At 39.8% G+C, this 288,358-nt stretch overlaps 14 protein-coding genes and 4 long non-coding RNA genes across 23 annotated transcripts; 9 read left to right on the forward strand and 9 right to left on the reverse strand.

Moving 5' to 3' along the window:
• Window positions 1-5,995: 5,995 nt before the first annotated feature.
• LOC131473596 (uncharacterized) lies at window positions 5,996-8,654 on the reverse strand. The gene is made up of 3 exons (XR_009242196.1): window positions 8,512-8,654; window positions 6,963-7,036; window positions 5,996-6,060 (listed from the first exon to the last, which is right to left on the reverse strand). It is a non-coding gene; the product is annotated as an uncharacterized LOC131473596 (long non-coding RNA).
• Window positions 8,655-20,612: 11,958 nt separating this feature from the next.
• ubac2 (UBA domain containing 2) lies at window positions 20,613-27,471 on the reverse strand. The gene is made up of 10 exons (XM_058652228.1): window positions 27,288-27,471; window positions 25,475-25,599; window positions 24,737-24,856; window positions 24,484-24,590; window positions 24,264-24,387; window positions 24,127-24,174; window positions 23,768-23,876; window positions 23,148-23,290; window positions 21,946-22,122; window positions 20,613-21,748 (listed from the first exon to the last, which is right to left on the reverse strand). The coding sequence occupies exons 1-10, from the start codon at window positions 27,316-27,318 to the stop codon at window positions 21,641-21,643; spliced, it is 1,092 nt and encodes a 363-aa protein (XP_058508211.1). The 5' UTR covers window positions 27,319-27,471; the 3' UTR covers window positions 20,613-21,640.
• A 6,626-nt stretch (window positions 27,472-34,097) lies between these two features.
• On the reverse strand, window positions 34,098-68,592 carry dachc (dachshund c). Of its 5 annotated transcripts, none has more exons than XM_058650713.1 (11): window positions 67,657-68,592; window positions 58,555-58,709; window positions 53,483-53,593; window positions 49,024-49,202; window positions 47,099-47,219; window positions 46,889-47,020; window positions 41,060-41,247; window positions 39,671-39,821; window positions 37,792-37,920; window positions 37,534-37,647; window positions 34,098-34,590 (listed from the first exon to the last, which is right to left on the reverse strand). In XM_058650713.1, exons 1-11 carry the CDS (start codon window positions 68,241-68,243, stop codon window positions 34,553-34,555), a joined length of 1,905 nt encoding a protein of 634 aa, XP_058506696.1. In that variant the 5' UTR covers window positions 68,244-68,592; the 3' UTR covers window positions 34,098-34,552. The 5 variants fall into 5 exon arrangements, with proteins under 5 accessions (XP_058506696.1, XP_058506698.1, XP_058506697.1 ...); XM_058650715.1 differs by having other exon boundaries at window positions 34,099-34,590; window positions 58,588-58,709; XM_058650714.1 differs by having other exon boundaries at window positions 34,099-34,590; window positions 39,671-39,818.
• Window positions 68,593-78,471: 9,879 nt separating this feature from the next.
• On the reverse strand, window positions 78,472-81,059 carry mzt1 (mitotic spindle organizing protein 1). The gene is made up of 3 exons (XM_058651432.1): window positions 80,797-81,059; window positions 79,881-80,026; window positions 78,472-79,023 (listed from the first exon to the last, which is right to left on the reverse strand). The coding sequence occupies exons 1-3, from the start codon at window positions 80,846-80,848 to the stop codon at window positions 79,000-79,002; spliced, it is 222 nt and encodes a 73-aa protein (XP_058507415.1). The 5' UTR covers window positions 80,849-81,059; the 3' UTR covers window positions 78,472-78,999.
• An 82-nt stretch (window positions 81,060-81,141) lies between these two features.
• bora (bora aurora kinase A activator) lies at window positions 81,142-85,977 on the forward strand. Its single transcript, XM_058651431.1, has 12 exons — window positions 81,142-81,282; window positions 81,472-81,620; window positions 81,768-81,874; window positions 82,248-82,293; window positions 82,388-82,451; window positions 82,567-82,611; window positions 82,722-82,778; window positions 82,859-83,100; window positions 83,275-83,437; window positions 83,563-84,122; window positions 84,207-84,347; window positions 85,310-85,977. The coding sequence occupies exons 2-12, from the start codon at window positions 81,477-81,479 to the stop codon at window positions 85,328-85,330; spliced, it is 1,590 nt and encodes a 529-aa protein (XP_058507414.1). The 5' UTR covers window positions 81,142-81,282; window positions 81,472-81,476; the 3' UTR covers window positions 85,331-85,977.
• A 656-nt stretch (window positions 85,978-86,633) lies between these two features.
• dis3 (DIS3 exosome endoribonuclease and 3'-5' exoribonuclease) lies at window positions 86,634-94,793 on the reverse strand. Its single transcript, XM_058651429.1, has 21 exons — window positions 94,430-94,793; window positions 93,786-93,943; window positions 93,446-93,642; window positions 93,216-93,289; window positions 92,896-93,063; window positions 92,630-92,794; window positions 92,401-92,514; window positions 92,089-92,226; window positions 91,776-91,922; window positions 91,581-91,697; window positions 91,392-91,493; window positions 90,501-90,565; window positions 90,321-90,405; window positions 90,078-90,205; window positions 89,892-89,978; window positions 89,586-89,742; window positions 88,732-88,946; window positions 87,762-87,930; window positions 87,502-87,660; window positions 87,303-87,425; window positions 86,634-86,866 (listed from the first exon to the last, which is right to left on the reverse strand). The coding sequence occupies exons 1-21, from the start codon at window positions 94,646-94,648 to the stop codon at window positions 86,798-86,800; spliced, it is 2,856 nt and encodes a 951-aa protein (XP_058507412.1). The 5' UTR covers window positions 94,649-94,793; the 3' UTR covers window positions 86,634-86,797.
• Window positions 94,794-94,933: 140 nt separating this feature from the next.
• Window positions 94,934-119,055, forward strand: pibf1 (progesterone immunomodulatory binding factor 1). The gene is made up of 18 exons (XM_058651430.1): window positions 94,934-95,705; window positions 96,123-96,223; window positions 96,374-96,572; window positions 97,065-97,184; window positions 98,535-98,668; window positions 99,814-99,922; window positions 100,033-100,152; window positions 100,246-100,307; window positions 100,478-100,603; window positions 101,196-101,294; window positions 106,142-106,307; window positions 108,609-108,759; window positions 109,472-109,562; window positions 110,925-111,027; window positions 113,670-113,800; window positions 115,034-115,118; window positions 116,771-116,950; window positions 117,244-119,055. Exons 1-18 carry the CDS (start codon window positions 95,439-95,441, stop codon window positions 117,289-117,291), a joined length of 2,292 nt encoding a protein of 763 aa, XP_058507413.1. The 5' UTR covers window positions 94,934-95,438; the 3' UTR covers window positions 117,292-119,055.
• A 1,125-nt stretch (window positions 119,056-120,180) lies between these two features.
• On the forward strand, window positions 120,181-131,669 carry klf5a (Kruppel like factor 5a). The gene is given in 5 exon segments (XM_058652393.1): window positions 120,181-120,320; window positions 120,323-120,735; window positions 123,177-124,317; window positions 125,633-125,692; window positions 131,111-131,669. Coding segments are annotated over 5 exon segments (1,830 nt in total). The 5' UTR covers window positions 120,181-120,283; the 3' UTR covers window positions 131,290-131,669.
• A 23,611-nt stretch (window positions 131,670-155,280) lies between these two features.
• pgbd5 (piggyBac transposable element derived 5) lies at window positions 155,281-195,278 on the reverse strand. Its single transcript, XM_058652078.1, has 7 exons — window positions 193,957-195,278; window positions 185,881-186,311; window positions 180,997-181,131; window positions 177,025-177,205; window positions 162,903-163,100; window positions 161,694-161,799; window positions 155,281-161,356 (listed from the first exon to the last, which is right to left on the reverse strand). The coding sequence occupies exons 1-7, from the start codon at window positions 194,303-194,305 to the stop codon at window positions 161,161-161,163; spliced, it is 1,596 nt and encodes a 531-aa protein (XP_058508061.1). The 5' UTR covers window positions 194,306-195,278; the 3' UTR covers window positions 155,281-161,160.
• A 390-nt stretch (window positions 195,279-195,668) lies between these two features.
• Window positions 195,669-204,895, forward strand: cog2 (component of oligomeric golgi complex 2). Its single transcript, XM_058652397.1, has 18 exons — window positions 195,669-195,824; window positions 196,613-196,774; window positions 197,374-197,439; window positions 197,530-197,610; window positions 197,832-197,935; window positions 198,101-198,209; window positions 198,458-198,637; window positions 198,825-198,949; window positions 199,208-199,334; window positions 199,937-200,076; window positions 201,096-201,157; window positions 201,253-201,404; window positions 201,507-201,692; window positions 201,780-201,852; window positions 202,444-202,586; window positions 203,361-203,500; window positions 203,618-203,801; window positions 204,313-204,895. Exons 1-18 carry the CDS (start codon window positions 195,768-195,770, stop codon window positions 204,406-204,408), a joined length of 2,187 nt encoding a protein of 728 aa, XP_058508380.1. The 5' UTR covers window positions 195,669-195,767; the 3' UTR covers window positions 204,409-204,895.
• Window positions 204,896-205,866: 971 nt separating this feature from the next.
• On the reverse strand, window positions 205,867-210,372 carry agt (angiotensinogen). 2 transcript variants are annotated; one of them, XM_058651202.1, is made up of 7 exons: window positions 210,235-210,372; window positions 208,798-209,250; window positions 208,164-208,530; window positions 207,940-208,061; window positions 207,296-207,444; window positions 206,683-206,839; window positions 205,867-206,414 (listed from the first exon to the last, which is right to left on the reverse strand). In XM_058651202.1, the coding sequence occupies exons 1-7, from the start codon at window positions 210,235-210,237 to the stop codon at window positions 206,238-206,240; spliced, it is 1,428 nt and encodes a 475-aa protein (XP_058507185.1). In that variant the 5' UTR covers window positions 210,238-210,372; the 3' UTR covers window positions 205,867-206,237. The 2 variants fall into 2 exon arrangements, with proteins under 2 accessions (XP_058507185.1, XP_058507184.1); XM_058651201.1 differs by lacking the exon at window positions 210,235-210,372 and adding an exon at window positions 209,346-209,492.
• Window positions 210,373-213,114: 2,742 nt separating this feature from the next.
• On the reverse strand, window positions 213,115-213,720 carry LOC131473741 (uncharacterized). Its single transcript, XR_009242232.1, has 2 exons — window positions 213,670-213,720; window positions 213,115-213,624 (listed from the first exon to the last, which is right to left on the reverse strand). It is a non-coding gene; the product is annotated as an uncharacterized LOC131473741 (long non-coding RNA).
• A 181-nt stretch (window positions 213,721-213,901) lies between these two features.
• On the forward strand, window positions 213,902-214,568 carry LOC131473738 (uncharacterized). Its single transcript, XR_009242230.1, has 3 exons — window positions 213,902-213,985; window positions 214,244-214,342; window positions 214,479-214,568. It is a non-coding gene; the product is annotated as an uncharacterized LOC131473738 (long non-coding RNA).
• A 393-nt stretch (window positions 214,569-214,961) lies between these two features.
• Window positions 214,962-215,639, forward strand: LOC131473739 (uncharacterized). Its single transcript, XR_009242231.1, has 3 exons — window positions 214,962-215,101; window positions 215,360-215,458; window positions 215,595-215,639. It is a non-coding gene; the product is annotated as an uncharacterized LOC131473739 (long non-coding RNA).
• A 612-nt stretch (window positions 215,640-216,251) lies between these two features.
• LOC131473736 (deleted in malignant brain tumors 1 protein-like) lies at window positions 216,252-222,452 on the forward strand. Its single transcript, XM_058651203.1, has 14 exons — window positions 216,252-216,289; window positions 216,487-216,585; window positions 216,814-216,864; window positions 217,473-217,571; window positions 217,739-217,768; window positions 217,929-218,027; window positions 218,233-218,262; window positions 218,349-218,493; window positions 218,571-218,776; window positions 220,393-220,568; window positions 220,653-220,889; window positions 221,004-221,164; window positions 221,955-222,205; window positions 222,332-222,452. The coding sequence occupies exons 6-14, from the start codon at window positions 217,934-217,936 to the stop codon at window positions 222,370-222,372; spliced, it is 1,341 nt and encodes a 446-aa protein (XP_058507186.1). The 5' UTR covers window positions 216,252-216,289; window positions 216,487-216,585; window positions 216,814-216,864; window positions 217,473-217,571; window positions 217,739-217,768; window positions 217,929-217,933; the 3' UTR covers window positions 222,373-222,452.
• A 603-nt stretch (window positions 222,453-223,055) lies between these two features.
• Window positions 223,056-228,720, reverse strand: ikzf5 (IKAROS family zinc finger 5). Its single transcript, XM_058651204.1, has 4 exons — window positions 228,242-228,720; window positions 227,429-227,590; window positions 226,983-227,156; window positions 223,056-226,473 (listed from the first exon to the last, which is right to left on the reverse strand). The coding sequence occupies exons 2-4, from the start codon at window positions 227,559-227,561 to the stop codon at window positions 225,509-225,511; spliced, it is 1,272 nt and encodes a 423-aa protein (XP_058507187.1). The 5' UTR covers window positions 227,562-227,590; window positions 228,242-228,720; the 3' UTR covers window positions 223,056-225,508.
• Window positions 228,721-248,377: 19,657 nt separating this feature from the next.
• On the forward strand, window positions 248,378-251,438 carry hmx3a (H6 family homeobox 3a). Its single transcript, XM_058651893.1, has 2 exons — window positions 248,378-249,148; window positions 249,790-251,438. The coding sequence occupies exons 1-2, from the start codon at window positions 248,836-248,838 to the stop codon at window positions 250,413-250,415; spliced, it is 939 nt and encodes a 312-aa protein (XP_058507876.1). The 5' UTR covers window positions 248,378-248,835; the 3' UTR covers window positions 250,416-251,438.
• A 7,390-nt stretch (window positions 251,439-258,828) lies between these two features.
• Window positions 258,829-260,820, forward strand: hmx2 (H6 family homeobox 2). Its single transcript, XM_058651975.1, has 2 exons — window positions 258,829-259,106; window positions 259,857-260,820. Exons 1-2 carry the CDS (start codon window positions 258,836-258,838, stop codon window positions 260,405-260,407), a joined length of 822 nt encoding a protein of 273 aa, XP_058507958.1. The 5' UTR covers window positions 258,829-258,835; the 3' UTR covers window positions 260,408-260,820.
• The last annotated feature ends 27,538 nt before the right edge of the window (window positions 260,821-288,358 follow it).

The raw sequence follows: 288,358 nt of genomic DNA on the forward strand, positions 1-288,358 counted from the left end.
TTGGTGGTTTCCTAACCCATGACTCTGTGCTCTAAATCAGTGAAAGCTAAGAGCAGATTACCAGCTTCAGCTCCTGTGACATATCGTATGATGTCGACCCATCAAGAACATCCTCCTCCTCTATATGTCATCTTGTCTACACTTCACCTTCCCTCATCTACAAGCCCTCAGACTCAGAGCAGAGAAGGATTACATATAACCTCAAACATTAATCTGAATGTACACTCCATTTGGTATAAAGGTTGGTGTGTGTGTATAAACTTGATTTAGTTATCTCTTTAGGACCTTTCTGGCATAAACACTGACTTTTCTTGTCAGACCAAAACCTGGTCCTAATGGGGCAGAACCTCATTTCTGAGATACGGGTTAAATTGAGGACTAAGATTTGGATTGTGGTTAGGTTAAAATTAGAGTTCAGCATTAACTGGTTATGTTTAAAGTTACGGATAATGCTTCATTAAATCTGTCCAAAATGAATGGAAGACAATGCATTGTCCTAAGAAGAATAGCTGCACAAACCTCTGTGTGTGTGTACAATAAATATTTCTGATTCTGTGTGTGTGTGTGTGTGTGTGTGTGACATAGACAGAGCATACGTGAGTGTGTGCATGTTTCAGGGTGTGGTCCCTCTGACTTGGTGCCAGCAGAGGAGCAGGGGGAGATTATTGATTGTGCCAGGAGGCAGCTCCATCAGCAAGAAATTTATTAGGATTTATAAGCCTCACACCTCACAACACCTCACACACTGGGAAAACACCATGGACATGTTTAAAACAATTCACAGTCGTTAATCTCTGGTTATTGTAACATGATTCAATTACCAAATTACAAATACAGCACTTATTAGATGATTCCATATTAAAATAAGTTAGTTATGAACAGCAAAGTGTGCTGTAATTAGAAAAAAAACAACCTTTTCTCTGTATTGCATTATTATAGGTAAGTGTTTATACTGTGACATGGTAAAATGGGCTGTCTTAACATCCTTAGTCCTGCTGCAACATCCCTCAAATACAGATTGTAATCTGACTGGTAGAAAGATAAACAAAGTATTTTTGCTCATTATCTACCACTTTATCCATGAGGGTCATGGGTGGCTGGAGACACAGGGCAAAAGACAGGGTACACCCTGGACAGGTTGCCAGTTCCATTGCAAAGCCAACACACAGAAACTAACAACCATTCACTCTCAGACACAGGGAGAACATGCAAACTTCACAGAGAAGCTGTCAGGCAACAATACTCACCTAACCCTAAAACACATAAGATGAAAAGCTCCCTATTAGTCTGCCATTATCTTTAGTGGTAACATCTGCTCAGAAATACAAGCAAGCATATGCTGGATGTACGACATTCAAAAAAAAATGTCGTAAAAGTAAATATATATATAGCTATATTTAATATATAAGTTAGAGTATGTTAGTATTGTAACTATTAGGGTTTAAATAGTATGAGTGGTGGAGACAAACATAACGAAAAGTGGAAAGTCTCCATTATCTCTAATGATCTGTGTCCTGTCCTTGTGGCAAGGACTCGACAAAGTCACGGCTGTTACATTTGCCATTAATGTGACTCAGATCGTACAAACACAGGCAGAGGCATGGAGTGATGCACAGAAAGCTAACTCTGGTCTCACTGCACCCAGATGTCTAAACCCGCAGAGAAGTGGTCAGACCAGAACGCTGAGGCAAACTCACAGTTAAGAGATTAAGATAAGATAAGGAGTAGATGAAAGAGTATTCAGTGTAAATAAAAACACAGTCCCAGTGTTCCTGTATTGTTTTGTACAGCCACATGACCATGTAGAAAAACTAACATTAAAACGCATAATTAAAAATGAATCTTTGAGTGTTTACTCAGCAATCTTTTTCATTTTTATTCTTAAAAAAGATTCCATTAACATGGGATCATTTCGCACACACAACCCCTTAAAATGACTGGGTGTGATGCTTGTGCATAAAGCTTGCGCAATGTGTACAAACTCCAAATACAAGAAGTAGAAGACGACAAAGATGGTGAAAGTGAATGCCAGAGCAAGAGAGGTCACACTAGTACATCATTGTTGTGTATTAATTGTAAATACACCAACGAGGCTTTGGAGATTTTTTTTAATTTGGGACCCATTTTACAAAAATAGCATTTAGGGCTCTCCCACTTCTGTTTAGGTACTACAAAAAGCTGATACGATACAAATATTTAGCATATTCTTAGAGGACATAAAAAGGTTGCTAAAGCTAGAAATATGATTCACTTTCCATTTATTAGTCATTAGTCAAGGCCACACAAAAATGTAAGTGAATAAAACAAAAAAAAAACTAAAGACAAGGCAACGCTGTCTGAAATCACACATCCCTGAACCACATTTCAACGTGACACATCCAAAGGTTTTCAGGACATTTTACGGAAATGCTAAAATATGACATTTTAGTCCATAAAGCCAGTCCACTATCACTGCTAAAAAAACTATTAAAATACATACTGGATGTGCACAACACTGATGCCCTTTAGCACAGATATCAAAAATCCCAATTTTTCTTGCAGTGACATGGTCTAGACTCATAAATCTGTGAAGAAATCTCCACCACAACTCTAACTCACAGCTCAGCCACCCAGGATGCCACTAAAGCCACCCTGTAAGCCTCCACCGAGAAGTGTCTTCTCACATCCATCATGCTTGTGATCGAACGTCTCTGATTGATATACCGTGTGCAGAGGCCAGATAGGTCCTGACAGACAGCTCTACAGGGGGTTCCTATCCTGGGCTCACCGAGGGCAGACACTCTGTACAAATCAAGCAACCACTTCACTTGAAATCAATGTTCACATAAGACGAATACTGCTCCCTCCAAGAAAGGGATCCTCCGATGAATCATACGGAGCTTAGCATCAGGTTAATAATGGCCTTTTGTACATAAAATAACAATTTCTACCTCATTTGTATTGCCGCTTCAAAATCGACTGGTCCATTTATAAGAAATCAATAGCTGCAAGTGAGGTTATCATTACCCCAGTTTGCCCCTGACAGCAGCTCTTGTTTTATTGCAAAAAAGTATCGATAACATACCCAAATGGTGCACCAAGGCAAGATATTTTGTAAACTGCGTATGCATTTTAAGATCAATATATTGGCTCATACTCGAATCCTGGCTGACACACCACTCTGGTTCTCTGTGTTGTTGTTAGCCATTTTGCAGCTGCTTCATTTGATTAAATGGACATTTTGGCATTTCCTGTGCTGATGTCGAAGCTCCACAGAAGTGGAATACACTATAAAATAAAATGGAGAGTCGCCTGCTCCAACAAGTGAAGCCAATGCGGAAGTGCCTGAAACGTGTATTCTCTTGAATGGCCATCAGGAGGCAACTCCAGTGCCTCACTTAAGGTATTCTTCAATAAGCATGATGATATGGTTACGTAGTAAAACAGAGGATAAGTGGTATTTGTTTGCAATGGGGAAAAGACAAGATTGGCATACTCCTCGGTCAAATGACTCAAAATGGAACACACAGGTTTGTGTATCTCCTGCGCCGATCTGCAGCAATGTAAACATGACACCCGAGCGAATGCATTTATTTACAACTTTATTTTTGTAGTCTCACCGTGGAGTCTGCACCTGTCTACAACTTTTCCAGTGTGACATTATTATGCGCACCATTCAAGCAGCATTCTAAACTTGTTGTTGACAATGTCGTCAGTTGTCATTGTCAGTCCTCTCCACGGTGCTTTCTAGCTGACAGAGAACTAAAAGTGGAGATACACCTTGGACAGGTTGCCAGTCCATCACAGGGCCACACATAGACAAATAACCATTCACTGTCATACTCAGAGCTACGGTCAATTCCGGGTGTCCAATTAACTTCTGCATGTTTTTGCCCTTGTTCTGACTGTGCCGTAAACCCGGGTCTTTTTGCTGCAAAGTCAACAGCGTTAACCACTACCCAAAAATGGCCTCTTTCGGCTTAAAGAAACTAATGAAAGCAGCTCACGAGCTAATGGGTGGCATCAAAGTGCGAAGCCACTTGTGCGGCATATTAGAGACAATATTATTCAACAAAGACTGATTGGAGAATTTAAAAAATGCTTCAGACACACATGCACATGTTTCCAGTGAATGTCCCGTCTAGCTCCACTCATGTCCTTAGCTATAAAAAGCTCTTTGAATAACTGAGACAAAATTGATGATCAAGCTGCAAAGCTGTCCACATGCTGTATCTCTAAACGACAGAAACAGAGGACCACACGCAGGTTCCCTTTAACTGTACCCAGCCCGTGCAGATAAGAGTCAGGGGCTCGTTTTCAGCTGTGTCCTTTCAGGTAGCCGGACAACAATGAGGGTTACATTCAGACCTACTTTCCACTGTAATCAGGTCAGGTCCAGACAGGTGCTCCCTGACTGATAAAGAGCTGTGAGGATGGAGGACTCCATTTCACTGCAACACATTTTTTGTTTGTAAAAACTTCTAACACAAAAAAAGGAAGCAATTTGTTTTCTTCAGCAGGACAAAACACAAACACAGAATGTACTGATTATTTTTAGAGAGGAGAGGAGGAATTTCAATCATCGTTTGTCAGTGTTTCATAAACCTGACTAAACCAGAGAGAGAAAAAAGTATGATGATGTCCTCTGTATTGGTAAAGCTTGTGCACATATTAAACATATTTAATGGAGCACAACTGATGTAACAAACGTTTCTATTTTCAGTTCATCCAAACATGATCATGATTACAATACAAGCGTCAGGGAACGACTTTTGTCATGGCTGTTGGTTGAAAATGGGAGCAAAAATTCCCTAATTTTGTTTGGTCTTTACATCTGTCACAATCAGTCCTATGGCGTTTCAAGGAAATGTTCTGTTTAATGGATTTGCTAATATGACTGCTGCTGACATTTGGACAAACTGGATAAATCAAACACAAGAAAGATCATCCTGCCATATTTCTACCCCTTTACACGCTGACTCCACACTGCAAATAGTGTAAACCTTGTACAGACACATCAACCAAGAGGAAACAAGCATGACATATTTTAATTAATTGAGACACGCTTTGAAGCAGACACTGCTTTTAAAAATCAGTACTGTTGTATTGAAAAATCCTGTCTTGTTGTGTATTGTTCCTGGTAACACGCACCCTCATCAGAACTGGCTGCTTATTGTGAAAATGAATGCGGCATGCTATGCAAACATGACTATTGATTTTTGTATTTTGATTTTCCTCTGGAGGCGTCTTGCAATTTTATGGTCAGGATGCAGTTGCAGAGGCTTTTCACAGGATATGAGCACAACGCATTTATGTTCATCTTTCTTTTTAGCTGCTTTTCAGATACGCACTCGAGTCTGAACATTTTCCTCAGAGTGTCCCAAAGGGCTGTATGTCAGAATGCAAATGTCTGTAAAATGTCATTCCTGGCATTTTCTATGACGTCTTTCATCAGCTCCCTATTTAAATTACTGGAAAATGGCAGATGATTTTTCACAAAGATCACAACAACCAAGTGGATGAGGGTCTCTCCTCCTGCACACTCGAATTCCACTCGCCTGAACGTTCAAGTTTTAAGTCTGAAAACGGCTGTTGTGACAGCATGTGCTCAATATTGGTCCATACTAGGGCTGCAACTAACGATTATTTTCATTATCAATTAATCTGTCAATTCTTTTCTCAAATAACCAAGTACTTTTTTGGTCTGTAAAATGTCAGAACATTTTTAGCAGTGTTCACCAACCTGGAAATGATGATGTTCTCAAATGTCTTGTTTTGTCCACAAACCAAAATGATTATATTTTAATGATTTCTTTATTATATGGAGCAAAGAAACCAGAAAATATTCCCATTTAACAAGCTGAAAACTCAGACAACTTGTTATAATTATTGAACAAAACACAATCGTCGACAAAATAGTTGACGATTAATTTGGTAATTAATTGATTCAATAATTATTACAGCCCTATAATCAGTACTGTGGGAACTGTAGATGTAATGAGGAGTCTTTCACTTGCCTTACTGGTGCTGACGCTGCAATATCCAGAGGCTGCTAATGGCTAATCTCTCCAGTCAATCCAGCTGCCAGGGGAAGCAGAGGAACACGGTTAAGTACAGGTAGAGGCAGACAACACACTTCATGAACCATGACAGTGCACTAGACACTGGTCTCCTTCAAATGTGATTAAATATTACTTTTGCTGTCAGGTGTTCACTCCCAAAGCAAAGCAACAACAGTGCAAGTGATGAAATGAAATCCACATTTACCTTGACAGTATAAAAGGTGCAAGCCTTTGAATTGCCTTCAGGATTTAAATTCTGGTTTTCCTTGTAGCGTGCGGTACAAATGTCTCTTTTCATTTTGTTTTAAAACAGGCGGTGAAATCTCATGAAATTTCATAAGGTCAGGATTTACAGTACCGCAATACTCTCTTTCCTGTTCATCATCTTTGAAGTTTTACATCTCAGTTATTTTTATATTGTGTAAAGCACTTTGAGTGGTCATTAAGACTTGAAAAGCACTAGATAAATACAGACCATTTGTATTTACGCACACAAAGCTCCGAAATGATTGTGATTGCATAAGACTCTTACACTCTACATTTGCAAATATCCTTATCTGAAGTTAAAAATCATGTTGATTGTATACACTACAGTTCTAAATCTAATTTGTTCATGTTCAGAGAACATTTATTTAGCATCAGATTTAGTTGTTTCATTCTGTAAATGGTCCATTGCAAATAAAATGAATGTCAAGCAGTCACTTTAAATTTTGCCCAGGGCTTGACATCTGTCTTTACACCAATTATCGTGCATATTACATAAAAACAGGCACGGAATGATTGAAGGAGACTGGACCAAGATTGTGCCATCCTTGCCTTGAGATAGATGATGAGTTATTCTAGTGACTCAGCACACAGCAACATTACCCATCATTACAGCTTGACATAACTTTGTTTGAAACAGTATAGAATTACATTTACCTGCTTAAATGGCCAATAAATGTCAGGGTGGCATTCCAGGATGATGGAGAACTGGAATGAGAGACCTCTTTCTTCTAAGCAGGAAAGACTGCTTAGAAGCAAAAAGAAAATGCAAGCACTCATGAGTGAAGTGTTGAGAGGCAAAGTAATGTGGAACACAAAGTAATGTAACTCACAAGTTAAAAATAAATATTCAACACACAGTATATCATTTGATGCCTGGAGAGGAGAAACATTGTGGTTTAGTGAAATAAAACCTGTGATTATTCAAGTTTGGCGACTGAAAATATGAAATAAGCCCTGTTACCAAATAATAAAATGTAATTATTTTGTATGGCTATGTCTATATGTTGAATAGATGCTTAAGAAATTGGATAACACAAGATGTCTGTTGCTTCTCCGATTCTGAATGTCAGTCTTATCAGTCTATTGGTTCATTTCATCATGATCTAAATCTGCTCAGCAAAGGAGGTCATTAGTTGAATTGAAGGCACAACAGAATCAAATCCATTTGCTTTTAAAAGAACAAATCACTTAAGATACTGCACTTTACCTGGTGAACATCTTTAAAGAAATCATATGAGTAACACTAATAGTTTTTTTCACGGCAAGAAAACCTTCAGTATATTGGGGTTTTTTTTCCCCCCACATGATTGAATGACAATGTATAGTGAATGTCTATTGATGTGTTCTGTATTGTAGACGTGGACACACTCTAATCCCTGTGGACATCCATTGACAAAGGGACAAAAGGGTAATTTGTGTTTTGAAAACACCTGTAGGCCTATTTACTTTCTTTTTCTTTTTTAAAGGTTAGGAAAAATCAAAGCATTTGTTGGAAGAAACAACAAAACAACAAGCAGGCAAACTTGCACAATGTCCAAAAACCCCAAATGATTCTGTTTTAATGATTTCTTTGTTATATGGAACAAAGCAAAACGGGAAAAATAACATGTAAGACGCTGACAGAAATCTGAGAATTTGTCTTAATTCTTTAACAGTTTGATTTGACAGTTAATTTAGTAATCGATTAATAATCGGGGTGTCCGCCTATCGCCTATGTCAGCTGAGATGGCACAGCACCTCCGCGACATTCTAAGCAGTAGATAATGGCTGGATGGATGAATAATCGATTAATCAAGTAATCTTCTCTGAGGTTTTATGGCTGTTGGCAAACAATGATTTGGTTCAGTTCAAACGTATATCCCAAGCTCAAGCAGTATTGTTATTTGAGGAAAGAATATGTATTTTAGATGAAACCTTATTTAATGTCTAACTTTGGATCATAATGTGAACACTGCTTATTAACGAGTGGAACCACTATCAGCAACAACTAATGAGCGTTTAGCCTGGCGTTAGCTTGTTAGCAAATTAGCGTTAGCTTGCTAACAAGTCAAACCACCAACAGCAACAGCTAACGACCGTTAAGCCAGTTAGCAAATTAGCATTAGCTCTTTGACACGTAGGAAAGACTTTGGCTTGTTGCCAAATTAGCGTTGGTAGAAAGTTCACAAGAGTTGTGGAACTCACAGTGGAAACGGGACTTTACCTTTACGGACTGTGGAAATTGTTGGGAAGAGTTTGTTTAGTGCCATTTCATCCTGGTTCTTTGTTTTGGTGAAGAAAATGAGAGGTGTTTTCTTCAAGCTGCAGCTAGCAGCCCTCAACACCTGTGCTCTCTCCATATTATGGGCTTCCAAACACTACCTTAAACATAAAAACACAAAGCAAAATGGGGCAACAATATTATTGAGCTATGGAATATATAAAATATATTTGTTTTAATGTAAAGTGCCACTCACTTTCCACTCCTTTGCCTACCTTTCTACCTGCAGGCCACCTGCACATTACTGTGAGTGTCCTGGAAATTGCCTTTTCCCTTATTTTCAGAATCACAATAAAGGCTTCATCTATGTTTGAAACTTTTTATATTCAGTTTGTGCTAGTAAATTCCAAATCCATGGGTTATAATCTAGTCCAGATTAGTTTTACATGTTGACGTGACATAATATTTGGGTGCAGTAAAATCACAATTTGTACAATTTGTTTTTTTTTGTTGTTTTTTTAAACTCAGGTTTGCAGTCAGGTTTGCTTTAAGTGTTAATTTCATATGGGATAAAATAATAATTTATGTTTATTTTCATACATACAGTTTGTGCACTCAAGAGTTTAAGTTTCGTTATGATGTCACAATTGGAGGGATGATGATGTATTTATGTTGTCATTTTCATTTGATCACATTTCTGTTATGATAACCTTTGAGAGACAGAGAAACTCATGCCTTTATCTTTTTATATCTGTAGTGTCGATGGTGTCCAATGTGTGCAAAGCGTTTGATGACATGAAAGAGAAACAAACTACCAGAGAAATCAGTACGAGGCGTGGTCATTGTTAAACCAGTTTCACTACTCCGTTTTTTTCTATTATAGCCTAAGTTTGACCCGCAAGGTTGTGAAAATAGAATATTTTGAAAAACATTTCTGGATATGATTAAGAAAGGCTTCGACATGTGCCTCCATCATCATTTCCAGCTGTAATTCTGTTCTCTAGCGACTCATGAACACACCCTTCTCCCTCATCAACAACTAATAGGTCCTGTGCTCATTTTCCACCTCCGAAGTTGCCATTAACTCCTCTTTATCACCATGGCATTCAAAGGCTTTTAGGCAAACTCTCGTGAGATTGGTTCACGACAGGTCAGCAAAACAAGGATGTTTTTCACCAACAGATACAAAAGCCTCTCCCTCGTATGATTGCCTCATCATAATCATCATCATTATCTGCATTCTCATCATCATCCTTTGTTGTCACCGTCATTACTGACAGAGCTGTAAATTGCCTCCAATTGGGTATTCAGGTATCTGAACACGACTATCAGCTCTCAAACCCTGCTCCTCTGAAATGTATACATATATATATTAAATAACCCCAGCCCTTGACCTGGCGAGGACTCAAACCGACAACCTTCCAGTCACAAGCGAGGTTCCCACTCCTCTGAAATCATATCTTGTGAATAATGTGTTCAATTTGTGAGGATATATTAATCATTTTTTCCCCCAATATCCTTTTTAACGTCAACATCCACAGAGAAGTTTTCATCATACTGACGCTGCAGCTACAGCTGCTAAATGTGAATATGTGAGGAGCATGGGTGTCATACGAAATGGGTTGCACTCTCTGCTCGTCACAACCTTTAACCATCTATCAATAGTGAGCCTGGTGTTGCTTTTAATATTACAAACTGTGTGTTTCCTCTACAGCTCACACAGTGAGTTCCCCTCTGACTGAAATAAGCCACACTGTGCGCGACACAAGGCGACCAAATTACTCTCGTCTTAAAAGGGAAAGTATAATCTCTTTCTCCTCGTCTGTCTGCTGTACATGCACACACACAAACACACACACGCTGAAACACATGGTTGAGTCGCGGCTGCTGTTCTGCCAGCAACATCATCACTCTCCTTCCCACCCTTGTCTCCATGGAGACAGGCTTCCAGAGCTGGCCGTTGTGAATCAGCACAGACTAAAATGAGAAAGGGGGGGGGGGGGGGAGTTCTTTGTGTTTGAACATGACTAAAAAAAAAAAAAGGAAACACTGTGAGCTCTGCCTTATCTCAGTTCCTACACACACTTGATCAAAGTATCCACCCATTCATGCGCGCAGATGTGAGAGAAAAAAAAAGAGCATGAATATGTTGATAGATGTGTCTATATTTGGAGATTTTTGTTGTGTCCACAAGGCTCAGGTTGATGAAGTGAATATTCTCCTGCTAAATCATCCTCTCATTCAAAACAACAACTTAAATTTCCTCTTCTACCTCATCCACTAAAATCTGAGTGGATGTCCACGCTGAGATTAGAGGTTGTGTGGTGGGATTACGTGAGGTTAGAGACCGCATAATGGAAGGTGGATCCATCCTCTTCTTAGTTCTAAAGAGCTGATGTTCTCACGGGTCACAGAGGGGTAGTGGCTCGCACTGTTGCCTCACAACAAGAAGGTCACCAGTTTGAATCCCAGTTTGATCGAGAGCCTTTCTGTGTGGAGTTTGAAAGTGGTGTGTGGGTTTTCTCTGGATACTCTGCATGATGAAGTGAACATTCTCCAGCTAAATCATCCTTTCATTCAAAACATCAACTTCATTTTCAGACACATATTTAGTTTCCTCTTTTCCCTAAAATCGGAGTTTTGTCCAGGCTGAGATTAGAGGTTGTGTGATGGGATTACATGGGGTTAGAGACTACTCTACATGCCCAGTTTCACTATTCTCTATTCAACATCTTTTTCATCCTTTCTTATTTCTAAAGAGCTGATGTTCTCACGGGTCACACAGAGGGGTAGTGGCTCACACTGTTGCCTCACAGCAAGAAGGTCATGACCAGCCTGTCTTCCAGGACAATTAAGTTTGAGACCCCTGCTCTAAACAGGTGTATAAATGCTTGTTCGTCTCAGTGCGTTTGCCCTGTGATGGACAGGTGATTTGTCCTGAGTGTACCTCACCTTTTGTCCTATGTCGTCTGGGATTGGCTCTAGTGCCCAACATGACCCCTCACGTGGAGGACAAAGCGGTAGAAAATGGATGGAATTTCACTCACAAGGGGTGCATCGGTTGGTTACTTAAGAAAATCATGACGGAGCACAAAAAACAGGCAGGGTAAGAGGAGTCGGCAAAGCAAATGGGTCTGCTCGTAAAGGCCGACCAGAATCAGCTGTAAAGCCTCTGTGATGAATGCACTTCCATCAGTCAGGACAACATCGGAAGTATGTGGTTTTTAGACCGGATGAAATGGATCTGCCGGAACACGTGTGCATGTGCAATGGAAGTGGAAAACTCTCATCACCTTAACACCTTCACCTCAACTCAGAGTCACACACACACACACACACACAGATGCATTAAAAATAAACATGGAGCATGCATTCATGTCATACCATATCTGTGTACAATTACAGAGGAAGTGAAGCTCATTAAAGGTCAGAGGACGCGGGGAGATTCCTGCCAGTGTAATAGTGAACGCCATACAGGGGCAAGAAAAGAGCAAGGTATAGTTTATGAAGGAGGGAGTCCACATTCTGCACATTTCAGTTGAACTGTGGGTTTTCAGTGCATCAGAGTTTCATTTGTGTGTGAGAGAGAATGAATTTAGACATTTTTAAACCTTTAAAACCTCGCTAACGACACGTTTGTACAAGTGCGGTTTTTGCATTACTTTAATTACGCAACATTTTGTGCTATCGGGAAAATTGCAAAGCTGAGAAGTCGAAGGTGCGTAAATGTTTTTGCACATTGAGAGACTCAAAAAAATGCTATTATACTGTTCAAATTTCAAATTTAAATCTTTTTGTTTTTCTTCATTTTAAATCTTTAACACCCAAAAAAGTCCGTCTGGACTTATTTCAACCATAAAAGGACCAGAAAATGTCCCGCGAGTAAGTGCTTTTGCCCATTTTTCCAGAATAACTTTCAATATCTGGTAGTTATTAACAATTTACTTTGTTTAGAAAAAAAACAATAGTTGCACTTGAACACCAGATTTTGCATGGTAAATGTGTAATATTTAAAGTAACATTTGTTTGAGTCTTTGTCTCAATGTCCAAAAACAGGCCAAAAAATGCAAACTATGTACAGGTGTTTTTCTTTAACCCTCTCCTCTCTGATGACAAAGACCGAAATAAAATGACCGTAATAACCACACGATGGCTTTGACGTACAACTCCTCAGCTTTCCGAAAAAGCTGGAATTCTTCTGATAGCGCAAACTACAGTAATGCAAAGTGTCGTATGCGATACACTCAGTGTTAAAGGGTTAAAACAGTATTTTAACATACAGTAAATTGTAAATAACTGCCAGATATTAGAAGTTATTCTGGAAAAAGATGGGCAAAGCACTGACTCACAGGACATTTTCTGGCCCTTTTATGGTGAAAATAAATCATAGATTTACTTTGTTAGGATTCACCTCAAACGACTCTCCTGCCTCTGAGCTCAGAACAAACACAGGTGATAATTACGTCCCTGTCATAGCATCTAAATGTTGTTTATGGCGACATAAGCACAGACATAAGTTTAAGCCGAAGAAGAATGATGGCTGCTAATCTCATGGTAGTGCTGATTAAAGAGTCTGAGTGCAGAATGCTTTTTTGGAGGGGGGGTTGTGGGATTGTGGGGTTTTTTTCATAACAGGTTTCAGGCAGCGATCAAGTCAACAAACAAGAGATGAAAGAGGAACAAGTTTTCCGACCCACAATCTGTCATCAGTGTCAGGTGACGACAAAAACCAGAACAAATCCTGAAGAGCACCAAGAGCCAAACCCTAATGATTAAAAAAAAGAGTGCACTCACTCCCGCCGCGAGTGAGTGGCGTACAGGAGTGGAAGTATGCAATGGAAATGAGCGCGCCGAGAGGCCTGAAGGCAGGTACGGTGCATTGTTGTGCCCCATTAACTCAGACGCTCAACAGAGACAAAGCAAAACCTAAAGTGGAGGCAAACATCAGTGGCCTTTCAGCCGCCGCTTTCTCTCTGCGACGCAAACATTCCCACGCGTGGTCACACGCACGCACACGCACGCTCGACAGACTGTGATTGTTGCAGAGACTCCAAGTAACAAATGATGTCATTATGTGAAAAAAAAACACAGCAGCTTGAATATTATTACCATATCAGTGGGAGGCGACTGGCATCCATGCCTCCCATAACTGTGGACGTACTGGTGAGAAAGGAAAGAGAGGCGGCCTTTGTTTGGGATTTTTTTTTCTTTCTCATACGTCTGACATTTGCATTCTCGTGTCACGCAAAGTCAGGGTGAGAGAGTCACGCAGCTGCTTTGGTATTTGTGAAACATCATTAAGAATACCAGGGCATGTTAATACAGAAGGCAAACCTAGAGGGCAATCCCAAGGGCTGTGAACGTGTTTTAGTTTTTTGTTTTTTTTCCTTTCTCGTTAAGCATTATGGAAGGCTCATAAATGATCACGCACAAACATGATGAGAGCAGGAGAAAGACTGGCTCCCCATGGCAACCACACAAAACAGCATGCACTCACCATGGCAACAGAGCTGGCGAGGGAACAAAGCGCGGAGACGGCGTCGGAGCTGGAGCTGGAGCTGGTCTCCGGTTTGTCTGATTTGATACATGCGTGCCAGCAGCAGCAATAATTCATCCACTGAAACATGAACAGTTATCACATCTGCATGACAGCAGCTCGTGTTGAATCAGGTGGAAATGAAGCCACAGAAACTACACATACACATATCAACATTTTGATGTTAAAATAGATCATATGACCCAGTGGTTCCACAGAGAAACAAGAAGTTCTCCAACAAGGTCCACTGTTTCATATTCAGGAGCGTATGGCAGAAGTATTCCATACGAATATAATCGATTGTTTGAATTCTGGAGCCTTTTTTTTTTAAATGGCCTTGCTATACAGAGGTTGCCATCTTGGACCGCCATGTTTCTACAGCAGAGACCTCTCTGGTGACTCTTTTTCAAAAATCATTGTGGTTTTTCCTGGTGTTACGAGGAGAGCCAATAAATAAAGTAAAACTAAAACAGAAAAGAGCACAAAATTGAGCCAAGCCAAGGTCAAAAAGGTCAAAAATAACTGTGTGGGCCTTCTTGACCTGTAGAGGGCGCACACTCACGGAGACAGGAAAAAGGCAAGTATTATAATACACAATTGATAAAATAAGAAATGGGCTTACCGCCAGACTGGTTACCATCATTTTCTCACATTGCCAGTGACTGTTTTTGTCTTCTATTGTCTCTTTTTGGTGCATTTAAATTATTACTGTAGATTGCATACAAAAAACAATGTTATGGTTAAACATGTCCATGTATTACTGTGACTTATTGGACCATAAGGTCAAAACCCAACAAGACTTAAGAAACGAATTGTGACATAAAAAAAACTAAACATGAATCGACAGCAGAAAGTTCCTCTGTAGTTCTAAACACAATATTTAAAGTGTTTTTGTACTCACTTTTTTCCTCAACCACGGCGTTATTCCTCTCTCCTACAGCATCCATACACATGGCCAATTGTGCAAATTAGGGAATGATGTCATTTAGCCACTTTTAGGACGTCCAATAGCTACTTTCCTTGGTGAGAAGTTTGCAACACTTTCTCGTAGTTACCCAACACACGTGGGAAAAAGAGGGGTGTGCAGAAGAAGTCCATGTGTGTTGCAATCTGTAGTCTCACCGTGAGGTGGCACTAATTCCTACGCACTCGACCTTTAAGTGCGCTAAAACACAAAATCCATCCATAATTAATCCATTCTATCTTTAAGCATGAGCTGGAGCTAATCCCACTTCACACTTAGGCGAGAGGTATGGGTAAAAATAGGTTATTACATCTTATTTTATTTCATTTATTTCCTATTTATTGCATTTATTCTTACCGTTTTGAGCCATTTGAAAAAGAAAAAGAGATTGTAGTATGAACGAGGAGAGATGGGGAGACACTGGCTGCAAGCCAGAAGTGAATCAGCGGCCGCTTGAGAGGATATAAACCCTGTGTCACAACGTTAAAGAAAGTGAAATAAACTCCTATATCCCCACACTCAGTTGGATCTGCTCCAAAATTGGATGGGTCCTTGGTTCCTCCTTGGGACATGCACCATACTCACACCTATATTTTTCATTTTTATGGAAAATAGTTCAGTTTACCCAAATCCCCATTGATCATTTCAGCATCTTTTCTTTTTTAAGCTCTCGTCGGCCTGGTTTGGAGCAGAAACTGGAACTGGAAACCACCGGATCAGCACCAAAATGGAGGACGGACACAATTAGTAACAAGCTGTTGAAGACGGAGGTGAATAAAGCAGAGGTGAGTGGAAAAAGAGAGTGAAAAGAAAAAGACACGATTGGAAACGCATTTATCACGGTGTCAGAAAAAAATGATATTTGCCTTGTAAAGAAAAGTGTGACAAATGATTCTTAATTGTGTTAAGATTCATTTAAATACTGGGTTTGATGGGAAGCTTAAGTCAGCATTAGGACCTGAGACAAAGGAAACATCTCAAATCTCTGCGTGAACATGTGTTAAATCATTGTTCATCAGTTTGTCACACTATTTTGTGGCTGGTTCCTTTTTTCCAGGCGAGCAGAAAAAGCTCAAAGGATGTATAATCTGGCAAATTTAAATCCTTTTTATTCTTTGGTTTATCTACAGATTAAACAAACAAGATTATATGTGAGACATGAGACATAAATATGTGAGTTTAGCGGAAAAATATAGTCACGATACAGTTTTTTCTTTTATTTTTCCCACTATTTTCTACCATTTTTCACACTATTTACACTATTGTGGTAATTTTTGAGGGGGTTAGCGTGCATAAAAACTTCACATAGAGGTCAGGTCTGGTGGAAAATGCAATATTAGTACAGTGCCTGGATGCCATGCATTGCCAAAGGGCTCTATAGCGCCCCCCAGGGAGCCACAATTGAGTTCCACTGAATTCCCCCGAAAATTGGTGGGAAGGTGTCATAGCCCAAGACGGACAAAAAAGTTGATCAGAACCATGGTCTCAACTCAACAGGAAGTCAGGCATTTTGAATTTTGTCGATTTGCACCCGACGTAAATGAGCGAACTCGTCTGACAAATGTGTCAGTTTGTGTACTAGACATGTCAGAGGCCAAATGTTATCCATAGGTTTCGCGGATTAAAAAGGGGCGTGGCCACGGCAGCCATTTGAAACCATTTTCCGCAAAACAGGAAGTTCCCTATAACGTTGCCAAACATTGACCGATCGCCTTTGATACTTTAAGGCCACTGTCAACTGTAGTGTCCACAATTATGGCTTTCTGGGATTCATTTAAAAAAAACAAAACAAAAAAAAAACATTTTGAATATATATTTGTTCAGACACTGTCTGTTAAACGTCCAAAAAATAATAAAATCATTCCTCTCAAATGAGGTGTGATTAATGCTGCACATTAAACTTCACCCACATGAGGTTTGCTCTCAGTCAACTTGTTATTTTCCCCCTTTAATCACTGCCTTTAATTAAACAGTGAAACACAAAGACACTCACAGATATGAATCACTGTGGGCTTTTTTAAGCTGCTTTTCCTTTCATTCGGCAGCCATTTAAAAGCCGCTGCGCTCGACTGGATTCGACGTCAGCAGCTGAGAGTGAATGGGTGATCATGTCAGCGTGAAACTCAAGACATGGTTTGGTAGAAAAAAATAAAAGGGGAAAAGAAAAAAGGTAATATTTCCCTCATTGTCTGTGGGAGCTCAGGTGATGAGATGTCAAGTGTCTGATGAAATAGAGACGAGGCTCAGTGTCAGTTTCTCTGGAAAGACGATTTCTGATTCTGTGATTTTAAATAATCCGTCTATATAAATATTCCACCACCCTGGAGCAGAACTACTGTATCTGTGGAGCTGTCTGGAATAATCAGAGCAGGTGGGTGTGGCACTGAGCCCAACTGGCAACAACAACACTATGAGAAGACCTGACGTGATGTCTCCATCTAGTGGCGAAAAGAAGCACCAACAAGTGGATTTACATCCCAGTAATGAATAATAAATTGATTCTTGATTGTTGCCCCATATGTTGACACAATCTTCCTCTAACACAGTGGTCCACAATTGGTGGCACATGGTCAGCATCAGTATCTGGCCCGGCTTACATTATTTGCTTATCTTCACAAAAAAAGTAACATTTCCTATCGAGTTCAGAGCTTTTATTCTGAAAAAATATGAACTCATTCAAATAGATTCTGTTGCTAGAATTGACAGTTAACCTAAACTAAATGCTTTGAAAAATACAGATAAAAACACTGCTGTTGCCATGGAGACAGACAGGTCTGGGGAGTAAATATCAAAGAAGAAGCAGTAATTCTTAAAAAACAGTACGAGTACGTGTCTCACATGCATTTAACATGAAATTAAAGGCATTTTTGCCTGAAGAAGATACGATGTTCGGCCCAAATATTCAATTGCTTACCAAATAAAATTGGCCCTGCTGTAGCACATCCATCCGTCCGTCTTCTACTGCTTTATCCTCCACATGGATAAAGATTAGCGCCACTCCATCACAGGGCCTCTAACACATTATTGTGCAAAAATGTTTGATTTGCAGAGTTTAAAAGGTACCGTGTGTAGAACTAAGCAAGAATTATTGAATTACTGAACATCCCTTACCTCACTCTTCCCCTCCAAGTGTGTCGGAGAAACTGTGTAGATATGACACACTGTGTTGTGGGCTACTGTACAAAACATGATGAGGCAAAGTGGCTGCCTCCATATAGCTGACTCCGCTGCTGGTTCACTCTGGGGTCATGAAAAACAATGATTCATACAAACAAGAGATTATACACTTATAAAAATGTATCTTCAAATTCTGCCAAATTAAAATAATTCCACATACATTTAGATTTGTGGATTAATGTTTTCTTCTCCCGTAAAAGAATGTCTATCTTTCCTAATGTGCATTAAAGAAAAGGATAATAAAAGTTATGGTTTGGGGGTCGAGAAGAACATCCTGTATTTATCCTACTGGATTAAAAACAAAATGATGTGGCCATGATAATATTTGATTGTTCAACAGATCAAATGTTTAATTACGGTCAGAAAGTTGTCCATGCAACAACTCTCTCATCACATGATCTTCACTCTCCACAAACATACACACACAAACACACAAACAAACGACAGACTCGTCTCATATCGTCATATATTATCACTATCATTATGCACAAAATATAAAACTAGCATCTGTTTCTTGACATCAAAACACAGTGGCTGCATTACTTTCTCTGTCTGCACATGTACACACACACACACATACACACACACACACACACTGACTGCTATGCAGTGCATAGTCTCCATAAACGTCTTTTTATGACTTTGCATAATAAATATCACAGGACTTTTTTTGTTTTTTAAGACTGCTAAGATTCAGACGGCGAAGGAAAAAAACAAAGACGTATAAAACGGAATAAATAAAACATCGAGTGTGCGATTAGGGCTGCAACGATAACGACTAAAAAACTATTTTCATAATCAAATAATCTGTGCTTTATCAAAAATGAAGTTTCTCCAATCAAAATACAGTTGAAAATATCTATGAGATGTAAATTACAACTGTACATACTTCAAATTCCAGTTTGCAATTTCAACAGCACAATTTTGACTCGTCGAAATTTGAGTTTAGGATATCTATGGTGTAAATTTAATTTATGATATCTAAATGACAGATTGACAGCCTAAAACCAATAGAGAGATCCTTTCATTGGAGAGAATTGAAGATATCTTAAAACTGTAATTATGACTCGTCAGAATTGACTTGTCACAAACAAACCCCTATACACATAAAATTAACATAATTTGCCCCAGGAAAAATGAAGTTATGATTATTTGAAGTGTTCATTTTGACGAGGAAAAATTAATTAAATATCTGTAACACACAGAAATAGCTTCTTACAAACACTCACGCTTATGGCTGCAACGATTATTTGATAAATCGATTATTATTCGGCTATTAAATTAATCGTCAACTATTTTGATGATCGGGTTAGTCAGTTTGAGCGATTTTTTTAAGATTTTTCAGCTTCTTAAATGTGAATATTTTCTGGTTCCTTTGCTCCATAACATAGAGAAACCACTCAAACTGAATGGTTTTTTGTTTCTGGACAAAGCAAGACACCATCATTTCCAGCATCTTCTGATACTTCACAAACAAAACACGTACTCGTTTATGAAAACAATGCTTAGTTGCAGCCCTAAGAGTGCATATGCATGGGAGGAAAAATGAAAAAAGTGACCATGAGATGAGAAAGGCAAATATGACGACCTCCATGACGGACCCATGAAAATTCACCAATGGAGACCCCTGAGATTGCCAATCTGACCTGTACGTATCCTGCCAAACGGCCCCGCTCTGTCAGAGACAGTATCTTTAACAGAGTAAAGGGCAAAAGCAGCTCTGGCTCCTGTCACACTAACTGCTTTGTTCAATCGTCCAAAAGCAGGAAAGGGCCGAGTCTTGCTACTTCTATCAAGCACTGCCAACATAAAATAAACAACCTACAACCCATTTACCAAAAAAAACAAAAGAACACAGTCACATACAGTATTTGACATTGTTTGTGGATTCCTTCATCATTGTGTTAAATGAACTTAATTTTTACTCCTATTGTCCCAGTGAACACTAAATTGTTGCCTCTCTCACAATCCAATGCATCTTTTCTTTATCTTCTACATCCATGGTTCTCAAACTGTGTTATGTGCACCACCACTGTACATGAGATTCCTCAGAAATAGCACTCTACTGTATAAACCAGGGTATGTGATCAGAGTGGTGCTGAGGATATTTTAGGACCTGGAGTGCGTGGAAAATTAAACAAATAATAATAATTAGGGTCACCTTATCTCTCGCTCCATCTTAATCTCACTATACCAGTGTGGGAAGTATAAGTATATTGGGACTAAATCTGCCTCCTGTGAAAAGTAGCTGACTTACTTGGTATACAAAGCTTAATATTTATCATCTCTAACCAGTTATCAAGCTCTATGATCCTGGTTTTTGGTATAATGGCATCACAGGACAGTGAGTTTTACATATGTTTGCTTCATCATCAGTTATGTTTTCAAAGGTATTGTATTAATTCATAATAATACGTCATAAGGAGATTAAGGAAACATGGTACAGCCAGTTTATTCGCAAATGAAAGAGTCATTTAAGGCCTACAAACTCGTGTTGTTGTTTTGATTTGGTATTTTGGCCTGCTTTCCAACAGAAAGCTGCAGCTGTTAGCCGGACATAAGTAATATTAGCACACGTAGAAGGGCTCGCTACCCTGCTCAAAAATGTCTTGACCAGAGAAGAGGAGAAACAGACGGTTAAGAGTGGAGAGGAACGTGAAGACAGATGATGGCGGTGTGGATCTGTGCGTCTCTCCTCCTCTCTCTTGTACACGTGGACAGTTCATATCCAGCATATTTAAAGTTTCAACAGTCCATTATTGTTGCCTTGTCTCTTATTTCTCTTCTGGGACAAACGTTTAAGCTCTGCCTTATGTCGACATGTTAAAAATCAACCAAATATGCTCAAAACAAAACAAAACGGTGGGACAGTGTGTGTTTCTGTATGAACACACGGGTAGCTCCTTGTTTTTGTGTTTCAGTAACGTCCGGCAACTGGCATCTACCGCTCTCCAGTGTTTTGAGTTGGGGTTGCAGTACAGTTTGACATATTTCATATTCAGCCCCCTTTGAAGACAGTTTTTTTTACTTCCTCCACTGGATTGACGAGTAGGATGCGCTGAAGTTGTACAGTTAAAAAAAAAAAAAAGAGTGCTGTGTTTTCTGCACGTTTCAATGGGAGTCCCTCAGGGTTGGAGGTCTAACTCCTCTGCCTTGAGCAACGATGCCTGTTTCACACTGCGATGATCATCAGAAAGCTATGACACAAACGTCTCCCACTTTTGTGCTTCGCACTTCTTCATTAATCAGCCTGCTGTCGGGCTCAGTTCATGTCAGACCGGCCAAAGACTGCCTCAGCGACACAGACGATTATCTGTACAAATTTCCTTTTGCCTTCTCATTACTTTCATTCTCTTGTTTTGCGTTTACCCCCTTTTTTCTGCTTTGGTTGCTTCTCTTTCTGCTTTCTCTGTTTTCCTCTGACAAGGCTCTCATTCTCCCCCTCTCTTTCTCTCTCAGTGTTGCAAGAGGAAGTTGGTTGCCATGTTGATGTCGTTGTTTGAAGCTCTGAGGGCCTCGAGGGCATCCATCCTGGAAAAGCCCATTTCCACCAAGCGTGCGACCTGACAGACAAGGAACAACACAAAACTGAGAAACAGAAAAATCATCATCTAGGACTATTTTTTCTAGAGATTATCTGCAAAAAGTACACATTCTGGTTCAATAAGAGAGGGAGGGATGGTAATCTGTTATCAAGGTCATTAATTAAATCACAAATAATGACAAGTTATATCCCAAAATGACACAAGGAAACACTGACCTGCTCCTCTGCGACAGGTGAGGGTGAGGGCGAGTTGTCCAGTGGCGGTGGCTGAGTGGATGGGTGTGTCTGAGTGGATGGTTGTGTCTGAGCCTGGGGGTGGGGCTGCATTGGGGGTCTGTTCTGTCCTCTTTGTCTCAGGGACGGAAACAACCTGGTCCACTGTAACAAACCAGGCTGCACACACAGTCACATACAGACACACATAGAGACAAAGTCAAGTACTTTGTACAGACGAAGAGTCGTGCTGTCACTTTTTATGGATATCTGTGCAAACTTGGAGGGGGAGGCCTTGAAAATGCCTTCAAGGTGAAAGTATACAGTATAGAAGTGCGTCAGACCATCTGAAGTCATGACCCAGTAGAGGGTGCTCTGAGCTCAGCTTGACTCTTTCATATGTTTGAATACTCTCTTGGATCATCACAAAAATAAGGTAGTGATGTAATGTTATTTTGCTGTGAAAATGGAGGACAAAGGTGCGTGAAATCAAGGGCTGCAATCTTTTTCTTCTTCTTTCAGCTTCTCCCCTTTAGGGGGCGCTACAGAAAATCATGTGCCTCCATCCAGCTCTATCCCTTATGTCCTCTTCTGTGACACCAACTGTCCTCATGTCCTCCTCCACAATGATTACTCCATTATTAATCGATTACTAAACTATCATCAACCATTATCGCAACTATTTTGATAATTGATTAATCAGTTTGAGTGTTTTTTTTTTTAATTAAATTAAAACAAGTTTTCGGATTATTCAGCTTCTTAAATGTGAATGTCTTCTGTTTTCTTTGCTCCAGATAACAAAGAAATCATTCAAAATGAAAACCAAACAACTAATGAATAAAAATGATCACAGTATCGTCCTCTAAGTGGAAAATCATGTCACCAAAGCTTCTGAAAAAGCAGAATGTGGAAGTATTTCAAGTGTAACACCAAAAAAAAAATCAGTGGCTGGCCTCAATTGTTAGCTCCAACCTAATGAGGCGGGGGAGGTGGTTTGATTATCTTCAAATTAAAAGCATGTCACATAATTAATGTGAACATGACTTTTTCTTTTTTACAAAAAGTGACAGTCCCTAATGAGACTTAACAACTCCCAATTCCTATCAAAAACATTCTGTGGCCTTCAATGCTTGAAGTACTGCCTCTAAGGTCAGTTAGAGCTTTAGTACTGTAACGAGTCGACATATTATGTCCACGTTCTGTACCTGTTGCTGAGGTCTTGTGTTCCTCCTGGCCTCGTTGTACTGGGCCAGCAGCAGCTGCTGGTCAAGCTGATCCATCCTCTGCTGCCTCTGGATGTCCAGAGTGGCACCCATGCCCAGAGGAGTCTCACTGGTTGGCTGGGAGCCTGGAGGGCCACAGATGTAAATAACACAATTGGAGTGTTGGAAGAGAGTTGGAGACAGGATTCAAGATTTCCATCTGGAGCTTGTGAGTAGCATAAATATTTAAGATGTCCTGTATTGAACAATAACACGTAATAAAATAGCAAATACCAAATCACCTTGGGGGTTAAGGCTTTAGGATTTCACCACAGACTCTTTTGCAATATGATAGTTTGAGTACCTTTTTCTGCAAGACGCATTTGATAAGTTAGTTTTTGAGTTCTAATTTAAACATCACAAATGTGTTCATATTTTCTAGACTTGAAAAATTGATTCAAGACATTTTAATACTAGTTATTTTCCTATTAATGATAAAATACATTTTAAAACTTTAAGGATTTGCAGGAAATACTCATCAAATACTCTATTATTACTCTTACTACTACTATTCCTCAGGAAGACAACATTTGTACACGTGACAACAAAAAGGTTGAACATACTTGAGAAGACTGGCTCCAGAGTACACCGTCCAATGCGAGACACCCAGACAGGTACGAAAAGGAACTTCTGGACGTGGAGAACATTGGAGTAGTAGAGCCCACCTGAAATCTGAAACAGCACATTCACAAACATCATGTTGATAGTATGGTAATGGCTGCCCTGCAAACAAATCAAACTGTGTGTTGTAATACAGCACTGTGCAAAAGCCTTAGTATTAGAATGACTCAATCAAAACATCCAGAAATAAAAATTCCATTTTTTTGAGACGCAGAAATCTATACGCATTGCACTGAGTAATCTTGGAGACATCACTTTAATGTTGAAAGCATGCAATGTGTAAAAAAATGTGGCCACTCACCAATCCACTCAGGGCAAGAAGCCACATGAATGGGCTGGATGTCAACAGCTGGGAGAGAGAGAGAGAGAGAGAAAGAATTATGAAGTTAAGAAATAAATACATACAGACACCCAAATTAGCAGAATATGGGATTTTACCTGCAGGCCTACTATGTAAACCAGAGACTTGCTGGTGATGTGGATGTGGCCCATGACCTGAGTGACTGGTATCTTGGGAATAGACAGGTAAAAAGGCACAAACAGAGCGAAGACTGGGGCGAGCCTGGGAGAGGAGAGAGGGAAGAGTCCAGAGATGATGGTGATGACATGAAGGGTAGTGTGTGTGTGTGTGTGTGTGTGTGTGTGTGTGTCTACTCACAGTCCTGCAGGCAGTTCCTCAACCTCGTAGTCAAATAGAAACTGAAAAGCCTGGGCCAACAGGAAGTCCATGAGTGCAGACAGACACCAAGTGCCAAAAAGGTAGGACTAGAATTAACGGTGACAAGTAGAGCAAGTTAGTGAGCACTGCTTTGGAGCAGACGAGGAAGTCAGATATCACCTTCCTTAAAAGAGGAAGTTGAGTTGATTTTCCTCCAACTACTATCAGAGGAACCCATAGACTTAGTACTTACCGCAAACTTCCTGGTGCCAAACCTCCTCTCAAAGATTCGGAAGTTGTAAATGAGCAGGCTGCTACAAAAGGAGTCTTTCACATCCAAACAGACGAGCCGGCCACACAACAACCGCCACACCTGCAATACAAATTAAAACACACATACACATTACTGAGGCCTTTAAATTACTTTAAAATCAAGTTAAATCAAAGCAAATTAGATTTTTTATTGCACCAAATCACAACATTCATTAAACCAAGGCATTTTATACCATAAGACAGACACCTTACGAGAGGAGAAACCTAATAAAGGTCACACACTGAGCAAACACTTGGCAGCGTTAGTGGAGACAGAAGATAGAGACCAGGAGCAGATGTATAGCAGTTGTATTTTATTTTGTGGAATAATGGCTTTTATCAAAAATACGGTTTGGTCTACAAAGCAGTATTTTACAGGGCTTTATGCTGCACTACATGATCTTCATCAGCATAGTGATGTGATAATATAAAGTGATGACAAAGGAATTTCTGCCTGTCTTTAAAGACTGTAATTGGCTTTTAAGGCACATTCTTAGGACCACACATTTGACTCTTTTCCAACCTGTGACCTGCTTTGATCTAGTTACTGTATAACATACAACTACAACATGAGTAAAGGTTTAAAAGTTCCACTAACAGCTGGTATGTGGACCGACCTAAAATGATGTTGTCAATGTGGGAACTTGTGTCTGAAAGCCAACAGATACTGGACACATACCTGGTGCTCCTCCTTCACAGCCCGTAGGTTGTAGTCAAACAGTTGTTGGTACAGCGGCAGCAGGGTGAGCATCACAGTCAGTCCGTTGAGAACCAGAAGAAGGCCTTTGGACAGAGGAGCCATATCTGCACAAAACAAAAACGGAGCAAGGCAATTTACTTTATATTAGGGCTGTGTTTAACACCAATTTAAATATTATTTTCATGTTCTGTACTACAGATATTATACAAAACACAGTTAATATAGTTAATGTGTTTTGGCGCTGAAAGGATGATTGATTCATCATTTATAAATCCTTTTATTTGATTATTTGAAAATGCCAAATACTTCACAGGTCCAGCTTTGACAATAGGACTTTTGCTTCAATTAATTTATAATCATCTATAATTATAAAAATGTGCTATGTAAAGCTACATTCTACAAACCTAGTAGGACTGCCACCCTGACTCAATAAGTCATTTGGCCTTATAAGTGTCAAAATGTTTTGACAGTGCATGCAGCCATTTCTCAAGTCCAGGAGAGTTCTGTTTAAAAACTCGACTATTAATCGATTACTAAACTAATCGTCAACTATTATGATAATCGATTATTCACTTTGAATGTGTTTTTAAATAATTAAAACAAACTTTATGATTTTTCAGCTTCTTAAAGGGAATATTTTCTGGTTCCTTTGCTCCATAAGGAAAAGAAATCATTCAAACAAAAATAAATTTGGTTAGTGGACAAAACTAGACATCTGAGAAAAAACTTGAAGATATATTCCATTGTTATATGATGAAATCAATAATCACACTGAGTGCCAATGAATTTCAACTGAGTCATCAGTACAGCTGAAAAAAAATTACACATCAACACAAATGCTTAATCCCCAAAAAAAGTAATCAAGATGAAAACACCCACTATTTTATCACTGATAAGGTGACTGCTGCTGTTACTGTTATCTTATGTTTAACTTATTAAACAACTCTGTACACTGCTAACTTGTGGGTTTATTTTTAAGATTAAGTAATCTGTTGATTATTATCTCGAGTTGCTTGGCCCAGAAACTATAAATTAGATAGATTAAACCGGAATACAATAGATTGAGAAATAATAATTACACTGTAAAGGTTCTCAAACTTTTTATACCAAGTTCCACCTGAGAAAATATTGAACTCTTGAAGTAGCACTATTATCACCAATGTTAAAATACAAAAAGGTATAAATAGGCCAAGCACATGAGGCAACAATTTCTTGTTGTTGTTGTTATTTGTTTTATTTCCTACACCAAAATACCCCGCTTCACTCCGATCACATACCCTGGTATAAAGAGTAGAACACTATCTGATTTTCCTCCAAATACCACCAGAAGAAATTCGCGTACCACTGGTGGTGCACGTACCCTAGTTCAAGAACCAAGTCTTGTCACAGTATGACAACAGTGACTTAGCTTTTTATATTCAAAGTGTATGTTTACATGTTTCCTCCACAATGTAGGAGCAGAATAAACAAGTGACAGTGATGTCAACTCAACTACTTTTTCAAACGTAGATATAATACAAAAACATAGCACGCCTCTTAAATACGAACTTAACTGGACATTAACATGGTCTTTCCTTAACTTAAGCATTTCGTTTACAACGGTGACAGCTTTGCGAAGTCAAACTGCTGCGTGGAAGTCACAGGTTTGTTGGTTTATGAGCCTAATAATTGGTTTATTATTATTATATACAGTAAATGACAGCTCGCCGCTAACACTACTTTAGCCAAGCTAGCTTGTTACTGCTGGAGCTAAGGCTGCGACAGAAAGTCTTCCGGTTTAACACACACTTACAGAAGCCCCGAGAGCCGGTGATGGAAAACATAGCGTCGAGTTGAACTGCGGGAGCCAGCCGGAGCCCGCTAGTCCCGGTGAAAAAATGTAGCAAACACTAAAACACCGAAATAAAGTTAAAGTGACGAGCCATAGTGAGACAAGGGAACGAGAGAGCCGGGGGTAAAGGGAACTCATCTACGGAAGCTCAACTAGACCAAAGCACTCACACCCCCTTTAAAAAGCAAACCAACAATAAACAATAGTTCTGTTAAGGTTTCTGTTGTTTTATTACTTTTTTTAGTCATCATTTTTATTATTATTAAAACCAGATAATTTTTACTGATAGTGTTTTGCATTTGTCTGCTTTTCTATTATTTTATAATATGTATTATTCTATAGGACTGGCCAATATACCGATATTATATCAAAATCGTGACATGATATAGATTTTGGATTTCGTCATATCATGATAAGGTAGCTGTGATGCCTTTTCCTTGTTTTACAGGCTGTTGCTTTAATAATAGTCATATTTATTATATTGAATACATTTGTGAAATAGAACACATATATATGCTTCATTTAACATTAAAAAGCTAAAGAAATAAACCAGGTAAAAGCCTGATATAGATCATATATCTGGATATAACCAAAATATATTGAGATGTTATTTATACGCCATATCGCCCAGCTTGACAGAACAATTGATTATATTGTGATGTATATCAATATTGAATGATATAAAAAAAGTCTATGATAAGTGATCAGGTTGGTTCCCATATCGCCCAGCCTTATTGTCCTATATATACACACTTTAATGAGGATGTAACAATACCTACATGTATTGTCTCTGTCAAAAGAACTCTTTTCTTGTTTACTCTTTATTTTAAGTGTTTCTGACCCCATTAATGATCGGTCAGTTCAGTTCATGTACATCAGGTCAGAATGACAAAGCTCCAGTAAGTGATATTCCAATATTCGTGCCAAATTTTGTGTATGTGATTCTTTATCTTAGTTTTGAATGGTACTTGTCTTTTTTGTCACCACAGTCTCAAAGACCTTGAATTAGAGAGTGAACTGCAGAGGGCGCTGTTGCCTGAATATTCTTTTTTATTTACTCAGAAACTTACATCACATTTCCTGAAAAATATTGATATTCCTGATCCTGACATGGAATATTGACGAGTTATCCATGCAAAAAACATTTCTTACAATTTGCAAGAACATAAATAAATATATATATTTTTTATTTTTAAAGAAATGTTTTATCACTTATTTTACTTTTTAAGTTTTAACAGTAATATAAAAAATCCACACATTAAAAGCCACAGGAGACAACAAAAGGAAACAAAACAACTGTTATCTGTCAATATTCTTGTATTCTTACCATATATTTATAGCTATATACATAAAGTCTATGTCAATACATTTTGATCAGGCGTTTATTTAGTCATAAAAACATTCCACTTTTCACAATCCCCTTTAAGATAAAAACAAGATGTGCGTAAAGATCTTCCAACGACAAAGATTTCCTTGACAATGACTCACGATTTTCTAAATTGAATCCCTAAAAATTCAATTAAAAGCTGACTGTTTCAGTGCAAGAGAAAAACAAATACATAATTATTGAAAGGTAAATTTATTTGCAGTGAACACCACTTAAAACCAGCTGTTTGGTGGTTGTTTTTACAACAGTAATGTCATTATCACTCACTCCTTCTCTTACAACTGGGCCGAACAATAATGAAAATATAAAATAAAGGCCTCACTCTCACTATACTCAGATTCTACACGAGATCTAATTAAAAGAGAAAACACTCTTGAGTTGTAAATGAAAGAGTCACAGCCCCCAAAAATAAAAGCACTCGTTTTGCAGAATGGCCCATTTCGGGACAGTGTTTTGTATATTTTAGGAGACAAAATAAGTGTGTGCATCACTTTAATGTTGAAGCAGGTAAAGGTTGGGCTAATTTTAGTCCCTTTACATGCTGCTGCTGCTGTACACAGAGCGAGGCAAGGAAACGGGAGCGTCCAGAATTATCTGAATCTTCAGGAGCTCTGTCATGCTGGATGCATTTTAAGTAGCCTCATTTTAAAGAAAAGTTGCAAACATGCACATCTGGCTGCACTTTCTGACTGATTAGTTTCACTCCTGTTTGGTCCCTAATGGTGAAGACTGGTGAGGAATATTCACTGAATCATTTTAGGATTCTGTAATTTATTCTTCATTATTTATTATGCTATTATACTGTAAAGTTTCTGCAAGCTCTCTGTCTTTTATGTGGTTGAATAAAGGTTAATTTAAAGGTACAGTGCGTAAACATCCCTCACCTCATCCTTCTCTTCAAAGTGTGTTGGAGAACGTACTCTATGCAAGCCTTTAGTTAGCATCAAAACTCAAAAAGATGTTTTATTTTTGTCCATTGTAGGCTACTGTAAATACATGGTGGATCCAAAATGGCGGCCCCTGTGACGATGACTATAAATGCTAATTTCTGCTGATTTAAAACAAGTTCACTTAAATTTGACTCACTGGGCCTTTAAACAAGAACAATTGTTTATTAATTGTTGTATTAATTATGATTTGAATTCACTTTTTTCTTTCTTATTCTTGTTTTCAGTGACCCATATTTCATAGATTTGTATTTTAAACTTCAATATTTACCTGTGTACATTGTAGATTCCTATATATACCTGGGTTAGATTTATTTTTTACTTAAGATTCATCAAGAAACTTGCATTAAACGATTCATTTATCAAACATATGTCTCTTGGATAGAGCTGCTTTACCTGTTCAAAGTGACAGTTGTTACAGAAAAGGCAGTTAAAAGAGTCATATACACTCATTCTTATTGTGATAGTATGTCATATTTAAAAAGTAAGTTCCCTCATCAGAAGTCTGACAATCTTGTCCTTTAGGGTTTAATTTGCTTTTTCTGTAGTCTATATGACAAAATTATAAATACATTAAGTATTTATTGATTAGGTTTTTATATTCTTCTACTGTAATGTCTAAGTTAAAATTCTTATAATGCTGCAGTGTTTGTTTAATTCCCATTCTAATAGAGATTTGGATTAAATTTGACCAGTTTCACTCATAAAACTTGTCACAATTGACCGAAACACAGTAAAGAGCAGTGTATTTTTCTTTGAAGGAAGTGACTTTTTGTCAGTTTTACTTACTTTCTTTCAATCCCAACTTCTTCTGATGTTGTGGGAATGAGCCATGTATCTCACTGTTCCACTGTTTTATGATCAATGGGCATTTAATCTCTGGAAATTAGTGAAAAAAAAACTTTATTTATGGGTGAAGTGGAGGCCCTTAAATGTGGAAACATTTAAACCAGTAAAAGCATTTTTGCACTGGTGGTTATGACTCACTCAAGCAGGTGGAGACTTTATCGCCCCATTGACCACTCCACATTGAGAACCAGCACTTGAAAAACATCACTAGCTGGAGTCACACGTCTTGCTCAGAAGTACTACGTCAGCAGGGCGGACGCTGCAGCTGGATGATCCACACCTGAAGAAGGACGGCCTCTTTTTCTCTCTCCACTCCGCACCTCAGACAGGTCATTCCCAGGCCCTGAAGCACCGGTTTAATCAGATTTGAACTTTAGCGGTGTCATATTCGACCTTTCTGCTAAGTATGTGATATGTGTTTATGGCTTTTGATACGTACAGCACGAGCACAGAGAGTGTCTCATCCCTCTCAGCCATGTGGTCACACTGGTAATTATCGTTGGGGCCTTGAGCAGGATGTGGCTGCACAGAGTCTCAACTTAATGACTTTTTCTTATGGACACAGTGTCATATCTTGTCGGGGTCCAGACTTCCTTTGCGTCGCTCCTGCTTTGTCTTAACCCGACAGCACTGCTGCCAGTTTTTTATGCGCACATCAAACGGCACGTTTGCACCTTCTGAGTCTGGGCCCCGGCGATTGCTCCTGAGCCGTTAGATCCAGTGCTTATGTTTTGTACAAGTACATTTATAAAGATATGGCGAACAGCTGTCTAATAGTGTTGTGTTTCCCAATCACCCACAGATGCAGCGTGTGCAGTATGTGCATGTGTGTGTGTGTGTGTGTGCTACTTCCCATTGGTTAGTTCCCACCCCATTAGGTCTATTTGGCTGCTGGTGGTCAGATGTGACTGCAAAGCAGAGGCTCAGGAACAGCTTGCTAATTGTGTTTCAGACCTTCTCTGTCACTGATGTAGGAGTGAGGTCTAAAAAGGTTGCTTTGCCCCTGTTCTCAATCAAAGATAATAAGATTAAACAGTGAAGAGACGCGTGCATGCGCATGTGTGTGTGTGTGTGTGTGTGCGCACGGGCGCGCGCGCTTGTGTGTGCTTACCAATAAAGAGACTCCAGATTTGGAGACAGCCTTGACTCCTGCTGTTTGCTTTGTTCATTAAGAGGAGATGAGCAGATGGTTTGCTGGTCTGTTGTGCAGTACACACATGAGGACACACACACATGCAAATACACATACATGCATGCTCGGTCCTGTCACCTTAGCTTTATCCTCCATTTATCTTTTCCATTACACATCTCTCAGCAGGACAAAGCTACTCAGTGAATTGTGAGGGATGTGTGTGTGTGTGTGTGTGTGTGAGACAGAGAAAGAGTGGAGATGAAGTCACAAACACTGCCTGTAAAGGTGGTCAAAAGCTGATGACTCATTCACACGTTCATTTCTGTGAATCATTGCTATTCACTTGTCAGCCACTCTGTATTCAGGAAGAATTGCTTGTAACGGAGGTATTGTTATATTCCTTGCAACACAGCTTATCTGCCCGCGTCCAGGAAATGACACATGGCACGTTTCTTTTTTCTCTCTCTCTTTTTTTTGGCACAGCAGCTTCAGAACACAGTGTGTGTGTGAAATGTGTATTATGTACAAGAGTGGAAAACTTAATTTTACCTGCCACCTACTCTTCCTGGGGGGAAATGAAATGCTTTCAATGTGTTTAGCGGCATTTTAATCACAGAGGCCCTCGCGTAATCTGTTACGTTTTATATCAAGCACCTGTCTAAGATAGTGTTGAGCTCTCGATTATCGCCAACGTTCAAATACAGTGGTCAACCAAAGTCACAGGAGGCAGATTTATATCCAATAAGATAAATTTGCTGTCACCCTCCTCCTCTTCCTCACATATACTTCAGAATCATAAAATAAACCAAAAATAAAAGAAAAACACATCTATTTTGTGACTTCAGTATCCCTACTATGTTTTTTTTTTTTTTTTTTTTTAAAGCATTATAAAATTAGTCATAACTTTGACTCAACAAAGCCTGAATGTGTGACCTATAACCACACATACCCAGGATGTCCATATAAGGAGTTGTGTATTATTCCCATGGCAATTTACCAAGAGTGCACCTGTGGCACTGATCTGTGCCGTGTAAGCACTAAGGGTTATGTAGAAAATTCAAGCGTCTGTACTTTACTTTGTTATTTAGATTTCTAACAACTTTTACTTTACTTTCCCCTAACTATCTTTGTTACTTGTTACTACCAAATAATATCAGAAGAAGAAGAGTTAATGGTCTGTGTTTATATAGAGCTTTTGATGAGCTGCTTTACACTATAGTTTTCACCCATTCACATGCTGCAACATTGGGTTAAGTGTCTTGCTCAAGGACATATAGACTAGCAGGAGCAAGGAATTGAACCCACAACCTTTCAGTTGAAAGACAACTCGCCGTACCACTGATCCACCATGGCACAATCCTACAGTAACTGCTCACTTTTTTTTTTCTGAAAAAAAAAAAAAAAGACTTCTACCAAAGTAATTTTCTTGTAAGACACATACTTTTACCATGTATATATTATACATACTTATCGTTTTAACCTTTGCTTTACTTTTAGGAGTACTTGTTGTGGATCTGCACATCCTCAGCCCCTCTCACTCTGACCTGAATTCCTTTTGATATTCAAGCAAAGCGGTGGCCGGCTGCCTGAGTTAAAGTGTTTCCCTCTAAAATAACTCACTTAACAAAAGGATCTGTCTCATCCATTATGTGTCCTCGGTGAAACGCTCCCTTTAGGAAGGCATTTTAGTCAGTGACGAAGTGCAATTAAATTGTTTAAACATTTAATTTATTAAATTAGCGCACGGAATTTGTCTCAAATTGAACTCGGGGAGTTCTACGTCTCTTCTTTTTTTTTCCTTTTAAAATAGTTGTTGATATTTGTAGCTTATGCTGTGTTTGTAGCTGTGTAGCCACATTGTGGACGATAAAAGTTTAACCTTAAATGAAGATTCATTAGTTTAATCTGCTCCACTACTACTATTACTACAAATTTGCATACTATTTAAACTTTTTATTATTTGTTTTTAAAGTGCATAATGCTACAATAAGTGCAGGGAAAAAGAACAATAAATAAATAAAGAAGAGAGAGGCCGCGCGGGGCCTCAGTGGTGCATCGTCGACATGTTTTCACCAAAGGACAGTTTACGCGTGACCCTGCTCAGCAACTTCCTGTCCGACCGTCCACCCGTCAATATTTACGTGCCTGTTTTTGAAGATGGAGCAAGGATCGATGCCACTCCCCTCATATATGTATAGACATGCAAACCTATGGACGTCCCCGTCCCTGTCCCCCATCCTCCTCACGTGTGACACAAATCTCAAGGGTTTAATGCATCACTTAATGCATTTGTCACCAAAAAAAGAACAAATAAACACGAGTCACAGAGGTGTGACGTACGTACAAAGTCCATAAAACCATCTTTTTTCACACACACACAGACAGACAGTTAAATAAATGATGCAGAAACGAGACGATTCGATAAAAAGGATTTGTATTGTATGTATTGTCAAACTGCACTACTGCATAACATACACAATACAAGTCATCGACTGACTGTACAACATGCCGTTCTTTTTTTTTTTCTTTTCCTGTTTTGTTTTGATAATAATAATAATAATAACAAAAAAAGGATGACTATATATATGTACACAACTCTGTTACAAGTCAGATTAACAGCAAAGACGAAAACAAAAAAGAAAGAACTATGGTCGTTTTCATCTTTCATCTTTCATGGTAAAACCTCGATTGAAAGAAACACAGTTTAAAACACGTAATGATGTGAAATAAAGGACTGTTCCCACTATTATGGCCAAGTGTCGGTGATAACTGCAATAAATTAAACCAGAGAACAATGGAGGAGTTCATGATGTCTCAGATGCCACTGCGCGTGAGGCATGCCTGTCCATTGTGAGGAATCTTCATCATCCATTCATCCATTCATTCATCCATCCATCCATCCCTCCTTACTTCAGTACATCCCAGCGGTCTGCAGGAACACTCTGCCCTCTGAAATCCAAAACAAATAAAAAGCAAAATTAAACATTTTAAAACACTTTGTTTAATTAAAAAATGGAAAGAAAAACACATTGACTGTAACAGCAGGATGAAAAATACTTTTCACTGAGGCCGATTCTGAACAATTAATCACTTTCAAATCAAAGTCGCAGTTTGAGACAATGCAATTAGCAAAACGCAGAGGCTGCAATTTTCCTGCGTTCTGTGCCAATGTGAGAAGAAAAAAAAAATGCAATACATAGAGTAAACGATAGACACAATTCAGTTGTCAAAGGGTTTAGGAGTTCATATTTGGGTGGTATCTCATGTGGTGATGCTCCATCCTGCCTATAATCTCTGGCAGTAGCAATTCAATCCATTATTAATCGATTAACAACAAGCTCTCTGAGTTTTCAACTTCTTAAATTTCTTCTTAGATTTCTTTGCTCCAAATAACCAAAAAACACCATTAAATCTGATCAATTGTTGGTTTGTGGACAAAACCATTGAACATTTTCTTGCCCTAACAGTGAATCAATCAATCAAGTAAATGATTAAATACTGAAAATAATCCTTAGTTGCAGCCCTTATCAAATCTAAGTACATATTTAGCAGAAATTTTACTTTACTAAAAGTTATATAGCAAGTAAATTGCACTATATGTCCGAAAACCTGCTATATTTTACCCAAATTCTTTAGCCCTACATTTTATTTGAACAATTATATCAATATTTCATATAACTATAACAATATCTTGTTTTTTGTAAGCCTCAGTTGAGAATGTTTCGGACCCTGACAGACAATTTCCCTTTAAATGAGTTTGTGAATTTCTTCTGCTTTTCTTTTCTCCGTATAACAATAAGTGATTAAGACATTTGAGAACATCATCAGTTCCAGGTTTGGGGAAACACTGAACAACATTTTCTGACATTTTCTGGTCCAAACACGAAATGTATTCATCAAGAAAATAATTGACAGATGAATCAAATCTGAAAAGAATCATATTAGTTGCAGAGTTTATCAAATCTGTGTCAATATTAAACTCAAACTTGACTTAAAAAGTTGCATCATAAATCAAATCGCACTATAAAAGAGACATTTTACCCAAAAATGCCTTTTTTTAAATATATGTATATATATATATATATATATAATTACAGAAATATTTCATATAACTAGTGAATAAGGCCTGACACAGCGTCGTAATTAATAAAAGATCTTTTTTCTTGTAAGCCTCAGTTGAAAACGTTTCGGCCCCTGATCCTTATTTTTGGGTGATAAAACTTCCCGGGTACAAAGAAAAACCACATCCTGCCCCTGCTGTCTGACAGACAATTCCCCTTTAAATGATTTATTACCGCGTGTTAATTATGCAAATGATGTCCAAACAAACTCGTCACGAGGACAATTAAGACAGCCGTTAATTAGTGGTCCGGTTTTCTTCGTGCTTCACTGACATTCAATTAAAAAAAAATCGTCTTTGAACAAGCTCGCTTGGCTCGTGCGCCGGCCCCCGGCACGACCGGGGGAGCAGAGGTGGAGCCGGAGCCGTGCTCTTCTTTTGATGAGGCCGCCGGCGCCGCCGAGAGATCTCTGCCATTTCTTTTTCTGTCCGTTTTAAGACGTTACGTGTGGGACTTTCTCATTAATCTAGCCCCGTGAAGAACAATAAATGTTGGCAAAAAATAAATATATTAAAAAGCCACCAGGCTCCATTAAAACGGTAGCCCCAGCGAAAACTGCCTCACGCTTCATTTAATTTTGTTCATTTTCTCAGGAGCGAGACGGACGCCCTCCCCCGCAAAAACCAGCCACGACTCTTCCGGTCGACTGGAAGCGTCGAGAGCACACGCAACGCAGGAGTGAAATAAACCCACAAACAGCAGGTACATCACCGTTCATTTCACTAACGCTGCACCTGATTTTATTTATTAACAGTTTGACAGTCAAGTTGTTTGTTGTTTATTCCCACAAACTCGGTGTCGTGCCTTTACAGACACTGAAACACCAGTTTGTTTTGGGAAAATGTTTGTTTTTAAGCAGGAAATAGATCACGACGGAGTATGAGGGCCAAACAGAGAAGGAAAAAATTTAGAATGTTTCGAGAATATAGTTGTAATGTTAAAAAAGTCGCAACATTACAAGAATAAAGTCATAACATTATGAGAATAAAGTCGCAATCTTTCAAGAAAAAAGTCAGAATCTCTCAGGAATGAAGTCGTAATATTAAAAGAGTCGTAATATTACGAGAATGAAGTCGTAACATTATGAGAAAAAAGTCGTAATATTTCAAGAATAAAGTCGTAATATTACGAGAATAAAGTAGTAACATTATGAGAAAAAGGCTGTAATCTTTCAAGAATGAAGTCGTAACATTATAAGAAAAAAGTCGTAATCTCTCAGGAATAAAGTCGTAATATTATGAGAATGAAGTCGGAATATTACGAGAATGAAGTCGTCACATTATAAGAAAAAAGTCGTAATCTTTCAAGAATAAAGACGTAATATTATGAGAATGAAGTCGGAATATTACGAGAATAAAGTCGTAACATTATAAGAAAAAAGTCGTAATCTTTCAAGAATAAAGTCGTAATTTACGAGAATAAAGTCGTAATATTATGAGAAAAAAGGCGTAATCTTACGAGATTAAAGTCGTAATATTATGAGAATAAACTCGTAATAATAAAAAAGTCGTAATGTTACAAGAACGAAATCATAATATTACGAGAATAAAGTCGTAATCATAAAATGTGTCATTATTAACCCTAATCTTGTAATATTACAACTTTATTCTCATAATAGTACGACTTTATTCTCAAAAAATTCGATTTGTTTTTTCTTTGTTGTTTGGCTCTAATACTGCATCGTAATAGCTCAAGAGCATTTATAAAAACTTTTTTTTCCGGTCTCCTCTGCACAATGAGGCAGCTGTGCTCCTCGCGTCTTCACTCGTACCTTGTACTGACGCCTTGGTGTCCTGCCTGTTGTCGTCGTGGTTACTCCCGTCCACGTCCTGGGTCACAGATTCTGTGTGAGGAGCTGCTGCCGCCGCCGCCGATGATTGATGGCCTGTAGTGTGGTCATTAATTAATAAGGGCACTTAATTAGAGGCTGATGAAGAGTGGAGCCTAAGACTTGGTGACATTTAATATGAAAATGAGGCAGAAATGACAACATTTAGCGCGATGAAGAAGTTAAAAAAAGTTAGTGTACCTGTGTGTGTGCTGACGGTGTGCAGGAGGGTGTGTTCTGCCTGATCGCGGAGTTTCACCTCCTCCTCCAAAGCCTCCTGTAGCCTCCTTTTATTCCTCTTCTCCTTCTTCAAGCGCTTCTGGATCAAAACTACATTGAAGAAGAAAAAATTTCACATTTACAGTCGGATGTTTTCTGTCAGTGTGTGCGGCCAATACTCAACCGGCTCCCAGTGCATTAAAGAAGAGATTTATAAATCCTTTTTATTTGTGTATAAATGTCTAAATGGTCTGCAGTCTCTAAGATCAGCTGATGCTCTGAGCTGTTCCTAAATTGCAGCTGAAGCTCAGAAGGGACCGGGCTTTGCACAGTTGTGGAAAGGACTGCCATTAAATCTCTTTAAAGACAGTGTGAGTCTGTTTTTATGCACTTTCTAAGGTGAGATGTCGTTGTCTACACATGTGTTTGACGTTTTTCTTTTGTCATTTATTTCTCTTTATTTATTGAAGTACTACCGTACAGTATTTTGGTCAATTGGATTGGATAGTGAGTGCATAGAGAGTCTGTTAGAGGCATCAATGATGGTCCAACATTTGTTCATGGCAACAATTTACAGTATAGTACAGTAACAACATGGTCATTATATGGCCACATGCTAGAATAGAACAGAATAAAATCGAGCCTGGATTTCTTTCGGAAAAAGTCCTTTTAGTGAAACATCGGGGTGAATTTAAATAGCATTTTTTAAACTGCTTGATTGATAAATGTGTAACAATGTGTCCTGATTTTTCTGTTACTGAGGTCATCCACAGTGTCCACAATGTAAAGTAAAACACAGATGGTTGGATGATGGAAATCGTTACAGTTCAACTGATGGTGGTTATTAATGGTGTGTCAGTGTTTCTCAAACTTTTTTTATACCAAGTTCCACCCTCCGTCTTTTGACACGTCCATAAATGAAGACTAACAGCCAGTCAGAGTTCTCTTCAGATATCCTTTCTATTGCATTTCTACTTATACTGCTCTTATTGTGTGTTCTTTTATTACTTTTAAGCATTTATCTATTTTAACTATTTACATATTTTGACTATTATCTCAGCATTCGTGTGGACAGCAAAGAACACATGACAATAAACGCTTTGAATCTTCAGCTTGAACCGTGTCAGTCAATATTCTCTCAGACTACCGCACTTTAATATGCATGATTAACAACAATACAAAATTAAAAATAAGTCTCTGGATGTTATAACCATAATATCCAGCCTCATAAACCTCTCAACATTACCTGGATAACACTTATTTACTTATCGCTCCACTATAACTAATATTATATGACTAATATTACATTTTTTTTTACCACACTATTACCATATATTTACTGTGGTGTGATGTAAATTTGACTGTCAACGCACGACAGCGTCACCGTGATCACACATGACAGACTCGGTCGTATTTTCGGCGACACCTTGCGCGACGACCTCTCCGTCAGGTGTGACCTTTATCGGGGGAAAAACTCAGTCTTTGACTGACACTTCGCTCTCACTGCACTGTGTGTGTGAAAGCTACACGCCAAACTTGATTTAGTGTGTAGTAACACTTCCAGCCTCGGGCTAATTCACCTCTGCAGCTGCTTGGAGAGGCTAATATACAGTAGGTGTCCTCTCATCCTGATCTGATTTTCACGTTCTTGGATGTCCTGTCAGCTTACAAGTGGATTATAGCAACCTGCTTTTGCTGCACAGCAGATTTTTGATTTTTTTTAAGTGTTTATACATGAAAATATGAAAACTTTCAAGTGTTTATAGATTCATAGGGATGGAAATTTGGCACTGGACATTAATAGAATGTAGATTTATAAGGAAAATGTACAGGTTATGAGTGTGACACGGTGTCGACTTACCTCTGTTTTTCTGCTCGATGCTCAGCTGCCGCTCCAACGTCTCTCTGAGCTCCCGCTCTCTGACCAGCTCCAGCTTCAGCTCCGTTCTCTCCAGCTGGTCCTGCTTCTCCTGCGCCCGGGCGTTTTCGATGGCAACCCTCAGAAGACCCTGCTTGGAGACACACAGATGCACATCAACAGGTTACACACTGGACCAAAAGCCAGGAGACGCCTGGTGTTTCCTTTAAAACACAGAGCGTGTGCACAGTGCACTTTGCGTTACTGTAGTTACGCGATCCTTTGTGCTATCGGAGAAATGACAACAGTTTCTGAAAGCTGAGAAGTTGCATGTTAAAGCCAACGTTTATTAAGTTTAATAATTTAACAATTATTACGGTAATTTCACTCCTGCTGTTTCAGGAAGCCGGAGAATTGGCTTCTGTATATAGTTTAAATTTTTTGGGCCTGTTATTGCACATTGAGAGAATGGAAAAATGTTATTGTAAATGTGTTTTATACTGTTCACATTTCAAATTGAACAGGAAATTTCTGTTGTTCGTGTTTTTCTAAATAAACCTTTTTGTTTTTCTTCATCTAACTAGTGTTAAAACACTATTTTAACATGCAGTAAATTGTAAATAACTGCCAGATATTGGAAGTTATTCTGAAAAAATGGGCAAAAGCACTTAAGTACAGGACATTTTCTGGTCCTTTTATGGTTAAAATAAGCAAAACCGAGCAGACATTTTGAGGGTTAGGTGTTAAAGGGTTAATCGAGTAATCGTTTCGTCCATAAAATGTTGAAAAATATCTATCAGTGTTTCTCAAACCTGGAAATTATGATGTTCTCAAATGTCTTATTTTGTCCACAACCCAAAATTATTTAATTTTAATGATTTCTTTGTGATATGGAGCAAAGAAACCTGAAAATATTCACATTTAAGAAGCTTTAATGACACTTTAATGACAACGACAGTTAAAATAAGTTGCAGTTTATTTTAAAAGAGAATGCAAACCACCGTATTACAAATGTAGAGAGATAAATAATAACAAACCTGCCTCTTCCGAAGGAAAGAATTCAGATTATTGCTCATGAAATCATTGCTGCTCTTTAACTTGGTGCTAAAAGCAGTGCTGCCATTACATCAGGGTCAAACCAGGTGAATAACATGTTTGTTTTTTTTGCCTCCCCTTGTGTAAACCAAACCAGTAAGTGCTTTCAAATGTGACTCTGCCACAACAAAGACAAGTAAAATCTGAGAAGCAGGTCAGCACACGCCCATTCCAATTATGGCATATCTTAAATGTCTGCCATTTACCATTGCAGGAAATCCCAAAGAGTGGCTCATCTCTGTTCCTATTCATCTCCAAGTATAATAAAGTGGTAATAAAGCCCCAGCAGAGCCTCACCTGGATGTTCGTGAGCAGGGTCTCTATGGAGGACAAGCCTTCGGGGAAGATGAAGGGAGTGTGGTGGAGACCTGCTGAGAGCTTCTGTCCCGCAGTGTAGGCTCCCCTCTCACAGCCTTCTCTGCCTGACGGGGGCTTCTGGTAGACTTGTCTATCACAGCTCTCCCTTGTCGCCAAGGAGCTGTTATCTGCGGGGCAAAGAGACATTTTTGATGTCTATCACTGAGGCTAACACAATAATAATAAGTCACATTGTGTTAAAGGCTCCGTTTGTAGCATTTATGGAGGGTTTACAGGTGGAAATTGAATACACTACCCACCAGTTTGAATGAAAAATCACCAGTCTGGCTCTAAACACGACCATTTCCATCGGCGTCCTGGATTAAACTGCTGTTTTTCATCATGGTATTTATTTAAAATGTGTTTTTTGCATATTTGTATAACTGATTTAGATCCAGAAAATTTAGAGCTTGTACTTTTAAGAAGAGTGTGGTCTCTATATCCTGCATTATTTATTAATCTGATTGCCCTTTTCTGCATCATATATATATTGGTTGAATATTGCTTTTGCCCCACATCTCTACACAGTAATGCAAATATAATGTATATAGTGCTTTCTGATTGAGAATATGCCTTGTTTTCCCCATGTTGCATGGTATTTAATTTCTGCCACTAGGCGTATCTCAATCATTTTCATTAGCTTTTGCGGCAGAACTCAAAGCGAGTTGTGACAAATACAAATACCAAAACGAGAAAAACAAATATTTTCTTCTTCAGAGACGGCAAAGCAGATTTGAAATATGTTTTTCTGTCATTTAAGACATTGATTTGTCCTGAAGTGCTGAAGTGGTGCTTAAAGCAGAATTATGCAGGATTTTTATCCTAATTCAACTGCTTCGGAGACATTGTGATGGTTTAATGTCTTGTTGAGGGGGAGGTTGTGGGGCTGCCCCCTACTGTGTTAGCGGAAAATCAGCCTTGCAAGATCAGGAGCCGCCGACCAAGAGTCCCGGAGAACTAAGAGGTCTCAAGAAAGTGCGAGAAACACAAATTGCTTCACGGCACACACCGGGTACCAACTCTAGTCAGTGATAGCGTTATTTTAGATGTTTGAAAAAGAAGCAGAGAAAACTGTTGTCGGGGGAATTGGTAGACGATGGACAGATGTTTTCAATGGTGTCGTAAAAATCTGAAACTTTAGGGGGAGCTCCGTAAAGAAAAAGGTAAAAAAACCTCTCCCTTCTCTTCTCTTGTGTTGTCTGTACTCTGCTATTTCTTTTCTGTTTCTTGTTATTTAGTCAAATGACTGAGAAACAGGTCACCAGCGTTAGATGCTGACTCCACCTGATTCTTCCCATGAGGCAGTTTTTTCCCCCTGGTTCTTATAATTTATGTGTTTAATCGCGTCATGAATCGAGAGGGAGCAGTGGAAGAGTCATCTCAGAAATTATTCACACTTTCTTGCACTTTGCAGTTCGCCCTGCGGTTGAAGTGCAAAGGCCTTTAGGAGGAAGCCTTTTAAAAGGTACTTTAGGTAAGGGGCCTTGCTCTGTGGAGGTCGCCACCTTGCACTGCCAGTTTCTACAGGAAGCCTAAATGGATGTAGTCTACGTGTGTAGTCTTAGCGTGTAGTCTAAGCGTATAGTCTAAGCATGTAGTCTAAGTGTGTAGTCTAAGCGTGTAGTCTAAACATGTAGTTAAAGCATGTAGTCTAAGCATGTAGTCTAAGTGTGTAGTCTAAGCGTGTAGTCTAAATGTGTAGTCTAAGCATGCAGTCTAAGCGTGTAGTCTAAGCGTGTAGTCTAAGCATGTAGTCTAAGAGTGTAGTTTAAGTGTGTAGTCTAAACGTGTAGTCTAAGCATGCAGTCTAAGCATGTAGTCTAAGCGTGTAGTCTAAGCGTATAGTCAAACGTGTAGTATAAGCATGTAGTCTAAGCGTGTAGTCTAAGTGTGTAGTCTAAGTGTGTAGTCTAAGCATGTAGTCTAAGCGTGTAGTCTAAGCGTATAGTCGAAACGTGTAGTATAAGCATGTAGTCTAAGCGTGTAGTCTAAGTGTGTAGTCTAAGCGTGTAGTCTAAGCATGTAGTCTAAGCATGTAGTCTAAGCGTATAGTCGAAACGTGTAGTATAAGCATGTAGTCTAAACGTGTAGTCTAAGTGTGTAGTCTAAGCGTGTAGTCTAAGCATGTAGTCTAAGCGTGTAGTCTAAGCGTGTAGTCTAAGTGTATAGTCTAAGCGTGTAGTCTAAGCGTATAGTCTAAGCATGTAGTCTAAGCATGCAGTCTAAGCGTGTAGTCTAAGTGTATAGTCTAAGCGTGTAGTCTAAGCGTATAGTCGAAACGTGTAGTCTAAGCGTGTAGTCCAAGCGTGTAGTCTAAGCATGTAGTCTAATAGGGCTGCAACAATTATTCGTGTATAGGCCACCATTTTTTAGTTGTTTTTTTTACATTCTTCAGTTAAGAGTCACTAACTCTTACACACTCGACCTTTCATGCGGGTGAACGCAGTTCTATCTTAATTACAACTTACTAATGCATTTACTTTATTTATTGTGCATGAAGTCAAACACACAAGTGGGTGTTTACACTAATTACTGTGTGCACAAGTGCCTGTACATACATATACAAAAAAGTTGTGTTTTGAGGGCTTGGAAATGTGGCTACCCTTTATTAGATGGCACTCTGCCTATTGATAATTCATCACAGCTTGACATCTCACATAAAAACAGCTAAGAAGCTGCATTATGGATGACCATCTGTTTGTAAACCTGAGAACTGCCTATTCCCGATTGGTGACAGTGAGGGAGATGGCGATTAGCTATTTTCTGCATTTTTTTCTTTTTAACCGCCTGCATCAGGCTGTTGCTCACTCTATGCGCAGACTGTCATCCGAGCCACTGAGGACGAAGACGTCCTGGGAGTCCGCTGCTTATTGGAGCGGAGACAAGTGTGAACGCGCGACGCCATATCTGGCACTTTTCTCTCTCTGTGACAAATGACAGTGTTTTCTCCACTTAGCTGACCACAGCATCTTCTGCTCCAAAACCGCCCACCTCCCCTACTCCGCCTCGGCCACACGTCTTGGCAACTGTCACATTCAAGGTGTTTCACAGATGAGAAGCAATACCCCTCCCTTCTCTCCTCTCTCTCCTCTCTCTCCCCCACCACCCGCTCTCCTCCTTTCTCCCTCTTTCTTGCTAAAAGCATTGCTCTGTAGAGAAAGGTAATTAGCAGGTGCTGGCGAGCTCAGCGGAGGGCATCCAACTACACTCCTGTGGCTCACATACAGACACACACACACACACGTTCATAGCCAGTGAAGTGCGCAGTCAGCAGCGTGGGCTCCCCAGGCTCCTTGGATGTGACTGATCCTTTATTGAGTTACTGTTTTACGCCTACTTTACCTCACACTCTCTCTCTCTGACACACACACACACACACAGATTTGGCATAAATACACACACACACACAACTGCCAGCTCGTTTGATCATTTACCCATCTCCGTAACCAAGGTCACTGTCTGTTTTTCTCTTCTTTCCCAACTTCATTTCTCTTTTCCCCCCACCTCTCTCTCTCTCTTATCCTTCTCCCACCCGTCCCCGGGGCTAATGAACTTCACCACGTGAAGACTGCCAGTCAGCGGAAGAGAATGGGAGGGAGGGAGAGAACGAGAGAGAGACAGAGAGAGAATAAATTCTGCTGATGTTTGGTTAATGGGAGTGAGGTGTCAGGGACGGCCTCTGATCTCTGCTGCGTGGATACGCTGTTCAAAGACCACCAGAAACAGCACACGCAGCCGAAAAACGCACTTGCATACACACACAATCAGAGATTATCATAGAATGGATTGACAGAATGACAGCGCTCTCGAGTGCTCTTTGAAAGTCCGTCCGATCCGCGGTGAACCTGTCCCTGTGATGTTCTAGGTCAAACACAAAAGCCTGCAATCGGGCAAATGTACATGCGTTTCATTTGCATGCAGGAAAATCAATTGAAAATCAATTGCACAAATGTGATGCATGGCATTCACGTTGTTGGTGCCATCACTGTTTCGTCAATACGTTCACAGATACCTGACAGCATGTGAAACCTTACCTGGGAGGCCTTTGTGATTTTTAGATTCGATTACTGAATAATGTGATTCAGTATTAGAATACATTTACACAGGCGCGTGCACACACATACAAAACTCCCAGTTTCTCTCCCACTCGCTGGAGATTTCTGCTGACTGTTTGTCCTTGAGCAGTCCTCATTAAGCTAATGCAAACCTCCCTGACAGAGAGAACCAAACAACTGACGTTGCAGCGCCGTGGCAACGCAGGCCCTAACGACAGGGAGGCAGTCGTTATGCAGATGAGGTCCAGCTGAGAGCACGGGAGGCCGCCTGGCTCGTTAGGCCATGGCCCAGCAAATGGCTCGCTAATGTAACACTGTTTCCTGGTCTAATGGAGCCCTGTTTTGCAGAATTATTTGTCTTTGCTCACCGCGGGGAGCCAGGAGGGCCACCAACAGCGAGAAGGGGAGAAGGAGGAGTGAAGGAGTGAGACGGTGAATCTTTATCGACCTGTTACCGAGGCACTTTGCTTTCGCCAAAGTGTAATGAACACGCACTCTTTCTTGTGAATAAAAACAACCACCGCGCGGCTGCCAGTTGCCATACGTGTTTAATTCCACCGTGCGAAACCCGTGTCATTGACAGATGGACTGGGCGGAAGCTCAATAGTGGACGGACGGACAGACTTTGATTTGTCTGAGAAATAATCATTACTACACATTTAACGATTAATGACTGTAGCAGGAACTTGACCTTTGAGGCAAGGGTTTAGAAAATTAGCAAGGGCCTCGGGGCAAAATGCCCTTAAAATACTTGAAATTGTCCTTGAAATTTGCACGACAGGGGCTTTTAATGCGCCTGTAAAATAGATGATTAACTCTCGCAAAGTCAAAGCCGAGTCAAAAAATGGCCAGTTAGGCATCCGTAGCACACATAAAACTCCCGCCCCTTCCTCCTCCTACGCATGACATCGAGCCAAGAGCTTCACCGACTACCTGTTCACACAACACGGAGCACTTTATAAATAAAATACTGGAAAATACTGGAACTGTTAGAGTCTTAAAGTTGTTAGTAGTTGTGGTTGTGTTGTTGACAGGACACGACACAAGTTAATGTATTGTCCTTCAAAGCCATTCAATCCTGTTAACTTAAATTTCATTATCATTAATAATACAATACAATAATACAATGCAATTAATAAAAAGGCCTTAAAAAAAGTAGAATATTTGTTGATGAACTGGCTAAGTATTACAGAAACTTGAGTCACAAAATGAGTGTTTCCATGATGTGTTTCATTCACAATGAATTTAGCTAACAAAATAGATTGAATATACAGATCATAAGAAATTATAAATATGTGATGATTATCAAACTGTTAAATTGTTGAAAATCGGCCAGAAACATCTGCCAAAAAAAATATTGGCATCATACAACAGCTGTGCTGATTTCTAAAGATCAGTATTGGCACGAGGCATAGAAAACCCCTCATCTCTCAACCTTTATTAAAACAGTCTTATACTACGTTATACTTATAGTTCACCCCGGCTGAACCCTGATCGAGGAAACAAGGTATTTTCCAACATTTGATATAAAAAACGTCCTGGAAGTGATTCAAAATGCTAACTAAACATATTATGAACAAAATAAACAAAAACAACAAATCATGTTAAAAACATTCATTTCCTCAGCTGCTTTGAGGCAAACGTGACACTGCCGTTCAACAAGTGTCCGTCACGCAGTGCACTCGAGTTATACAAAGATCATTATGTATCTAACCTCTGTCACTGTGGCTCCTCTTGCTCTCCTTGCTGTATTCCACTGGAGTCACATCTGGATCTCTGGACCCCTGCACCAGAGCAGGGGAATGTCCCAACACACTGTGACTGGACGACAGGCCGTCGAGGGAGTCTGGACGGAGGAGAGAATAAAATGAGTTATGGTTCTGTTACAGTTAAAGCGTCCTAACAGTCTGCTGGAGGTACATACATGTGGCTTCTGCGATGCGTTCGGTATGAGACGGCGAACTCGACACGCTACTGCTGTGATTGGACGACATCTGGGCTTCCTCCAGCGAGGGAGACGGTGACGGGCTGTCACGCACTCTCTCCTGTAAAACAACAACGTCACTTAAAGGTTCTGTTACCATGAGGAAAACACTTAAAGATCCCAACAGAGTGTCCTGTATTTGTACATCGATCATATTGACTTTGCCTCAACGTTGATTGATCTTTGAATTCATCTTAAGTGAAAGCTTCAGGAGAAACTGCAGTTTTTCCACAATAAAGACGTGTTTATTTCAGTGTCCTGGTTCAAATACTTGAAATGTGTCATTTAGAGGTTGACTTCTGCCTTTAAGCTGGCAGACCTTTTGAAAAAAAGAAAAGAAAAAGAAGAAAGCACAGGTGTAAAATGTTAATGTGATTATTAACACCTGTGCTTTTCCTGCGTAAACATGTCAAAATGGATGCGGGGCAAAAGGCCCGTCGTTACCAACACTAATGTACTTTGAAAAGAGTGCATGAGTTTGAGTTAAAGTCAGTTTAGCTCATTTTTACAAAGTTTAGTGGGACCGTAGGCTGTGTGGAACAATGGAAACAGCCACCAGGGGGCGACTCTGCTGGTTGCTGGTTTTCCTGAGGAGTTAATGGTCTCAATCACTAGTTTCAGTTCTTCTTCAATAAAACATGATTTGTAATTTGTAAATCCTGTTCCCATGGAGAGGAAAATAAGTCCGATAAAGCACGGCACATAAGGAGTGGACACCAGCGTGACCGACACTTGGCATCGTCCAACAGACTCCCGGTTGCACGTCAAATTATGAATCTCAAAATCTGCCTTTGGTAGGATGCTCAAGTTTGAAAGAGGTAAAGAGAGGAAGCAAGGAAGCACCTGTCCTTGGCACTTGGACTCTAACTCTTATCGTGACTGCCAAGAGTCCTGAAGTGCGATACGCTGGTGACATGTCCGTGGTTGCCCAGCGTCAACTGGGAATGTCTCCAAGTATCTCCTGCGAGTGGCTGTCAGGCTGATAAATATATGCTGTTTTATCTTGCTGTTCATCTATTTTTACAGAGACATAATATTATTTATTTATAAAGTTAAAACTGATATTGATAGAGTTTCCAGTTTTTAATAAACTTAACTTATGTTTGCTATCTATCTATCTATCTATCTATCTATCTATAACTCTCATAAGCCGTGTCTGGACCTAGCCCAGAGTTTGAAACACAATGGTCTGCATCATTAAAATTACTTACCGCTGAAGCAAGAACTTTTTGGCAAACCTCCTCAACTTAGTTACGACAATTAAATCTATGATCCTGTTTTTTAAACAAACGTGACCATATGTCCGTGCGCAGGATGTGTGTGTGTGTGTGTGTGTGTGTGTGTGTCCGTGCGCAGGATGTGTGTGTGTGTGTGTGTGTGTGTGAGTTTACGGTTTAAAAATAGATGTGGGACTGGCCTTAAGCCAAGGAAATGGTTATTAATATCCAGAGATTACACTGAAAAACAAACAGTTAGCCAGTGATATGATGGCAACTTGTTTACTTAAGTTTTGATGAACTTAATTCATGTGGTGGCATCAACTGAAATGACTGTTTCAGTGTGGATCCACCCGTAGATAATTACAAGTTTTCAGTTCCAACCATGGTTTTAATAAACGTGATGCTTCTGGATTCTTCATGTTGCATACAAATCATCAAATATTGGAATATTCTGAAAGGAAAGTTTGTTGAATAATGAAATTAAGTTTGATTTTTTTTGGCTTGTTTTTCCAAGTGTCTAATTTTGAAAAAGCAACACGTCTTCTTATGTTACGTTTTAATTCACGGTTCCTCAGTGTCACACGGACTCATGCTTATTAAATGTCAGGGTGGCGAAGTCCACCGAGGACGGACCGCGGAGTTCACCTTAATGACGGAGGTGGGAGCCCTGGCAGGAGGGTTGGCATGAAGCTGCGCCACGTTGGCCATGCTGGCCAATGTACTCAATCGGTTCATCTGGCCCATTGCCATGGAAACGGAGGCTGGCGCCAGGCTGGCAGGGATCAGAGGATGTGACATCATCATGAAGGGCAGCTGATCCAGAACTAGGGGAAGAATAGAGTAAAATAAAAGATAAAGTGAAGCAGTACAAAGAGTTTCTCATATGGTAAAAGGTCAAACCAGGAGCTGCGTTTGAATCAAAGCTGCATCATACATGAAATAGATCTTCTTTTCCATTTTTCTTTTGTTGTATTCATAAAGGCCCTGTTTTCTTCCGTCTAAAAGAAGTGCCTCTGCCTCTCTGATGACAGGAGTGAAACCGGACACCGATATCATTTGTCTGCGATGTCAAGATTACGTGGACGACTGCTTCGCCTCTACAGCGCGACTCGATAATAAGTGTGCGCGAGCATGTCAGGGGTTTAGGGGGATGTGGATGTGTGGGGAAATGAAAAGCACAGGAGGAAAGCAGATGAAAAGTGAGTGGAGTGGAAGAAGAAGTAGACGCAGAAGACATAAGAGATACACACAACGGTGTCGGAATTGCTGCTGCTGTTGTTGTTGTTGTGCAGCTTCATGTGCTTTCCATGAGCGTCACCTGCTCGACCTCTCTCAGAGTTAAGAAAGAAAACGGGGCAACAATTTTGGCTCTTAATGACAAATCAGCTTTTTTTTGAGCAGTTCAAACCAAACTGGTATTATCTCGGTCAATCTGTTGTTCACACTCCCCTCTTTAAGACAAATATCGCCTATCTTTTAAGAAAATCCTTCCCCTCAAGAGCACCCCAGTGGGTTGTTGCAGTCCCTCTATTCATGGAGCAAACATGGGTGGGGGGGGGGGGGGAGAGAGAGAAAATGACATAAATATTTATCATTTAATAAAAGGAAAAACAAAAACAAAAGAAACACAGGGAGGAAGTGGAACAAAAGAAGCTGATGGCAGTCCTGGTGCTGGGCCAGCAATGCACGCTGGGTAATTATAAACACAAAGGAAAAAATCTTGGACTCTATTCTGCACAATTGTCACAAATAATAGAACGAGAGCATGGAAACAAAAAAAAAGCAGGGCTATCCAAAGAGGTGGGATGAAAAAGAACAAATGAAGAAGGGAGAGGAAAGAAAGGGGTGGTGGGGGGGGGGGGGGGGGGAACAAAAAAGGAGAGAAGGCAAACTAAGAAATAAAGAGTGAGGCGTTGACTTTATGAGTCGGGGTTCGCTGGACATATGTGCGCTGCTTTGTGCATTTGGCAGATTAGTCTCTCACTTGCCCAGAGCAGAAACCAATCCAAACAAAAGATCTGTCTGAATGGAGCTAAATAACCAGATGCTCCGACAATCAACCAGCAGCCAACTCCAAATATTAAGCCTTGGTTAGAAACCAACACTCAAACACACACACACACACACACACACCTCCATCCCCCTCCTCCACCTATATAATTTCATTTTCATTCACTCTCCTTCTCCTTAATTCTGTTTTTTCTCTCGCCGCCCCCCCCATCCCCGTCCCCACCACCCCACCTTTACGTCCTCTGCCCTCCCATCACTCTCTCTTATGTTTCATTAAAAAACATCAAAAGTCAAAGTGCCTCTCTCATGTTTATCCAAACAAACCATTACTGTAAACAAACAGTTACTGTAAATTTCCCAGAAGATCTTGTTAAACGCAGAAATGGCCGCTCCCCGCTCTTCCCCCGGCCCGTAAGGTGTCACACTCAGCATTTGTGAGCGTGTAAGTGTGTGTGTGTGTGTGTGTGTGTGTAATCAGAGACGGCCTTTGTAGTGGTTAAAGATCTGGTAGGGGTCTATTCTTCCCATAAGGCCGTGGGTGGCAGTATGGAAAAAACACATTGTGTGTTATATATGTGTGTGTGTGTGTGTTTCTCCACTTGACTGTGTCATTAACAGTGATTAAGCTTTACACGTTTATAATGGCTGGTGGTAATCATGCCACCAAACTGTGCACAGATGCCGGCAGTCGTAACGGAGTGCATACAATGGTAAACAATGCGTAAGACTGGGGAGGTGTTTTATACGCAGACAGATTTACTACACGCCAAAAAATACACAAACACGAGCGAGGACGGCGGCGTCTTCTTCGTCTCCATTTCTGTCCCAAAGCCTGACAATATGCGCCACATGTTAAGTGAATCCCAGGTTGATATTGTATTCCGCACAGACCTCCATAAGCCCTGTCATCTGTCTAAACACACTGATGTCGCTTTAACCTGTCGATAACAGAGGGGGGAGGTGCGTCTGATTTGTTTGTGTGTGTGTGTGTGTGTGTGTGTGTGTGTGTGTGTGCGTGTAGGCGCGCGCGCGCGGGCGGGCGTGCGTGTGTACGTACGTGTGTCCGTTCCGCCATCGATTGTCCAGCGTTTGTCGTTTGCATTCAGGACAGTGAATTAGAGAGAAGACTATTGATCTGGTCTCAGCCTCTCATCTTATTCATCGCTCTATCATCCCTGTGAGCTCGCTCTCGTCCACTGCTCCACCGCGGTTTACGGCGGGCCGGCCCTCCTCCACTGTGACGCCACGGGTCAGTGCAATCACACACGGCTAAAAATTACATTAGGGCCGAACACTTCAATGCACAATACGTGATTTCTGTGGCTGCGATTCTCTCAATCAACAACAAAAGACCTGATTTGATGATGATTTCTAGGGGGGGAAAAAATGCTGTGTGCTGAATATTTGATGGCATTTTTGTTGAATATTCTAAACGCAAGCGCATGAGAGCTAGTGAAAGGAAGGTAGAGTTCACTGTTAGTGCTTTCAGACAGACATGGTTCTGGTTCTGGTGCCGTTGTGGAGCCTCAGAACCTTGGTGCTTTCTGGCAAACTAGCTCGCATTCACACCAGTTTAAGAGGAACCAACGTGGGAGGAAGTTACGAAAAACAACACAGGCAAAATCTCCATATTTACGCTTCTTGTCACTCGTCTTCACAACCCAGTTTATGACACGCCCACTGATGATGTCATGGTTCGTGAGGAGGAAGAACCACTATTTTTGGTTCCAGCACAAACGAAACTCTAGCGGACGATTAGGTGTGAAAACGACCTGAGTGTGTTGGGCTAATGGGACCGGTAACGAGATGCATTCAAGTAACCTCGTAAATTTCATCACCGCTGCAAACACACTCACTAAATGTTTGCTGTCGCTGCTGCCACCTTGTGATAACAGATGCAGCACAAATGATGGTCAGTGAAGTAGAAAATGGTCACAGTAATTAACCTTATAAATTAACTCTCCATCTTAATCTAATCGCACTACACCAGTGTGTGAAGTATATGTGATGAAGATTTTAATGGGAATAAATCTCTGTAGCTGACTTTGCTCGACCGACTGACACCACTGTGTTTCAACGTTGGCGATAAGGGTGTTACTTCGAGAGCTTAATATTTTCTCAGGTTGTACTCGGTATAGAAAGTTTGTCTATCATGTTCTATTACAGTGTGATTATTAAGCTGAACATGTGGTAAAATAAAAAGGTTAGCTCTAAACCCGGAACACGCTGCTTACTCAACTCTTTTCCTGGAAAGATGCGTCTAATAACTACTCGATGTAAGAGACAGACGGCCGTGGTGCGCATGAGTAACCGGCCTGTTTCCGATTGAAGTCTTTTTGATGTGGTGACTAATATGTAGTAATGATTTGCTGGCAGCAGTTTGAGGCCACAGAGCTGATGACTAACTTTGGATTTTTTTTTGGGGGGGGGGGGGGGGGCTGTCCTGAATCTCACTGTATGCAAAGAAACATTTTTTTTTTTCTTTAAAAAGGTGATAAATATATAGATTTTTAGACCTAAATCAGGTATTAGCAAGTAAATGTGGTCGAGGGACATTTTGTTGTAAGCAATTGAATATTGGGGCCTTCATCTTCATCCGGCAAAAGTGCCTTCAAACGTCTTCAAACAAACAAAACACCCAGCCTAACACATGCAAGTAGTTATTTTACCTACATTTACTCTCCAAACACAGTGTTTTTATTTGTATATTTCAAATCAAACATACACTTTAGGTTAACTGTCAATTCTAGCAACAGAATCTATTTGAATAAGTTCACATTTTTTCAAAATAAAAGCTCTGAACGAGATCATTTAAGATCAGATTTGTTAAATCATCAGATTCAGATGCTGGCGGGCCAGTTTTGGCCCACGGGCCACCAATTGCTGACCCCTGACCTAGAACATTTTCAAATTTCTCCTCTTAGAGGAAACGTAGACGCAGGAGAGATGACGTCACATCCTGGTTTTTAATCAGCCGCACGCACAAACACACACACAGCTGCTCAGATGTGTACGGAAAACACCCGAGCAGGTTATATGGCCATACTTTAATTATGTGACATATTATGTGTGCAGGCAAACACACGAGACTCACCCAGTCCATGGTTGTGGTCACCGTTCTCCCCGTTTGGCCCGCCATGTTGCTGGTTACTGTGGTAACTGGCCATCGCTTCCAGCTTGATCTTCTTGGCCAGCGCAGACAGATCTGAGAAAGAGAAAGAGACAGATATAAAGAAAAAGAAAAAAGTAAAAGGGAGAATGGGGGAGGGGGGGGGGGGGATCAATAAGAGCCAGATCAATGGCCCTGGTGGAGGATTAGAGCAGTGGGTAGGCAGGAGGTTGTCATGGGAAGACAGAGGCCGGCCATTCATTCTGACTGCACCGCTGCACTGGCCATTTAGCCTGCCAGGGAATCAGCAGTGATAGGAACAAGCCAAGACATTCATCTCTCCCACACAGAGACAACACATCCCACAGCACAGCACACAGGACGATACTTTTAGATACAAAGTGCTCCTTTATCTGTACAAATTAGAGCAGGGTATGTGCAGGTTTAGGGGGCAATTTAAGGACTTTTAACTTTTCCTCTTTTCAAGGCCATTTTGATCAAAATTAAGACGTTTTCGTTTATGAAATGTGCATCAAGTTTCTTGGGGACGGTTGTTGGAAGCGGAGCAATTGATAATCTGGGAGATAGATAGGGCTGCAACGACGATTCCAATAATGGATTATTAATCGATTGCATATCATAAATATCACAGGACTTTTTAAGACGGTTTGGATTCAGATAGCAAAGAAAAAAAGAAACCTATAAGACAGAGTAGAATAAATAAAACCCTGACAAGTGTGTGCATTAGGGCTGCATGGATTATTAATTGATTACTAAATTACTCTTCAACTATTTTGATAATTAATTAATCAGTGTTTATTTTTTTGTATTTCAGCTTCTTAAATGTGAATATTTGCTGGTTTCTTTGCTCCGTATAACAACGAAATCACTAAAACTGAATCATTTTCGATTCAAAACATTCGAGAACATCATCATTTACAGGTTTGATCAACATTTTGCGGACCAAACGTAAAAGTACTCGATTAATTTAACTTTAACTTGTGATTCCTGTCCCCGTGCTCAAGCTCCTACTCTGCTCTCATAACAAAGACGGCTAAATGACACCAGAGTTCTACGCCTTTCCATCTCAATTATGCGAAAAAGCTAAAAAAAAAAAAAAAAGATGCTGTCAACACTTTTTAAGGATCCACAGACACCCACTTGGAAGAATAAGAAAAAAAAGAAGTGCAGATACTTTTTAATAGGGGTTGTGCACTTTTGGATGATATGAAATGGAGAGCGACAAAAAGTAGCAGCAGAGCACAGCCCCTGGTTTTAATTTGTGTCCTGAACCTCCGGAGGTAGTCTGACCCACACAGCAACCTCCAAAAACCCCAATCTCATGCCACAGAAAATTAAATATGTCTTAATACAGACAAACACGGAGCATATTACTAAGAAGCTACTGCACAAACACAGACGAGGAAACGCAAACAGACCATAAGTCTTCATTTCCTGCACTTGGAAACATTTTGTAACAAAGTGAACTGCTGAGTGTTCTTTCCCCTCTCTTTTTCACACGACACAGTAGTTGAGTGCACGACGATTCTGGTTCTGGTTTGTCCCGGTTTTTGTCCGTCCTATCGACGACGACAACCAAAACAAATTGTTCCTTTTCTTCTCATCTTCTCTTCTCCTCTTTCCTGCTGCTCGCCCCCCCCCCCCACCTCCCTGCACTCCTCCCATCGCCTCTCCTTACTTTACCTTTTCAAATGTCAGCATCACAGCGGGACATAAGCCACCGTGTTGCGTGTGTGTGTGTGTGTGTGAGTGCACAAGGGCGAGGGAAAGAGAGACTAAGGAGGATCACATCAAAGATTTTTTCCCCTGCCTTTTACGCTCAAATGTCCTCCCTCTCTCTGTCTCTTTCTCCCCTCTCATGTGGCCAGTTCTAATCAGTAGGGCTGACATTGCCGCCGTGCCCTCTCCTTTGGTGGAAAAAGACTCTTTTCCCACTGAGAAAGATGCTCTTGAAACGCTCACACACACACACACACACAGACACACACACACTCAAACACCTTTTGAACAGTGAGAGGAAGTGGAGGCTAATAGAAAATGGCTTCTTTTGAGGCGGAGAATGAAAAGATCAGGTTGCAGTGAAGAGCACAAAGCCAAGGGCAACTTTGAGAGTGGTGAGGTGCCAACAATTACTTTTCTCCGTGCTGCACACACACACACACACACACACACACACACACAAACAAGCCACAGTTGTCGCTCAAATCCACATCTTTTTGTGACAACAACAAGCAGCATTACAGTCTTTGATCTGGATTATTAATCGATGACTAAATTAATGACAATTATAAGTGTTCTTTAAAAGAATTAAAACAAGTTTTTTGAGCTTTCAGATTACCATCCACTCTTTTTTATGGCTTGCTTGAAAGACTTTGGTGAACGTTCTCACTGCGATTGTTCTAGAGCTACAACGATTATTAGTATTACTAAACAAATCGACCGTTTTCCTAATCGATTCATCAGTTTGAGCGATTAATCAGCTTCTTAAATGTGAATATTTTCTGGTTTCTTTGCTCCATATCATGAAGAAATCATCAAATCAGCCCTACTTTGATCTACAAATTAAGACACTACGAAACTTTTGTTCTGTATTAATAAAACGTATATTCATAGCTGCTGATACTTTTAGGTTATATGACAATTTAACTGTGAGGATCTGGACGTTTCACGACGTTGTTGGCAAAACAACTCAACAGAGGACTTTGTGTTCTTACAAAGTCAAGAGAATGATGGGCTGTTTCCTCATGTGTCAGCACTATCTATGCTAATTTTATTAATCAACACACAGGTTGCCTGATTATGGGCAAAAATGTATCACCGTGTTGTTGGTATGCGAGTAAAGTTAACACCCCCCCCCCCCCCCAACCTGTATAATATCCCGGGAAAGACAAATTATTCACACGTCCTGACAAAAAAAAAAAAAACTAACTAAACAAATGACAGTGTCTTTGAGACATTATCACATTTTGTAGATCATTTATCCAACAACACAGGTTTCAATTACACAAATATCACATCACAAATATGTAGAATTTTATCATTTTACTGATAAATATTCAGTTTAGTTTAGGTTGTATACTCCAAAGGGGGTGTACAACTCTTGGTACCTTTTCCAGAAACTTTCCATGGGAACTTTTGTTTGGGAATTTTGGAAGTATTCCAAATTAGATTCATGGGAATCATGTGAAATTTAGGATAACTTAAAGAAACAGTCATATACAGTACCTAAGTGGAACATACATATATAATATCCCATGTTCAATCTTTGTTTATACTGGAAATATCAAGCACATCCAGTATATATTCTGGAAACGGTCTATAATGTACATTCTATTGTGTTAATCTTCATATATTGTACTTATCTTTAAGTATATATATATCTTTAATAGGAGGACTTATCTTAACCTAATCTAAAGTTCCCAAACCTCAAATCTTGAGAAACATGGGAAGTTTCTTCCCATGTAAAGTTCCCACAACGCTAGCAAATGATCTACTTCATTATTTCCTTGTCCTCTTCATGACAACTTTATGCTATTAATAATCGTAAGTCTCGGCCGCGGCTCTGAGTGTCATCATCATCATCATCGTCGTCATTGATGATGAGGGTGAAGAGAACACAAGTGTGCCGACTCTTTGATCCTTAAAAGGAAAACAAGTGTTTCACCGGGCACTTGTGACGTGTGTGATTGAGAACATCTGTGTTCCCATAAATCCATAAAAAAAATAAATACAGGTGACTCAATAAACCCTTTTTTTTTCTTATGTCTGTTGCTGATCAACAAAATCCCAACCTACTGCTATCCATATTGGTCCAATTCTGTCTGTCTTTTATAATCCTTTTTTAAAACTATTAAACTGTGAATAACTTAGTTGTACTCATGTATTCGCCACCTTGTCAAAAGCAGCCATTTCAAAATCAATGACTCCCAAAGAGGAAGAAATAAAAAGCTCAGTTAAGCAATACCTGCTGCTTCTTTTCTAAGTTTTCACCCCCACAAATGAAATGACACTTGCTTTTTACAGCCTGTGCTTAAACGAAGGTCTTACTTCATATTTAGGTTTTATGGCTCATATCAGAATTTACTTTTTCCCCCTTCCTTTATCCGATTCAGTGACATGGACCAGTACCAGACAAACACAGATACCAAGTATCGGCTATTAAAGGTACAGTGTGTAATATTTAGACACCCAGAAATGGGAGGCAACAATAATGATACCTAACACCTTTCGAGTTTCCAATACATGCTTGGAATGGAAGGGCGACGTGAAGTGACAGATATTCAGCTGTAATACACTACTTCACCAATAGATGTCTCTAAATCCTACTCACAGTACCTTTCATAAACGGAATGACAGCTAACTAGTGGCTCTGTGATGATTGTGGATCAAACCATCTTAGATTAAATACAAAGGTCAAAAAATCATACTTTTGCTGTTTGAAACAACTCAATTACCAAAACACAATTAAATCTGCAATTAAATCGTCCATTAGATAGTAGTTTTGTTTGAAGTTGTCTTTAAAATTCAAGTCGCAAAAATCAAGTTGTTCTTGAAATATGTCTAAGAAAAATATGATACTGTAGATTATTTTCTCAATTATTGAGTAGGCTGGAAATGATGATGTTCCCAAATGTCTTGTTTTGTCCACAAATCTAAACTGTTTGAATGAGTTTTAATGGTTTCTTTGTTATCTGGGGCAAAGAAACCAGAAAATATTCACATTTAAGAAGCTGAAAAATCAGAAAACTTTTTATTAAAACACTCAAACCGATTATTTTATTAATCAATTAATCGTTCCAGTCCAATGAGAACTTTTACCCAAATCTCTCAAGCCCTAAAAAAAGAGTGGATTTCGGATCCTTGTAATCTGAAAGAACGCTGAATAAAAATGTAATAAAGATTGAGTTCAGCAGTGGAATCAAACAAAAACAAGGAGAAAAAAAATCAATAAAACTCAAACACAACATTTCAATTGACTACAATATACTTGTGATGTGTCATCTGTGTGATGCTGTTTTTCGAGCACACGTACGCACATGGGTATACATATGTACTGTATATGGTGAGACCTGGGTGGTCACCTGCAGGAGGTATGATCCCAGCGTGCATCAGCCCACCGTGGGACAGCATGTGGTGGCTCCCGCCCTCTGTCACACTTTGCAGCCTCTTGGGCGGTCGTCCAGGCCTCGAGCTGCAGGCAGAAAAACACAAACAGGCCTACGTTAGTCATTAAGGCAGTTTAATACTCCGCTCCCTCGGCCTCAGTCACTTTTTTTTTTTCTTCACGCTGAGACTACGATGGGTGGCCCCCGTGTTGGAGAAAACTGGTCGCTCACTCTGTTAAAAACTCTCTGATCCTGCTGAAATATCAACAAGCACAACACAGAAACCTGGGCGCTTCCAGGAAGGCTGCTGCACTGCAAATCTGCTCTCCCCGTGGATACGAGCAAGCAGAAACGGAGTTTCCCTATGGCATCAATAAAACACCTCATTACTGTTCAGCTTACTCATTCATTTGTTTGCTTATTAAATGTTGTTTGCTCGCCTACCTCCCTCCCTCTCCAGCCTGTCCTCGTGGGGTCGTTCATCCCCCCCCCCCATCCGTTTTTTTTCCCGCCATGTCACAACTTCTCAACAGAGAGGCTGTGACTGCGAGCACATTCACATGGTTTGATTGAGCCAGGCATGCTCAATCAATCCTGGGAGGAGGATTGTGAGTGTGAGTGTGTGTGTGTGTGTGTGTGTGAAACAAACTGTCAAATATCACTTTGGCTCTGACTAAACGGTGTGAATGTTCTGACGGGGGAAATGACACGGGCCACATCAGGTTTAATGACAAGCAGCGCGGCTCATCTCCTTTCATGCCATGCGGCCTCACATTTGGTAACATGAGTCTGTGTGAGCATGCGTGTGTGTGTGTGTGATATTAAAAGACGGGAGTGAGTGAAAGAAAGGGGGGAGAGAAGAAAAAAGACAGAAGACGGAAGAAGGTGTGACAGGGAGCGAAAGAAAGGGAAGGGACAATGCGCATGGAAAGGGAGATGCAGGGGAAAGATGAGGAGGTGTAAAGTGAGAGGAAATGTATAGAGGGAGAGTCTGAGAAAAGGTGGGAAAGAGAAGAAAAAATAAAAGAAGGAAAGAAAGAAAGAAAGAAAGAAAGAAAGAAAGAAAGAAAGAAAGAAGGGGGGATAGACGATAGCAGCACTAGCAGCAGCTTCCTAGCGTGGGGTGTCTTTGAGCAGATTTTAATTAGAATCTAATCCAGCCGTCATTAAGGCCCCATAAACGAAGCTGTCAGTCAGGAGATTAATGGCGCCTCATTTGCATATTGCATATAATTCATCAATTACCCAACAGAAAGGACCAATCCCCTGTTGACACACCCACTGGCTGAGGGGGGGGGGGGGGTAGAGGGAGATGGAGGGAGACAAAAAAGACGGAGAGGAAGATTGTGTGTAGTCACAAACTGTGGGAGAAAAACAGGTAGCTTGGCGTATGTGTGTGTGTGTGTGTGTGTGTGTGCATGAGAGTGCACACCTGTATGTGAGTGTGAGTGTGTGTGTGTGTGTGTGTGTTTCTGGCATGTGTGCGTATGAAGTGTTCAAAGGTTAATTTGATGAGCCGATGAGCTCCACAGTTCCTGCCCTCGGTTTTAATGAGTTGTTATTATTGTCTCTTATTATGGGCCCAGACCGACTGGGATGTGACAGCTGACATCAGATATCACACACACACACACACACACACACTCTCTCTCCCACACACCCGCGTACACCTGCTCACTCCCTGCCACATAGACAGTGAGAAAGACACACTCAGGTAAGAGGGATAAAGTCATGTATGTATAGGAGTGTGTGTGCTGTTCATTTAAAGAACCAGGGTGCCTTCACATCACATATTTTTATTTATTTATTTTTGGTGCTGCATATATATATATAGATATAGATATATATACATATGTGTATATAAAGATATATATACATGTGTGTGTATATATATATATATATATATATATATATATATATATATATATAGAGAGAGAGAGAGAGCGAGCAGCATACTGCGTTTTAACAAAAGCAGGAAGTGTATTTTTAGGTCTCAAGTTTGAAAGGTAACGCAACACATTTCCAGTGTAACTGATGTTGAAACATATCAAATGAACACACACACACACACACACACACACACACACACACACACACACACACACACACACACAGGCAAACACCAGTAGGGGGAAATAAAATACACAGAGACCAAAGTCTGTGGTTGGCTTTTTACTGCAGCCGCTTCCCTTTCCCTTACTACTGTTTATTTATATACACTAATTAATGGCCTGTGTGTTGATGGGTGTGTGTTTTGTGTGCGCCTTTGTGTATGTTGCATTTTGGTAGGGGGGGGGGGGGGGGCAGGCATAAAAAACTGGAACCTAATTTTGTGTTTAGTCTGCAAGTGCGTTGATACATCAAAGTGACCCGTAGAGGGAGGTCTATGTGTGTCTGTGCGTTACGTGTGTGCGTGTGTGTGTTTGTGTGTGTGTGAGGTTGGAGAGCACCGGTTCCCTGAGGTAGGATTAATGAAAAAGCCTTTCATGGAAAAGTCATCAAGCTGAGGGGATGGAATGAGAGAGAGGAGGGGGGGTGAGAGAGAAAACAGTGCATTGTGTGTATGTGTGTATGTGTGTGTGTGTGTGTGTGTAGAAGCGAGGAGGGGGTGTATGGCTTATGACCTCTTTGTCTCAAACTTTAATTAAAATCTCACCCAGACGTCCTCCCTCATGCCAACGCACTGCCCACACACACACACACACACACGCACACGCACACACACACACACACACACACACACATACAGGGTACAGTGAGTTCTGCCCTGCTAACTTCACATGCATGTTACCTGAAACATGAAACGGCAAACATGGCAGCTGGAGCTTAGCACAGGTGGAACAGAGACAAAACGCAACAAAGATGACAGATCTCTCTCTCTCTCTCTCTGTTCCATGTAAACACACACACACACACACACACACACACACACTGGAGGGGGAAAGAGAAAAGTAATGAAAGAGGAGGAAGTGTTACAGTCAAAACACTGGAACAGCTACTGGCTTTGGAGGAACTGAGGTGCTGATAGGTAGCAGCTGTGTGTGTGTTTATGTGACTCTTTGTAGGAGAGGAAGAGAGGGGGGGGAAAAAAGGAGAACTAGCTCAAACAAGATTTTGTTTGGAATATATTAGCGGCGGTTTACGGCTCCCATCCTTTCAATCTGTGTCTATCACGCGGGTTTGTATTCACCGTCACGGTCCGGTTTGATAAATCATATCGTCGCCGCCGCCGCTGTATGCAGGAAATCTTATGCTGCTGGTTAGGGGAGGCAGAGAAAGATTGATGGTGTGATCTCGTTCACAAATCGAGGGCTGAAGAAGAAGCTTTTTCCTGTGCCGTTGTTATTAGAAGAGACTGTGTGATGATGTCATGACAGAGGCAGGCGGGACAATACAAACACTGTCTCACACACACACACACACACATTCACAGCCGTTTGATCATGGCAAGAATCTGATCTCCTAAACTGATACCGCCTTACATTCCTCTCCCACATTCCAGGGTCAAGACGATGTCAAACCTGTGTGTGTGTGTGTGTGTGTGTACTCCATTTAGACCTGTCATAGTAGGAGACATGGAGGCCCTCTCTACCTCATCATGCTCTTCTCTATAAAACATCAAAAGAGTGAGGAGGTTAAAGTTGACCTGAAAACCCCACCCCACAGCACACACATGCACACACACATAAAATTGATTTTATATCTTAGTGAGGACATAACAAATTCCCTAGACCCTTACCCTACCCTTAACCTAACCCTACAAACTAGGTCTTAACCCTGAAAAAGCCCTTTAAAGTTGTGGGGCACAAAGATAAGTTAGTACTTTTTTGGACCTCACAACAATATAAATACAGTACACACACATATGTTTGTATAGCATTCATAGTGAGGACATTCATAGACATAATATATTCTCTAGCCCCTTACCCTACCCTTAACCATCACAACTAAGTACCTAACCCAAACTTTTACCCTTACCTAATTCAAACCGGTCTTAACCCTGAAAAAGTCTTTATTAGGTGTGTCCGAATGTGAGGACCAGCCAAGATGTCCTCACTTTTCCAAAATGTCCTCACTTCCTTAGGTATATAAGTTTATTGGTCCTCACAAAGATACCCATACAATAACTCACACACACACACACACACACAGCCCTCCTCCCCTTCATCTTATGGCTGCTCACTTTGACAGTGAGTTATAGTGTGGCAGTGGATACACAGCTTTGAGGAGCCCATCTTCTCATGCACACACACAGCTATTCTTTTTTACAAACACTGCATCGACTTCCCATCACTTGGACAACGTAAAGAAAGCCTCATCCCGAACCTGAACCGTAACCACAACTCCAATCTTAAACCCAAACTTAACCAGTTCCCAAGAAATTGGGACTATTGGTCCTGACAAGGCCAGTGTTTATGCCAGAAATGACCCTGAGGAGGTAACAAATACAAGTACACACACACACACACACACAACAAACAGCAGCTTGCCGCTGCCAACTTGCGAGGCCAAGATTTGCCACAGAGAAACACAAAAAGTGGGCTTTTGTTGCACTCCACAGGATCTCCTTTATCAATCATTGTGTGATTGAGCTACATTTCTTTTGTTGTGCCTGATGTTTGTTCTTCACCTGCTTAATAGATATTTAAGCCATACATTTACCCTTTTATCTTTCATCGATGTCAATCCCTGCATGTGCCGAGGTGCAGAGGTTTCACTTCGTCTACTTCCACTCAATTCATGAAAGCTGTTATTTACTGTGTATGAGTCTGTTAAAATGTTCTCCACCTGAACATGGATGTTGTTCATTTTTAATATCATTTTTTAATGCTTTTAAAAGCCACAAACAGTGAACTAAAGGAAACAAATGCATATAACTATTTTCGAGCCAGGTACCAAAAAGCAAACAAGAAATATCATTATCAATATGATTTTCATATAATTTAGATGCATCGCAGCTGCCACTTTTCAAGTCTCAGATGTTTATGCACTCAAATTATGTTTTTTATGACCACATGCTTTGTTACAAGGACTCTCGTCTCCCCATATTACACAGTTTTTACCTAATGTGAAGGGAGGGGCATTTGTGTGTTGAGTTTCCACACCAAGCATGCATTTCATATACTATGTGAAATAGGGTGTATATTATACACACACACACACACATACTGTTTGACCTGGTCTAGCTGTTTGATGTGTTTTTCTAACTGAGAATGAAACTGTTCCTTTGTGAGCGAGAGAGAAAAGGACGGAGGATCAGGTTGCCTCCTACACACCATGTTCTCTCTGTGGAACTAATGTCATTTAGCAGCAAAGCCAGCAAACACACAGGCGTGACCGTGTGAGTTTGTGTGTGTGTGTTAGTGAGAGTTTACGTGTGTGTGTGTGTGTGTGTGGAGGTGACAGACAGAGCAGAAAGAGTGTGTGTTTTGTGTCACCTATGCATGAATTATAACTAAGCTTTGACTGAGGGTGAAGTCGGCCCTTCTTCATGGCTTGATGAGTCAGTGGTCAGGGTGTGTGTGTGGTCCAGCTCTTGCTTATGTTGTGGGGACCTAAATGTGTTTACACAGTCACACGATTGGTGATTTTCTGTCTTAGGTGTGAAAAAAAGAAGTTTATACAACACAAACTATTGAAATGCCTTAGGTAAAAGCATGTTTAAAGGTTAGAGTAAGGTGAAATTGGCATCACGGTAAAGGTTAGGGTGAAAATAAATAAATAAATAAATAAATAAATAAAAGGTATGGCATAAGTCCTTAGCCATAAAATCCATGTAATGTCCTGTGAAGTCATGGAGGCACAGCCATGTGTGCGTGTGTGTTTACTCGCGCACACACAGCAGGGGTGAAAGAGTGAGACAAAGAGGAGAAGAGAAAAACAATGATAACAGAGGGCATTTTCACAACCTCTGCTTCAGAGTGTTTAATTTTAATCTTTAAAAGAAAAACCCCACTGAACGAACAAACAGCCGAGAGAATAAACAGCGGGGATCCATGTAAAAGAGTTCCGTTAGTCGTGTGAAACAATCCGACATGGCTGTTAATTCTCCGCCAGCTTGTCTGACTGCACTGGACTGGACTGGAAAATAATAAGTGATGTCTGTCTTAATCAGTAACCAAAGGAAAACAAATGAGCGCCGACACGGTCACACACACAGACAGAACATCATATTTGTGGAGATGTTCTGAGAACTTTTAGGTTTAATCAGCCTTCTTTCCTGTTTTAATAAACCAACCTGTGTCCCACTTTTTTTATTTCTTTTATTTTTTTAAACTCTGTGTTGCATCCACATCAGATTTGCCTATGATGTAAGGGGATGATACTAATGGCAGCCACAGCACACGTGAAGCCCACAGACAGAGAATCACGCAAGTCTTTTGAAGGTTTCGCCCGAGTGATGTTTCCACATCTCATTAACTAAAAGCCGTTTGAGTGTTGTCTGTGGATAATTAGAGATGTTGGAGGCTATGTGTTTTCAAAGTCACAGAACAACGTTGCCAGCATTAGCACCTGACATGGAGGAAATCCCAAAGCAGCCGGAAGACGTGTCTGAATTTTGTCTTGGTTGCAGGGCCTCAAATACTTACATACGCAGGTGTTAATCCCAGCTCATGGAGCTGGGAGCTGATTCCTGCAATAGTTTGTTCCAGGGTGTTCGTGGTTTTTGCTCACCAAGTCAAAGCTTGTCTCAAAAACTAACACCTGGTGTTAATATCAAAGCACTAAGCTTAGAGATTAAAACAAACAGAGCTACATAAAAAAAAATAAAAAAACAGACCTGGATGATTTGACCTCCACCCAAGAATCATTAAAGACAGGTTAAAAATAGTTTCAGCATTCCCGATTCAGTTTGTCAGTGCAAGTCGTGTCACATCTTGATGCATCCCCAATCTGCATATAATGGCAGGTGTAAATTGGATCATTCATGCTCCGAGGAGGGCGGATTAACTATCAAACAATATGAATTCCCCAAACTCGGGATAATCCGCACTCCTCTGGATTCAAATCCATGCTGTTATGAGCATGTGGTCTGCACAGGAGCAGACTGGGGGCACCAGGAAACCACAAATCCCATCCAATTTAGCCCCTTTATCCAAACATCTCTGTGGCGTATTGGATTGATGACCCGTGTAGCTGGTCACCATTGGAGTTCTGCAAAACAGCTCATTTACATAATCGCATCATAAACACCGAGAATTCATTTAATCATCTTCTCTGTTCTGATGCTCAGGGCTAAAGAGTGTTGATATGATAAGACAGCGAGTTATTAAGGAAGGAGAGAGAGACGGAGGGAGAAAGAGAGAGGGAGGAAGAGTGAAGGAAGAGGGAGAGAGCAAAGGGATCAGTGAGTGAGTGAGTGAGCTTGTCCTGATTTAAGCTGCCGCTTGGGGCCAAATGAAAATTAATTAATTTCTGTGAAGAATCAATTTCTCAGAATGACAGTGTCAGATTCAATGTGTACAAGTGTGTGTGTGTGTGTGTGTGTAGAGCGAGAGAGAGAGAGCGAGAGAGTGTGTACATGTGTGTGCATGTCAAAGAGAGAGAGAGAGAGAGCGAGAGAGATCACAGCCTGCGATAACATGACAAACTTTAAGAGTTTTCTTTTAATTAGGATTACTAAAATTCATTATCATCAACACCATCATCATCCCAACTTTCATCGCCCGTTAAAGCAGTAATTAGGAAACAGGCCCAGCAGCGGTAACGTGGTGAATAAAAGGGCCTACAATCAGTCACCTTCAAATAGTTTACAACCTGCAGCACAATCAAAAACAAATCATACTTAATCAGAGGAAATAAGTGATAGAATATCCCTTTATGGTTGACATGTGGCCTCTGGAAGTCATCACCACCCCCTTTGCCTTAGATGGATCTCACGCAGGTATCAGTGTAAGGTCAAAGCCAAGTGGAATATCAGCGCCAAGTGATATAATTTAACATAATAAAGATAGAACATACATTAATAGAATGTTTATGCATTGTGCAAACACAGTTTGAGATGTAAACACATGATCAGGATGTGAATTTTGCCTCAGATGTGTGAAATGTTCTGTCCATAAAGAAGTTTAAAAACGCAGTAACTATCCATGTTGGGAACGTTATCCAAGTCCTGAAACGCTGCAGAAATATGATGCATTCATAGTATCATCTAAAACCACATGTCAGTAAACATGACAATAACCAGGGGCAGGACAGGACCAGCAGATAAGAGAAGGTGAGGTGTGAGACAGGTCTGCACAACACGACCAATAATGTCATTATTATAATCATTATCATCATTTTTCAAATGAGTTCATATCTGTAATCATTAGGATAAATACACATGTTTATACTTGTGTAAAAGATGAGTTATTGTGGTTTTAAACTTCTTTAACGGACTTGAAAAGTATAAACACTCATTGAACAGAAATGTTAAACAAATCTGAGGCAAAAAAAACATTAAAAATGATCACGTATGCGCTTCATAAGTCAAAGTGTATTGAGCAGTACATCTATTGATTATTTTCATCATGGATTAGTTGTTAATTGCACATGTTTTCAAACGAATGATGTTCACTTTGCAGTCATAAAGGAGCAATGAAACTATTGCTTCAGATAATCACATATAGCACATTTAAGAAGCATATATCACTTTATTTAAAAAAACAAAAACACTAAAATAGTTGCTCCAGCCCTAAAAGCTATATATTGCAACATATATAATATTATTGAATTATAGCCCAACTTATAAAGAAAATCCTAAAATTGAATTATTACACGTAAGGCTAAAGTTTCAAAACGATAATTATCGCGATAAATGGTCAGCTAATTATTGATTTAGTTTTTGCTTCTGAGTTAAAGTTATATGTGGTTTTAAACTTCTTTTGGGACTTAAAACAACAATAACTTGTTAAACTAAGTTCAAACATTACTGAATCATTGCCTCGCCCTAATGACACGTAAACCTGTCACTTTCCCTCTAATACACATTAAAACTTAAAATGGCTGACCCCCAGGTCACCGTGTTGACCCGGCTTCCCCCCGCCTCACCTTGCGTTGGTACAGTCGCTGTAGAGCGTCTCGAAGTCCTGTCTGGAGATGAGTTTGCACCGGTTCACCCCGGGCTGGATGGCACCGAGCCCCCGCAGCACCCGCACCTGCTCTACGTTGCACACCACCGGCGTAATGTCCAGCCGTTTGAGCTTGGTGTAGACGGTGTGGAGCCCCCCGACCAGGTGCTTGAGGAACACGTCGAACGCTTGCGGCAGGCAGATGAGCTCCGTGTCTCTCACCGTGAACGAGGCCAGCTTGGCACCTTTCACCTCCACCAGCTTACACTCGTTGTTCTGCGGCGTGCTCTCCACGGGCGACGGCGTGGCGTACACGGGCTTGGCACTGCCGGACAACAAGGGGGCTCCTCCGCTCTTTAACGGCGCGCCGTTCGGGAGTAAGAGTTCCGCGCGGAACTGGTGCAGCAGCGCCGGGTGAGCCACCGGAGGAGCCGGGGACGAGGCGGCGGAGGTGGCCGCAGGTGGCGGGGAGGTGTTGGCCGGAGACACGGAACTCGGCGCCGCGTGGTGCGCGAGCGAAGCGGCCGGGAGCAGAGTCTGAGCAGCCGCAGTTGCCATAGTAGTCATGTCCGACAATTTACACTTTTCTGACAAGGAAAAAAAGTAAACTTTAACGTAAAACTAGTAAAGAAATACAGTCAATCGGCTGCGGAGCGAGAGGGAAGTGCGCATGGATTATGCCAAAGAGGAGAGGGGGATGATAAAAGAAGAAGAAGAAGAAGAAGAGAAGGAGTCAAGATCCGTGCGTGGGAAAACAGATCATCACATAGTTGATTCAGAATGAGAGGAGGATTGTCTCCGAGCTGGAGGAGATGCTACTGTCACATTATCATAAAGAGGAGGAGCCTGGGCTTGTTCTTAGAGAGTGAGAGACACTTTCACAGACAGAGAGAGAGAGAGAGAGAGAGAGAGGGAGTCAGAGGAAAAGATTAGCCCACATAAACTTAGGATAAGCCTGTTTATGAACGCCTAACTAAAACACACTTTTTATAATATGAACACTTGTAGTGGGACTTAGAGCATCCGTGGCCTTAATCATCTCCTTTACTGCATTTTAAACCTTCACAGTAATCTTTAGTTAACACAAACATGACACTAATAGTTGTGCACTCACACCCTATATATGTATATATATATATATATATATATATATATGTATATATATATATATATGTATATATATATATATATATATATATATGTATATATATATATATATGTGTGTGTGTGTGTGTGTGTGTATAATCTTTGATCTCTTTACTGTCTTTTCCTCTGAGCTCTGTGATCATTCATGGATCACAGAGACTTTGATACATCTATCAGATTCAAAATCAGAAAAATCAATGTGATTTATGCAAGAAACTTTAAATCATTAGGGGTGTCAAACTTGCGGCCTGCGGGCCACATGTGGCCCTCCAGTCGATTTTATAGCCCCCATTACACCTGGAATTTAAATGTGGTTTCTGTCATCAGATGGCACCTGACCACATGTAAGTACAGGTGTAAATACATTGAAAAAGTACCACTATTTTGATTAACATTTTTACTTAAGTACAATTTACTTTTTTACTTCTTTCTTGTGCAGAATCTCACATGCATTGTTTTCAATTAAAGGCAAACCTTTACAAATGAAAGTGCTGACAAAATCAAATATGTAAACACATAATGTATCAGTGAAAATGGGTCAAAGGTCACATATGCATTAACTTTCGCACTCACTCAGGGAGCATGTTAAAGGAAAAATCCGGAGTTACAGACATTCTAGCTCTATTTTCAGATAATAATGAGTTCATATTTTGTGTTTCGCACTTTGACGCCACAGAACAACAACGTTCTGCTTCATAAACATCCTTCTTTAGAATCTGTCTGTACAATTGCAGAGTTATGGACACTGCCGTTTGTAGCACTTTCGGTCGAAATTGCAAAATACGAAATTTCTCAAAACTCATCCGATTGACATGGTCATACCAACACAAAATATGAACTTTTTATTATCCGAAAATAGACCTAGAACGTCTGTAACACTGGATTTTTCCTTTAACTATAACATGTATCACCATAATAATATACAGCAGTTTATTGTGAACAATATCTTTGTTGTTCCATATCAAAATAGACTTTTATTTTGAAATTCCGTGAAATATCAGCACAAATATTGTTATTGCGATATCGTAATAGAATATGGTGATAGAATTTTCAACCCATATCACCCACACCCCCTTGACTAGCGCCCTCATGACCAGACTTGATGCTCGGTGGCCCCCTGGTCCTTTGAGTTTAAGACCCCTGCTTCAAATGCTGCTTTTTTGAATGTGTGATTATATGAGGTATTGACACCTCAACATCGGCTTTGAACCAGCCTGGAACCCAGACACCCGCTCTGTCTCACTGTTTACATGGCTGCCAGCAGGAACAGAAGGAAAAACAGATTTTAGCCACTTAATAAAAGGCTCACCTAATAAAATCTACCCCCTGCTTAAGTCTGGGAGATATTAAGAATTATGTTCAGCACTTTGTCTCACTGGATGGCAGCCTTTTTTTTTTTTTTGCATGAAAACTAAAGTTTGTTAACCGCTCAATCACCCGCACTGAAGTCCATAGAGAAAGCCAGCGATTTTAGCTCGCGGGGATACAGGAGCTGCTGTTGTGCTGCTGCCTCGTTTGTTAAAGTCTGTGGCACGTAGGTCAACCCGGACAAATGATGCCAGATTCCAGAGGTATAAAATAACACATTTGAATTTACTGGTGGAGGCAGCTGTGGATTAACAACGCCTGTGTGCTGCGATGTAAAATCGTTGGTTTTCTCAATGGACTTTGGTGCAGGGAGAGTGACCAGTTTAGAAACTTTAGTTTACAAATGGAAGAAGTGGTGCGAATGGCGAGGAAAAGGCGGCAGACATATTCTTGAGATATCGTACACTTAAATAGGTGTAGGTTTTATTAGCTTTATGAGCCGAAAAATTACGTAAATTGTTTTTGTTTTTCATAGAAATCTTGAGAACAAAGTTTGTTGGAAAAACCTTATTGGTACGGAACATTCTGATGTTTTCTTCTGTTAAAGAACAATCAAACAACAGGTTAATTGCCATATCAATCCAATTTAAAGAAAGTTTAACAACACAATAATTAAAGCTAACGGTAAAAGAGACTCTTGTTACCTCCTATTTATGATATTTTTTTAACGTTAAAGCTCAATGTAAGCACGGAAGCAGATTTATTCCCAATAAGATAATTATTATTTTTTTGGTTATTTGTTTTATTTTATTCTAAACACTGCGGTCAAAAATCCTCAGCTCCACTCCAATCACATACCCTGGTATATACAGTAGAACAGCATTTATGATTTTTCCTCCCAAGTACCACCAGAGGAAGCCCGGCGTACCACTGGTGGTACCCGTGCCCCAGTTTGAGAACCGTGGCCTTAAGTAATTCATGTTGTACATCTTTTTTTTCTGCTGCACGTGGGCCATTTGGACATCGTTTGTTCTCTGGATTTTTTTCCCCCCGCTTTCTCAAATCAGCAGAAAATCTGAATTTGAAGAATTTGAAGGTGTTCAGAAAACGCTCCCGAGAGATGAGAGACTGTAGAAAAGCTTGTAAGGCGGGAGGAGGGTGCAGTAACCTTGGCTTGACAAATTGACCTCTTTACCTGTTCCCTTGTAATGCTTCCTCATCCAGTCTGCACACACACACGCGTGCGCGCACACCCATCATTTACATATGGCGCTCGCAGTCCTTTCAAAGTGGCTTTCACGGAACATTGTGCTGATAATGATCTTGGTCGTGAGGGAGAAAGAGAGAGACACACACACAGATCTCCGGAGACCATCTCGCCATAAGACAAGGGGGAAGAGGATAAAACTCTGACTGTACTCCAACTCAAAGGACTCCGACACCCTTTTCCTCCCAACACCCCCACCCCACCCCTCTCTCCAATAAGCCCTCTTGTGTTTTTTAATTGGCAGAAATTAATCTTTAGGATGTAGATGGTAGATTTACATTCATTAAAAGTCAAGAGAGGAAGCCAGGCTTGATGCTAATCAAATCTGCTTAATTATGCTTAACATGAGTATCTCCAGGGGAAGAGAGAGAGAGAGAGAGAGAGAGAGAGGGAGAGGGAGGGAGAAAGAGAGATAACTCGAACTTTTTACTTTTTGCCTTTGATAACTCCTGCTGAGTATGGCCTTTTCCTCGCCAAAGAGAAATGTCACGACTCTCTCCCTCTCTCTCTTTTTTCTGCAGAAAACACACTGATAAAGCCATCAGTGTTACGCAGAGCTGATTCATGTTGTAAATTCCCACCTTAAACTGTTCCTGAGCTGTGAAATGTTCAATTTTAGTCACAAAGCGTTTGGCCCGTGTGACTAAAATTGAACACTTGCCACCTTTGAAACTGTTTGGAAAGCCGGGCGAAATGTTCAGTTTTAGCCTCCCAGGCCGTAGCTTTTTGAGGCTTTAATTTAAGGTCATGGCGTCAAATGTCGACACGTATGATGATAAATTATGAGCCATAATCGTGATGAGTAAACATGTCAGTCTCTAAAGGAATCACTTGTGATTGCAGCCTCATTTCTTTTTCATTTTAGTGTTGAAGGGAACACATGCAGGTTAGGTTTCAGGACTCCCTGGTGGGAAGTGACTTTTTCTCACAACAGGAAGGTCATTGGTTTAATTCATGCAGCCGCTATTGTGCTTAAACTCCCCTGAAATGAAACAATGAGCTGATATTGAATGTAATATCCCTCTAGTGACTGGACTATAAAAACACAACATGTGATACAAAGGGGAAGACAGAAAGAACAAAATCCGTTCTTGTACTGTGTGATATTAAAGAGGAACTTCCTTGATTTTTTGTTTTGAATGGAGAGAAAAAGTACTGGCTCTCCTTGATGAGTTGGGGGGGAAAAAAACAACCCTGCCCATCATCATGACAACATTATACAAGCACAACAATAATAACAATAAGTGGAGTTTTCATTGTCCTGGTCCTAGGCCACTTCTTGTTCCACAGGGGGGAAAAGATTCTCCCTTCACTACATTAAGCCAAGTTAATTAATAATTTATATATTCCTCTAATTGCTTCAGTACACTTATTATTCTTAGATTTACCTTCCCACACTTGGCCCACTTGCATTCGTTTCCCGCTATATATTTTAGAGCTACGGCTCTCAAACTGTGGCACGTGTACCAATGGTGGTACGCGAGCTTCCTCTGGTGGTAAAATCAGAAATACTATTCTACTGTTTATATCCGGGTATGTGATCAGAGTGGAGCTAAGGAATTATGACTCCTTATATGGACATCCTGGGGTGTGTGTTTATAGGTCACATCTTCAGGTGTTTTTCGTCTTCTTATGTCAAAGTTATGATACGTTTTCTATCACTTAAAAAAATAGTGAGTAGTGATAATTGTGCAGAAGTCACAAAATAGACGTTTTTTCTTTTATATTTGTTCACGCCAAGTGAAAAGCCAAATTTCACAAATTCAATCCGTTTAAAAAAATGGTACTTTTTTAAATCTTTTTCATCAGATTGCCTACAGGTTGTGCTGAAAAAAATGACATAACACACTATATTGCACATTCTTATAGCCTCCATATATACGTGTCAACATAGTAATGGAAAGAAAGCAGCTTAAATGCTCTGTGTTCTAAGGGTTCAAGCCAACATGTGTGTCAAAATATCATATTGGATGATTTATTGTCTTGATCTTTACACGTCATATTCTACAGACTCAAGTCTTTGTTTCTCACAGATCTGCACACATATCACACAGTTATCATTTTAAATATGTTCTTCCAATGAAAATGAGAATGAGGGATTAGGTAAATAGGACATTTTAAACTGACCATAGGTGTCAGATGAGACAGCAAGTGGTAGAAAATGGATGGATATGTCAAGAAAAATAAAACAAATGTAAGGATTCACTAGTGAAGCTTACTCTTTACAACTATCTGAGACAAAAAAAGAGATACAAAATCTGGCTGCAGCTATTTTGACAATTACTCATATTTATCTTGCCACACAGTGCCACTGTGAGCCAAAGAGACAAAGATAATGTTCATGTTGTGTCCCTGTTTGACAGCCAAGCTGCGGCCCCATTTCCACATGTCTGTTTTGGCCAGCGAGCGGCACAAGCATGAGGGAAATGTGTAGGTGGTTAGATCAGCCGATGAAGTGTAAATACCACTCAATCTGTTCTCATTAGAGGAGTAAAAACATACGAATCACTTCGCCTCTATTAAAAATGCCCCAGGGTCCCTGCTGCGTAAGTGTGTGTGTGCATGTTTGTGAGAGGGAGACAGATAGAGAAGGGAAGGGGGGGGTCAGAGAACGATGTTTTGGCATTTGTGTCTGCAGAGGGGATCTCAAATGCCACCACCATCAACGCCGCTTAATTCTCACAAACACACTCTTAATCTGAACAGACAATCCGTTCCGACAGCCACTGTTATGATTCAAATCAACTTAGAGTGAAGGGTGTGTGTGTGTGTGTGCGTGTGCGTGCTCTTGTGTGTGAGTGAGAGTGTTTGTCATTGTGTTTTGGTATGTGATTAGACGTCTTTGTGTGTGTGTGCATGCTCATCTCCATCTCTGTGTGTGTGTGTGTGTGAGACCAAGATATCACACATCCATTCCACATTCCCCCTATGATAATGTGGATTGATTATGGATATGATAATGAGAGGCCGGCACGGCGTCGCGACCTTCACAAGGTCTAATTGAAACAAGCGTTGGTCCTCCGAAGCACTTATCAAGTCACACAGCACATCATTAATCACACGGAATACAAGCTGTCACTGCAACACACACACACACACAGACACACAAACACACTTTTTTTGTTTTTCTAACACACGCACACTCATTCTCTGTCTCTCGATCACACACACACACACACACACAATGCAAGCTGTCACTACAATATGCCTGGTATTGTCTTCTTTTAAAGCGAGTGGACAGCTCGTCCACCCTCCGTCTCTATCTCCTACAAGAAAAGTTAAGGCACAAACAGGCTGTTGGGAGTTGAACCTTCTGAAAAAACAACAAAACAAAACTGAAAAAGGGGGAAAGACGGAAAAGAAAACAGTGAGGGAATGTTAAAACAATTCGACTAATATGAGCAGCTGCTCACTGCGCCCCAAACTCGCCTCAAATTGAATTAGCCCAAGTTGTTATACTACCTGCTTTTTATTAGAAGACAATTTACACAACCAAATCTGATTCCAATGTCTGATTAAGGCGGCATATGGCGCTCACCTGTTAAACACAACATGTTCAGCACCAGCTTAACGCCTCGGTGAGCCACCCGAGTAAACTAATAAGCCCAATATCATATTAGTCATTACATAGTCCAACACACAAAATTCCAATCTGATAAAAAGGTGGTTTCATTATCACCAAAGGGAAAACACAAGGGAGTTTGCGTTGCGCGCCGTGTCGATGCCATCCCCAACTTTGTTAATTGTTATTCAATTAACTGCTTTTGTTAATGAAACCAATTAATGGCCTTAAAACAAGCAGGGTGATATACGATTATTATGCATCTATGCATAGACAGCTAATTACATCTGTAAATCAATCAATTCCACATTAATCTGCTTGGAAATCGTCCAAAAACAACAAAGTCACCAAAAGACTTTGGAAGTTTTTTTTCTTCTTCTTTTTTTTTTAAACATATTTTGATTGCCATGCCATTATCCCGTGTAATGATTGTTAACGATCCTGTAAGGAGTTTATGATCCAATTTCCTATGCTGTGACTTTAATTGGGGAACTAAATAGTATAATCTTACAGTATGAAAGTGAGGCCCGTATTTAATCAAGGTTGTGTTGGAGTGGAGCGGGAACAAGGTCACAAAACTCCTCTTACTTAGGGGCAGTTAGTGAGGCTTGTTGACAGGTTCAATCAGTTACAGAAATATTCATAAATCCGTCTCTGCCCGTGTCACGCAGACTTAATGAGCTTAATGAGTATGATCTCTTCTCAAGGAGTGTTTAATCTTCTTCTCACTGCATTTGGAAACCATTCAGACTGCTTCACTTATCATCCCTATACTGACATTGTGTGGTCTTCTGTGTGTGAGAGGGTTACTCAGGAAACAAGGGGTGCACTGTAACTGCACCTTACAAAGCATATTGCGGAACATTGTTTTTAAGAGGTATGATTAAGGGCATTCAGGGTCACTTAGTGAATGTATGTAAACATGCTCTGTGTATTTGTGTATATGCAGTATGTATGGTACATAAAGTACTGTGTAAATGTCGTTGATCAGTGTTTGTCAAACCTGGAAATGATGATGTTCTCGAATGTCTTGTTTTGTCCACAAACTAAAATGATTCAGTTTTAATGATATCTTAAAAATATTCACATTCAAGAAGATAAAACAATCAGAAATATTGTTTTAATCATGAAAAAAGCCCAAATGTTGGCCTGAATACAATAAGTAAATAAATAAAAAAAATAATTAGTTATACCAAAGTGACACCAAAGACATAAAAACAATAAAGCTAGACTTTTGCACATGACTGTAAAGATACAGTACTAAGTAAATATTGTGTTGACATATTGTATGTAAATATTGTAAGATACACTTTAGTTGAGAGCGTTGACCAAAGGATTCAAAATGCTAATTAATTTCTTTCTTAATATGTTTGAAACCAATAAATCAATCAATTGTACTCACCGTACCTGGCACCGTCTGACTCGCATGCAGATGAGGAGAATCTGGAAGCTTAGGCTGTGACCTTCCACAACAGATATAGCGAAGCTTCAACATCAGACAGCATCGTTATTTTAGCAGAACAATTTTTCTCGTGTGACACTTTTGGGTGAGGCCCGACAACTTATTTGCAAATGGCAAAATGTAATTCAGTAACAACGTATTCAGACCGCTCCCTGACACTTGAAATTTGGGTCAGGTACTTTCTTTTGATTGTTCGTTGAGATGTTTTTACACCTTGATTGGAGTCCGCGTGCAGCTGACCTGATTTATATTTATATGGGAGGCAAACATCCGTCTATATATGTTTCCCCCATTTCCACACAGCTCCTTAAAGGCCCTACTCCCCTGATTGTTAATTTTGTCCAGGGTTGGTCAGGTGGTTGTTTTTCCCCTTTTTAGTTAATTTCTCCTGTTCCTGTGTTGTCAATATTTTTGTAGCATATTGACGTTGTTTTCATAAGATAATATGGGTGTTAAATTAGTTTTGTACAAACATCAACAGATCCTTTACATAAAAAAAAACTTCTAATCAGTCCAGTCTAATTATTATATCCACCACACACCTGAACCATAATTGCAACACAGAGATCAGATCTTTCACTTTTTAAATGAGACTGCCCTCATTTATCAGCTGGCCTGGATAATTATCAGACGTACAAACATAAACACCTTCAGAAGTTCTGACGAGGAACCTGCTTGCCTCTACAGTTTAGAGTCATGTGACCTGACCAGTGCCCTAGTTGAGCACCTCTTAGATGTTTATGCATATGTGGACGCTAATCTCTCAGTCAGGACTATGGGATTTGGGAATATTTTGTTTTACAGAGATCAAAGTAGCCGCTTTGGATCAGGAGAAACCCTTCAAACACATCAAACAGAGAGCGGTGCGTCCCGAATCTCACACCCACAGTAGCCAATCAAGCCGTGCATAACTCTTTTCCTTTGTAAAAGAAAAAGGATTCTCAATATGGGTCTCCCACATCAACATCTCACGCAGCTCACCCCCCATGGAGGCCAGAGGTTGTTTGGGCTTATGCGCTATCAAGGAGAGCCACTGCACCGTATCTGTATGCCTCTCTTACTTGGCTGACACGATGCTGGTATTGAGGAACAGAGAAATACTGTGTTAAGAGATCAAAGCAGCGGTACAGAGATTTAGACTCACAGGCTGTCAGTCAAGATGGCGAGACAAAGCAGGAGGAGACAGAAATGCTTACGCGCACACACTCTCCTGCTCACTCACTGGCTTTCTCTGTGGTGTGCCTGTGAGGGGTGAGGCGTTACTCTCAGACAGCTTGGGGGCTACTCATTTGTAGACATCTACAGCGCTGCCTGTACACCTTAACTCACACACATGGGGACACGCGCACACACACACACAAACCACTCATACAGGCCTGTGTGGATGAGAGGTGGCTTCTACCTTATATTGGCCTATGGAGGAATGTTCTGTGCGCTCAGCATTTTCCCTCGTCTAGAAAGATGAATAGAGTTACTTTACAGACAGTGGCGAAACAAAAACAATGCTGCGTTGAGATACATGATTTAGAGGCTTCATATCTGTTTGAACAAAGATGGGTTTATTTTGTCAAGTTTGCAATATACCTCAGTTTCTCACACAACGGTAGTAAAGGATTTTGGAGCAATCTCTGCTGTAATGAATGACCTCTGTTTATGTCGTCTCTTTTGTGAGGTATGTTAGCTGTGGGTGTGATCACTCCTGCATGGTCTGTTTTTGTACTGTGCAATTGCCCACCTCTTCATGTGCTCCTTTCACCTAGTATGACAGGAAATATTGTTTCCTTTGTAAAATGCCTGGGATATTTCTAATGACAAGGGACCAGAAGGAGTATCACTAGGGGAAAATCTTCTAAAATGGGATCAAGACAGAAAAAGGGAGACATATTTATACTTACAATGTGATCTTAAAGTCCTTACATCTGCCAAAATGATTGTATTTAAATTACTTTTTATGAATCAAGACAGAAACTTGCACAGTTGGACACAAACAACCAATGAAGACCTTCAGCAGTGTCCCCAAGACTGTAATAAGGATGACACCACCACCTAGTGGCTGTTGACTGCAACTTTTTTTATTTAGATTTTTTGGTTCCATCGTTGATGGTTGAAGGTTGAATGCACAACAAAAATGGCAGAAGGATTAAAATCCTGCATTATCTAATCCAAAATCAATACAAAAGCTCTGAAATTATAGACAAAAATGGTTAAAAAAACATCATTATGAAAAGTTCCACACAAGTTCAAAAAATAAATTAAGGCAGGACGACAACACTAACACGTCTGTGAACTTACAGTGCACAAATGTTATTGGGGGAAACTTTGTACAGGTCTACATTTGAGACAAAAATACTCTGTTCACATTCATGTTTGGAGAAGACCATTTCGAAGGAAGACCTGGGACAATACCACGACACAAAAAATCGGGCTTGAGTCAAATAGGCAGAATAGAAACATGCTTGTCACTGACGGGTGAAGACCGCCAACACAAACACAAATCTGACTGTGGCTGTGGAGGCCAAGGTTAGTACAGATCCCAGGATCATTTTAAGTCCCACACTGAGGTGTTTGGTTTTCACTTTCAGTTTGTGGAGTTTTCAGAAGCCTGTAAGAAAAAAACAATACATGTAGTAGTAGCTTATTAAATGTGATAAACAAGAGTGACACCAAAACAAATGTGAGGACTCACACTTTTTTTTTTGAACTCTCTATGAAACAACAGGATATTGCTAATTTGAGTAGAAATTTTCTTTGACAGAAATCAAAATGCTCCTTCCACAATTGACTCACACTTAGAAGATTTGTGTCACCTATATTAAATATTACCTTGCCATATCCTGTCTGACACATTTATTGTCTCACTGTAAACACCATTGTTGGGGAAATAATCAAAGGAGGTGGCTATAAAAACTGTCCAGTAATTCCAGGACACAGTGATTCATAACAACCTTGCATACAAAAACATTTTATCTTCCAAACTCAGGAGTACTAGTTAACCGATTCACTTGAAATAGTGAAATGATTGGTCATGTTAACCTTGTAGTATGCTCACTGCCTTTTTGCCATGTTTTTCTGTTTGTGAGTAGCATTAATCAAAAAGGAAGGGAGGTATTTGAATGAAGATTTGTAAAGATGTAAGTTATGGCCTTAGACAGAGACATTATTACAATTAGGAGGTGATTCATATACAGACCCAGAGTAAGATATATTATTTTGATTGACATTGTGGGAAACTGAGTGGCCTTGGTGGAAGATTCCTCTACTTTACATGTATATACTTTTAATTATTTATTTCTCTTCTTATTTCTATCCATGTGTAACTGCATCTAATTTGACTGACCACATATTATATTGTTTTTTTCCCCCCAAACGATAGACAGTGGGGGCTTCATTCTGGGACAACAAACAAAATCAGATTATAATCCCAATGGTTGTAATGTGACATACTGTATTGCTCTGTACCTTGAGGGACTCTGAGGCTTTACGCAGCTCTTTGATGACAGAAGACAGGGCCTCAGGGTTGATGCCTTGTTCACACAGTCTCACACATATAGACAGAGACTCCATGTCCAAACCAGTATTCAGCAACCTGGAGATCTCCAGCAGCACTTTGGGGAGAAAAACATCACATGTTATTAATGTAGACTTCATTAAAGACACTATGGAAAGTCCATAGCACAATATACTGTACATTTAGAATAGTGAACAATTAGAAAAGTCAGCCACTTTCACTTGAACACAAACAATAAACTCTGGATATAAACCTGACAGAGCTAAACTACATATTAAAGTGTTTTCTAAAGCGGTCTCGCTGCACATAAATTAGGGGTGGGGGAATCGATATAGTGATATATATATATGTTGCGATATTTTGTGTGGCATATAAACATTAAAGTGTTTGTGTATTATCATGTCAAAATTAAATGATATTTCAGTCCACTAGATGGTGCCAAGTGCTCACTGAAGCTGTGCTGTGTGAGTATATCGCAATTCTACATTATTTCACAAATACTTTCCCAATATCGTGATGATATCAGATTGTGAATTAAGTATCCTGATAATGTCCTATCATGTGTCACTGGCGATAAATTGATAAATGCAATTTCTTATTATGGCATACATTTGACTAGCACTATACAATTTGGCAGTAAAAGACGCAGTCTCATGCCAAGATATTTAATCTCATCACATAATTTTCAAGTACAATATTATTTTAAAGACAGTTGTATATTTAAACCAAAGATTAAAATGTGGACTGCTGTACGTTGTCTACAGTTTATTAGCATAACGGTGAACGTAGGCAAAATTGTTTACTTTGCAACTGAATGTTACGTTATTTTACACATATATATATCCCACAAAAAGAATACATTATTACCGTCCATTGTCTCCCGGACTGCATTTAGGTTGCTATTTGCTGCACTTGCCATGTTTTCAATGAGTAGTTAGCCAAGGCTAACTAGCGGGAGGCTAACAAAACGACTTAATTAGGTATCTAACTCTATATAAGCCAACTGAATTACTAAACTGAGTTCAGTAAGACATCAAATGGATCATATTCCCTATACAATACGCTTTCTAAATGTTATAAATGAGGAAAGAACAAGATCAGAGTGGCCGCTATTCTGTCTGGTCTGCTAAACTCAATAGCGGAACTGGTAAAGGAAATGACGACGCTAGGATTTTCTGTTCTGATTGGTTGTGAGGAACTTCCGGTGGCATTTCTATTGGCTAGCTGGGCCTTTGGGGTGAAATTGAAATCAACGTTTGGGCGACTCGACGTCTCTTTGACTTGTTGTTTGAGTCCTAAATCAATGTTGTATTTTTAACCTCGTCTCTACAGCATTGACTTCAACAGCAGTCAGTAAGTACAAACTACGAAACGTAGGGAACACGTATGCATAATGTATTTGTCGTTAAATGTGTGTGTTACATAACGCTGTTGCTACTTACCATAGAAACAGAGGAGGTAGTGAATCTAAACATATGTAGTTTGAGTTATTTTCTATGTTTTATTACGTTTATTGTTGAGTTTTACTCTTCGTGTTCTCAGCTAGGATGGGGGACCATTTTGAGCTACAGATCACCCCAGAGACTCCAGGCAGACCTTCCATAAGAAACCCATTTGAAAGTCCTAATGACTACCACCACCTCCGTGAACCTCTGGTGCCCAGTCCGTCTGTCTTCAAGTGTTCTAAAGTTGTAAGTCTGACAGCATCACATACCACCTCAGAAGTTTGTCCATACTTCACCATATCTACTGTAGCCTACACCTTCCTGCAAATGACTCTGTTAAATAATCACAAGTTTTACTCGGCTAACTTCACTTCCTTATTTTTCTGCCTGTAGACTCCAGCCAAGTTTAACTGGTCTATTGAAGAAATGGCCAGTCTTCTCCCAGCACACATTGATCCAGAGGAAATCCAGCGACAGTCTCTTTACCTCAGCCAGACGAGGCATGTACTGAAACACAATCGTCTTGGTCGAGCTGTATACCAAAGTTTTCTGATCAAGTTGCATATTTTTGTTGGTATTTTGAAAGTCAAGTTTAATCACAAATAGCTGTTACAATCTGTAGTTTGAGATCCTCCTATGTAACCGTTTGACTGTAAACTAATGGAAGAATCAGGAAGAACCGAATAAAAATGTATACATTTTTCCAAATGAACAAACAGGGAATAGATATTTATGTCAACAGAATAGAGGAATATGGAATATACTAAATAATTGCAGACTCTTCAAACATACGAGAGTCAACGAAGCTCATTCTGTGACAGTACATTTGGAAAAGGAAGTTAAAAACAATGTTATTTTTGTTTTTGCATCCAGGACGGATTCTGACATTGAGGAAAAGCGACAGAATGCTATTGAGCAGGTATGGGATTCTTATTAAGTTTAACTATAGTGCTTAATGACGGACCCATGAGAGTTATTTTGTAATTGTTTGATTTATGTGCCTTGCCATGCAGTTTTTCACCAAAGGAGCCATCGTGCCGTCGCCCTGGGCAGCACCAGACGTCCGTAAAGCTAAAGGTAATGTATATTATTGTTGAACTCCTGTTAAGTCATTTATTTTCATAATTTTACTAGCATTTAAGTTCCATGCTGTAGTTATTTGAGTGTTTTGTGTTGATACCGTTTTATACAGGTTTCACGCCTGCAGTGTTTGCTGAAGAGCAGAAGAAAACGTCAGGTTGGTGTGAATCGCACTACTTTCTGCAGTGCTCAGAAAGTGCTCCCTCTTGTCTTCTCTCCTTCATTGTTTTCAAACATGTTTTGACCTCACTTGTGTTTTTTCCACAGTTGCTTGTCAGACAACTCTTTCATTACCTCTGGCTTTTGATTTGGAGAAAGTACTTGGTAAGTCTCGAATAATTACCAGCACAATCACACTATGAAGGGAGTATTGTCATCATGTTCTGTTTATTTTCTCTCCTCAGGTGAACATTACCGCAACGAGGAGGCGTGTGATGCAGTGCAGGAGAGCCTCAGCTCCTCCTCCCTCAGACGAAAACTCTTCCTCGATGGTCAGGGCAGTTACAGTGGCTCTGACAGCTCCAGTCCACCGAGCCCAGAGAGAAGCCATGTCCGGGAAGAGAAAGCTGCTGAGGGAGAAGAAGCCATATCATCTATTTTTTCCTCCCCTTTACCCGGTGGTGTGTCGGCTCCTACTCCCTCCACGGTAAGTGTCGTGGAATTTAGTAGGCGTAATTATTTCACCAGTCTGTTCGTTTTACTGTCCTTAGAGTTTTATCACAATATATGAACTTTGTACAATTTGGGAGTGGTAAAAGTTACAGTCTGTAAAATAAAAACTTCACATGTAACATTTTAGCTTGCATTGTCTTAACTCTAGGGTCAGTTCTCGTCCAGTCCCATCCAGCATGGTTGCTTCCGAGACTGCAGCCTGGGCAGCATCCCCAGTCCTTTGTTCCCTGACAGGTCGTCTCCTGCAGGCCTGGTCTCCCCCACAATTTCTCCTATTGTTGCTTATACAGCACGCACACCCATAGGCTCAGGTAGAATATTTGATTTCACTTTTACTCAGTGTTTAAGTAACATTTTAGAGTTTGCAAACCTTTTTAAGGTTACTGTGGTGGTGATCACTAATTCTCTCTCCAACTCAAACATGTTCTTTCTTAAGCTGAGAGGAAGCAGCCAAACAATTTGACTCCACACGGTGTTCCTCTGGGTGCTGACGTCACTTCTTGCAATGAGAGTCCATATGTCGAGGGTTGCTCTCCCATTCGGAACTGCTCTCCGCACCACCTCCATTGCCACAATGAACACCAGCATGATGTCAGAACCAAACCCAGGGCCAGAGTCCGCTGCTGGGCCTCCCCTCCCCTCATCTCCCCCATCCTCAACCCTAAGTTCCAAGACCATCTGGAGTCTGACCAACTCCCATTTTCCTCTCCTTCAATCCCCTCAATGGAGCTAGATCCACTGTCGCCTCTGGCCCAGGACATTCATACAACTGATGCTGAGATAATTGACCTCGATCCTGCTGAACCTGTGAAAATGGAGGAAGATGGGGATAACAGGATAGAAAGGAAGTTGGAGGAAGAGGATGAGGAAGCTGGGGGACTTTCGGGACAGCTGACCAGCTCTCGTATGGTAAATGCATCTGTAACGGAGAGCTCTCACATGTTCCTATCTCTTCTGGCAGAGGGGAGCAGCATACCCTACGACTCTAGCATGCAGGTTTGTGTAAACGGTGATGTGTACCGTTTCTGTCACTGTTTCAGTAAACATTCCTAACGGTAGCTGTTTCTTGGGTTTGTTCAGGTGGACAGTGGCTACAACACTACCTCAGCAGGCACCGCCAGTCTTATCGATGGCCTCAGCACAGACTGTCACAGCAAAGAGTCCTTCACTTCAAATCTGGCAGAGGAAGCCTTACCACTCAATAAGCACACTAAGATGAAGGTACTTTTAACCCTTACCAAACATTAATAGCATTGTACATATGCAACTTAAAGCTGTGGTAGGCAGGAATAACATTGAACAATAATTATATAATAACTAGAGGTCGACGGAAATTAGTTTTTTTATGGCAGTGGATACTTGATGCAGATTTTTTTGGCCTTTATAAACATGTATTTAGCCTATTTAGGTTTTCCTTGATCTGCTAAAATATAACAATTTAATGATAATAAATAATACGAAAACTGCTTCACTTCACAAGTTTTTCATTTACATTTCACATTTTATGTCTGCAGTGCAATTATATGCAGTATTTTCAATAAAATGTTATGTATAAATTTAGTATTAAATACACCAAAAAACCTTTTGGATGGAAAAAATTAAGTTTTCAGTGACCTGGCAACATTTTTCAAAGTTGATTATTTAAAAAAAAAAAAAGAGGCAAATATCAAGGCAAAAAAAATCTGCATGAACTGTCTCCTCTGATGTGGTGGGAGGGGCTTAGGTCAGAGAGCCTCCATCTGAAAATGTTAGTATTTAAAGCTGCATTACACAGGATCACTGGAAAGGTAGTTTTGTTAACTTTCATCTGCAGGTTATTAAAATACTTTCTCTATCTCCATCCTGAGCTTCTCTAATCAGTCGTGCAGAGATGAAAAAAAACATTTCTTATATAACAGATCCTGAGTTAACCTCTCCATGTATGAAACTCTGCTGATATTGGCTGTATTTCAGTCATTTTGTTATTAAATTCAATGTTTACCCTTGTACTTTTGTCAAATTATTAAAGATTAACTGGTGATTGTGTAAAAGAATTATGAACACAAGTTCCATACCGTTCAATTGAGACTCACCAATCCATTGTCTATTATAGGATTCCTGCCTACTATAGCTTTAATGTCTTTAACGACAGCAATGTACATGCCAGTTAAAATGACTAAATATGTATATTTTTTCTTTTCCAGGTATTTTATCCCTACCACTAAACCACCAGAAATTGGATATTGAAAGGTTATACCTCTTCTAGTTTAAGCATTGTGATTATTATAATTTTGCAATCAAATACAACGTTTACACTTGAATTCCTGTCAAATCACTAAGTGGTCGAAATGTTCATATTAATCATGAACAAATGTTATGAGGTTTCCAAGTGGTTTTAAGTTCTTTTTAAGGTTTTTTTGTTTGGTTTTCCTGACTGAAGGCACATGTTTTACCACATTGTTTTAGCACAGGTTCAAAGGGAGAAGATTAACCTGCAGTAGTTCATCTATAATCCCATTTACATTATACGACTCAAAACCTATTTAACCAGTGTGGTAATGGGGAAGGAAATAATCAGTTCTGTATCACATTTGCACATCATTCCCCTCCTCCTCCTCCTCTTTGAATGCTGTTTTGAAGCTAACACTGTCATTTTCAGTATGACAAAATATTGTACTGTATTTGTTTTTATGAAATTTTTATGACAGATTTATTTCCTCTTTTTTTTTCCTTTTATCGAATGAGTCCGAATTGTTGAAACTCAGGATTACTTGTGGATCTTACATGGATTGTTAGAATATTTATTTTTGAATGATGCCACTTGCGAATTAAAAGCAGACTGAGCCGAATGTTTGCCACTTTTTCCCCCTCACACATTAAGCATGACTTCAATCATTGTCGCATTACATTAACTCTAAGTCTGACTTCAGCTGATGAATCCAGTGTTTATTTTCACAACAGAAATAAGGTATTATTTCTTTAATATAATATTTAGGTGTAAAATAAAACAGTAACCTTCGTCACTACATGTACACGTACTGACATTTGATCTTTTTGTGATTCACATTTCTTGACAAATTTCCATAACATTGTACAAAAATGAAGGCTACAACTAATGATTTTTTTCATTGGTTAATCTCAATTATTTGGTTTGTGAAACATGAAAACATTTAAGCAAAGTACTTTTTCAAATAAACACTACACTAATTGAATTCTTGAAGGTCTGTATTTAAGTTCTATAGAAATTCTGCTTGTCAAAATTTTAATATTACTTTATAGTGTGTGTTTCACTTTACCTTTCCAATAAACTAAAGTGAACACCATCATAAAGCTAATAAAAATATGGTTTAAGTATTATACTAATCCATAAAATGATGCAGCCTCTATGAACACAAGTTTGTTTTCCATAATGTACAATTTGAAAAACTTTAGACAATAACTCATTGCTTCGATCAGTGTTTGAATGTACAAGTTAATCAAGTTTTACACAAAAGGGTTATAATAAAAAAGCACTTTAATGATATAGTGCATTTACAGTGTGACATTCAACTGTTCCAAACATCAACATGTGGATTAAATCAAACATACCACATAATTGTGGTTTTATACATTTAAAACGTTATTTCTGTCAATGCATCACAAGGTTAGACCTTCCTCTTGTATAGACTCGTATGAAGTATTGTGCTGAAGGATCAGCTGTCGATTCTTGGTTTTTTAGCCAGTGGTTCAACATCTGGGGCTGGAACACTCACACCAGGGATCTAAAAAAAAACCCAAATACTTTATTTAGTTTAAATAATTGAATATAGATGCATTTAGTTATTAGGCACATAAACCTTCCTTTTACAATACTATAGTTAACCCTAACCCCTGATCCGAGAGGCACAAAATGGTGGAAGGGAAGTTTCTGTAGTTTGAATGAAACATTTAAAAAGTAGCTATAATCACAATGGTGCCAGAAACAAATAACAGGGTTCCCACATCTCAAATTCAAGGACTTTCCAGGACCAATTTCCTCAAGTTTAAGTGCTGACAGAGCTTAAGAGCTTACCTAAATATCAATTTAATTTCTTTCTTGCACAAAATTGAAGCACTTTCAATTGGCCCGTGTCTATTTTTTGGGGGCAATTTTCAAAAACCTTACAAGGATGGGAACCCTGGAATAAGTAAACCCAAGTCCAGTTTAGGTTGTCTTACCACAGGGTCAATCAGCGACATGCGGATCTTCTGGTGCTGAATATTGGAGGCGTCTAAGCTGATGGTGACCTTCACCTTGTCAAATATGTGGAAGGCGTGTTGTTCTACGCTCAGAGTAGGGCCCTGAACACACAGAAGAGACGGGGTTTAATAAACGGTGCCATTCACGAATGAAATGAACTCATTAAGGTGTTCATACCTCTTCGTCAAAAACAAGGTTCGGGCCGGTTTTGTCTTTGCTGTCAAAGAAGACCGTTCCTTCCAGGCCGAACTTTGGGATGAGCACAATGATCGCGTTCTTCCTCACAAAGAGAACAAATCCCTCTTCGTTAAGGATTCCTCGGTTCTTGAAGAACAACTGCAAAGAGATCCATTTGTATTAAAATCACAATAGCGCAAGTATCAGTGGAGGTTCTCCAGTCAAATTTAAAGCGGGGCGTTCATCCAGTTTGTGCTTACCTGTGTGTGGAAGGCCACGGACGCCCTCTGAGCGTACTGAGACATTTTATGTCTGTAGTTGAGGTTGTTGCTGAGAGCCGACTGCTTGTGTTTGTCCATCAAATCTGGGTACGTGCTGTCTGCACCTATGGCCACTGCCAGCAGGCGGTGCACTATTATATCAGCGTACCTGTGTCACAGTCAAAAGAGGAGTACATTTATTTATATAGTGCTGGTTTTAAGTGATTAAAAGTTAGTCAAGTAAGGTAAATACAACGCAGTAAACCAAAACTTAAAAGCAAACAAGCCGTTGATTAAAAAAAACACATGGCCACACTTAAAATAAGTGTTAGGACATAAAAATACACAAGAACTAATACAAATTTAGCTAAATCTAATCATAAAAGAAGGTTTTAAGACATTAATTTAAACAAAGGTAGGCGTTGTCAAAGATCAATAGGAAGGGAGTTCCAGAGAGTTGGGGCTCTAATGACAAAGCCTCAATATCCTTTGGTCACATTTTGAGATTTTGAATAAACATCAGCTGATCTGGTCACACAGGGACCATTTTAAAGACTGTTTAAAGCTTTAAAGATAAAATAATTCTAAAAACACATAGAAACTTTGTTTGTCTTTTGCAACAATAAGTTGGCATGTCCACAATTTTGATTTGATTTGGCCAAAATCAATACAAGTATATGTGGAAACTGTGGTTTTTCAGAATAAAACACACCAACATTGACAGATAACTGATTTTTCATAAATCGTTTTTATATTATAAAAATATACTCTGACAGAAAATAATACTTATTATTTTACTGTATATAATAACATTCCAAGCTGCACAAGAGAAAAATATTCATCTTGCTCTTAATTCCACTCCCAGGACACATTTTCCAGTAGTCAATGCAGCGTCTACATATATACAGTATGTCGATGTTTACAAGACCTGACCTATACATAAAATTCATTCAAAGGTCTGTTCCCATACCTCCTGATAGGTGAGGTGAAATGTGTATAAATGGGTGAGGCGAGGCCGTAGTGGTGGAAATCGCTGTCCATGCCAGAACAGAAATAGACAGCCTGCATCATGCAGCGAGTGGCCAAGATTCGCAGGAGCGTGTTAAAGTACGGGAATCCGTCCACTTTGGCCACGTCCAGGGAGTCGGCCAGTGCCTTGGCAGAGTCCGTGTGGATCTCCACATCCTGATGAGACGTGGAAAAAAAGTTAGGACTCCTGAAATCAATTATTACACATTATTATTCACCTTGTTAACCACCAACACACATTTTTTAGGAGCCGCTTCGCTCATGGTGTCCACTTTTATGGATTTGCAGCACACTCTGCATCTGGACAAGTGCTTGTCCTTGGGATTTTGGTCAAAGTCAGTCTTTGTAATTTTCTTTATTGAGACAGCGATCTTGGAATTTGCATTTTCACAGGCATCACGTCGTCATTTGCTCTCTCTTCCTTAACATTACTCGCATGGAATATCACGTTAACAGTGGACAGTGTCCCCAACTCCCCTAGTAATTATGGCTCGAAGTTTGTTCTGCGTAGATCTAGTCTATGCACATCAAGCAATGCAGGGCATTTACCTAGATATCAACTTAATTTATTTCTTGCACAAAATTCAAGCACTTTCAATGACCCATGTCTATTTAGGGTGATTTTTTTTTTTCAAATTCACAAACTTTTCAACGACCCGTGGGAACCCAGCGCACATCTGAAGATAATAACATACTAGAAAACATCCTGTTCTGAAATTTTGCTAAACAAAAAAAGCATTTCACTTGAAAGCCAGCACAGTTTTTTTTCCCACAGAAGCATCTGCCTTCACTCACTTTGGACTTTGCAGCCTTGAGGAGAATGTCGTAATTGGACGGAGGCGGCGCTGGATGTTTTCTCAGCATAGCACACTCTGGAAATTCATCATAAATCTTCTGGGCAACCGAAATGTTGGCAAGCAACATGAACTCCTCCACCATAGAGTTTGTCTCCCTACCAGCCAAGAGAAGAGATTATTTCCATACACATGTCCAAAATACAGAGGAACACTAAAAATAGTGGTGTTGTTTTTTTTTATTTTTATAAAGAAATGGGATTTCAAAAAAGGATTCTGCAGAATGCTCCTTTTTGAAGTTACCTACATGAGTTCTTTGGTCTGGAGGTCAATGGGGTCGTGGGTTTCGCTGTCTATGTGGAAGCGGACCTCTAAGGACGACAGCGTCAGCGCACTGAAAGACACAAGTTGTCAGTGAAGACAGAATATTCTTCTCTATGTATTAGACTGTACTATTCTTCCACTTCTACTGATCTTAACCGCTTGTCCATACCCTTTCTCTATCCTCCCCCTCTTCAGGATTTTGGCTAGTTTGTTCAGACCCCGCAGGCTCTTGGTAGTCTCGTCATTCTTGGTGACGTCGTCGATTCTCATCTGGGCCTCGGCGTACGTCAGAGACGCCTGAACCAAGTCGGGAAAATAAAGAGGAAATTGAGATGCCTGGGAAACAAAACATGCCTAAAAGTTCTGACAAAATGTGGTGCATGTGGTTCCATCATGCATGTTGGCATTGTACCTTAGAGTTAATGACACTTTTTGTGAACCGCGTCTTTAGTATTTCAGCTTTCTGGTTCATTTCCCAGATACATGAGAAAGCGAGCCTTGTGACAAACAAGAGACCAGAATCAACATTTACATTTCACTGCAGAACCATGATGTTTATACATAAAGAAGAAAAATTGGAATCAGTCCTCACCTCTCCACGTTGGAGCGCAGAGAACAAAGATTGGAGCTGAGCAACTCAGGAACCATGTCTATCCTCTGTTGGACACAACAGTAAAAGATGCGTTTTAGCTTTGTGGAGCCCAAAAAATGGATTAAAAATGAAAGCTTCATGTGTCAAATAGCTGAAAGGATTATGCAGATGGAGGCTTGGCTACATGTTTTTCCCCATTTGTTTTTGTCGCTGTGCTTAATTGTGATTAATCGTGGAAATTAAACAGTTGATTGTGATTAAAATGTTATTATTTTGCATATCACAACTGTTTTAAGTTGTAAATCAATGCTTACCAATGTATCTTCATTGGTAATCAAATGAATGCAAAGAAAATTACTTTATAAACTTGTCTTTTAGATTGCCATAAGCCTGACATAACACGATGTCTACTTCAGAAATGTTAATGTATCAGCATTTGCACTTTGCAGGAGTTCCACTTCCGTTGCCTTCTCTGTTCCTTACAGGTTGTTTATTATGTTTGGGCAGATAAATGAATCTGGATGTAGTATTAACATATACAAACAGTCCAAAATGTTACACACAGAGTGATTCTGTGACACAGAAGAGGAGCAGGATGAATTCTCACCATCCCAGCAAATACAGCGGCATTTATTTATTTCACTTCCACAACTAAGGGATTCATTTTCAGTCTTTTTCCCCAAAGCTGCATTGTTTCGCAGTTTTTTTTGCTACATAAGCCTAGACGCGCAGAGTAGAGCGGCTCCGCATGACATTATGTCGGCCCTTAATTAATTAGGATTAAAGCGGACAGTCATACTTTACTCAGGAAATTTAACCTTTGTAGTACATTTGAAATTCTGATGTTCTAAACTTTAAGATTCAGCTGTGTGAGTGTGTCTCAGTCAGTACCTTGCCACACAAGTAGACAGTGGTGCCACGGTTGGCAGCTTCTTTGTCCAGAGCGTTGCCAGGTCTGATAAAGTGAGTGACATCAGCGATGTGGACCCCCACCTGTAACAAAAAAAAAAGAAATTCCTGGAGACTTGCATAAAATGTAAACATATACTCAGTGGAGTGTGTTTTTTAAAGACTGTGTACCTCTAGGTTTCCATTTTCCAGCTCTCTGCAGTGCAGGGCGTCGTCTATATCTGTACATCCTGGAGGATCAACGCTGCACACTGTCAGATGCCTCAGGTCTTCCCTCTTCGCCATGTCCTGTACCACACATCCACACTTATATACTGTACACACTGACCTTAAGTGGGACTAAAATATCTCTCTCTGTGCTGTTACCTCTGGAGTAATGGCCCAAGGCGTCTTGGGGAGGAAACTTAGCACAGCCTGAGAGAAAGCCTGATGGGGGACATCATGCTCTAGTAGCAGCACCTCCTGCTCCGTGTCCTTCTCCCCTGCACCACCCAGGCTTCGCACAAAGTGGCCCTAAAAAAAGAAGAACAATAGGATTTCTCTCCGTGGACTTTGCTTGTGTTTTGTGCTTCTTATCACACGTAATCCTGGATAAATACAGCTTAATGTAAGCAAGATAAGACAAGAAATTACATTTCCTGTCCATCTCTCAGATTTGATGGTCTGAAGATAAACTCACGTTTGGATATCTGGAGGATTTGGGCCAGCCGTCAATGGCCACCATGATCCTTTGACCTGCCAGTGTTGAGGCCTGGCGTGTTTCAATGCGAATGCGTGGGATTCGGCGGTCTGCTGGGGTGAAGAGATGGCGGGTTGACTGAACATAGGAGAAAAGACAAGGTCAGTGCTGGACAGATTATACAGTTGTCTCCACCAACTTACCACCAATCACTGATGTAAGAAAACCAGATGTGAGAACAGCTTTATATCTTTAAACCAAGAAAAATAATATGTATATTACAAAGAGTATCATAGAATTGTTTATACTCACTTCCTTAATTTGGGATATATTGAGCATGCCACAAAAAGGCCTCCAGTTCCTTTTGATGACTCCCACCACTTTCCCTGTAGGTTTCCTGGCTGCTTCAGCTGCTGAAATCTTTAACTGTCACAGGAACACAGAGATAATCAGGGATGCACACACACACACACAAAAAAAATACAGTCCGTCCTTTGTATTCATAAGCAGAGCACTTTTATTCATTCAAAACAAAACTCACAGCTTTTTCCTCCTCCCCTTCTTCAACGGCGTCATCTTTTGCTGCACCTTCATCCTGCAGCACGACTGAGGAGGGCGCCACCCACTGATTCCGTGGCAAAAGCTGCACAGCAACCACATCTTGGTGCACTGCTCTGTTGAGGTTCTGAAGACCCTGGATGAGAACCTGAGAGCAAGCAGAGGGGACAATACTGCTTCACTGCCAATTCAGTTGGAGTTAATCCACCTATTAGCATATCAAATATTCACCATAACCCTGATACAGACCTCTGTGCTGTCTTCCCCCTCTCCCTGAACAAAGACAGTTGCTTCGAGATAGTTGTCCCTGCTCGCTCTAAAGGTTCCCTGCAGGAAGGAGCCGCTCTTAATTCCTGATTGAATCCTGGACAGAGGCAGGTGCTCTGGAAATAACACCTTACTACTGGTGATTTCATTCTGCGGGAGGAAAGGAACAGAAATCAATGGAAAGAGAAGAGAGTTTGGGTCTAAAAGTAAAATGTCATTAACTGGAGAGATGGATAAAAACCTAAAATTAGAAGTAGCTTTACTCTCTACAGTTCAATTGCTTAAAATTGCAGACATTTTACCTTGTCATTATTGGACAATGCCAGACGATCCACAAGCTCAGGGTTTGCAATCAGACTCTTGATGTACTCCTCAACTAGAAGGTAAGTGAGACAAAGAGGAAGAAGCTTATGACAAAGAGGTGAATACAACTAATGCTGTATGTGTAATACAGTATGAAGGATAACCCTTTGAGAGTTGTGTTATTGTGTTGCTATTTTTTTTTCATATGCAAAGCTGTGAAATTAATTACATCTGTACACCAGCAGGCCGCTCTCCTCTGCCTTCTCCTTGTTCCCTTGGTCATTGGTAAGAAGAACCACACACAGGCCGTCTGTGTCGGCCTCAAACTTCTTCAAGTGTTGGCTGTACCACTTGGCTGCAACGCGGATTGCCCGGTCATTACGATCGTTGGCACTCTCCCCTGGTTCACGTTCAATAAACGTGTCTCTGGATTAACACAATTTACAAATGTAAAGTAGATTAGAATACGAGTTGTACCTTTGCACAACTGATTATTTTCATACACAATTCAAATATTACTACTGTGCAGTCAAGTTGTTGCAGGACAAAAGTCAGTGGTGTCCCTGTACCTGTGGTGCTCATTGGTAAAGGTGTAGAAGTGCTTCTCTTTCTCGTGTATGATGTCCTTCAGGCGTTTATAGACTGGCGCACTGCGGTGGCGAACTTCCTGCAGCACAGTCTGCAGGATAATCACATTACGAATCACAGGATCCTCCAACACGTCAATCTGTGGAGTACAGGAAATGGTCACACACACAATCCACAATATAAACAGCATGAAAATAAAATCAAGCTTTTATATATAGTGCTTAACAAATTTATTAGACCACCACCCAATGTAAGGTTTATGCCACAACTGCCCTAAATTAACTGTTAAAATAATTGTAATGGTTAATACACCAGTATGTAGACGCTCTTTAACCAAAATTATATTTTTAAAGCTAAAGTATAGTTATTGTTATCACATAATTGTTTATATCTATTGTTATACAATAGATACATTTTTTTAATCAGTGCAGCTGGTGTAAACAGTAGTGCAGTATTTCTACCACAGTTTTAAAACCAAGACTATACATTTAATTATAAATCTCATGTCATGAGGTCTAGTTATCCTCAGTTCGTGTGTCTTGTGTGTTATGAGGAAATGAATGAGAGGAACAAACGAGTGTGTTTGAAAGAATGATGTGCAATGACTTTGATGTTTTGTTTTTACCTGATGTAGAACCACGTTCGAGTCAGGGACCAGATAATGAGGAAAAGAGCACAGGTTGCTCTCAATGCACGCGTCTTTCAGCAACTCCGTGGACTCCTGCTTGCACTCAGTGCACGCTTCACTCCCGCACCAAATATCTTCTCTCAAATAATGCTCACGCACTATTTTCATCACTCCACCCGAGCGCGTCTTCTTGACGAACGTTTTAGACTTCAACATTGTGACGAAAATTCTGTTAAAAGTCAGTGAAAAGAAGATGTTTAGGACCGAGGCAGCGAGTTAAAGACACCTAGCTGCCCATGTGTAAACTAACTCAGTGGGCCGACAAAACTTTCCCGGAGATAGAGCAACTCGCGATGTTGTGTTTTTTATCAGATGTTCGTGTACATTCGTGTATATACATACTCTATATATAAACTATTACAAAAGTACACACGTTTTAGGTTGGACATTTAAGGTTCAGTGTTTCTGTTTAACTATTTAAAACACCGTGGTTAATTTTGGTCGGCCATCTAATTCTTGTTCAATGAAAACAACAGTAAAGGAAGGCGGAATAAGAGCTGGCGGTTCCGGTTTACTTAAGAAGTAAGTAATTGTATAGCGCCCCTTGCGGTTGTGGTGGAGACACGCAGGCACCTGACGTTGCATTCTATTGACAGTGGAGTGGACGTTGGTGGTGTTGCACGTCATTTACTACAGAGGGCGCTGTAGCTAAAAGCACCAACACTTGAAACAGTGGCGGTTAGCAGGCGGCTCGGAGCGGGACCCTTGAAAACAAAAACAATTCCCCGTGTGTGCGGTTGTCAGCTCCCCGTAAGTAGCGGGTATGCTGTTTAAAGATTATTTTACCTATCCCTATTACCTATATAATAAAGTAAAAAGGTTTTGTTTTTAAACGAAAGAGGCAGACATATTGGTTAGTGATTTGTTAGCGTTTCTCTGCCAACAAACCGCTGCATGTGTGTGTAGCTAAACGTCAGCGACAGAAACAGGAGGTATAGCGTCAAAAATGCCTCCCAAGAAGTATCAGCTGAAGACGGCAGCGGCCAACGCTTCCACCTCGCTGGAGCCCGAGTCTGAGGACATCAGCCTGGAGACGACCGTGCCCACCACCGAGGACGTGTCCTCGTCTGACGAGCAGCGGGGCGGCTCCCAGAAGCCGACCCGTCAGCTGCTGGAGAGGAAGGAGCTGCTGTACAGCGTCCAGCTGCTGAAGATCGAGCTGTCTCAGAAAAATCTCACCATAGACAACATGAAGGCCGACCACATGTCCAAGGTGAGGGGGATCTTCAGCCTGACCCAGAGGAATAATACTACATAATAATAGATAGGGCTGCAACTAACGATTATTTTCTTGATTAATCGAGCACTTGTTTGGTCCCTAAACTGTCAGAAAATGTTGAAAAATGCAACATTACAAATGGCAACTAAAGATGATGTGAGTATTGATAATAAAATAAATAATGGTAATGCAGTAAATGAATAAAACTAATAAGAAGATATACGGATGGATACGAGTGAACTAGAATATAATAATAGATGTACAAAGTAAATGGAAGATCTGATAAGAGTTATGTGACAAAATTATTAACCTGTAACTTTCATTATCCTTGAAGGAATCACAGGCTTGTGTGGCAGTTATTATTACAGCAGTAATTTGTCTGTGTCTGTGATCGTTGTGTGTCTGTTTCAGATTGATGAGATGGAGGAGAAGCTGAATGACACCATACATCAGAAACAAGTGTTGGCCCTGAGACTGGACAGCCAGCTGAAACTCGCTCAGGAAGAAAGCAGGTACAGTAAGAAAGGTGGACAGTGGAAATGATGACATTCTCAAATGCCTCGTGATTCAGTTTTAATGATGGATTTGTTATATGGAACAAAGAAACCTTATTCACAAATTTAAGAAACTGAAAAATAAAATAAAAGGCCTGTCTTCTATAGAAGGGAGCAGGCTCTGCGGAAGCAGGAGATGGAGACCCTTCTGCTCAAGCAGCAGCAGCTGGAGGAGACAAACCGACAGCTGTGTGAAAAGGCTGGAGAGCTGCGGAAGTCTCTCAGGGATCTGGAAATCTCCCAGGACAAGTACCAGGAGCTCCGTGACCTCCCTGAAGACACCATCTCCATACAGGAATACGTAGCTGTAAGTGTGGTGATTCTCTTCCTGATAGTAACCAGAAAGCTCAGTGCTCAGGGAGCATGGTGAATTTTCTTTTTTGTGTAATATGTGTCTCTAGAGGGCCACACAGTGATGTAGTGGTTAGCACTCTCGCCTTGCAGCGAGAAGACCCGGGTTCGAGCCCCAGTTGGAACAAGGGCCTTTCTGCATGGAGTTTGCATGTTCTCCCCGTGTGTGCGTGGGTTCTCTCCGGGTTCTCCGGCTTCCTCCCACAGTCCAAAAACATGCAATGTGGGGATAGGTAAATTGGACACTCCAAATTGACCATAGGAGTGAGTGTGAGAGTGAATGGTTGTTTGTCTCTATATGTGTGTGGCCCTGCGATGGACTGGCGAACTGTCCAGGGTGTACCCCGCCTATCGCCCGATGTAGCTGAGATTGGCACAGCACCCCCCGCGACCCTCTGTCAGAGGATAAAAGCGGTAGATGATGACTGACTGACTGATGTGTCTCTAGATGCGTTTCTACGAGGTGGTGACTCCTCTCCGGGCTCAGCTGGCTGAGCTCAGTGTTAAGAAGGGCAGTTTGACTGAAGAGCTGGACACACACAGAAGTCAGATGAAGGCTTTGATGGAGGTACCAAACACACACACACACACACACACACTGGTTTACATGACTCCAGAGGACATTGCAATTACTTACATTAATTTCCTGGAGACTTACTCTAACCTAATTACTACTGGCCTGTTTGGAGCATTTTTATTTATAAATAAATAAAATAGATTTTTGGAAGCTTCTAATCCAGTGGTTCTCAAATTTTTATGTCAAGTACCACCTGAGAAAATATGGAGGTCTTGAAGTAACACCATTATCACCAACGTTAAAATACAGTGGTGTAAATAGGCCGAGCAAAGTCAGCTACAGACTTTTCACAGGAGGCAGATTTATAATTCCCGATAAGCTCTCTCATTATCCTCCTCTTCCTCACTAATACTTCACATACTGGTATAGTGAAATTAGATGGAGATGGAGATGGAGCGAGAGTTAAGGTGACTCTTATTATAATTTCAAATTATTATCATCATTAGTATTATTATTTTGTTTAATTTTCAATGAATTCCATTCAAAATCATCAGTTCCACTTTGATCACATAGAACAATATTTCTGATTTTTCCTCCAAGTACCACCAGAGGGAGCTCACGTACCATTGGTGGTACACATGCCAGAATTTGAGAACCATGGGGTCTAGTTAATTTAAAATCTCGAGGATAAGCATCACAATTTTTACATTAATTGATTTCTTTTTGACACCTCTAATACTCTGTGTCAACCGCTGTCATTTTTATTTATGAGATTAAAATTCATAGACTGTTACTTTTAACATTGATTGCGCCACCTGTGCATCATTGTCTTCCGTCCTGTCAATATTCGTTATTTAGTGTCTGTGTAAGTTGGTTACAGATCAGAGAAGTCTGTGATGAGATGAGTCAGTGAATGATGATTCATCTGGAGGCAGGGTCAGAATCTGGCAAATGTAGCCTGTAACCAGCCCCGGGCTGCTGTGTGTAGGTGTACTGACATATAAAGAATGTGTTTGTGGTACAAGACCAAACAAGTGACAAGTAACAATGCCATAACACTTTATTTTGAAGTTGTTACTGAACAGATGCTTGTTTCCTGATACCACTCAGCATGCAATTTAGTCATTAACTCAAGGTAATTTCAGGACAACGATGAGATGTTTGCAATGAGAGCGTCTGCTGCATCTGTATGACACTACAAGCATGCTCCTGGAAGTGTTTTAAACAAGCATGGTATTAATAAAAAAATAAGATTTTGAAGATTCCGAAGATGCTTTACCGTTCAAATCACTAGTCGACACATTCGAAGATATAAAAGCATCATTTTCATTAAAAGCCAGCTTGAAATTGGCGCGGTGTCCCTGTCATATGAAGTCTGTAAACGTGTATGTGTATCTGCAGAGCTACGAGGAGGAGCGGCGTCTGCGTGCTGAGCTAGAATTGAGGAGCCAGAGACTGACACTGGAACTGGCTGATACCAAGCAGCAGATCCAGGAAGGAGACTACCGCCTCGTCAACTACCCGAACATCAAACGGTGCGTGTGTGATAGTATGAGAGAACCAGAGAAATATAGATTTCTTCTTTCTAGATCTAATGAAGGAGGTCAGGCTGTGATATTTAAAGTGCCCCTGCTGTTTTTACACTTGGAGGAGGCCAAAGTGTGACCGAGTGACCAATAACTGAACAAAACATAGACAACATATTTTCTTCTGGGTTAAAGAGCAACTTTGGCAAACCAGTGAATCAAAATATACTGCTATTGATTGTTTGGTTTTAGAGTCTTTTTCTTACTAATTAAAACAATTTTTTTTTTAGCTTCTTAAATGTGAATATGTTCTGCTTTCTTTGCTCCATATAACAAAGAAATCATTAAAACTGAAAAAGAACATCAGCATTTCCAGGTTTGGTAAACACATTTTACATTGATTTTTTCTGCCATTTTACAGACCAAACAAGTACTGAAAATAATCGTGTATAACACGACCTTTATATAATCGTGTTATATACATGTTTGCAGCCAAAATCTTTGTTTGTTAGGTGTTTTCAATTTCAATTTCATTTTGATAAAGATTTTTTCAAAACTCCATAACTATGCATAAATATTTGCCTGATTTATACTCTCATCATGTGCACAACACTTTTAAAATATGTTGAGAAACAGAAATGATGTGTTTTGGTTTGACAAACCTGTTGCTCAACACTTTCCTCTCATGTCTTGCACCTGGATTTTCTTAGGTCACGGACACAGTCATAAAAAAGGAAAAAAAATAAATCTCCCTGTTTGTTTCAGCAGACGCTGAAATGGACCACCTCCTTTTCTTGTTCCTCTCAGTAGTTTTAAAGTTTTAAAACCTTTTTTCCTCCTAAGTTGACTAAAAGTAGCGAGAACATACAATAAACAAGCTTACAGAAGGATACTGATCTTGATATCAAGGCCTTAAAATACACAAGGAACAGAACTGGCTGAAGGTTTATGGTTGGAGACAACTGGACCCTTTTGTCGCTCTTTAAGTTTTGTCAAGCAACAGTTATCAAAATGTCAAAGCGCTGAAGAATAAATTCTGGATACTGTAAATGGATGAATCTCACTCAGTAGATTAATGAATTCTATTACTCCTCCATGTTCATGATGTGGATATTTAAGTTGTAACTTAACCCCTTTCTCTCTGCTGTTTACAGAGATTGTGACAGTTTTGAACGAGAGCTGAGGGAGTTAAAGAGGAGATTTGAAACACTGGACCTGACTCACACTGCAGTGACCAGAGAAAGGGACTCACTCAGTAAAGAGGTGCTTCACAAATTTCGAGCACACACTGACAACATGTTTCATCTTCAGGATTCTCATGTTTGCTGTGTGCTGTCATCATTTCTTTAATTTGTCCCATCCTTTTCCACCAGGTGGCAACATTGCAGCAGACAGTGACTTTACTAGAGAAAGACAAGGACTACCTCCACAGGCAGAACATGGAGCTAAATGTCCGCTGTGCACATGAAGAGGACCGCCTAGAAAGACTTCAGGTCCTCAAAGATCTGCTTGGATGGTCATCCAACTCCAAAGTATTAGGATGAAGGCCTCTAACGTAACTTTCACTTCCTGTCTCTATGTCACAGGTGCAATTAGAAGACACCAAGAGGGCCAGGGAGGACACCTATGAAAAATATGTAGCATCCAGGTCAGGCTCTTCACTGATTGTTCTCATCTAATCTTTATAAGCTCTATCTTCTTTAGAAAATCACCCACTTTTGGTATAAGTGGTTTCATCTGCCAGCAAAACAATCTGACTTGTAACAAGAAATTGTGCAAGGCACTTCATTTAATTAACTCTCCTTCTTTCTGCTACAGAGACCATTATAAGATGGAGTATGAGAACAAGTTAAGAGAGGAGTTGGAGAACATCAGACTGAAAACCCATCAGGAGATTGACAACCTGCAGAGAACCTCCAGGGAGATGTACGAAAGAGAGAACAGGTACCTTCACCATTTAAATCTGACTCTGAAGAAACACGTGTAAATATCAGAGGCTATTTAAACCAAAGGAATAGGCCAATTTTATTAATGATGTGTATTAAAATGTCTTTATTTGTTTGCTTGTCTGCAATCATGAGGATTTTTTTTTATTATATTTTACATGCAAGAGGTTTTAGCAAGTAGTAAAAATACAGTACAGCTTAAATAATTACTGTACATGTAAATGATTATTTTCATGATCGGTTAATTTGTCGATTATTTGATTCGATGTTTCCCAAACCTCGAAATTATGACTTTCTCAAATGTCTGGTTTTGTCCACAAACCAAAACATTTAAAAAGCTGCAAAGTTGGAGTAATTATTCAAAGAACACTAAAATCCGATTAATTAATCGATTCTCAAGATCATTGACGATTAATTAATTATCGATTAATCAAGTAATCTTTCCAGTATCACCAAAATAAAGGCAAATACCGACATAACCTTAAAACAACAAAGATGTGTTTTATATTTACAGCACAACACAAGCATAACCCTCTGCACAAGTGTTGAGAGCATCCTTTAACGGTCTGCGTGCGTTTTTGTTTTACCAGGAATCTGCGTGAGTCCAGAGACGATGCAGTGCTGGAGAAAGACAGAGCTGTGGCAGCTGAGAGAGACACTCAGTCCAGATACGATCAGCTGCTGGAACAGTGAGTTTTACCATCTATCACACACATGGTATAACTCGATACAGGTGTCCAGTCCATAGTTTATTTATTCCTCTTTTCTTCTTTCTTTTATGCTTTTTCTTTATGGCTGCTCAATTTCATTGTACTTTATTGCGACAGTGACCGAAAGCCAATCAAACTTTACATGTATGGCATTTTTCATAAATTACAGTACAAAGTGCTTCACATACCAAGGCCAAAGTTATATAATTAGATCCTTTTATTGTGATCTTTAATATTTCTTTAATTGCTGCTTCTGATGAAGTTTTTTTACCTCATTATGCAGTACTGCTGAGTAGTACAGTAGTATCACTGTTTATTGCAGATAATTCACTTAAATGCCACTTTATTAGGTACACAGGCCACCTAATAATGTGACAGCCGATGTGGTCTTCCTGCAGTGTAGCCCATCATCTGCACACCTGGCTTGTAATGAGTGCTTCTTTGACTTATGGTAGCATCCAACATCTCGCACCAGTCTCACTATTTTCCTGTAAGATCTGGCATCACGGCGAGGCATTTGGCCCAGAGAACTGCAGCCCACTGGATATTTTTTAGTCTTTTTTTGGACCTTTTGTCTCTGTAAACTCTAGAGATGGTTGTGTGTGAAAATCCCCGTAGATCAGCAGTTTCTTAAATACTCAGACCAGCCCATCTGGTATCAACCTAAATGCACTGAAGTTGCTGCTCTGTGATTGGCTGATTTAGATATTTGTTTTAACAAGCACTTAAAGCAGTACATAATACATGGCTTGGGAGTGTGTCTTACATTAATCTGAAGTGGCAAAGCATCTAGTCAGTAACTCGTCAGATAAATGCAGTGTAATGTATAAAACATGTAACAACAGGAAACAACACCACTAAAAGCTGCTGTTTTTAATAACAAGCACGTTCAGTCAACGTTAAATCCACCTTGAGCCCAAAGCTCTTGGATACAATAGTGTTTGAATCATCAAGGAGGATTGTGTCATCAGTGGAGCATGACCACTGGCGATGTAGCATTAAAGCAAACACTGTGTTCAGCAGCACTGGTGGTCCTCAGGGAGTTAAACACTCCCAAGTCTCCCCCCCCCCCCACACATACATCTGCTGCACTTAAAGATCCAGTGAAAGGAAAGGATATTGTCATTATACAACTGAAATTTGCGAGGTCAAATGGAGGAGTTGATCAGAGCCCGGAGGAAACCCACGCAGACACATGGGAGAACATGCAAACTCTGCATAGAAAGGTCCCAGACCGTGAATCACACCCGGTGTATAATTTTTTTTGCATTTTTTTGGAGCCTTAGAATAAGTTATTTATTGGTACTTAAAGCTGTAGCCATAGCAGGAAAACACACCCAAGGAAAGACTCACCTACTGGGAAAACACTCTCACTTGATGCTGATTGGGTCACAGAAAAGACTGCGTCTAAAACAAATTGGGTTATGGTTAGTGGGCGTGTTTTCCTGAGGGCTTACACTACCATGTTTCTATAGCAAGGAAAGCATCTTTATTGTCATTATACCACAGATTGCACAATGAAATTTCGATGTCAGATGGAGTAAACCGAGTGGACCAAAATAGCCAGATTGTGCATTTTGAAATGAAAGTCACTGCTTGAACGAAAGTAGTCCCGAGAAAAATCAGTCTTTCTGGTGTACGAAGCCCACTTAAGTTTAAGAGAAAGGGAGAAGTGAGCGTAGTCTGCATATATACGACTCTTGGCGAGTCACTGTTAATACCCATTTACAGTGGAAAGTAAACAGAGTTCACCTGAGGTCAACGGTTAAACTGTCACGAAAACAAAAACAAATTTTACCTGGATATCATCCCATTATTTTCAATCAATCCCTTGTCTTTGTTGGCCAAACATCAATTGGAAGCACGTTTTGTGTGTGCGTTTGTCCTGAGCCAAAATAGCGCACCGCATAAATTGAACATAATCACCGCGCTCATTAGTGACAACATTTTTAAACGTACGATACGATTTATGGGTCACGTAAGATCACACTCACTTACCGTCAGCAGAAATGCCTCTTGCTGATGTGTTAGCCCGTCGCAGGTTGTCACTGGGTGCAGCGGGACTGTTGTAGTTGTTGTTTACCAGCTCTAACTTAAAAGCAGATGGACATTTTGCTTTTAAGAGCTGTCCAAAGGTCACATATTATAAGTCAGAGGTCAGTTTAGTACGAGCTGGTCTTACTGGCCTACTTGGTGGGAGTAAAATACTTTCAGTGCAAGTAGAATGCAAAGGAAAGGTTCTTATTGAACTCTGGCTGACAGTTTAAAGTGAAATGAGTTGTGATTCCATAGTAAGACCTTGTGTATTTTTCTGTTGTTGCATTTATTTATTTATATATTTATTCATGTCCTTTTGGTGCCTCTGGGTCATGGTCATGTAGAAAGTTTCAAATTTTGCACATAAACTGCAACTTACACAGACACACACACGCAAATATCACACAAACATCTCTTCTGCAAACAATGCTATACGAAAACAGACAGATTCAGCTATCGTACTCGCATTTAACTTAAAAATGAGCTTGACAATATTATGTGATCACATACCTAAGTAAGTTTTTCACATACGATCATCACATACCTAAGTAAGTTTTTAATGAGGTTTATCAGTAATAAAAGGGAAATAAATAAATACAAATGGAATAGAATCAGAATATAAATACATATAAATGCATATTGTGAATATAAGCACTATGTGCACAAATGGAATATATGGTAAACCATGTTTTTGTACTTTATTTCTCCTGCATACATGCTGGTATGTATCAAGTTATGTGTGTTAGGCAAACACACACACACACACACACACACACAAATTAGTGACTATCGATTTATGATAGATATTTGATTAGGGCTGCAACTAATGATTAATTTCATAAACAATATTTTCTTTGATATGTGGAGCAAATAAACCAGGACATTTTCACATGTACGAAGCTGAAAATTGTTTTAATTCTTCAAAAAACACTCAAACCGTTGACGATCCATTTAGTAATTGATTAATAGTCGATTCAACGAGTAATTGTTTTGAGTTCCATTAAGTTAAACAGCCTAATCTAAAATCAATCTAAAGCCCAAAATTCAAATCGTAGCCTTAAACCTAACCAAGGACCAGATGTTGGTCTCCACGGGGACTATACTGGTCCTGACGGGCTCAGTGTTTATGCCAGAAAAGCTCCTGAAGAGGTAACGAATAAAAGTGCACACACACACTCACACATGTAGACATGCAGCAACAGCAGCCGCAGTAGTAGTAGTCGTAGTGTCCCTGTCCGGCGTTACTACTACATGCCAGTCATTTCTCCAGATCCAAACCACCAGCTGTTGGAATTTCCACACATGCAGACAAACACACACATGCACGTCACTCTCCCTCTCTCTCTCCCTCTCTCTCTCTCTCTCTCCCTCTCTCCCCCTCCCTCTCTCTCTCTCTCTCTCTCCCTCTCTCTCTCCCCGTCTCTTTGCAGCGATCACGTTGCCTTGCTGCGTCGCATCACAGGCCAGCAACGACAGATGCTAGCCACAAGCCCTTAACACCTAACCCCACGCACGTCCCTATTTTTGGGGCAAAGAATGAAGCAGACAAGCTTGAAATGGCGTCAGATGATCATAGCGTAGAGAACCGGCTTGAATCTCAGTGCTCCGTTTCAGAATGCCAGTTATGGCAATCATCTCCTCAACAAAGTATTGAATACAGTTTTCCATGTTCAACTTTGTCGCGGACAAAAACATGCCCTCATGGAATTTCCACTGGGAACGTCTAAAATTGCCATTTAAGAGGAGAGAAAATAACATTTTCACTTTCTTAGGGACGTTTTGCCTCTTTGAATCTAGATTGCGGCGGCCATTCATGAACGAAGGTGTAATATGCCGGCCATGTGTACACGTCTGTCACTGTGAGCACACAGCTCAGGCCTGCACTCTATGGATGATGAAATTCTATCAGGTCAGCTGTAATCGAGAGTTATTAATATTATCCAGAGAACATCTACAGTGGGACAGAGCCTCTGTGTGTTTGTGTTTGAACTCTGCCTGAAGAAGCAAACACGGCTCGCACAATTATTCTGATTAAGTTAATTTTTACTCTATAAAATGTCTTTAAAAGGTTTTTATGTTGCTTTGCTAACATCCAACCAACCGTCCAAACCTCAAATATCCTCAATTTAAGATGAGGCAAGCAGTAAATGATCATAAAACTATCTCTAATCAAAATTATAAGCGACTTAATTGCCTATTATATTGTTGTGCTCTTGGCAAACGGTCTCCGTGTCATGTTTTGTGTGAGCTTTCTCACTCGCACGCATTTTTGTGACGAGGCTTTGACAGTATCATCTGAGAGTTGCTACCCACTTAATAAGAAACATCTTCCTCCAGCTGCCAGGTAGAATCATGGATGATCAAATGAGACCAAACTTTGCTGCAAGCAACATTGACAAATATTCTTCTGTCACCAGATGATTTAATGCTTGGCGTGGCTCTTGTGTGATTTGGTGTCATGCCGTAGATATCGAGCCTCTTAGCACTTAGCGAACATGCAAATTTCCCCCCAAATGATTATTGTGCAAGGCAGAACACTGTCAAAACAAACATGTCATTGTGTAGATTATCACTAGAATGTGATTATATTCCTATGAAGGACAATGTTGCATCAGGTGCCAGGTGCATGTCTTAGCTCAGCCAGGAGTTTACAGTCCACATCTCTGTCTGCACCAAAACAAATGATCTCACACTTACTCATTTCTTTTTTTGTCTTTTCAAGGAACTGACTCGCATTCACATTCACCGAGGTGTGTAATGTGCCTGTGTTTGTGTCTCCGTCCACGCAGGTACCGTCAGCTCCAGCTGGGAACTGACAGCCGGGTAGCCGAGCTCTCAAACCAGGCCAAGCTGCACTCCTTCGAAGCCGAACGCGCTCAGATGGTCAAGGAGGAGACGGCGAAGTCTCTGGCACAGTGTCAGGTGGAGTGTGAGAAACAACAGAAGAAACTGGAGGTACTCCTAAAATAAACAAAAAAAAGGATTGTTGCATATACCCGGTTACAAGTCCTGCTCAGTTTCCAATTAATTTGGAATAAATAATGATGGAGGTGAACGAGGGATTTCAAAGACCCACTGAAATAACAGCGACAGACTGTTGCAACTCCCGTTATCCCTGGAGCTGATTGAGTACAACAAAGGATACTGATTTGTAAAGTGTCCTGTGGTGCTGCAGAATAAACTGCTGCAACTGATACTGTCACTAATCTGTCATAATCAGCTCTTTAATGCCGACCCCTTGTTTGGGAAGCAGAAGCACTAATGTAGAAGGATTAGCAGATATGCCAAATACAAATCCTCCTTTTGTCACATTATCAAATAAATTACAGTAAAACGTATTATGATGATAATGTCATGAAAACGTTTACAAAGGCAAACTCTTCAATCCTGTTGTCCAGGTGCAGTTTAATTGGTTTGTATGTTTTTAGACTAATTAAAACAGGCTCTCTGGTTTTTCAGCTTCATAAATGTGAATATTTGAAGAAAAAATAATTAAAAAAGAATAATTTTACTTTGTGGACGAAAAGAGACAGTTTAGATCTTCATCATTTAGAGAGTTGGGGAAACACAGATGAACATTTTATGGCCCTAACAACGGACTGATTCAACGAGAAAGTATATGAAAGTAAAGGTATTTGCAGCCCTAAAGGACAAACTGTATTAATGATTATAGTCACGTATTCTCCGTCAACTGTTTGTAATCAAGCTTAAAGTCCTGTGTCATGTGTTACATTCGTTCATTCCTCATTCTTATGCTCGCATTGAAGGGTTGTTGTCTCCTAGAATGTTTCATAAATCTCAGTCTTGATGTTCTGTTGTACTCTTCACCAACATTATGAAAGCCAGAATCGACAGTAAGTAAAATACTTGCTGCAAATATCACATGAATGAAAGCAACCAAATCAAACCTCACAGCCTTTAAAGATTTGATTTGCTTAGAATTATGTCTTTTTTGCTCTTTCTTTCTGTCCATTGGCTCCATTACTGTCTCTGTCCTCTGTCCCAAACCTACACTGATTATTGATGTATTAATGAACCAAGATCAGGTCCATTTCCTCACCTTTATTGAACCCTGTCCTGCTTAACTGAGCGACAAACACTATGTACGTGATTCAGCGATGCGTTGTACACACTTGCGCATTTTTCGTTCCTTACAAGCAAGTGAACAGTTCAACTGCTGGCATCTTAGTTTGTTGCTCAGCTTTGATTTTGTTCCAGTTCTTCCTTTCATGGACTTTTTCTTCTTCTTTTTTTAGCTTCTCTGTCTTTGTCAGTGTGGGAAAATGAGAAACAGTGAATCGCAAAATGCTTTGTAGGAAAACATTTCTATATTTACCATAACAGTTACTCTGGAGGACTAATCGTCGTAAAAAAAACAAAAACAATTTGGTTTTAGTTGACACTTGAATGAAATAATCGATTAATCTGTTGATTATTTTCTCGATTAATCGTCTGGTCCATAAAATATCAGAAAACGTTAAAAAAAACGTTGATCAGTGTTTGTCAAACCTGGAAATTATGATGTTCTCAAATGTCTTGTTTTGTCACGAACCAAAAAGATTCAGTTTAAATGATTTCTTTATTACGTGGAAAATATTCACATTTAAGAAGCTGAAACAACCAGAAATCTGGTTTTAATCATGAAAAAAGCTTCAAACCAATGAATTGATTATCAAAATAGTTGACGATTACTTTAGTAATTGATTCATTTGCTAAGTAATTGTAATTGAGTAATTGTTTCAGCTCTATACAGATACAGATTAGATTATAATCTTTTATCCATCATTTCATTAGAAACGACAGAATGTGATGGTACTAGGACCGCAAGTAATGATTATGTTCATTGAATATTTTCTTGATTAATCCTCAGTTATTAGGTCAAAAATAAATTAATGTTTCCCAAACCTTGAAATGAAATGTTTTCAAATGTCATGTTTTTCCCCACAAACAAGAATTATTCAGTTTCACTGATTTGATCGTTATATAAAACAAAGAATACCAGGAAATATTCACATTTGAGAAGCTGAATGATCAGAGAGCTTGTTATTAATTAAAAAAAAAGTACTCAACCAATTAAACAATTATTAAAATTATCGCTGCAGCCCTATACAGAACCGTACTACAATAATACAGTGCAATAACTGACAGTAACTTTATTTCCCTGGAGAATATTTTGTTCAAGTTGAAAAGCTACTCTTCTTCTTGTTGTATCTCTCTCTCTCTCTCTCTCTCCCTCTCCCTCTCTCTCTCTCTCAGCTCCTCACTCAGGAGTTTTACAGGCTGCAGACGTCATCAGACAAGCAGGTCGTGGAGCTGCAAGCTCGGAATGCCGAGCAGGCTTCTCGCCTGGAGACATACGAAAAACTGGAGCAGGAGTTAGATCAAGTCACAATGCAGGCTGCTGAGAGTAAGCATGTAACGCTACCTCGCTCAAGCCCATGACGTTACAATAGAAGTACAAACAAAACAAGGAAAACAGATACTGTACACATGTCATGAACATGACCAGGGCTTTAAAAACGTGTGTGATACAAGTCGAGACGTAAGGAAAATCATTTGTTGCTTTGAAAGTGTGATCAAGGGACCTTGAGAAATTTGATGGAACAGGACTTTTCTTTCATTTTTAAAGTCTAAAAGGTCATGTGTGTGATATTCAGGTGGGGTAATTGGCATACATTGAACATACAACCCATAAGTATGTTTGCATATGTGTCTAATCATTTTTAAAAAACATTTGTTTGATTTTCATATCCTTAGAATAAGCCCTGTCTACTTTAAGCATTGGCCTTGCTTTATAGATGCCACCATCTTGTGCTGTCATGTTTCTGCAGCATTGTTTATAACTTTCATGTTGATGATGTGCTTAGGAAAGAATGGAATAAGAGTCCCCCCTGTTTGTTGCTCTCTGCAGTTTCAACAGTAGATGTCACTGATTCTTACACACTAGACCTTAAAGTCCCTTCTTTTCATTATGCTCATTATATGAGATTACAATGTTAATGTGTAGTTTTAGACTAGTTTTTAATTGGTGATCCCTTCAAAAATTCTGAAAGTACAGCACATGGTTATTGGTCATGGAGTTATATAATGACTTGTTGTTTACGTTTGTTTGTCTCCAGTTGAGGACGAAGAGGAGGCAGAGAGAGTTTTGTTCTCATATGGCTATGGAGCCAATGTTCCCACAACGGCCAAAAGAAGACTAAAGCAGAGGTACAGCACATGATTTATTTCAAATATGAGATCATGCAACGGGAGATGTCATTAAAAACAAGAACGTTTTATTTTTTGTAAGCTAAACAAATCAACCTTTCAGTCATTTAATTTGCATAGTTTCTTGTATATTTTTAATGGGGCCTTTTTCACCCCCATTCTTCGTCTGCCCTGCACCACGTACTGTATGTTTAATGAGCAGGTAGGAAAACTGTCTGCCTTAATAATAGTCTGCAGGGTCTGTAAAAAAAAAAAAAAAAAAAAAAGAATCGAAATCAAACCGACATCTGATTTTATTGTGACCGTAGAGACAGCATGTTGTGTTAATATTTTACACATGGATTTTCTTCAACAAAATTCATGTCAGCTTTAATTCTTCTGCTGTCTCTCCTTAGGTTTTGTTTTTATCCGTGTTTGTCTGTTTGTTTGTGTGTCAGTGAGCAGCAGAACGCACAAAGTAAAAGGATGGATTTTTATCAAATATTCTTGATGTAAATTAGGGCCCAAGGAAGAAATTATTGGATTTTGAAGAAAAACAAAAACAAGACTTGTTTACTTTGTGAGATAACTGAGCAGCCTTAGTGGATGTTTGCACTCTCTTGAGTGCTTTCTCTTCTACCTTTCACATTGTATTATTATGGCATGCTGTATGTTATCCATTTATTATTTTCTGGCTGAATTGATTTGTTGATTGGCCCCTAAACTTGTGAAAAATACCAGTCATTGTTTTAGGGCTAAAACAATTACTCGATTAACCGATTTTTAATAGATTACTAAATTAATCGATTTAGTAATCGATAATCGATTAAACGGTATGGGTGTTTTTAAGGAATTAAAACAAGTTTTCAGATTTTTTTAGCTTAAATGTGAATATTTTCTGATTTCTGTGCTCCGTATTACAAAGAATTCATTAAAACAGAATAGTTTTTGGACAAAACAAGACATTTGAGAACATCATCCTTTCTAGGTTTGAGAAACACTGATCAGTATTTTCTGACATTTTATGGACAAAACTATTTGATTCATCAAGAAAATAATTGAGAGATTAATGGATTATGTAAATAATCCATTAATCTGAAACGATTATGAAAATAATCGCTAGTTGCAGCCCTATAATAATTGTTGTAGCTCCACTGTCACCCTCATTGTCTTTTTATATTCTCATTAGGAATCGACATGTTGAAGAATCCTCAAATATTTTCCGCACACAAATCTTTGATTTTGAAAGCATGTACTGCGTGTACAGCTATAAACCTCTGCTATGACTACACAAACATCATGGAAATTACACGCTAGTGTAAACTTGTTTGTGTTATCATGTTTTGGAATTTTCACGACTGTGTTTGTGTGGCTGTCATGCAGCGTTCACCTGGCCCGCAGGGTGTTACAGCTCGAGCGGCAGAACACGACACTGAGGAGAGAGCTGGAGAGACACGAGTCACAGTCGGGACGGATATCCGAGGAGGTAAACTAATACATACCAACACATACACAAATACAACATCCAGGTGTTTGCCTGCGTGTGGGACATCTGCAAGTGAATGTAAAACCAGAAGCAAAAAAAAGTAGCCATTCAAATCATAGTGACTGCGATCAAAGGTTACAATGATTTATTTCTTCTGGCTTTTCCTTCTCTCTAATGACATAACAGTTATTATCACAGAGCCAAGTTCTGGAGCTCGTCTTTGATCGTTTCTTTTCTCACACACAGTTCCTCTGCTGAGTCAGTAGCAAAAGTACACGTAATTGTTCTCAAAGAGAGACTCAGTCATGACATGACTGAGGGTTGCTTTTTTATTTCTCTGAAAGGAAAACAATGGCCACAAAATGACAAATTTATTCTAATTCAGCAGCTTGTGCGGTTGAGTGCCACATACGTCGAACGATTCGAAACTTCAGGTCTTTAACAATGGCAACGCTGAGTTTCCGCCTTTTTAACTCGTGTCAGTAAACTGACAGTTTGTTTAACAACTCAGACCCAGCATGTGAAAAGTGAGAATCTTAAGTCTTCGCACTTGTCACACCTGTCAGCAGAGCCAAAAAACTGTGACGGCCATGCTCTTCACTCGCCCCATCAACAACACACTGACTGCACCGATCACTGAGGCTTTTGTTGCATTTGCACGCCGTGTGCATGCGCAACAACTAAGACTTTAATTTTAGGTGTGTGTCTATGTTTCATCACGTGTCTAACACACGTGCTAAGATTGTAAAAATCATCCAGCGTGAGTTTTGCTTCTAAGAACGACACCTCAGCTCGTGAGCTTGCGTGTTTCGTGCTTGTTTTTTGTTTTTTTTAATACTATTATTATTATTATTGTAGTCTCACTGAGAGCAGACAGGAGAGAGAAGGCTGGGCAGACTTTGACCTAATGAGCCATAGGCCATTCAACTGTCATCTATGACTGACTGCTACTCATGTTGAACACCTCATGATTCATCGAGTATGAAAGGAAAGGGTGAACAATTATACATCCCATTCACTGGCACGGGCAAGGGTGTTAACCACTTAACCACCCACACAGGTGCCCTGACTAACTATTCTCCTGACCCTCCCAGCCAGTTCTGCTCACTGCTGGCTGTAAAAGTGGTTTAATGTGTAACACCCAAACATTATCTATTGTTTCACAGACATTTAACTATGATACAGGTACAGAACATGCACTCCTGTGAGGGATGTTTAAAACACTGTAAATGGGCTTTTATGTCATCAAAGGCAAGGAGGAGGTTGTTAAGTTTTTGAATTTGTGTTGCATTTTCTTCTTTATTTCTTCCTTTTTACGATTGTAATTTGGAGACGTGTTATTATTAAAAATGAACATAAAAGCAAACGTCAGAATGTCAACATGACGCATGACAACATACTGTAAAAAATGTAAGCTAAATTTGTTTACTACAAAAACTACAAAATAACTAAAGTGATTAATGTTAGATTTCAGATTTGCACAGTTTTATCCTTACATATATTTTTTAGGTATTGCATTATACATCATGTTTTTTCATCCTGTAAAAATATAGTGGTTAGTGGCTCTTGCAAAATTGTGTCTTTGTCAATGCGGCTCCAAATGAACGCACGGTTCAGGTTCCGATCTAAAATATATTAGAATTGTCGACTTTCATGTTGACGTCTCACTGCTGTTATTTTTAATTGACTAAATGTTTAATATACTTTATTATTCTGCATTTAAATCTGAAATTTGACTTGTATAATTAGATTTGCAGAACAATTACGACAGATATTGGCAAAATAGACAACCCAATCACATCAAACAAAACATTTAGGTTTCCCCTTGATCTTGGGATTGGTGTTTAATTTTAGGATTCACGATGCCCACAAGAGTGAGTCAGTCTGATCCTAGTAAATGTTGCAACCATGTGTCTCCAATCTGTATTCTCCGTTCAGGGCACGATTAGTGTCGGAGACAATATTATTAACTAGCCTTAACATGTCCATGCAAAGAGTTCCTCCAGGGGTTGGCTTAAAGTCTCTGAACAGTTCTGGACTGTTGAGGCGTGGACAAACACTTGTACCATGTCGTATTACAGTGTTGCAAAGAGCCGTAAAAAACTGTTGCATGCTTCACTATGCACATAAAATGTAAAGAAAAATGAGCAGAAGCATTTGAGCTGAGTCATGTTCTTTCCTTTATGGAAGAAGAATATTTGTGACAGTTGGTGAATAACGGCTGCAGGTGGCACATGCAACAGCACAAATATGTTGTTTACAGCTTCATAGTCTAAAACGACTGAATCGGACTGGTATCGGTATCGGCAGATACTGGAGTTTGTGATATTGGTATTGACACAAAGAAGTGGTATCGTGCCATCCTTTCTTTGTCCCAAAAGATTGAAGTTCGCGGAGGAAAGTGGATTCTCTGCTTTGTCATGTTCAGTATGGTTTTTTCAGGTTAACAAGTGATCCTCCATAAGCCTTAAGTATTTATATGAGAATACCTTTGTCTTTGTCTGTTTTCTTTGTGAATAACTATGTAGTCATGAGATGTGTTATTAAATGTGTGTGTTGGAGGAGGGAGGGGTGGTGCAGGGGAAGTTATAGTTCCTATAATGACTCAGCTATGCACATGCATTTTTTTTTTCTTTTGTCAGTTGTCGGCAGCCAATCGTCTGTTGGACCAGACGCAGCAGCCCTATAGCTACCTGATCGAGACCGCCCGACAAAAGGAGGCACAGATCGGCGCGCTGAAGGAACGCGTCTCGTCGCTCGAGGACGACGTGAGGTACATGAACAGAAGTGCACATTCTCACATGTCTCTATTCAATACCTGAACATAAAAGAATATCAACGCACAAGCTTTTACTTGATTGAAGACCATTAAGTCTTTTGTCTTTTGTTTTGCGGTTATATACTGTATCTTGTAAGTTAATCATCCTGGCAGCAGGCCATACCTCCCCACCCATTGCTGTTTTTTCAGCCCTGTTTACTTTTGTAATCCTCTCTCTCTCTCTCTCTCTCTCTCTCTCTCCCCCTCTCCTTATCACACACCTTACTCATTCTGCAGTTGTGCAAACCTGCACGCATGTTTATGTTTATGCACATGCACAAGAAGTGATCGTTTTTGACATGAGCACAAGCATGTACAGTAGATCGACCTGGCTCTGACCTAAATCGTCGCTAGTCCTCAATCTGCATTTTGACCTGGGAAATATGCAAACGCACAGACTGCAGGTTTTCTCTTGCTGCTTCACAACTAGCGAGCGCTCACCTGGGGCAAGTAGGAGTGCAAAAAAAACCCAAGAAAAATAACAAAACACTCCTGCCATTATCTTCTCATGCTTCACATGATTGACAGTGACATTGAAATTTCTACTGTGGTTGTGTTTAACAGTGCATATCACTGAGTTTCTTATGTAATACGGCAATTATACCCAAAAGCCATTTTTTTAACATTACAAATATTAGTTTCAGGTAATTTTCTGTCCATAATTTTCAGTTTTATCCATTTTTTATTTTGTTTTCTACATAGATTGTTTTTCAACCGGATAGAGACACAAACCAATATTTCCAATGCATTGATGACTTGTTTATTTCTGTATAATACAACTTAAAAAAGCAACAAAAAGACATAACAGTAACACAGGGTGTGTATGTAAGATATATTACACACACGTCTAAGTCAGTGTGCCTTTACATGACACCTGTGTATGAATGCCACACATTCATACCTGCTGAGTTGACCCAGACCTGACCCTCATTTAAGGCAGAACTCATTCTTATAACCAATTGGCATTTACTGTACAGAATATACATTACACTAATTATACAACCTTCACAAAACCTGCCTTACGGAATTACATAAGCAGATGGCATAAGCAGGACTGACTTGTTCAGTGAGTTACTCTAGGCCCACTCAGAATATCACAACGTAGTCATTATAACCTGCAATAAGAACAGTAATATTTCTTCTGTAAACTCATCTCTCCACATTGTATCTTTTTGGTGTAAACCACAGTTCTCTGAGGAAAGAGCGGAATGGTCTGCAGCAGGTGAAGAACAACATGGCCGCTGATCTGGAGAGACTCCTTAACCATCAAGAGGTACACGTGATGATCTGTAAATTGGGGCATAAAATCATAAAAACATCCTTAAATGTCTTGATTTGTCTACAAACCGAAGAGTAGCAAATTAACTACAGATTAATCACATCTAACAACAACAACAAAAATCAAATCACAGTTAACTTATTTGTTTTAAGTGATTTAAGTTCAGTGATTAATAATCAATGAACTGGTGTGACCCTACTTTTAACATGTGATATTATCCACTGTGATGTTATGGAGCTGTAAAAGCTATATTCAGTTACTATATTAGTAAGAAATACCTTTGTGTTAATCAAGATTTAGTTTGGAAAAAAATATTACAAAACGTAATGCTACACTATACTTTTTTCCCTGTTCTCCATTTTAGTAAAATATAACAAAAATATTTTCATTGTAGCTGCAACAAAAGATTATTTTCCATTTAAGTAGTATATGAAATATAAAACAACTGTTTCTGTATCTTTACAATATATTTATATATATACCATATATTCTGTTTTTTTACATGTCATTGTGTATAAAAAAATATTTACTTATGTGCCTTACTATCTACTTTTCCTTAATCTTATCTGATCTTATCTCATTTCATCTTACTGTAGGTTATCTTATCTTCCTCTTAGCTTACCTTATCTTTCAAATGGCCGTGCAGTTTCCTTTAACTCGCAGACAATATTTACCTGTCTTGTTTTGTTTTATCCACAACCTGAAAAATACATTTTACAACATTTTATTCTCAACAAATATTTTGTGTATTTGCTTGTATAATGACAAATAATCAGAGTGAATTTGTAGTTGGACTCTTCACCCACTAACAGGAAAGAGAGCTGGGTTGAGACCGCCTTGAAGCCGATGATGCATTGTTGCATTTTTTTTATTATTTTTTTTTAAACCTTTAAACAAACAGGCTTTTTATTGCACTGTGTTGCACTGTTTCCTCCAAGATTGCGTGTGCCCGTATGTGCACACACGTGGGAGTCTACGCCCCCCCCCTCTTAAACCAGCCGTTTGCTGTATGAAGTATGTGCCCTGTCACAGACAGCTGTTCCTTAGCCTGGCTGTTTGGGATGCCACCAGGGTGCGTGTGTGCGCTCGTGCGTGTGTGACATGCCGGGGCTCATGTCCTCAGGAGTGATAAATAGAACCGTGAAATGGCCCGGAGTCCTCCAACTCTGCCCTGCTACCACCACTGCAGACCCTTGGGCTTGTCGAGCTTATTGCAAATTTTCCCTCAGTTGGTCTTGGAAGAGTTCAACTGTGGCATCGGACAGACATTTCACCAGATGTATACGTTTTCTTTTGATTTTAAAAAATTCGATTAGAATTACACACATACAACCAATACTTACATTTGGGAAAAATGATCATGTCATAGCACATAACCTCTATCATGCTCGTGTGTGAATATATATGTATATATATATGTATATGTGTGTATATACATAAATATATATATATATATATATATATATATATATATATATATATATACATATATACACACACATAAACCAGACCTGTGTGTATGAAGACGTTTCTTAAAGTCGTTGCCATGTTTACCAAACTTTCACCCATTTATTTTTCTTTGAGTTTGAGTTATTGTTGTGCTTATCTCAGATATCCCTAATTGTATGTGCGGTGTTGTTGTGCAGGAGTTAGCCGTGATGAAGCAGGTCCTGATCAGAATGCAGTCCGGAGAGGGAGACTCTCTGGACCTGCTGGACACAGCCAAACCTAGCGTCACGACCTCTGGTGCAGGAAAACAGCAGACCAAACGTATCAACAAGGCTGCAGTGGAGGAGTCGCCAAACAAACCCAAACCTATTGTATTTGTAAGTGACTAATATTGGTAACACCCTTGTATGAGTCACACCACCTGAACCTGTCCAGACAGACGTTCACACAAAGGGGCACTAAAGTTTCTCTCAAAATGACAAATTGCTTTTGACACTTGGTTTTCATTCAATGTTTTCAGTGTAATCACCTGAGTAAAGATATGCTGTAGAATACCATATTTCCTTTGGATCATAAAAGAGTCAGCAGCCGTTTGTTGTCACACATCGAAGACTTTTCTGACCTTACCTTTTCTTACCCTTTTCTCTTTGTCTCCCCAACTCATTTACAGACCAATAAACAAGTTCCGGACTGGTACCAAAAGCCGAGGCACAAATAAACAGCCGTTTATTTTACCACTGCTGCTGTTAATTGTCGAGCACTCAGGTCAAACTATCTTTTAATTTGTCAAAAATGTTTGTATTTAAAACCTGTGAATTACACTTTTATACAAAAACGCAGAAACCTGTTGTTGTCCGTGTTTTGTTCTCCACCTTGGTAACAGATTATTCAGAGAGGATAAATTCTCCACGCACTGGTCCAAAACCAGAGGTAGTACCTTCCACGGGGTACACATTCCTAACTAACTGACTGCCCAAGAATTTCTCTTTCTTGGCAGCACTCGGTTTTATTAGGTCTGTCTATCATTATTTCTTCATCTTTTCCAGGTTTGCAGATACTGGTGGCCACAAACAGCATTTGAAGGAAGCTTAGCCCTTGATTTGCCCAAGCTGAGGCTCCTTTGGCTTTAAATATAGACATAGCAAGCATACCTTTTATCATTTCAGACCATGTTCTTATCGGTGTCATATTAAACATGGCCAGATGACTGCTGCGTTTGTCACTTTTCCCCATCGGAGTGCCTTTTCTAAATCGACCCTGTAGTACGGCACAATACACCGCCTGATTATCTTGTTATACTTGATAACTAGAGCAAACATCACATCAGAACTTAAAGCGTGCCTGTCACTTGTATGTCTTATCGATTTATGTACACATTGCACAATGTGTTGGATATCTGCAGGCCCCCTTTATCTCTAAATTTCAGTTGCTCAATGTATTTTCCATAATAGAGCACAAGGTGTGAAAATGTGTGACTGTTCGTCCTAAACAAGAGGGTTCTCTTATTTTAAAATCGTTTTAATAAAAGAGCACTCCGCAATCTCGGTGCGAGGTAATACTTATTTGAATTGTTAGGATATTAAATATCACTGCTTCTGCTGCGTTGATTGTGGCTATTCTTATTTTGACGTATGCCCCTCTGAGAAATATGCTGCCTCCAGACACGTGCGGAACTCTTGGGATTCTCCAGAGAGACTGTATGTGTGAACACAAATGTCCGCTGAAGTCGATCTGGAGATTCTCCTGCCAGCTTCTCGTGAGTGAGAGCCCGTGTGAGAACACAGCAGGGAAAACTCTGGAGAATCCACAGCGAGTGAAAGTGCAAGTGCCCTGCTTCGTCCAAGCTCAAGCCCCTACATCCTCCTGCTGTCTCATCCAGACAACGTCCTGCTGCTGTCGTTATACGTAAGTGGCAAACCCAAACAGTTCATGTATGAAAACAACATGAGAAAACCACACCAGTGTTTCCCAAACTTCTTACAAGCCCATTTTTTTACTCATTTTACAAAATATTGTGACCCAAATCACAAATTAAATTATGATCAGGGAAAATTTGCTATATCTGTTGCACTTTTTGAAATTTTTGGTAAATGAAATACAATTCCATTTTATGCATGTTATTTCAAACATATACACTAAAAAAAATTGAACTAAAGGGTTGGGGAAAATTCTGTCTAAGGATCCCCCAAAAAAATCCCCCGCCACCTGTTTGTGGGTCCCGACCCATTCTTTGGAATAACTGACCTATAATATATAATATATATCTGTCAAGATAGACATTTGTCTGATGGTAGCTTTAACCGTTTATAATTAATATATATCGATATAATACATATATAGATATAGATACCCAACATATACTGTAACACATACATTTCAACTTAAATGCAGTATTAATGGTCCATATAATGTATGATGTTTTATTTTTTTTTAAGGACTTGTTTATATTTTGGTGTTAAAATGTACAAGATAAATGGATGGTACTTTATTGTACTCAACAAGGTTTGACCCACTTGTAAACAACACTAGACCTTAAATAAACGAAGGAAAACAACATTATATAATGTTAGAGAGAGAAGTCATCCTGAATGCAAACTCCTTCTGATTATCACTGCTTATTTTAAGCTACTGTTAATAGTTGTGATTGGGACTGAGACAGATAACCAGATTAGATTTGGAGCACAAAATGAGCTGGTAACTGGTTGATGATCTAATGCAAGAAAACTTTTTTCTTTTAAATTCCTTCTAAAAACTCACATTTATCGCTTGGTAATATTGTTGCATTTGGTGACCTTGCATGACGGGGAAGTGTTCGACATTTTCATTTATAACTATGATAGAAAATTAGTATTGCTAGTCATGATTCTAGTTAAGGATACCACAAACTATTAAATATAAACTACAATAGATGAAGTATACATGTACAGTACATGAGATCACAGCTATACGAAGAAAAATTGATCAAATATTAGAGTAACGATCAAAAATGTGTATATATAGAGTACAGAGGTGCAGGGGTTTGTGTATGTTAAATCACATAAGAGCGAGTCCAGAGTTTTCTCTGTCACACAGAGCTGAAGTGATTATGGAGTCTCGGTGCCTTTGACATCAAAGATTGACTGTTTCTTTATGACACAGAAGCTGAACGAGTCCTGTCTGTTCAACGTGTGTGCACACACTTTTAGTCCTAATAATAATGATAATGATAGTCATATTTTTTCATTATAAAGATCAATTTTATTCATTCATGTGTACAATAGAAAGTATAAACAAAATGGTGGACTGGAAAAACCTGATTGGCAACAGTGTGACCTCTGATGTGCTGTTAATTGTCTTTCATTTCTGTTTTTTTTATTCATCTTTATTTTTAATTTTAAAGAAATTCGACTGCCATTGTTGTTTTGTTAAATATGTTATTTTACCACGTTAGGTTAAAGATAAACAAACAAAAAACCCAACTCGAAATTTAAAAAAATGACAAACAAAAAAAGTCAAATACTCTTTATTCCATGTTTATTTATAGATATTTTAGAGGAAGAATAAAAACAAACAAGTTCTTAATACTAAAAGGCCGGTATGTATTTATTCTACTGTAGTGGGTGTGTATGTGTTCTTGTGTGTGTACTTAGAGTTGTGTGTGCGTGTGTGTGTGTGCTTAGAGTCGTGTGTGCGTGTAGACGGAGCGCAGGGCGGTGGCCGCCGGTGAATGAATGATCAAAGCCTATTTGAACGTGTGGTGGGCGGAGCCTGAGCTGTATTTACTGTGCGTGGCCCCGCCCTAAAGGCAGCAGATAGAAAAGTGTCCGTGGTCCGGTGGAGGGATGAAACAAGTGGAAGAGGATGTATCATTAACAAGTCCACGCTCTCTCTCACACACGCACACGCACACACACTCCTACACCGCGTCGCCTCCATTTCCTCTCTAGCATCCATCCATTATCCATCCATTCGTCCTCCGCGCTCGCTCACTGATCCTCTGCGGTGGTTGCTCCGGAGCTCCATGGCCGCGACACTCACCATGAGCAGCGGCGGCGGGCAGGAGGATCCCTTCTACCCGCTGCAGAAGGCGACTCTCCCGGTTGTGTTCCCTCTGGAGGAGTCGGCGTTGTTCGGCTTGGACTGCAAGCTCTCGGAGAAAGCCGGACAGGATGACTACACACAGGTAAACCCGAGCGGCTTTACACCATTATAGTGATGTATTTCATTGAATGGGCGTGGCAGACGCCCTCCCTGTATGTGCGTGCATTTATTTATTTGTGTATATTTATTTTCAATGGCCTCTAAAATTGTGAATCCACCTCGCTGCGCGTGTCTCTCATCATCAGCACTTTTGTTGTGCGCTATTTGCGGTGATAGGCAAAACAGGCTGCTCCGCCTGCGTGCACCGCATGTTTGCCCTGCTCCTCCGCCAGTTGCTCACCAGTTGTTGTGTTGGTTCCCCCTCTTCCTCCTCCTCCTCCTCCTGCTGCTGCTCCACCACCTCCTCCTCTCACCACCATCCCAGCCTGACAACAACTGACTCCAGCGCCGGACACTTTTAAAAGGTCCCGGCAACTTCTGACCGCAGTAAAGCAGGAAACTTGTGCAGCAGCAGAGGGGGGAACACAAGTCTGTGCACAACAGCTGGTGGGATAAGGAGCCTAGAAATAGCAGTAGTAGTAGCAGCAGCAGCAGTAGCCCATCCCCAGATACTACTGTGCTGCTGCTGCTGCTGCTGCTGCAGGGAGGCATGGGTGTTTCCCCATTCCCTTTCATGTTGCTGTTTTATCCTGTGCTGGGCTTCTCTCTCCAACTTTTATACCACTCAAATCAGACCTGCAACCACCAGGACGATGTGACTCCTAAAAATGTTAATTAATTAATAAATTGACCAAAAGAAGGAGAAAACCCCCCTCCCTGCACAGACAAAAACAAACAGGTGCTGGAACAAAAATGAAAAAAAAAAGTGAAAAAACACTGCATGCTGAGTGAATAATTCCCCTGTGGCTTCCTCTGGTTTACTTACCTCAATTGGACACATATTTACAGCTAAAGTAAATAACAGATTATGTGTCCAGTCTCAAAAATCCCTATTTTTCCAACACCTGGTGGACACAACCATTTGATTTTCAAACACATTTTTAAATATAGAATGAATTAAATCAATCTAAATAAGCATTACTTTTTGTGTGTGAGGTGGTTTTCCACTTTTATACTAAATAAAATTAATTAATTCAACCTTATAATATGTTCAGAAATGCTAAATCGTGAAGTAAAATAGCAGTTAAGTGGAGTAAAGGCTGCCGGCAAAAGGACAAAAACGTTGCTCGTCTCTCACTCACAGCTGTTTCTTACTCACCTCCTTCGCTCCGGTTCAGTGCAACAATCCAATAGTCATACATATCTTGTTCAGTAACTGTGTTGCTCTTATTACTTTTCTATTGATACATAAAAGTTTATTGTTTATTGTTTTATTGTTGTTTATTGTTATTGTTGGCTTACATTAGCCAGGATCTGAGCACTATTTCTGTCATTATTATAGTGTCGTTATCGGTCCAAGAAAAGTTAATTCATTCATTTTCATGCGCTTAGCTGGAACTGGCCCTTGTTGACATGTAGGACAAAAGGTGGGGTACACCTGTGATCAATTTAGAGTCTGAAAATAACTTAACTCCAATGTGCATGTCTTTGGAATACCCGGGGAGAACCCACGCACGCAGAAATCGATTCAATCGGGATTCAAACTGGTGACCTTCTTGTGCTGAGTGGACTATGCTGATCCCCCACACCACCGTGTGACCTATCATAAGAAGAACAAAGCACACTCTGATACCCTAAATATCATTTAAAAATGCTTTATCACGCTTACACTGAGCTGTCACAACAATTTAAAGAAAACCGTGCAAACTGGTTTCTAAAAGACTTTGTAAAAAAAAAAAAAAAAAAAGCCATGGGCAATATTTGAAAGTTCAAAATAACTGAAATGCCATTACAGATTAAAAGTAGGCACGCCAATTAAACCAGTTATCTGTTCAATTCTGTGGCAGATGTGTGTTTGTCCAACACATGAAAAACTGTGTTTTCAACACTTGAGTTAAGTATCGTCTTTATTTATTCAGCTTCACATTTATACACAGGGACAAAACGTCAGGGACAAAAGTACAAAATGTTATCTTAATATTGAGACTAGTTTTAAGTATTTTTTTTGCTCCTGACGTTTTGCTTTTTCTTGAACAGATACGTTGTTTAAAAAGGGAAAGTATTGCTATCAGGCATGAAAGTCATATGGTGCCATCTCTACTTATCATAATCACAGATGTGCAACATTTCTGATTCCGCATTTCCTCCAGACCGTCTCCTGCTCCTCAACTGTTGCCCTCAGCAGCTGATGTGTTTCTGAGTTCAGCCTTGCAGGCACAGAGGGAATGTGGCAAGCGCCTATTGATGACTACTTGATGAATGTTTTAGCCATGACTGTGCTATCAAACCTTTGTCTTCTCAAAATAGCACCTCCAAATAGTTTCACGGTGGCTCATGAGAAGCACTTGCTGAAGTCTGACCTGGATAAATCTGACCAGAGAAATGATCTCTTTCTTTTTGTGTGTTTTGTCTTTTTACCGACAGGCAAAATGTGAGATGGACAGATATCTCTCCCCGCAGCCTTTCTCCCTTCACCCTCCCGCAGACAACCACCAGAAGTCACACAGAGACGGTGCATCTGTGGTGGATCACTTCTTCACTGATGATCACACCGGCGCCCCCTACACACTAAACATGAATCTTTACCTCCCTGAAGTCGCCTACCTGAGAATGGGATTGTGTCAGCAGCCGCGGCCTCTACAGCACCAGAACCACACGGGTCTCACTCAAATCAAAACAGAGTCCACCTCCCCCTGTTTTTCCCCCAACCTACAGCCGCACTGCCCCAACACTTCACCTTCAAATAGCTGTAGCACATCTGGGCACGGCCCCGGCGCTATTGCTATGGAAACCTCAGCCATAAACATGACACTAACAGGGTTACCGGACTTCACCAGTGTTTTCAGCCAAACTGGAGGCAGCCAAGGTGGCGAATCAGTGCCAGAAGTGTTTGTCAAACAGGAAATGACATCACAGTTTGAGCCGCACGCTCTCCACCACCATGACAACAGCGGCTCGCTGTTTCAGCTCCTAAACTCTGGCTTGGACCATCCACACACCAACAGTATGGAGGCTCAGCAGCATCATCATCAGCATCAGCAGCAGCATCAGCAGCAGCAGCTACACCACACTTCCACAGTCCACGCACCTTTCCATGATCTGTCGGTAGCTTCCTCTTCATCGCAGCAGGAGCAGACAGCCAAGCCTGCCTACTGCAGCCTGGGTGGGGAGGCCTACACACACCCCCACCCGCAGGCACACCCACATTATCTCCAGCAGCAGGTGCCGTACCTGCCGCCGTCTCCGCCCAGCTCGGAGCCCGGCAGCCCGGACAGGCAGAAGGAGCTGCTCCACACCATGTCTCCTCCTCCGTCATACGCAGCCACCATTGCCTCCAAGTTGGCAGTCAGCACCCCAGGACACGCACCCGGCCCGGGACCAAGCAGCTTAGCCCTGCCTCTCACTTCAGGTCTCGCACCAGTCTCAGGTCAAGCGCCCGTTCTTCCCCAAGCCCCTGCAATAACCACGACCCCAACCCCAGCCCAGACCACCGTTTCCATACGCTACAGCCGGAGGAACAACCCAGACCTGGAGAAACGGCGGATCCACCACTGTGATTATCCAGGTTAGAACAAAAGCACTGTACGTGCATGCCGGGGCTTGTCACTGTTGTGTGACTGTTATTTTTACACTGTGCTGTGGTCAGGTGAATCTCAGGTCACTCACTGAGGTCAGCTGTAAGAAAAACCAGCTGTATTTTGAAACACCCGTGCATTTTTATAAAATTACATGTTGCATCTTTTGAATGACTTTCCCTCCGCCTCTGTCAGAACCACAGCAACAGCAGAGAACATGCTGCTCTGGAATTTGACTCTTTTGGCAAACGATGTTCTCAGTCAGTCAGTGTGTGTCAATTAAGGATCTGTTTAAGACCTACTTTGTACATTTATTAGCACGCAACTAATAGCTGCAAGTCTCTCAGTCACACACTGTTGTGGCTTTAGAGTCATCGCTGTGTGACTGTGGAGTGAAGTGTTTGTGTGTGTGTGAGTTTTAATTACATAGATGTTCTTCTTAAGTCATTTGATTTGTTTTGTTTCTCCACACATATTTGTGTACAGTCAAGCTGTAGATAATTTTTTTCTTAACTTGCTCTCTGTCACACACACACACACACACACACACACACTCCTGCTGTAGCTCCAGTGCGATGTGCAGCTACTTGTAGGACGTATAAAGGCAACTGCCTCGCGGCAGCATGTAAAATAGGCTTAAACGGAGCCTCCTGCAGCGTGTTTGCACAAGTCTAATTTCTTTAAAGTCAAATGAAGTCGAGCTGTCATATCCACTGAAGGACAGAGCCACACTTTACACGCTTTGCTCACTGTTTAATCTTTACAATGCAGAAAATTCAATCTGAAATATAATGATTTATTCTTTACAAATACAGGCAATCTTTCTGACATTGCTGTATATACAGTATATATATATATATATATATATATAATATAATAGAATCTATATAAAAGATGTGAATGTTCTTAATCTAAACGTTAAAATGTCTTGATTATGATGTCAGACTAACAAATGCACAAACTCATTTTAATCAAATTAGTGCCATGTTTGATTAGTGCAGTGGTTTTGAAAAACCTCGTTGTGATTGTGTCAAATATAAACAAGTTTAACAACAAATAAGAGCCCGAGAAACACTTTGTTAACAAAGTCACGGGAATGTTGTGAAAATCAGAATACCTATGTGTCAAAGTAGCTTTGGTTTTCCCCACGAAAATCACATCATCTGCAGCTTCTGTTCTTCATTAGTTTGCATGTCTGTCATACCACAGCTCAGTTTATTCGGGTAAATACATATCTGGCTCATGCGAGTTATTTGGATTTGGATTTAGCTTTCTGTTTGTGTTTATCTCCCTGTCTGTCGTCAGGCTGCAAGAAGGTCTACACCAAGTCGTCCCATCTGAAAGCGCACCTCAGGACTCACACGGGTAAGACATTCACGATGATCTTTTTTTTTTTTTTTTTTAAATCCTTCAAATCAAAACTTGTCAACAACAAAAAAGTGACGCTCCGCACACGAGTCGTATTTCGGTGTCTGCGCTGGCACCGTGTTGCTGGGCAGAGTGTTGTGTTCTTGGCATGTGCGTGTAAATGTATCCTACCCCATTCCCATCCTCTGCCCAATATACTATTCCATCAAAACAGGTGGAAGTGACACACTTCTGCCAGGGAGATGACTCTCCCACTATGTGGCCACTGCTAGACATGTGGTGCCATCTCTCTCGGGAGCCCGTTGCCTGTTTGGACATCGATATTTAAACACTTAGACTACATTCAGATTACCAGGCTGCAGGAGCTAATTTCCGATTATTTATATTTTTCTTTCTTTCAGGGTTGTGTGGACACAGTAATCCAATAGTCAATTCCAATTTCCAACTCAGATTGGTGTCACTTAAGTATGTGGTCCTCGATCAGATACAAATCCAATATGTGGCCATGTGACATTAATGGGAACGGTCAGATTCAGCTGTGACGCCACCCACAAGAATCTGAACTTCTATTTTTAAATCCTTAAGATTCACAATCTGATTGATGTTGTGGTTTGCAACCGAAAATTCTTGGCTCTGGTGTCCACTCATATATAACATTTTTTGTGATTAATTTATTTTATTTCATATTTTTCATCTAAACGGTACCATAATTCACAAAATTGACATCATGGTCCAATGGAAAAGATTTAGCACCTATATGAGACTATTAGTGCCTCAGGAAAATGTATATTCATGTTATAAATCAAGTGCATTCAGAGTTCTTTTTCGCAACTAGCAGAGACGCCCTCTGGTGGCTACTCTACTACTATTCTTACCTCCTGGTTAGCTTCACCTGGCAAACTGAAAGACTTTGTCCACCTGTTATGTGCAATCAAGGCTACGTAGGTCCTGAGTGTTGCCGCCATCGACCTCCACTTTGGAAGTGCGGCAAAATCAAACACCAATGGAGGACGGTGTCGCACTCTAGAGCTGAATCTCACTCACAAATTTGCATTGATAGCCTCCAATTCTGGATTTCCCTCGTAGGGGATCAATAAAGGAACTTCGTAAAATGTGAATCGTCAAATCAGATTTGAAAGGAGTCAGATTTAGGACACGTGGCCTGTAATCTGAACATAGCCTTGCTCAACACCTGAAATCAGTTGTACAAAAATATCAACTCGTCCATCACAGCTCCACCTAGTTGTCCCTTAATGCCTGAATAATTTTCAAGTCAATCTCTTTTATTCTTTTATTCCCACCCCCACACACACACCCACTTCAACTATTAGTTCTGGATAAGCAGAGTCAACAAACAAGCGTTCAGGTGTCGCGGCTCCACCTCACCCAAGCTAACACAACAACGCCACCGTTGCACATTGGCGAATCCCCCCCCGCTCCTCGCGGTGCCCCAGACTCTCACCTCACCTCCTCTTCTTCCTCCGTCGAGAATCGCTTCCTTTCGTGAGCCTGAACAACTTGTTCGCAGCCTTGTTGTGTGTGTAATTGCCCTGCATTTTCAGCAGTGAGAACATGACACGACAATTAGACCTGGCACGGTTCCCGCTGCAGGCTGATTGTGGTTATTGCAGTTATTACAGACCACAAAACGAGAACACAACACGAGAATGTTGCAGTGGCAGCTTCCTTATCCTCTCTGTTTTTGTCAGTCACGCTTAGATGTTTTTCCTTTTTTTTTCCCCCCACTCCTGTTGCTTTCATTCATCTGATAATCATCCCTTCTGCGTTTGTGCCACCCTTCCTGCACCACACACACGCGTTCTTATTTCTATCTCTGTCTGTTATTCAGCTTCTTCAGCGTACTCGGACACAAACACGCACACACACACACACACAGACACGTCCACACACACCTGTCAGTAATCTGTATGAGATGATTCCTAATGCGTTTTGGGCCCCAGTGGGAGTTCCCACTCTAATCTCCATCAACATCCATTACCCTGATTGTTTGTGTGTGTCTGTCTCTGTGTGTGTGTGGGTGGGTGTGTGCGAGTGTGTGAACACTTCTCTCAACCCGCTCTTGAGTTTTTCTTTTTTATTGTCTTCCCTCCTTGTTTTCATTTGCAGGTATGTGTTTTTTTAAGTTTGGTGACACTGTCGTTAATAAAAAGCCGTAACAGGTGCAGACCTATGCTGTGCTGATTTAAAGGGTAATTGCGCCTAAATGACCGAAGGGAAAAAAAAAAAAGCTTTCTGGCACTTATTGTAATTATTTGCCCTAGTTTTGACATCTCCATCTCTTAGAACTCAGCCTCGACTTTAATTTGATTGAGCTGCATGGTGTTGTATTAATGCTGCTTCTAAATATGACTATTTAAGTCTGAAGCCTGTGGCTGAAATGCATTTTAAAGTGACCATGCCACTACATTATTCGTTTAAAAGAGAGTGCTTTGGAGTTTTTTTTTTTTTATTATTTATGTTTCCCACCCAAAGCGCACCTCTTACTAATCTAATGTTTGCCCGCGAAGCGCTCCTACCCGAAAGAATTTCCAATGACAACTTAATAGTTCTCTCATGACATTAACATTCAGCTATTTTTATGGCTTTACTCGACAGAAGTAGCTCCAGTGGAAGCAGTTCAAAGGGTGGTGTCTGAGAAATGTCATGCGTTATGCCTATAAAACCAGTTATTGTTGTTAATTTGAATAAAAAAGATTTTTTTAAAAGATAAGCATGTGAAGAACAAAAACTGGCCAGGAAGCAAAGTTTCCATTACATCTGTTTGATTGCGTTGGCCGTTTCATTCCTCGCTTTTGTAAATGTAAATAGACGGTTGTTGCACACCTGACTCTTTTAATATGCAGGTAAAAATAGACACAAACCAACTCGTATCCATTGTTAGAAGACCAAACTAAACACATAGAAGTGGTAGAAGGGTTTGTTAGGTCTCCTTAGGATTACAAAATGTGTTTTACACCCTTTTTTCCTTAAAATAGCAGTTTGAAAATCATTTGAGTCATGAGTCGCCGACTTGTTACCGGGGCAAAAATGTCAAAATCTGCTTCAAAACTTGCATTATTTTCATTTAGAAGTCACAAATTGAACCCAAATATGTCAAAATCTGGACAAATGAATCTGAAGTGCGGATATATCAGTGCAGAAGTTAATTCTCTTGCATGTAAGCTGCTGTGCAAACAGTGTGGAGAAGGAAGCGGTGTGGGTGGTTTGAGTCGAGGGCCCTGAAAACAGAGAGACCTGTCTTTGGCTGGCACCGAACAAGACTGGTCACACTCGTTTTTCCTTCCTTTGAACAAAGTGCCTGCGGCTGCAGCTGAATGCTGCTGGAATGACAAAGAGTGACAAAAACAAACACTACATCTGTCACAGATGCACACGCTGGAGCAAAGGCAAACAATGCAGGCGAGTCGTCCGTGGGAAACTTGTGCTGTGTCAGGGAACGAGGGCTTGATGAATGTGTGTGTGTGTGTGTGTGTGTGACTGTTTATGGTGATAGACAGCTGCACTTTTCAGTAAAGCCAGTTCCCCCAGTTCCTCCACCCAACTGTATGAGTCACGGCATCTCGGGGAATTAGTGTCTGTTTTAATGATGCCAGGTTTAATCAGTGCGATCAGTTCCTCTAATCACATATTGACACGGTTTTCCCCCGCCGTCCCAGATTGTTTGAGATCATGTGACCGTGCAAGGAAAGGAATTCCGCTGGATAGGCTGTTTTTAATTAAAAATAATATACACATGTCAATAACCTACTATTTTAACTACAGAGTAGAATGTACATTCAGCAAAACACAACAAAAACCTCTCTTAAGTGAAATAGTGTTAAAGCGAGGTAAACATAAATCATAAATAGTTGAAATGTCCACAGCTTCACCTCCTATAACTTCAAAGTCAAACACATGGAGACAAAAAAAAACACTCTGCATAAAAGAAAAAAAAAAACACATCAGAAAGGCAAATAGGCACACACCCTGGTTTAAAAGTCTATTTTATGTGTTCAAGCCTTGTCCTTTTTCACCCCATATGGTTCCATGTTGACTTAATTTGTTATTTTCTGTTGCTATTGTTTTGCTATGATCCAATAATAAGGCATTTCTTTTGTTTTCCCAGTGCCACAGTGTTGTAGGTTACACAGATTTTCAAAATGGTGATACGACCACCTGGGCAAATTTGAATGAATTAAAAAAAAAAAAATGGTTGCAAGATGTTGATGTAAAAGTTGAGTTTGAAATCCTGTAAAATTCACCAACATTCTCACTCACACACACACACAAAAGGTCAGTTTATACTCGTTAATCTTGTGTAAGACGAAGGAGATGCGCGGCAAAATGGAGCAACACCGCCAGCAATTGTAGGGGGCAGTATAGAGTCAACATCAGTCAGAAAAAACGATAAAGAAGAGTCGATATGTGCGTTTAAAACTTTTCTCCAATTGTTTTTTTTCCACATGTTTTCAGCCACTATTTTCAAACATATGTTCACATTTTTTTGTTCACTCACTTAAAATATGAAACTCTTGAGTACGAGCGATGAAAATCAAATTACTGAGCAAAAGTCTCTATCCTCCATCAGATTTGTTGTCACTGTATAATTATTACCCTACCATTATATTTGAACACCTCCAGAAACAATAGGAAACATGTAGTGAGGCGTGTGATATTTCTTAAAGCCAAAATGTGTGTCACATGACCATTTTAGGTGATTTAGGTGAAACATTGTCCTGACCTGTACACATCATGTTCTCCAGACTGAAGGAAACATCTTTATACCTCACAGATCTGCACCAATATCACACAGTAATCATTATGAACATTTCGTTGAAATGAAAATGAGAATCATTCTTCTCATATTAAGTCGTTCAGCCCCAGAAACGTTTATGAAGTTTTAAAACAACACAGATTCTACAGGTTAAACGTGTCATTATTTAGTGCGTGTGACTGACACTTGCACTTTTATGTAAAGCTGGAGTGGAACAACATCATTAATGTTCTCACAATTAAAACCTGTTTGTCCTGCGATTACATGTCGACACATTTCTGCTCTGCACTGGGTGTATTTAAGACATGCATGAGCATTTAATACACATGTCACACAAATGTTTGCTAATTAATACCGTACACTTCCTGTCCTCCTTATAGTCCTTTATCTTGTTTGTCCTTGCATATTGCACAGAAACACTCCTTGGAATATCTTATATCTTATAAGACCAACTTTCAGTCGTATCATTCCAATCCAAACGGCAATAATCAGAGAATTTGAGAGAACGCTGGCGACGCACTGAGACTTTTGCACAACTCTGTGTCTCCTGCACAACATATTCAAGAAAGATTGAAAGTGTTTCTGCACTGTTAATGCTCATGCACACTTTCTCTCTCTCCCCCCTCTCCCTCCCCCCGCAGGTGAGAAGCCGTACAGGTGCACGTGGGACAGCTGCGACTGGCGCTTCGCGCGCTCCGACGAGCTGACTCGTCATTACAGGAAGCACACAGGCGCCAAACCCTTCCAGTGCGCCGTCTGCTCCCGCGCCTTTTCCCGATCCGACCACCTCGCCCTGCACATGAAGAGACACCAGAACTAGCAGCAACACACACACACACACATTAAAAACACACACAAACACATTACAAAATCAAAAACACAAGCACTATCCTGACACACATAAAGCACTCACTCTATCAAAAACACTAATGTTACAAGCTGCCTGATGCAGCTTCTCACTGACGCCACAGCTCCTCTTGGTGCTGCTATCATGTGCTAAACCCCCATCCCCCCGTACGATAGCCTAAAAAAGAGAGAAATGTGTTGCTCTGCACGTACAGTAGAGCACGGACAGTTTGGAGGTTGTAATGTAGAGAAAGGCGACGGCCAGAATTCCCCTGGTCCCATTTCCTCCAGATATACTTAGTATATGTTTCTTTTGGAGGAATAAAAACAGGAAAAATAGTACCAAAAAAAAAACAAATACTGGACTGGAATGAAAGCACTTACCACTCAAAAATGTGTAAATCCTTTTTCTCTCTGTTCTAACATAGAACTGGCTTCTTTCTTTATATCTATATAACAATATATCTATAGATATATAGATATAAAGATAAGAGAAGCTTTTGTTTGCAAAACTAGTCAAACCAAAACCTTTGTTTACTCCATGGATTGTTAGTTTGTTTGTGAAAAACTGGAACAGTTTACGTGTTGTTTTGTTTCTCTTTGTTGTTGTTGTTGTTATTCTTTACCAATTCCTTTGATTTGCACTAGAATTGGTCGTCGTAAGTCTGAGCCTGAATGGCCCGCGCGTCTCTTTTTCACCACTGGAAACAGATCATTATCACTGCTGGACTGAATCTCACAAATCATTACTGTTCAGATATTAAAAATTTAAGGCATTTGTACTCTGGAGGGAGGGAAGAAAGTGCGCACGTGGGGGGGAGGGACGGAGGGAGGGGAGGTTAGGGAGGGGTGCGAATGGAGGAGACAGAAAGATTTTTTGATTTTAGAGAGAGGGAGAGAGAGGGGGGCGAGCCGAGGACGATGGAGAAACCGAGGGAGGTGGAACGGTTGCTAAAGAGCAGCAATTAGGGGATGAATTATTCAGGTGGTGTTTGGATGGATTTCCAGAAGAACCCGTGGACTTGTCCCAGAATTCATTCATTCATTCATTCAGTTAAACACAATTGACTGTATTTGATGCACAAGCTTGGATTTTCTCCCAAAATGACATTTACCGCACACAGCTACTGCTCCCAACCAAAGTGTCATCTTCATCATCATCATCATCATCATCGACACCTTATTAATAAGTGCCTCCTCTTCTTCTGGTTTTGTGCAGAGTGGTAACAGAGCTGTGGTTGGTGTAGACACACACACACACACACACACACAGACAGACAGACAGACAGACAGACATGCACGCCGTGTATTGTTGTTATTTAACAGCTCGGCTCAGGCCGCTCCAGATTAAAGTGACAGTCTGTCTTTTCTCTCTCAGACTCTGTACGCAACAAACTCGCTACGCAGCTCGATCAGTCCGTCAAACGCAGACGTCTGCTCTGGTGAAGAATAGGCTCACTTTTTTTTTTTATTTGTTTAATCAGAAAATATACTCACATGTCCATATGTTACAGTGTAACACATGACTGGTTACTCTTTAGTGTTTCTCTTAAAAATTGTCTTCCGTCAGTGAAGTTCAGCTGAGGATGATTTGATGCTCTGACATTCTCTGATTCTCTCTTAGCTTCATCGAATTGTGTTTTCTACGGAAGGAGATTAGGGCCACATGTAAAAAAAAAAAAATGATAAAACAGCCTGAATTCTGAGATTAAAGTCAGAATTTCAGACTTTTGTCTTTAATCCCACTTTAGTCACAGACTTTTTTCCCTCAGAATTCAGACTTTTTTCCCATGAGAACACTGAAATCTGAGATTAAAGTCAGGATTCTGACTTTTTTCCTACGAGAACACTCTGAAATCTAGCGTTCATTAAAGTCAGAGTTCTGACATTTTCTGACCTCAAGTTGTGAGCTTTCACTGTCAATCCAGACAAAGTGAGACAACGTGTGGGGGAAGTAAGACGATCCAAACAGTGTCTGTTGTTTGGTTGCCCTGTTAACACAGCCTCAAAATGAACAGTTTTTTTTTTATGTACATCTGCTTGTGAGTCCTCTTCTTAATCCTAATCCTCTTCCGTAGTTTTTTTTTTTTTTTTTAGCTTTGATGAGGAACAACTAAAAGAGAAATGTTCATATTCAAAAAAACAACACAACCTTTTCAATAAACATATGGACGTGAGAATAAATAGAACAAAAAAAAAGAAAAAAAGTGACCCTACCCTTTAATATAACATTCAGTGTCCATGGTGGTGTCATGGAAACTCTAAATAACTGTATTTGTTCATTCACTGCAGGTAGCGTTTAAGATAATTATAGCACTGTAATGTATCATGGTAAATCTATTTATTTGATTGTGTAGAAGTGGGGGTTGTTTGTATCACAGCAACCATTTTTATCCCCAGCAAAAAAAAATGCCTTAATGTAAATATATGCACTGTAAATAACGTGATTAAGTTTGTCTTTGTTTTTTCTTCCTCTTTTGATATTATTTTTTAAACAAAAGGGCAAACAAGAGGAAAATGCCCCGCCTCCCAAAACTATTTGAGCCTTTTATTATTTTATGATTCATTGTTTTTAAAGATATTTTGATGCCATTGTTTTATACATTGTCCTTCCAACAACTTATTTTATAAATCTTTTTTTTCTTTTTTTTTTTCCTTCTGTAGTAAAACGTTCCAAAGACAAAAGTTGTTTTTCCTTCAACTGAGTGAAGCAGATCATAATAAAGTTAACTGACACTTTTACAAAATGTGCTTTTGTGCTCACGTTATTAGTGACATCTCCTCTTTTGACACATTATATAACCTGGGTTTTTGTTTTGATTAAAAACTTGTTTTTTCCCCTCCTAAGGATTAGGAATGAGCAGATTTGATACTAGTCAGGAAACAGGAAGTTTTCCTTTACCTTGTTAACCAGTTTCAGCGTGTATCTTCCGCCTTCCTCAGAACTGTCACCTGCCTAAGAGGTAAAGGAAAAACTTCCTGTTGTCTAAAAACCTTAATTTTGGGCAAAACAGAGGTTATTTAGAAAATGTGGCCTTTGTGGTAAGTTAGACAATGGTTTTACAAGAATGTGGTGGACAACACTGTGTCCTAATATGGTAGAGATGGTACAGAGCTAAACGACAGATAAATGACTGAATAACAGAGTTTAAAAAATAACGTTTTCGACAAAAAGGTCCACAAGAAATCGTTTGTAAACCTAAATCTCTAGATTTGATATGTGGGAAAAGAAAAATGTCAAAAACTCAAAAAAAATCATGTCAAAGATCCAATAAATAAAAATTAAATAATATACACACACAGATATATATTATATACACATTAAATAAGAAGCAGCAACAGCATTTTAATTTTAGAGTTATGTTGTTTCCAAGTCTTCTATGTGTCCTTATTCATCTCAAAACAAGGCCTTTATTAGTATTAAATACAGATATTAATGTAAATATATATATATATATATATATATATATATATATGTATATATATATGTATATATATATATATATATGATGTCTTAAATATCAGTCTCTTAAAAACCTTTAAAAGAAAAAGTGAACATGTGGGAACAAGGTATTTCTGGTTTTCTTTCTGATGTATTTGAAGTGGTAAGTTCTATCATTGCTTTGTGCCTCTTGCAGTAACATCACACAGGTCTGGAGAAAAAAAGGAGATTTGGCCGAAAAAAAAGTACCAACCAATAACCAATAAACTCAACACAGTAAAGGGAATAAAGGCTCTGTCTGGACTACATTCAGATTCACGCTTTTATTGTGAAATTGGCCTGGAATTTGATTCCAAGTAGCATATTTTTCTTTTTTGAATTTATCTTGGCATAAACTGTAAGAACCATATGCTTCACAGTAAGAAAAGAACACTGTGTTTTTCAAATGCCTCAGCACAAATGTCTTATTTACATCTTAGTCGTTGTAGAAAATGTAAGATGAGCAGAGACACACGTTTCAACTGGTCGTGACGTCACCAGAATCTAAAGCCTCGAGATTTGTGATTTGACCGACACCAACGATACCAGCTGTCAATCACACCGGTGTTCACTCGTATAACATTTCATTTTCCTTTTAAATTGAGAAGATAATTCACTAAAATTGACCATCAACACCTCAGGAAGATGTTTCCTGATGGTATCAGGGATGTCCAAAGTCTGGCCATCGGTCAGATTCTGTATGACCCGCAGCTCTGCTTTTATAACGTAATATTTATGGAACTTAAAACCCACCTGTGACCATGTTTTTTGACTCCAGATGTGAAAGAAAGGCAGATTTATTTATCAGTTTTTTCTCTCTCTCCTGCGTGGCTTAGATTTGGTTACATTTCCATTTAAAAATGACAATTGTGACAATGCAAGTTAAAGGGCCAGTTCACCCAAAAAAATATACATTTTTTTATGTTTTGTTTTTGTACTAATTTCCAAAGATAAATGTGCTATTTGATCAGACAGTCATCAGAGACACATTCCCACAACAACAGATCTAAACGACTTCCTTCAAAGAAAATAAGAGCCCTACGCCGTTCTTCACCATGTTTCTGACTAAAAAACAGGTCAAATTGAATCCAACTCTGTATTAGAAAGTGAGTTAAACAAACACAGCAGCATCATACTTGCTTTAAGTTTACTTTTTACTTGACCAAGTGGGAAAAAATTGGGTGAAACAGACCTTTAAATTATTATAAAACAGTGCATTTGTATGTAACGTTTGCTGTTAAAAAAGGTCTGAGAGGACACTGGCCCCTCTTCACCTTATCAAAGTGTGGACACCCCTGGTATAAGCGATATAAGATGGACTTCCAGTCGCCCCCTGGTGACTTTTTAATATATTCTGACTTTCTTTTTAGCTTCATCTGGGAAACTGTAAAAAGCCGGGGCCACTTTTTACGTGCAGTCACGTAATTACTGAAGTTTGTGATATGGGTAAATTTAAAAAATGCATCTGGGATTTTCTGTAGCACATATTTAAAATTCTTGACGTGTTATTGAGACCAGGTTTCCCACTCCTTGGTTGACATCAAGTTCAAGGACTTTTCAAGAACTTTTCCAGGACCAATTCCCTAAAATGTACATTAACTTATGTCCTGACAAGACTTCTTCGCCCATGGCATCCACTTTTTTTTATTGATTTGCAGCCGCAGTGTCACCAGAATCTAAAAGCCTCGAGATTTGAGGTTGAATTTCTGACTTCCTTTTTAGCTTTATGTGGGAAACCGGAACACCTGGGCCACTTTTTATGTGCGGTCAGGTTCATTCTGAGGTTTTGTTGTGCAGATCGTGTGCATCATTTAAAAAATCCTTGTCAAAGTCTGAATGAGACATCATTTCACTTAATCTTTTAAAATCTCTTTTGTGTGTTTTTTTTTTTTTACTTAAAGCGCTGATTCTCTGCATCTGGCATTAACTGTAGCACTTTTTTTTTTTGAAGAAATCATGTTTCTGCAAAAATAAGACAAGGAGAAGAAGATGTGGAGGAGAAGAGAAGAGAAGCGTCCTCGTCCTTGTCCACAACCTGCCGGTAACCTGCAGCACCCTCGCTGGTCAACAAACAATAGTCCTTTGATATCCCAGCATGAGACAATGGACAAGAAAATAAATTTGACCACCACTCCGGGACCATCGGGGGAATCCCACTGCATTGAAATGGACGGACAAACATACGTACACACACACACACACACACAGAGAACATATGGTCCTGGTTTGAGTCATAAATGTGACCCTGGGTCTTTGTTGTAATCTACCTCAGATGTCAGAGAAGAAGAACAAGGAGGAGGTGGAGGAGGAGAGAAAGAAGGAGAGAGAGAGAGTGAAAGAAGGGAAATGCAGGACAATCTAAACAAAAGGCTCTCAGGGGAGAACCAATCAACCACTTCCGTCCTCCTACATCTCCTCTCTCTCCTTCACTCCTCCTCCTCCTCCTCCACTTCTTATTACAATTTCATTTTTTCCTCTCCCTTCTCTCTTTTGTATTTCCACACACCGTATTCCTCCGCTCCTCCTCTCCCTCCTTTCCCGGTGGAAAGTATTGTATGAAAGTCCAGGGGCGCTGCTCTGTGGGTCAGAGTGGAGTCTGTTCTCATAACCTGCTTCACTCCTCATCTTTTCTCCCCCCCCCCCCTCTTTTTTTAATCATGCACCTCATCTCCCTGTTGTCTTCTCTGCTGCGTCTCCTCCTGCCTGCAAAATCTGATTTGAGTTTCTTCTCTTTTATTTAATGGTACAGCGTCGTCGAAGAAGTGCTGACATCTAGGAGTGAGACTGCCCCCCCCCCCCCACGCTAAAAGGTGAAAAACTCAGTCATTTCCATTTCAAAACTATTTAAATCTAATAAAATTCATCACGTGCGCTCTGTTTTTTGTTGTTTTTTTAGCTCACGTTGGTGGTGCTCTGGCAACCCATGTCACTTTGAGGGTGTGAATCGTGGAACAGTTCGGTTTGGTACAGTATGGTACGTAATTTTTTTGTGTTTTATTATTTAAATGCTCTCCTGACGTGTTGTTGAGACCCAGGTTCCCACACCTTGGTTGACATTAAATTCAAGGACTTTCCACAACCAATTCTCTCAAATTCAAGGACCGAAAGTGCTGACACAGCTTAAGACGGGAGGGTAACTTGTAAGAGCCTCTTCGTCCGTGATGGCGTCCACTTTTATTGATTAGCGGCATGCTCTGCATCTTGGACAAGTGATTTTTGGGATCTTGGTCAAAGTCAGTCTTTGTCATTTTCTTTGGTGAGATAGAGATCTTGGGACTTTCAATTCTCAGATATCACGTCATTTGCTTAACGTTACTCACTCATTGTTCTGAATGGAGTCTCACGTCAACGTTGAGAGAGAGAGAGACAGTCAGTGGACAGTGTCCACAACACCGGTAGTAAATATAACTCAATGTTTTTCCTGCGTAGGCCTAGACTATGTAGGACACATGAAACAGTAGGTGGCTTGTAACAAATGGGAAACATTTGCCTCAACTTAACTTCAAATTCAAGCACTTTCAATGACCCAGGTACTTTTCTCAGTGGAAACACAAGCCTGATTCCTAACCATCAGTCACACTTTCTGGCTGGTTTGTCCATTTGTGCTGCTTTATACATATATATATATATATGTATATATATATATATATATATATATACATATATAAACATTTATATAAATGTATATATATATATTATGTATGTATATATATATACATAAAAATTTATTTTTTAGACTCTAGTTTTAATTATTATTTCCGTTCACAATAAATTTTTTTTCAATTTTAGTTTTCGTTATTTTTTAGTTTTTGTTAACTAAAAGAAACCTTAATACACACACACACACACACACACACACCTAACCTTCACAATCCTGAAGTGTGTGTGAATATATAAAAAAAAAAAAGTTAGGACACATGTTTACACACACACACACACACACATACGCACACACACACACACACAGACACAGCCTAAACAAAGAGTTAACCCTAACTTTAACCACAACCACAATTTAAATCTTAGCCCTAAACTTAACCAGTTCCTCAGAAACCATGTTCTGTCTCTTTAGGACCAGGGTTTGGTCTCCATGAGGACCACTGGTGCCAGAAAAGGGTCCTAAAGAGGTAACACATACAAGTACTCACACTCATACACACAGTGTGGTGATGAGTGAGTGGGAGCTACCGGTTCATGTTTTGGATCAACTAAATTAATGTCACACATCTGGAAGAAGGCTCCTGCCTGCTCCACCCTCTGCTGCGCTGCTGCGTTGGTGTGATTCCCAGTTTCCCTTTGTGTGTGTATGACTGTGTGTGCGTGTGTGTGTGTGTGTGTGTGTGTAGGTGTAATGTTTCCAGTGCTCCTCTCTTGGAACAGACCACCCACTCAGAAGAGAAATAGAGTGACCACGGGGAGCCTGGACGGACGCAGACACACACACATGCGCAGAAAAAAAAAAAAGGCCACACCGCGCAACTCCCTCCCAAAGTCAACCCTTCCCGATATTCTCAGAATAGAACATGTTGTTATCAGAGATTAAGAAGATACCAGAACAGCTGACGTGCTATCGCAAAGTTAAAGATAATATCTGGAGTCGAGCAGAGTTGTGTTCCAAAACACTTGATTCACTTGGAAAAATGTAGCCTCAGGTGAACTGTCCGGTCCTCACTGAGAGTTAGAACTCACACTATATACTCTCATACTGGGTTTACCTATAGAAAAACACTGCTGGAACTCAGTGTGGGTGTTTTCCTATAGATAACAACATAGACAAACAAATTAAAAGTGAGTATATATAGTATATATATTGTTTTTATGAACAGAAAACCACTGCTGGAACTCAGTGTTATTGTTTTAACAATGTAGAAAAACAAAGTAACATTGAGTGTATATATTGTGTTTATATACAGAAAACCACTATAGGGTAGCACAATATATGTCATATACTGTGTTTTTACTATAGATATACACTACAGCGGGTTTCCCTATAGATAACCATATTGGGAAACACAGTAGAAGCGAGTGTATATATTCTGTTTGTATACAAAAAACCAATGTACAGGGAAGCACAGCATAGATCCTGTGTTTTCCCACAATATTTAATGCTCCTCAGACTAAAAATGACTCAATAGCTTTTTTAAATTTCACTTAAGTGAAAGACAATGTATGAAAGAGGAAAAAAATCTTTAAATCCAGCTGTCATAAAGTTCCCAGGCTTTTTTTTTTTTTTTTTTTTTTTTACAACTACACTGATTTCATATTCTCTCATATTGAAAAAACCCCACAAAACTTGAATTAATGACCTGATCAGACCAAATGTTCCTAATCATCCTCAGCTGCTGCTGCTGCTGAAAATGCTTAAGAAAACGCTGGAGGCTGAAGTCCTGTCTCACTCACAGTCACAAGTTGCTTTATTGTTATTTCTTTGTTACTGCCTCGCCATGTGAAGCGTAACAGTTTGGGTCTCAGCTGTCGAGGAGTTTCAACATTACTCCACGGTGACTAATCAGAAAAAGATGACAAATCCTATAAACTGTGGACCGCAGTAATAGTCTTAGATCAACACAGTTCCTGATAAAGAACTATTCATGGGTCCAACATTCGCAGAAATCTATTATGAAAACGGTGAGTGAGCCTCCTTGAGCACAGTTATTCCCTGGGTGGGTTCGTCTACACGTTAAACGAGTTCAAAGGACAAACCCATTAAGGCTTTCGTCCGTATCAGGCAAATAAATATCTCTGCACCTGTGAAACACGGGGCGGTGACACCCTGTGAGTGAGTGGACTCAACAAAACCCTTTTGCTTTCACACTTCACAAGTGTGGAAGTGGAGTGGCGTTGTTATCTGGTTTTTGTGAAAACAGAGAAAAGGCTCCGCAGCCTATATATTTTCCATATACACCCACTGTTTGCTCGTTTTTAACTCCTCAGCTGTGCTGAACGCCTCCCTGACCAAACAGCTAATAGTTTCCTCTTGTTTTCTCACATGCTTCATGGCTTAGATTATAGAATTCACTGAGCACATGTGATTTTTTTTCTTTTCTCTCTTTTTTTTGTTATTCGATTGTATTATAATTGGAACCTTATAGGTTCAGCCCTGCATGACACTGAGCTGTATATAGAAACCCTGACTCACATGAATTATGTCAAGGGCCAAATAGTTACTCCTGTTTTTTGACTTATGATCATCAACAACAAGAGAAAACTAACTTTAGCCGTGGAATGGAACGGTCCGTTTGGTACAGTACCATATATATTTTTTGCATATCCACTTGGAATAGTTCCAGAATAATAAATCAATAAATTAGCCCTTTATCAGTGCCACATTTAACCCATCCTCTACTAGAAACCTTTCTAGAATTAGGAGGACAGCAATTGAACAGCGTCCGGGGAGCAATGGGGGTTGGGTACCTCGCTCAGGGGTACCCCAGCTCTTTTTTTGTCTCAAACCGGCAACCCTCCAGTTACAAGCCAAGGTTGGAGCTTGACTTTCCTTACGCTTCTCCTACAAATGGGCCTTGAGCTTGTTTGGAGGTTCTAGCAGGGGAGTGCAGCTACTGGTTTTCAATGAATGGTCGTCCTCTTTGGGAGGGACACACATGGATCGTTGAGGGAGGAAGGGGACACCCGCCTAGCCAGCCAGATGAGCCGACTCAACCCAAGCGATCAATGGGGTGACATATGTCGTAGCCGGATCGCCATCACATCCAAACCAGCCACAACTGTTCAATTTTTGGCGCCCCTTTCCTTGGGGTTACCAGAGTAAAATGGTACGGTAATGTCAGGGTGGAGCTACACCGGCTCAAACTAGATCCAACCGAGAGTCCATTTTGCAACTGTCCATCCATTTTCTACCGCTTTATCCTCCACATGAGGGTTGCGTAGACCTGGCGAAAGGTGGAATACACCCTGGAAACAGGGCCACACATATAGAGACCCACGGTCAATTTGGAGTATCCAATTTACCTAATCCCCAATATTATTGCATGTTTTTGGACTGTGGGAAGAAACCGGAGAACCCGGTGAAAACCCACGCACACACGGGGAGAACATGCAAACTCCATGCAGAAAAGCCCAACCATGTGGCCCCAGTCTGTTCTCATACAAATATAAAGTGTTTGGTTTCCCTAGTCTCAGAGATTAAAGCCATTTAAATGCACTTTAATCAACACTCTTGCTTTACAGACGCCGCCGCCGTCGTGTCCCGCCGCCAAATCAGCGTCTATTTAGCATTTTGAAGATAAATTCTCACTCCACAAATGATGAAGAACAGCCTCCACCGACATAAACACAAACCAAAAAACAACAACACAGGAAACAGCAAAAGAGAGTAGGACAATGGAAAGAGTGTTTACATCTTTTCTGGTACGTAAGGGCCACCGTAGTTTGCTGAGAAAGGGAGGGGTGAGCAGAAGAGGCCTTACCTTTTTTTCTTGCATTCTGCATTGTCACCATTAGATGTCACTAATTATTTCACACAGGAAAAATTACCTTGAGGATGAATCGCTTTTAAGTTTGATATTTTCCAAACTTGCAGCAAGCATGTTTGTATATTATATGAAATAATGTTCCCTTTTATTTCCTACTTCCTGCTTCACTACTGTAAAAAAACCAAGTTCCTCCTTGGATTGTGCCCAACACAAATTTTTTATAAAACTAGTTCAGTAGTTTTTGAGTCATCGTCCTGACAGACAGACAGACAGACAGACAGACAGACGCCAATGACAACACGCACACCCATTTGGCAGAGGTAATTCATTGTTAGGGTCATAAATTTACACAATAACATCTCCATCTTTTGATGTTTTATGTCACCTAATTGTACAACATTGAAACATAATGGAAATCTAGTGGTGATTTGTTTTTTAAATCTGTCCTGAACACAACCATTAAATATGCTTCTCTGGATATTAATCTAGGGGCTTTTAATGATCTCCCGATTCATTAGTGTTAAATAATCATGTTGAGCTGCAGGCAGGAGACACGCGGTGGAATACATAGCTAGGACATTTGCCTTCTAGCAAAAAGGCGTGGGTTCAGGACCCGGTTCTGCCTGTTCTCCTCGTGTGTGCGTGAGTTTTCTCTGGTTTCCTCCCACAGTCCAAAAACATGCAGAGGTAAAAATTGACCGTGAATCACGTCTGCGAACAAGATAATGAGATAGTTTTCATTTATTAGTTTTAGGGTTTGCTAGTAAGAAATTGGAAACTGAAGGAATTAGTCACAAAAACTAATGAATTTTTGTGACCACATCAATCCTGGTCTAAATTTTAAGTGTGAAAGTCGTTTGGTGAAAAAGCGTGGACAATTGGAAGTGGGAGGGGCTATTATTAGGTGATTTTTAAAAAAATGTTTCGTACATGAATTTCAACAACATAAAATAAACTGGTATCTGAAACTGACAAATATAGTATTTCACATCATGATTAGACTGTAATCATACTGTGAAAATTTAACAAATTTCTCCTGCGTGCTTGATTGGGCCCTCAGGTGGGCTGGTTCTGGCCCGCAGGCCGTACATTTGCCACCCCTGACTTAGATGAACCATCTCAACCAAATTAACTACATAAAACATGTCCCACATTGTAAACCAAAACAGGAATGAATGAATGAAAAGGCTGTCTCAAATACAATCTTTCAAAATTGCCGGCAGAGAAAAAATAAACACTTCATGACGTAATTATTTTTTAATTTTCGCTAGCATTTTAGTTAGTTTTATAAGCACACAATTCAGTTTCAGTTATGGGTTTTTGTTAACTGTAATAACCTGGTCTGTGACCTGTCCAGGATGAACCCGGGTGGAGGATAAAGTTATAGACACTGAATGAATGAATGAATGAATGAATGAATGTGCAGTGAGGCACAGTGCCACACGTGTCTCTGTTTAATCCCTAAAAAGTGTTTCCCCCCCTCCTGAAAAAAGCTATTTCCCACATCAGCTCCCCATTTGACAAATCCGACACATGTCATCAGATATTACAACGTGTAAGTCATCAAATGTGGATGAATGGGAGAATGGGATGAAGGTCAGAAAGAAAATGAAATGCATGATCAGGAGGTCAATGACTCTGTCACTCAGCATGAGCACAGTTGCCTGGAACCTGTAGTCTGATTACACCGTCGACCGTATAGAGTTTCAGTCTTGAGAACCAAGTTTCTTCTGTTTAAACTTAAATCTCCGCGAGGAATATCCTTCATTTCCTGTCATAACAACAAAACCCACACTAGACACTGATGAAATACAGTGGTCATTGTTTAAAGTCTCTTTTTTTTTTAAACGTTTATTTGAATGATGATTGCTCACTCTGTGTGAGACGAGAAACTTTAAAAGTCCTAGTGAGACGCTTCTTTTGGGAGAGATTACATCTGACGTCTATAATTTGACGTGTTTCACTTGAAACGGGTCATAAATCATGCAGAATTCACTAATGAGCAGACATCGTTTTTACATTATGAGAAAGTTAAAGGGTCAAAAAAAAAAAGAGAACAATGTGTTTGGGTTTGGGGAGGAATTATTAAATCTCACCAGTAATGAGCCATTTGTTTCTAGGAAGTAGAAGATATTGATGCTCTTAAATGCAGGATAGTAAAACTAGGCGTTTCTGAATAAATACACAGGTTTGTTTTGGTTTTGATAAGGGAGATAAAGCCTTATTGGATTTCCTTTTGTGAAATCGCCCTGAATATGACAGAGTGCAGGCGTCCATGATGACCATTGTTTGCCGTGTGAAATCACTGCAGATGTAAACATAGATTGCAAACATGTATTTATGACTTTTGTGGCACTGGGCCAGATCTCAGGAGGTCACGTCAGGTGCTGATATACCATGTCCTCCCATGTTTAAAGTGAGGATGGAGGATTTTTTTATGTGAGGTTTCCTCCCACAATTCAAACACTTGTTGGAAATGTTCAGGTGCGCGCAGCCAAGATACTTTATCACAGTGTAAAGAAACAACTGGACATATTGTGCCGGTGATGAACTTATATTTGAAACATTCACTCAACTGGTGGAATAGGTAATAAATTCCTTTTTCACATCTGAGGAGCCGTCTTGTGGGTATTTCCCCCCCGTCAGTCCCGTGGCAGACTGCCTCTGTTGGCCTGTTCTTCTGGGGATATTCGGTATTTCTCTGCATCTCTGAAGTCGGAGCAAAAACCGGTTAAAGATGCTGTTCGTGTAATCATAATGACCGATGACTTAAAAGCGTGCATCAAACTTTCCAAAAAAGCCACGGAATTAAGGCAACAATGTTATGAAGCAAGAACCAAAAAGCGAATCTCAGAGTGCTTCACATTCCTCTTACACATAAACCTAATATTTTTTAAAGTCCCTGCTCGACCCAGGCCAGTTGACTAAGAACAAACACATTGTTATTTTCAACTCTGGCCTGGAGGAGTATTTGCAGTGGGAGGAATAGTTGCACATATTCACACACTCTTATCCAGGACTTGTCTAGTGCACAAAACCACAGCCACTGTGTCCAGTGTTACAGTACAGAGGTGAGAGCAGGGGTGAGGGTTTAATTGGCAGTCATTAAATATACTACCCATTAGTATGTTTGTATTAGTGTATAATTACTTTAAAGGTCCAATGTGTAACATTTGGGAGGGTTTATAGGCAGAAATGTAATATTTGACCCACAAGTTTGTTTGTAGAAGTGAGTAATTACACCAAAATAAAGTTTGTCTTACATGGCGTGTTTCCACTGTGTTACAGAGCTGAATCACGCTGGTATTGCAGTACAATATATCATTACGCAACAGTAAAGTAAAGCAATTTCTCTTCTGTAGGAATAAAATAAAATAAAATAAAGCAAACAAAGTTTCTGCCAAGGCTGATCAGTTTCCCACACTCTCACACTACACCCACTATATCTTGTAAACCTCACAATTATTTTATTTGACTTCTTTTAAACCCTTAATCCTGATCCTTAATCTCAAAAATAATAATAATTGGCAGAGGCAATGAAGTGCTTTCAAAGGGCGCCTAAAAATACAATGTACTATTATTATAATTATCATTACCATTAAAACACTGTTCTATATCTGACATCATTTCTTTTGGCCTTGGTGTGATCTGTTTAGTTTCAGGAAACAGGAAAAATACAGGAAAATGCAGAACCAGACCAGGTTCCAAACAGGAGTTTATTATGCAACCGGTGATGCCAGGCCAACCCAGTGCAGAAACTAAATAAAGAAGAAAGCAAATACAGCAACAATGTTTGTTTTCATAGCAAACTTCCACTTCAAAATGCCAAAACGCACTGGTTTGTCCAGTCCAGCTGCCGTAGAAACCTGGCTGCTTCTGTAAAGCAAGTATATGAAAAGGTTTATTATTACAAAAAAAAAACTTTATACAATCAAAGTTATGGGTAGTATATTATAATTTCTGCCAATGAATTCTCCTAAATCTTACACCCTGGAGCTTTAAAAGAACAGAAAATTGGTCTTTCGTAGAAGAGTAAGGGTGCATTCACACCAGCGCTTCTTAATCCAACCCTAGTTTGTTTGCTTGGAGAGTCCGCTTTGTTTGGGGAGGTGTGAATGTGTAAGGTCTTGGTTCGCTTCAAGTCAACCAAATGGAGGAAGCGGACTACAATGCAGGGCATTTTGAGTACAACGCAGGGCATTGTGGGTAAACACAACCAAAACATACGCTGAATGGCTGAGCCCATTGTTGCAGTGTATGTGTCGTATGTTTGCATTAAACAAAAAAAACAAAAAACAAGACTGTTTCCCATGTGGTGGAAACAGAAGTTGTCCTGCATTAACCAACAGATGAGCCAGTTTTCTTGTTAGTTGTTTGTCTTGTTTCCTCCTTCAGTAATTGTTGATTACTCACCTCAATGCTCTCCTCAGGCGAGGAGGGGAATACGTTATTCAAAAGGTTCGGTTTGTTTCACTGAAGTGAGAAAGTGTGAAAGCAAACTCGGACCGGCTGAATGTTGCAACCCCAAATTAAACCGAGTCTGGTGGACTATTAAGTCTTTCTTCATGTACTTCAGACAAGGGTCTTGCTTTATAAAATCTGCCATCTTGTGTCGTCCTGTTTCAACAGCAACGCTTAAAAAAACGTAAAACTTTCTACAAAAAAAATAAAGAAGTCCATGGTATGTGAAAGCTAATCTTGTTCCCTGACGCACTTAGAAAAGGTTGGCGTTTGGTCCTCGCCACTATAGAGATCACTGATTCTAACACACTGAACATTTAATGCCCTGAATTGTACTGACCTTGAATAAAAAGGCACAAAACTCTCTGGCGAGTATCCGCCCGGCAGCATGCACAGCACACACATGCACCTATACTGACAGACATGTCGTCTCTTGTGCCAAAAGGATAAGCACATAATGCTCTACATAAATAGATGTTACATAATGAAAAAAGGTTTCTGTTGCTTGTCCTAACCTGTCTGACCAGATACTAACCTGTAAACACACTAATCTGTGTGTGTGTGTGTGTGTGTGTGTGTGTGTGCTGCAGGTTGTAAAGCTCTGTGGGTGGACAGCCGTGCCAGATCTGCTTCATGAAAAAAAAAAATCACCCCCCCCCCCCCCCCCCCCCCCCCCCCCTCATTACCACCCCCTCCTTTCTTCCGATGAGATAAAACATTATCCTATTATATGACGAGGGCCCCTCTCATGCCTCAATCCCCCTGCTGCGGCAAAAATATCCCCGAACACCTACACACAGTCACTGAACACATGGCGCAGGCACCCACGCACACACACACACATGTAAAGAGGCTTGGAATCACACATCCTTTAACCCTCACCCCCCCACTCAACTTTTTTTTCCTTTCCCCTTTCTTCTTTGGCAGCTGCGCGTCATTTCAACTGCGTTCTATGAAACCTGGTATTCATAACTGCTGCTCATGATTCCACCCTCGAGTCCTGCTAACATCGTGATGGTAATAGTTTAATCTGTACGGTCTTGACCCCGTTCTGTTGTTTAGACATGACCTGAGTGGGAGAAGAGAGAGAGGGAGAGACAGAGAGAGAGAGGGAGAGAGAGGCTCTCTGAGAGTGCACTCACGCACTCACACACACACACACACACACACTACAGCTGGGAGCCATTGTCTGCATTAAAAATCAACAGCAGGAACTTATCTATCTATCTATCTATCTATCTATCTATCTATCTATCTATCTATCTATCTATCTATCTATCTATCTATCTATCTATCTATCTATCTATCTATCTATCTATCTATCTATCTATCTATCTATCTATCTATCTACGGACCATCCAACAAACAGACCTACCTCCTTGACTACTTACCTACCTACTGATCGAGGGATAGACTGACTTCCCAACCATCTGACCTACCTTCTAAACTACCCACCTACCTGACTTACCTCCTTATCTATTTACCTACCAACCTACAGGCAACCAACCTACCTACCTACCTACCTACCTACCTACCTACCTACCTACCTACCTACCTCCTCCCTACCTTCCTCCCTGCCTACCTATCCTATCCAATGGACCTACCTACCTACTTACCTACTTATCTATCTATCTATCTATCTATCTATCTATCTATCTATCTATCTATCTATCTATCTATCTATCTATCTACGGACCATCCAACAAACAGACCTACCTCCTTGACTATTTACCTACCTACTGATCGAGGGATAGACTGACTTACCTCCTTAACTATTAACCTACCTACCTACCTAACTACCCTACCCACCTCCTTAACTATCTCCTCCCTGCCTACCTATCCAATGGACCTACCTACTTACCTACTTATCTCTATCTATCTATCTATCTATCTATCTATCTATCAATCTATCTATCTATCTATCTATCTATCTATCTATGTATCTATCTATTGCTGTAAACGTCTGTGGAAAGTGAGGCAGAGAAAAGTAGGTGAGTCACGGCTGAGTAACCACCAGGAAACATGACATTGAGGTGTCAGATCCCCTGACACACATGCCAGCTGACTGGAATAGGACGACATGTGGAGTTTCTCGACACCTGTGTGTCAAGAAGAGCTCGTCGCTACAGAGGAATAATAATCAGCGTTACACGCAGCAGCCCTATCAGCAGCACGACGTCTGTGTTTGTTAACGCCGTATTTCATGTCAGAAACGGGCGACAATTCTTTCCCGAGGCACGTGTAACAGTGTTGCAACACGGCCTGGAGTGTAAAGAAGAAAAAAGAAAAAACACAACAGACTGAGGTTAATCATTCTACATCATCTAGAATCAACTCCTTTCTTTGGAAAATAAATACGTAACCAACCAAACAAAAACGCAGATAAGAAGTGTCTTTGACATGACTTCACTCTTTCCCAAAAAATGATGCATCTTCCTGTTGTAATGTAACAAAATACAAATACTTAAGTACAAAATTCACATATCTGTACTTTACTTTGTTACACTACATTTCCTCTAACTATCTTTATTACTTGTTACTACCAAATAAAACCAGAAGAGGAAGGTAATGGTCTATATTCATACACTGTAGATGGTTTGTATTTAAATAGAGCTTTTCTATCACTCATCTTTCATACCCATTCACACACTGCCGGCACAGTCGTCAGGAGCAATGTGGGGTTGAGTGTCTTGCTCAAGGATACAATGGCATGTAGACTAGTGGAGCCGGAAATCCAACCTGCAGCCTTTGTCGCCCTTTAGCGATTTTCTAATCTTGATGAGCTGCTTTACACTGTAGTTTTCACCCATTCACACTATGCAACATGGGGTTAAGTGTCTTGCTCAAGGACACATATAGACTAGCGGGGCCAGGAATTGAACCCACAACCGTTCAGTTGAAAGACAACTCGCCCACTGAGCTACCGTTGTCCCCTTTCTAGTCTTCATGAGTTGCTTTACACTATAGTTTTGCCATTCACCCGCTGCAACGTGGGGTTAAGTGTCTTGCCCAAGGGAATCGAACCCGCAACCTTTGAGTTGAACGTTGACTTGCTCTACCGCTGAGCAAATGTCACCCTTTCTAGCGCTTTTCTAGTCATGATGAGCTGCTTTACACTACAGTTTTCACCCATTCACACTCTGCAACATGGGGTTAAGTGTCTTGCTCAAGGACATATAGACGAGCAGGGCCAGGAATTGAACCCTCAACCGTTCAGTTGAAGTTTTAACACTTTTACTTCTAAAACATAACATTTTAACAACATTTTATATCAGAAAATGATGTTTGACACTTAAGTACAGTAAATGTCATATTCTTTAAGACTTTAACTTCAGTAATATTCTAAAAAAAGTGACTTCAACTTCTACAAAAAGTCATTTTCTGGTTTTTAGGTACTTTATACAAGACTGCCTGCAGGTGACGCCTCATGACTGGAGCCAGTGACAAGATATCCACAGAAAACCATAAATACAATCAATACTCTGGTGTCAGTCAGAGCACTGATTACAACACACACACACACACACACACACACACACACACACAGTGCGTGTGTGCGGGGTTAAGGGCTTGATTGAAAGAGTGTGGGCTCAGAATGTCATAACCTTGCACACATAAGATGGGTGGAGACTCCAGACATCATGGAGACAAAGGTTATAAACTTGGGAAAGACTTAGGCAATGTTATACACACAAAAAAAATCACTGTGTAAAACATACATGTTGTTTACATTGTGTGCATGCGGCTGCACTGTTGTGTGTGTGTGTGTGTGTGTGTGTGCGTTCAGAGGCGATGTTTACAGCATTTACATTGCAAATGACGAGAGCTTGGACACACAGGTGTTTTCAAACAGGCTTTAATAATCGTGTAAAGTCAGATTGTTTTTTGCTCCTGTGTCGTGTTGTTTTCTGCTAAGTAGACGATGAAACCACCATTTAATTACTCAGCAATTTCAATTCCCCTTGTGCACATTTTTTGGGATAATACATGACTACAAGCTTAATCACGCCGGCACAATATATGATTACACAACAGTGTAAAACTATTTCTCTTCTCTAGGAACAAAATAAAATAAAATAGAGCACAAAGTTTCCCACCAAAGTCACCCATTACTACACTCATTATATCTTTTAAACCTCATAATTATTTTATTTAACTTTTTTTTAAACCCTTAATCCTAATCATGATGATAATAATAATAATAATAAGGCACTTTGGAAGGGCGCCTAAAAAAACAATGTACTATTATTATTTTTACTAGAACATTGTCCTATATCTGACATAATTCCTTTTGGCTTTGGCGTGATCTCTTTAGTTTCAGGAAACTGCTAGAAACCTTCTTTGTCTGGACATTGGAACACAACAGTAAAAGATAAATGAAGAGATTCCTGTGGATGCGTCACAGTAATAATGCCAGTCTGTTTGCATTACTATGGAATTAGACTTGTGTCAATATTTTTTAAGAAGCAAACAACAATGAACCAGAAAATCAAAAATACACAAATTGTAAATAAAATACCGATTTAATCGTTCAAAAATATTGCATTTTATTGTTTGAAAATACACTTTCTGTTTGCAATGATTGGAATTTTGTCTGCTCTGACTCTAGCTTTTGCGTTTGCACTCCCTCACCTGCTCCAAAACTCAGTAGCCAATCAGCAGGCAGCTTCCTAAGCCCCGCCCATGGTCAGAATTGCAAACAAAACCCTGCAGCAGAGAAACAAGTCAAGGAGTGCAAACGCAAAAGAGTCGGAGCAAACAGAATTCTGATCATTGCAAACAAAAAGTGTATTTTCAAACAAATAAAATACAATATTTTTAAAAGGATTAAAACGATATTTTAATTGCAATTTGTGTATTTTGACTTTGTGGATCTTAAAAAGTGTTGCTTGCTGTGTGAAAAGTGTTCTTTGAAAATATTAGACACACACAAATCTAATTCCATACATTACTTGAATAACTTTTAACATAAATATTCACGTTTAAATTGTTACTACTAAGACACTGACTAGTTATAGGTTAAGCTACTCAGTAGTAAAGTCTATTAGTTGCCGTGTCCTGTCCAACTTTATTTATGAAGCACTTTAAAAACAACAACAGCTGAAACAAAGTGCTGCACTGTGTATGTTGCTGTAATTAAAGTTGATGTAGGTATCTTTATAGGTATTTTTGATCAACAATATCTAACCTGACACAACTGTTTCTTCTGTCTCTCCTCCATGTCTCCTCTGCCCCCATTTTTCCTTTCACCACAACCAGTCGAGGCAGATGATGCACATTTTTGGTCAGAGATTCCTTCTTCCTGTTAAAAAGTAAGACAGTGTTTTTTTCTTCTCTCCACTGATGCCTAGTGTTTGCTCATTGTGTGATATTATTGTAAAGGTTTCTATTGCAAATAAAACTGAATTTATTTGAATTGTACATCAGAGATAAATAAAATATAGAACCAAAGACTACAGCAGACAATAAAACAATGAAATGATGTATAGAAATATAAGAAGAACACAAATAAAAAATGTGTTTGTTCATGCTAAAATCTAAATATAACATTATGTAAAATTTTCAAATTTACTGTTTTACAAGAAAACCACTGAAAAAAATAGTCAGTCAGTCATCATCTACCGCTTTATCCTCCACCAGAGGGTAGCAGGGGGTGCTGTACCAGGGGTCACACCCTGGACAGTTCGCCAGTCCATCGCAGGGCCACACACACATAGAGACAAACAACCATTCACTCTCACACTTATGGTCAATTTAGGGTGTCCAATTTACCTAATCCCCACATTGCATGTTTTTGGACTGTGGGAGGAAGCCGGAGAACCCGGAGAAAACCCACGCACACACAGGGAGAACATGCAAACTCCATGCAGAAAGGCCCTTGTTCCAACCGGGGCTCGAACCTGGGTCTTCTCGCTGCAAGGCAAGAGTGAAAAAAATAGTAAAGCGCATTATTTCTTGATGAAGATGCAAATTATACAATTATATACTTTTATTTCTTAAAAAACAACAACAACCTTTTATGTTTTTTTGTTTTTTTATGACAGGAGGCCTAATAAATGTGTTAATTATACTAACTTTACACTTTACTGATGATTCAATAAAGAAATATAGACAAAAATACGATAGATTCTATTGTTTGCGACGCTCCATTCCTCTGCTTTTGTTGTTGTTGTTGTTGTTGTTGTTGTTGTTGTTGTTGTGTGATCTCTCAGGCTCGACTGGTCTTTCCTGTTGTCAAATTACTTCTTGGGGTTTTAAACTTTATGAGCTGCTTTACCTACAGGCATGAAAGTGATAGTCATCATCACTCGTTCATCCTGTCTGAACACACACACACACACACACGCACACACACGCGTACGTGCTCCACCACACACAGTCAGAGGCAGTAATAATATTTTCCCTGAAAGCTTCTTGAACTCTGCAGATGGAATAACAAGCCACTATTTTCTGACCAACTGCCTCTTCCTGCAGGTTTTCTGTTTGAGTTGCGACACATTTTTTGTTTTTAGAGGTCAGTCAGCCAGTCAGTCAACTCATAACATAATTCCAATCATACACTCTCACTTTATTGCTCGGTACTAGTTATAATGTATTTAAACCTCAGGGGAGAATGATCAGGCAACTGCTCAGGTCAGAGACACTGGGAGAATTGTGCTTTGCTGCCCTCGAATGGTGTATTCTGACATTACACCTGTCATTTAATAAGTTGCATTGTTTGTCTTTAAATTGCTTTAATGCTCTCACTAATTCACTAACGACTAATGTAAAGAAGTTCCTCTAACTGATCATGGAGAGCAGGTTTGTGTTTCTGTTTAAAAGTACCTAAACAGAAAGATACTTGAGTAAAAGTGCAAGTATGTTACCAGAAAATGACTTTGGTAGAAGTCGAAGTCATTTTTTTTTTTAGTACTATTTAAAAAGTGAGGAGTAAGGATTGAGCTATGGTGGATCAGTGGTAGGGCGAGTTGTCTTTCAACTGGAAGGTTGTGGATTCATGCTTGTCTATGTGTCCTTGAGCAAGACTCTTAACCCCATGTTGCAGTGTGTGAATGAGTGACAACTCTAGTGTTACGCAGCTCGTCAAGACTAGAAAAGCTCTATATAAATACAGACCATTACCAACCCTTCTTCTGATTTTATTTGGTAGCAACGAGTAACAAAGATAGTTATATATATATATATATATATATATATATATATATATATACATATATATATATATTTCTAATAACAAAGTACAGATATGTGAATTTTGTAGTATTTGTACTTTGTTATATTACAACTCAGGAAAGTTGAGAGTCACAAACCTGTTCCAGAAGCTGTTCATTGTTACAATGCTGTGTTATTTATGCACCGTACCCAATGATTTATGAGTGTAGCGTAAGTATTTTCCTGTTTATAATTTTTATTATGACTTCTTTTTAACAGTTTTGTCTGGTTCAGACTCCACGCACAGCCTGAGGCTGATGAGCGGCTGCAGGGGTTCTTAGCTTTGAAGTCCTCCCTGACTTTTGTCATCTGGAACATTCTTCACTCTGTAAACTCTTCTGAGCGTTTGTCAGCTTTTGTCGCCTTCTCTGTAAATCAGAGTGGGACGGTGAAATGTAAAATATTTGTGAATGCCAACAATGTAGACTGTGTTTTAAATGGTTTATAAAGACTTATTCTGCCATATCAAAACTAAAAATAAAACATTGTAGTTTTTAATGACTTTTCATAGTTATTTTCACTTTTAAAACCAGAAGCAATATTTTATTTCTTGCATGACTGAGCACCAAGACACCAAGTCTTATCTGGTCTTTCCCACTCTTCTTCTTTTTTATATATAACTCAGGGTTTTAAATTGAGGATTTCATTATTAAAATAAAAGGTCAAGACGGCGACAGTCTAGATCTAAATCTCAGAATTCTGCATTTTATCTGAATTTCATCTCAGATTCCTGACTTTAATCTCAGAATTCTGCCTTTAATCTGAATCTCAGATTCCTGACTTTAATCTGAGTTTTTTTCTCAGAATTCTGACTTTTTTCTCAGAATTCTGACTTCAATTTCAAAATTCTGACTTTTTCTCAGAATTCGTGTTTTAATGTGACATTAAACATTTTTTTTTTTTTTAACTTTCATTTAAAAAAATCTTTTTACATACTAATACTCTTCCATACTGGCCATTGTTGCTGCTGTTCTAAGGTTTTTCCTTCCTTTGTTCAGCTTTATTTTTATTTAAACACTCTTTTTGTTTGTTTTGTTAAAATAAAAATCTGTCCTGCAGCGGGTTCTAATTTTTTTTTTTTACAGTTTTTTTGCCACTGTAACAGAAGTGGGTAAGTGAAGCACATTATGTTTTAAAAATAATGTGTGTGTGTGTGTGTGTATTTTCGGCTGAGGGAAGGTTTATTTATTTTGTGTGTGTGTGTGTGTGGGGGGGGAGCAGGAGCAGCAGAGATTGTTATTCTGAGTCTAAGCCAGTGTCCAAGGAAAATATCAATAATTCTAGGAATCACTTCTGTGCAGTTCCTAAAACAACCACCGTTTCTCTGGGTTTTCTCATCAATTGCAAGAAGAGCAATAAGAACTTAATCTGAAGCGTGTTCAGTGGAGCACCCACACGCCGAGAACGTTTTTTAATGAAGACACATTTACACGACAGCTCATCATCACCACCACGCACATTTTTAGAAAGTGATTTGGTCCTGCATACACCAGTTATTTTACAACATGACATGCACATACCTGTACAAACATACACACACACACCATTCTGAGCCTCCTGCATGTGACCCTTGACATCGTCCACCGTTACAAACAGTTTGACATTAAGCTTTTTTCATATTTGTTTGACATTTTTTTTAATCTAGAAATCTACAACAACTGCAACAATCATGTCATCGCCGTCACCTCTGCGTCCGATCCTCTCAAAACCACAACATCTAATTATTTGTGTTATTACTTGTACAGTGGTTTAATAGTAGCACCTGGTAAGGTTACAGTGTCCATTCAGCGTGGTGCAGATTAGTTCAGTTAGTGGAGATTATGGTACAGCAGTTAGTTATGAAGCCCTGAGGTCAGTCAGCCACATGAGTTCCACATCGTTTACTGTATGACGTCCGTCTGGGTCACAATGACGCCGGTGTTCACACTGTCGACGGCACGTTGGCACACACACACGTTACACACCGAAATACATACATCAAACATCATCCTATACACAAATTCATCAGCACGGGACAAGAGACAGTGGAGTTTGATTGGTTTCACAGCATGTGAGGATGATTTGAAGTGAACGATTCGACAGATAAATCACAGAATCTTCTTTTTATTTTTCTTCTCTCACCTGTCTTTGTTTACTCATGGATGGACTTAAATGAAAGACGTGAGTCATCGCTGCTGTTTGTACAAAGAGGCCAGATATAAGAAAAACCCAGACACTGTTGTAGTGTGACTCATCAAAGTCAAAGTACATATTTTTCCTTCATTTTCACCTTGTTTCTATCAGCCTAAATTTGATATTTGGATGTTAAACTTACTGATTTTTGTGGGCCAGTACTTTGCCCACAGCAACAAAACAAACATAACACATTTAAAAACAATATTTTATGAACAAGTAAGTGGACAGACAGACAGACAGACAGACTGCTGATTCTTAGCGAACAACAAGTGTGAAATATTCTGTGAAGCATCGCAGCAGGTGGTGTAAAAAGTGCAAAATGCCACATTAAAAAAATATTTAATGAATAAATAAAGGTCTTTATATAATGCTATATTTATCTAGTTGCTGTTATTTTCAGCCCACAGAGCAGGATATTATATTTATTATGCTTTTCAAATTGAATCCGTCATTTCAACTCCACTTGATATGACTCCACAAGGAACAGAAAGAAGCACTATCTTTATTCGATAATACTCTGAATTTAAAACTAAACCACCTTTTTTTTTAAATTATATATGTTAAAATATACATTATATAACTATTCTATATGAGTTAAATGTATGAGAGCAGGATGATAGATGATGAAAGTGAAGCTCTGCTCTTTCTGTGACTGGGGCTATAACAAAATTATCAGAAAAACTGATAAACTGTGAATATTCTGTCTTTTTCTTTCCTACCATATATAATTTGTTGCTATGTAACGGTGGCCTTGCAGATTCTCTGCTGCATGATTTCCATAATTTCTTCATTTTTGGTCAGAGATGAGAGTTAGAAGAGGACCCACACACACACACACACACACACACACAGGCATCCTAAGAATTCATTTTAAGGTTGTTGCGACACCTGCTTGATTTAGATAATTCCGATAATTCCACATGCTTCACGACTCATCATGCATTCAGTCTGCATGGCTGCTGTTTTGCTTTGAAGAGCTTACACATGACTACATGCCTTGCAGACACACTCAGGACAGAAACTGCTTTCTCTGCCTTTAACATGATGGATTTTCTCACTGTGTAAATGTCAGGAGTGGAAAACTGGTGCAATGAAATGGCAAAACTAACGTCAGGAACATTAAAGGTCACTGCAGTGTCCGGTATGTTTTTCTACATTTATCCAGATATTTCTCTTAAATGTCTGTTCAGCAGCTGATTACAACTCGTGATTACCATTTATAAGTCACATGATGGGTAGCAGTCGTATTTATGACAGGGAGGAGGGAGGAAATCAGGTCATGTGATCTACAGGGGCAGCCCATGGCTGAGAGGAAAGGAATTGGACTTGATAGTGGAGGGTCACATCCCAAATGTTCAAATCCTGGGACTAGTCAAGGGATTAGGGTGTGCAAAAACAATTAATTCTGATTCTACAGAGCAAGTTACGGAAGAATATTAGGGCCACATTTACAAAAATAAATGAATAAAACAGCATGAATTCTGAGATTATTAACAAAATCAGAATTCTGAGATGAAATAAAAAGTCAAAACATTAATATTAAAGTCAGAATTCTGAGATTATTGACAAAGTCAGAATTCTGAGATGAAATAAAAAGTCAAAACTATGAGATTAAAGTCAGAATTCTGAGATTAAATAAAAAGTCAGAATTCGGAGATTAAAGTCAGACCTCTGAGATTAAATAAAAAGTCAGAACTATGAGATTTATTAAATAAAAAGTCATTCTGAGATGAAATAAAAAATCGGAATCTATTATTCCATTGAAACCTGGACAATAGATGAACCATATACGTATTAAAAGTAGGTTTTTAAGCCTAAAGGTAAACAAACATGGCTGCTGTGTTAGTATCATATCTGGTATAGGTGCTATTATAGATATTATATAAGATACTTGTATGTGTTGCATTAGAGAGCAGAAATAACGGCCCTGCAAACTTGTGTTTGTACAAGACATGGTGACATCATTAGTGGGTGTGGCTTTTTTAAAACCACACCCAATATCAGAAGTGCAAAAAACTTTTAGGGCAGCAAACGATTCAGCTTCATGTATTAAAGGAACACTCTCAATAACAAATCAAATATAAATTAACATTTAAACATCAAAAAGAGAAGATCTCCTTCCACGATCAACAACAACATTGATCTTTTCAAGTGCCATTAAGCCATTGGTGAAAAACAAAAGTTGGCCTAATTAAAAGAGCATCAGTGAAAACCTCAGAAGAATGAAAACAATGGGATGGAAGCAGAGAGTTTGTTTTCTCATGCATAATTTAAACTCGGTTCAGCTTTTAAATAAAATCTTGGCATTTCATTTACAAAGAATTTTTATGTGATTTTTTTTAATTATTTTTTTTAAGTGTCAGTGTTGTTAATTATAATAAAGGGTAAGGTGTGTTTCAGGTTAACAGTGTGACCCCGGTGTGAGTAAGTTATCCACATCAAATGTTTTAAAGTGATTCAATTACAAATATATGACAAGGGTGACTCTTGTGATCATCTGACACACACACAAACTTGTTTTTAAATCTTAGTGAGGACAACTTAATGCATTCCCTAGCCCCTTTCCCTAACCTTAAGCTCACAATTAAGTGCCTAACCCTTAACCCTAAAACCAGGTCTTAACCCTGAAAAAGCACTTTAAGGTTCTGGGCCCAGAAAATGTTTTGAACCTCACAAAGATATAAATACAAATACAAATACACACACAAACTGGTTTCCGTCACTTCAGAGGACATTGCATTGACTTTAGTACTGGCCTAATCCTAACCCTGACCCCAACTTTAACCTCAGTCTAACTTTAAAACACGTCTTCACCTTAAAATGTAGTAACTTAAGTTATTTTTGTCCCCATAAGGAAGACAAATCCCTACAATGTGATAATGTGTAAACAGATTTAGGTCCCCACAACATAAGGAATACCAGGTATACACATGCACACACACATATATTCTTGCACAACATTCTTAGTGAGGACACTCATAGACATAATACATTCCCTACCCCATTCCCTACAATTTATTGAAACCCTAATCCTAAAACCAGGTGTGAACCCTAATCAGCCATTTTAAGGTGCGACAGAACATGAGGACCAGCCCAAAATGTCCTCATAAAGACGTATATACAAGTACACACACATACACACGTGCACAAGACGATCAGTGACGACAACAATGCCTTGGATGAGTGAAAAAGTAAAAAAACAACAACAACAACAACACAATCTCGACAAAGTGATGATGGACAGTTTGTAAACAAAATATACACAGACATACTCGATCCTTATTCTCTACATCTACATTGGAAATCTGTTCTGGTTTGGTTACAGTCATTTTATGTTCAGTCTTATTTCATTGGTGAAATCTTACATATATCTACATATATATATAACCCATTTAAACCCATCTACATATAGCTATATCTCTATTTTTCTGAGAAAAGTGTACACTATTATTGGACTAGAGAATAAAAAATAAACGGATAATCGAAGAAGACGCGCCGCTAGCCTCACAAATCTCCTCAAGAGTGTGAGACGGTGACGCGAGAAAGTGCATCACGAGTCCCGTTAAAGCCCCCCCCCCCCCATATTCGTACCATAATACAAATTCACACGTCCGACTGCAGCCGATGGAGTGAGCACACGACAATCGATACCTTTCACCTTCATGACTGCATGGCATGAGCAAAGCAAGTAACTGGACGAAAAGCCTCATTAAATCTACACATAGCAGAGCTGTCCGACGACTGTGAGTGGATATTCTGTCAGGAACGAGAGCTTGTTTCTCACTCGGCAGGACTAATTTGTTACTTGGCAAGAGATGTGCCACAGGAAGACGGGAACATTTGGTTAAAATTGTCCAAAATACTTCAATTTCTTGAGTGGGTAGAGAGCACATGTTCTTATAATCACCAAAGTATTATCACTGCACAACAGTAAAAAGCCCCCGAAGCCTCTTCTCTTAAATTTACGTTAACATCTGTTGTTTTGGGTCAACTACCTGCAGTGAATCACTCACTTTTTTTTTTTTACCCCTTGGATCTCAATCTCACCAAGCAACATTAACCCAAACCCCTGCCCACTGTTGCCTAGCAACACGGACTTACTGAACATTCAGTGAAGGACATTTGAATATGTTCTGACCTGTGGAGCCAAAGCTTGTCAGCTTGCATAAACAGCTAAACAGGAAAATGTGACAAGTTCGACAAGTGCTGTAGGTACAAAAGTGGGTTTCAGGTTACGTTTTTTCTTCTTCTCTCAGTGTGAAGATGCATTTTCTTAATAAATAAAACCAGGATGGCCATTTTTCACAGGCTTCATGACATTAAAAAAAAAAAACTCTTCCGGGCTCTCTGCGAGTCGGCGGGACACCGCTTTACGTCAAGAGTACAGCAGCAACACCACGTTTAGATAGGAAACAGCCACACATTTACATCCTCAGGCTCAACGGCGCGCACACAAATGGCAGTTCCGCTTGCTAAATAAATACACACCAACAAAAACAAACAAACAAACGCACAAACAAAACCCACCTGGAGCAGAGTTCATTTTCACACTGGACAAAGAGAACATCACAATCCAGATTCTTTATGCATGCAGCGTGTGATCACACCATAGTTCTGCTTTTTTTTTTTTTCTTTTACGAAGCTTTTCTGACAGAGTCGTGTGAGTGTAAATGTGAAGAGTCGCGCGGGGAGATTTCAAGGTCCACATCGATTATTTCACACTTTGAAAAGAGAAGAAACTCGAGGCTGACATCATTAAATGGTGAATTTGTTCGTTTCCCGCCCTTCATCTGCCCGTGGAATCGCTCCCGCTGACAAATCCTTAGTGGATGATCCGTGTGGTCAGAAGATGAATTGTCTCATGGCTCATGTTTCTCTGATGTGTAGCATGTGTAGCTGTGTTTCATGGACATGGTGCAGTACCACAGATAACTAGAGGAAGAGAGACGTCGGCTTGGCACCGCTTCAGTATTATCACATTAACACAGAAACGCAGAGTCTATGCAAACGCAATGATGGGTGTAAATATGTGTGTTTGTGTGGTTCTGAGTGAGTATGTGTGTCCCCCTTGTCCTCCTCGTCCTCACTGTGTGGGTGAGCAGTCGTCCAGATCCAGCAGCTCCCTGACCAGTCTCTCTCCAAACTGCGCCCGGCTGTAGCGCTTGACAGCGTACGCGTCGGACATCTTGTAGAGGATGTACGCGTTGTTGATGGCGATGCTGATGCTCAGCCAGAACACCTGCTGCCAAGTCTTGTTGGGCTTATGGAAGATAAAGTACCTACGGGAGAAAGTGTACATGTCTCTACTCCAAAGGTTGTAATTTAAATGAAGTAATAAAAGTAAAACAGTCTTAAAGCAAAGAATTAGAAGTAGAAGAAGAGAAAGATGATGAAGAACAACGTAGAAGAGGTAGAGGAGGAAGACGACAAAGAAGAACTATTCTCAACAATTCTCAACATTGAGTGTAAAAAAATGATTTATCTTTAAAACACAAGATCCCAGTGGGAAGTGAAACACTATGTTTTGTTGCTTATGAATTATATTTTTATTTGTACAAGAATTACAAATAAAGAGAGCAAGAGTGCAGCCTGGGTTTTGTATATAGTTTCACATACTTGCTGTACTTGTCGTCGTATTTGCAGATGTAGCTGAGGTGAGCTGCAAAAGCCTCGACTGCCAGAGGACACGGAATCTCCCCACTTTTCCTCTTAATGATCAAACCTGTGACAAACACACAAACTGAGAGTGAGCAGAGAGGGAACAAATTCTCTCCAGACCCTCTGGTCATCTGGTCAACAAACAGACCAGGCAAAGAGAGAGAGAGAGGGAGAGAGAGACACAAAGGTGCGCCGTGTTTTTCTTTTCTCCAGTCTTTGTTCTTTGGTGCCTGCAGAGCGGCTTTGTTTAAAGGGAATTCTTTTTTTCAGCAGATATTCAGGCTTTGCGCAGCAGGAGACATGAAAGTGTAACAAATAACATCAACGATGGCTCTGTTTCCCCGAAGTCCCATTAGAAAATGAGACAGAATGTACCACCACCACTTCTCAGTAAAAAATTGCACACCTTGACAACTTGTTAAAATTGTTGTGAACAAAGTTGGGAACAATGTACAAGCAATGTTTCATTCTCACACAAATGTCTTCTGACTGGAAACTGAAGGTTGTAATCTGCACTAAAGTCTTCTTTTTCCAGTCAGAAAAGGCAGTTTTATGGCGAAATTAAGGGGCAAACATATTCTTAAGATATAAAAGACTAAAGCAGGCATATCATTTATTAAGTAAGCTTAATGTTACATGGCTGAAATTAATAGTTTTGCTGATTCTTGGACGCTGTCTACGTATCAGCATCTAAACCATCACACTTCCTGAAACTTGAATTATCAGCGTAAGAATAATAAAGAATATTTTTCAATGTTCTTTATGTGCTACATAAATAAGAAGAATTACACTGTCTAATTATTATTGATGGGACGGCTAAACTATTTTTCCACTCTTCCAAGTACTACTTGCACACACGCACACACACACTCAAAGAAATCAATACAGTTTAACTGATCTGAGGCTTCACTTTGGCACTCTTCATTCTCAAGCACACGCTGAAATCATTCAACTTGTTTTAAAACCTAACACATCTTTTAAATTGAGAGAGGATTATACTGTGAGAGCAGGAGATCATGATCCTGTTGCTTCCTGGAACAGGGTCGTTACAGATTACCAGCTCTTGGTAACTATGCTTACTAGTTACTGCATTTGTGCATCAATGAATAAATCAATGGAAATGAGAGATAAAACCGTGTTGAGTTGGGGAGGTTATAGAGTTTTTACCTTGTTTAGTTGGGGGATACGCATTGGTGAGGAACCTGAAGTGTCCCTTGTTGTACCAGCTGATCAGTGACATGCTGCCTTTCATCATCACCCTTGATTGGCCGCGCTGTGCCGGCGTGGAGCTGCAGACCAGCATGTCCTGTGGTAATCCTGTGCAGTCGCTCTTCCTGGTGCTCAGCAGACCACAGCAGTAGATGTCTGAAGATGGATGGAAGACGGAGACGTGTTAATATTTGCACACGTACACGTGGAAGTTCATATAAGCCTGTATAGTTTTTAAAGAAAAAGAAAAATTAACAAGCGAAATGAGAAATCAAATTAAAGTTTTCATATTATCACTCAATAATAAACAATTAGTAGATAAAAGTCTTCGTTTTGGTGCCTTTTAGACAACAAACTAAACTATGATTTCTTTGTAAAATTTTGGACGACATACTAAACTATGATTTTTTTGTCAAAATTTGGACCACATACTAAACTATGACCTTTTTTGTCAGATTTTAGACGACATACTAAACTATGACTTTTTTGTCTCATTTTGGACGACATACTAAACTATGACTTTTTGGTCAAAATTTGGACGACATACTAAACTATTACTTTTTTGTCAAAATTTGGAACACATACTAAATATGATGTTTTTGTCAAAATTTGGACAACATACTGAACTATGACTTTTTTGTCAATTTTCGGACGACATACTAAACTATGACTTTTCTTGACAAATTTTGGTTGACATACTAAACTATGACTTTTTCGTCAAAATTTGGACGACATACTGAGCTATGACTTTTTTGTCAATTTTCGGACGACATACTAAACTATGACTTTTCTTGTCAAATTTTGGTTGACATACTAAACTATGACTTTTTCGTCAAAATTTGGACGACATTCTAAACTATGACTTTTTTGTCAAAATTTGGACGACATACTAAACTATGACTTTTTTGTCAATTTTTGGACGACATACTAAACTATGACTTTTTTGTCAATTTTTGGACGACATACTTAACTATGACGTTTTTGTCAAAATTTGGACGACATACTAAACTATGACTTTTTGTCAAATTTTGGACGACATACTAAACTATGACTTTTTTGTCTCATTTAGGACGACATACTAAACTATGACGTTTTTGTCTCATTTTGGACGACATACTAAACTATGACTTTTTTGTCTCATTTAGGACGACATACTAAACTATGACGTTTTTGTCTCATTTTGGACGACATACTAAACTATGACTTTTTTGTCTCATTTAGGACGACATACTAAACTATGACTTTTTTGTCAATTTTTGGACGACATACTTAACTATGACGTTTTTGTCAAAATTTGGACGACATACTAAACTATGACTTTTTGTCAAATTTTGGACGACATACTAAACTATGACGTTTTTGTCTCATTTAGGACGACATACTAAACTATGACGTTTTTGTCTCATTTTGGACGACATACTAAACTATGACTTTTTTGTCTCATTTAGGACGACATACTAAACTATGACGTTTTTGTCTCATTTTGGACGACATACTAAACTATGACTTTTTTGTCTCATTTTGGACGACATACTAAACTATGACTTTTTTGTCAAAATTTGGACGACAAACTAAACTATTACTTTTTTGTCACATTTTGGACGACATACTAAACTATGACATTTTTGTCAAAATTTGAACGACATACTAAACTATGACTTTTTTGTCAATTTTCGGATGACATACTAAACTATGACTTTTTTGTCAAATTTTGGACGACATACTAAACTCACTTTTTTGTCAAATTTTGTACGACATACTAAACTATGACTTTTTTGTCAAAATCTGGAGGACATACTAAACTACGACTTTTTTGTCAAAATTTGGACGACATACTAAACTATGACTTTTTGTCAAATTTTGGACGACATACTAAACTATGACTTTTTTGTCTCATTTAGGACGACATACTAAACTATGACTTTTTTGTCTCATTTTGGACGACATACTAAACTATGACTTTTTTGTCTCATTTTGGACGACATACTAAACTATGACGTTTTTGTCTCATTTTGGACGACATACTAAATTATGACTTTTTGTCAAATTTTGGACGACATACTAAACTATGACTTTTTTGTCGATTTTCGGACGACATACTAAACTATGACTTTTTTGTCAAAATTTGGACGACATGCTAAACTATGACTTTTTTGTAAAAATTTGGACGACATACTAAACTATGACTTTTTTGTCTCATTTTGGACGACATACTAAACTATGACGTTTTTGTCTCATTTTGGACGACATACTAAATTATGACTTTTTGTCAAATTTTGGACGACATACTAAACTATGACTTTTTTGTCGATTTTCGGACGACATACTAAACTATGACTTTTTTGTCAAAATTTGGACGACATGCTAAACTATGACTTTTTTGTAAAAATTTGGACGACATACTAAACTATGACTTTTTGTCAAATTTTGGACGACATACTAAACTATGACTTTTTTGTCAATTTTCGGACGACATACTAAACTATGACCTTTTTTGTCAGATTTTGGACGACATACTAAACTATGACTTTTTTGTCAATTTTCGGACGACATACTAAACTATGACCTTTTTTGTCAGATTTTAGACGACATACTAAACTAAGACTTTTTTGTAAAAATTTGGACGACATACTAAACTATGACTTTTTTGTCTAATTTTGGACGACATACTAAACTATGACTTTTTTGTCAAAATTTGGACGACATACTAAACTATTACTTTTTTGTCAAAATTTGGAACACATACTAAATATGACGTTTTTGTCAAAATTTGGACGACATACTAAACTATGACATTTTTGTCACATTTTGGACGACATACTAAACTATGACGTTTTTGTAAAAATTTTAACGACATACTAAACTATGACTTTTTTGTCAATTTTCGGACGACATACTATACTATGACTTTTCTTGTCAAATTTTGGACGACATACTGAACTATGACTTTTTTGTCTCATTTTGGACGACATACTAAACTATGACTTTTTTGTCAAAATTTGGACGACATACTAAACTATAACTTTTTTGTCAAAATTTGGAACACATACTAAATATGACGTTTTTGTCAAAATTTGGACGACATACTAAACTATGACATTTTTGTCACATTTTGGACGACATACTAAACTATGGCGTTTTTGTCAAAATTTGAACGACATACTAAACTATGACTTTTTGTCAAATTTTGGACGACATACTAAACTATGACTTTTTTGTCAATTTTCGGACGACATACTAAACTATGACCTCTTTTGTCAGATTTTAGAATACATACTAAACTATGACTTTTTTGTCAAAATTTGGACGACATGCTAAACTATGACTTTTTTGTCAAAATTTGGAAGACACTAAACTGTGACGTTTTTGTCAAAATTTGGACGACATACTAAACTATGACGTTTTTGTCTCATTTTGGACGACATACTAAACTATGACTTTTTTGTCAAATTTTGGACGACATACTAAACTATGACTTTTTTGTCTCATTTTGGACGACATACTAAACTATGACTTTTTTGTCAAAAATTGAACGACATACTATGAGTTTTTTGTCAATTTTCGGACGACATACTAAACTATGACTTTTCTTGTCAAATTTTGGACGACATACTAAACTATGACTTTTTGTCAAATTTTGGACGACATACTAAACTATGACGTTTTTGTCTCATTTTGGACGACATACTAAACTATGACTTTTTTGTCAATTTTCGGACGACATGCTAAACTATGACTTTTTTGTCAAAATTTGGAAGACATACTAAACTATGACGTTTTTGTCAAAATTTGGACGACATACTAAACTATGACGTTTTTGTCTCATGTTGGACGACATACTAAACTATGACTTTTTTGTCAAATTTTGGACGACATACTAAACTATGACTTTTTTGTCTCATTTTGGACGACATACTAAACTATGACTTTTTTGTCAAAAATTGAACGACATACTATGAGTTTTTTGTCAATTTTCGGACGACATACTAAACTATGACTTTTCTTGTCAAATTTTGGACGACATACTAAATACTATACTATGACTTTTTCGTCAAAAATTGGACGACATACTAAACTATGACTTTTTTGTAAAAATTTGGACGACATACTAAACTATGACTTTTTTGTCAATTTTCTGACAACATACTAAACTATGACCTTTTTTGTCAGATTTTAGACGACATACTAAACTGACTTTCTTGTCAAATTTTGGACGACATACTAAACTATGACGTTTTTGTCAAAATTTGGATGACATACTAAACTATGACTTTTTTGTCAAAAATTGAACGACATACTGAGTTTTTTGTCAGATTTTTCATGAGACGTATAAGTTCAGTTGTCATATGTTACTCTACTATGACTGGGCTGTCTCACAAAGGGCTTGAACCCATAATCCCTGGGTTGGGAGTCCAGTGTCTTATCCATTAGGCCACAAGTGCCTAGAGTTGCTGTGACACATGTTGTTTTTTTTGTCAGATTTTGGATGACATACAAAACAATTACTTTTTTGTCAATTTTCGGGCGACATTCTAAACTATGACATTTTTGTCACATTTTGGACGACATACTAAACTATGACTTTTTGGCTCATTTAGGACAACATACTAAACTATGACGTTTTTGTCACATTTTGGACGACATACTAAACTATGACTTTTTGGCTCATTTAGGCGACATACTAAACTATGACGTTTTTGTCACATTTTGGACGACATACTAAACTATGACTTTTTTGTCAAATTTTGGACGACATACTAAACTATGACTTTTTTTGTAAAATTTTGGACGACATACTAAACTATGACGTTTTTGTCAAAATTTGAACGACTTACTGAACTATGACTTTTTGTCAATTTTCGGACGACATACTAAACTATGACATTTTTGTCACATTTTGGACGACATACTAAACTATTACTTTTTTGTCACATTTTGGACGACATACTAAACTATGACTTTTTTGTCAAATTTTGGACGATATACTAAACTATGACTTTTTTGTCAAATTTTGGACGACATACCAAACTATGACTTTTTTGTCTCATTTTGGACGACATACTAAACTATGACTTTTTGGCTCATTTAGGACAACATACTAAACTATGATGTTTTTGGCTCATTTAGGACAACATACTAAACTATGACGTTTTTGTCGAATTTTGGACGACATACTTAACTATGACTTTTTCGTCTAATTTTGGACGACATACTAAACTATGACTTTTTTGTCAAATTTTGGACGACATACTAAACTATGACGTTTTTGTCAAAATTTGAACGACTTACTAAACTATGACTTTTTGTCAATTTTCGGACGACATACTAAACTATGACATTTTTGTCAAATTTTGGACGACATACTAAACTATGACTTTTTTGTCAAATTTTGAACGACTTACTAAACTATGACTTTTTGTCAATTTTCGGACGACATACTAAACTATGACATTTTTGTCAAATTTTGGACGACATACTAAACTATGACTTTTTTGTCAAATTTTGGACGACATACTAAACTATGACTTTTTTGTCAAATTTTGGACGACATACTAAACTATGACTTTTTTGTCAGATTTTAGACGACATACTTAACTATGACTTTTTTGTCAGATTTTAGACGACATACTTAACTATGACTTTTTTGTCAAAATTTGGAAGACATACTAAACTATGGCGTTTTTGTCACATTTAGGACGACATACTAAACTATGACGTTTTTGTCTCATTTTGGACGACATACTAAACTATGACTTTTTTGTCAAAATTTGGACGACATACTAAACTATAACTTTTTTGTCAAAATTTGGAACACATACTAAATATGACGTTTTTGTCAAAATTTGGACGACATACTAAACTATGACATTTTTGTCACATTTTGGACGACATACTAAACTATGACTTTTTTGTCAATTTTCGGACGACATACTAAACTATGACCTTTTTTGTCATATTATAGAATACATACTAAACTATGACTTTTTTGTCAAAATTTGGACGACATGCTAAACTATGACTTTTTTGTCAAAATTTGGAAGACACTAAACTATGACTTTTTTGTCAAATTTTGGACGACATACTAAACTATGACTTTTTTGTCTCATTTTGGACGACATACTAAACTATGACTTTTTTGTCAAAAATTGAACGACATACTATGAGTTTTTTGTCAATTTTCGGACGACATACTTAACTATGACTTTTCTTGTCAAATTTTGGACGACATACTAAACTATGACTTTTTGTCAAATTTTGGACGACATACTAAACTATGACGTTTTTGTCTCATTTTGGACGACATACTAAACTATGACTTTTTTGTCAATTTTCGGACGACATGCTAAACTATGACTTTTTTGTCAAAATTTGGAAGACATACCAAACTATGACTTTTTTGTCAAAATTTGGACGACATACTAAACTATGACGTTTTTGTCTCATTTTGGACGACATACTAAACTATGACTTTTTTGTCAAATTTTGGACGACATACTAAACTATGACTTTTTGTCTCATTTTGGACGACATACTAAACTATGACTTTTTTGTCAAAAATTGAACGACATACTATGAGTTTTTTGTCAATTTTCGGACGACATACTAAACTATGACTTTTCTTGTCAAATTTTGGACGACATACTAAATACTATACTATGACTTTTTCGTCAAAAATTGGACGACTAACTGAACTATGACTTTTTTGTAAAAATTTGGACGACATACTAAACTATGACTTTTTTGTCAATTTTCTGACAACATACTAAACTATGACCTTTTTTGTCAGATTTTAGATGACATACTAAACTGACTTTTTTGTCAAATTTTGGACGACATACTAAGCTATGACTTTTTTGTCAAAATTTGGATGACATACTAAACTATGACTTTTTTGTCAAAAATTGAACGAAATACTGAGTTTTTTGTCAGATTTTTCATGAGACGTATAAGTTCAGTTGTCATATGTTACTCTACTATGACTGGGCTGTCTCACAAAGGGCTTGAACCCATAATCCCTGGGTTGGGAGTCCAGTGTCTTATCCATTAGGCCACAAGTGCCTAGAGTTGCTGTGACACATGTTGTTTTTTTTGTCAGATTTTGGATGACATACAAAACAATTACTTTTTTGTCAATTTTCGGGCGACATACTAAACTATGACATTTTTGTCACATTTTGGACGACATACTAAACTATGACTTTTTGGCTCATTTAGGACGACATACTAAACTATGACGTTTTTGTCAAATTTTGGACGACATACTAAACTATGACTTTTTTGTCAAATTTTGGACGACATACTAAACTATGACTTTTTTTGTAAAATTTTGGACGACATACTAAACTATGACTTTTTTGTCAAATTTTGGACGACATACTAAACTATGACTTTTTTGTCTCATTTTGGACGACATACTAAACTATGACTTTTTGGCTCATTTAGGACAACATACTAAACTATGACGTTTTTGTCGAATTTTGGACGACATACTTAACTATGACTTTTTTGTCTAATTTTGGACGACATACTAAACTATGACTTTTTTGTCAAATTTTGGACGACATACTAAACTATGATGTTTTTGTCAAAATTTGAACGACTTACTAAACTATGACTTTTTGTCAATTTTCGGACGACATACTAAACTATGACATTTTTGTCAAATTTTGGACGACATACTAAACTATGACTTTTTTGTCAAATTTTGAACGACTTACTAAACTATGACTTTTTGTCAATTTTCGGACGACATACTAAACTATGACATTTTTGTCAAAATTTGGACGACATACTAAACTATGACTTTTTTGTCAAATTTTGGATGACATACTAAACTATGACTTTTTTGTTTCATTTTGGACGACATACCTAAACTATGACTTTTTTGTTTCATTTTGGACGACATACTAAACTATGACTTTTTTGTCAAATTTTGGACGACATACTAAACTATGACTTTTTTGTCTCATTTTGGACGACATACTAAACTATGACTTTTTTGTCAAAAATACTATGAGTTTTTTGTCAGATTTTTCATGAGACGTATAAGTTAAGTTGTCATATGTTACTCTACTATGACTGGGCTGTTTCACAAAGGGCTTGAACCCACAAACCCTGGGTTGGGAGTCCAGTGTCTTATCCATTAGGCCACAAGTGCCTAGAGTTGCTGTGACACATGTTGTTTTTTTTGTCAGATTTTGGATGACATACAAAACAATTACTTTTTTGTCAATTTTCGGGCGACATACTAAACTATGACATTTTTGTCACATTTTGGACGACATACTAAACTATGACTTTTTGGCTCATTTAGGACGACATACTAAACTATGACGTTTTTGTCAAATTTTGGACTACATACTAAACTATGACTTTTTTGTCACATTTTGGACGACATACTAAACTATGACTTTTTTGTCAAATGTTGGACGACATACTAAACTATGACGTTTTTGTCAAAATTTGAACGACTTACTAAACTATGACTTTTTGTCAATTTTCGGACCACATACTAAACTATGACATTTTTGTCAAATTTTGGACGACATACTAAACTATGACATTTTTGTCAAAATTTGGACGACATACTAAACTATGACTTTTTGTCAAATTGTGGACGACATACTAAACTATGACTTTTTTGTCAAAATTTTGACGACATACTAAACTATGACATTTTTGTCACATGTTGGACGACATACTAAACTATGACGTTTTTGTCAAAATTTGAACGACATATTAAACTGACTTTTTTGTCAATTTTCGGACGACATACTAAACTATGACTTTTCTTGTCAAATTTTGGACGACATACTAAACTATGACTTTTTCGTCAAAAATTGGACGACATACTAAACTCTGACTTTTTTGTCAAAATTTGGACGACATACTAAACTATGACATTTTTGTCAATTTTCGGACGACATACTAAACTATGACCTTTTTTGTCAGATTTTAGACGACATACTAAACTATGACGTTTTTGTCAAAATTTGGAAGACATACTAAACTATGACATTTTTGTCAAAATTTGGACGACATACTAAACTATGACTTTTTGTCAAATTGTGGACGACATACTAAACTATGACTTTTTTGTCAAAATTTGGACGACATACTAAACTATGACTTTTTTGTCAAATTTTGGACGACATACTAAACTATGACTTTTCTTGTCAAATTTTGAACGACTTACTAAACTATGACTTTTTGTCAATTTTCGGACGACATACTAAACTATGACATTTTTGTCAAAATTTGGACGACATACTAAACTATGACTTTTTTGTCTCATTTTGGACGACATACTAAACTATGACGTTTTTGTCAAAATTTGGAAGACATACTAAACTATGACATTTTTGTCAAAATTTGGACGACATACTAAACTATGACTTTTTGTCAAATTTTGGACGACATACTAAACTATGACTTTTTGTCAAATTTTGGACGACATACTAAACTATGACTTTTTTGTCTCATTTAGGACGACATACTAAACTATGACGTTTTTGTCTCATTTTGGACGACATACTAAACTATGACTTTTTTGTCTCATTTAGGACGACATACTAAACTATGACGTTTTTGTCTCATTTTGGACGACATACTAAACTATGACGTCTTTGTCAAAATTTGGACGACATACTAAACTATGACGTTTTTGTCAATTTTCGGACGACATACTAAAACTATGACTTTTTTGTCAAAATTTGGACGACATACTTAACTATGACATTTTTGTCACATTTTGGACGACATACAAAACAATGACTTTTTTGTCAATTATTGGACGACATACTAAACTATGACTTTTTTGTAAAAATTTGGACGACAAACTAAACTATGACTATTTTGTCAATTTTCGGACGACATACTAAACTATGACCTTTTTTGTCAGATTTTAGACGACATACTAAACTATGACTTTTTGTCAAAATTTGGAAGACATACTAAACTATGACGTTTTTGTCAAAATTTGGACGACATACTAAACTATGACGTTTTTGTCTCATTTTGGACGACATGTTAAACTATGACTTTTTTGTCAAAATTTGGACAACATACTAAACTATGACTTTTTTGTCAAATTTTGGAAGACATACTAAACTATGACTTTTTTGTCTCATTTTGGACGACATACTAAACTATGACTTTTTTGTCAAAATTTGGACGACATACTAAACTATGACTTTTCTTGTCAAATTTTGGACGACATACTAAACTATGACTTTTTTGTCAAAATTTGGACGACATACTAAACTATGACGTTTTTGTCAAAATTTGGAAGACATACTAAACTATTACTTTTTTGTCAAAATTTGGACGACATACTAAACTATGACGTTTTTGTCAAAATTTGGAAGACATACTAAACTATTACTTTTTTGTCAAAATTTGGAAGACATACTAAATATGACATTTTTGTCAAAATTTGGACGACATACTAAACTATGACATTTTTGTCACAATTTGGACGACATACTAAACTATGACTTTTTTGTCAATTTTCGGACAACATTCTAAACTATGACCTTTTTGTCAAAATTTGGAAGACATACTAAACTATGATATTTTTGTCAAAATTTGGACGACATACTAAACTATGACATTTTTGTCACATTTTGGACGACATACTAAACTATGACGTTTTTGTCAAATTTTGGACGACATACTAAACTATGACTTTTTTGTCAAATTTTGGACGACATACTAAACTATGACTTTTTTGTCAAATTTTGGACGACATACTAAACTATGACTTTTTCGTCAAAAATTGGACGACATACTAAACTATGACTTTTTTGTCAAAAATTGAACGACATACTATGAGTTTTTTGTCAGATTTTCCATGAGACGTGGAAGTTCAGTTGTCATATGTTACTCTACTATGACTGGGCTGTCTCACAAAGGACTTGAACCCACAATCCCTGGGTTGGGAGTCCAGTGTCTTAGCCATTAGGCCACAAGTGCCCGGAGTTACTGTGACACATGTTGTTTTTTTTGTCAAATTTTGGATGACTAACTAAAAGATAACATTTTAGTGCACTTTTGGAAGACATACTAAACTATGACGTCTTTGTCAAAATTTGGACGACATACTAAACTATGACGTTTTTGTCAATTTTCGGACGACATTCTAAAACTATGACTTTTTTGTCAAAATTTGGACGACATACTTAACTATGACATTTTTGTCACATTTTGGACGACATACAAAACAATGACTTTTTTGTCAATTTTTGGACGACATACTAAACTATGACTTTTTTGTAAAAATTTGGACGACATACTAAACTATGACTATTTTGTCAATTTTCGGACGACATACTAAACTATGACCTTTTTTGTCAGATTTTAGACGACATACTAAACTATGACTTTTTGTCAAAATTTGGAAGACATACTAAACTATGACGTTTTTGTCAAAATTTGGACGACATACTAAACTATGACGTTTTTGTCTCATTTTGGACGACATGTTAAACTATGACTTTTTTGTCAAAATTTGGACAACATACTAATCTATGACTTTTTTGTCAAATTTTGGAAGACATACTAAACTATGACTTTTTTGTCTCATTTTGGACGACAAACTAAACTATGACTTTTTTGTCTCATTTTGGACGACATACTAAACTGACTTTTTTGTCAAATTTTGGACGACATACTAAACTATGACTTTTTTGTCAAAATGCGGACGACATACTAAACTATAACTTTTTTGTCAAAATTTGAATGACATACTAAACTATGACTTATTGTCAGTTTTTGGACGACATACTAAAACTATGACTTTTTTGTCAATTTTCCGATGACATACTTCTATGACATTTTTGTCACATTTTGGACGACATACAAAACAATGACTTTTTTGTCAAAATTCGGGTGACATTAAACTATGACTTTTTGTCAAAATTTGAACGACATACTAAACTATGACTTTTTGTCAATTTTCGGACGACATACTAAACTATGACTTTTTTGTCTCATTTTGGACGACATACTAAACTATGACTTTTTTGTCAAAATTCGGACGACATACTAAACTATGACTTTTTTGTCTCATTTTGAATGACATACTAAACTATGAATTTTTTGTCTCATTTTGGACGACATACTAAACTATGACTTTTTTGTCAAAATTTGGACGACATACTAAACTATGACTTTTTCCTCATTTTAAAACGACATACTAAACTATCACTTTTTTTTCTCATTTTGGACGACATACTAAACTATGACTTTTTTTGTCTCATTTTAGACGACATACTGTACTAAACTATGACGTTTTTGTCAAATTTTGGACGACATACTAAACTATGACTTTTTTTGTCAAATTTTGGACGACATCTAAACTATAACTTTTTTGTCAAATTTTTTATGATATAGCTTAGTATGTCGTCTAAAATGTTATAGTTTTTGTCGTTTAATATGTCGTCCAGAAAGTCACAAAAATTAACAACTCAACTTAGTAAGTACACTGCAGTCTTTCCTTTTTATAGACAAAATTATTGAAGCACTGTTTTAAAAAGAACAAAACACAAATGATATACATATTTTATTTACAGATTAAATAACCAAGAATCTCACTTGCACTGACACATTAATTTGCAATGTTTCGGTACAACTTCATCAGGCAAATAGTTTGTTAAAGGTAAAAAGCCATTTAAGTCAAGCTAATATGTTTGCCACTAACTATTTGCCTGATGAAGGTCTAATACTACAGTATAATACTAGAGTGGAATTCTTTGTTTGCAGTTTGAATCCTTATTTTCTTATCTTGTCTTTCTTTTCTTTCTGGGCAAAAATGCTCTCAACTGTGAGTATTTGTTGTTTTTTATTATCTTGTGTGATTTCTAAATGCATATAATAGTTTTTTTTTTCCAAGAGAAAAAAAGATTATGTCAGGGTTTTCTGATGGTTTCAAACCTCCCTGCAGGAAATTATGTGCATGAACTGTGCTTGTCACACAAACCTCTGCTACAAAACCTATAGAACAAACTACTGTCAATTGTTCATCCCTCGTTCTCATTTCTCTGCAGACATTTCTCTTTGTCTTACATGGACGAGCAGCTGTGAAACAATCCCGTTGCTGACTGCTGCTGCCGATTCCTAATTTGGAGAATGATTTCTATCTGCAAGTCGGTGCCCTCGGTACGTGCTGCAGACTGGAGCTGGCTAATTATGTCTGCTAATTAATCCAGAATGATACGTTTGCAAAAGAAGAAAAGGAAAAGTTGAACAGTGTGCGGAACAAACTCAGAGCTAAATGGGTTCAGCTAGAAGACAGAATACTGATTACATCTCTGGACGTTTTTCTTTTTCTTTGAGTTGTCAAAAGGCATTTATGATAAAAAACCTCTGCTAATGATGTTTTAAAATGAACTGTATCCTTCACTAATATTCATCCTCTGTTATTGTGACATGACAACGTTGTCACCACATCTGCTTTTATAATGAAAGAAGAAAACAGGTCACCGAGAAGGATTCAAATGTGACTTATGCTTTTATAACAGAAACTGGCACTGGAATTATGAGCAAAACTATTTACTGCACATAGTAAAGTGAAATAGATCGACTTTTTCCAGCGTAACATCTAGTTATTTCATAAATAATGGAAACATGACTGAATGAGTAAACGTCAAGCTCACAAACAATTAAATCTAAAATCTAAAACACAATATTGGTTAAATCTGCCGTGTGAGGTGATATTTTTTCTGTCAAACTCTTTTCTTTGAGTGGTTTTAAACCCATTTGTCAACTTCCTGTCCTGCTCCTGAGGGGAAAAGCATTTATTAGATGACAGATAAATGTTGCACTAGGGCTGTAAACTTCCTACGATACTACTGTGAAGTCTTATTCGAAGGAAAACTGCCGGCTGCCTTCTTCGCTCTGCTGTTTATTCAGGGGACTCAATCATCACAACATGATTAAAAACAGACAAAAATAGATAAGAAGTGCAAAAAATGGAAGGGGAGGCGATGACAAGAGAGAATTCAATATGTACAACAAAGCAGAAAACAAGGTAGGAGAGAACATGATGGAAGGAAAACATAATACACGTTTGTTTTTTTACCTTGTTTGCTGAATTCGGTGAAAAGGCTGAGGCTTGTGATGGATGGCCCGGTGAAGATGATGGTGTTTTTCCCGGAGATGTTCTGGCAGAGCTGCTTGGCCACAAGGCTGTGGAGCTGAGGCTTGTTCTTCAAGGTGGCGAGACCATCCGTACCTTGGCCCTCCTTAAGATGGACAGAGATCTGCAGAGAGGGGGGAGGAGGATGATGGACATTATTATTACATGTTACGTAGATGAAACATGCAGAACTTCAGAATCTAAATATTAAGCTCTTTGATGGATCCTAAACCCTGCAGCGGCTGTCAAAAAAATCCAAAAAAAAGTCCTCAGCTCCACTCCGAACACATACCCTGGTATAAACATATTTCTGATCCCCCCCCCCTCCAGCAATGTACAGTATATTGAATAAACTTTATTCGCCGCCAAATTTTGAACATGTTTGTTGAAAATAAATTGGCTCCTTAAGGAGCTAATTATGAAGATGACATCTCGGTGGCTTAATACAAAACTCCGTTAATATTGAAGTATGAAATATGAAGTATTAATATAATAATTTAATGCTGTAATTGTGACTCTCTTCATATGTTATATATAAAGAGAAGTCAGTGGCCACCATTATAGTGATTTGAGTTGATTCCCTCATAAAATGCACTAAAATATACAGTGATAAAAATATTTGGCTGCATGTTGATGCAAATGAAAATCCATAAAGTTTACACCCAGTCTGTTTTTATTTACTTGCAATCATATCTTGTACTTTTTCCGGCTGTTTACTTTGGAGTCTGTGCACACTTTTTTCCCTTGTGCTTCCCCTGTGTTTGGTGTTTTTCTAATTAGTGTCTGTGAAGTTTCTTCGTCATTCAGGTCATTGTGTTTTCAGAATTTAAGAAATAGGCAACTGGACAGTTTTGTTATGTCTAATAGTATATAATATACGTTTTTAGTACCCGGTGTTGGTCTGACTTATGTTTCTATTAACTCTGACTTCTGTCTGTTTTATTATTGCTCTGCATTCCTAAGTAATGTTGTTCAGTTTTGTCATATTCATTTTCTTTTCTGTTTTTAGGGTGACAACTACAAATGAAAAATAGCCTCTTGGCAAACTGCAGCACATTTAAAGATGTGTTTATCAGTGTGCACTGTTTGCTTAGCTAGACCAACACATAAAATACAAAACCGAAAAGACATAAAAAAAGAAATAGTTTTTCTTAGATTAAAATATCAGACTGTGGAAAATGAATGTTACCACCATCAGGCCATTAGAGCTGTTGAGTTACAGTGTGTTCCTCTGGTTCGTGGTGCACTGAGCTGCACTTCTTAGCTCAATACACTGATTCATGATGCAGTGGAAGAAAAATCTTTCAAAGGAAACATGAATAATGAGCTTGGCCTCAGAACGACCAGAGCCAGTATCATATAAACACACACAAACACAAATGTAAACCCTGTTGCTGTTGTTCATGAGCTGAATGGCATTAACCTAATTAGGCTGAATCTATGTCAGGCGTGTAGCTACTACACTCTGCTCATTCTGAGTGTTTGTGTGCTTGTGTTTGTGCATCCCTGTGTGGTGCACTGCCTAATGGAATCTCATTGATTCACTCCATTAACTTGTTAAATTTCTTAGATTTTTTTCCTCCCTCAACACAATTCATTTACAGAGAGAAGATCTCAGTGCAGACTCACGTCAGTGGACTGGTAAAGACTGAGACGCTGCCAAATGGCACCAGTCAGTGTGAATGCTAATGCTCATTTATGAAATGGATGGGATGATGGGAAATGGATTTAAAGTGTGTGTAAAACAAAAGCAGAGATTATCCTCGTCACATATTATATATGTTACACAAAGTGGCTGAGAATATGGGAAAAATATTACATTGTGGAAAAAAGCAATAGCTCCTCAATTGTTATAACAACGTAAAAACCTCCTGCACGAGATAGTGGAGATGTTTTTGTCCCAAAATGTGTTTTCTCTTGACACAAAATATGCACAGAAAAGCTAGAAGAAGCAGTACCACTGATAGATAAAGAGGGAGACAGAGAGCAGGACAGGTGTTTTATACAGTATGATGCTAAACTGTGATGAAAATGGTGAAAATGTTGTTTTTTGACATGTTTTTAGGACTCATCAGTTAGCAACTCCTCCACAGTGTAACACAATTTACCAACTTTTTTTAATCATTCAAACTTAACAACATAGTAACACATCTTCCTTTGGGGTGACAGAGTCAGAAGTGTTATTTTATTTATGACTTTAAACCCACTTTAAATGGCTGTAACTCAGTCTGCGATGCTTCTAGTGCACCAATTGTTTTACACGGGAGCGAAGGGATGGAGGAGAGTTATCACACAGCCGTCTGTTTAATGTGTGTGCCAGCTTGAAGAGCTTGAGATAATGGACACCTCAGTGTTTGAGGTTAAAATAAGATTTACTACCTGATAGAGACAGAGAGAGTTGGTTTACCAGAACTATGAAAATAAAAGAAAGAAAGAAAAACGACCAAAACACCGTACATGTGAGGAAGCAATTATTCCTCTGACAAGATTGAGGTCTCACAATAATGAGGACACTGGTTCTAGAAAGATATGTTGAATTTTTAATGTGATTATTCATCGCCATGTGCGCCACTAAAATTACTTCTGCTGAGGGAGCAGGAATCTCAGAGACACATATTTCAAAATAAAAATGCATATCGGCAAGTTTTATATGCAGTTAGTATTCTACCATACTGCTGAAAGTTTAGCCAGTGTGTTTAGCCAGTGAGGCTGTGTTTGTAAAAAAAGATGTGTTTTCAGAAGTGATTTAAAAGATGTCACAAGGATGAATGCTGACAATTTAAAAACTCAAGGGGACAAATGACTGCTATCTCTTAATATCAACATCAATAATGCTAGGCAAATCAGTTTGAGAGCTGTGGTTTATCCCTTCAGAATGATTTCTTTAGAGGTGTGAACAGGTCTTTTTGTCAGCCCTGCAAGTTATTGGTGTCAGAGTGGTGGTTCAATGCATTTATTAAAAGTGACTTTATTATTTGTAGTGATGACAAATAATAAAAGAAGGTGCAATACAGGAGCTCTGGTAGCTGATGTAACACAATCCCTGGAACCAAAACACCATTTCAGCAGGAAGCTGGGATGTTTAGATCCATAAATGTATGTAGGGTTGCAACTACCGCATTAATCGAGTACTTGTTTGGTCCGTACAAGGTCAGAAAATGTTGAGAAATGTTGATCAGTGTTTACCGGGAAATTTTGATGTTCTCAAATGTTATGTTTTGTCCACAAACCAAAATTATTCAGTTTTAAAGATTTCTTTGTTATATGGAGCAAAGAAACCAGAAAATATTCACATTTACCTGTCTAGTATAGGCCTTTCGCCTTATGTCAGATGGGATTAGCACCAGCAGTCCAACGACCCTCATGTGGACGATCAAGCGTTATACGATGAGATGGATAATTGTGGTGTTTAAGTTTTCTCCAGTGTAGGATGAGGGTAAGTTTATCAAGTCTGGAATAATTTAACTTCGGCTGTTTTACACTATAGGGGTCGGATATATTCAGCCTGTCAGGTTCTGCGTAATATTGCTCGATCTCCGTGGTTTTAAAGTGTGCAGTGAAATTTTGCAGCTTTTTTCCAGAAGTATTTCCTGCCACCATGGTGGTGTAAACAACCCTAGTCATGTAACATCTGCAGCTCTATTGGAGATGTGAAATGAGATGTGAAATCAGTCGATATGAAGACCTTCTTTGAAAACTTGTTTCTTGCAATTTGCACATATAAAAGATTTCTGGCAAGAAGACTAAAAACAGAAAATACATTTTAAAACACCCTCAAAGGAAACGTGCAACTTGTTCTTCTCGCTCTCACAGTGTTTTTTTTTGCTTCCCTTTTACTTTGGCTCAAAGGACAACATATTCTACCACATGCACGCGCACACACACACGAAAACAAAGAGTACAGTGCGCTGCTACCTGACAAATGAATCCGGTGGAGGTGCACTGTCGAACCCAGAGGCTGAACTTCCTCTTCTTCCTCTTCCTCAGCTCTCTTTCTGTGCAGGTGGTAATGAACACTGGATCCTCATCTATCAAGGGTTCATGGAGAACCTAGAAACACACACACAAGACACACAATGTTAAGTACAACAAGTGTTAGTGGAGTCAAGTATGTGTGTGTTTGTGAGGGATGGTGATTACATTCTTCAATGTAATGTTGTAATGTTGAAGAATAAATCAGAGATGATGGTAAAAAAAATGGCCTATTTGTGGTTAGTATATCATGTTTCTTCTTTAGCCGATGCTGATTATAAGATATCAGTGCAGCAGATGGCAAATAAAAAATACCAATTTTTTTCTGATAAATTATTAAGCTTAATAATAATAACAAATGCTACACAAAATTACTTGAAGAACTTTGTAACTGGATACATGTATTATGATTATTATTACACTGCTGTGCACTTACAGTATTTATTTAAATATATTATTTAAATAAAAAACAACGTATAAACCTAATATTAAACACATGAAAAACTAGACATTGTCAAATAAACTGTCGGATGAAAAGTGTTTATTAAAATGTGTAAACTTAACATAAATAAGCAATAACCAGCTGATTATATAAATAATAATTAGCCAATATTCCAATTGCCTATATGTATAAAGCTAAAGAAAATGTGCTGACAAATTAAGAGGTCTACTTTTATTGCCTTTTAAGACATGACAATACAAACTACTGCTAAACTGGAGATTACTCCATATCTCTGTGGTTACAATATAATTCTTTCAGCAGAATGGATAAAAAGATGCAGAGCAGAAACGAAAGTGGGGTTTGGAAGAGCAGGTAATGTGAGTGGCTGCTGCTCGGACGGCTCGTTCTAGTTAATAGCCTGGCAGCTGACCAACAGCTTTCTATTAGGACTGAGAGCAACAAGTAATTTGCCAGTCAAATATGAGGTTATAGATACAAGTGGAAAAGGAATGAGGTTATCTCGCCTCTGGATGGATGACATCACTCAAACCCTAATGGCCTTTTAAAAAAATATCTAGCTGTGGCTGCTACACATTAGCACAGCACTAACTGCAGTCTCCTTTTATTGTTCGGATGCTTCTTTACATCTTACCCTACAATCACTGAAAACTGTACATTTGTAACTAACTGCCAGACCCTTTGCATGGGTGAACAAAAATCCCGTGCAAAATAAAGAAGTGAGGATAATCTGTGTCGTCTGTGTTCAGCGAGGACTGTGACAAAAGGCTCTTAAAGATTTTTCACTTGTAAATCGATACAAAAACGGCGTCGCCGGCAAATCTGCTAGACTGACACAGATAATGTGAAGCCCCATTGTCAGTATGAGCCAACATTACACGCTAATATTCAGAACTGATGTGCATGTCGGCAGATAAATCCAGGTTACACAGACAGACATTTTGTCATCTGATAATTAAAGATAAGTTTGAAATTAATCGTCAATTAATGTCTAAGCTAATGTGGACTTCCCGCACCTTCTCAAGCATTAAAATTCAAGGACACTCAAGACTCAGTTCCCTCAAATTCAGGGACCCATCATGGCATAGTTTGAGACATGAATCAGGATTTATCACAGCTGCAAAACCTTCATCATTCACACAGACAAAAATTATAAAATTATAAAATCAGCTGTGGATTAGTGGACGAGCAGATTGTCCTCCAATGTTATAGTGTGGGTCTGATCCCCAGCTCTGTGCTGTCCAAACGTGTGCATAAATGGGGGGCGAATGGCAAAACTGTAATGTAGTTAAGTGTTCTTGAGTGTTTATCAAGGCTGGGAAAAATCAAATTTAATCAGTTTTATTTTCAAATCAAAACATATATTATCTCGAGGCACTTCACATAACAAGGCAGAGAACTTAAGAATATTATCAAGAAAAAAGAAAGCAAACAATGAGCAAGCACTTGGCTTCAGTGGAGAGATTAAAAAAACCTCCCTTGGCTCAAAGACGTGCAGCCATCAGTCTCGGCTGGTTGGGGGATGAAAGGACCACTACAGACCATTTATTGTGATATCACATCCAGCTCCTGCTCTTAACGTGCTGTTTTGATTTCATTGTATTATTATTTTTTATTTTTTTACAGTTTCATCTAGTCATTTCCTGTTTCATTTTGCCATTTCCTGTTTTGTTTTGCTACTCACATCTTGTCTAAGGCCATTTCTCCGTTTCTCAATATCCATACTTCTCTGTACTTGTGTCTCGGCTGTGCACTTGGAGGAAGGATCCAGACCCTGAATTGAGACACGGCTAAATACTCTTCAAATTTGATTTAATCTTTCACAGCTCATATCACTGAATGTCGAACATTGACTGTTTTTCTAGTATTGTGCATCCCAGTGATGGTAGGACACTACTTTCTTCTTTCAAACCACCACGTTACTTTTCTTTTCTTCTGTGTCAGGTTACTTTTTCATTGTCAGTGGAGCAACAGTTTCAGTCAGTGCCACGCTCAGTGTCTGACCCCAGAAAAAAACCAACAGATAAAACAAACTGGCCTAGATACACATGTACCCAGCTACTGCTAATGACACACACACACACACACAGGCTCAGACAGCTGTTCTTTCATTCATTTGAACAGCCTGAATGAAGCATTATCCCTGACCTTAACCTTACTGCAATTCACATCTCAGCCCTTAATTTTCAATCTTTGAAAATTCTGTTGGATTCATTTTCTTTTGTGGGTCCGTCCTCTTCCAGACCCCCACGCTGGTCGGGGGTGCTTGGCTCTGCTTTGGCAGCGTCTTGGGTTGCCAAATTTTTCAGATGTGACCAGAATCTTTGCAAACCTGCAGCATTATTCTACTATTATTACCCCTAGGATGGACCTGTAACTGTGAACCACCCACAGCCTTGTGTTCACGCCATCAACATTTATATTAATACCAGTTGATTTTACCGTTATTGTGACCATCTGCTACTTTTCTATTAGCTTCTGTTACAACGCTGTACAGACTGTGAAGGCCTTCGAGGCAAATTGTTTGTGATGTTGGGCCATATAAATAAAATAGACTTGATTTTACTTAACCAATTCCTTATATATGAGGTTCTGCCTCATTAGGACCAGGTTTTTGGTCTCTATGAGGACTAATGGTTCTGATAAGGTCAGTGTTTATGCCAGAAAAAAAATAAGCCTGCCCTCCTTATTTCGATCACTTTTGGAGCCGCAGTAAGTGGAACTTAGACAGAGAGAGCGATTTGAAATGACACCATTTTACATCGCTGAGTGGACTGTAGCTGTGACACGAGGCGGGTGTTTACTGCCGAAGGTCTGTATTCCCAAATGCATCATCGCACTGACATCATATTTTAAAATGAAGCTGGTTTTTAAAGCGCTCGTGCCGCAGAAAGACCAGACGCAATTTAAATCGACTTCTTCCCTGAAATTCATTAAATTTTTAGAGCTGGATGCAGTCGATGCAGTGGCAGGACCAGCCCCCTCAGGAATATGGTTAGCCACTTCTGCTGCTCTCCTAATCACGGCCAGATTTTGCTGATTTGATTGTCGCTGTTATGGATGAACATGCAATAAAATGACAAAAGCCCTTACAGTTTTATATCTCAGGGCTAAAGACATGATGAACAAGACAACAAAGATGTTTTTGTAAAATAAAAGTACTTTGATTTTAGATTCTTAAATGTGGTTCTTAATTCTCAAAGGTGGATATTTTTTCTCTACAATACTCCCCTTATGACAGAATCTTACATTTTTGGACAAAACAAGACATTTGAAGACGTCGCCATTTACAGGTTTGGGAAAAAAATAACCAATATTCTTCACAATTATGTAATCAAGTTAGACTGGAGCATAACCAAAAAATATTGTACTAGTACTGGTTTGATTTGAATAACCGGTGCTGAGTCTAGAGAGGACAAGAAAATAGGAGTGGAATTAACTCCTACTTAACCAAAAATACAGAAGTATGGCTGGGAAAGCACCGTTGTTCTACGTGCATTAATGTAGCTCTAATTCATACAGGACAGACCATGTTGAATGAAGATATCTGGAGGGAAAGTCTTTTTTTAAAAAAACGAGTGCTTGCCTAAATACTTGCTGAGTAAATGGTTTCTAAAACGGGACGCTCTGTGAGAGCGTGTTACTTCACGAGCAAATTCATTTTCATTTTACAATGTGCCCTGGGAATTCAGCAGGCTATACTATATACTAAAAGTGGAGCTGCACAATGCGGTCAACAATCATATTGTGATTATGTCTGACAGATGTTTTCATTGCAACATGAGCCGTAATTGGTGTGACTTGTCATTTCCATGAAAAAAATCATTAAGATTTCACTTTTTTTTTGGAGTCTGTCAATGAGCAAGAGATTTTTGGGCCATTGCAGCACTGCAGAATTTCACTGGAGCACTGTTTTGACACACATTGTGTCTTTAAATAATTACAGTCTTTCAATGTGAATTGTACTTGTGAATTTGATTATGTTGGAATTAACTGTGTTGCTCTCTGTCTCTGTTATATAGTTTTAACATCCTTTACAACACTTAGAGCTAGAGCTGCCACTAACGATTCTTTGTTGGTTGGATTGAGCACATAGAAAATGTTGATTGATGTTTCCCAAGCCTCGAAATGATAATGTTCTCAAATGTCTTGTTTTGTCCACAAACCAATGTTTTTCAGTTTTAATGATTTCTTTGTCAAATGGAGCAAAGAAACCAGAAAATATTCAAATTGAAGAAGCTGAAAAAGTAGTACTGTTATATTGATTCTTCTGCATGAAGTCCAAAATTGGGAAAATAAGCATGAGTGAGATATGTAGAGTAGAATGTAGCACCAAACTTTGTTCAAACATTTTTTGTTGTACACACCTGTGTCTGTGAAGGTCTGAATGTGCAGCCGAACGACTGCTGCAGTGAGTCCAGGAAAGGCTGGATCTTGTACAGACCCTGGTTGCTCCCTTGTGATGGCCGGAAAGCAACGATGTGGAAATACTTGAGGATCTTCTCGAAGCGCGCCTGGCTCATCTTCAAGGCGATGGTCCGGTTGCTGAAGAAGCCCGAGCTCCAAATGCTGAGCACCGACTCGCAGCGGTGCACACTGGTGGAGGTGACAAAGCCCAGGAAGGCCTTCATCTCCTGGGCGGTGACGGGGCACCAGCCTTCGTCGGAGCCGAAGCGCTCCTGGAACTTCTTGGCGTACATGTTTGTCTGGGTGACCATGTTTTGGATGCAGTTGTCTGGGACAAAGAGCTGGAAAAAGTCGAGGGCTGTGGCGGTGGCTGGCATCTTCTGAGCAGGGCCTGGATCAGGACAGGGTAAACAGGAAAATATGTAAATATCCAGATCTGAGAGTCTTCTGTAAACTAACTCACATACTCATCTCTAACTCAATCCCAGATTTAAAACAACAGCACTAAACTTTTAGTTTCAAACTGACTTTTTTTGTTTCCTTCCTATTACAGTTAATCTTTTAAAGGTCCGGTCTGTAAAATTTAGGAGAAATTACATTTATTTGACAGAAATTGAAGGTAAAATAATACATAGATGACCAATCACCTGATTGTATGAACTGTTGTCATTACCCCAGAATGAGCCTGTTATGTATATTGACAGAGGCCACCGTTTTGAACCACCAGGCTTTTTAGAGTATCCCACAGTGGACAAACTAAACATCTTTTTGAGTTTTGATGCTAAATAAAGGCGACATATGTTGTACAACACACTTGGAACAGAAGATTGAGGTGAGGGATGTTAATCTACAACTACTTTACAACACTCTACCTTTAAAAAGAGTAAACATTTATTAACATTACTCATATCCACTAAATATATGAAAAACTAAAGACTTTAATTTGTTACTATAAAATAAAAAAAAACAGACAAAAGTTCAGAAAAGATATTGAAACTTTATTCTATCTTTTAACCATTAACAAATTTGGAAACCGATCCCGGCAACAGAGTTGGGCTAGAGTCACATTTTTCCCCTGGGTCCCATCACTTTTTAATTTCTAATTACACATTTTAATTGTTTGGGAATTGTATTATACTAATTGTTGCAGCTTTGCCCATTCTTGCTGAAAACAAGACTTAGGCAGCTCAGCAGTCCGTGGTTGTCATCGTGCCGTCTGATTCTCCTCTTCATCGTAAGCCATGCAATGTATTTTCATTAGCAGACAGATCTGGACTGCAGACAGGCCAGTCAAGCAGACACACTGCATGTCTGCGAAGCCATGCTGTTGTAACTCGTGCAGAGAATTGTCCTGCTGAAAATGCCACGGAGTCACCTTGACAAAATCTCCAAATAAGCCTCTGCTTCAATGATATCATCACAGATAATATGCAGATTACATATGCCATGGGCACATCACAGATTTTGCGAACACATAGAGTCCAACATTGGCTTTTCCCAAAAACGAGCTGAAACGTGGCCTAGCTGTGTTGTTCTCATTTACACCCATGTTCCTTCTTTCACACGTTGTCCAGTGTGTCTTCACAATCTACCCTCCATTTAATAGCGCTGTACTAAAGTCACACAGTAAATACACAATGCAGTGGCCAGATTAATCTGTTTGCTCTATCCCCCTTTTTTTTAGTTTGGATCCATTAGAGAGAATCTTGGACATTAAGCAGAACGACTTCAGGCTCTATTTAACAACATGATCTCATTATCTCAGATCAGTGTAGATGTTCAGTCTCCCTCTATCCTTTATTTATTTGGCTCCGAGTGGAGAGCCGGAACCAAGACAATGCTGAGCGAAACACAACACATACTGGACTTCAAATTAAACAATACACTCTGAAGGCACTGAGTGGAGGAGGAGGAGGAGGACAAGAGGAAAAGAGACAGAGTGTAGTACGAGCAGGCCCACACAGATGATGCTTCCTGCCAAGACTGCAGAAAGGATTTGGGGCTACGTGGGCATGGTTCACAATCAACTCATTTGCATTCAATTAGACTTAAAAGCTGTATGTAAAACCCAGTTTAATGAAGTGCTCCTTGTTAAAAACAGCAGTTATCCAAGCGGAGCGTCCACAAAGGTAAAATGACTCGCCCTATCATAAAACATAAGGAAGATTTTCCAATTTTGTTTTTACCGATATTACAATGGTTTCATCTATTCCTGAGCAACTACAACCTTCCTGGATAGATTTGCTGCCAGCTGGCCTTCACTTCAGCCTACATCACTCTCTGATTGGATCAAACATTTATATGAGTCTCCTTTCAGACTACTAATATCGGCTGATTTTTGTCTACAAGAGCAGCCTTGAAATATCCCACATTAGAAAACAGCACTGAGAGCGAGAGAGAGCACACACAGACAGAATAATCCTCTGTGATCATCAGATGTTCAAGCATTTTATTGTCCAGGGACAAACATGTGCCTGGTAGAGTTTCAATAGCCATGGGTTAAAAAAAAAAGAAAAAAAGAAAAGAAGAGTGATTACAGTGTTTATGTGCAGCGGATGAACAAAAACATTTTAAGCTCAATAGAAAAAAAACAGCCTGAGCACAATGAGAGCCACCTGTGACTGTACTGACCGACAAGGTTTCCTCAGGTAATCCGATGTAACAGTGTCAACAGGATGTGATGGTATTATACAGGATTCACTGTAGCTGAGTGGTTTGGGGGGGGGGGGGGGGGGGGTATGTGATTGTGATGTGATTGACATTAAAGGACCTGTGTGTAGAATGAACATGCATATTACAACTAACTAAATCATAGTGGACATGGGGAACAATTTCTACTGAATTCAGGTAGATCCCCCTAAAGTTGACACACTGTAACTATTCTATATGCCAATGTATGGTAAGGATTTAAAGACAAGTTGTTTTCAATGTGTGTGCACAAAAAAAAAACTCAATTTGCACAGAACATAGAAAACCAAATATAAAAATTGCAAATTCTATTTGAAAATGGCAATTGTTAACCCCAACAATCTTATTGAGAAAAAGAATTAAGTTTTTTTTAAGTCAATGTGAATACCATGTATTTGTTTAGACAGTCTGAAACACATGGAGAGGACCAGATTAACTGACCCACGGAGAGTAATCTATCACGCTCAGCAAAGTGAATGAATAAATAGCCCTTTAATTCCCTTCTATGTTATGATAAGATGGTTATATAACATAAGATGTGGATGTGTATGGTACATAATCCTTGGCTTGGTACTATGGCACCGCTTGTGCACTGCAGGGGAAATAATCTCATGCTGAGGTTGAGATACTTAACATCGTATAAAGCAGAGCTTCATCTACAAAGGACAGCATGGTTTTAAAAATGCACTTTAAAAAAACAAATGCAGTTGCTGGCATCACTGTGCACAAGGCAAAAACACAACTTAGTTGTAGTTTTATGATGTTGACTAGATATTTTGTGACCGAGGCTGATGATTTATTTACGTGGTGCAGGCTCCAGGGAGCTAGAGCTGTTACACCAAGGCTTTGTCTGTGTCAGCACCGTCAGGCTGGACATTGAGGTACAGACAGGGAGAGGAACTGACAGGGAGACAGACAGGCAGGCAGGTGACAAAAAGACAGACAGACAGGTGAACATACAGGCAGACGGAAAATTCCTCACACGTGAAATAAATACCAACGATGGCATTATCAAAACTATTCGTGGACTACTGGAAAAAGAATCTAGCTTCAGCACCTTTCCATTCCATGCCATTAAATTTGATGGATGATGCATTCTGTCTTAACCGTACAGGCCGATTAAATCAGTCTAAGGTCTTGGCTTCTTGTGGACTCAAGTGTGATTATGCTCAGTGGCAGTCCATCATCTATCCAGCCAGGAAACTCTTCACCGTCTGAGCCATGATACAGAATAGAAGGACCACGCCCATACCCCACAGCCTGTGCATGAGCAAACAGACTTTACCTCTATTTTAATAAAGCAGACCAGACTATACAAAGCAGACAGACACACCTTCTGCCTTGTGAGCTCCAGTCAACAGAGTCAAAACAGCCAAATAGTGCAATAATGCAGTAAAACTTAACTCACCAGAGAACCTCTTACATTACAAGACAGTATTATGGATGTTAGGGGACCAACTGCAGAGCAAATCCAAATAAAGCCTGACAGAATGTTCTGCACTAAAAACTCAAACCACGTTTTGACGCATATTGGACTTCAATAGATGTAGGTAAATCTAGGACATAGACAGAAGTAGAGAACAGAGCTATTGGGGGTGTTGTTTGGTTTACGGCTTTCTTTCTACGTAGAGCTCAAATTTGAGCACAATATCTCCAACAGTGAATGTAATAAAGGCTGCAGAGAAAAGGTCACATACTGTAATAGCTTAGTGCCTACTGTACACACCTGTGGAGATAGTAGTATCTGTAGACACAGGAGCATGACATATCACACATGAATTGGCCACCACAGAGTCCAGACTCCACTGAGAATCTTTATGATGTGTTGGAGCGGACAGTTTATTGGTTTATTTTGTGACTTTTGGGAAGTTGAACATGCCAGGCAACACTCGCGTCACTCGCGACGGAATATCATGGACACATGTACAGACACACATGGAGTCTGATTTGACTGTCTAGAGCTAGACTATATCTCTGAGTGCTACCTGATGCTGAAACATGTTTTCTTTGTCAAATGTCATAAGAAAAAAAAAAATAATAATAATTATGAAATGTATGATGATAATGGGGGCGGGACTAGATAAGCTTTTGCTTCTCCCGCTTTCCCTTTCGGTTATGTGTATTGTGTGAACTGCACTGTTGTGTGATGAGTGATCTAAATGTCATGACCGAAATAAACATATAAATAATAATAATAAACAGTGGTCCAAATCCATCATAACTACAAGAGCTTGCTAAATGCAACTGTGGATTCAAATACACTTTTGTCACTATATAATGCCTTTTGAAACAATGCCACACTGAATGTGATCCATAATTAACTGAGGAAAATATTTGAGTTCATGATTCTTTTTGGCCAGGCAGTGTATAAAACTTTTTTTTTAATTGATATTAAATTGTATTTTTGACACTTTCAACATTAAGTACTTCATTTTGTCAGTTGCGCTGTTATGCATTTTAATATGAATGTGTGTGTCTGACAAAGAGAAAATGTTACTGTGGTCATGACGCGGCTTTCCCACCAATTATTTTTGCTTTAGCAGAGATATGAGGGAAAAACGCATTTAAAAGAAACCTTGACAAAAGGTGCTGCCAAATAAACCCCAGACCATCCTTAATACATACTGGACATGATGACACAATGGTAGATTTTGGCCAGCACAGGGTTTTCAGGAGAAACAGGGACAGAGCAGTGTGAGAGCATGGTGTTCTTTGACTGTCACAATTCACAAACACACACAAACGCACACACACACTGAGGACTCAAAAACACAATGCATTCATTCATTCAAGGTCCTTACTTTAACCTTTCCTTAGATATAATAAAGGTACAATAACCAGTTGCAATTACTGATCAGTAATTCCATGTCAAGCTTTCAAGCATAATGCAAATCATGCCTTACATTTAATATTTAGTACAGCTGTACTCTCAGTCACTCAATTCTCTTTCTTTCACACAAAGGCACAATTTGGGAAGGCTATTTTAGTGAGGACGCTCGTACACATAATACATTTCCTAGCCCCTTACACTAACCTTAGTCATCACAAATGAATGCTGAAAACTACAGCTGTGCATTAATAAAATAATCTGGCAATATGATACATATCCCTATGAAGGGGTAACAATATGATAAATTGAAATATACTGAGATAGTGAAGTGAGGTGATATATCCCTCAAGAATAATTCACATTTTCATAGTAAAAATAATGTTTTATGCATAAATAATATACAGTTTTCTTTATCTAGTGAGAGGAGTGGAAGGGGAGGAGAAAGTGAAATGGCCAAATGCCTGGTGCCAGCTAGCACAACACACCGCACTGGTCAAAAATATTTCCAATATATCAATATGCCTCCTGTATTTTGCTGTCTATTATATGACGGTATTGGTAGTGGTGGTTAGTATTGATTGCTGGCCATTTTGCTTGTTCTTAAATTTGGATACCTCATTTGAGTCGACAGCACCTTCAATTTCGTTGTACCTTTGAAAAACATGGCAATGACAATAAAGACTATCTTAGTTTATCTGTGTGCCATATTGTGTGACTAGTGTTGAAGGCCTGGACTTGTGTTTTCATTAAGTTTAAATATTAATGATCTAGATTTAGGGGTGCTACATGTATTCTTGTTTTGTGTTTTAGTTTGATTTCCTGTACCTTTGTTTTAATAAAGTATCCTCCTATCTTTAGTTTGTCCTGTTCCCTTGGTGCTTTGTTTAATACAGACTTATCCTCCTACAATTACATTTTTTAACAACCTATTTAAATGTGATTATTTATGCTGCTTCCCATTCCCTAATGAGCCGGGGTCATAACACAAATAATCGATACATTATTTCACCATGAAATGTCACAGTATTTTTGTGTATCGACACAGTATATTTGTTTATCGATATTTCTTACACCCTTATACCTAACCCTTAACTAAAACTTCAATAGTTTTGTAGTATTGACCGAGTATCGAACCTCCTCTGTATCATGTATTGTATAATGTATCATGTATAAAATTAGTGCTGTACCCAGACCTGTTGCATTTCTTACCAAAGCAAGGTCAAAGTCTGCATGCACACACTGGTGTCACCTGCCAAGTTTGAAGCCTCATGTGACTTATTCGACAGTAATGCAATTAACAGACCAACAGACAGACGTTCCATGCAATTATGATAGATTTTGGTACCGAAGGACCTATTCACATCAGTGTCAGTGAGCCAATAAGCATGCATCATGCTATTCCACCATGATAAAACAGTGCTCACGATTGGCTGTCTCGAGGCATGCAGGAAGTTAAAACCAGAGACAGAGCTCATTCTTCAAAGGAGAAGGCAGACAAGACATACCAAGTGTGTGTTTGTGTTTTGAGAGGCTGATGCTAATGAATGAAAGTATGTCGAGAAGATCTTAAGTGAACGGAGGAAGATGACTGGTATTTTAAAATAAAACGAATATTGTCAAGGAATTGGTATTGATCTACATATTTCGATTTTTGTTAACTTAAGGTCTTAACCCCCAAAAAGCCCTATAAATTACCTTATATAATGACCCCACTTTTCCAAAATGCCCTTGATTCCTACGGTTTTTAGGGTTTTTTTTGGTCTTCACGAAGATATACATATGAATATACACACATAGGCCTTTTATAAGTATTCTTAGTACATTGCATTGACTTCAATTCATTTGGACAGCCTAAACAAAGTGTGATGATAGCATTATCATTAACAGTTAATGCCTAACCTGAATTTAAACAGTTCCTCAGAAATAAGGTTCTGCCTCATTAGGACCAGGTTTTGGTCTCCATGAGGACTGCTAGTCCTTACAAGGTCAGAGTTTATGACAGAAAAGGTCATAAAAAGGTGAAAAAAATGCAAGTTCACTGCACGCACACACACACACACGTTTGTGCACCATTCGTAGTGAGGACACTCAAAGACATAATGCATTCTCTAGGTCCTGACCCTAACCTGAACCTCCATCACAACTTAATGCCTAACCCTAACCCTGACCCAAATTGTAACTCTAACCCTAAAACCAAGCCTTCACCCTCAAAAAGCCTTTTAAAAGGGTGACAGAACGTGAGGACCAGCCAAAATGTCCTAAAACATTTAGTGTCCTAAAATTGTATTGAAGTTACTCGGTCCTCACAAAGACCAAATACAAGAATACATTGACACACACTCTTTATAGTTGTGAGGACATTCATTGCCTAATTAAGACACACACAAACACACACACACACACGTCAGTAAAACACTATCATAACTGCATTTTTCTCTGTCCAGTCGCCCAACAATCTCCCACAGCACCAACTCTTCTCAAATTACCTTATTCACATCATACTGCATCATCATCTCACCATATGTGTCTTTGTACGGTGGCACCGTGAAGTCCTGCAGAGCCTCCGTCCAGCCGTCCTCCTCCGCCTGACTGCGGGACAGAGAGCCCGGTGGACCGGCTCCACAGCTCCCGCTGCCTCCTCCTCCTACTCCGTGCCCGCTGTCCCGCTTCTTGTGGTGCTGCTGCTCCTCCTCGCCCACTTCGGCGATGTAGTTGTCGGAGTCGGAGTCTCCGGAGGTGCTGTAGAAGGGGTTGTCACTGCTGTCATCCCCGGACTCGCCGAACACGTCGTCGGATATCTGCAGGCTCTCGTACCGGGAGCGGGCCGCCTCCAGGAGAGACAGCGCCTTCCGTCCGCACTCCGCCATCTCTTTCTCTCTTTCTTTTTTATCTATATCTGTGCTCCCTCTTTCTATTCCTTACTCACCCTTTACACTCTCGCCTTAGCAAGTGGTCACGATTTTCGCCGGAACAGGGAGCTGTTAAAGCCTTTTAATGTGGCCGCTACACCCTCCCCCTGTCTCGGGTATGAACTGGATGATACTGCCCTTTCCGGGGCTCGGATTGTGCGGAGCCCGGTGCTCAGAAGCGCGTGGATCCGGGGAGAGCTGTCCGCTTCAAGGGTACTGAAACGTTACCGCTGCCTTCCACTACCCACAGCTCAGCAGCAGCAGCAGCAGCAGTCATGGCTCAGCATCCGGGTTTACAGCCTAGCAGATTTTAGAGAAAATGTAGTAGTGGCTGCTGCTGCATCACCTGACACCACAGCCCTGCCCCACCATCCAATGAGACTGCATGTTCTGTGAGATTCACGCTCAACCACTGACAATAAATGTGGGACAAATGTTGCATTTAATGGGGACTAACCCCTGTTTTTTGGGATTGTTTATTAACTAGAAAAGCAACAGGAAAATTGTGTTTTATTTTGAGTTAATAAGTCATTATTTTGAGATACTTTCTCATGATTTTGAGATCTTTTCCACATTATTTTTGACATACTAAGGCACTGTTTTGATTTATTTCATTTTATTTTGCAGGGCTGGCAGAAGCTTTTTATGGGGCCCTAAGCATGGGAATAAGCAGAATTAGATAGATACATACTACAGACATATGTGTGTATACATGTATAATTGCTTAAAAATTTAAATTTTTTTGAATTTTGTAGCCTAGCAAAAGCATGGAGGAGTTTTTATTTTGTTGCAGTCTCAAGGCCCTTAAATAAAGTAAAAGGCTTATTATATAAGTTATGAAAACCATAACTAGACTAACCAGAGTTTTCCTAAATTATAATAAACAAACAATGTTTTTGTAAAGCCATTGCTGATAGTACTGTATGAGCAAATATTGGCACTATGCAAATAAACCCTGCTCAGTGTTACACAACTTCTTTCACACATACTAAAATCTGAATGACATATTGCAACAAGCACTCATATTAGGACTATATGAGGCATTTTATCACGAAGTGTCTGAAGAAGTGGAATACAATACACAGCAAAGTATTAAAACAGGGCAGTGGCACACAAAAACGGAAAAAAATAAACCTGACATACACCCCTGCTTATATTGATTTAGTAGTGTTGCATTACACATGCAACGTATTGTATAATATACAAAACAAATATTATTTGTTTTGCATGAGAAGCCAAGTCATGCCATGAGTACCGCCGATCTCTGGGGGGCGCAGCAGTTTTCTGACTTATTATACAGTTTGTGATTATTCTTCTTCGCTGGTGCTCGTGCCATGTTTGCGGAAGCTCGGTGACAGCGGCAGCTAACTGGAGGATTGTCATATTTTCTCCGTGTGCTGTGACTGCGTTTTTATTAAAAATGAATCTACCGAAGGCTCCTGATTCTCTGTGCTTCGACAAGGACGTTTTTATGAAGGTGAGTTTGTTAGCCTTACGTTTTTGTAACGTACGGACCGCAGCTACCTTTGTCAAATTAGCTAGCAGTAGGCTAAGGTAAAGTGATTTATTCTTTTTATTTTTTAAGACAGATATACATTATCCACGTAATAAATGTATTTTCCTAAGTGAATAATATATCCGCTGTCCTAAAGCAACCGACGTAAGTCATGACTAGAACGTGTTGCTGGTGTGGAATGTGCATTAATTTTATAATTTATGATGAAATATCTTTCTCAGCTAGCCATACTATTACCTAAGTTGTATTCAAGCGAATGTAAAAGTAAAACAAATACTCCTATAAATGGAAAATTTGTCAAAAGTAGTAGTCAAAGTAAGAATGGGCAGTAATTCAATAACCATAAACACTCGGTCACTTTATTAGGCGCACCTGTTTGACTGCATGTTAACGCAAATATGTATTCAGCCAGTGACATGGCAGCAACATGATCCAGCCCTAACTCAGAAGTCACATACATACTTATTTCCCTAATGCACTTAACTTAAAATAAATTGTTGTGCAGCTGAAACGTCTATTAAACATAAAAGCTGTGCCAAATATGCCATGTGGATAATGGGTAGAAACACCAATAGACTATGGACAATAAAACATGTTTGTATTAAAGCGTGTATAAATGTAATTAACAGCTTTACATAATTTGAATTTTTAATTATACTTCTCAGTTCACGTGTTAGCAGTATTGGCGTCCTCCACTAATTGTGGGCATGTCCCTCATCTTTGTTGTTTTCTCTGTGCTTGTCTTACAGGATGACTTTGATGTCGATCAGTTTGTGGCCGAGTGTCGGAAAAAGGTCCAGCTGGAAGAGATGAGAGAGGACCTGGAGCTCTACTATAAGCTGCTGAAAACAGCCATGGTGGAGCTCATCAACAAGGACTATGCAGACTTTGTGAACCTCTCCACCAACCTGGTTAGTTGTGACCATTATGATTATAGCTTTCAGTCAGTGAAGCAACTAGACACATAACAATATAGACAAAAACATTTTTTGTCCCAAGTTTGTTCATTTTTGTCAAAGCCAAAGTGTAAAATATTCCTCTTAAAAATTAGGATTTTGATTTTGGAACAGTGGATTCTTTGGGGAAAGATAAAACATGATTGTCACCATTATTGTTTTACTATTCCTATTTCTGCTACTGCTATTGTTCCTTTACAGACAAAATATTATATTTTGAATTAACTTATTGAGAACATTTTCATGTATAAGTTTTTTTTTTTTATTTGCTTTACAAGAATCTGATTTATATTGATTAACATTTCTGCTAAGCCATAACTGGAGGATAAATCAGTTAAAATGAATGAACGAAGGAAAGAATGAAATTAAATGTCTGTGATGTTCACTGTTCAGACATCATATAGTGTCATACATTTACTTTTTTGGAAACAAAGGTTATTGTTGAAATGTAAAATAAATAGTGGCAGTTTTTTTAAAAACCACAGTTCATATTTTTAAAAGTCTTTCTAAAAGAGATGAGGGCTGACTTTTTGTATCATCTGCTACTGTTTAAGGTTGGGATGGACAAAGCACTCAATCAGCTCTCTGTGCCACTGGGACAGTTGCGTGAAGAAGTCATGGTATGTATTGTGATAATAAAAAATTTAAATGTATTTTCAAATTAATTCTTGCCTTTATGTATGACCCTGTCTGTTGTCTGTTTGCTGCAGAGCCTGCGCTCCTGTGTGAGTGAAGTGATTCAAGCTATTGACAGTCAACTCTCCAAACAGGAAGATCTGCAGAAAAAAAAGGTTTGTCTCTTTGCTTTTCTGTCTAACTAAATTATTTGAACATGTTTGTATTAATCGTAAATCTACTTTGTGATTTTCTATGGCAAGTCCATACCAACTTTTGAATTAATGTTGTCTCATCAAGCTATATTTAATGTCATATAGACAAGGATTAGCATGTATGTGAATATTTTAAGATTTTATATTAATTATGCTATTGATTATTAATCACCCTCCACCAGGTGTGTGTATTGAGGCTAATTCAGGTGGTGCGCTCAGTGGAGAAGATTGAGAAGATTCTTTACTCACAGAACTCCAAGGAATCAAGCTCGCTGGAAATCAGCAGGTGGGACTCAACAAAAATTATACTTATTATAAAGTATACCTAGAGGTTAAAAAATAAACAAAAAAAAGATTTTACATATTCAAATTGTTTGATCTTAATCACTACAGGGATGTTGTGCTGAGCATTTGTGTCTGACGTCATATCTGTATGTCTTTGTATGTACAGTCCTTTGTTAGCAGGCCAGATCCTGGAGAGGATAGCTACAGAATTCAACCAGCTGCAGTTTCATGCTGTACAGAGCAAAGGCATGCCACTGCTGGACAAAGTCAGACCTGTAAGTGTTAATGAGTCAAACAGTCAGATGATTCAGTAATCGGGACTTATTTAACCAAAGCAGTTTTGTCCACTTCTGTGCAAATCTGATTAGTAGTAGGAAAAAACATCAATACACTGACTGTACAGAATTATCTTCAAAAATATTTGAGTGATGCTCTTGATCTATATCTTTCCTCAAATTAACAAAAACTTTTTTATAAAAATTCTTTACCAGTGTAAGTAACGTACGTTTTCACCCTCTGCCAGCGTATCGCAGGGATCACCTCCATGCTGCAGCAGTCTCTGGAGGGCCTGCTGATTGAGGGTCTGCAGACATCTAACGTGGACATGGTGCGTCACTGCCTCAGGACATACGCCACCATAGACAAGACTCGGGATGCTGAGGCACTGGTAGGACAGGTGCTGGTCAAACCGTACATGGACCAGGTAAACATTCCTCACCTGTTTTGAGAAGGCATTCCAGTGTTATTGAGGAAAAAAATTACAATTCTTCCAAATAATTTTCATTTTAAAAGATGCAAAAATTTAATTCTGAGCTTGTTTAAATGAATGTCAGGAAATGCATGTGTATCCTGTTTTAAAAACCTCCCATTTTCTCTTACCCTTCTTTTAGGTGATAGTAGAAGAGGTTGTGAAGTCCAGTCCAAATGGTCTCCAGCTGATGTACACTAGACTACTGGAGTTTGTTCCTCATCACTGTAGATTGTTAAGAGAGGTGACTGGAGGAACCATATCCAGGTATTAATGTTATAATTGAGGTTAAAAAAAACATATAATATAATCAAAACATGAACAGAGTTTTAATTATGTTGTGAGGTCATCTTGAACTTCTCCACACACTTTGACATCTGTTTATTTTGTTTTATGAGTACATATAATAACCATTTCGTTTTCTTATGACCATATAATCATTTTCTTTTTCAGAAGTAAAAACTACCGTTTCCAGCGGAGGAATATTTTCTTGTATTTAACATGCTACTGTTCCTCTCTCCTCAGTGACAAAGCCGACGCTGTGCCTGGTTACGATTTCATGGTGAAATCGGTGTGGCCAGAGATAATCAAGGGGATAGAGGAAAGGTTGAGCTATCTCTTCAACCCTGGAAACCCTGACATATTCTATGAGGTACAGTCGCAGTGATGCATTTGATGCTGTTAAGGGAGAGACAAATCTATGTTAATGTTTTCCCTAAACTAGAGAGTGAAAAGGAAACTAGAGACGCAGATGCTCAAGAGCCAGACTGGTCTCTATTGAGATGAACAAGAGGGGGTTTAGCTCCTGAGCGTCCATTTAGGCAGGTGTGTTGTCCCTTGTGAGTCCTTTGGTTAGGGAGATGGCGGTAGCCCTGATCCTACAAGGCAGGTAGCTCAGCTGTTGTCTCCTATTTAGATTATATAATTATTAGTTCAGGGTTTTTAGGTGGTTGGGTTAGGGTTAGTTTCCAAAACACAGATGCATACAAGAGTCACGTTTCCTTTGTGCGCTGTGGCTTTCATCCCTTTTTAAAAAAATCCCTGCACACCTGAATCTCAACATGGTGCTGCTTACATCACTGATGCATTTGATTGATTGATTGATCTACCTCTAAGAATGTACTGTATACCACATTGTTTCTCAATGAAACCAGTCAGACGGGAAAAGACAATTCACCTTGAAAAGGTTTTGGCTTCTATCACTGTGTGTGTGTGTGTGTGTGTGTTTACCATTGGCTCTGTCTTCTCTTCTAGCGCTACAGTGCAAGTATAGAGTTTGTGCAGAGGTTTGAGCGTCAGTGCAGCTCACAGGCCAGTGTGAAGAGACTGAGAGTTCACCCTTCATACACCAGCTTCCACAACAAATGGAACCTGCCTGTCTACTTTCAACTACGGTACATATTGTCTCAATATAATGTTTTACAGCCTACAGCATAAACACAGCAGTTATGTTAAGTATTAACGTAAAGATTTCAGCCCTTATCACGTTATAGTATTACATTAAATTGCTTTAGTATCTTCTTGGGTCTGGAGCAACAGATGGGGGGCAGGAGATATTTTTTTTGGTGTCTTAAGAATCTTAAAATAAATCAAATTACACAGGCATGAAATGAACTCTTGTTTTGTTTGACCAAAGAAAAATACTATTAGGTGTTTAAAAAAGGCAGTGAAAAATGTTATATCATGCATAAATTTGCTCTTGGTTTAAAAAAGTTTAGAAAGCACTGCTTTGGATAAGTTAATGCAAAACCTCACATCGTGTGACGCAGACACAGCCTTTGTTTTTACCTTCATTTATGTTTTAAACTCTTTCATTTAGACCACTCGGCCTATATGAATGAGGTCAGACCTGTGGAATAGATGTAATTTCTGCACAGCATGCATTTTGAAGAATCGACTAGAGACTCGAGAGACAAGCTTTGATTAAATTTGCTGCCTGTCAGCATTTTTCCAAGGGAAAAAGACAAGTTGGCGGATGTCCAACAAAAAGACAATTTATTTTATAAACCTTTTTATGTAGAAAAATGACAAGAATCAGAATTTAAACTGATCATCTGTATCAGTGTATTTCTAAATATGGTCCATATATGTGACACTAGGCATTGACGTAATGGCTGTTGATCTCTGTGCAAAAGTAAAGATGTTGTCCCTGGTTTCTCAACCTCCCCTTCCCACAAACATGCATACACTGTAAAGTACACAATCCACAGTTTCATCATGGCTCAGCAAGATAAACATTATGGTGTTTTGTCCCAATTTCACAACATAAACCTTTGCAGTGCAGGTTTTCTGTAACAGTCATCATTTCCAAGAAACTGTGGCATAACGTGCATTTCTGAGTTTATGCGAGAAATTAGCTAATAACAAATTGATTGTTTTGTCCCCTCTGCGTTGTTCCCTTTTTTTTTTCCAGGTACAAGGAAATAGCTGGGAATCTGGAAAACGCCATAAGTGATGGACTGGAGGCAGCACCAGGTAGGAATCATTTTTTTATCATGGGCATTAATGTGAAACTTGTCCTTGACTCACAGTAAGTGTGTGTGTTTGTGTTTGTGTCTGTTAATGTCCAGCTGGCAGTGCGTACCACCTGCAGGTATCTGAAGTTTTGTGGTCCTGTCTGGTGAGGTGCTGGTCAGACAAGGTTTACCTCCCACTTCTGGCTCATCGCTTCTGGAAACTCACGCTACAGCTCTACTCACGATATGCCAAGTTTCTCGACGAGGTAATCTTCAATAAACCCATAGGAGTATGAAAATAATAAAGTCATGTTGCTCTCTCTTACCTGCTCGTGTTCCACATCTGTATTGATGTCTGGTCTGCACAGGTGTTGACGAAGACTCCAGCCCCTGAAGTGACTAAAGAGCCGGCCAGGCCTCTGCCAAGCTCGGCCTCTTCCACCTCGAGCCGAACTTCGATGGAAGACGGCGGCAGTGAGAGTGGGAGTCCAGCGTCCCTGTCCACCAAACAGCTGGTCCACATCGCCGCTGACATCCAAAAGCTGCAGGAGCAGGTGCACATATGAAATATGAATGGAATGGGCTTAACTTTGGCTGAGTTTTTTTCTCCTTCACTGACAGTTCACCCCGTCTTCTCTTAGATCCCGGAGTTCTCAGAAATGGTGAAAAAGCGATTAGATGCTATCGGATTCAAAAACTTTGCTGTTGTGGAAGGTAAGCCGCCCCTATTGTCTTTTTTTCTGAATTATTTTGATTATCGTCTGTGGTCTTAAAGGTCCAGTATGTAACAGTTACTGCAGTGACATCAAATAGTGAGACTGCAGATTTTTAACAAACAGTGGACTTCTCCACTTACCTTCTCTCTTCTCCAGGTTTGTCAGGGAGCAATTTGATTCTTACATATTAAGCTTCCACTTCAAAATACAAAAAATAAGCTCCGGCTTACATTTAAACGGCTGATTCTAAAGCTATGAAAACCAAATAATTTTTATTTTGAAGTGGTTTTACACTTACAAAAACATACTTATATGTAGTATATTCACGTTCCTCCATTAAAACTTCCTAAATGTTACACAATGGACCTTTTTTTAATCAAATAATACATACAAAAAAGACATACTGTTTATGACATAGTATGCTCACTATTGTTTGAAAAATTTAATCATTCAATAATGACAACACGCTTTTCAGAATAACATCGAAATTGACAAAACCACGGCCTCAGATTATTGATACTTTAGCAAATGGGTATCACAGACTAAAAGTTAACTTCCCTGCACTGACTAGTTCTCACTTTCATGTCAGACGCTCTTGCAGACTCCAAGGTTTGCCTGTCCGGTAGCGTTCCCACTCTGAACGCCAGGATGACCCAGCATCTGACTGAGCGCAGCTGCCGCTTCCTGAAGAGTGCCTCCGAGGTTCCACGACTTTACCGCAGGACTAATAAGGTCAGATCATGTTTCTTTATTCTTTATTCTTCTTTATTCTTTATTTTGTTAAAATAAATAATAATGCCCCTTAGAGCGAACAAAAAAACCCCCACAAAATAACACTGGGAGCTTGAAATTCTATGGTATGTGTATTTTTTTCCCCCGATAGTAATACTTTAATTAAAGGTCAGAATTTCACATTTGAAATGCTCTGACTGTTAAGATTATAATGAAACCTGGAGGGATGATGTGTGTTGATACATGAATGACATTCAAACAAATGTCAGTGGCTCTAAAATCATGTTACACAACGAGGCTGGCTTTTAAGTTTTCCCTGTAGTGGACGAGAGGAATGCTTATACAAGAAAATATTTCTCAATCATTGCCTTGTTTGCTCGTTCATCTGTCTGCCCCCTAGTGGCCAAACATTTCACAGCACTGGATGTCAGACAGAAAAAGAAAAGTGTGTCTCTGACTGTTTTGTTAGTGGTCCTTCCTGTTGTATGAGATAACCCCAGACTCTGAATGTGAAAATACACTGCATTCAAGTTGGGCATTCAAGTCGATGTAATAGAGACGGAATGAGTACATTCAAACACCTGCCAGCATCAAATTTGTGACGTCTGAACTGTTTTCTGAAAAACAAAAGCAGGATGTCCTGTATACAACTTTCTATTTTTTTTTTACGAGGTTGTAAGTTCCAGTTAAACAGAGCAAAAGACACCGCACACTCACACTTTTATACCAAAAGATTCATAATATTGTGAAATATTTGACTCCCTCCCTGTTTAGGATCTGCCGGTGCGTGCATCAGCGTACATGGACAATGCCTTACGTCCATTACATCAGTTGCTGACAGACTCGACGGGGCTGGTCACACCCTCTACTGCACAGGAATGGCTTCGGGTCGCACTTTCCGACTGCACACAAAGGTAATGTTTAACCCATATATGTATTAAAGCATAAATAGAGACTAATCCCAGTACTTGGGTGCAAATAACTTTTACCTTCTCTTACCATCGTCTTTCCTTCCACCGGTTTGTGTCCAGGTACTACGAGACCATCTCAGACGTGCTGAGCTCGGTGAGAAAGATGGAGGAGAGTCTGAAGCGGCTGAAACAAGCCAGAAAGGGTGCGACCACGACATCTGCGGCCGGAGCAAACGGAGGACCCACAGACGACACCAAGATCCGTCTTCAGCTGGCACTGGATGTGGAATATCTGGGAGAACAGGTGAGTGGTGTTTGACATAGTATTTTTTTAGGTCAGTAAGGCTTCAACACTTTTGTCACCTGTGATTTTTTAATTTTTATCCACTGAATCCAGAAGACTTTCTGGATTCAGTGGCCCATGGACCATGAGAAACTTCACCCTGATCTGTTAAGATAACTTGTTAAATGGGACTTCTGAGTGTCCGATCCTGCGTAAAAACCAAATTTCGTTTTGACAGCGATATGTTTTTTACATAAAATTTTTACATAAAAGATCCGCCAAAAAGACAAACTTACAGATAAACCCATACCAATGAAAACACAACCCTACTTGGTGAAGGTAATGATGCATTGAAGTTAGGAGTAACAGAATCACAGATTCTTTTACGTCAAGTCTAAGGAGCTGAGGCTTTTGTGAGGCCTCGCCCAGCATCAGTAAGTGTGCAGAGAGTGTTACATGAAAACAATACTGCTGAAAATAAAACTGCTTTTATTTCTCACCTGAAATCCTGTTGTTTTTTGTTCTGTCTCAGATCCAGAAGATGGGTCTGCAGCCAAGTGACATCTCCATGTTTGGCACTCTGATGGACCTTGTGAAAGAAGCTCGAGAACTTGCTGAACCAAACTAATAAAGGAAACTGTTGCTGGGCTCATCTCTGCAGTTTTTGGAGACTTGGAAAAGATTTTAAATAATAATTTATAGCCGTCCAGGTGAAGGTTGTGGTCTGGTTAAAACCATGAAGACATGAAGAATGTAGGACAAGAACTGACATTTACTGTTTGCAATGTTTTGTACAAAGTAACTCCAGGGACCAAAGTCTGGGTCATCATCGGTTCTGCTGTATGTGAATGACGCGGACTGCAAAGTCCCACTTGTGAGGAAAAGTTTTCAACAAAAATGACTGATGCTAAAGAGGGGATGAATGTTTCTGATGTGAGCAGAACAATGTGAAGAAAACGTTTGTCTCGTTTCTGCTGCTTGGTGAAGGACTAATCTTGTCTGTCGTGTCAAAGTTGTTAAGTAATAACATGTTTAACAAAAGGGGGAGAAAATAAAATTAAAAAAACTGTCAAAAAATGTGTTGAATTTGTGTCGTATAATTCACCAACGTTCACAAGCCGTCGCGTGCAGTTGTGAGCTTCTTAAATGTTAAATATTGTCGGATTTCTTTGCTCCATATGACAAAGAAATCCTTAAAAGTCAGTGAAGCATTTTGGTTTGTGAACATCGTTTCCAGAATTGATAAACACTGATCAATGTTTTTGGACATTTTACGTCGCAAACGAATGCTCGATGAATCGGACACATTGTTACTTGCAGCCCTACTAACATAACTCAGTCAAAGTCAAATGTGAAAACTCAAAATGTAGCCTTGTAAAAGAGCCTTACACTTTGTTGAGTGTTTATAGAAGAGTTAACGGTCAACAGATAAGGAACTAATTTTCAACCAATCTGTGATTTGATGTTTACTCTGCAATAAACATATTTTCAACAGACAATCAACTGAGAATTGATCATACGAATGATAGTCAAGTAATTAGATACTGATACAATCAACAGAAGTAGTTAAATGAAGGTTAACAACACTGCAAAAACAGTATATATAGTCTACAGGCTCTTTTTATATAGGGTTAGAATCTGTAGATAAGGGGTCTAAAACTTAACGTTTTGAGAAAAAGACATTGAAACAATATATCTCACATAATTTCAAAATAAAGGTTTGTTTTGATATATAATTCATAATATAAATGTATTTATGATGCAAAATGAATCTATTAATAAAAAAAATCCATACAGAAATAACTCATTATAACTTAATAGTAAGTGGTGGGCTGCATGTGGGCCATGGGCCATGTGTTTGAGACCTCTGCTGGTTAATTGTATTGTCACTTTATCAGTTCAATAAGTGTCAAGTGATGACATGTTGACCCGACAGCGAATGCCTGTTGATTACTAACAGAGAGTCAACAGTGGACTATCAAAATAAAGCGTTAACAGTGACCCTTGACACGACCCTGTGACGCGGCGTCTCCCTGCAGCCCAGTGTCGTGGCGGAAAATATCTAATCTGATTGAAAACAACGACATGTTGGGAAACAGATGTTTTATTCAAAGCAATCACAGATCGTAGTGAAACAAAAAATAAACTCTTAGTTGCGCAACGTGGCTCTATACAGACGTTGGCTATTATTATAAATTAGCAGAACAATTGGGGTCATAATAGGCAGCTTGAAAACGACTTAGGGGCTTTAAAGTAACAGGTTTTCATAAATACTGAGACATCACACTCCACTGGAGAGGAAAGGGTGGGAAATAACACTGGAAAAATGTAGCTAGATTCGTCATGAACACTTAAAAACCCCTGCAGACGTTTACACCGTGTGCAGGACATGGGTCTGATACTGTGATCATTTTTTTTACGTCCAATGTGTTTGTTGGTTTTTGACACCGTGTAAGTTTAAGCTGTGGGGTTTGTGATCTTGCCCAGCATGAGCATGGCATTAGAATCTCCTTCTATGACAGAAAAGAAGAAAGGCCGGTTGATGGACAGCTTCAGAGGGACGCCCACTTCCTGTGTCTTGTCCTGAGGTTCTGCTCCTTCCTCTGACATCTCAAACAGCACAGTATTGACCGCCTGAGAGGAGACATGAAGATCTTGTTAAGGACATGCACATAATATTATATATATATATATATATATAAATATATATATATTTATATATATATATATATACATATAAATATATATATATATATATATATAAATATATATATATTTATATATATATATATAAATATATATATATATATATATATATATACACATATATATATATATATATACACATATATATATATATATATATATATATATTATGATGATGATGATAATCCTTATTCACCTTATCTACAGTGAAGGGTTGGGCGTTGCTGAGTTGACTGAACTCAGCCTGAGAGCCCAACAGTTTGGCTTCGATGTCCCGATTCATGTTGGTCAGCAGCTCGTGAAGATCGGTCACGGACAATATGGAGCACTTTGGCAGAGACAGCTCCAACAGACTATGTAAGAGATATTTTGAAATTGAATTCAAAAATAGTAGGCAAGAAAACTGGGATTGTACCAGATCTTTTTCCCCATTCACTCTACAACAATTACTAAGTGTAATGAACTTAATACAGTCATTTAATTATGAACGATGTATGAAGCCTTTATGAGGCTAAATCTTGTTGTTACACATGTAACACTTTTGGGTGTTCCTGTACCGTCACAGGTTCTCCGGGTTCTCCAGTCTCCTCCCATGGTCCAAAAACATGCAGATTTGGAGATTAGACAAATTGGACACTCTAACTTGACCGTGAGTGTGAGAGTGGATGTTTTTTTTGTCACCAAGTAAATGTGACACAACAAGCTTGCTTGAAATGTCCTTTTCAATCAGTTTACGAGGACAGACAAGCATCAGAAGTGACGCCAGGTGTAGATTTAGTACCGTTTCATTTCCTGAAAGCAAAACTCACCCTTCCTGGAGACTCGGGTGCCAGTTAGACATGGTGTCCATGCTCAGGCTGGACTCAATGTCCTGGAGTTTGGTTCCCTCGTGAGGCAGGACCAGCAACATGTACGAGCGTTTGCTCAGGGGCAACTTCACAACGGTGCAGCGCAGCACCTTCATGACCAAACCAGAAATATTGAAAATGAGACAAGTAGGTAAGATTCAAGCTCGTGTCACACACGGCAAGCTGTTTTCTCCAAGGAACTAAGTGTTTACTTTGTCCCCCCCTGGATTATTGTACTTATAGTGAGGCCTCTATCCCTCAACCTGTCCAATTTAGGTCTAATAATAAGACTTCTCATCATAGCCAATACTGAAAAATCTAGTCTAATAACTTGACCTAATTATGCCATTTTGAAAAACATCAACATGAACATCAACACTTTTATTATATTATATTATACAATTACAGAACACCATTTTGTAACATTTAAATTGTGCATAAAACCAAACACTTCAGCTTTCCCTTAACCTCATCTTTGCTGATGCCCAAATTTTATTTCGTGGGGGCAAGACACTCGATTCTTGCCCCCGTGAGGAGCCGGCCCTGGGTTCATGTTCAACAGCGGCTGACACTGTATGTGACACAAATACAATACTACGTTTTACCTTATCATTCAGGTAGTGGTACCGACCCGTGTGGGTCATCAGTGGAGCCAACACTGTCGTTGCTTCGTCCACATGAAACTGCAACGTGGTATTCTCTAGCTGGAAGGCGGTTTTCCAGCTGCCTGTTAAACAAACGACACGTGCACAGAAGTCAACATCTAAGTCTGTTTGTCTCGTACTTTTGTTCTTACTCTGTGATTTAAATCACAGCATGATTGGCCAACCTTGGAAGTTGAAGGAAGTAGCAAACAGAAGGTCACTGCTGGAGATCACGTCTTTGAAGACGCCCTTCAACTTCCCGTCTGACGTCTTCTCCACAAAGTCGTTCACCAGACCCTCGGCCTCCTGAGGTTTGGAGAAGTCCACGCTGCGGGTGAACGATGTGTCCGAGGAGTCCTGTGTGCCTTGGATGAAGTCCTGGGAAAGCTGGACGTCCTGGCGCGTGAAGGCCCACACCTGGGTGGTGATTTTGTCTTTGGGTCCGACGTCCACCAGAGAGTTGATGCTCTGCAGGGTCTTGAGGACCTTGTGTCCGTCCACCAAGGACACACAGTCCTCTCGGTCGGTGCCGCTGCTCAGGCCCAGTAACTTCTGCAAGGTTCAAAGAGGAGGTTTTTCAGTCAAGTACGGATCAATCTGAGAGCTGGGTGTAAAATTACATTACGTTAGTGTAATGTTGACATAGAAGAGGCTAAATATGAGCGTGCTTTCATTATTAGCTTTGAGTTTGGAACCACCGGGAAATGTATTTTGGTTCTGTTTTAGCAATTATCACTTCCTTTAAAACTGAACAAGACTCTGCAGGTGTTTGATTGCCTGAAACCCCACCCCCTTTTTAGACACATTCCACAATCAGACCTGGAACGAGCTCGCCGTCTTCTTGGAGGCCCCCACGAGGAAAGTGACGAGGGTTCCGTAGGTGTTGACTGGAGACATGAGGGTGTTGGTGCTGGGCTGCTTTCCGCTGAGAGCGTGGTACATCCTCAGACCCAGAAAGTTCAACTGCTGTGCCAGAACCGCCGTCCTCTCTGTGATGTTCTGCCTCTGTGCATCCCCTTTGGACTGGTCCCTGCTGTCCGGTGTCAGGACTTCAATATCGAGAGGGGTCACGGGAAGCGTCTCCAGGTGCTTTGAAGACTGGGTCTGCAGCGTTTCACAGCTCACATTCTCGGCGGCAAACAGGTTGAAGGGGTGAATGTAGACGCGGTTGGCCTGACATGCCGACAGGCAGCAGCCGAGGACGAGGACGACTTGAAGAGACAATCTCTGCATTTCCGCTTTCTCTTTGTCGTTGCTTGATAACAATTTGTTCTGTGGGGGGGGGGAGCAACAGAAAACAAGAGTTGTGTGAGAATGCCTCGTGACTATTATGACGTCAGAAATCCGGCTGGAAGTGGTTCTTCCACCTCAGCATTGGGCACAGAGAGGCATGTCAGGGACTGATGGATGGCTCTTTGTGTGTCCTCTCTCCTGCTGGTCAGTGAATGAGAGCAGACGTTAACCTCTGCAACAGAGGTCGCATAGATAATGAGACCCATCTATGTGTGCGCACACAGGTTTCTGTGTCATTACTGAGTAGAAAAAGAAGGATATTTCATTCGCCCCCGACATAAGAGACACAAGTGTTCAGGTTATATGGTTGCATTTACATTGTTACAGCTACATATAAACACATGCCGGATTAAAAGATGCATGAACAAACTTCTCTGGTCCTGTTCTCAGCTGCACAGTGTGATGGTGTTTCTATAACTCGCCATGAATGCAAAGTAAACACCATCGTGTATTTCTCTTCATTTAAAACACGTTAAAACAGAACTCTGACAAGTGCTCTTATGCAAAAATAGGACTTTATCCCTCGAGCAAAGATGTGGACTGATGGACCCTCGGAGGAGGTGAGCAAACAGTATGTTTCCCCTCTGTTTGGACACGTACCACAGGACCTGGCCTTGGTTTCTGATCAATAAAACGAGTGAGCTCACGCACAAAATCAACTCACCTGTGTCCCCACTGATGACAGAGGTCAAAGTAACTGATTCACGTTTCGTCAAGCTCCAAAATGCCCCCAAATGTACAGAAATATCTTGTAAAGCAGTAACGGGAATTACTTTGTGAATTAAATATCAAGTTAAAGAGGCAGAAGTTAGGCATTTAGAACTTTGTCAGCAGTTTTTTGAATAGCTATAACTGAATACTCAGTGCACCTTAAACCTTAGCCATGCTCCATCATCTCTGTCAATTTTACTTACAACACAATCAAAAGGCACTTAGTGAGCTTAAGTCAAAACTTGCTCTTACCATGTGTGTCTTCTGCAGCTGATTGAAGTCCTGGCTCCTCTGCTCTCTTACTTAAACCCAGCAGCCACTCTCGCTGCTCCCACTCTGGTTACTGATTAACCAAAGCAGCATTGAGTCAGGGGCTCTGCTGCCATGACTCATAGCCCGCTTTGTACTGACGAGGGAAGAAAAAGACCACCCAACGTCCCTCTACATGTTGACTTAAGGGGGATGATGCAAGCTCATCCTGGAGAGAGGAGGGGGGAAGAGGAGCTCAGTGTTCCACAAAGGAGAAGGAACAGTGGGGGGAAACAGGAACAGCCTTCTTTATTTGTGTTTGTGAGCGTTCAGTGACTCACTGAAATGTCACCATGTTGAGGGAACGGTGGTCTTCATTGCCCAAGCATTTGCTGGACAGGGTCAAAACAACTTTTGCCACTTCCTCCCCATTTTGTACACACACACACACACACACACAAAAATCCCGTGCATCAAGCTGCTCACCCCACACACACATTTCCGGACAAAAATTTCCTCATTTAGCAGAGTCGATGAGGTCACAACGAGAGATTTCTTTAAGGTCACTAAAGTGTGGAATGACAGATTCAGTTATCAAACAGATATCTCATGGAAACGACTGGTTTACCAATTTGAAATAATCCAAAAACAAAAAATGGACATTTAAAAGGTAGGTGCAAAGATAAAACGCTTGGGGAAACACTGATTCAGCACACGCAGGAACACTGAACTTCTCACTGCAACACACTGATTACTAGAAGAAACTCATGTTCCACCTGTGTGTTAAACCCTTCAACCATGCGTCAAAGTGACGAGAACAAGTCAATATTGTTTTGTTTGTTGCAGTCGACTCTTTTATGAGACGTTGAGCCACAGTTCGTGGAAAAACTGTGAGTGAACACAAACACTCAAAACCTGAATGGCCTAAATCCATGTGATACGTAAAAACAATGAATGACAATGTTGGTTTACTCGTACAGTATTATCCATGTCTCCATCTCTACTCTAACTTTCTCTTGAGTTTCACTCTCTGATATAATCCATAAGAATCGTACACACACATAGATTAGATTATAGAATATGGAAATCGGTTAATATGAATGACTTCAGTGGACAACCCACTGACTGAAAAATGGGAAACAATAAAACATCAGAGAAATACACAAGTATAAAATGTCTTAGCTTGGATACATCTCCCTTTCACGTCATCAAACTGTGGAAATTACATTAGAGGTGCATTCAGAGGAATGATAAGCCACCATGTCCTGGGAAAAGTGTCAACAAGCCGCATGTGTTATTAATGACCAGGCAAACGGCTTTATTAAACAATATACGTTTGTATTTGCTCATAAAAGGTGACATCCATAAATATATTGAGGAATGTCCTCAACTTGCACCTGAGTAAACAGGGCAGGGTACACCAGGTTTTCTCATCAAACAGAGAACTGCATCATGTTAAGTGCTTTAGAGCTGTGGCTTTATGTTCTTTTAAGTGTAATAATAACTAGGGAAGGTACAGTGGCTCGCACTGATGCCTCACAGCAAGGTCCTGGTTCGCGACCTTATCCGACTGAGGGCCTTTCTGTGTGAGTGTGTGTGAGTGTGCGCGAGTGTGCGCGAGTGTGCGCGAGTGTGCGTGGGTTTTCTCTGGCTTCAAATGACTACAAAACAACATATTTTCAATGAAATGTTTTGGGTTATGGAACAAAGAAACTTTTCTTTTTGTATCCTTATGATCAGGATATGAACACTTGTGTCAATGTTTTCAAACAACACTTTTCACGAATCAAACAACACTTTTTAAGAAGCCAATAAATATTGATTTAGTCATAAATATCAATATGTCATCAAAACTATTGTATTTTATTGTTTGAAAATACACTTTGCGCTCCCTAATTTGTTCTTTTTGCTCCCTCACTTGTTCTTTTCGCTCCCTCACTTGTTCTTTGCGCTCCATCACTTGTTCTTTGCGCTCCATCACTTGTTCTTTGCGCCCCCTCACTTGTTCTTTGCGCCCCCTCACTTGTTCTTTGCGCTCTCTGATTTTGTTATCTGCGCTCCCTCACTTGTTCTTTTTACTCCCTCATTTGTTCTTTGCGCTCCCTCACTTGTTCTTTGCACTCCCTCACTTGTTCTCTGCGCTCCCTGATTGGTTCTTTGCACTCCCTCACTTGTTCTCTGCACGCTCTGATTTTGTTCTCTGCGCTCCCTCACTTGTTCTTTGCGCTCTCTGATTGTGTTCTTTGCGCTCTCTGATTGTGTTCTTTGCACTCCCTCACTTGTTCTTTGCGCTCCCTCACTTGTTCTTTGCGCTCTCTGATTTTGTTCTTTAATAATTGTAAGTATATAATGTTTAAAATCTGACAAACGTTGGATATTTGCACTTATTTTGTCGGATGCCGAAGGGGAAAACTTGGGGAACGAGTTCCAGACGGACAGCGACTCCAAATCCAGGTGTTTTTACTGGCATGTCCACTCCACTGGTGATTGATTTATTTCTTTTGCTCCACATAAAGAAATCATTAAAACTAAATGGTTTTGGTTCATGGACATCATCATTTCCAGGTTTGACAAACACTGATTAATATTTTTCTTAAAATTTTCTTAATCGATTATGAAAACAATCGTTAGTTGCAGCTCTACCAGAAAATAATCTCCCACCCTACCTTTAAGGAGTGCTTTCTCTTGCGTTATTCATCAAAAATATAATGCATGTTTAAAGTACATTTACTGTATTTTATCTAATGGGATGCAAATGATCAAACTGGAATCATACTAACAAAAGTCAGACTCATGAAGTTCCGGCGTGTATCCTGAGCAAATATTTTAAAACACACATCCTGAAGCTTGAGGTGAAGAATCTTTATGATAGTGAACCAGCTGTGTTTTTTCTCATCCACATTTACTGAGTGATTTATCAATTTCATTTGGTGACATCAGACACTTTATTGGTGCTGCACCCAAGTTTCAGTGAGGGCTGCTGGGTATTTAAGCTGTCATGTTCAGCATTTGGGACAGGTTGAACAGCAAATCCATTCACCATGTGGAGTCTGTTGGTTCTTTGCAGCGTGCTCGCCACGCATGGAGTGCAAGGTATTGTGCGACAGTTTCTCTATGAAATTAGATTTTCTATTTTTATTCACATGTGCATTCTCAGTTGGACAGATCCGGGTTCTACAGTCTCACTCCAAACCTTTGTGATAGGATTTGTGGCTGTTGTCATGTAGCTGTGCTGTTACTGGACTGGAAGTGGCTCATGTACTTTGTTATTTTCTCTTGTACCATCTCCAGAAACGACTGCGTGGACAGCACCTCCAGAAACGACTGTGTGGACTGCACCTCCAGAAACGACTGTGTGGACTACACTTCCAGAAACGACTGTGTGGACTGCACCTCCAGAAACGACTGCACCTCCAGAAACGACTGCGTGGACTGAACCTCCAGAAACGACTGCGTGGACTGCACCTCCAGAAACGACTGTGTGGACTGCACCTCCAGAAACGGAAACAGGTAAGATGCTCAGTTTTTCAAAATGAACCTGCTCTAAATAGACAAACAAAAATGAACAGCTGGCTGTTGTCTTAACATCTGTCAAACAAATCATTGGACAAGTTAAAAATTGCACATGATTGATGTTTTATCCACTGCCCTCCAATGACCGCACCACCTCCAGCAACGACTTCACCACCAGAAACAACTCGGACGACTGCACCACCAGAAACAACTTGGACGACTGCACCACCAGAAACAACAGGTAAGATGTTCAGTTTTTCAAAATGAACCTGCTCTAAATAGACAAACAAAAATTAACAGCTGGTTGTTGTCTTAACATCCATCCGTGAAACAAAATAGTGGGTAAATCAAAAAATTGGAGTAACTGAGAATCATTCTGATGAGGACATGTATGATGACAGGTGTAGATATTTCTTTACCAACTACGAAGAACTTTCACCTACTGCTAACTGATAGCATGGCTAAAATGATTTATGTCCTGTCCTCTTACGTCTCCCAGGACACAGGTCCTGTCGTTACAACTGTGGTTATGACCTGGGAGTCTGCTCCTGCCGCAGCTCGTGTAACTACTATGGTACCTGTTGCTATGACTACAACAGTAAGTGCCAAGTCTAACAAAGCTTGTATATCTAGAATTCTTGTATATAATTCTGCAAAAGCCATGGTAGTTTCTGTTTTTGTTCTGAATGTTAAATCTCTGAACAGTTTGATCACAAAACTTTTCACCCAAACAGACTACTGCGCTGGAACGACAACAGCACCTCCAGAAACCACAGGTAGGATCCTCAGTTTTGCTAAATGAACATGCTCTTAATAGACAAACAAAAATTAACAGCTGGCTGTTGTCTTAACATCTGTCAAACAAATCATTGGACAAGTTAAAAATTGCACATGATTGATGTTTTATCCACTGCCCTTCAATGACAGCACCTCCAGAAACAACTCAGACGACTGAAGCACCATATACAACAGGTAAGATGTTCAGTTTTTCAAAATGAACATGCTCTTAATAGACAAACAAAAATTAACAGCTGGCTGTTGTCTTAACATCCGTCAAACAAATCATTGGACAAGTTAAAAATTGCACATGATTGATGTTTATCCACTGCCCTTCAATGACAGCACCTCCAGAAACAACTCAGACGACTGAAGCACCATATACAACAGGTAAGATGTTCAGTTTTCCAAAATGAACATGCTCTTAATAGACAAACAAAAATTAACAGCTGGCTGTTGTCTTAACATCTGTCAAACAAATCATTGGACAAGTTAAAATGTGCACATGATTGATATTTTATCCACTGCCCTCCAATGACTGCAACACCTTCAGCATCGACTGCACCACCAGAAACAACAGGTAAGATGCTCAGTTTTTCAAAATGAACCTGATCTAAATAGACAAACAAAAATTGACAGCTGGTTGTTGTCGTGACATCAATCCGTGAAACAAAATATTGGGCAAATCAAAAAATTGGAGTAACTGAGAATCATTCTGATGGGGACATGTATGTTGACAGGTGTAGATATTTCTCTACCAACTACGAAGAACTTTCACCTACTGCTAACTGATAGCATGGCTAAAATGATTAATGTCCTGTCCTCTTACGTCTCCCAGGACACAGGTCCTGTCGTTACAACTGTGGTTATGACCTGGGAGTCTGCTCCTGCCGCAGCTCGTGTAACTACTATGGTACCTGTTGCTATGACTACAACAGTAAGTGCCAAGTCTAACAAAGCTTGTATATCTTGAATTATTGTATATAATTCTGGAAAACCCATGGTAGTTTCTGTTATTGTTCTGAGTGTTAAATCTCTGAACAGTTTGATCACAAAACTTTTCACCCAAACAGACTACTGCGCTGGAACAACAGAACCTCCAGAAACCACAGGTAGGATCCTCAGTTTTGCAAAATGAACCTGCTCTTAATAGACGAACAAAAATTAACAGCTGGCTTTTGTGTTAACATCGTCAAACAAATCATTGGACAAGTTAAAAATTGCACATGATTGACGTTTTATCCACTGCCCTCCGGTGTCAGCACCACCTCCAGAAACGACTGTGGCGACTACACCACCAACAACCACAGGTAGGTTCCCCAGTTTTGCAAAAATTAACATGCTCTAAAAAGAATTGGTTGCAACAAAAATTGACAGCTGGGTTGGAGGGCTGACATGATGCCAACAACCGAACCCCAAAAAACTACCAACTACTAACAACTTTCACCTACTGCTAACTGATAGCATGGCTAAAATGATTAAGGTCCTGTCCTCTTACGTCCACCCAGGACACAGGTCCTGTCGTTACAACTGTGGTTATGACCTGGGAGTCTGCTCCTGCCGCAGCTCGTGTAACTACTATGGTACCTGTTGCTATGACTACAACAGTAAGTGCCAAGTCTAACAAAGCTTGTATATCTTGATTCTTGTATATAATTATTTTTTGTTCTGAGTGTTAAATCTCCAAACAGTTTGATCACAAAACTTTTCACCCTAACAGACTACTGCCCTGCAACGACTGTGGCGACTGCACCACCAACAACCACAGGTAGGATCCCCAGTTTTGCAAAAATGAACATGCTCTAAAAAGAATTGGTTGCAACAAAAATTGACAGCTGGGTTGGAGGGTTGACATGATGCCAACAACCAAACCCCAAAAAACTACCAACTACTAAGAACTTTCACCTACTGCTAACTGATAGCATGGCTAAAATGATTAATGTCCTGTCCTCTTACGTCTCCCAGGACACAGGTCCTGTCGTTACAACTGTGGTTATGACCTGGGAGTCTGCTCCTGCCGCAGCTCGTGTAGATACAATGGCAACTGTTGCTATGACTACAACTGTAAGTACCAAGTCTAACAAGCCCTCTCTTAGAGACAGAAATCAAAATCTTGTATATAATTCTGTGAAAGCCATCATAGTTTCTACTTTTTTGTTGCGAGTGTAAAACAATCAGCAGATGCATTAAACACTATAATGTAGCATGATAAAAAAATATGGCTGTTCATCTTCTGTATCAGGGCGTTCAAAGCTCGGCACAGTTTGACCACAATGTCTTATCCCCAAACAGACTACTGCCCCGTAACGGAAACAACAACAAGACCCACAACGCAAACCCCAGGTAGGATCCTCGGTTTTGCAAAAGGAGTTCACAAGTTTCCTCCCACAGTCCAAAAAAATGTAATATGGGAGATGAGATAAAATTGGACACACTAACATTGAGTGTTAGGTGTGAATATGAGAGTAGATGGTTGTTTGTCTCCATACTGTATGTGCCCCTGTGATGGACTGGCGAACTGTCCGGGGTGTATCTCCCTATGTCAGCTGAGAATGGCACCAGCAACCCGCGACCCTCCTGAGTATAAAGTGGTAGAAAATGAATGGATAGACCTGCCTGCAAATATACTTACCTGACAGGCACCTCTAAATATCCATCCATTAAACAAAGCAATGGACAAATTAAAATTTGGACATGACTGGCTTTCTTAAAAGCAACTGAAAATCATCCAGATGATGTCATGAAAGTTGATAGCTATCCATTCAGAGTGAATTTCCCATCCCACAAACCACTGCTGACTGATACATGTATTTATTCACATTGACCTGTGGGGAACATTTTGGCACCTGGTCGCACAAGTTGAGTGTGGAAGTCAACGATGTCAGCCTGTCAAACTACTTAGAGAAACAACTTGATAGCATGGTTGAAATGATCCATGTCCTGTCCTATAGAATACGTCACCTGTCGTAACAACTGTGGCAGAGAGTGGGCAGTCTGTTCCTGCGCAAGCTCCTGTGAACGCTACGGCAACTGTTGCTATGACTACCGCTGTAAGTGCCACATCTAACAATCCCTTGCCCAACGCCTTTCTGTTCTTGTTTAAAAGTTTAAAACAACCAGTTTATTATAACGTTTTTTTTCTTCTTCTTCTGTGAGTATCATGGCTTTCAAAGTTCAGTACAGTTTGATCACAGTTTTTCTCCCTCCCCCAAAACAGCCCACTGCTCAATCTCAACCACAACCCCAGGTAGGATCCTCAGTTTTGCAAAATTAATTAAATGAGCTTGCTTCACTTATACAACAGTCTTCTGCAAAAAAAAAAAAAAAAAACGTTCCATGAAACAATTTCATTAAAAAAGTGTCCTGGAGTGGCGTTCTCAAAAGTAACTGAAAAATGTACGTCTCAGTTAACATGTCCTGTCGTTCCAACTGTGGTTGGAACATGGGAGTCTGCTCATGCGCCAACTCTTGTGTACAACATGGCACCTGTTGCCCAGACTACTACCGTAAGTACCAAGTCTAACAAACCCTCTCTCACTGCAGCAATCAAAATCTTGTGTATAATTCTTTTTGTTTAAATGAGAAAATGCATTATTCATTATTATGTACTAGCATTATATCATTGTAGTTCTTCTATAAGGAACGGACAAAATTTCCCCATTGTGGGACTAGTAAAAAATTAATTTATCTTTTCTTTTTCATCCCAAACAGCCGTCTGCGCAACACCATCCACAACACCAGGTAGGATCCTACTTTTTGCAAAATGAAATAAATGCTTAAAATGTTGTTCACTGCAACAACACGTGCATGATCTTATCCACCTGTAGCACCGGCCTGTGGAGGTTCCCAGTACAGTTCTGGATACTTCACCAGCCCAAACCATCCCAACTACTACCAGGATGGCGCCAACTGCGTCTGGTACCTCAAAACTTCACATGACCAAAGAATCTTCCTGTCATTCTTATTCCTGGAGTGAGTGGAGAACTTCCAGGTCTAGATCCAGGCTTTGAATACTGTGGTAAATCAATAATCATACTTGACTTTTGCAGATTGGAGAACTGCTGCTCCTGTGACTACATTAACATCTACGATGGGCCGTCTCTTAATTCACGATACTTGGGCAAAGTGTGCGAGGGCAGCACAAGCTCCTTCTCCTCCAGCTCCAACACCATGACGGTGCTTTTCAGGAGCGATCAGTCGGTGGTTGGCCGTGGGTTCAAAGCTGAGTTCAAGAGTATTCTGCCACCACACTCAGGTAACATGGCGGTACATTTAAGTGTGGATATTAGATGTCACAGATTATTTTCTATTTTGACTCTGGTGGATTGACATGTCCAGCTGTGGCTTGTCTTTTTATAAATATAAATGAACAGTGTTTTTCTTTCCTCGTCTGTGGAGACACAGAGTGATGCAAGACGAGAGCGAGACGGCAGCGAACTTTCTCTATTTAATAATTCCCCAGTTCTCTAAAACATGAGTGAGGTGAAATGGATGTTGAAAGAGAATGGTTGGAAATGACACTAGTTGTCAGTATGTTGGTGACAGAAGTTACACACTGGAGCTTTAACACCTAAAGACTGCGCTGCACATGGGGGGGTTGGCTACTATAGGATGTAGCGAGGTGACTGAGAATCAGGATATTTCGGCTTCTGCTTCTTCAATTCTAATCATTGCAAAACAATTTTTGTCGATAAACACACAAAAATTTTGCAAATTGTCATGTCAGTGTTTTTGCAAGGTGATCGACTGATGCACATGACTAAGCATCGTCAGTCACTCCAATGTCTCGCAGAGCGTTCAAAACACTGCAGGAGCCAGAATGCCAGAACACAGAAATACCTGTAGTTACACTTTGTTTCTGCACACACACACATAACTGTGCCATCATCCATCTTATGTTTCACAAACATTAAACCGATTTGGTCAATTCTAGCACGTCAGCAGCAGCAGGCAGAGATTGAACGTGAAAGTGTGCGGCAGCGCATGCAGTCACAGCGGAAATATCACATGATGAAAAGCAACATTGAGGTGACAATCATGTCGCGTAAAAAAAACAAAACCCAAAACATTATATACCTTAAATCTCCACCAACAAAGTGAAAGAGAGACAGGGAGAGAGTGTGTGCGTGGGTTTGCTAACCTTGGCTCTCTCTGTCAGGGAGAAGCGTTTCCAACTCTTCACTTTCTGCAGTCTCTACTTTAACTCCTCTCCACTGCTGAATCCTAGTTTTGCTTCTCCTCCGGCTGAGACGATTTTGAGAGCGGTAATGAGGCTTTTTCCAACACACCGCCAACATTACTGTGTTTGTGGCCTACAAAGGAAATGTTAAATTGTTATAAACAGTATACTGTATATATAATATATGCACCATTGTTGTCAGTGAAGCCACTGACAACAATGCTACCCTTAGTCTCTGACAATACTTTTCAGGCATTAAAGGTTAACACTTTGAGGATATGAAAAGAATGGTCTCATTATCGGCTAATATTACTGTCAAGACAGGTTCAACAAAGCCACAAATGTTTTTGCCTGATTTGTACTCCTTCAAACAAAGAGACAGTAATAGACAGACAAAAAAACCTGCTATTTGACACTTTTCTCTAGTCGTTACCTTCTCCATGTTGACGATTCATCTTCAGTTGCTGGACCCAGAATGTATTCTCCCTGTTGCTCTCCTTATTGGTTCAGTGCCACACTGCATCAGAACTCAGTAGAGTTTCTCCTCAATTATTCGTACAGCAGGTTTTCAAAATGAAGAAAATAGTAGGATTAGGACACAAATAAACAAGGGCACACAAGTACAAGTCAGGCTTTACACCTTCAAGTAAGTCAAGCTGTTGTACATTTTTCTTGCACTTGTTGTCTGTAAGGTCGAGTTCACTGTTCCTCATACGACATGGAAATTGTGATTGAGAGAAGCTACCTGAGCTCTGTCGGCTACGATGGCAAAACTCTGTACCTGGACGACCCACAATGCAAACCCACGGTTACCTGGAGCCAGGTGGTCTTCAGATACCCTCTCGAATCTTGTGGCAACGTTAGAAAGGTAGATCATTCATCTCCTCGTAGCAAACATTCACAGCACAGTACACACATGTGATTAATCAGCAATACCTTCTTCCGTGAACAGTTTCAGAATGGCAGCGTTATCTACAGCAACGCTGTCCGTGCCTACGACAACGGCGTACCCACCGGAGAGATCACGCGCCTGTCTCACTTTAAGCTGATTGTGGACTGTCAGATGGCGAAGGACTCAGTGTCCCATAATATGTACATTGGACACAGTATAAATGACAGCACCATTATCGGATCAGGCAGATTTAACTCCACCATGCATTTCTACACAAGTGATGGCTTCCACACCATTGTGAGTGTGGGGGGTACAGGGGGCCGTGTGTGTGTGTGTGTGTGGGGGGGGGGGGGTTGCACATTTGAGTCATATTGCAAATGCAGCACTAACACTTTGTTTTTGTTTTGCCAGGTCACCGAATCTCCGTATCAAGTGTCGCTTAACCAGTACCTGTTTATCGAAGTCCGACTGGATCGCTTTGACCGTGCGCTGATTCTCGCCTTTGACAGCTGTGTGGCCTCGCCAAATAAAGACGACTTCCACACCAGACCTTACTACCTGATCCGCAACGGGTACGATAAATGTTTGCACTTTAATTTGATAAGATTAGAGAAAACACACAGCACAAACAAGTCCACAAAATCATAACATGACAACAAAATGTATTAGCAGCTCATAAATGAGGAGCAATGTCTCCTTAGGACCAGGAACAAACACTGATCATGTCAGGACCAGTAGTCCTCATGGAGACCAAAAAGTGGTCATCATGAGACAAAAACCTAAATTCTGAGTAACTTTTGAGGGATACATTTTGAAAAGTAGTTCAGGTTAAGATTAGGGTAAGGCATTAACTGGTTATGGTTAAGGTTAAGGATAACACTTTGTTTGAGTCAGGGGTGTCAAACTCAAATGACCATGGGGCCACTGAACATGGTCAGTCTGGTCAGTAGGGGGCCAGTCAAATTTAAAGAAAAGGTGTTTGGGAAAAAAGCAATGATTTGGTAGAAGTGGGCAATATGACCTTAAAATTATATCAGTGATAGATATTTGAAAATAAAAGTGTTTGTGTTGATATGAAACAATATATAAGTTCACATTAACAATACATTTATGAGGCAAAATGAATCTATTACTAAAAGAACATAGTTATAACTTGATATTAAGTGGCAGGCCACTATGTGTGTGTATGTTTGTAGTATCTTTGTGAGGACATTTTGACTGGTCCTCACAACTTTAAAGGGCTTTTAAAGGGTTAAGACTTGATATCAGGGTTGGGGTTAGACTTGGGTTCATGTTAAGGTGAGGGTTAAGGGTTAAGTTAGGCATTAACAATTAACAACCTATCAATCTGTTTTATTTCAGATGTGAAGCGGACAGCACCGTCTACATTCACTACAAACACAATCCGCAATACTACGCACGTTTCCGCGTCAATGCCTTCCAGTTCCTTCGCGCCTCAGATCGCGTGTATCTCCAGTGCAAGGTCCTGATATGCGATAGAAGTGATCAGAATTCACGCTGCCGCCATATGTGCATGAAGCGTAGGACCAGGAGACATCTTGGGTCAGAACAGGCCAGCCAAACTCTGATCTTGGGTCCTATTCAACTCAAAGGTCTGTAGGCATTTGTAGTCGCCTTTGACATAATCACAAAGTTTGTAAAGGTTATGAGAAGGAAAAGTTGGGATCTCAAGATAACATAAGGAATGAAGTTAATTCACTACTTCTCTCTTTTCTCAGAACCTGAGAAGATTGAAGATCCTGCGCAGAACAAGGTTTAACTTGTTCTTTCGACTCATCATACTAACCTTACTAATCACAATACTTGATTAACCTGATTAAAAGCATCATCAAAAGGCAATCTGTGTTTGTGTGTTTCATGCCATACGTTGACACTGACATTAAAGTGGTGGCTCAAGTTTTGTGAAGAATACCTGAATGAGGTCCTGGCTGGTATTAACGCCCGTCCTGAGTCACCTGATCACATGCAGACGGTTTGAACACAGGTCTGAACACAAATCCAAATCCGTCCTGAAAGCATCCTCAGATATACAATACAAAAAAAAAACACATTTAAAGGTGGTTTTGGTGAATAAAGTAAGACGTCATTGCTTGCATGATATGTAGCACAAACACGTATAAATCTGAACTAACAGTTTGGGAAATTTGGGGACCCAAAACTAAACTCTTGCGACCAATCTGGGGGTCCCGACCCACTCTTTGGAAATTACTAATTTAGCGAATGACATGTTCTAGTGACATCTAGTGACTTTTCTGACTTGCTTAAACTACTTCACACTGAAAATATTTGGCACCTTGCTTGGAAGAGGGGAGAGGTGACTCAGTTCGCTGCATTCTGCCATCTCACCACTAGATGTCACTAATTGCTACACAGTGGGCCTTTACTTTTAAACACAGAAGAAGCTTCACACAAAGGAAGAAAAAGGAAAAGACAAAGCACAGCTCAGTTAGAAAACACTTTACTTATAAATTAGTCAGATTACTCTGTCTCACAATAAAATGGTTGGCCATCCCAGAGGGAGTGAGTCGTCGCCCACAGAGGGCTTCGACATTCACCGTTACCTATGAACCTACAACACACAGAGAACATAAGGCAGTCGTTACTGGATGCCCTTAAGTTATTACTGTTAAGCATGGTAAGAGGTGGTTCTAAAAAACAGTGGAAATGTTCTCCACACATGTTGCCGAGCAACAGACGACAGTACCCGCGACAAAAATACAATCTTACTAAAGTAGCAGTGTTACTGCAACACAGTTATTTTGACACTGAACATCTATCCAACCACTCAATACAATACTCAGTAAATATTCAGAATAGCACTGGGATCTGGAATGGGAAATCTCACCGACTTCTCTCAAAGGCTAAAACAAGGTTTTCCCCCAATGCTACGTGGCAATTCTGAAAAAAAAATGTTTCACGTGAGACACAAGACTTGGTGATTCTGCCCTAAATATGGAGATACTGAGTAATAAAGTGACTTCATACAATATCAAAAAATCAGAATGTGACGTTTAAGTAATGAAAAGGGACACGCACTTTGTGGAGGAACTTCAAAACACAGATTAACAAAAATTCTACTGTAACTGAGCTCGCTGGCCAAAATCACTGGTACAAATTTTGGCCAGGTTTTTCATTTTGGATGCCTTCCATAGACTACAGGTGGCACTGATTTCAAAGTTTCTTAGCAGCATTTGTTGAGCACAAAAAAATAAAAAATAAAAACAAGCACGGCCATCACAGAAAACTACAATGGCCAAACTTTTTTTCTAAGGTTCTGGGTCTATGAAATACAGTAAGAAGAGACATTTGTAATAATAATAATCTTCAAAGTAACAGTCGTCTTTCCAGAAAAGAGACTTTGTCAGGCACTGCAAAGAAATAGTAGTAATGCACCTAAAGCACTGAAATAATTTCAACAAGGCTTAAGTAAGACCACTTCGGGCCGACAGTTTAACTCCTGTGTGAGCAACATAGGAGAATTATTTATTCGTAGGTCCAGGAGAGTTGAGAATTTATTTTGGGTGGCACAGTCAGATTCACCCTGCCGAAAACAAACAAAAAAATAGCCTGTAGGTGGTACTATACTCATGTATCGCTCTTCAGTAATCCTACTCTTTAAAAGAGATAGTTGAGGAATTGACGGACAATGATTTCACAGAAAGTGCTGCTGTTTTTATGAACCAGCCTGAGAAACTGGGCACTTGCTCTCACTGATAACATGGTTGCCAGCAGGGATAAAAAGGAACGATATCTTATGTATACAGTACGTTTGCCACTTCATCTCACCATAAACAGCCTTTTACAGCAAGAAACCGAATTTGTGAAAGGCTTACTTTCCAGCACCAAATTCCATATAAGAAATCTGCATCTTTTTGGCCCACAAAGATACAGGAGCTGCGGGTCTACTGCTGCTTTGTTCAGTGGCGATGTGCCACTATTGCACGCCCAAACAAAGGATTTCAAACATCAAAGTCACAACATAACACGTTTGAACTTACTGATCGATGGAGGCAGCGGCGGATAAACAGATCCTGTGTCCTGTGATGTGAATTTGGTTATTTTCTCTATGGACTGTAAGGTGTGAGGAGAGAGCAGTATACAAAATTGAGTTTCCAGTTGGAAAAGGACATGTAACAGAGAGAGAATATTATCCTAAGATATAACACTCTTCAGCAGGCATAGATTTTATTATTTGTGGCTAAATTCTGTTGTCCTTTCTGTCCTTGCTGGCAGCCATGTTCTCAGTGAGAAGCAGTGTCCAGGTCACAGTATGCCTGAACACTATTTATTGGTTGGTCTATTAATCTCAATCATAATGTTAAAAGTAATTACGCCTTTTTAGTTCACAACAGTTAAATCTCACAGCTACATAAACCGATAGCCCTTAGCAATGGTGAGATCACTTAAAGGGGATTTATTATATTATAAATCACGTGTATAAAACACCACATTTGACCATTTTCAAAGTTCATTTTAAACTTGTTTGTAGATTGCTGAGGTATTTCCTTCAAGATTTTCATTCACTGCCAACTGAATAAAAGCCAAATTATCTGCAGAAAATTGCAGCTTTCTAAATTGGCTTTGGACAGCTGAAAGCAACTCTCGACGAAATTCAACAAATAATGTAAATGTTTTTCGTGAATGTGACGGTCTCCATCGCAAATAAATTCTCAACCCGTCTAAAAACACAGCATCTCTTTCAAATACACTTGAATGGGCACCTTCAAGTATACAAAAATGGAACCATCTGAATGCTGACATTTTTCTGTGCAAGTTAAACTGTCGAGCCAAGGCTACATCAAGGCCAGCTAAAAGACCAATAAATAAAATTACTATAGAATTAAGAAAAACCAAAGCTGTCCCATTAAAAGATTGTTCTTTGTTTTCCTATTTTATTACTTGTGCTGCCCGCGGGCAAAGTGGCAGGCAAAGTCGTACTTGCTCTTGCACTTGTAGCCACAGATGTTGCACTGGAATGGGTTTTCATAGCCGTGGCAGCCCATGTGGATTGTGTAGAGGATGTTGTCAGGGAAGTAGATGTCACAGTGCTGGCAGTGATGCAGCACGTGGGGGTCCTGGAGCGGGGCAGACAGGCCCGGAGCTGGTGTACTGGGTCGGCTGTTGGAGACACTAGGAGTGCTGGTGTGCCCACTGTGCTCACTGCAGGGTCCTCCTCCAGGACTGCAGTTGCTGTGGGGAGGAGCCCGGGGCTCTGGGGTGATTGGAGAAGAGGAGGAGGCGTGAGCCATGCTGGCTGTGACGGCTATAGGAGTTGTGGCTGGGTGAGGCTGCTGGATGAGGAAGGGCTTCTCATCCTCAATAGATTCAGCTCCTGGAGACATGGGCGGTTGAGTCTCGGCCTGGGACTCTGACGGGAGACTGGCTAACTGGCCTGCCAGTGTGGACAGCTGGTTCAAGGGGTTATCCATCACCATGTCATGGTGATGATGATTTTGATTAGTGGAGAGTCCTTCCTCAACTGCTCCACTCTGATTTTCATAGGTCTCCTGGCGTAAGTGGGGCAGCTCATGTGAGAAGTCACTCACGTTGTCGGCCTTGTGCACCACCATAGAAGGGGGACTGAAGTTGATGAGGAGCCGGCGGCCATATCCCAAAGAGCTGGCCTTCTTCTGTAAAACACTCAGCATCTTCTTATGGGAAAGAGAGCGAGCACCTTTCATGGGTAATAGTTTGTGGCGTCTGCGGCGATGATGTGACAAGTTGCTACGATCACTGCAACGGAAGGAGCACAGCTCACACTTGTAAGGCTTCTCGCCTGTATGTGATCGCATGTGGGCCTCCAGGTGGCGCTCGTAGGCTGACGCAAATGGGCAGAGGTGACAGCGGTGCGGCTTCTCTCCTGTTTAATTGAGGAAAACAGGCTGAATGACAAAGGCTACACCTATACTACTCCATTTTCAGCTAATAACACATAAATCCCACTCCAGATATGTCTGATGTCCACACTACCCTGGTGATTAAGAAGTTTAAAGTTTAAAAACTCTGCTGGCTCTGTTTTCATTTGAAAGCTCCAGGGCAGAAACAGAGACCTTGTTACGTGCATTTACTTCCTGATTGGTCCTGAACAACCACAATTTAACTGTCAGCTGTGAACTAAAAGCTCTGTTTACACTTCCACTTTCATTTTCACCTCATTGTCTGTCTCATAACAGAAATCCTGTAAAGTAAAACTTTCTGAAACTAATCAAACACCTGCAGAGGAGAGAATCTGTTTAATCTGTATAGCAGCATGTGCATACTGAGTGTACCTGAACTGTCACATCACACCCATTTTCAGTTTTGCTCATATGGACGCAGATTATTTTCTAAATATGGAGCTGAAATACTTGTCTGGATGCAGACACTCACCTGTGTGAATACGGATGTGCTCAATGAGTCTCGCTGTGCCTCTGGTGGCATAATTGCAGTAGCGGCACTTGAGCTTGCCATCATAGGTCCTCTCAAATCCATCCACGAGGATCCCCGAACTGTCCTCCAGTGACATGTCCACTGATGGGTGATCCAGTCCATTCTGACTGCAGTCTGCAAACACGAACATTAGCATCAATTTACAACTGACTAGGGCAAAACATTATTTGACATGCCATAGAAACTCAAGATTAGATTTTATTACTGCATACTGGGAAACAAATCATTCGGCAGTTATATGTCTTATATGCATGGAAATATTCAAATCGTTTCTACAGCTGGATTCAAGTTATAAAACATGAAGTTTTCCTGAGTCTTACTCTAAAAACGACTGATTTAAAATATTAGGGTTATAAACACAAGGTTAAATGCCACATGGCTCTTACCCGCTGGCAACTCGTCAGCCTCCTTGACGCCACTAACAGAGCCTGATATCATGTTGACATGCTGAGTCTGCTGGCTCAGATACTCCTGGAAATCCTTCACAAAGTCCAGCGTGTCTGGCTTTTCCTCACCCATTGAAAGAAAGTGATGCAGATACCCAACACCTAAATGACAAATATATATGTCTGTGTAGATTCTCATTCATACAGGTCATAGTTCTCCTAAGGATAATAGAGATTTTTTACATTTCATCCAAGAGGCTTCTTCATTTCTGATCGTTAGAGGTATGTGACCCTGGATGAAGCGCTGTCCCTAGCTTTTGGAAAGTTACATAATCACTGTTCAGGCTTCACTCCGCAATAGTGTTCATCTCGACTAAATGACTGTGGAAGGTACAAGTGAAGCCTTCTATAATACAGTGAATTTCACCACACACATGGATTTCAAATCACAAGTATTAAACATGTTTGATATTTACAGCAAAGGCAAACAGCTATTGGGGCATGAGCAGAACCCCAGAATAACCAATGAGAGAGAGTTGAGTGGGAACGGATGTTGCATACTTTCGTTAATATATTGTTTGCGGTCCTGCGTCTTATTGTGATCGTGATAATATCGTATCGTGGTCTCTCTGGCGATTCGCACCCCTACCATTTACTCAACGGTTACTAGTTCAGTCACATTTGAAGACGTACATACATATATTGCCAATACCAATCCAATAATCTCGACAATGTGGAAGAATTGGCATGACATAACACAATACACGTATACAACACACCGGTAATGAAGCTAGTTGTTAGCGGTACACTTACCTCTATGAAGACAACTCGTCGGCCTAAAGTGGACAGATACACTCGCGTGGATAAGGCCGTTTTTGCACCGGTCCAGACTCAGTGACAGGGTAATACTGTAAACCACTGACTGACAAGCACGAAATCAGTCGCTCTTCATCGTCGTCATGTTGTAACCAAAGCTACGTAGGCTTAGTTAGCGGCACCGCTAAAGCTAGCTTATCTGAGAAAAAGCATCTTTGTTACTAGCAACTGCGTTATCTGGTCGACACGCTCATTATTTACATAGTCCTTACAGGTGTGAGGGAAAAAGAAGAAAAACACTAGGACCCCCGCTTGATGTGTATCGTGTTTCTGTCAAAGCAGAAGCGAAAATTCAGACAGGAAATCAAACCTACGATATCAAAACAAAAAAAAAACTAGTGCCAGGGGTGAAAGTTCAATGTGTGCGTCGGTGAAAAATGTCCCATCACCAACACAGTACTAGCAAAGAAAGGTTCCCACCACAAGATCGACGTTTCCTCGTAAAAAATAACGCTTTATAAAATACTGTGAAAGCGCACCTGCATTCAATTTTACCTCTGTGCCCGAACCCAAACATAAGAAAAAAACACAAGAACGTGATATAGAAGATGACTGGCTAAGATATAATTTGACTTTGTTGCCTAAAACAAAACTAGAGTTAAGGCCATATTTTAATTTATTAGGTTTCGAAATAAACGTGCGAAACCTCTTCTTATTAAACTTCAGGTCAACATGTTTGTTATTATTTTTTCTCCCTGTTGTGCTTCAGCTTTTATATTTAATAATGGCACAGTTAAACTGGTGTTTTATCAGCATTTAACTTATATTTTGTAATACATATTATGATATAGTCCGGTTAAATAATGATCTAAGTAATAGTATTGAGTTAATGAGTATTGAAACAATTGATTAATAATTGCTAACCATTTTGATAATTGATGAATAGGTTTGAGCGTTTAAAAAAATAAAGAAATAAATAAACAATCCCTCAATTTTGTTTCTACATTTTAAATGTGAGTATTTTCTGGTTTCTTTGCTCTGTGTAACAAAGAAATAATTTAATTTGAGTAATTTGGGTTTGTGGACAATACAAGACATTGTGATTATTGGTATTATTGGTATCGTGGACCGCCTATCGTGAGGTACCCGATGATTCCCACCCTTTCTATCCATCTAATCTATCCACCTATCTACCTTTAACTGTCTATGTGTAAAACAACCATCCCTTGCCACCAGCTAATCCTGTTACATGATAGCGTGTCCATTCATGTCCCTGACACGACACAACTTTCAAATGTATACAGCTTTCAATTATGCGCAAGTGGCAAATGAGCCGCAACAATTACATTACTTTCAAAAGCTATTGACTCATTCATGTTTTATCACAATCAATAATTTACCAGTAAGGGCTTGGTGAAGATCGCGTTGCCCCATTTGTGTCAAAGTTGTAGGAAAACCACTGAGGAGAAGATGATAAACGGCCGGGTTGAGTGAGGCCACTGTATCCTTTTACCACATTACAACTGCTACTGTCAATGCAATACTAATACAGTACAGCAGAAGTAACATAAACCTGCTTTTCTTTGTAACACAAGTCACCCGTTTGGTGGGAACAGTTTATGTCCATCTGTACTATATTTCCCATTTTAAATAGGTCATGCTATATGTGTTTGTGTGCTCCTTCAGAAAATTATAATATATTCTGATATAATGTTTTTTTTCCCCCCCTGCAGGTCCTTCTTGTTGCTTTTTCAGATGTGAGCACAGTTTGATATCTGGACACTAGATGGTGCACATGTCTCAGTGGTCACGCCTTCTATTCTATCACACACTGTGTTGAGGTACAGCCACATGGACCAATGTACAAATACATGTAGCATTGTCATCAAGTCCTATATTAACCTGACAGATAAATGTTTGACTATAATCTGTATTATTGTCTGTAACTGTTCAGACATGGAGATATCAGTGTACAATCAGCTTATGTGGCCCTGTCTTTGTCAGCTTCCTGCCACAGTCCCTGGGGAAAGACAGGGTTGAGCCATGACCACCTTAGAAGCCAATTACATCACCTTTCTAACAGCCTGTCCACACTAATGTTATTTTATTGCAATTTAATTATTCTCAGGTTTCCAGCAGGGCCCAGATCTTGTTGAATAATTTACACACAGCCACAATGATTTGTCGGCACGAAGAGACAAAGTGTGCACTTCTTGACACTGTCATTTGTTTCAGTGGGATTGTTTTTTTAAAATTATTATTATTATTATTATTTATCAGAGCGAGAACAATCTTATGTCCCATAGTCAAAATCAATGCAGCATTTGGATTAAAAGAATAGATTCACTTCAAACCTAAAAATACTTAAGGGGAATAATTGGTCATACTTAATTTTGCATTAATGACATGTCCAGCACACGATATATTAAGCTGCTCTGTTAAAGGGCGTCGAGCATGTATTAATGACATTGAGAGCAGGTAATAATCAAACAGGGATTAGTAGCTCTGGCATTTACATCTATTAATGCTGTGGTCACACAAGGGGAACCTTGTATAGGAATGACTTTTTGTAATATGCCCTCGTTTCGCTGAAAAAAAGAAAACGTGTCGGTAGTTGTTTCGTGGGTTAACTTTAATCATTGCTACAATTACAAAAAAGAATCAAGTGTTGTATAAATCAAACACACTAATCCAAAAACCAACATTGATACAATGATTTAAATAACTCATATATTTAACATTGGGGAAAAGGTCTGACATGAACTCAAAATTCTAATCAAAAGGATACAAGTGAGTTTATATGCAGAATGGGCTCTGAGACAGCACCTGTCTTTGAGAAGGTTGCAGTATTATCCACTTGCTCCGATTCACATTTAAAAGGCCTGAATAATAAGATTCTCTCCTCCTCTTAACCGCTTGATTCATGGGGCTGTTTGTGGTTTAATGCCACACAGCACAATTCATTTGCTCCTCTTTTACTGAAAGAAATGGGAATTTAATTTAGAGAAGTTCTTGAGCAGTTTTTTTAAGACTTGGTGTCATTTGTTGGGCTCGTGTAAGGGCTGCATTAGAGATTACCCTCCTGGAAAAGCTTTTTAATCCCAGACAAGTGCAGCCATAGAAACGGTATAGACGGGAGCCTCTTGGAGGCAGAAAGGTGAAGGGGGGCTTTGACGAGATTCATTCTTCTTCTGTTGAGACTGTTTCTTTCTTTAGGTTTCCCGCTCCACGTGGAGCATTTGAAAAAGAACTGAGAGGTGGGGGGGGTAGGATAAAGGAGGTATATATTAAGCTTTTCTTACCTCTCACCACTTAATTTCCTTGCAGGCGCGCCTTGCGCTGTTGTAATGAATGTAATTGCCGCCTTTGATGAGAATGCTATTATCTGGATCACACTTTACATGGGCAAACAAGACTGCCCCTCCTTCCACCTCCACCTCCCATTTAACTCGGCATTGAGACCCACCCAATTATGCAGGGAACAAGTGGCTTTTCATAAAGCCAGCGTGTCGCTCTTGATTGTTGAGGCTTGGAGCTGGCTACATGTGGACAAAGGATAGATTAGATGTGATATAGGCACACCAAAAACCCCATTTCCTTGATTAATTTCCTGCATGCCTCACCGAAAGGGCCCACTCTCTCCCCAGTGGATTCTATCTCTCCCTTTAAGACAAACTTCCATCTTTTGATAGGTGTGGCAGCTCAATGGACAGTCAGACGGTTTATTGACCTAAGTTTGACCACAGCTGCCAGGACTTCCAGAGAGATTAGGACCAAAGAGAGAAATGATTCATCGCAACGTGGGAGGATGTAAAAAGCTCAAAATCTTTGTGCCTCTCCACAATATTTCTGCCCTCTGGTTGGATCAACTCCTGTTTTTATGCTGATGTGTTTGCACACTCGTGTCATCACCCCCTACACACACACACACACACACACACTCACACATTCCCTGTGTCTTTCACACACCCACACACAGACACACTGAAGCACACTAAACACCCATTTGATAATAGTGGCGAACAGATATGATGGTAGTTTATGAGGCAACGCGCAATAAAGCTGCTGTCACCTCAGGAAGTCTAAGTGTTCTTCTGACTGCCTTATTACCGTATTAAAGCACGACTCGACACATTCAAACACACACACACACACACACACACACACACCTCAGCCTGGCTCTGACAACGTGATGCGATTCTGTCCAATATTCCACCAGGCTGAAATATTGAGAACAATCACACAGACTGTCACAAGTGACAAATTATACTATTACTCCTCAAAGATTGTCATCCTTGAAATGTATTCATAGCCATTTCTTCTTTATCGGTGAGCGATTATTCCTCTAAGCAAGCAATTCTGCAGTGATGAATTGGTAATCAATTCATTGGACTGTTATGCTTTGAGAATGGCTGCGAGTCGTCACTGTTGGACACTCTTATTCACTTGCATATACACGTCCAACGCGAACCCACGGTCACTGCTGGGCCTGATGGATGCCAGCGGCCTGACCACCTGACTCTTAAAGGTTTATACCATCAGAAACAGCTTGCCATCCGGACCCAGTCGCGACAGAAAAAGAATTGGCCAATATTTTTTACTGAAGTGGCATTTTAGCAGTATTTATTTGATGGTCCTACTACCCAAACCCTGGGTCACAAATAAAGAAGATGGTATAATAGCTTTTGACTGGCCGGCCAGCTCCCAACTTGAAATGAAGTGTCCAGTTGTGAGTTATCGTGGCCAAGCGTCATTTGTACAGCTTGAAAAGTGGGGACATTTTTCTAGCTTGTCACTGTCTGGCTATAGCTCATTGTCCTGAATGATGCCTCTGAACGCACAGTTGCCCCAATACGAGCATTCACTCGCGCTGCAAGAGGGCTGGTAATGGATTAGCCTGTCAATAGGAGGATAATATAGTGCATCCAGTGGCACATCCTTAAACACCAATGGGTCACTCATAGAGTATCAACCCCCAGCATGTCTGCAACACTGCTCACATTTATTTAGTGTGAAGTTTGTGTAGCAGATTGAAACTAAGTAAAGATCGCTTTCTTTTAGCCAGCGGTTGTTTTTTACCAATTAGTCTACTGATTATTTTTCTGGATTATTGGTTAATTAACTCATTGTTTGGTTTATTCAACAAATATAAATGTAAAAAAAGTGAATTCATTGTTTCAGAGTACACAATTTTTCTATATTGTGTCTGATTTTAGTGTAATGTTTAATGTTTTTTTCACATAAATCAATTATAAAAAAAGAGTTGGTGATTAGCCCTGCGATGGACTGGCAAACTGTCCAGGGTGTACCCCGCCTATCGCCCGATGTAGCTGAGATTGGCACAGCACCCCCCGCGACCCTCTGGTGGAGGATAAAGCGGTAGATGATGACTGACTGACTGAGTTGGTGATTAATCAATAACAATTAGTTTTACTAGCAGTCTAAAATGTAATGATCTGTCACATAGAGAAAATCCGACATGTGGCATATTTGCTTCAAAATTATTAATATGTGCCCAAAAAACAAAACAAAACATTTTTGTCAAATGAAATGTTGTTGAACATACCTATAAATATGAAAGTGCTAAATTAAAACTCTAATGCAAGGGCCACACACAACACAATTTGATCTCAAGTGGGAGGGACCAGTAAAATAATAACCTATAAACAACAAGAACGCCAAATGTTGCCCTTTGTTTTACATTTAATAATAATATGTCTTTTTTTTACAAAACATGAAAAATAAATAAACATGCACAAATTCATCATGCGGGCCGGATTGGACCCACTGATGGGCCAGTTCTGGCCTGCACACCGTACGTTTGACACCCCTGCTCTAATGTAACACTGGTTTGGTGTAAATAACACAGCTATAATATAATTAATGCAAGATCCCAAATCTAGTTCAACTGTGCAACAGTATGTGGATAAACCTAATTTATGACACAAATATGTAGTGAAATGGATATATATATGTATATATATATATATATATATATATATATATATACATACATATATACGTATAAATAAAAGTGATGTTTTCCATGATTTGAATGACATAAAAAAGGAGTTAAAACAGTCCCCACTTCTCCTAAGGGAGGTCCTATAAAACATTGTGGGTTTTTTTCTTTACAAATTAAGATCCCTGTCATAGTTCTAATGCATCATCATCAATATTGCGAGGGAAAAGCCTGTGCAGTATTCATTGGGGAGCTCAGAGCATTAAAAAGTCCAGTGCACTCTTAATTAGCTGTTGAGTTTTGATCCCTGTATGGATCCGCTGGAGTGGCTATTGAGTCTCAGTAAAGAGTGGTCTAAATCGGACAGTCCAGCTAATGTGAGGGAAGTTTTAGATTAATGAGGCTTCTGCCCTTTCAGGATATTGATCAAACACAATCTGGCCGGCAATGATTTCCCATGCTCCCCTTGCTCTGATATTAATAATGTATCAACATCACGGACAAAACTGAGCATGGCATTCCTTGGGGCTTCTGTGGGATTAAAAAAATAAAAAATAAAACAAAAAAAATTGAAAAGAAACGTGAGGCACACTTGAAATTAGCTGTTGAGTTTTTGATCTCTGTGCTGGAGAGGCTGTTGAGTGTGAGAGGACAGTTCTGCTAATGTGAGGGTGGTTTTAGATTAATGAGGCCTCAGATTTTGGCTCAACCTAATGAAATATACACAATATTACATTTTCAATATGTAGTAGTGCAAATGAGTACATTTTAAAATTATTTTTACTGCAATTTCTTCCTGTGGAAAAGAAATTAAATCCCCAAAGTATTGTTAATGTTCTTTTTGTTTGGATTCACCTTACACTAAGTGATAAGATAAACCAGAAATCATCTTTAGTGATAGTAAAGGACATTTTTCCCATTTAGTTGTTGAAATTCTGACTTCTGACTACAACTGGAACGCACCAAGAGAATAGATGTGCTGTATGGATGGTGAGTGAATGGCGGTGAATGGGTGAATGGCAAAACTGTTGTGTAATAGAGCTTTGAGTGGTCATCAAGAGTACAAAAGCTTTATAAATACAGATGGTTTACCATTTACTTCCACTCAGACATGTGGACTGTTAGAATGGACTTAGGCTTCAGCCTTTAGAAATCACACCAACCATGGTTTGGAGCTCCTGGAGCTGCTTTCCCTGGTTGCTGCAGTGGCTCCATCTCTGGTTCCTCCTGCAGGCATCGTTAGCCAGGCGATGATGGGAGGGTTGACTGACCCTTGACCCCATATCGATCCCCTGGTTGTGTCCAGCTGGGCCTCCCCAAACCCAGTCAGCTGGAGAGGTGTTTAAAAGCGAACGCCCTGGTTCCCATCCACCCTGCTACACACTCATTAATTACATCATTTACCTGTGACAGTGACAAACCTGCCCGGCCACGCCGCACTTTATTAGGGTCACTGTATAAAGACCAGGCCAAACCCAGATCAAAAGTGTGTGTGAGTGTTTGTGTGCGTGTGTGTGCGTGTGTGTAATGGAGAGTGAAAGACCCCATCTCATACAGTATGGTATTATGAGTATAGATGCATGCTCCATGGGGGAGTGCGTCAGTGCTGTCCTGACCTGTCACGCTCCTTAGTGGGGAAATTTATTTTGATTTATTTGATATGTTGAAAGACAAAAATTGCCAATTTCCTTGTACAGACAGGAATATGAGTATAAATTCTGGAAATACATGGGGGGGCAGGGAGGGAAAAAAACACCGCCCTCCCTCCAACAAAGTTTATCACTGGAGTCATTGTAAAACAACACACGAGCAAAGGAATTTGACATGTTTTTGGATGAAATATAAAGTTTCGCAGATTTAAGGCCATCACCTTCTTTTTATGTGCTTTCTGTTTTTACTTTCTATGCCAATGTGCTGACTCAGTTCTTGGCCGCTCTCTGTTGTCTTTGCCACTCACAAGCCGCTGGATGTTTGTGGCTCATTCATTCCTCGACTTTTGCTGCTGCCAATTTTGTATTCGCCTAAAATATCCCCTCCTTTTCCCCCCTTCTATTCTTGCTCCGTTTTCAGTATTCCCCATCCTTTTCTCTTTACTATAGCCCTCCACACAATAAAAGACTATTGGTTTCCTCACACCATACCTTTCCCACTACACACTGGTATTTCAATCTCGACTCAATCGAGAAGGCTGACCTGCAGACATAAAGAATTGGCTTTAAGGCTTTGGAAATGGAACTAAATCTGCTGCCGGTCACACTGGGGGAAAATAAGTGGCAAATGTAAGTAAGCATGAAATAGTTTTTCATAAATAATCCAAATGACAGCAGGCTTTCTAATGGTGCCAGGGGGCTGTAAAAGAATATGTTGCCAATTTCTCCCCTATTAAAGTGAAATAGAAAGCCAAATACATAACAGTGCTGACGGAAAAGTTGCATACCTGGGCCCGTTGGCGTGGAGATTGAGGACACAGTTGGGTGTAAGAGGTAGTTGTAGTTGGAGGTAAGGGTGGTGGAGTGATTGCTGGCCTTGCAGTCAAGGTCTTTTCACTGCAGGAAAAAGAATGCCCCTCCTTCACATCAAATCAATTGGTCAATAACTGCCCCCTTTTCCTGTGTGTGCACAGGTAGGCAGCTCTCATCCATTCCTGAGCAATGTTGATTTGATTTGCACTTATGTTTTTACAAATAATCAATGCTCCATTTGGACTAATACAGCAGTGTGTAACAATATACATCGTCAGAGAGAGGGTGGGGAAAAAGGGGGTGAAATAAGGAAAGAAGTACAATGCATTAATGGGAATGCCATAAAGATAGATGCCAGGAACGTAACAATGCTGCGTCAGTGTAACAGAATCGAAAATGTCCCAGAATCATCTTAGTGGTAATCCAAATCCACTTCCAGGTACACAGCAGGAAGGGAAATATTCATCTTATTCACTTAAGTAAAAGTGGAAATACCTTTTTTTCTTTTTGCATTATAGATGTTACCTTTAAGTAAAAGAAAGTCAAATTATTTGCAAAATGCACTTTAAGTAAAAAAAAGTGGGCAGTAAAAGTGAAACATCACTGTATCACTTTTACTTGGTTGGTAGAGGCTAATTTCAAATGTATATTAAGTTGTTCCTCATAATTTTAGTCTTCTGGAATCTTAATCTAACACTCTTTAGTAGTTTGCTGAAGGCAACTAGTTTGAAGATAGTTCTTTCACCTCTCATCCAAGAGACTTGGTGAAGCCTCTGAAGGCTGGAAACCTGTCTAGAGTTAAGTAATCGCCTCAGATTTGAACTTATAAATGATACACATGGGAGAGCAAGGATAAATCAGTAAATCAGAGAAAGGGGGTGAGAGGGAGGTGGTCTGAAGTCACCTTCAATCAGACTCATTTATTGCTATTAAATGGTTAGTTTTCCTTTGCACCCTCAGGGCTGCGTTAACATGTAAGAAAGAGGGGGGGGTTTGTAGTTGGTACGACTTTCTGAGGTGGAAAACTGACATGAAGGAGCTTTTAAGTTGAAATTTTGTCTCAGAAACTCTGACTTCCAACCACAACTGGAACACATGTTAGCATACTCAACCAAGTCTTGCGATGCTTATCGGACCATTGCAGAGTAACCGCTCAAAAACTCAATAAAACCCAGGAATTGAAATGTTTTTTTGGGACCAGTGGGAATGTGTCATATGTCAAACTAAATAACTATTTGCTCACTCAGTGTTTCTGGGTGTGTGTGTGTGTGTGTGTGTGTGTGTGCTAAGGCCTCACTTGTCTCTGCTCGGGTTTCCTCTCATTAGCTCGTCCTGACAGCTGCTACAAGAGGCAGAGGAGCCATACTAATCAGCTGACAGTAATAGCACTCTTAACCACCACACGACACAAGAGAGGGAGAAAAGAGAGCAAACAAACTCCAATTACTGTCCCTCACAAGGAGGGAGTGGGGGGGAAACAATCATGTCTGGGTGCTCATTGTAATCATGTTCTCCTCGCTGTACTCACGGACTAAACAAGTGGGTCACCAGAGTTGTGTCCACAGGGAAGAGATGAGTCTCACGGTGTCAAGTGGGAACACACCATTTTTACTCTCCGACTTGGAAAGAGTGAAGCTTGTTGAGTTTAATCGTCTTGTTCCTGTTTTGTGTTGTGGGCATTTGCGACACTATCCTCTTTGGTCGTGGAGCATTCATCTCCCAATGTGTCACATAGCTGCAGATATTCTCTTAACCTGATGGAAAAGCAGAAACAAAGAGGCAGTTAAAGATGCTATTAGTTTTGATCAGTTTGTAATGGGCTCTTATTCATTAGCCAATTTATTGATCCACTGGCAATCAATTTTGGCTCATTCCCAGCCCATGAGGCGAGTCTCCATCCATTTTCCAGAAGTGTCTGAGTCAAGACAAAATTGACCTCAGCCCGTCACATACTTAATTCTGCCCTTGAAGATCCGGTTCCTCTTTAATGAGGAGTTCTGTCACATTACAGTGGAGCACGCACATCAGTCAGTTGGGCTTCAGAGGCCGCGTGAGAAACTGAAGCAGCGGAGAGAATGTCTGCCGTTTCTGCTGTGGATGATTCCTGTTGGTTTGTTCTGTTCGCACTCCACTTGTTTCCTCTGGTCTCTGCTCATGCTGGAGATTCTGAGGCATCACTTTCTCATCCCTCTCAGGATCTTGTCCTTGATACCAACTGCTGCTCAATTATGCAGTTTCACGGAGAGATCGGCTGTCTCCTTGAATGTGTACAAGATAATACGATGACACTGAGTGTACGTTACACCGGTTCACTGGGTCAAGACCCCGGGTTTGTTGCCAATCTCTTTAGATTATAACCAGTTAACCGTTTTTTTTTTGAATGTGTTTGTTCCAGGTTTGAATTTGGCACCAACTGTAATCTTTGCAACACTGCTGAATTCAAAGATTTTTGACCCAATGCTGTTCCAATGCGTCTCAATGAACACTCTGTATAATTACGCATGTACATTTTCTTATTTTCGTTGCCAGTTAGATGCAGTTCACTACTTATCTAAGTCTGTGCGAGAAACGTAGCCTCATATCTGAGACCCATTTATCATAATTGTATTGTTATATTAGACCTACGTGTTGTCGGACTCACTTTAGTTAACATAGATCTATTTGGATATTATTACATCAGTCCTGTGCATGCACCAAATAAAAACCAATGGTAAAGATAAAAAACAACATATTTAAACAAAGCAAAGACAAAAGAATAAAATCATAGAAGAACTAAAAAGTATAGTAGCTGTTTTAATTTCCACAGGGTGTTCAGCACATTGGTCGAAAGCCTTGGTTCTCAAACTGTGGTACATGTGCCACCAGTGGTACGCGGGCTTCCTCTGGTGGTACTTGGAGGGAAATCAGAAATACTGTTCTACTGTGTTTACCAGAGTATGTAATCGGAGTGGAACTGAGGTATTATATGCTATTTGCTAAGTTAAGTGACCAGTTGTTCCATCTACATAGCAATTATACAGCAGATATGACGGTCTGGTAAAATGTGGCTTTATCTGTCCGTGCGTCAACCATGCGTGAAACGTGATGTGCTGGAAACAGAGGAAGAAGAAAACAACAGCAGAATGGAGCCGACACATTTTTACAGCAGATCTGATTAAGCGGGTCAGTGCAAGACTTTATTTTCACTTGTTTTTTTTTGATATGTCATATATGGAGCACGCTAATATCAATATGAACAGGTTAAATTTGGAGTGTTGGCATAAGTGTGAATTCACAGAATACTTTCTAATTCCCAAATCGAATCGACAAACTAGATACTTTTGCATGAATGATTTGTGTGATCAAGGAGATATGAAATAAACAAGCGGCCACCCCCCCCTTTTTTTTTTAAGTTACATTCTTGAATGTGTCGCTCCAGTCACATTTAGATATTGTTAAGTGGCTTTGAATAGCTCCCTTGATTTCACAGCTCCAAATGACCCGCGATAATCAGGTCATTAAAATGAGCCCATTCGCCACATCTGACACACTTCCACTCCCCGTCTGATCTGAATAACAAATCAGCTCTGAAGGGCTTACTCAAACTGAAAGGGGGAAAAAGAAAAGAGGGAAAACCGGCTTTCTCTTTATTTTCAGGTTAACCTTATCTCTATATTTAGGAGTAAAGATATAAGTAAGCTACAGAGGGGGGAAAAGGTCCTGTCAAAAGTGCCAGCGCCTGTGTGAAAGTACCCAGTTTTCTTAATTCATCCCTTAGGACCGGATAAGTCTATCAATCTGTTAAATTGGAAAGCCATTAGGTGCCCTGGTTTATGTGTTTCAAGCTGTTAACTAGAGGCTGATTGATTGTTGTTCCTTTGATGGGATATGCTGATCTAATCTCACTGTGTGCACGTTTGCAATAAATTACACAATTCATTTCCCCCCCATTTAGAGGTGGTGGTGGTGGGGGGAATCACACCTCCAGGCATGCCTGTGCTCTGCAGGCAAAAGAGCAGGGAACCTATTTTATGGTGCCATTTAGCCAGCAAGCTTTCAGCAATTCCAGCCTTCTCTCTCACCCCTCCCTCCCTCGCCCTCCACCCTCCAAAAAATCGAAGCATAATCAAGGTGTATGTTTAGAAAATTTATTGTTATAATTTTCCCCCATAATCTCTTCCATTTTCCTGCAGCCGCAGCGACATAGATCATCATCTAAGAAGAGAGAATGGATAGCAGTTTAAAATTTATCGGTCTTTGATTCTCAATTATATGTGTTTATGACTTCATCTGTCTTCAGTGACTTCAACCTTTTCCATTATGGTGGAATATTATTTGTACGGAATCCATTAAATTCACAAGGCAGGACTCTAATGGTCGGGCTGCAGCGATTTGCAGAGGGAAAAGTTTTGAAAGGCTGGCTTTAGGAAAAGCGTGGCTGTTATGACACAAGAAATTGCTTTATTGATGGTCTGCTCTGCTGCCTGTGCATTTGGCCATTTGTTACTCAGCCCATGTCTATATCTCAGGCTGACACTGATGAGAACTTTTCTGTAGCCCTCTCCAGATTACTGACTTGTAATGACACATCCAGGCAGGGCCGGGCAAAGGCTGACGATGATCCAGGGCAGAGTTTTTAGAGGTATACAGACGCTGCGTGCCTGAAGGGATCAGATGAAGCTGCTCATAATGGAGAAAAAGGGCTACACTGCTCCTGTGACTGTTCCCGTCTAAATCTCACAGAGGTCATCATCGCCGCTGAGAAACAAAAGACGAAGACGAGGAGTGATAAAATGTAAATAAAATGAAAGCGCAAGAGGTAAAAAAAAAGGGACGATACGTCTTCTCTGTGCCCATATGTACTCGCAAAACTCATGTTTTTAAACCTGTTCTAAATAAAAATTGATCATATGTAATGGATGGGGGTCACACACTCACACACTGTGTTGTATTGAGTAAAAGAAGTCAGAGCTGAACAACAACCTGTGTTGGGGGCATAAAACAAATAATTAAAACGTTAAAGTTTATATTAGTCCTTCAGTTAATGGTTATTTTCTTGATTAATTGATTCATTGTTTGGTTCAGAAAACGTCAGAAAATGTTGATCCATGTTTCCCAAACCCAAATGATGATGATCTCAATTGTCCTAGTTTGTCCCAAAACCAAAATGATTTAGTTTTAATGTTTTCTTTTCACATATGGAGCAAAGAAACCAAAAAATATTCACATTTAAGAAGCTGAGAACTTGATTGCATTAATCCATTGTCAAAATAGTTGGCCATTCATTTAGAAAGTGGTCAATTAATGTAAGAAAACATAGTAAACTATATACATACATTAGGAGGCTACAGAACAAAATGACATATCACTGCACAAATGCGATTTACACACAGGTGCACTCACAAAAACAGACCATTGGGAAACGTACAACTGAAAACTAAAGTTCCAAATGTCCTTCAGGTGAAACAATGGAAAGCAATAGTGCATTTTGTGGAATTATTAACACATATGATAAAGTGATAATTGTCACTGTTGCACACACTGTACACCCAGGTAATATCACGGCTTCATGTGACTGAAGCACACTTGCCAGGAGAGCTGTCGTCCTCATCTTTAAATGCACGCTGCTTCCTGTTTACACAGAAAGTAACAAGATTCCCTTGTACTCAAGTGGCCGCTGAAGTGGTCCAACCTGAATGACATTGAGCTCCTTCGACTGGTTGGTGCACGGGGCCAAGTAAAAGCTAATCAGGCTGTAATTCAAGATTCGCCTGGCCACTTACAATCAATACCTGCACAATCCCAATTAAAGTTTGCCGGGTCAGTGGAGGGCCACCAATTCCTTTTCCTGCCGTTAAATGCAATACTTAAATCCAAGCAATCTCCGTGTGGCCTTCATTTAATGGTTTAATGTCTTGTCCCAAACAGTGAGTGTCCACTTAAAAGTGTAAGAGGGACTCAGAGCGGACAGGTATCAGTGAGGAATGCTGGACACTGTGGAGGATACGGTCCAGCGCCGTGGAGCTCAAACCGCAACTGCATTTTCTGCTTTAATTCTTTCTAACAATTGGAAACAATAGCTTTTAAATGGACAGAAATTTACGTTTTTACTCTTTCATTTCACTGATTATTAAACACAGAGACTCAGAAACAAATCTGGAGATGCTTATACTTTTTCCATGTCATCCTGCTTAATACACCTGTGCTTCTCCACCTTCCAGGTTATATTCCACATCTGTCAAAAATGTATACATGTGTGGCTTTCATAGAAAGCAGCAAATTATAATTACATACAGTGCAAGGCTTGTCTTGAAGATGAAGCTCTGTAGTATCTTATAGTCCATCGCAGGTTCAACATAATACAGACAAAAAAAAACTTTCACCATCATATTCACACATATGGTCAATTTAGAGTGTCCAATTAACCTCTGCATATGTTTGGACTATGGGAGGAAACTGGAGAAAAAAAACAGTGCACACTCACGGAGAATGGTTGAGCCGGGATTCAAACAAGCGACCTTCTTGCTGTGAGGCAACAGTGCTAGCCGCTAGAACACCGTGTGGCCATTTATTTATGTGTTGCATGTTGAACATAGAGGCCACCTGAGTATAATATTGAGCTCTCGAAGTAACAACATGATCTCCAACGTTAAAATACAGTGGTGTAAATAGGTCGAGCAATGTCAGCTACAGACTTTTCACATGGTGGCAGATTTATTCCCAATAAAACAACTTCTCTCAGCTCTCTCATCATCCTCCTCTTCCTCACATATACTTAACACAATGGTATAGTGAGATTAGATTAAGATGGAGCGAGAGATAAGGTGACTATTATTTCATTTATTATAATTGTTTTATTATTCCTTTCATTTTCTACACACTCTACGAACAGTATTTCTGATCTTCCTCCCAAGTACCACCAGAGGAAGCTCACGTGTACCACTGCTGATACACATACCACAGTTTGAGAACCATGGGCATAGAACAAAGTGAAGCACTGACAATAACGACAATATTAAACATGGATTGCAACGTTTGCTACGACCATTTTGCCCATTCATTTTTTCACACTAAACTTTTAATTGCACTGATTGCGTTTGTTCTACACAATGTCTATTTATATCTTATAGGTTTTCCATACACATGTATTTTATATGATACTGTGCATATTTGATACACTGTATAGATTAAAATGACTCATAACTCAAAAAATGGCCCCTATACAACAACAATAACAACAGTAGGTTGCTGCTAACAATCAAATAATATGGTATACTATAAGTTTAAGCTTTAATATAAGCTGATTTTTGTTTTCCCATATATTTTATCTATTCTATCCTATATACATGATTTTTTTTTTCAATTTTCCAATAATACTTTTAACCAACAGTTTTAACCTTTACTTGCAATAAAGTATAGATAAGCCCGTGTCCCATCACCACCCCCCTCACCCTCTCACCTTCTCCCTCCACTTTTCTCCCGCTGAGCCTTTTGCTGCCGCATCCATGTCTTTTATCACAATTTTGACCCACAGAAAGGAATTCTCACAAGATATCAAAACAAAAATCTATATTTAATATGGGAGCAATTACAAAGTGAAGTTGGCTGCACTGGGCCGTTGTCACCGCGGCGCGTGTTTTTCATCAAATAGGTCATTAGACGATGATGGATGTAAACCTATAAAGTATCTAAACTGGACCTTTTAACAAACCACGAGCAACACTATCATTTCTCTAATAGAACCTGCTGACCGTGTCATTCCCTCCTGCCATTTGTCATTTTTCCTTGTGAAATAATCAATATCTGGGCGCTTTGAAATAAATAATATAAAAGTCATAGTAACCTACCCGAGGAGCAACAAAAATAGACTTATGGAGCATTCAGAGAGCCCATATAGCCTCAGGGCAATGTCTACTGCATGTTTCTAATCAATGCATAATATGAACTGTATTTTTTTCTTTTTCTTTAAAGCACAGACTCCAGGTTCACAGTTTATTTTTCAGGGTCTGGTGTGCTATTTGAAAGCCCAGTCAAGCATGTTGGCCTGCTGCTAGCACAGCATGAAAGAAATACGATTTTCTCTTTTAATTCCAACATAAATCTGTGCTTTTCAACAATTTCTATTTGACTGTTAAAAAAAAAAAAGAGCAAAGCAAATATGACTTATAACTAGAACAGTGACGTTTATCCAGGGTTACTCAAATGTAAACAAAGGCAGCAATGGTATTTGTACATGCACTGCGATTAAAGGTGCAGTATGTAGGAATTAGTGACATCATAATAGGCTCCTCCTCCTTCTCTGTGTGTGTCAGGGAACTACGGTGGCCTTCACCTACCAGAAAACATGTCGCTCCTCCTCATTTGAATAGTAAGTATCTGTTTGAAACCATGAAACATACGCTCTGGTGAGGATCCTACACCTGGACCTTTGTTTTATTTGGACCTATTTTATTTGTTTTTTTGTTTTATACTCCTGTTATAGTTACCGGTGATTGTTTTCTTCATGTAGATTTTGTGGATTTCCTGTTTTGCTTTTGCTTGTTAGCGTTTTGTGTCCTTTCCTCCTGTGATTCTCTTTTTCTTTTTTCTTTTTTTTATTTTATGCTTGTTCTCTTTGCTTTGTTCTTGGATTATTTTTAGTCAAATCCAATCTGTGTCACCCACGCACCCTTGGTAAATTGCTGTGGGAATAATGCACAACTCCTTATATGGACATCCTATGTGTGTGTGTGTGTGTGTTTCAGGTCACATCTTGAGGCTTTAAAAACTGCATTTTTTTTGTCTTCTTATGTGTTGTTGAGTCAAAGTTATATTTCATTTTAAATTGCACTTTTTTTTTTAAAATAAAACCGGCAGTAGGGATAATTGTGCAGAAGTCACAAAATCGGCCATTTCTCTTTTATTTTTGTTCATAAATAAACGAGCAGAGCGAACATTGAACTGTGATGCATTTCACAAATTCAATCCGATTAAAAACATTATATGTACTTTTTTTGTTCAGGTGTCTTTATAAAGTCAGATTGCCTATAGATTGTGTTAAAAAAAGGATATAAGACACTCTATATTGCACATATTGTATATTCCCATAGCCTCTGTGTATATGTTTCAATATAGAAATGGAAAAAAGCAGCCTAAATGCTCTGTGTTCTAAGGGTTAAACGTGGAATTTACCTGCACTTTCCGTATTTTATAAAAAGCTTATTCTGAGGCTACAAACACTAAAAAGGTTTTATTTTAGAGCAATTATACATTTATCAAACATAGTCATGGGTATACTACCCATGACTATGTCCAATAAACCCTCCAAATACACACTTCAACGTTAAATAACAATCATTATAATACATTTACTGTATTGCTCACATCAAATTACCATATACTCGTTCATCAGGCATTGATTTGCGTCCTGTTTCATTTTTTGCATCCACAACCTGAGCCATAGGTTTTAAAATATTGCAACCTATATTTCAAACTACCAGGTAAACTATGCTTGGAGATACGTTCAGAATCTTTCATAGTTCCCTATACATTAGGTGACATCTATAGTGACAGATTATCAGAATCATTAGCTGCAGATTACTCGTTGTATGTGGAACAAACTGAATATGAATATAAATACTGCATAAACATGGGTGAAACGTCAACGAGCATGACCTCACATTTACTTGCGTGTGCCTTATTGTTAGATTCACGGGGGACAGAGTCGAGTGTGTCACATGAGCGTAGCTGGCACCTGAGACTAAGGAGGGAGCCATAAAATATCCGTTATTATGAAGAGCATGTAAGAGAAGGAGGTAATTACATGACAGTAATGGGATATCTCCACCTGACTAAATGATCGACACAAACGTGTGTGTGTGAGAGAGAGAGACATGGAAGACCTTTACCTTGACACTGACTCTTCTTCATCAATTAATGAATGTTTGCAAGAAACATTTCAAACTCCTTCTTCTGTTTTCTTTTGATTTACTGCAACAGTGAGAATTTTCCACTATTGTAAAATCATATAAAAATCAGTTTAGTTTTTAAATTGTACGTTAATGAATCAGTGTATGTTGACTGTTTTACATTATTAATTTAAACCTAACCTACTTGCCTACCTGCCTACCTCCATAATTACCTACCTACCTGACAGAATATTTGAAAGCACTTTTTAAATTGCACTATTATAGAAAATAAGGAGTTCTATTCTATTCTATTCTACTCTGTTCTAATATCATTGGTGGAATAAAAATCCTTAATCTCCACCACCAAAGTATGAAGCAACACATTCACCTTTAAGACCCAACAGTTCAGTGTTTAAATGAACTATTTTTGACCCCTCACTCTTTCTACCACATCACTGCATCTCACCAATGTGACCCACAGAGGGCGCTGCCTCCTCGTCCTTCCTCCTCCACACCAGCTGCTCCCTCCTACACCATACAGCTTCTCTTTTCTTTTTTTTTGTTATTATTATTATCAAACAAGTCAATTAATATCAATGAGTGAAGAAAAAAAAAAACATTGCACATTTACAAAGAGTGCAATCTGAGGGATGAATTAACCAGATCGATTAGGGAGGAATAAATGACTGTGCGACCCGCAGACATTGTGGAAATGTCCCTCGCTGAAAATCAATGACTTAGAAATATGAATCTAATCGCCCATTGGTGACACATGGAGAAGCTGCAGTCTGATCTCAGGACCTTTTTTTGTGTGTTTTGGTTTGTTTATGAGGAGAGGATATTTAGGGACTGCAGCTGTTTAATTGTGCTGCTGGCATGGTGACCCCTCTTATTTATATTTCATTTTGTTTAGACAAGACAACTCGGCACGAGAAGCAGTTAGGTAAACAAACAAACAAAAATATAATAATGACTAAGATTTTTTTTTTTGCTCGGTTCAGTTCAGTTCATATGCACAAAAAACACAAGGTTCAGTGCATTTAAAATGTTAAAATGATGCACTGTATATATATATATCAAATACTATTCGTTTATTTTGTTATTTATTGGTGTTGGCACAGAGACATGGCTTGTATAGAGGAGGGAGGATTTTTCTGCTGAGCACTGCTTCTTCTTCCAAAAACACAACATGTACGTTGCAGATATATATATATAAAAAATAAAGGTTAAAAAAGAGTGTTTTTAGGGAACGTGTTATGTTATAAAAATCGTAAAAAGTGGCATGCCTTTTAACATGCCCTGAAATCTGTTTAAACCTTTTTAACATAAAACAACAACAACAAAAAGATACACCCTTATATAAATTCCCCTACCCCCGTGTTAAAGAACACTCTGTTTATATCTACACAATATTGGATCCACATATAATATGGAATAATGTCAAAATGAACAAATTTTAGTGTTACCAAAATTTTTTTTAGCTCCAAATTGGTGTTAAATTCATGATTTTATTTCATGTTTTGAGTATTTGAGTATAAATATAAACACTGTGTGGATTATGACAGATGTTAGTTTGGTGTTTTCTGACTGAACTCAACCCATGAAGACTCCCTTCCCTTTTTTTGGAGGGGGGTGTCACGCAAACAGCTGCTGTGTTCATTTGCTGCCTAATTGGACTGTATGAGACCAATAACAGGCGAGGAGCACACTGTGGCCTGAAGGCAGAGAGAGAGAGAGAGAGAGAGATAGAGAGAGAGGGGGGGGGGGATAGAGAGAGAGAGAGAGAGAGAGAGAGAGCGCATCCTCCTCCCTCCTCTCTCTCTCTCCACCTCGCCGTCTCCCTCTGCCTTAATCCCATTTGCCATTGTACATGCCCAATCGGCTATACTTTCCGCATTTAACTTGGATGACATTTTTATTTCATCATTAGCATCAGACGCCAGACAGACACACAGGCAGAGAGACAGACAGACGGACGGACTGACACCGAGGACGCAGATAAACCAGAGTTTGGCGTTTTTTTTGACGGAAGGGAGCCCCGGGAATGAGACATCTCCACCTCTCGATGCGTGCTGTTTATTTATTTGTTTGTGTGTTTGTTTGTTGTTGCTCGCCTCTCTGAACACTTTTCAAAGTTAGAAGGAAGAGCGCTCTGAGTGTGAGGTCCTAAAAACACTGAGCAACAACAACACTCGCAGTCCGGATATCCACAGCCTTTAAGTCGTTTATCCTCATTTTAATTCTTTTTCTTGGTGGGTAATTCCGTGGTCCTCCGTGCGCTCAGACCACACAGCCACAGCGATGCCAGAGACGACGCAAGAGACGTGCGCTCCGGCCAAGGACTCTCCCTTCTTCATTAAGAACCTGCTGAACTGTGATAGTAAACCGTCCAAACCTAAGCCGGTGCTGGCTGCTGCTGCTGCCGCCGTCAACAAGGCAGCGATGGCGGCGCTGGAGGGAGGATTTTCCCTATCACAGGTCGGGGACTTGCACTTCCCCCGCTTTGACCTGCCCGCGCAGAGGTTCAGTCTCCCGGCGCACTACCTGGAGCGCACCTCGGCGTGGTGGTACCCGTACGCCCTGAGCTCATCCACGCACCTGCACAGGAGTGAAGGTAAGACTTGATGTTTGCGCAAACAGCCGCTCATTTACCATGTGAATTCCATCAATATACATATGATAACTTCCATTGTTTTGCCATGAAATAATATGTCACACACTGGTTTAGTGATGAAGGCCTATTAGCTTATTCCCCGACGCGCGATAATAGATCAATAAAGTGACACTCGGTGCATAAAATGAAGCAGACATCATGAAATCATGGGTTGCGGGTGACGATGCGCAGCAGCTTTTGATTTGTCTGTTGGTGCTCGGTACGTGGACATCTTTACCCCCGCAGGCTCGGCCACAGTGACAGCCTGATGTCCCTGTGATTTATTTTAAACACGCGTATGTTTCATGCAAAAGAGAAAAAGGACTGATTTTTCAGATTGTAAAAATTGCAGTTTTCCTTTGGATGAGACTGGGGAGTGACGCAGGCCTGTGTGGATTATGAATATTTTATTTATTTGGTCTTCAAATCTCTTCTTTTTTAAGTAGAATAAAACAGATTTTATTTTATTTTTTGTTTGGTTAGCTGTGAAGGCTCTGCGTTAGATTTTCTGGCACAATTCATTCAAAAACTCACACGAAGCTGTGTCACCTCATAAAAGTCCCCAGTGTTAATGTCCATATCCCCATGTGTCCACATTACAGTCATGGAGAAACCAGGAGCCAGAGACTCGTCTCCAACCTCGGGCACAGACAGAGACTCCCCAGACCTGGTGCTCAAATCCGAGCCTGACGCCAAAGACGACGACGACGATGACGACGAGCACAACAACAGCAAGAGCGGCGACGAGATCATTCTGGAGGAGAGCGACACGGACGAGGCCAAGAAGGACGAGCTGGAGGAGTGGAAGAAGCGAGACGACGACAAGAAGCCGTGCCGCAAGAAAAAGACGCGCACGGTGTTCTCCCGGAGCCAGGTCTTCCAACTGGAGTCCACCTTCGACATGAAGCGCTACCTGAGCAGCTCGGAGCGCGCCGGCCTCGCCGCGTCCCTCCACCTGACCGAGACCCAGGTCAAGATATGGTTCCAGAACCGGAGGAACAAGTGGAAGAGGCAGCTGGCCGCGGAGCTGGAGGCCGCCAACCTGAGCCACGCGGCGGCGCAGAGGATAGTCCGCGTCCCCATCCTCTATCACGAGAACTCGGTGTCGGAGAGCGGAGGCGCCGGTGCCAACGTGCCCGTGAGCCAACCGCTGCTCACCTTCCCGCACCCCGGCGTCTACTACTCGCATCCCATCGTCACGTCCGTGCCGCTGCTCAGGCCGGTTTGAAGTGACAGCAGCTGCAGTTTTTGTGGCACCGAGTCCAAAACTCAAGTACAAAAAACAAAAAATTGACAAAAAAGACTAAAATATTTTTGTACAAGTGAAATAAACAGAGACACTGTCTGTCAGGCCTCTGTGGACATATTTTGGCAAAATTCAATGTGTCATTTTTCCATAAAGGCACCGTTTACACGTGATTTGACAACTCAAATCCCACATTATTATAATAACTATTATTGTTATTATTATTGTTATTATTATAAATGATTACTTGTGGAGTTCACCTGCTCGCACTGCCTGATGAGTGTATTTTATTTGACTTTATTTGATTTTGACTCCATGACTGTTAGCGGTCAGGCCAACTCTGTGATTATTACACAAACAACAACAACAACATCAATTTAATATAATATAATATGATAATAACCTTGTTTACAGAATTGAACCTGCTCCTCCATCATGCAACACCACACTTGTTTTGATTTGTTTTCTCTCTCTCTGTTCATAAATGAGAACATGATGCTGTGCAATACACTGTCAGTGTGCCGTGAATGAATGAATGGATGAATGAAGGAGTGAATGAATCCACTGTAATGGGGGACAATGTTTTTCTTTTGTCGCGTATCCTCGGTGGAAAAGTGATGAGGCTCCTGTTGTGACTTCTGTTTCCTCCTCTTGTTTGAAACGTTTGACGGGGACAATCAAGACACTCTCAGCTGTAAAATATCCGTGTGTGTTTCTATTTTATTTGATTTCATTTGAAGTTTATGATCCTCACTCCTCATTCCTTCAAGCACAAGTGTGAGCTCCAGCGTCTCCTGGTCTAACTCTGTGTTTCTGAACAGGACACACTGTCGATATTTGGTGTATAAAGTCTGTAAATGTATATATTTAAAAAGGAGACGACGCGCGCGTTGAGAAGCTGCCACCTGCCGGCTTCTCCCTTTGTACAGTTAAAAAACATACAACAATAACGTTTTGATATTGTATTGCTGAACCATGTTGTGAAATAAATGGAGAATAACTATATTCCTTTCATTTCCAGGACATTTTTGTCATCGATCATTTCTTGAGGATTCTTAAAATGTTCATTTTTTAACATTTTTACGCACCAAAACACATGAAATGCTATCAATGGTGAAGAGAGATGAGACAGATACAAGCTGACACACACACACACACACACACACACACGGACACACACTTGCATGGGCAGGTGGATTTCTGTAATCATCTTAGTTAAAAACGTCGTTTTACATACAAAAGTGGCTCAGTCAATTAGATGCGTAATTGCCACCATCTTGCTAAAATTATGGGTAATGAAGTCAGAGGAGGACATCACTCCTGTAAGTCTTTTAACATGTCTGTTTTTTTTTCCACCCTCACTCTCCTCTCTCATTCCCATGTATGTGTGTGTATATGAGCTTGAGGTAAACTACATTATTCTTTAAATTATTATTTAATTATTAAAAAAAATGCATAACTGTAAATTCTAATTTTACTCTCATTTTATTCTTTATTTATTTATTTATTTTGGAGCACGTTTTTAAATATTTTTCAAACGATTTATTTTCATATTCTTCTCGTGATGCCACTCATTTTTAAACTTAAGCCAAAGAATATTAATATTATATTTTATATTAATTTATTACACTTCTGTTATGAAAACGAGTACTAAAATAAAAAAAAAGGTTTGCAATTAACATATCAGGTAACACCTATTTAAACCTATTTATCAGAATAATGGATGATCATTTTAAAGTATTACGTTTACAAAAACACACAAGGTGTACATTTTTAAAATTTGAAATAAATTATTGATCTTGTACTTTGTAACACACGCGATCCTACAGGTGTTTCTAATCACTGTCTCTAGCAAGTTCATTCACTCTTTTGTACGCAATTTGATTATTATTCATCATTTTAAAAGAAACTATTATTAAACACATATATTTTCACTTTATATGATAATAAATTAAATGTAATAAGGCATTTAAGGATTTAAGGCGAACGTGGAGTCAAGGCACCGCGAGATTCTTTGAAAATTAATAACATTTTACAGTTACTTTATATTTAAGTATTGTATGTATTTTATGTATATCATATATATAAAATAAAAAAAAATAAAAAATTAGAAGTGGGGAATAACGCAAATCCAAAGGGGAGGAGACTGTGAGAAGAGGAAGGAAGAGAAACAGCTGAACTGTGCTGCATGTTCCGCATGGCACAATAAATTGGAATTATTGGTAATCAGTAATAATTTTACTATACATTTAAACAATATTTGCAGTATCATTAAAGGGTGGATTTTGTGTTATTTCGAAAAGGGTTTAATATGAGAGAGTGACAGTATATGAGCAGACTGTCATCAGGTGGATAATCTACAGCTGTTGTGCCTTTAAGATAAAAGTGAAAGACTCTCGTTGCAGTTTAGTCCAAGTGGAAAGAAAAGCTATGGGTAGCACGTGGAGGTTGAACCTTTTGACTCCTTACATCTGACAAACACAATCACACACAGCTGCATACACTTAAATCAAAAATACTAATAAGAAAATTATAATAATAGAAACGTTATTAAGATAAAACGACATTTTGCGTAAAAGCATCCATGAATCACGCGTGAGTATTTCAGTTAGACTTTGCCTTAAAGGCCATTTCCAGCCCCCATCTCTTAGTTTTTATTGGAAATGAATCAGTCAGCTATAAACTCCATATGATGACCTCATCAACAGACAAAGGCTTCATCCAAAATATCGTCAGCTCAGCCGAGTATTGACGTGCACCTTCCACGCGCACTCAGCGCGGCCCCATTACTGCAAATTAATAGATTAGTATGCCATTATTCCTCTGGCGCAGTATCGATCCGTGGACGTCTGCGACGCGGCCCACGTCCACGTGTGCGCGCGCAACGCTTCGGATCAGCTTATGACCTTGATTTGCGCGCATAAATTGAACAAAAATTACAACTCGATAATTTCCATTTGTGCGACATCTTTATGTAAAAAAAGAGTGGGAGGGGGGGATGTACAGGGGGGAGCGTGGGTCCAAAAAAAAAAAAAATCAGATAAAGTACATTTGCAGGGACGTGGGGCAAACGGACGTGAGTGCACGCGTCCGGTGTATCACATTAAAATGGAGAGAGCTGAATGGGTAATTTTCTGCCCCCATCATCATGGTTTTAGTGGCAGTTTGGAAACACACAAGTGGCCCCGACCACCTTCAACAAGCTTCTCTGCAGCATCTGCTCACACACACACACACGTCTCTCTCTCCCTCTCTCTCTCTGTCTGTCTCTCTGTGTGTGTGTGTGTGTGTGTGTGTATCAATATTCACGTGTGTTATAACACAAAGGTTGCACTTTAAATTACATCACTTTAACTAAGTCCCATGTAATATTGGATGCTTATATGCAAACTTACTTATGACATATACAGTACCTGTCATAAACATTATTGAAGAGCTAATTATAGAGCAATTGATAAACTATTGATAACAATTGATAATGTTTTTCAGGATAACTTAAGATAGTAAGGGTTATAAACATGCTTTATAAACAATTATTAACAATATTGAATATTTAAAGAAATAAAAGAAAAGAAATGCACAATGAATAAATAATATGTAATGTAAATGAAAGTAAGTAAATGTGCACATATTGTACAGATATATATGGTTATTGTACAGTAACAGGTTTAAATACATGTGGTGCGTGTTATATTTATAAACTGTAAATGAAAATGTTGAGAATTTTCAATGTTACTTTCAGTCTAAATACAACCATAAAGTCCAATTAAGATGAATGCAGATCTTATTAATGTGTATGATTAAATGTTGCTAAATATGCTTTTCTTAACAGGAATATGGAGTTATTTATGTTTATACGTATCTAATGGGTGATTGTTAACTGTTAATTACTACACCTGAACAAAACGTGCTTAAATTAAAGCATTTATAATGGATATTATTATCATATACATGTACTGTATATGTATGCGTCATTGTAGAAGACGATTAATGGAAGAATTGTAAGTGTTGTTTTCTTCCACCATCATGTGACCAAATCAGACACAAAACACGTGTCATTCTACATCTTTCACATCATATCAAATACAGTAACAACCATCTTTGATGACTCTCTTGGGTCAAAAAAAGATAAGAAAAGTGTGAAAACCAAAGTTATCGATAATCGATTATCTGCTCGTGATCAGAGGCCACACAGAAGTGTTTGAACAACTCTTCTGACACTTCGTTCACAGGAAATCTCACTTTTTTTCTTTTCCTCCTTTACCCCTCATCCCATTTGCTTTTCCTGATTGAACGCGGGCATCAGATTTTCATCAAAGTTCTATTAAGTGAAACATAGGTTGCGGGGCACCGTCTGATTGGAACAGTTTAAATTTTAATTGTGTTTTTAATTTGACATATAGTTGCTGTGAAGAATGACAGCGCGGCGCCGAGGGGGCGGTCGATTTTCTTAATTTCTCCCCGAGGAATTGATGAGTCTATCAGGGCAGTAGATTGGAAAGCCATTAAAACTCAATGGTTAGGTTGTTAATTGGAACTTGATGGATAGGAGCCCTTGGATAGGCTGTACTGATCCAATCTTCCTGACTTTGTGTTTTCCAATAAATTACCCAGTTCATTTCCACACTCCGATTACATAAATTGTACACCTCCAGGGCTTGGTCGCTCTACGTTTACAACTCTCTCTCTCTTTCCCTTTCTCTCTCTCCCTCTCTCCCTCTCTCTCTCTCTCTCTCACACACACACACACACACACACACACACACACATATACACACACACATACTATATACGCACACACACGCCCCGTGAAAAAAGAGCAGGCCTTGCTTTCTTGAATGAAAATCGAAACATAATCAACGTTTATACTTAGAAAATTTATTGATATCATTTTCTCTGGTAATTTCCTTATTTTAGACGCGGACACGCCATATATCATAATACACGCGCGTGGAAAAAAAGGCTCTTTGTTTAATATTTATCGAAGCTTGATTCTCCAGATCAAAGCGCCTCATAACTTCATCTGTCTTTGTGCAGAGCTGCTTCTCTCGCTCTCTCTCCCTCTCTCTCTCTCCCTCTCCCTCTCTCTCTCTCTCTCTCTCCTGCTAAAGATCTTGTTCAGTTATTGCGGCATGTGCGGCCTCACACACACCGACCCATCACTGTGATAGAGCACAAACTTAGAGCATATGTGCTTTTAGGCCTCCGTGCCGCCTGGAGTGGAGACAGTGCCTGACTCTGGTCTATATGAACCTGTGAAAGGACGCGTGCGCGCGCTTGTGTGTGCGTGTGTGTGTGTGTGTGTGAGAGAGGGAGAGTGTAAATAATCATCTGCAGCACAAAAGCAGCCTCTTATCTCTCCGTGGATGAGCCAATAATCTCACGTTGCAAAAGTCGTCCACGGCGTAATGAAGGCGCACGCGCGCACTGACAAAGGTCTTTGTTTGAAAAGAGCGGCATATAAAATAAACCCATTTAACTGTCATTGCAGATTTCACGCCTTATGTGTAACCACCATAAATCCAGCATCCGCCGCTGACTGCCCTCATATATTTGCCCCCCTCCCTCCCTCCCTCCCTCCTCCTCCTCCTTCAGCAAAGCCTCTAATGCACATGCAGGCGTTTTGTTAAAGATCGTTTAGCAGATGTCATGCAGTCCACGATATTTACGCGCGGATCCAGATGCGTCTGTCTGCTCGCTCTGGTGGTGATGATGATGATGACGAGAGAATCTGGTGTCATCATCATCATCATCATCATCATCGTCTTCTTCTCCTTCATCCAGGCTCTACCTCCACCGGGAAGAAGAAAAAGAAGAAGAGCTGACGTGATGATTAAAGCCGAACATTTGTAACGTGTCTGTCTGGAGCTTCTTTACAAAGCAGCAGTAAAAGAGGGATAATGTGCCTGAACCTGGCAGATCAAGCCCTGCAGCTGTCCCACCCCCCCACCCCCCCACACGCCACACACACTCGCCTGTCTATAGCAGTGAGGACATGCATAGGCTGCATGACCGTAACCAACTCAACCTAAACATGAACCTAAAACCCTTTAAAACTTCAAAAGTCTTAAAGACCTGAAGTCATCAGGACCTGCTAAAATGTCCTCACAATGTCAAAATGTCCTCACAATAAACTTATTTTTATATCTTAGTGGGGACACCTTATAGATATAATGCATTCTCTCATCCCTAACCTTAACCATTACACGTGCCAAACCCCAAAACCAGGTCTCAATCCTTAAAAAGTCCTTTAAAGTTGTCAAAATATCCCCACAAACATAGGCTTTTATGTTATTTGGGACCTCACAAAGATATAATAACTACATGTAGACACATTTCTCTCCATGACTGTGAGGACATCCATTCTTACCAAGCCTGTGACCTTAACCAACCCAAACATCAACCTAAAACTGGTTCTAACCCTAAAACCCTTTAAAACTTAAAAAGTCTTAACTCCACCCAAAAGCCCTGAAGTTGTCAGAACCTGCTCAAATGTCCCCACCATGTCAAAATGTCCTCACAATAATGGTTTTGAACATTAACTTGTTCTCACAGGCTTATAAAGACACACACACAGAGATGTGTTGGACAGCCTGCATGACCTGCACCATTCTAAACCTAGACCAGGTTTTGGGTTCCATGAGGACTACTGGTCTTGACATGGTCAGTGTTTAGGTCCTAAAGATGTAACAGACACCTGGTCCAGAAAAGGTCCTCATGAGATCATAAAACAAATAAGCACAAATACTGTCCATGCTCTTAAAAACATACCATTTTGTGCAAAAACCATTAGGGCATGACCTGCACAACTCAAATCCTGGCCCTAAACCTCAAAAAGGATCCTCAGAAATGAGGTTATACATGGGAGCAGGTTTTGGTTTCAGTGTTAAGGTCAGTGTTTATGCCAGAAATGGCCCTAAAGAGGCAACACATAGGCACACATACACAAAGAGAGGTTTGCATTGGTCTCCAGGACACCTGGTCCAAGGTCTAGCACACATACTGAAAACACGAGCACACACACAGCTTTGTGCAGCTATTCTTATAAGGACACCACATTGATTTCCATTCATTTGGACAGTCTAAACAAATCTGTTCCACCAGTTCATGCCTGACCCTAACCAAATGTGACCTCTAACCTTAACCACAGCCACAGAAACAAGGTTCTGCCTCACTGGGACCAGGTTCTGGGTCTCCATGAGGTCTACTGGTCCTGACAAGGTCAGTGTTTGTACCAGAGAAGATCTGAAGGGGAAGGGGGGAGAGAGGGAGGGAGAGGGAGAGAGAGAGAGAGAGAGAGAGAGAGAGAGAGAGAGAGGAAGCATGTGAAGGAGGGTGAAGCGTGCCTCCTCCCTCCCTCACCACACACGCACGCACGCGCGTACATACCATCTCCAATCAATTAGTCTATCAATTAGTCGGCCTCCACTCCACGCGCGGTCATCACGAGGCAGATTAGCTCAGTAACGATCAAATGAATTCTTAATCGCAGATAATGGACGCGGGACGAGTTTATTATTTTCAGGAAGAAAACAAACAAACAAACAAAACCAACAAAAAAAGAGAGTTTCTTAGCGGCACGTTTAAGGATAAAAACACAAGATAATCCTCAATTGACTTTTCTCTCTGGTGACACATGCAGGCTGTTTAGAGTATAAAATAAGGAAGATTACAGAATAAATCTGATTGTGACTGTTATTTTAAAAATGAACATTTCTGATAAACCTCACTGTATTCAGACCAATATGCGAGTTTTTTTCTCTCCCATAAAATCAGTTACCATTTTAATAACTGGTTACATTTTACTGATTATTTTTATTTTATTAACTTAAATGAATTTAAATTTGTTTGCAGTATCTTTAAATTAATTATACATATTCATTTAGGTCAGAAACCTAACATTCATGACAGGAATAATTGATACTTGGAAGAATATAGTTTGTGTTGCAGTGACTCCGTGCAGCAGCAGCAGCAGAATGCAGAGATGAGTTACTTATCCTCGGCTCTCTCCCTTTCCCTCTCCCCCCCTTCCCACCTCCAAAAAACCTGGAGAGGAGTTTGAAATTTCCGGGCTTGTGTCTGAATCTGCCATTGGCCCGTGGAGGAGGTTACCTACATGCAAATGAAGCCACGCAACCTTGCTGCCTCTGAAGCAGAGCGTGAGGAGGAGGACCAGGATTACACTCATGTTCCCCGAGCTCGAGAAAAAACACCTCCATGTTAAAACTCCACAATTAATCTGAGGCTGAGGGAGGAAAAAAAGAAAGAAAAGAAAGAAAGAACGGGGATAAAAAACAAAAACAAACAACCGGTTTGGTCATTTTTACGCACCGATCGTGCAAAGAGCAATAACGGAATACGAGGGCGCAGACAGATTCAGTCAATACTGTTATGAGGCGAGAATGAGTAACGCAGAAGACAGCGGGAGCAAGTGCTCGTCGGGCCCGATTTCCAGCTTCACAATCCAGTCTATCTTGGGCACGCCGTCCGATGCGCCGCGCTCCGGGACCAAGGAGCTCTCCAAGGGGCCGCCGCTGCCGCTGCCGCCGCCGCGGAGGCGCTCACTGTCCGTGTCATCCGAGGAGGAGTGCAGCGGCGGGGAGGATTCAGCAGACTGCTTCTGCTCCGACACGGGTCACAGCGAGCGCCAAGCGCACAACTTCTCATGTTTAGGTGAGGATTGTTATTGTTATTATTAATAATATTACTACTATTATTATTATTATTAGAGAGGAAAATACAACAATTTCTTACAGTACAGCAAACATAATTAAAATTAAAATGTAATATTATTTATTTACAAAATATATGTCATTGAATTAGGCCCAATCAGGTTTTTAAAATGTATTTTCAAAATAAAAAAACAAATTAGGCCGCCTGTTTTATTTTTTCATATTTATTTCTAGTTTTTGTTTTTGTACTTCAGCTCACATTTCACCAGGTTAGTATTTATGGCTGTGCAACCCATCCACCTCCACTTGTTTTTATTATTATAATTATTATGTGCACACTATCCTCGTCAACAGCAGCAGCAGCAGCAACAGCAGCAGCAGAACAGGAGTGGAAGGTCGAATAATTACTCTGCCACCCTCCATGTCCTTCCTCTCGTTTCAAATTTAATTGAGCCCGCTAATTGATGAAACCTGTTTCCAAAATGGCTGCACTACACGTCGTCAATTGAGCGTTAAATCCATAGAGCGGGGCTTTAATTAATAGCGTACTGTACGCCGAGCATACTCACGGTGAATTGTTTATTTTAAAAAATAGTCACCGGCTTACAGCAGTCGATTAAGGAAGTCAGAGTTCACACTTAACCAACTCTCAATCTGAGTAGGCTGGAGATAAAAAAAAAAGTGATGTGATTATTGTTTTTTTTTTCTCATGCGTAAAACACACATGTGTCTGTGCTCCTGCTGCGTTCAGGTCCCGCTAAAGGACTAATGCCTGGGAGTGAGGGGCTGTCGCGGCGTGCGCACCTGCCGCAGCCTCTGCTGCAGGATTACAAGGAGGAGCAGGAGAGGCCGTGCCGCCAGCTGTCACCGCTGTCCGAGGAGAGGCACGCGGACGGCGGCGCGGACAAGCAGGGCAACTCGGCCAAGAAGAAGACGCGCACGGTGTTCTCGCGGAGTCAGGTGTACCAGCTGGAGTCCACCTTCGACATGAAGCGCTACCTGAGCAGCTCGGAGCGCGCGTGCTTGGCCTCCAGCCTGCAGCTGACGGAGACTCAGGTCAAGACGTGGTTTCAGAACCGGAGGAACAAATGGAAACGGCAGCTCTCGGCGGAGCTGGAGGCGGCCAACATGGCCCACGCGTCCGCACAGACACTCGTGGGGATGCCGCTGGTTTTCAGAGATAACTCCTTGCTGCGCGTTCCAGTTCCGCGCTCTATCGCCTTTCCAACGCCCCTCTATTACCCGGGGAGCAACCTGCCAGCGTTACCTTTATACAACCTGTATAACAAGATTGAGTACTGACTGACTCTGTACACTGTCGTGTTCACCACTGCAGTCCACGCATTACAATACAATACAACTCATATAACGTGTCTCCACATCTTAACCCCGCTGTATATTAAATTGTATCACTTTATTTGTTTGAGGAAACTATTATGCAGCAACTGTGCATCACACGAGAAAGCAATCAAGCTTCCCTATGTATGTATAAAAATACACCATGTGTATAATTATTAATTATATAGATTTTTTTTAAAACTATTTTATTTTTCTCGCCTTTTAACCGATTAAAACATTTGGAGTCTTCAGTCACACTCACTGTTTTTTAAACTCCACAAATGCCTTGTGAAAGACTATTTTACAGGGGCAACAAGTCGTTTGATTTCATCCGACAGGAAGGAACAAACCCGGTTCTTCCATTCAAAAGGGGGAAAATAAAATATCATTGTTTCTATATATATATATATATGTATATATATATATATATATATATATATATATACATACAGTATATATATAATGTAATTTAGACCTTCAACAATAACCTTCTCATTCAATAAATTTTCTATTTCAGTGAAAATGTGGAGTTGTTTTTTTTGTAATAATCAAAAATATAAAACACACGCTTTAAATTCAGATTAAACCCCTGTGGCAATTAACATAGATGACTTTACTGCTGCTGGGTCACAAATATTAAGCAGTGAGCTTTAATGCATCTTGCAAAAGAAGGCTATATAAATATATATATGACACAATGTGAGACTCCATTTTGTTTATGAGCCTATAAGCAGAATAAAATATCAGGCTGGGTTTAAAACTGCAGGTGTTTTCATTATGCAAAAGACTTTTCTTAAATCTAAAAACATAAAAATACTGCAGCTAATAACAAATCAAGAGGCAGATGAGTTCAGCCAACTGCTGTATGTTATAATTATATATAAATGTCAATATAGAGGTGACTATAGGGAGAGAAAGTTACAAGCCAACTGTGCCTTTTGGGGCGGGATCTTCTCCTGAACATCAGGCCTTGTAAGAGGAAATCCAATAAAAAAAAAAGGCACATTGTCAAAGTTCAAGAGCTCGCTGCCGTCATTAATTGAAGCCGTTCTCGTCTCTCCATCTGTGTAATGAATCAGATACACATGTAATAAGACATCTTCTTAAACTTAGCAGCCTGTGGTTGATATTTCTGGTCCAGCAAAAACCAAATCTGTCAAAGTTCAGCCCATGCAAATGCAAAAAAAAAAACCACAAGGACCTACACACAGAAATGAACACAATTGTTGACGGACAGCGATAAAACCGTGTCATGTAGCAGCTTTTCTTAGGTGTCACATCGTCTAAAAAGGGAACCACAGCGGCACCACACTACACACACCAACCGCTTCAACATCCCATCCCCACCCATCTCTCACTGTGTGCTAATGGCTACATTACCTAGCAGAATCACGACTATAGCTATAAGCTCTGCTGCCCTGTAGATTATGCCTGACCCAATTTCTGCAACAGCCGCCCTGTGTTTCTGGGGAAAATGGATAGCGTCAGACAACAGTGGTGATTTATGGGCAACTCCCAGCAGCACTGCATGGTGTATAGAGGGTGAGGAGCAGAGGGATGAATTTGTGACAGATAGGACAGGGGGAATGATTAGGAAGCATGCTCCTTATGAAAAGGAGCAATAGCTTTGGCAGAATGAAGCTGTTTATTAAGCATCCAAGTGGTCATTATGTCATCAGGTGTGACGGCAGTGCACGGGACATGCTCCCGGATGGATGTTTACGCCCCGCTGACTTGTGGGCAAATCTGCATGACCTGTCACCCGAGGTTGTTTGAATTTACACGACAGGGAAGAGATGTGTAGAGATGCTGTGATGAGCAGAGGAAGAGGAAAGAGGGATAGGTGGGAGGTGAAGGGAGGGAGGGTAGGGAGGGTGGGCCTGGATGTAACTATGTATCACAGCAATGGCAGGTGTGAATTACAAATTTTAATAGCAGGGCAATGAAAATGATTTGAAGTGGTTTAAACTGCAAAGAGACAGCGAGTGGCGCGGTGATGAAGATTTGTTGAGATGATGTGTTGTGCCTTAGGATTCATCAAACCTGCCTGCTAAGGTGAAAAGCAAGTGTAATTCACTCCCTGTGCTATAATTTATGATGGGAGTAATGGAAACTGTGGGCTACACACAGCGCGCGAGAGAGGCGAGGAGCACTGGGCAAATTGATTCTCACGGTAGTTTTTAGAGCATATTTACAGGATCATAATGAATTATACTAAAAAACCTGCGGATATCACCTCTTTTACATCTTGAGATAAAATGATGGAGATCAAAACTAACTTAATAGAGACGCCATTAAATTTAATCAGGCTGCAACAACATTATCTATCACTTGACTTCTTTTCTTTTACTTTTTTAATTTATAATGTTCCTATTCCTAATATATGAAGATGTCTTTATTTTTTTTTGTCTCATGCCACCCATCACGAGGGCTTTTCAACGACCTCCCAACATATTTACAGCCATTTGATTTAAAGAGGGTATATGGGAGTGGGAGGTTATGAAGTTTAACACCACGAGCAGATGCAGAGCCTCGGATCTGCCTCGAGACGAGGCTTTAAAAGCGATCGCGATGCATTAAGCCAGACAACTCTCAAGACCTGTTTGCTCCCTAAATGAATTTGAGGGGAGTGTAACAAGGTTTTTGAGGCAGGCGCTGTCATCCGCTGGCTTTAACCAGCTTCTGTATTTATGGGTTAATGGTTAAAAAGGAGAGCTTGGACCAGAAGTGATTTTTCATGATTCTGTTTTATATCAACTGGAAATGAAGGAGCTGAAGGGAAATTGTGTTTGTGTACCCCCCCCCCCCCCCCACACTTCCTCCCTTCTTCCTCATTGCTCCCTCCCCAGCTCCTTGGAATATGCTGAACACAAGTCAAATACAGAATATGTACAACATCTATCAGTAAAATCACCTCTTAAGATGCTGCTTTAATCCAAAGGACTAATGACAACAGTAGGATATTAAAAACCTATAAAAACCTTTGATTAGAAATAGATTTTAAGGTTGTTAAACTCATGACGTTGTCATTTGACCCATAATGAAAGCATTTGCATCCCCAAGTTTAACTCCCCCTAAAACAATATTTAACCAAAAAAAAAGGGTCTGATCTCGGGCTTTAATGGTGAAATGCATTACGCTTCATTGTTAAATTACCAACCATTTCTCGAGCTGCGTGTTTTTGAAGCCCCCCATTTGCTTTTCCAATATGCATCAAACTATTATAGGCTGCGGTACGTGTGGAGAACTCGGCTATTACTCTAGAGATAAGTCCATTAGCATTACCTTTGACACTATAATGGATGTGAGATACAATTTTCTGCTCTCCATTTGGTATTTGTAAGGATAATAGGGGGATTATCTTGAAGGCCTTATGCTACACACTCAAGAGTGAGACCACATGGAGGACAGAGAGCTCTGCAACAGTTGTTTTCACATCCTCCCCTCTCTCACTCACTCCCACCCAAGCCCTTCCCTCTGCTCGAGAGAGCGGCAGGGAAGATAAAGCATGTCATTATTCTATTAAAGACCTACAATTTTTGTAATGGGACTTGCAGCAGTCGGCAGAAGTGCAGGCAGCTTCTTCAATATCCTGGACATTATTTGCTCGTTTAGTTAAATGATGTTTCTAATTCCCTCATAATTACTTGTAATGAGGCCGTCTCCCTCATTTTGATGTGGCCACATCTTAATAGAGCATGGCATTCTTTTTTAGAGATAATTACCTCTCATGAGGCTGGGGAGCGAGGCTGGGGTTTGTTGTGCGCTGCACACGTGGCAAATTGGCTTGTTTCCTGCCATCTTCTCTTCCTGCAAATTGGTAAATTAAGTTTCTCGGGCTGGAGCATCAGAACTGTTAAGTTTGCTTTCTTGGCTGCTTCAAATGATTGTCCTCACTGACAGGAATATTCCGTGCTTTGTCTCATTAACTTTGCAGACTGTTTATTTATAGCGTGTGCCGTGCAGCGGACGTTAAAGCAGCCGAAATGCCTTGAAGTGTGCAAGGAAGAATTTATTCACGGAGCGGTCTCTGAAATGATTCCAGATTACAGAGCAACAAAAACTCGTTCATAAAACAAAATCCTTGCTCTCTTCAATAATGTATTCTCATGATCCTGCTCTGTTCCGATAAAGACAAAAGCTTGAAAGCCAGAACATTTTTATCTGCAATCTAATGTCACATGGGGCGACACTTTATTTTTTTTTTTTCCTTTTACAATTAATTTGCAAAGGTCTGAACACTAGAAACAAATTTCAGACAACAATAGTGCCATAACATCCAGCTGCACTGCCACTGTGCCAACAAACTCATTCAGGCAGTTATTTTCATATTTACAACATCATAAAACCTACTTTAAAGTAATAATTGTACATTTAAAACTTTAGATTGAAAGTATAGAAACTAAATGCATCACCTGAGTCTTAAAAATGAATGTCGCTTTTTTTTTTTCTTCCTGTTTGCCGTGACTTAGGAGCCCTGTCTGTGTTGTCCCTCTGAAATGATAGCTGCCGTACTCCAACCGCAGCCGGCGCACGGTTGGCTGAGAGGTTTTTATTTCTAAGTGCTGATGTGTCGCAGACAGTTTGGCTCTACAAGGGCCTGTTATACGCCGATTAAAGAGAGGGAAGGAGTGCTCCCGCAGGGCGGCCTTGTACATTTACCCTGACCACAAAAAGGTCTAACGTTTACGCCCCGGTGCTGACATGACCTTCAAACAAGGTCCCTCTGCTGCCTGGGTGGATACTGGAACTGTCTGGAGGAGACCTGCAGTGACACTAACAGAAAGACAGGAAGAAATCACATCTTTTGTATCAGTAGTGACCTATCTACAGTATCCTGGGAAGTTAGAAGATATAGCCTGTATTGGAAAACGCAGGGAAGGCTCGTTATTTTTCATTCATGGGGTGAAAATATGATTGAGATTTTCTAAAAGCTCAGAGTATGCTGTAACGCGATATCAGATGGATCTTTTCTCCATTAAAATTGTCTACACTGAACAAAGTGGTAAACACAAAAGGCCAATAAATAATTCAGATCCAAATCCAGTCATCAGTCACTGTTGGTGGGAGACAAATACCAGTGCTTTATGCGTTTTATTTGTATATAGGATCTTAAAGTGATTATCTAGTCTTTGCTGGGTCAGTGATCTGTTTGTTATGAGATTTGATATTGAGCTCCTTTTAATATGGAAAGTTGGGCTCTCTTTGTACGGACCAAGTGGTGTCTTTCAGCTGCAGGGGGTCTAGTGTATAGAGAGATGATCTGTCACTTCAGTCTGAGACTGACGGCTGACCACATAGCCTGCAGCACAGCAGCGGGGAGCACAATGAAAGCAGCACACTATCACCTGACAGCTAATTAGGGATCACTCCCCTGGAAGGGAATACATTGTCTTTGAGGGAGTGGGAGAAAGAAAGCAAGAGGTCGCTGGAAACCATGTGAAGTGTCAGTCAAAGCCACAAGACACCTGCAGTTTTCTAAAGGCAACTCCTTGATGAGAGCTCAGCTGATATTTTGTGCACAAAGACGAGAGTTCAACGTAATATGTTCTGTTGGTCCTGAACAACCTAATAAATAAAATATAGTTTCAATAGCGCCGCACTAATGGAGTCTATTTTAAATCCTGCAGTTCAGCAACACCAACTGTCCCCAAGTTTGCCGGCTCAGTTTGTGCACAATGACTGTGTATGTGTGAGTGTGTGTGTGTGTGTGTGTGCGCACACATAGAGACACATCCAAAGAGTACGAGTCTATGGTTTATCGGGAGACCATGGGATTTCTTTGAAAACACATTTGTAACCATTAGTTGAGTGTAAGGTTTCATGTGCAGAGTGCATCCTCTGGACTGGTGTCAGAGTTTCTGTGAGGCTCTGCTGCAGCCTCTCACTGAGGACAGTGCTGAGAGAAGGAGGAGGACAGAGGTGGTGGTGGTTGAGGAGGAGGAGGAGGAGGGGGAGCACTGGAGCCGAGGCGTCCCACCAACAATGCATCATGGCGGGCTGTGTGTAACCCGAGCCCCCCCTCTGGTCCTGGTGAGGCCTGCCACAGCGCACTCCCTCTTGGCAACCCCTTTGCACCCCCAAGATGCTTTTAAAGAGATTTGGTCAGCGAGAAAACAGCTCTTCAAAATAAATCGTCGCCACATTAGAAAGTAATTAGCTGAGCCCGAGGCCGAGGATTCCCTGACCTGACTAATTTTGCACCCCTACACACTCTGTCTTGGTGCAAGGCGGCTGGTGAGACACGTTCTCAGTGTTGTGGGGAGGAGTTTGGTGTGGCAGAGGTGATTCCCATGGTCCTGCAGATGAACAAACCCCACAGAGGTCATCGGGAAAGGTCACTTGGTAATCCATCTGAGTAACGGTCTGCAGGTAGATTTACAAGCTATAAAATGATATATATATATATATATATATACATACATATGTATAAATGTGATGTGCAATGTACTTAAAAACCAATAAAAATAATAAACTTGATGAGCTTCAGTTGTTCTTACATGAGTATATAAATTCATCACATTAAAGATTCCTGGTACAACTCACAAGCAGACAGACTGACCAAGAACAAAGCGTGTAAAAAATGTGTAAAAAGAAGATTAAGATTATTAAGATTTTTTTTCACTCTTGTGTCACCACAATTGTGACGTAACGGCCGCGCCACAAACAAAACAACAACTCTAACTACATAGCTGTCAGTGATAATGTTACCGTGGGCAACCGTGGGTTTTGCATCTTTTACGGCAGTCTCTCTTTTAAATAAATGGTTTAGAAGATACCATTGTGGGATAAATGACGATTGAGCACTGTCCCAACTTTTAAAGGTTTAGAATAGCGACAAACATGAATGCTAACAACTATACTATTGTAAAGCTAAAACATACCAAATCTTTGGCATATTATACAAACATGCAGATATTTAAATGTGCATTCAGTCTGAAAATTCAAGTCACTGTAGTATGTAGATGCAAGGGAGGCAGAATGCCTTTACATTACTGCAATGAATTGATGTATAAAAAGTATTTATTGTTAGAAAAGTAGTGAGCCTCCTATCTTAGAGCTGCACTAACTTTCACATGTTTGTCTTGCAGGAGTCTAACGTGGATAAAGACCTTTGCGGCATCTTCATCGATCAGGGCAGAGAAACCATTTCAGCACTTGGCCACCTGTTCTTTCAGGCCTGCAGGGTTCACTGGCAACAACCTTCCCTCTCACTATTAGACAAACTAATCTGATTGGGGAAAAGACAGAGGTGGGGAAGGGCCGAAACTTACAAGCCGCATGCTGCAGGCTGGGACTCGACACCACCAGCCCTCTCTTCCAATGTCTCTGATGGTTTAAGAGCTACTATAGCCTTCAGCGCTGTTCGACTAGCACACAGTAGGAGGTAGAGTGAAAGAGGGGGAAAATGTGGGAAGCTAAATGGGAAAAAAAACACACAAACAATGCTGATTTTAAACCAAAATTGGGTTTTGAGACACTATAAATTAAATGACCTTATCTGTTGTCATCGAGGATTTATTATACAGGCGCCCCAAAGCATTAGTATCTTACATTACTTGTAATTGCATTGCCATTTGAACCTTTTTACCATAATAACTCTGTAGAGTATGAATGCAAATGCTGCAGACAAAAAAAGACACATAGCCACCAGCACTGATGTGGTAAGACATCGGAGAGTGCAAAGGAAAAACATACACTTGTTAAACCAGCAGGACCCAGAATCACTATAGAGCAATTGGCCAATTAGGAAGTGGTCCATCATGTCAAACTCATTTGCAAAGGGAAGGCTTAACCCTGAGGGTTCGAAGGTCGGGATCAAAGGGTGTCCCCCATGGGACTGTACAGGGATCCTTGAAGAAACGCTGATCCCAAGCTTTTGTAAAGGAATCTTCTAATTACAATAAATCTCCACTGGAAGGTAAAGACAGCAGTGCTTGGTACAGTGGCTATATGATAGCTCTGGCCTGAGGGGCCTGCAGGTAGCCTATAGATGTCTGCATTGAAGACTGATGGGAGATAGTGGTTGCCACCAGGGTTGTGGCCTCTCATTTGCCCAGGTCAGAACCTCAGAGAGTGATCACAGGTTTGGCGGCTCAGGCTGACCAGCAGCTCTGAGCCCTCATAGCCTCTGGTGTGTAACTGGGTCTTTGACCTTGTCCACAGATTAGTATCAGTATCAGTATTAGCACTGGATTTAACTCTCCTATTCTTTGCCTTTTTTTCTTTTATTGTCTTGTTTTCTCACACAGGCGTGTCATGGTTGGGTTCCTCTGAATGGAACACTCTGTTAATAACAGAACATATCAATGTTTTAGATTGGTGTGATTTGACACTCTTTAACTATTGTAACAGGAGACATGTTTTACTTCCATTCACAGTAGCAATAGGCAAATCAGGCAAATCTTAGCTGGGAGTAAATTGCTGAGCAGATATCTACTTCTGTGGTTCTCAAACTTCTTATAGCAAGTACCATCTGAGAAAATATGAGCTGAACGTTAAAAAATACAGTGGCGTAAAAGTCAGCTACATAATGCAAACTTAGACTAAATGTGCACAAATTCTGCTCCAGCTACGTCTACTGTCCACACAAGAAGGTTTTAGCGAAGGTAGCTGAGATTGTTCTGGACTATGCTCAAGTGGAGTGGAATACATTTGCCTTTAGATAAGGCTGCCGCCCACATTACTCAATCGTTCTGAGCTCAGAAAACAAAAGTTTGAAAAGGCTGCTGGCTGACAAATCTGTGTTTGCGTTTAAGTCTGGACCCTTGTCCGTGTGGGCCCTACATGGGTTATATTCAGGTTGACAATATGGGCCCCAAGCCATATTCCATGGTGGCTCCATCCATGTTTGCCCACTTCAAGCCCATGTGAACTTCATACCCTTTCCAGGCTACCTGGGTACTAAGTTGAGGTCCAATATGATTTCAGTATTATGGATCCCACATGGGCAAACACAGGTAAGGCCACCATGGAAACCTCGACAAACCCTCTTGGGACCCACATATTCTTATGGGGTCTGGGAAAGGGCTGTGCAAGAAAAACAGTTAAAACTTACTTTCAGTTTCAGTTTCATCTAATTATATGTTCAGTAAAACAAATCCCACAATTCCATTTACAACTGCAATCGCAAGGGTCACGTGATATACCACCTCAGACATGTAAGCATAGACAGATAACATCTGGTACAAAGCTGAGACTCTCGTCTGGACGCAGATAGTTTTTTTTTTTATCTGAAATCCTTTTCAAATTTAAATGTACTCTTGATGTGGCCTTACATAGTCCCTATAGGACCAATGAGTTGTTGCACGTTCGACTGTGTTTTCCCATAACATATTGAATCTCCTTGCCAAACAACCGTCTTTGTTCCCTCTGCGAGCAAAGCCGCGTGACACTCTCTCATAATTCTCAGTGGACACTAGCATCGGCCAGAAAGGGGGAGGAGAGAGGAAAAGGAGGGGAGAGTATAGCAGTTTGTTCTTCCTGCAATTAGCATTCACGGTTAGCTAAGCAGAACTAATGCAGCGAATCTTTGAGACTCACGTTACCTGTCCTCCACTGCCGGAGTACCTGCAGGCCAGATTAAACTGTAGCGGGATGACAAACCCCCCCGTGTATCCATTACAAGCCTTTTATTATTAGCTGTGTTATTGGTAATTCCTTTAGAACGGCCATGACAAAAACCATGCATTGGCTGAGGCTGACTTCATAAAAAAACACAGGATACTGTGGGTGTGGGTAATGTGCTAGTGATACCGTAATGCTCCAAACAAACAGAGTGAGAATTACGCCCGCATTGATGTGGTGTTGTTTGACAGTGCTGACGAAAGGCACAACTCCCAGCGGCACATTTTGATCTGACCTGTTTTAAGTGACGGGGCTTCCCATGACAACAGTTAATGTCACTCGTCAACTTTAGAGGCATCTGCTCTCAAACACCACTCCCTCACTGACTTCATTCATATTTTATAACTCCTTTCTTTCACACAGACAAAAAAAAAAAATCTTTATTCTTCTGAGCCAATGAAAGGTCAACACCATTCAAACGTTTTGTGCCGCTATTTTTATGCGTAACGTCTTGTGTCAGCCAGGGTCATCTCCGGTTGGTTCTTTAGCATGTAGGTCAAGACTGAATGATCTCATGAGTCCCTTTTCAACGGGCAGGATCAGGATGTGGGGCTCACTGTGTCACCATTATGGGACATGGATGAAAGTGAAATGATCTCATGGGTCTTAAGTGACACAGCAATATGGCCACTTAGTAGACTTTGTCACGCAGTTCCAAGAACATGCTAGATACGGTTGATCACTTATTACCTAAGAATTAACTAATGATTAGTTAATCCTTAACTTATTTAAAATACATGATTAGTTAACCAATAGGCAATCATGCATTTGATTATGCACCAAACATTTACTTAACGTCAAATCATGATATCTGCATCTGCACTCTCCGACATGGATGCTCATTAGAGCAGTGAGGCCCAAACACTGGGTTGGGACCCACAGATGGGTCACAAGAGATTTTTTTGGGGTCCCCAAACAAATGTGCAAAATATTCTCAACCATTTTAGCCAAGATTTATGTGTATATGGTTTAAATAACATGCATAAAATGAAGTAATTAATATACAAAACACCTCAAAAATGACACTAGGTGTTACAGACATGTCTGTAAATCCATCTTTAAGATTGGGTCTCCCATGTGGAAAGTTTGGGAAACACTGTAGTAGAATATGAATGGAATGTGTGGGCAACACGTGAAGAGGCCTAAATGACTGGTTAATTGTTAGTTAACCATAAACTAATGATTATTTAACCATTAGATAATCACTATCTACTCTTTACCTGATGATTAGCGTAACCTTTTTTGCATACTTAATTGCACAGCTCCAGGATTTCTGTAGATCTCTGCAACAGTTGAACGTACCGGTGTATCATTTCATTCATATTTGTGGATAAGTGAGTGAAACACAATAGTAGAGCAGCTTTACTTTGCATTTAAACAATGGATAATCCATATTTTTTCATCTCCCCCCCCCCCCCGACCCCCTGCATGTTGATTTGCTGTGTTTATCCTCAGCTAATCATTATCGCTTCTCTGACGTGTCGTCTTATCAGTTACAAACAGGTACAAGTGGTGCAAGTGCTCCCAATTGATCCGCTAAAGGCTCTCACCGCTGTGATGAGGCCACTGTCTAGTCACACAGAGCCAAGGAAGACACTGCTGCTCAAAATCAATAAGTCTTCCTGTGACACCGGTTTTGCTAAAGTCTACACTTCTAGTAGCTCATGGCTGTGAACGTGAGAGGCTGTGGAAGAAATCATTGAGAGAGAGAAGCGATACACTGTGCCACAGTACGACCACACTGACAATTTAATTGCATATGTTCGGGCAAGAATCATTTGGGAACATTTGGAAAAATACAGGACTTTGCTTTGAATATAATCGGGGTATATATTCGATTTTTCATTCCCTTTGCATGACATTTTCTTTGTGCGACCAAACAAAGGTCACAAATATATCTGCTGCTTGGCTTCTCTCCACCAAATCGTAACACTCTCATATATTACCTAAAGGGACTAAAAATTCATGTTTCGGTTTAAAAAAAAAAGAAAAAGTAATAGTGTTTGCAATCAATTCACAGTAATTTTTGTGAAAAGGCTGAGGCACATTCTTTCAAATGGTTACAGGCACTTCCATTGAATTAATGCTGTATGTCTGTGTTTAACGAACGCGGTTTTAGCAGAAAATTGATAACGTTGCTGAACGGCCATGCAGGATCAGAAAACTGAAGCTATTTGCTGGGCAATTACAGTGAAATCACGTTGCAGGATATGGATTTGAGGGGCGAAAAAGAAAAAATCACATTTCACTGCAGGGCTTTCACTACCCAGTGCACACAGTATGAATTTGAGTCGGTGCTGTGGTTCCAATCAAAGCCAAACTGAATTATCTTTATGAAACACACATTTCACAAATATACCGTGCAGCATTTCGGCTATATATCCAAAGTGAGGTAGAAACTCTGCTGCTGCCTCTCACTCTAATATTTCTGTTTGTATCACCCTGTCTCCTTGTTGAACCACAACTACTTGCCTCTACTTGATGTCCAATCTAAACAAAAAAGATTGTGATATAATAAAGGACCCATAGTCCCTACTTGTACAGTACTTATTGAGTGGTACACTGAGATTTACGTAACTCCTCTCAATGAGAGGAAAGAAGAGAAAGAGAGTTTCCCTGTGATTGCGAGAGGTGGTTTAAGGTTACCAACTAATTTCTTAGTCGCTATGTGCCGACAGCTCCAAATCCGGTTTCCTCAGTGCTTTTGAACAGGGAACAGTACAATCTGTTATACTGTAGCGATCATCAGCTCTTCCTCGACCAATGATTACCAGTAATTACCTGTTTTTCTCTCCCTCCATCAACCCCTCCGCCTCCTCTCTCCCTCTCCTCCCCTTTCTCCCTTGAGCTATTACCCTAACTGGCTGTTGTGGAGCAAAGAGGAGGTGTGTAGAGAACAAGGCAGGCTTTTATGGACTCCCCACCAGCACCACTCCACACCGCTCCATTTTGAAATTATCGGGTCCCCTTGCTTTTGAAGTCTCTGTAAGCGCACCCTCCTATTTACGAGATGGCTATGTACTTAAAGGTCACAGATTGATCAAGAGGTCCTAAAGATGGCCTTTTCACTGAAAGCACCGCAATACTGTGGCTTTCACAGGCCACATCTGTGGGAAAAAGAGGGAAAATAAAATGTATCACCCCCCCAAAGTCAGGCATATTCAGTCTTTAATGTACAAATTACAATTCAACTTACCCTGGAAAATGCCACAATTGAGTATGGAATTCACAATGAGCACGGCAATTTATCTGTGCTTTTTTGTCCATTTCTGATGGCTCAGGCTTAAGCTTATTTTACCCGCTGATTACCCACAGGTCACTCTGTAAATGTGTCAGACTCTAACTTTGTTTAAACATGAGACCTTCACTCCATTGTTTTGTCCATTTTGAAAAATCCATTTGACACACAGAGAAAACCGCAGCATCAATACCCTGACAGCGTCCAGGCTGGAAATAACAATTATCATCTGGCGGTGTGCTGGAGCCCATCAGCTCGCAGATATTCATAGAGATGGATGCTATTATAAAAGGCTTGGTCACACTATCTCTATACACACTGGGCTGATGCCAGTTTTCTTATTCCTTCTTTATTTATGTCATAAAAAAAGAAACTTTTTTCTTTTAACATTTTCCAAATGCATGGTGGTGAAATGAAAGACAAACATAGCACATAAGCACTGACATGTTGCATTTGTGAGATTATATAGAAGGCACTCACTCGCATTTGCTTTTAGTCTGTTAATGGGAGTCTTTTTAATACTTGTATAAGAAGCATTTATTGTGTGCCCACTAGTGCCCTATACAATAATCTGCCTATAATCTGATATACACTGCATATGCATACATATAAGTACATGTATGGATGGAATACGTAGATATGTCATTTATATACATGTATGCATCTGTATGTGCACTATGGGTATGTGATCAGATTTATCAGGGTAATTACATACTTTAACAATAAACCATTAAACAGCACCCGCTGCATATTTGCTGCCTTTATTGTTCCTTTTTTTTTATATTGGCACTCCCTCTAAGCCCTACAATGTCATTTTTAAATAGAGTACATATGTTGAGTTTACATATATCATGACCAGTCTGCACTATTGCAAACATTCATGTCTCTAAGTAAAAACAAATATACTGAATGCTTTTATGTATGTATATATTAAACATGTCTAACATACATACTGTACATATAATGTATTAATTCTACCATGGGTATTTCATATGTGTGAGAACAATACAGTATCTCACCATATACATATAGGGACACATACAGTATGTGCTGTAACACATTTGTTGTGTACACAGTCACAACAGTGTCATATTTCCTGGTAAAGCCTTAACTGTATCGAAATTTGGATAACACCTAATCCTAGTCCGGACCCTACAACAATGCTGAGGGTAAAAAAAAAGAGATGACTTTTTTATTCCAGCAGCAGAAATATTCAAGTGATCTTTTTTTTTCTCTCCAGCTGATTTTCTGATATAGCTGTATAGCTGTCTATGTTTCCTCTAACATTTAATATTTTAAATGTATAGTTTTGTTTAATCCTATATATCTTATACATCATATATTTTTCTGTTTCTTATATTTAAGAGTTGTAAAGTGGCCAAAACTGTCTGTCTGTCTATCTTCCTATCCATCCACCCAATCTTCTTCTCATTCTTACAAAATATGTATGAAAGTACAGTTCACATTATCTAATATTAATATTAGAAATGTTTGTTGGTATAAGAAAAACTAAAAACTACATCATGTTATTGCCTTATTATTAATACATTTCCTAGATTTTTAAATAAAATACAAACGGTGAGTGAAAACAACACATTATTCTTGTTCATCAAGATTGAGGAGCATAGAGTAAGAGTGAGAACACCACAGCCTTGATTCAGTTGAACGCTTGTTTAATTAATGCAGCCTCCTCGATCACAGTGTATCTGGGCCTCACTCACAGTGAACAGCGACGTGTCAACGCAAAACAAAGCCGTACAAAACCACACAGGCTGTGTTGTCATCACAGCTAAACTCACTCTGTTATTATTATTATCATCATCATTATTATTATTATTATTGATAGTCGGTGCCTTCAGTCCGTCTTATTTATTAGCCAACTTCATGGGAAGAATGTGAAGCGGCTGTGCAGCCAATTTGACCCTGTGTTTTAAAATATGTAAAACTGCGAGCACCAGAGTGGTGCAACTTTGGCAGCAGCACAGACTTTGAAATGTTATTGATCGCATCGCTCACGGATAATATGATGCATGTCACATTTGACAACGCCATAAGAAGAGGGGTCAGAGCACTGGGACTAATGAAACTGTTTTGAGGAAGGGGGTGAGCGGAGAGATGGATGCTGTTTTCTACAACATTAACCTAGCAAATGGCTGCCAGAGAGCAGTGATGCCTCATGCTGCACACACACACGCACACACACGCGCTGTCAACTCTGGCAACTTCCTGATGTTTGACATTAACTCCAACCTAAACATACTAAACCATTAAAAATACCTGTACTCATGCAGGGAGCTCAAATGAAGTCATTTGTTTCCAAATAAATGGAAATCTTATTAGCATCACAACAACGCTCGTGGCAAAAACACTGGGTGATTTGAAAAGTGTCCCCCCGCTGTCTGCGAGTGGCGATGACAGATGAGGTGAGGACGATGTAAAGGGATTGCTGTGGAGCACAGGCGGGGTGGGGCTCCCACAGAACAGACCCCACGTTAAATCCCTCCAAAATGAGTAATCTTACATAATAATATCCTCATGTGTCTTGATAAGAGCAAACCCCGAACAAGCCGACAGCATCCGTCAGCGCGGTCTATGAAAACTCACTAACAGCGTTATGGATCCTGAAGGCAGCCCTAGGCCGGGCAAATATGCTCTGTGAACCCCTAATTTGGCAGCTATATCTTCTTTAACGACACCATTACCAGTGGCTATCACCATAACTGCATCCACAGCAACGATCCTCTCAAAACCCATAATGTGAAAATGTGTTAAGATAGCTCCCACGGACTCGTATTGGAGTGCCGCAGCGTTGCTTTCACTCACAAAATGGGCAACAAACCCACACAACCACAGACATTAAATGGTCTCTACTGACTGCATTAGCCATCTAGAATTGTTTTAACTGGGAAGTAATTAACTGACTTGGTCAATAGGTGGGATGGAGAACCAGTCTCTGAGGCGTTTACGGGTCCCCAGAGTCACGGTTGGGGTGAGAGGGCAGGACAGAACTCATCTGTCCAAACTCGATGACCTGACAGATCCTCCTCTAAAAAGACTCGCGCTCGTATTAATTATTTAAAAAGGTAAAAAGAAAAAATAATAATAAAAAATACAGTATATATATACAAATATATACACTGTATATAAAAGTGGAGGTGCAACACAGTTGTATCTGCACGCTCATGTTTGTTTGAGAGCTTGTGTTTGAATGAGCGAGTGTGTAGGTGTGTGTGTGTGTGTTAATCTGACGAGCAGAACGTACCCCCCCCACTCTTTTTTTCTTTTTTAACATGCTCCACGAAAAGCTGCTGCAGATCAGTAAATGGCTCCCTTCGCTAATCATTTCTGCTGCAGCAAGTGGGAAAAAAGGGAGAGATAAATGTTTGAGTGGAGAGGTTGAGGGCATCTCTTTCAGACCTGCCCCGACTGTCTGTGAATAAAAGCCTGAAAAGGAGCTACGACGGCAGGCTAGAAGTGAGTCCAACTGGGCTTTGAAAACGCTGCCTCTTCTCTGGGCCTTGGTGCTAATGCATCTGACTCAAAGGCTGTAAGCCAGGGAGAGAGAGAGAGAGGTGCAAAGAAAGAAAGAGAGAGAGAGGGAGCTGGTGCTACAGAGGACAAAGAGCTCCAAGGTGTGCATTCGGTATTCAGTAATTGGTAAAAGAAGCTACATTTCTTACAGTGATTTCCTGTCTTTACCGTCTGTGACAATCCTGATGCTTTTAATAGAGGTATGAGTAGGGGCTATTCTGTAACACCCCCCCACCCCCACTACTGCACCCTCGAACGCACCAACCTGTCTGGCTGCTCAATACTCAGCCTGACCACCCCTTCTTTCTCTTTCGCACCTCACAAAATGGAAGAAAAAGGAGCAAAAAAAAAAAAAGAAAAGAAAAGAAAAAGCATTAACCATATTCCTTTCTGTCATTCTCTCTTTGAATACCTCAAACCCCTTTAGCTTTAATCATTTCTGGATCAGACTCAGTCCAAATAAGCCAAGCCATTTTCTGCACTCAATTACTCCCTTAACAGCATCAAAAAGAGAAAGGATTCAGGTATAGTGAGGAGAGAAAGAAGGTGAGAGGGAGAAAATTGTGAAGCATCTTCATCTGCCGAAATGCTTTGAATGCTTCGAAGGAGGCTTTCTTTTTTTAATGAAAAACCAGTAATAAGAGATGGTTCCGACTATAACAAAATGTTTACTGTCTGTTCGCTGGCTGTGAGCTCTTCACTCTCCCCCGGAGAAATGGTCGGCGAGGAAGAGGCAGAATAAAGGCTTTAAGAAATGGGCCTCCAAATTATTACATTTTCACCAAATCTTTCTTTCATTACCCGGGAAAATATATCAGCGGCGACTTCCCTCCGAAAGGTATTTTAATAATACATTACTTTTCTCATAACTTCTCTTAACCTTTAGATACAATACATTTTGGATGAATGCAGCTGTCACGGCTTGGTGTTCAGATAATGAGACATCCAACTCTTATTTACCGCTGTCTGCCTGAGCTACAGGAGATCTCACAAGACAAAGTCAGTCCGAGCCACAAATATTCACTGCAGGGACCAAATGAGGGCACAGCTCCATCCAACACCTCTGAATGTGTCATGAAATGTATGTATATGTAGGAAGTGCATGTAAATACGCGGCTCTTTTTCATAATGTAGCACTCAATCCATAAGCATTGGCTCCGGGCTTGAAAACGCTGCCCTGTTTTTCGTCATTGCCCAAATTGCCCACATTGTTCTAAACGTCTGCCAGTAGATACAAATCAAGTATGAAATGTGTGAACACCAACAGAGGTCAATAAAGCATGTCTACGGTAATATAATGTGATTGATTTTCCTCTGCAGCTCTTTCCATATCCAGGATTCTGTTGTGTGCACATTGCCGATGATTACACAAAAACTGCTGATGGTTAATCATAATGGCTCGGGGTGAGCACTTTACTTCGGTGTTCTCTCCTTCTCATACGCTGCGCTCATTTCGCCTCTTAGCCAGCTGATGGTCAGTGGGGTCAACACGACATGCACATGCATCCCCAGAACGCCATCCGCGAGGGGGCGAGAGCAGAAGCCGCGGTGTGGACGCCTCACCAAGAGCCTCTACTGGCTGCAGTAGATTCTCTCCACGGTCTCTCATTATATCAGTAGCCCTTCATCGGGCACCGGGGGCGAACACTGAGCGCAGTGTGGCTGCTTTTCTAGGGTCCTCAACGGAGAAATAATATCTTTGGCTGCCAGAGGAATGCAAACAGTAAACAGAGAAAGTAAACAAGTAGATGTGAACCTCTTGTGGTGCAATCAATACGCAGGTCCGGACCACTGAAGGGACAATTCCGCGAGGTGTCAACATTATCGGATGCTTGATGCAACTTTTTCATGTTCTGCATAGATGGACCGCCAAACACCTTGTTCTTGTCAAATTATCGTTCCATCATTTGGAAACTTTCCCTTCTCATGTCACATTCATTCCGAGGCACTTCCCGAAATTGATGTTTTCAACTTGAAACGCGGCGCCGTGAGCTGTATCGCAAACAGATCCTTTAAAGGTGGAATATGTAACATTTCTGCATTCAAATATCGAAGTATATAGCCAAGATGTTACTCATAGAAATCCATACCTCCATCCTTGTCAGATTATCAATCACAATGGCACGGATTCTTTCCCATGTCTTTTTCGAAGGGACTGGCAACACCACAAGTATGACCCCGACCGATCATCGTTCATGAAACTGCGAGTTCATAGGTCATCAGGGAGGTCAGGCAAGGAGCTGTCAACTTTATGATGGTAGTCCCTTTAAGGAGACGTCAAAGAAGCAGAGGTTCTGTTGTACAGTGTGTAAGAATAAATTACATTTAAAAGGTGAGACTGCAGCATAAAAGGACTCCGTCTTTCTCAACCACATCAGGGAACTGACGGGGAACTATACGTTCAGTTGTGGTTGCTGGACACAGCACGGGAAGCTCATGTCAGGCTCAATTATTTATGCAAAAACTCTGCGAACGAGCAACTGGAACAAGGAAACACAGCAATTATGTAAACCTAATATGCTATAATAGTGTTTCTTATTTGCGTACAGTATATGCACCATTGACTCCCAGAGTCTGAGCTCACCTGAAAGTGGAGATTTTGCCATATTTCTCTATAATAAACTAGTCATATAACTGATTGCATTCAGTAACGAAATGTAAACACAAAAGTACATATTTGACCATTTATTTTATGCCAGAGCAGAGTTTCCCTTGCTGTCTTAGAGACCCTCTCTTTGTGTAGTAAGCTTCCACTTTAAAACCCCAATCGCACGCTATGGCTTTTTTGTCCATTTGGGCTGTGGTAGAATCAGGCAAGATGGTGGCCAAGAGACTCTTATTTTTAGGCAATTATACACTTATACAAATGGGTAGTACTTTTAATTTCTGCCAATAAATCCTCCTACTGGACCTTTACACTTGTTCTTCAGCCAGTGAAGGCAAATTAAAGGGTAACATGCGGAGGAGTATGAATGTGTTGATTTGCATTGGATATTAAAAGGCTGTGTTTGGCATCAAATTGAGCAAAGAGAAGTTACGCATTCTGGCTGTGAGAAGAAAAAAAAAACACGTTCAAAGCACCTTTCAAAAAACATACTCAAAATTATAGCTCTGTTTTTTGCTAAGATGATCATTTACAGCATGCGAACAAAGCGGCCAGATATCCGAGGGTTTTAATTAAATCTACATGCCTTTTAATGCATTTAAACACCCACTTTATATTTTCCACTTTTCGTCATGTACAACATATTTTTACTGTTCCCTTTTTGCGGTCTTTACAGAAGAAAATCCAGGCCAAATGAATGTTCACAGAAAAGAACCGGAGCTTTGACTCCTAATGGGCACGTTAGCTCAGAAAAGTCTCTAATGGACGACGCTAATTATCACAAGCTTGGAAGGCCACACAAAAGGAGTGGATCAATATGTGACGCAGTGCGCTCCACTCATTCATAGATGCCGGATGATGACATTCGCTCAAAACATGGCACTAGACAAGAGAGCATTGTAGGGGTGGGACAGTGGGTTGGGGGGTGGGGAGGGGGCTGGGAGGGAGCTTTGAGCACCAAGAGTGTTTTGCTCTTTCATTTCCAATGCGTGTTGGCTCAAAGAGGATACCTAATGCTTTCATGAAGGCAGACAACAGGCGAGGGGAAGAGCAATGTGTGCTGGTGGATAAAGGAAAACAAGAGAAGCGCGGTCGTATTGAATCTGCTCGTGCTGTAAGGTTAACAGGTAGCCTCTGCAGAGGAAAGTGGTGGAGAAGCTGTCGAAGAAAACTTTGTGAGCTAGGGTTAGGGTCGGGAGGGGAACTCTCACTTTTCGCTACAGGGTATTCTGAATATTTTCTTTTAATGGGAATATAACAGCACGTGTCAGTGGGACGAGAAAATACAGGTGGAAGGTTGGTGGAATTTTAGCTCCATGAACGCTAAAACACAGTGGTGGATGGAACTATGACTGAATGACAATCACATAACAATTTTACATCCAAATTCAATCAAAGCCTAGAGAGTACTAACTAAATCTGACCCAAACAGACGGTCGTTCTGGTTCTTTGCTTCTGCACCCAATCTCCTTCTTGTTATCTTGTTACCATTGATTCTGTGGGTGGGAATTACATGATACGATACACGGTCCGCGATACCAATAATACCACTATACAGCGATTCTGTGATAATCACTATATTGCAAGACAATCATATAGCGATACATCACGATATCCGTCTACTTGAAGAAAACAAAAGGTCTGTGAAAAGTTAAAAGTGCCGGATTTCTCTATTTATTCACGACATAGAGAACAAAGTGCATAAAGTCTATGTATTGAACGTGGATGGGGCATCTCTTAACGTAGCTTTCGCCACCATTATCCTGCTGTAAACGCCTTCTTCTTTGGCCAGGTAACTTTAGAGTGTCTTTAGAGAACTTCTACAAACTTAAAACTGTTCTGATGAAAACCCCTGCACTTTTTACTGAAGTCTGACAGAAATAAATGAGATGTGATTTTTTCAAACTGGCTAAAGTGGTGGTTTGGGCATGACCCAAATTCAATTGCAGCAGTTTTTGTGTTTCCATTTCGCTTCCACGCGAAATCGACGTCCAAATGTGCTTCCTTTGCAAATTTGGCTTCGATCCACAACCACATGAATAAATCAGTGGTTTGGATTTTGAAACGTAACTATGTGTTAATCTGACTGCAGTTTAGTGGCAATTAGGCTTCCAATTCTGACCAAAGTATATGCAGTAGAGCTATAGCTACATTGTCACTCATAGTTATTGCAGAAGTCCTTTTTCTCCTCAGTTTGACTTGTGCCTTATATTCTGCTTATTGGACAATTGTCTGTCTTTGTGAGCTGTAACACTAGTTCCAAAGCTATAGCTGCTTTGGTAGGTGTGGCGCGGGCTTTCAGCCAAAACAGCCAAGCGAACATTCAAACTGAAACATCTGAACAGGTAACAGGATACACTACAACTTTGGGGGGTAATTTTGGACACAGTGTGGCACACTTTCTTCGGTGCAATATCCTGCTCTGGTCCCCTCCTCCTTCCTTCTCCTCCCCGGAGAGACACATTGATCTGCTGTCTGGTGAGACCTGTGTCTCCAGTATCAGGATAATTCCAGGAGGGATTGGTTTTCCCTTGTTACCTTGTAGTTGGGAGCCCTGTTCCTGCCCCTTCCTAATTCTCCCCGCCTTACTTCCCAATGGTACCGAGCATGACGAGCAGACAAGGGTCCCTTTGTCCCCCCCTGGTTTGAGGCAGGAAATGGAGGAGATGGGAGTGAAAGAGATGCAGCTGTGAAGCCTGAAGATGCTCCTCGTCCTCCGTTCTCCGCATGCACCTGTAACAATAAAAAAACACATAATACGTTATCAGCATCTCGAAGCCGCCGCGACAATTGTTCTTTTGCTCAAAGTCTCACTCAAATGATAAATTCTGACTTTCCCTTAGTGTCCGTGGTTATGGTCACCATGTTGTCATCCTCAATGAAAGCAGCGGTATGTTTGTCTGAACTCTGAACTGTACAAAACATTAAGGTTTGCTGAAGATTTTCAGGGCTATTACCAATGCTAACAGCCAGACGATGGATGTGCATAAAAGTGTTGCGTTGGATCTGGTGCAGACATTTGCATTGCTGCTAAATAAAAAGAAGAAAAGATGAAAAAAAAAGGATGTTCACCCACGTCTTGCATTTTCATCAATGCTGATTTGAAACTGATGAAAACTACCATATACATTTTCTCTATTAGTTACATTTAAAATATGTCAATTATGGGCAATGTCATGCCACAAACAGGCAGATTAAAACAAAGCTGGTCGGTCACAAGGACAAAAATTAAAGATCAACCACATAACTATCGAATTCACTGGTTTTGTTACAGTAAATATAATTTCGGTGTTCAGTTTGATTGTGGTTAAATGTAGTTTACCCGATAATGTAAATAGAAATCTGGTTACTACAAGAATATAATAACATATTAAAAAAACCAAATGCCATATAAAATGTTTTACTACTTACTACTTCGAGCCAAATTATTTTATCTTTAAGTCTGCATGTGCACAGGAGCACAAACAGTGCAATCATACTCTCCAAAAAAAAAAACAGGTTGCTGTTTACGAAATGAGAATTTAGACTGCCTGTGACATTTGGACGTTTCTTTCATCCAGCCCTCCTACCCTCTTACCCCGAAATAATGCAACAAGAGCTGCTCCTACAAAAGTTCCCAGCTCACGGGTAATTTTTATTTTCCTTCCATTGTCCCCGCCGGACAACACAAACAAGCAAACAAGGCTTGAGAGCGCATCATTTCATTTCCATATAGATGAAAAGTGCGCGATGAAATAAGTAAGTGTCCATTTGTACACAAGACACACAATGGGTTTTCATCTTGATGCTTCAGCGCCGCTCAAAACGCTCGACGAATTACCCGAACAAAACACTAGATAGGCTGATATTCACTGTATTGTAATTCTGAAAGGGTGCTAATAAATTTTGACAGTGTCCGAGCACTTGAGGCATAAAAGAGGTTAAAGCAACATGAGACCTGAGATGATGGTCGCATTCACACCACGTGTCGTTATACACACACACACACACACACACGAGTGACCATGTCCATTTCCTCTTGGGTTTCTTTCTATATTAGATTTCTACAGCCAGTGAAAACCGGGATTTGTATTTTTCTGTATTATTCATTACCCGACACATACGTAGAACCAATTAACTTCGCTTTAAAAAAAATGTAATATGTAAGCACTGGTTTAACCCACAGAAATGTTTCCTTAATGAACACCCCTATAAGCTAAAAAACAACCTTTACACAACAAACAAAAGTTAGTTCAGAACCTTTACGGTCTTTTTTTTTTTACACACATAACTGAACTTCCACTCAACTGAAGAATGCAAGAACTTTTGGCCACTCCTCGCAGTGCAGTATGAAGCCCGAGTATAGGAACAAGGTTGCAAACACCGCACAGCTAAAGAGGCACTTGGTGTAAATCTGGATGAGAATATTTTCCCAATCCCAAGGAAACGAGAGGCTGAATTATTGATGAAAGGACTCTTTAATCTGAATAAAAGTCCAGACTGAAGAACCCTACACGGAGGTCTGATAGATGTAATGATCAAGGTTTTTATTTCTTTGATCTGGACAACCCCAGTTCTTTACCAAACCTCTCAAGACCAGTTCCAAGGCTTACACACAACCAGCATCTCTCATTTTAGGATGAAAAAGCGCGTGTGCGATACACACACAGCTAAACAATATTTCACTCCCAGGTTCCAGGTCCCATTTGAAGAGATCACATCGGGACATGAAAGCTTTCTTTTTTCCTTACATCCAACCGCACTCATGTTTGCCTGAAGCGTTGATCCTCTGATGGTGGTAAATGAGTTAGAGACAGTCCAAGTCTCGGGTAAATGGAGTAGTGAGCTGTTAATGCTGTTCGAGTGGTTGTAACAAAGCACGGGAGAGACATAAAGCACAGAAATCGAAAAACACCATACTGTCTTAGACATGTTGGATGATCTGCGATAAGCACAGACGTCACATTAACAAGCTGCTCAGAACTGAAGAAAGCCAATATGTGCTGCATCCATTACAACCGAGTCCTGAACTTACTTCAGTTTTAGCATCCAGCTGTTGGTATCAGTTCTTAGTCAGCCGCCATGATTATTGTAGTTATGTCTAATTAAGCATCCAGGGATAAATTATGTTAATGTAACCGTTGAATAACTTTTCTCTCCTCAGAAGAGGTTAGTTATTTTTAATCTCGCCCAATTAGCACATTAAACACCAAGTGCTACAGAACCGAGCGGCACTGGAGCAAATGAGCCCACCAATCTAATTGGGAATTAATGAGTGCTTTAAAGTGCGAGCAGCCAGTGCAATTGTGAGTCAAAACAAGAGAAAATTAATCACAATCATTTCTGCGAGGGAAAGTTAGCATTAACATAATTGAAGCAGAGAGGATGAAAAGGCCACGGCAGCGTCGGGGAGCACAGCTAATCACTAATCCTCCATGGAGGAAATTGTTTGTTATTCCTCTGAATTATCCACTGTATTTAATCACCTAAATTGCAACTTTTTTTTTCTTCCTAATCACAGATGATGGGAGTTTGTTGGGCGGGTGGGATTTTTTTTTGCAGAAGTTTACAGCAGCAAAGGGAGCAAATGAGCTCCGGCTTTCATGTGACAAAAAAACACTCCTTAAGCTTGAACTTTTCTCATTTGTTTCAGCTCCGGCTTCACAGAGAGTTACAGCCTTTCACTGTTGCAAGGGACAAGAGACACATTTTTATAACCCGAGCTTGTGAATAAATGGCTTGAGAAATTGGAATTCATTGGCAGAGATACAGCCTGCTGTATATCCTCTGTGTTTTACAGCCCCACTGCAGGTATGATAGTCCTGAACAAGCAGCAACATTTATCCTGGACATGGGCACGATTGTAATGATGCTGGGTGAGAATGTATCTGTTGCTTTTCCGAGCATCTGTTGCCAGTGCAGGCACAATGGCATTAGCAGCAAAAAGCCACGGAACATTAACCGCTCCCAACAGAACTTCCAGATGGATTTTGTTCTAATGGCATCATTATACGCTAAATTAAAAGGCGGGTAAATGGAAGTGTAAAAATTTAAATGACAGAGAGTCTCTCAAGCTTGAGCTGTCTTTAGTGGAGGCCGCCGACAGAGAGGCTGGGAGCCGAGCCACGCAACGACTGTTAATCATACGCATGTATAAAATAATAATGAAGGAATGAATAGTACAGTAGGGTGGCAGTACACATTATACTCTGTTATGTTTAACGCACCAGCTGAAATGGCTGCTTCGCAGATGATGCGTTCAGATTACACTTGTTAACCTGTTAGTTACTCGAAGTGATTTTATGAGATTAGCTGAAGAGGTATGTTTTATTAATATTGCCGTTTTGTCCTCGTTTTTTTTTCTCGTTCCCTCTTTATGGAAAATAAAACTTTTCTCTGTATATACTGCAATTCAAAGAGACCAAATAATGGACTGTATCCAGTCCATGCATTACTTATTTAAAAAAAATAAATACAGTATGCTGTCCTACATGTGCATGTTTGGAGCCAATTAATAACCAAGAGGTTCACTTTTTTTTTTATTTATTTACTTAATATTACATACTTATTTATTGTGTGTCCCTTGTATCTGTGGTTTGTTTTGCCTGTGTTTGTGTATTCATTTGTATTGTATGTCTTTATGATGTGATAGATGTGTACTTTCATGTACTTTGCTTTGCAGAAGAACACAAAATTAAATTTAAAGCGAAAAACAACAACAGAAAGCCAAATAGGCTAATATCTAAAATTTTAACGGTACAAAAGTAGAACTTCTATTGTTCCCTGTCAATGAATCTGTCGTGTGGTCTACATAATGAAGAGAATTGTATAAAATGTCAATCTCTGTTTCTCAAACCTCAAACGGACGATAGCAAATGTTTTATTTTACCCACAAACCACGTATATTGAGTTTCCGGTCATAGAGGCAAATAAAGCAGGGGTTTTGTTTTTATTTCATTAAAAACAAAGTGATTCGTTTGATCATTAAAACAGCTGTTTGAGTAACTCAATCACCGATTCATTGCTCTGGCTCTTGTCAATAGCAATCATCCCTTCAAATTCAAGATGATGAAGCTGCAAAATGAAGCGTGTCACACTGACTTTGCCCTCGTGTGCTTCACAGTCTAGAGAAGCAGCAGTGACAGAGCTGCATAGTCTACAAAAACATGAATGCAACTCCCAACTGTGAGCACAGACCTGGGGTCACCTGGGGTCCTAACCCTGACTGAGACCTTCTGACCTCTGTCTGGGCCACGACAGACACTCATGGCCTTAACCTTTACCCTCTGACAAGCTGTTGCGTCCAAAACCATCCTCGTCTAAGGTCTGGTCCTTTCATGGATCGATAAAACACAAGGATCAAACTTTTGCTGTTGGAAAGGGCGACGTCCTCGCTGCACCGGGGGTCATCAGACACCGCCTCGCAGTGCGGTTCCTTATGTTCTTACGAGATTTTAGCATTCTTCGTATAACAATACTTGTTTTTTTAATTTAAAAAAATAATAATAAAATAAATAAAAGCCAAGCTACAGCAAAACAATCGCAGCCGGTAACACCTGATTTGTCTGCTTTTTACGCTATCACCACATTACTTTGGTCAAATTGCTCTCAAAAAAGAGCTTCACCAAAGTAATTGAGGCTATGTTTCACACACACACACACACACACACGTGTACACTGCTCTGTATTGCTGTGAGAAGGGTCAGCAGCACTCACTGTTGTGAAGAGGCACGAAAGAGAGGGAGTTTGAGCTGCGACCTTCTGACCCCATAATTAAAAAGGGAGAGATTCAACAAAATCACAATAACTCTCCTAAACCCATTTAACATGACTTATTTCCCGAACATGTAACAACTAATATAACTGAGCAACCCTCTTTGTAATGATGACAGCTAATGTTCATATTATTATCTGGCATGTGTGTGCCTTATGTTGCTATGATTCAATCCTTATGTTTCAAAAAAAAGGAACAAATTGAATTTTTTTTTAGTGTTGCTGTGGATTCTGCCTCACTTACATAAATGTAACTGAATGTAAACTGTGAATGATTCTTCCCAGATCTGCCTCCTGCTCCTTAACCCCCCCCCCTCCTTTTTCTGAGCATCCGTGCCTCCACCATGTTTGTCTGCCTTGACAAAAGCTTCATTAGAGAGCGGCGGCCATGTCGGTAATTGGGCCCATTTATTTCAAAGGTACATTTAATAGTGTCTCTTATTTTTTTCAGAGAGCGCGCAGGAGGATTAAAGTAGATCACAATGCCCCCCTTTTTTCTCGCGGTTCTATTTTCCTCATTTTGGAGGTGGTCAATTATTAAATTATATTCACGTTTTCTTTCATCTGCGACGCACAATAAATTGTGCATACCTTTTAGTTAATGGTGGCAGGGGTGTCCATCTGTGTCTGTGTGCGTGTGTGTGTGCTTGCTTTTTGAATGCATGTCTGAGAGCATACAGAACTTGTGTCTGTATTTACGCGTGTCATATAGAGTCTTAATGTACTGTACTCTGTGAGGCTATAACATGCTGTTTACACAGTCACATTATGGGGACATAATGTAAATGATTACTTTTCAAGGTGCAGATGTGTATGGTTAGGATGAGGTTAGGGTTTGACCAGTAATAGTTATGTAAGTTAAATAGATCCCCAGGAAATGAATGCAAGTCAATGTATTTGACCTTGTCAGGACCAGTTGTCCTCAAGGAGAACAAAACCTGGTTCCTAATGAGGCTGCATCTCATTTTCCAAGAACTGGTTAAGTTTTGGGGCGAAAATTTAAACTGTGCTTAGTTTAAGGTTAAGGTTAACGCTATCTAAAAGAATGGAAATCAAAGCAGTGTCCTAAGAAGAATAGCTGCATACACGTGTGTGTGTGTGTGCTGTGTTGGTGGTTTTGGTGGGATGGGGGGGGGGGGGTACCTTCCAGCCACCCCTCCGA

This window comes from Solea solea, chromosome 15 (genome assembly GCF_958295425.1).
Source record: "Solea solea chromosome 15, fSolSol10.1, whole genome shotgun sequence".
Classification (NCBI taxonomy): Eukaryota; Metazoa; Chordata; class Actinopteri; order Pleuronectiformes; family Soleidae; genus Solea; species Solea solea.

Bases quoted from the DNA above. Each gene is read 5' to 3' on its own strand.
- agt (XM_058651201.1), bottom strand. From the start codon at position 209,477: ATGGGTCTCATTATCTATGCGACCTCTGTTGCAGAGGTTAACGTCTGC. The intron at 209,251-209,345 runs GTGGAAGAACCA...CCCCCCCCACAG, and splicing joins TCTCTGTGCCCAATGCTGAG to AACAAATTGTTATCAAGCAA. The intron at 206,840-207,295 runs GTGAGTTTTGCT...TCTCTTACATAG, and splicing joins CACCCGAGTCTCCAGGAAGG to TCTGTTGGAGCTGTCTCTGC.
- mzt1 (XM_058651432.1), bottom strand. From the start codon at position 80,848: ATGGCAAGTGCAGCAAATAGCAACCTAAATGCAGTCCGGGAGACAATG. The intron at 80,027-80,796 runs GTAATAATGTAT...TTCTCCCCAAAG, and splicing joins AGTCCGGGAGACAATGGACG to TGCTGCTGGAGATCTCCAGG. The intron at 79,024-79,880 runs GTACAGAGCAAT...TTTTTCTTACAG, and splicing joins AAGCCTCAGAGTCCCTCAAG to GCTTCTGAAAACTCCACAAA.
- ikzf5 (XM_058651204.1), bottom strand. From the start codon at position 227,561: ATGGGTGAGGAAAAGCCAGACACGCTGGACTTTGTGAAGGATTTCCAG. The intron at 227,157-227,428 runs GTAAGAGCCATG...TCGTGTTTGCAG, and splicing joins GGCTGACGAGTTGCCAGCGG to ACTGCAGTCAGAATGGACTG. The intron at 226,474-226,982 runs GTGAGTGTCTGC...TCAATTAAACAG, and splicing joins GCACATCCGTATTCACACAG to GAGAGAAGCCGCACCGCTGT.
- hmx3a (XM_058651893.1), top strand. From the start codon at position 248,836: ATGCCAGAGACGACGCAAGAGACGTGCGCTCCGGCCAAGGACTCTCCC. The intron at 249,149-249,789 runs GTAAGACTTGAT...TCCACATTACAG, and splicing joins GCACCTGCACAGGAGTGAAG to TCATGGAGAAACCAGGAGCC.
- ubac2 (XM_058652228.1), bottom strand. From the start codon at position 27,318: ATGTTTTCCATCACCGGCTCTCGGGGCTTCT. The intron at 25,600-27,287 runs GTAAGTGTGTGT...TGTTTTGTGCAG, and splicing joins CACCGGCTCTCGGGGCTTCT to ATATGGCTCCTCTGTCCAAA. The intron at 22,123-23,147 runs GTACAGAACGTG...CTGTGTGTGCAG, and splicing joins ACACAAGACCTCAGCAACAG to CCTGGTTTGTTACAGTGGAC.
- bora (XM_058651431.1), top strand. From the start codon at position 81,477: ATGGGGGACCATTTTGAGCTACAGATCACCCCAGAGACTCCAGGCAGA. The intron at 82,612-82,721 runs GTTGGTGTGAAT...TTTTTTCCACAG, and splicing joins AGAGCAGAAGAAAACGTCAG to TTGCTTGTCAGACAACTCTT. The intron at 83,101-83,274 runs GTAAGTGTCGTG...TCTTAACTCTAG, and splicing joins CGGCTCCTACTCCCTCCACG to GGTCAGTTCTCGTCCAGTCC.
- pibf1 (XM_058651430.1), top strand. From the start codon at position 95,439: ATGCCTCCCAAGAAGTATCAGCTGAAGACGGCAGCGGCCAACGCTTCC. The intron at 100,604-101,195 runs GTACCTTCACCA...TTGTTTTACCAG, and splicing joins ATGTACGAAAGAGAGAACAG to GAATCTGCGTGAGTCCAGAG. The intron at 116,951-117,243 runs GTAAGTGACTAA...ACTCATTTACAG, and splicing joins AACCCAAACCTATTGTATTT to ACCAATAAACAAGTTCCGGA.
- hmx2 (XM_058651975.1), top strand. From the start codon at position 258,836: ATGAGTAACGCAGAAGACAGCGGGAGCAAGTGCTCGTCGGGCCCGATT. The intron at 259,107-259,856 runs GTGAGGATTGTT...TGCTGCGTTCAG, and splicing joins GCACAACTTCTCATGTTTAG to GTCCCGCTAAAGGACTAATG.
- LOC131473736 (XM_058651203.1), top strand. From the start codon at position 217,934: ATGTCCTGTCGTTCCAACTGTGGTTGGAACATGGGAGTCTGCTCATGC. The intron at 218,494-218,570 runs GTGAGTGGAGAA...TGACTTTTGCAG, and splicing joins CTGTCATTCTTATTCCTGGA to ATTGGAGAACTGCTGCTCCT. The intron at 220,890-221,003 runs GTGAGTGTGGGG...TTGTTTTGCCAG, and splicing joins GTGATGGCTTCCACACCATT to GTCACCGAATCTCCGTATCA.
- dis3 (XM_058651429.1), bottom strand. From the start codon at position 94,648: ATGTTGAAGTCTAAAACGTTCGTCAAGAAGACGCGCTCGGGTGGAGTG. The intron at 90,566-91,391 runs GTACTGACTGAG...TGTGTCCAACAG, and splicing joins CTGTCTACTTGTGTGGCAAG to AGGATAGACATGGTTCCTGA. The intron at 86,867-87,302 runs GTAAGACAACCT...GTTTTTTTTTAG, and splicing joins TGTCGCTGATTGACCCTGTG to ATCCCTGGTGTGAGTGTTCC.
- pgbd5 (XM_058652078.1), bottom strand. From the start codon at position 194,305: ATGGCGGAGTGCGGACGGAAGGCGCTGTCTCTCCTGGAGGCGGCCCGC. The intron at 186,312-193,956 runs GTGAGATGATGA...GTCCTGATCCAG, and splicing joins ACCGTACAAAGACACATATG to GCCCTGCTCAGAAGATGCCA. The intron at 181,132-185,880 runs GTGTGTACAACA...GTGTGTTTCTAG, and splicing joins TCAGACCTTCACAGACACAG to GTTCTCCATGAACCCTTGAT.
- cog2 (XM_058652397.1), top strand. From the start codon at position 195,768: ATGAATCTACCGAAGGCTCCTGATTCTCTGTGCTTCGACAAGGACGTT. The intron at 197,611-197,831 runs GTTTGTCTCTTT...ACCCTCCACCAG, and splicing joins AAGATCTGCAGAAAAAAAAG to GTGTGTGTATTGAGGCTAAT. The intron at 201,693-201,779 runs GTGCACATATGA...GTCTTCTCTTAG, and splicing joins TCCAAAAGCTGCAGGAGCAG to ATCCCGGAGTTCTCAGAAAT.
- dachc (XM_058650713.1), bottom strand. From the start codon at position 68,243: ATGACTACTATGGCAACTGCGGCTGCTCAGACTCTGCTCCCGGCCGCT. The intron at 37,648-37,791 runs GTACACTAACTT...ACCACACTACAG, and splicing joins CACCGTCAGCACACACACAG to GCCATCAATCATCGGCGGCG. The intron at 34,591-37,533 runs GTACGAGTGAAG...TTTGGATTTCAG, and splicing joins CACCAAGGCGTCAGTACAAG to AGGGCAGAGTGTTCCTGCAG.